The sequence below is a fragment of the Phyllostomus discolor genome, chromosome 2, assembly GCF_004126475.2.
Source record: "Phyllostomus discolor isolate MPI-MPIP mPhyDis1 chromosome 2, mPhyDis1.pri.v3, whole genome shotgun sequence".
Lineage (NCBI taxonomy): Eukaryota > Metazoa > Chordata > Mammalia > Chiroptera > Phyllostomidae > Phyllostomus > Phyllostomus discolor.
The window spans coordinates 3,800,998-4,080,317 of NC_040904.2; the positions used below are offsets into that span (position 1 = coordinate 3,800,998).

The 279,320-nt window shown below is 55.1% G+C and overlaps 7 protein-coding genes and 1 non-coding gene across 11 annotated transcripts; 6 read left to right on the forward strand and 2 right to left on the reverse strand.

Annotated features, from left to right (window-relative positions):
- Window positions 1-57,538: 57,538 nt before the first annotated feature.
- SETD4 (SET domain containing 4) lies at window positions 57,539-74,160 on the reverse strand. The gene is given in 15 exon segments (XM_036019835.1): window positions 57,539-57,804; window positions 58,584-58,745; window positions 60,886-60,965; window positions 61,446-61,535; window positions 64,224-64,272; window positions 64,274-64,399; window positions 65,905-65,972; window positions 65,975-66,283; window positions 66,286-66,332; window positions 67,608-67,696; window positions 70,220-70,262; window positions 70,799-70,898; window positions 71,178-71,273; window positions 71,856-72,024; window positions 74,025-74,160. Coding segments are annotated over 14 exon segments (1,467 nt in total). The 5' UTR covers window positions 71,929-72,024; window positions 74,025-74,160; the 3' UTR covers window positions 57,539-57,669.
- Window positions 74,161-81,857: 7,697 nt separating this feature from the next.
- LOC114490628 (carbonyl reductase [NADPH] 1) lies at window positions 81,858-84,643 on the forward strand. Its single transcript, XM_028504704.2, has 3 exons — window positions 81,858-82,275; window positions 83,301-83,408; window positions 84,084-84,643. Exons 1-3 carry the CDS (start codon window positions 81,987-81,989, stop codon window positions 84,518-84,520), a joined length of 834 nt encoding a protein of 277 aa, XP_028360505.1. The 5' UTR covers window positions 81,858-81,986; the 3' UTR covers window positions 84,521-84,643.
- A 6,559-nt stretch (window positions 84,644-91,202) lies between these two features.
- On the forward strand, window positions 91,203-98,442 carry LOC114490700 (carbonyl reductase [NADPH] 3). Its single transcript, XM_028504733.2, has 3 exons — window positions 91,203-91,734; window positions 93,164-93,271; window positions 97,958-98,442. The coding sequence occupies exons 1-3, from the start codon at window positions 91,446-91,448 to the stop codon at window positions 98,422-98,424; spliced, it is 864 nt and encodes a 287-aa protein (XP_028360534.1). The 5' UTR covers window positions 91,203-91,445; the 3' UTR covers window positions 98,425-98,442.
- Window positions 98,443-104,033: 5,591 nt separating this feature from the next.
- DOP1B (DOP1 leucine zipper like protein B) lies at window positions 104,034-183,310 on the forward strand. 3 transcript variants are annotated; one of them, XM_036017420.1, is made up of 37 exons: window positions 104,035-104,207; window positions 109,147-109,311; window positions 125,829-126,010; window positions 126,793-126,963; window positions 129,436-129,625; window positions 131,956-132,054; window positions 132,367-132,490; window positions 134,209-134,318; window positions 134,555-134,669; window positions 137,433-137,553; window positions 138,607-138,726; window positions 140,927-141,041; window positions 141,664-141,855; window positions 144,285-144,969; window positions 147,300-147,571; window positions 148,659-148,811; window positions 149,158-149,258; window positions 149,925-150,115; window positions 152,228-153,857; window positions 154,361-154,472; window positions 155,564-155,749; window positions 157,737-157,859; window positions 159,329-159,463; window positions 164,112-164,167; window positions 165,622-165,726; window positions 165,812-165,878; window positions 166,816-166,960; window positions 170,957-171,042; window positions 171,278-171,387; window positions 171,514-171,660; window positions 172,726-172,787; window positions 174,227-174,355; window positions 178,700-178,836; window positions 179,652-179,707; window positions 180,511-180,660; window positions 182,382-182,511; window positions 183,005-183,310. In XM_036017420.1, the coding sequence occupies exons 2-37, from the start codon at window positions 109,174-109,176 to the stop codon at window positions 183,248-183,250; spliced, it is 6,891 nt and encodes a 2,296-aa protein (XP_035873313.1). In that variant the 5' UTR covers window positions 104,035-104,207; window positions 109,147-109,173; the 3' UTR covers window positions 183,251-183,310. The 3 variants fall into 3 exon arrangements, 2 of the variants coding, with proteins under 2 accessions (XP_035873313.1, XP_035873314.1); XM_036017421.1 differs by having other exon boundaries at window positions 170,960-171,042; XR_004901217.1 differs by lacking the exons at window positions 180,511-180,660; window positions 182,382-182,511; window positions 183,005-183,310 and having other exon boundaries at window positions 104,034-104,207; window positions 178,770-178,836; window positions 179,652-179,684.
- Window positions 130,626-130,725, forward strand: LOC114491255. The gene has a single exon (XR_003684053.1). It is a non-coding gene; the product is annotated as a small nucleolar RNA SNORD23 (small nucleolar RNA).
- Window positions 183,311-191,102: 7,792 nt separating the features above from the next.
- Window positions 191,103-230,134, forward strand: MORC3 (MORC family CW-type zinc finger 3). 2 transcript variants are annotated; one of them, XM_028505172.2, is made up of 17 exons: window positions 191,103-191,254; window positions 199,640-199,712; window positions 202,206-202,338; window positions 203,249-203,463; window positions 204,009-204,156; window positions 205,623-205,770; window positions 207,847-207,975; window positions 208,182-208,301; window positions 210,745-210,842; window positions 215,267-215,371; window positions 217,375-217,497; window positions 217,604-217,678; window positions 218,822-218,867; window positions 219,966-220,132; window positions 223,618-224,503; window positions 225,819-225,976; window positions 228,654-230,134. In XM_028505172.2, exons 1-17 carry the CDS (start codon window positions 191,216-191,218, stop codon window positions 228,805-228,807), a joined length of 2,817 nt encoding a protein of 938 aa, XP_028360973.1. In that variant the 5' UTR covers window positions 191,103-191,215; the 3' UTR covers window positions 228,808-230,134. The 2 variants fall into 2 exon arrangements, with proteins under 2 accessions (XP_028360973.1, XP_035873315.1); XM_036017422.1 differs by lacking the exon at window positions 199,640-199,712 and having other exon boundaries at window positions 191,111-191,254.
- An 8,472-nt stretch (window positions 230,135-238,606) lies between these two features.
- On the forward strand, window positions 238,607-254,179 carry CHAF1B (chromatin assembly factor 1 subunit B). The gene is made up of 15 exons (XM_028504910.2): window positions 238,607-238,679; window positions 239,462-239,628; window positions 240,443-240,575; window positions 242,543-242,660; window positions 243,036-243,139; window positions 243,553-243,649; window positions 245,124-245,208; window positions 246,626-246,719; window positions 247,762-247,831; window positions 247,927-248,018; window positions 249,928-250,081; window positions 250,869-251,315; window positions 252,901-252,992; window positions 253,549-253,695; window positions 253,726-254,179. Exons 2-14 carry the CDS (start codon window positions 239,503-239,505, stop codon window positions 253,638-253,640), a joined length of 1,704 nt encoding a protein of 567 aa, XP_028360711.1. The 5' UTR covers window positions 238,607-238,679; window positions 239,462-239,502; the 3' UTR covers window positions 253,641-253,695; window positions 253,726-254,179.
- Window positions 254,180-269,686: 15,507 nt separating this feature from the next.
- Window positions 269,687-270,839, reverse strand: CLDN14 (claudin 14). The gene has a single exon (XM_028505230.2). The coding sequence runs from the start codon at window positions 270,800-270,802 to the stop codon at window positions 270,086-270,088; it is 717 nt and encodes a 238-aa protein (XP_028361031.1). The 5' UTR covers window positions 270,803-270,839; the 3' UTR covers window positions 269,687-270,085.
- Between the last annotated feature and the right edge of the window lie 8,481 nt (window positions 270,840-279,320).

Sequence of the window (279,320 nt, forward strand, 5' to 3'; positions counted from 1 at the left end):
ACGGTCACGCCTTGAGGCATAGCCCCAGCCTAGGCACGTCCTCCCGACTGACCCTCAGCTCAGCCCCACCCGGCCGGCTGCCCCTGGGCACCCCACAAACCTATCAGCAATTGAATCTGAAAAACAAACTAAGCACACGAGAAGAACAGAGACGGAATCATGGATACGGGGAGTGTTTTGATGGTCGCCAGATGGGAGGCGGGTATGACAGAATGGGGGAAGAGGTGAGGGGATTACGAAGCACAGGTAGGCAGTTACAGAACAGCCACAGGGACATGTAATACAGCCTAGGACACGGAGCAGCCGAAGAACGTATACACAGGACCCACGGACAGGAACAATGGTGGGGGGATTGCCGGAGGGAGTGGGGGGTGATGGTTGGAGGGGCAAAGGGGGGAAATCAGGACAACTGTAATAGCATAATCAATAAAATATAATTTAAAAAGAAAGTTATTTCAACATAAAAAGGATTTTTTAAAAATGCTTCACTCGGATACATACCTGGTGTCATTGCACTAAAGCTCACACCTATCCCCAACACCTTAGCTCTTCCTTTACCAACCTGATGTGACAGAGTAAAAGAACTGTTTGTCGGCTTCCTAATAAATCAGAAGATAGCGAGGGCCTGGAAACAGATGTTATGTATTGGGTGTGAGCTTGCCAAGTTGGAAAAGAGATCAGCAACAACAAAATTAGGTTAGTGAGACAGGTCAAAACCACCTAAGGCATAAAAAGTGAACCATACATACAAACTGTAAAGATATGTTCCCCTCCCCCCAAGCAGCCTGGTATGTTGGGAAAAGCCCAGGTTCTCAAGGTGAACCCTGGCTGACCATCACCAGTTCGCTGGGGACCTTAGGAAAGTAAATAACCTTCCTGCCCTGCTCAGGTGGCTCAGGTGATTAGAATGTCATCCTGCTACGCCTCGGACGTTGGTTCAATTCCCAGCCAGGGCACGTACAAGAATCAACTAATGAATGCATAAATAAGTGGAACAACTAATTAATGTTTCTCTCTCTCTTCTCCCTGCCTCTCTCCCTCTCTCTCTTTCCCTGTTCCTCTCTCTAGAATCAATAAAAGTAATAGTTATAACCTTCCAGAGCCTTGGTGCCTTCAACTTTGAAACTGAATTAGTAATATTTTTTTGTGGGCTCTGCCGTAGGGATCAGCCATCTTTTTCCACAAGAGAAGAAATATTTTATCCTGTGTGAGTCAGATGATGCGTGGCGCGGCTCTTCAACTGTAACAATGGAGCGTGAACGCAGCCGCAGACAGTGCCTGAACTGGAGCCCTGAAGAAGAGATGAGCAGGGGAGGAAGGAGAAGAAGGAAGGGAAGATGGAGAACTTCTGTCTGCCACAACACTCCCCAATTCCATGGCCAAGGACAGGAGTAGCAGCAGCGTGGACAGAGCCCTCTATTTTCCAAACGTGCATAATATACACACGTCAGCACCCGGGAATAAACAGCTACGACGTGTTTGGTATACCGTTTTTAAGCATCCGGCACAACTACAGAAAACAGGAGAAATGAATGGAGTGCATGGAACTCAAAGGTGATATTACTTGCATGGATAGTAAGGAAGCTGGTGGCTGGTGCAGTGCAGGCCAACCCCACCGATGTGTCGAGTAAACTCGTGTGTGAACCACGGACAGTGAGCCAGCACATAACATCAGCCAGAAGACGTGCTGTGCTACGTAGAACTGGTGAGTTAGCCACACGGGACAGGTAAAAGATAGAATTAATTGTGCTTATTATTTTAAAAGGGTGTCGCTACCAACAAGAATGTTCCTTATAGATAGAAAGATCGGTTTATAGGCTGCAGATCCTACAAGCTGCAGGCTGACAGCTCTGTCACCCCTAAATTGGGCACTCATAGATGACACCCATGATGTCCGCACGCTGGCCCCACGTGCGTTCTGCCCAAATAAAACACATGTAAAACCCCCAGCCACCGTCTGAGTTTCCTGTTATTTCTGCAACAAATCACCACCAGCTCAGCTACTTGAAAGAGCATGACTTCATTCTCCCTCCGTTCTGGAGGCCAGATGTGCGATGCAGGTCTCGCTGGGCCACCATCGAGGTGTCCCCATGGCTGCGTGGCTCTCCAGAGGGTCCAGGGAAGGATCGAGTCCCTCGGTGTCTTAGTTTGCTGGGGCCACCATAACGAGACACCCCACAGACTGGGGACCTAAACCACAGCAGCCCATGGCCCCACGGCAGCGGAGCCTGGAAGTCCAAAGGGAGGTGCGGGCGGGCAAGGTCCCTTCGGGGGCCGTGACGGAAGGGTCTGCTCCAGGCCTCCCTCCTTGGCACGTTGATGGCTGTCTTCTCCCGTTCTTCACGTCACCTTCCCTCTGTCCACGCCTGTGTCCAACTCTTCCTCTTCCTATGTGGACACCAGTCACACTGGATTGGGGCACACCCTAATGACCTCCTTTCAACGTAACGACCTTTGCAAAGATCCTATTTCCAAACAAGGTCACATTCTGAGGCCCTGGGGTTAGAACCGTAAGGCACGCATTCAGCAGGGGTGAGAACGCAGTTCCGTTCCTAACACCTGGGTTTCCCAGTTTCTGACGGCACCTGCGTTCCGTGAGTTAGGGCCCCTTCCTCCGTCTCCAAAGTCAACCCTACAGCATCTCCGAATAGATACATCGCTGCCTCTGCTTTGGTCGTTACACCTTCTCGGACTCCGACTCCGGTGACTCTCACTTTCCTGAGAGGACCCCTGTGATGACATTGGGCCCGCCAGGTAACCCAGGATAATCTCCACATCTCCAGACCTTAGTCACATCCCTAGAGTCCCTTTCACCAGAGAAGTTACACAGTCACAGCTCTAGGGACTGAGACGCGGGCATCTTGGGAGGCTGCCGTGCTACCAGCCCAGCCGCTCAGCTGGTTAAACGGTGACCCACAGCTACTGGCTGCACCTGCCTCCGACAGAGCCCGTGTGTGCTGGTTTCCACCGCCTTTCCCCCGCGAGGCCCTCATTGCACATGGACTCCAGCGCTTGCCGCCGTATCGTCAGCAGTGAAGGCGGACCCAGCAGATAGAGCCACAGGCAGCCCAGGATTCTAGAACCCTGGAAGTGGGGTCCTTCCACCCCACAGGCCCCCTGAATGTGTTCATTACCCCTCCATTTCTCGTTGCTTTCTGTGGTGTGTACTGAATTGATTCGACCAACCATGTGACTTGAGCCTCTTACCTCCATCTGTGAGCCTTGCCAGGCCATGGCAGCTGGGCCAGCCTGTGGGGTGGAGCGCTGGAGGCTCCCACTGCATCAGGGTCCTTTCCACACATCAGCAGCTTTCCTACAGAAGCAGGTGTTGAGCCAAAAGCACACAGTGCAATTTGATGGAGGGGCTCCAAGGAGGCAGACTTGGGCAGAACCCAGCCACGAGCGGCCCAGAGGCCCCGCGGAGTCCTCAGCATTGGAGGGCAGGGGGCTGACTGAGTGCTTACCGTGAGGGAGCAGGGCCTCCCTGCAGGCCAAATGCCCCTCACACACTGCCTAGACCACCCTGCTGCACAGTGCCCGGGGCGTGGGCAGGGCAGCTGCCGGGAGCACCGTGACACACCCATGAACTTGGGATAACGCGGGAATTCTGACGGTCAGGACACAAACCCGAAGGCCAGGAAAGGACTAGCAAACCGAATTCTTGTCTCCTCTTTTGTGCTGTTTCTGAGATATGCCTTCCATAACCTGTGAAATCCAAAGCAGGAAAAGGTGAAAGGCTTGCTCATCGTCGACTTTCTGCCCTTCTCCCAAAATACAGAAGCATTCCAGGTTTCAGGAAGGACACACATATTTAATTTTTAAAAAAGAAGCATCATATGAATCTACCAATTACGCTTCTTAATCCCTGAACCTTTTCCCTCATTCTCCCCCTTCCATAGCAGGATGTTAAGAATAGTGTAGGAAATGGAGAAGCCAAAGAACTTACGTGCACAACCCATGGACATGAACCAAAGGGGGCAGAGATTGCAGGAAGGAATGGGGGTACTGGGCAGAGGAGGGCAAAGGGGGTAAAACTGGGACAATTGCAATAGCATAATCAATAAAATGTTTTTTTAAAAAGAAACACCATTTGAAAAACATGAAGAGGTATATTAAAAGCTGACTGACAGAAATAAGTTGACTTTTATTTCAAGAAGGTTTTAAAGTGTTAAATTAATATCCTTTTAATTCAATGCCAATCTTTTCAAAACATTTTTTAGAAATAGCTTTTCTCGGGAGTAATTGTCACAGAAATGCTTTGAACGCCCTACCTGTCGGACCTCTGGGGAGAAGGGAAACAAAACGGCCCCTGCCCGACGAAAGAATGCAGAGCTACAAGGGCCACACCGACGCCCTCCCCCTGAGGCTCCAGGTCCCACACCAGGATGGGCCTCCCGGGCACCAGCGACCGCACACCCACCGCGGTGACCGGCACACAGCGCTTGCCTGAGTGATGGCGCCCTTAGAGCTGGACAGCTGACTCCGCACAGGCCCCTCCAGGTAACAGAAGACCTGCGGGTGCCCGGTGCCCGAGCTTCCTACCCCACAGTGATCAAAGCCGCCTTTTCCGACAAAACCCCACAGAGTTTCAACTTTCAGGGCATACACGATACTGGTGTAAGGCGAGGAGCAAAGCAGCTTCCTTTGCAAAACAGAATAATCTGGCTTCCTACCGCCAACCAATTCTGTCTTCTATGAAAAGATGCTGCGGGTGAAACTCTTCGCAAAACGCAGACACTCCCCCAGCTCCCAGGCCCCCGCTCCAGCCCCGAGCCCACCACCGCAGGGGTGAGGAATCCCCCCCCCCCCAAGGCTATGCTCTGCCTCCGCACCGAGAGTGCGTGCGCCCTCCCATCAACTGCGATTCCAGAAACGTAGTCTAGGGCATGAATCAGAGAGGTAAAAAAAAAATGCGTATCTAACAATATGTATTTCAGCACCATTTCTGAAAGTAAAAACTCTGAAACAACCTACATGTTCATTAACAGGAAAACGATTAAATGAGGTAAAGCCCAGGCAACGATGGAACAGTCATGTTGCCGTTAAAACTCCGGTTCTTCGCTACAGCGTGCACCTGAAGCTAACGTACTATTGAGTGTCCACTGTAACTGAAAAATAATTAGTTTAAACTTGGGGCTTTGGAGAGTTTTTGATGATATGCTCATGAGACGATGTCATATAAAGGTGAGGTTCTGAAATTATACATACGGCATGATTTCACTTGTCCCTGTAAGGCGGCAAGAATTGTTATTTTCATGATACTTTTCTGTATTTTCCAAATGTTCTAAAATGGAAATGCATCACTTCCAAAATCAGAGGAAAACACAATATGACTCAAGGGAGTGACATTGTCCCAAAGAAAAGTCCCGCTTCCCAATGTTGCGGTTTAGACAGGAGCCCGGCGCGCGGAGGGAGAAGCGACCACATCGAGGGCCCCCGTGGCCTCAGCCCTCTCTCCACCGCGTCTGTCCGGGCCCCAAGTGAGCCAGGCCCCGTGCGAGAGGGGACCCGCTACGGCAGACACCAACTTCTCAGTGACATCGGTGGTTCCCAGGGTGAGCAGAGTGGGTGCTGTCCATCCAACGACAGCGATGTTGCCCGCCCCCGCCCCGCCCCGCCCCCACCACGTAATCACAGAGAAGCAGTAGGACAAATGCACCGGCAGCCTGGACACCGCCCGCTCTCTGTGCGACTGAGCAAGGGGGACGTTACAGGCTTGTGCAGCGGGACCGCAGGGCCGGGAGGCAGAGGGGGGAGGGGAAAGAGGAGGAAGAGGGGGGAGGAGAAGAGACTGGGGAGGGGAAGCAAAGGGAGGGTCAGGGAAGGGCGGGAGAGAGACAGAGAGCATTCACACAAACAACTCAAGTCTGTGTTGCCTAATTTAAAAATTCGCTGACTGTAAAATTTTCCCGGGGTTGCCAGCGGAGGGAAGAACACGGCCCTCGTCCTGGAAAACGGAGAATAGCCCCTCTGTTTCCTCTTCCAGCGTGTTAACACGAACATCTCCGGCGTTGTCTGCTCTGCGCCTCTGCGCACACCCGCGGTCCAGAGCACCTGAAACCGGAGCCGGGGAAGGGAAGGCTCGGCTGACCCAGCGCCGGCGCGAGTGAACGCGGAGGCGGATTACGGAGAGTTACATGGACGCAGGGGGACACCTAGTGACCAGCCGAGTGAGAAACAGGGCAACCAGCGCGCGCATGGAGGACGCTTGTCACCCACCTGCCTTTGCACTGAGTCCCTCCCGTGTCCCGGGCACTGAGCTGAGTTTGGGGGGACACCGGGAATAAGACAGGAGGAAGAATGGTCCCTAATTTGTGTCCTAGAGGCATCAGAACTTTCCACAATTTGCAGAGATCTCACTGGAAATGCCTTTCTTCTGTTGTCTCTATTTATGGAAGACAAAACGAAGTCCCGCGTTTAAAACAGAAGGTCCCGCAAACTATGTGCTTTCCTGTTGTAAGACAACCATGTTCCTGAAGCTCTAGAAACAAAACAATACCGTCTCAGCAATTCCAAATCCGCCTCACTCGCAACGGGCTGCTCCCCTTCTTTGACTTTTGTAACTCCCTCCCTGAACCCCCACCCCTGCTGACCCTGAGGGCAGAGCGGTGCAGAGTGGTCCTTTTAAAGTGTGTTCAAGTGAATTTTGTCCTAGTGATTTTAAACATTCTCTTCGGGACATTCTTTACAGAAATCAGTGCAAAGACCAGGCTCACAAACAAAACAAAGCAAATGAAACCACAAAGTTCTAAATTCAGGTCTTCATAACACTTTTCAGACACGCGTACATGGAAACTTGTCTCTGCTGACAATGGAAAGGAGAAAGAGAGAGAGAGAGAGAGAGTGTGTGTGTGTGTGTGTGAGAGAGAGAGAGAGAGAGAGAGAGAGAGAGAGAGAGAGAGCGCGACCTAACTACCTAACACCACTAAGGAACATCAATCTGCCCTGGCTGGCGTAGCTCAGTGGATTGAGTGCGGGCTGTGAACTAGGCATCGCAGGTTCAATTCCCAATCAGGGCACATCCCTAGGTTGCAGGCCATGACCCCCAGCAACCGCACATTGATGTTTCTCTCCCTCTCTCTCTCTCTCTCTCCCCCCCTTCGCTCTCTAAAAATAAATAAATAAATAAAATCTTTTAAAAATTGTATAAAAAAAAAAGAAACATCAATCTGTGGAAGCTTCGGACCACACTGTACTGAACTGTACCCTAACGCACTGTATGTGTGAAATGGCACATGGCAAACCTGACCGCCATGCGAGTCTTCCCCCGGTGAGGAAAGGAGAGCATGTGAACATTCCGGGGCCCGAGCACTGGAGAAGTCTGTGAGGACCCCGGGGTTGGGGGGGGGGCAGCACCCTTCTTCCTCCGGGGCGGGTGGGGCGGACGACCATCCCGATCACCAGCTCTCATAAGACCCCTACGAGGAAAACCACTGGACTGCCACGTGTCTTTCTCAGGGCTCCGGGTGAATAAGAAATACAGGTATACTGTCTATTTTGAAAGCAAAGACTAGAAATATTAAATTAGTCCCTGAACGCAGTAAGTGAAAACAACCTTCAGGGCTCCGTCCTGCGCGTTCCAGAGGAGGCGGTAGGGGTGGGCAGGGAGGGGTCAGAGGAAGAGGAGTTTCGCGGGCGGGAGCGGTGGCAGGGAGGGGAAGCCAGGGAGAGAAGAGAGGGGTTGAGACCCCACCGGCCTTACCATTCGCCACACGCCCGGGAGGCAGGGCGGCCTTCTCTGGGAAAATCTCTACCCTTTATATTAAGAAGACGAGTAAATATTTCCAAAATTTTTAGTTTAAGAAATTGTTTTGCTGCTACTACCATCGATCCTTTTTGTCCTCCCTCATCTCCTCCCCAAATCTCCAGAACGGCGCCCCTGCAGCCTCCCAGCGTCTCCTGCTGCGCACAGGGCGTGTCCACGGCGCTGGGGGGGGGGGGGGGGGGGCGTGGCCTGTCCTGCAGCCCCGCGTTCCGCCCAACGGCCCCGTGTAACACCTCCGTCCGGACCCGCACCCAGCAGCCCCTGCACGGCGCCCGCCCACAGAGAAGCCAGGGTATGAACGGAGCACAGCCAACTCGCTGCCTGTCGCAGCCGGTCCCCGGGCTTCCCAGCCTTCCGTGGGCAGGGCTCAGAACTCGCTCTCCGCCACCATCTCCTGCTCGGCGAGCATCTTCCTCTAGCTCCAAGTACCGGCCCAGGCTGGCTGAGCCCACCCAGGGGACGCGGGGGGCAGGCCACTGGGGTGGTGGGACTCCAGCCAGAGCGATCTGCCCCCATGCATGCTGTGTATACGTGGGTGTACCTGCTCACGCACGAGCATGCTCATGCATGCACACATGCACAGTGTTTGATGATGATGAGATGATGACAGGATGACAATGGTGGCTTCCGGAGACGAATGAAGAACCAGTGGCCATTATCATAAAGCCAGTCTTGCTCACCCCTGGTTTTGGAAGACCTGGCTTCCCAAAAATTTGGAGGCTCTGGCAGAAGAAATTAAGTGAAACACCTCTGCATGAGACACCCCAGAGAAGCTACAGAGGGTCAGGGTAATCCATCAGACTGGGAGACGGAGGACGGACCTGCAAGCAGGGTTTCCCTCGTGCCCCCCCACCCCCGCTGGGACAGGCCGGCGGCCCTGCCACCCCTGCCTCGGGCAGCCCCAGCCCGCCCTTGAGCCACAGTGAGGGCCATCGTGCTGCCCGTGTCCCAGGGCTGTACCCAGCTGCCCCTCAGCCAGCAGGCAGCCTGTTGCCGAGTGGCCGTCGTCCTGCTTGCCCAGGGAGGTCCCTGTCTGCTCCCGTCAACGTGGCATCATGACCACTGGGGTCGTCTCTTGCTCTGCAAGGGATGCCAGGCTGGATCACGAGGTCCGCGGCCACTTGCCCGTTGGGAACTCTCATCCCCCCTGCACACCTCCCTTGTCCGTTCAGCCAGTCACAGGAGTGTGCCCTGGCCCTTCCCATGGCTCCTAGGGGCCAGGGAAGAGGGAAGGCAGCATCAGCCGCCTGGCTGCATTTTTCTTCAAATAAAACATCTCTCTCCCTTGCAGAGGAGATACAGACGTCTTTACACCTCATTGGCAAGGTGGGACGGGTCCTTTACGTGATGTGGTCTGGGGAGCACAGACCAAAAACCTCCTCGTGCTGAGGATCGGATTACCTAGAATTAACCCAGGACAGCCTCAGCTACTCCTGGTGTCGGTGCAGAGCCCTCAGTCACATGGGGGAACACTTGCACAGCAACGTTCAAGGGAAAAGTGGAATTCAGAGTCATACACTAGATAACGTACAGAACCACACACAACGATTCCACACACGCACAGAAAAAGAGAAACAGGGTAACTGTGGATGAATGAGGGGTTCCAGGTGACTCCTGCACTTTGGTGCATTTTCCTAATTTACCATAAGTTTGCATGGTTTTTAAACTAATTTTTTTAAGATTTTATTTATTTATTTTTAGAGAGGGAAGGGAGGGAGATAGAGAGAGAGAGACATCAATGTGCGGTTGCTGGGGGTTATGGCCTGCAACCCAGGCATGTACCCTGGCTGGGAATCGAACCTGCAACACTTTGGTTCCCAGCCTGCGCTCAATCCACTGAGCTACGCCAGCCAGGGCTTGCATGGCTTTTTTAATCACAGGAAAAAAATGTATTTTATCTTACCATTTATTAATAATACACATACCTTGTAAGTACACGAATATCTGATTCCTTCTACAAACAAATAACGCTAGCCCATGAGGTGAAATTTTATAGCCGAACTTGAAAGTCATTACGAATTGTGCGCTGGGACCCCAGACACGCAAGATGCACACCTGTAAACAAAAAATAACAAAACCGTACGGGTTGTTATCACTTGAGCAAGGAGTCGTTTTCGGTAACTATCTGTTACTGATTCTGTGTTCGTTTGCCAACTAGAAATATATCCTCCCCATTTATGCCCCCCTGCCGGCTCTCTCCAGGTGTATTAAGTGACAGCTTATGTGGAAATCAAATTCGGGTCAAGTTACCGACATTCTGTGTGCGGCTGGAGGTCAGAATTACCTTCATAAAGAGCCCTGGGGCCCAGAATGAATTTCTATTGATTCAGCATTCCACCTCCCAACCTCAGCTGACCAAAAAGAAAGAGAGAGAGAAACAGAGACAGAGAGAAAGGGGGCAAAGGGGTTCCCAAGCTTGGGGTTCAGCTGTGTTTGCAAATGACCAAGGAAAAGAAAAGACAGCCATAAACAGGCACCACCAACAGTGTATGCGTGGGAAGTTCCTTGTATTTGCAAAGGCAAATATTTGATTAGTTCACATCCATGAATATTCCAATTTCCTGATAATAGAAAACTGACCAGTAGCAGACAGCAAAGAAATCCTGGATGTGCTCTCCATGCTCCCTGGGTATTTTTTAGTGGCACGAGGAACACAGGCCACCTAACAGCAACTGTGGCCGAGACCCTGGGGGGGCTGTGGCCACTCTTCTGGCCACTTGCTGACCATGTGCTCTGACTATTTTTGAGCACGAGTCACGGAGGCCTAAGGCCCCTTCCAGAAGTGCCAGGTAACTAGCGTTGGTTTACCTGTACACAAAAAAGGGCGTCTGGACTGAGGATTCCTCTACAGTTGGAGAAGCCAGGCCCTTGGGGTGGCAGCCCCCGGGGCCCTGCTGTCCCCTCACCGCCCACGTGTCCTGCTCCCACCCCCTGCTGCCTCATGCAAGGTCAGTGTCTCCGGTCTGTTCAGGATAACCAGGTGCCATTCTTAGTGAGATGGTCCTGCCAATTTGTCTTGCTTTTGCACATGCCTTGCTACTTTTACCTCACGTGTGCTTCGCACGTCTTTGAAAGGTGGATGGAAAAAGAAAAGTGATTTGAGACGTGGCATCTTGTCAAACCCTGCAACTCAAGATCAGATTGCAATAGATGCTCACTGCTCACTTCCACAGTCAGCCCATCAGCCCTCCTCCCTGCTTCCTGCACCCTCGCCCCAGCTCTGCCCCTCTCTGCCCCGGCACCAAAGGGCTCTGACACAGATTCAGATCTGACCGTGAGGTTCCCACGCCTAACCCTCCCTGATGGCTCCGTGTCCCCAGCGAAGACCAGGCAGGCTGCTCGGTGCGTCTGCCTGACCCTCCTGGCCAACCCTGCTGGCAGCTTCCCCCCTGCTGCAGCCAACGCCGCAGCCCCAGCAGACCCTCGGCACGCACATGCCCGCCACCCTCCACCCACCTGGTCACCGGAAGAGCAACTCCGATTCATTGTCCAAGAGTGGGCACAAACGTTCCATCTCCCGTGAACGTGTTCCTGGGAAAAACTCAGCTTTTCCTTAGGAATCGGTACCTTCTTTGGAGGAGACAGGAAGGACGGCCTTGACCCTAGAGAGACAAGGTCCACCCAACCTTAGATGATTTGTGTCTCTGCTTTTCCTTGCACCCAGTCCCCACGATTACTGATGAAGTGGACTCTGGACACCGGGTTAGAAATCACACGAATTCCGCTACTAAGTCGCCTGGAAAACGGACAAATCGTGGAACCAGGCGGACCTGGCAAGGCCTCCGGGAAAATGCACAGGGAAGCAAAGCAATCCAGCATGGCGTTTCCCACCCTGGTGGATCACCCTTTCTCAGGAGCGTGAGAGTCGCTCTCCCCAAGAACCCTGGGGGGACCAGGTGGCCCCTCGCCCTGAGAGTCCAGCTGTACAGCCGTCAGAGGCTGGGTGCAAGGCAGGGTCAAGGGAAAAAAGCACCACCAGGCCAGCAAGGCCTCGGCTGAGGAGACTGCTCAGCCGCGGAAGCTGCCCGGCCCCGGTGGGCCCTGGTGGTCTTTGACCGGTGGGTTCATAACTCCAATCTCTGCCTCGCTCGTCACACGGCCAGGTTCTCCACGTGCCTGCCCCCCCTCCTACGAACACGTGTCATGTGTGACTGGCTGGTGGAGGTAGGGCCCACCCTAACCCCGGATGACCGCATCCTGAGCTCCTTCATGTCACTACACCTGCAAAGGCCCTTTCTCCAAATAAGGTCGCCGCCATCACAGGCTCCGGTGAACTGCACCTTCTGGAAGCTACCGTTTAACCCGCTGCAGGGAGCAGGCCTCCCTCCAACTAAAACCCTGGCGTGGACGCCCGTGACTCCTGGCTGACCACGTGGCCAACTACGACCTCATCCTCAAGGAGCATGGCCTCTCCAGAGTTCGAGACCCCAGCCTTTCTGCAGTCACCTTTGTTGTGGGAAATCAACGGATCGGAGCTCTGGTCATACAGCTGAGTCTGGGAGTGAGTTAACTCTGTCCGGGCTAGAGAGAGGCGGCCCATCTCTTAGTCTGTGGACACAACAGTCTTCCTGAGCCGGCCGCCCGGGGGCCAAGTCCCGGCCTGGGGACTCCCCAAGGTGAGCCAATCAGATAGAGTCCTGGAGAGACCGCCTGGTGGCTGTTCTGCAGAGGGCTCTCTCCTGTCACCAGCCAAGCGAGGACAGAGAAGCAGAGAAGACCGGAGGTCCTCTGAGAGCCGGCGGCCACTCTGTGATGGCCCGGGGTGTGGCCCTTGGAGCCGGTCTCCTGGAAGGCGAGGGCAGAGCCGGTAAAGATGGCTGAAGGAGAGGGGAAGAGCCTCGGAGACCACCCTGAGCCATAACAGAGTGTCTCAGGTGAGCAATGCCCACTCTCCAAGCACAACCATGCTCTCTGGGTGTGACTCGTGGCCGGGCAGCCACCGCCTGAGAAGCCGGACCCCTGCACTGGAATTTGCCATGCACCCCGGCCCTTAATACGCTGCATCAGGTGTCATCGGGACTGAAATCACACTGACCACGCTGTCAAGGCCCTGTCCTGGCCACTACCAAAAATAGCCAAGAGAAATAGACCTACAACAGAGGCTTTTTAGCCTGTTTTGCATCGCTGGCTTTGTTGTTATTTTTAGTGTCTTTGCATCATTTCCAAAGGATCTGGCTTCTTGGAGGAGCTGGTAGTTTTCCAGTGGTTAGAACTATTCTCTGCGACAGGAAAAAGACCCAACATTAAGATCTTAAGTGTCCCGATGACACTCTGTGTGTTTGTCCTTGGAAAGACATCCCAGCTGAGAAATAAAAGCTCCCAGATGCTTGTATCTGTGAGCTTCTGGCCACCAGGGAAATTCCCAGACGGGCGTGTGTTCGTGACCAGACCCCCGACGAGGAGACCGGGAAGAAGCCCCCCCCCCGCCCCGCCCCCGTGTGGAGGGCGGAGGCGGGGCAGGCTCGCGGCACCAGAGCTGGGGCCTGAGAGTTCAACTGAGGTCACTTCGGTTGAAGCTCCTGAAGTCAACTTAACTTAAAAACATGACTTCTTCGTATTGGAAGTGCACGGGTCTACACTGAGTGTTCTGCCTGGTTTCCCTCCATTTTCTGTGCCCAGAAGCTAGTCTAAATGTGCTGTCTGCCCAGTTCCTAATCAATGTCAGCCAACCGAGCGGAAATTCGGGGGCAAGGAGCTCGGTGCATTCCTGCACGGCCTCCTCTGGGTCTCCTGTGTCCACAGGCATCGGTGACAGCTGGTCAAAAGTGGCAGTGGATTCTGGGGGAAAGAAAACGGCTTACAAGGAGAGGGCTGTGCATAATTTTGTGTTTCATTCCAGCCCTAACCCCCCTGGGTCTCTGCGTAATAGGAAAGGAAGAGTGAAATATTCTGGAAAACATAAGCTGTGGAGTCATTACATGAGTCCTCTCAGGGACGGTGTCGTGGCACCCCACCCCTGGGGTCCTTCAAACAGGAACTAACAGTGGCATTTCAGGAAACATCAATGAACTTCATAACTGTGCATTTCCTATAAAGGAAGAGCAGAGAAAAAAGGAAAGAAAAGTTATTCAGCTTGCAGGAACTACAGAGGCTAATGCGCGCTCATTCTTACATCCTTAAAAACTTCCCAGGTCAATCCCAACGTGAGTACAGAAGTACCAGCGGTCAGCACGACTGGTTGTTGGTTGCAGACACTTTGCTCACACCGACCCTGCGGATGCTGAGAATTTCCTACGAGGATTTCGGAATTGGCCTTGTAAACCAACAGCTGCACTCTAGCAGGTATTTTTGCAACACGGGAGGGTTTTCACCCTCAGGTGAGGATCAGACAGACGCGGGCCTGAAAGGCCAACGCAGTTACACCTGTTTGCCTTTATTTTGTTCACGGGCATTTTCTCATTCAGAGAGGAACTGTGTTCTGAAGGCGATCCAGGTAGTGGGGCTACCTGCATGCTGTTCTGGAACTCAGCTCGGCTTGGGGGCCAACTGGGAATTATTCTCACATTCCATTTTCCGGAGCAACAGAGTCCACGTTCAACAGAAGCCCGTTACATCCCCAAAGCAGCCAATCGGTGAGGCGGGCCCTGTCTGCAGGGGAGCCACGGCCACGTCTGAGGCGCCGTCTGGAAGAAACACGTCACCAGCGCGAGAACAGGGACGGCTGCAGGAAGTGGGCCTTGGCACGCCTGCCTCCGTGCACTGCAACCAGGGCACAAGGCGCACACTTCCAGACAAAAGTCAAGTCCACTTTGACCACTGCTTCCCCCCAAGTTCACCGACATTCCAGGAAAGCAGAGAGTTGTCTGCATGAAACCAAAGAATCATCTGGCAACCCGCATGCAAAGTGAGTGTGAGCGATGTAACACATCTTCCAGATGACCTGGAAAACAGTGATACTATACCCTCCCGGGGGGGGTGGGGGGGAGTCTTCCTGGGGATCGGCACTGGCCGAAACCTGGGGCCCCCCGAGCTCTCACGATCGACGTCCCATCTAACGGAGCCGCAGGTAGGCTCTGCAGGTGCGCTGCCCCTCAGAAGGGGCCCCTGCTTCCACGCTGGCCTCCGGGAGGAGCCCCGGGGTCACTGAGCCTCCTCGGAGCCCTGCCACCTGCCACTGCGCACATGGCTTCCCCCCTGCACCCCAGTCACACTCCGACCTTGGAGAGGGTGCCGCGAAGGGCGATGCCTGATTAACTTCCCATTTATACACCAATTGTTTTACTATCAGCACCTTCCCTCTGCCATCCCTGACACAAAATCTTTTGCAAAACAAAATGTTATAAATGAGAAATCGATTGGATATTTTAAAGTTTGCTTTGAACTTGGCCATTAGTAAGAGATGTCCTTTCCTAAGAAACGTCCGTGCCACTCCTGGGGCCGGGGCCACATCCAGTCGCTTTTAACTGCATTGACAGAAAAGTCCATTTTTCTACCTAAAAAAAGGGAGGAAAAGGATCCTTCGGATCCGCACAAGCTAACTCGATGCCAAAAGCCCATCACACAAGGTCAACAGAGAACGGAGTTTTCCGGGTTTGCCGCAGACTCTGCCCCAGAGGCTGCCGCCTCCTGGCTCTTCCTCAGGTCTTCGCTCAGACGCCCCCTCCTGGGCCAGGCCTTCCCCCGCCAGTCTGCTGGCCACCGTGCAGCCCCTGCCTCACCACACCCGTCCACTTTCTCTACCCGATTTCCTTCCTTCCTACACTCGCCAGTCTTCACACTGTGTCCATTCCTTTGTTTGGCTGATTGCGTGCCTCCCCTCCTCCACCGCAAGAAGGGGAGCTCCGCGGGCACAGGGGGAGGTGGGCGGCACCTGAAGAGCCCGTCATGCAGCAAGACCCCATGCACACCTGCCCCCGAGAGCCTGGAGAGGAGGAGGGAACCTGCCCTCTGGTGTCTTGCCTGGCGACGTGCCAGTGAGTTCTCTGCGGGGCCGGCTTCCCGGGAGCCCAAGCGATGTCGTCACACAGGGCCCCGCAGCCCAAAGGGCCCCGTGTGTGGTTGCACACTCTGCTGTCTCTGCCTTGAAATTCTTACTTTTACCTTTGAACTCGTGTTTGGTGAGTGAGTTCCATGGGATCATGGAGAGTCATTTGAGATAAACAAGAAATGTACATGAAGTAAACAAGAAACAAGACATGCACATGAAATAAACAAGAAAGCTTCCCAAGTTGGCGTCTTTAAGGGTACTTCCCCCCACGTTTTTAATAAGCAGCCCCATTTTCACTCCACACCAGGCCTCTGAAATGGCGGGGCTGGTCCTGGTTGTGTACGTGTTATTTCTGGAAGGCAGCAAGCCTTCCTGAGGGGCAGCAAGGCTGATGTCTGAAGGTCTGTTCCCCCAGCTCAAGGGCAGTGTGACCTTCCTGGCAAACAGGGGTGGCCGCCGCGAAGCTCGGGCTCTGCTGAACCAGAAACTGGGTAGCGTTTTGGGGGCACCCAGTTGCTTATGGAAGGAAAATTCTTTTACAAAAAGAATTACTGGAAATGTTCATAGCAGTAGCTTGGAAACAATTTGTGTTGTTTGGAAACTTTTTTAGAAGTTATTTCTTGAAATCATGTGACCGTATCTGCCATGCGTGCACCATGTACTCAAACAAAATTACTTAATTTTGGGTTAAATACCCCAGGGGAAGAGGCAGGGATTAGTGGGCAGGACCCAAGACTTCTCAAATGCTGGAGAGAACTCGGCTATTGAACAGTTACGCAGATTCACAAAAAGCAAAGCGCATCTTGAATTCTACAAATTCCTACTGTTGAAAAACTCTATGGACTTACAGGTTCAAGTAACACAGAGAAAGCCTAAAGGAGCTGCTAGAAAATCAAAGTTAGACGGAGCCTTCATGAATGAACTCACCACAACTTCCAGACTTGGTAACGGTTAAGAAATCACACTGTCTTCCTCCATAGCCTGGGTGGAGTAACGTTCTCCTCACAGGCCAGGCCTCCTCCGTGCCTCCGCCCCACCCTTCTCCACAGCAGGCTGCCCCCAGAAGGAAAGGAAGGAAAGGCAGGAAAGGCAGGCACCTGCAGGGCCAGACGTGGGGCGCCAGGGCGGGACTCGGCCTGGACACAGGGTCACAGGAGAGGTGGGCAGGTAGGCACTGCGTGTGCTGGTTAACTGTGGGTTCGTCTGGGTTTCCTGAAGAGCGAACCCCATCAGAGGGATCTATCAGGAGAAATGCCTATGAGAGAACCCGGGGAGGCGTGGCGCCCCCTCGGAGACGTGGCGGGCCACCGAGCAGGTGACCTGCAGGGAGGGGAGGGGCGGGAGGGAGTAAGAGCTCCTGTCTCCCGGGCTGTGGCACCTCTACCCAGGGTTCGGCAAGGCGCCCGAGGGGGCCTCCAGCCACATCCGAGGGGTCCTGCTGCTCCAAGTCACACGTCTGCCTCAGTTTCCCTCCCGCTTCACTCAGCCACGGGAAGCGTGGCCTCAGCGCCAACCAGTGACGGATGTCAGGGCCCAGCTGCTGGGGCTGGCGGTCCATCACAACCCATAGCGTCAGCGGTCTGAGGCCCTGCCCCCGCCGCCACAGGGCCCCACGGACACACCTGAGGCCGGCCGTGTGCGACCCGACCTGGGCCCCCCCACCCCCCGAGGGAGAGCCCTGTTCTTCATCCCGTGCCGCACCACGGTCATCTTTCCACATGTGTGTGTCACCACCGACAAAATGAGCCTCGACTCGCCCACCACCCCGTTCAGAGACACGGGAAAGATTCGCTCGTTGCAAAGCGGGCCTGGGGCTGCCCGGAGCACAGACACGTTCTCGAAACCGGCTGCCCTTCGAGACTTATCGGGAGTCAGCCGCCCACCCGGCCTCCGGGCCAGAGCACTGAGCGGGCGTGCGGGTTGCCCCACGCCCCCTGGGGGTCAGGGGGCTCTTTCGGAATGTGACCCCACGGTCAGGTAAGCAGCACACAGCATTGTTCACGCTCCTCCGTTTCACGCCAGCTTTGGAAACGTAAAGGCGTCTCCCGTTCTCGCCTTTCCACCCAGAAGGGTGTTCTCCTCGGGGCACTCCCCGGGACCCCTGCTTTCCCACGGGGGCGGGGGGGGGGGCACGGTTAGCCGGGCAGACCAGACCGCCAGCACCGAGGGCCGGGCTGCCGGGCGGGTGGCTGCGGGCGGCGTCCCCCACGGCGGTCTCCAGTTACCGGCGTCGTTCCGCCGAGGGAGGGACAGTCTGCCAATACGGAACCAGCGGAGAGACCAGCAGCGGAAGGGCGTCCTCCCACACACTCAGAGGAAACGTGACACGCCAAGGAACACGAGCAGCCACGCCTTCGCGGGGGACCAGAAGGACAAGGAAACCTTGGCTGCTGACGTGTCCCAAATGCCACCCGAGAAGGCCGGCTGCGAGGACCTGGCTCCTCAGAGGGGAGAGGACAACCGTCCCCTTCCAGAGCCGTTGGAGGAAGGAGCCGAGAACCGACCCCCCCCCCCCCCCCCCCCAGGGTCCCAGAGCTGCGAGGTACGTGTTTTCGGAAGGAGCGGAGCAGAGCAGAGCGCAGCTCTGCCGGGAACGGGGGCGGTGAGCAGGGAAACAAGGGATGGGAGGCTGACGCGGGAGCAGCGTTCCCCCGAGCCTGTGCGCTGGGGCCGCAGCTGCTCCACGCACTCGGAACAGTGACATCACGAAGTCACCACGCGGCGGTGGGTCGCCCGTCCAGGGCACTGGTCGTCTCCCCGGAAGCCCAAGCAGCCCCTCCCGCCCCCTCCACCATCATCACGGCCCCCCGCAAACAGCCCGCCCGGTCGTGCTCTCTTGGGAGGCGGCGGCAGCCCGTCCCCAGCTGTGCCCACCACACACCCGTCCGTGGTGCACGGCTCTCCTCCCCCCACACACAACCACCGTCAGGAGCGCTGGAGCCCGCCGTCTCCCGAACCCACCTGCCTCTCCCCACAGCAGCCTGCGCCCGGTCTCCCTGAAGGCCACTTCCAGCTGGCCCCCTGGACTCAGCCCTCGCTCCAGCCCCATCGTTCTCCCAAGAGCAGCCGGTGGCCTGAAGACCCCCGAAAGGGGGTCATGTTGTTCCACGGCCGTGGAAGCCCCTCCGGTGCTGCTTCCACGACAAAGACCCCCATCCTCAACACGTGCCCCCCTCCCGTGCTGCACGTGTGCACTCCCCCTTCTCTCCTACGGCACCCCCCATCTCCTCAGCCCCCCCCCCACACACACACACACGCACAGCGGCAACACTGGCTTCTCTGGGCCCTTCGAATGCCGTGCTCTTTCTTGTCCTAGGGCCTTGGCAGCTACTGTTTCCTCTGCTTCTGCTCCTTCTCTCCGCCTCTTCCCTCCTGCGTGTGCCGCAGCTCAGAAGCCGCTTCCTCGGGAAAGCCTTCCCTTGCACGCCCGTACCGGCCCCCCCCCCCCCCGGGGCAACCGGGGCGTCGTCTGCGCTCTCTACTGCGCGGTTCAGAGTGTTTGTGGGGGGGTCTGACTAGCCTCTGTCCCTGTGTCTAGGAGGGGCAAGAACCACGTGTTCCCTGAATTATCTCCCCTGTGGTGAGCCCAGGGCCTGGAACCCAGATGGGTGGACGGGTGGCTGGAGGGACGGGTGGCTGGAGGGGTGGGTGGGGGAAGGAAGGACGGATACCTAACTACAGGAATATAACAAATTCATAAACAAATACATCTTTTCAGGGGCAGAAACAAAGGTTACATGCAGGTAAGTGGTGATGGGCAAGCGCACCACCTTCTCAAGGTCTCCGTTGTTTTGAATGGGTAACACATTCACGAGCTTCACACCTGAAAGGTGTCCATCCACCCAGATTCATCCCTATCCTGCATCCCTCCCCTCCACCCCTCAGTGCCCCTACAGGGCATTCCAGTCTTACTACTGTCTTAGATCCTTTGTGTCTCTGTACGCAGACACGAGCAGACATGGATACAAGTTCTTGTTTACCCCTCGTCCTTACACAAAACAGGGCGTGCCCTGTGCGGCGTGCGGCACCCGGCCCGTTCCCCAAGCTCCCCCTGGGTCAGGTCACTGGGAGCCCTTTCTCTCTCTGAGCAGCTGCGCGACAGCCCGCCGCACGGACACACTGCAGCCTGCTGAACCCTCCCCTCCCGCTCTACACGTCCGGGTCTGACCGTCAGGACTGTGCGTACAGGAGAGGGACAGCCAACTCAGTCAACCTGTCACCGCGCCAGTAATTTTGGTACATTGCTCTCCATCTGTATTTCAAAGTAAAGCCTCATTTTGATCATCCAAAATTTGTTGGGGGGGGATGACGTTAAGAAATGGTGGGGTGAACCTTAGGGCCGGACATGCCTGGGTTTGGACCTTTGCCTTGTGGCCCGTCAGCCGTGTCGGTGGGGGTCCGAGAACCCCTCTAGACCTCACCCACCGCCGTGGTTTCCAACCACCTCCGCCCCGTCTTCAGCTGGGACTCTCTTCACTGTTCCGGCTGCCAACTGGGCCCCTCCGCATGTACGCCCTACACCTTTAAGTCGCAAATATCCCAAACAAAACTCACCGTCTGTCAGGTAAAACTGGACCACATTCCTGTATCTCCAGTTACCCAGTGATGTACAGACTGGAGAGTTTTCTTCTTTTTTCCTCCCTCTGCCCACACTCCTAATTCACCCCCCACATGCCAATACGTTTCCCTCCCGAGGCCTTCTGGAGCCTGTCTCTTCCTTCCCCCCCACCACCGCCCCGGCTCAGTGCAGGTGTCCGTGGCCTTCCAGCTGCGCAGGTGAGGGGGGGCCAGGCTGGCCCGCCCCACTCTGGCCTGGCGGCCTCGCAGGACACCCCCTGTCCTCAGCCACACGCGATCACCCTGCCACACAAACCAGGCCCTGCTCCTCCCTCCATGGAGCCCGCTGGCTCATCCTCTTCCTCCTCCTGTGCGCAGGGGACGGAGTGGCAGGCGAACCACAGAAACTACGGCCTTCTCCCGCCCCCCCGCCAGCCCTGCTCCCGGCCGCCCACAGACAGCCGTGTCCTGGCACGGGGACTCTTCCCCTGTTTGAGTACCTAGTGGGTGACATTTACCCTCAATAGGAAAAGAGGTCTGGTGTGCCCCAGATGACTGAACCCCTAGACATGCCATGGGTGTGACAGGCCTGTGAATCTCCTCCCCACCTCCAGTGCGCAGATGTCTTCGCAGGACACTGCCCCTCTCCCGGGCCCTGCTGGACTCTGAGGTCAAGGCGCTGTCTGCTGGAGGGCGGGGGGCTGTCCTCAGCTGTCCTGCAGCGGCACCCATGGACGCTGCCCAGGAGAGGCCAGCGGTGCCCCGTCCCCGGGGTGTAGCCACCAAACGTCTCTCCAGCCTTCTCAAAGGTTCCCTGCGAGTTAGAACCTTCTGATTGGGAAGCCCTGGGCGAGGGCCTCTCCGACACTGGCCGCTCCACGGCCAGCACGTCCGAGCAACACAGTGTCATCGGTGGGTGGAGCGGGGTGACACACTCGGCAGAAGGTCAGGACGCCCACGGTGTCCCCTGCAGACATGTGTGCGGCGACTGCGACCTGCTCTCCTTGCCGGCTGGGGGCCGGCCGCTCGCCTCCCTGCGTGCGGGGCCTGGGGAGAAGGCGTGGGCCAGACCGACGCTCACACGCTGAGCTTGCGTGAGTGTTCGTCCTGCCAGGACACGAACCCCGTCCAGCAGGACGGCGTCGGGAGCGACGATCCCCTGAGCAGGTCGCGGTGGCCTGAACACCTGCCGAGGCTCATGTGAGGCGACAGAGGCTGGGGGGGGGGGTCTGGGCCCACGCCCTTGACTCCTCCACGTCTTCGGTGGTGACACGAGTATCTGCGGTTCCTCCTGAGGTTCGTTATCATCACCTCTGTGCGGTCACAATGCAACAACCTGGGGTGGGGAAAGGCCACGGTCCCCAGTCTCGGGGACAGCCTCGGCCACGCCACCGGGAGCAGTTCAGGCCACCGGGATCCATTATCCTCAGCCTCAGCCAGGCACCTGTCGCCACCACCCGAGGCCTCCGAGTCCCACTGTTTCCCTCGAGGGGAACCTTCTTTGACACTGAGGATCCATTGAAGCTGTGCATTTAGTCTCTTGCATTCCTGTCCCTCGGCAATCACGTCCTGACGTTTATTTAGCACCTTGTGCCCTGCAGCGTTGAGAGACGAGACCCTCTCTGAAAACTGCCCCGGGCTCCCGGGGCTGTCAGAGAGAGCCTCAAGGCAGCACTCGGCTGCCCTGAGCCCGCCGTTGGCTCTCCTGGAGGCTGCCGGCGCCCTCAGACCGCCCACACCACCATCCTGACGGTCTCTGTTGCCACACAGTGGACCAAGCACCACAATGACCACACTTGACCTTCCAGGTCCCACTTCCAGAGACGGAGACAGACCTTCAGACAGGCTCTGTCCGCTCAAAGCAGACACGCCCTCAGGACGCAGAAAGGTAGACCAAAGGCGCTTCTGAAAGAATGTGCCCGGGCAGCAAAGGTCCGGGAAGGTCTGCTCTGTGTCAGGTACGACAGTCGTCACACACACAGGCCGCACGGGGCACGGAAGGCTGGGTCTATGCAGGCGCCACCAGCTCCGCCTGGACCGGACACCGGCGCCCGGCACACGAAGGGCATCTACAGACCGTCAGAGGAGGGAGGATCCCACGGCTCCGTGCACGGAGGCCGCCCACACGCGCCCTCAAACTCCTCAGCGGGGCAGGTCAGCTCCTCGAGGAGCCCCCTGCTTCACCTGCCTCACCTGCTTCGCGGGCTGCGGCCGCACAAACAGTTCCTCTCCGATCCAACAGAGCCCGAGCCGCGTTCCTGAAGAACAAACACGCACTCCAGTGTGTCCCTATCACATCAGATACGAAAAAACACGCCAGGTCGCACGGCAACGTAACACAGCCACTTGCCTAAGGTTCTAACAGTAAATGCCGTGTCCAAAGGCCTTGGTGAAAAGCAAGGCCTTAGTGACTAGGTCAGAATGTTTGTGTCTGCTCCTCTCCAAACCCTTTGGCCACAGGGAAGCTCAGGGGGTCGGGTGGGCTGCTCTTCAGGCTTTGAGGTGAACACAAGCCAACGGGGAGACTCAGCTGCCGGCAAAGTGCATGAGATCTTGGGATGGATTAATAGAAGCATGGTGTCATAAAGAAAAGGAGGCCACGGGCCTCCGTGTATGAACAACAGATGGCTCGTCCGTGCCCAGAACTGGGGACACCTGCAGGAGGGGGCCAGGAAGTGGGTCACATTCTTCCTTTGAGTCAGAAAGCAGTCAGGAGCCCTGGCTGGTGTGGCTCCGTGGACAGAGCACCAGCCTGGGAAACGAAAGGCCACTGGTTCGGTTCCCAGTCAGGGCACATGCCTGGGTTGTGGGCCAGGTCCCCATTTGGGGGTGTTGGAGATGCAACTGATCAGAAAGCAGTGAGGATATTCACGCAGGAGATGCTGAGACAGCCAAACACTAGCAACATTGTTAAATGTTGCAAGAAACGCAGTCAGTGTGAAGAGCTTGATTTTCCCCTGCAGCTCCAAAGGGCAGCACTGCGAGCAGTAGATAGACGTGAGGGGGACCTTTTCAAGAATCAAAGCCGTTCCAAAACGGGACCGATCTCACGAGGTGGCCAGGCACACTGTCACTGAGCTGTCCCCCCAGGATGACTCCCCACCTTCTCGGCTGCGTGGAGGGAAGGTCAGGAGAAAGGGGAGTCTCCGGGCTCCGAGTCAGCGTCTGTGGAAAGCACCCCCCCGAGGACAGAGGTTCGGTCGGGCGGCCACGGATGACTAACTGCATGCAAGCAAGCCGAAAATCCCTGTGTCCTCGGCTACTATTTCCTCCTGTGACAAAGGTGAAGAACGGCCCAGGTCAGATTTCCAGTGGGTGCCCTAATCCCACCATGAACCTTTCCTGTCCTATTCCCGGTGGGGCAGGTCCTGGGCTCAGTGGCACTTGTGCAATCCCACCCCCCACCGCACCCCCGCCAACCCCACCCCAAAGTCACACCTGCACTCGTGCTAAAAGCTGCAGACCGTAACCCTCTCCACTCAGGATGCAGAGAGGGGGTCGATGGCTGTGTTCTGATTAGTCATCAGAATGCTTCTCTCCTGCATGCACTTCATGGCTGCGGTTTCTCTGAGAACGGAGAGCTTTCTTTTCTGCGGGAGAATCGAAATAGCTCTCCAAGCAGACTCCAGCTGGGCAAACAAGGCAGAGAATCGGGGCGCAGTGGGACGAGAGTGGCCACACCCGGGGCCCAGGCCCAGCAGCCAAATCACACATCGCCGCGGGGCCGTTTGATGTTGCCGGGGAGGCCACCATTTCTTTTAAGAGAATGTTCCACCGGGGTTTGCGGTTCGTCACAAAACCCGAAAATGACCCGCGGGCGAGAGGACCGGCCGTGTTTCCCTTCAGGACCAGAACCGGACGGAGGCCTTTAGTAGGAAATGAGGGTGCAGCCAGCCACCTGGCCAGGGGCCTGGGCCCAGGTTCTCCGCAGCCACCTCCCCACCCCCCACCCACCTCCCCACGCTGTGCTGTGCGCGGCCCTGCCCCAGGATCAGGCCCTCCGTGCCCACCGTGGGGGGAAAGCCCAGGGTAGCTGATGTCGGAGAATGTGCACCCTGCCTCCTGCTCCCAGCCGCTGATGAGCGGGGTGCTGCCCACCCACCACTCTGTCACTGTCTGAGGCCAGATGAGACACGGTGGAAATGAACGCGTGGCCCCCAAGAGCCGGCTGAGTGTGGAATGACCAGGCGGCGAGCCCCCCTGAAAGACAGTTCCCCAGGGAAGGGGGCTGTGGCTGTGAGGAGGGCCCAGGGCCACGAGGCCACCCTGCAGGGAGGTATGGGGGCTGGAGCTGGGGTCAGTGTCTCCAGGTCAGAGTTCCGAGACGCTGCCACAGAAGGAAGGGACGGGAAGGAAGAGGGTCTTGCTTCAATGCCAAGGCCACCCGAGGACCAGCCCTGGGCACAGTCAGCCTCTAGGGTTTGGGACCCGTCCCCCTGGGGGCAGGACCACAACGCTCCTTCTCTGCGGCAGGAAGGGCGAAGCCACGTCTTCCGTTTGCGTCTTCTCGTTAGTGAAGTCGAGCCCTCTTGCATCCTCCAAGGTCTCGGCTGCCCTGACGGGGCAGCGTCTGCACGTTCCGAATGGCATGTCCACTGTTCTTCACATCTACCTGCGTCCCACCTGGGATGCGCTCGGAGGAAGCTGAGCGGCCTCCCAAACAGGTGGACTGCTTCCCGGCTGGGCCTCTGCCGACTCCAACCACCAGCCACCGGCCACCAGCCACCGGCCACCAGCCACCGGCCACGAGAACCCTGACCTGTTAGCAACGAACGTCCCGTCTGCGGGGCAGCCCGGGTCTCAGTGCTGAACGCCGGCCAGAGGCTCTCCCCTACAGGCCTCAGTGGAAACAGCAGAACCGTCAGACCCTCCCTGGGACCCGAAAACTAGCCGGCAGTCTGCTCCGTCCCCCAGGAGCCGCCCCAGGGCCCCGCCCCCTGCCCTCCCTGCGAAGACAGGAGATCCCAAACCACACGGGCTCCGGCTTTTGCGCTCGATAAAAACAGTCTCCTCAACTCAGCAACCGCAGAACCCATCCAGTGAAAACACGGGCAGAGGCCTGAACAGACCTTCTCCCAAGAACACAGGTGTGGCCAACACCACGCTCAACATCCCTAGCTGCAGGGAACGGCAACTGCAGCCACCCGCAATGAGAGACCACCTCACACCTGCTCCGATGACAGTGATCCACAGCACGGGCAGTGACGAGTGCTGGAGAGGCTGCGGAGAAGAGGGAACCCCAAGCTCTGCCCATGGCCCTCGGCGAGGTCTCCCCACCCCCACCCGCCAGCACCTCACTTCCTAGCCACCTGAGGGAAGGGTCAGGTAACCGCCTCACTCGGGGGGGACTGTTAGCCCTTGGACACAGAGGGCTGGGTCTCCCCACTCTTCTGAATGATTGACCTCATGCTATGACCCCTCCAAGAAGGGGGGAGTCGGCCTGGGGTTCGGAAGTTGGGAAACAGGAAGCCGAAGTTCACCGTAACAAAACAGGGAATCCCACTTACGTGTCAATACCAGTCTCTTAAAGGTTAAAAAAAAGAGTACATGGCCCTTTAGATGTTGTAAGTGAGCAAATAAGCACCAGAATCTGTAGTAACGTGTATTTACATCCTCCACAGGATGTTCAGACACAAGCCTGGTGAGTTGCTCCCTTTTCCACGTCCAGAAAAATGCTGACCACGCTGAGTCCAGAAAGGGGAAACGGGGCCCAGACCTGTTCTGACCAAGCAAACACGGCGCTGCACTTCCGCGGAGCAGCGTCTCCCCCTGGTGGCGGGCTGCAGACTGTCCCCAAAACACGGAGGGCCCTGCGGCCCTCGCCAGGAGCCCTCTGATGGGTGCCCCCATCCTTCCCAGCTGAGTCAGACACCGGTCAGTGCCCCCAGTTCATCCCAGATTCGGGCAGAATCCCGCATTATCTGTGGAATCACAAAGCCTGAGTAACTAACTCCTAAGGAAGAACACTGTTTTGACTCCCTTTAAAACTTCCCCAAAGAAGCGAACATCCTCCACACCCTGAGTTCTCAGATGTATTTTAAATGCACGACAGGGTCTCATCTCAGAGGCAGAAGAGACAGCGAGAGAGAAGGAAGGGGAAAGGGAAGAAACAGAAGCAAGAGCAGGTCATGGACACATGCGGTGCCAGAAAACACGATCCTACTTAAAACACACATGTATGCAGTCAAAGACTTACAGATGTGTACGTCAGTTTCTCTCAGGAATCCCAAAATAATCATCTAGAAAAATAAATAATGACTTTTTTAGCTAAAACAATAAATTTACTTGTAGGTAGAATTAATGCCCGATGCTAAGATACAGCTAGATGCACGCTCACAAAAATACCTTTGTCCAATTTTCTGTCTTCAGTATGATTGTCTTGTGCCGTTGTCCCTCAAATCTTTAAACTTGACCCTTCCCCTTCAAAGTAAGGTCGTGGGAAACTCTTTAACACATTCCCACCCTCTCTGCACCAGGCATCGGGGCACGGCAGGGACAGGACACGCCCCCGCCCCACTGGGGCAGACAGGCAGCCCACCACGGGTTCTACACAGAGGGCTGAATAGGCGTCACCTGATTCCGTTTTCACCGCTCTACGTAGCAGGCCTTTTTACCTGCATTTTACACGTAAGGAAACGGAGGCCGGAGGCTCCGAGAGGGTGCACCCTCTGCCCCAGGACCCACCCCCAGAGCCAGAATGGCCTCAGACTTCGAGGACCAGCGCAGGGCGGTTCCAGGCCCACGAGCACGCCCACCCACGCGCCAGCTTCCGTCAAAAATAATGAATGTTCCTGAACTCAACCTTTATATTCTGGGGGAAAAGAAATAACTCTTAAAAAGTATAATCAGTTCCGATTGAGCGCGGGCTGGGAACCAAAGTGTCCCAGGTTCGATTCCCAGCCAGGGTACATGCTTGGGTTGCAGGCCATAACCCCCAGCAACCGCACATTGATGTCTCTCTCTCTCTCTCTTATCTCCCTCCCTTCCCTCTCTAAAAATAAGTAAATAAATTTTTTTTAAAAAAGTATAATCAGTTCCTTTTCGTACATGTAGCCAATTGAACCCCTTTCAATAAGATTATAGTTTTTAAAACCCTGAAAAAAATATAATTAATTATAATAAAAGTGAAATTCAGCGAAGAGAGGAACATCAAAAGGATCGTCGACAGATCCTGCGATTCCCCCACAGAGGGCGAAAAGTTAGGCTGAGGACAACGGATTTCGTGGGGCCTCCCCCTCCCCACTTATTTAGAATCATGCGGGAGGCCAATCGCCGGAATGTTCAGGTGGCCAAACACAGCACCTGAAGTGGAGATTTTTCTTCTGCATCAAGAGTGTGTTTTGCAAAGCTCGGTGAGGCGGAACAGAGGGAAGAATGAGAAGTTACAAAAGGTACTTCACGTGAACAAACGCAAAGGCGGCACTTCTAAAGGTCACAGGCCCCTCGGACCGGTGTCCTAATTCGAGGCTGCATCTGGTGAACCCGGAGCCAGAGCCGCCGTGGACGGCACCACCCAGGCCGCCGGGCACACCCGCCCGTTCCAGGCCAGCCTTTGTCTCCCCTGAAATGCACTGTTTGCTCGGCTCCAGCCAGGAGCCGCGAGCACCTCCTACAGCAAATGTTGATATAAAGAAAACAGCCCGAGTGACCAGTGGTATTTATCCAGGTATCAGTTCCGCCACCTGCACCAAGTTTACCAAGTAGGTGGGGAGGGTCCCTCCTCGTGTGAACTCGGCCTCCGTGGCCCGGACACCACCTCTCAGGCTCAATAGGGAACACTGAACTGCCCCTCGCTTCCCTTGAACCAGGAGGATGCTGGATGAGATCTTCTCATGGAACCCCAAGAATGAACCTCGTGCACTTGAACTCCGTGTGGCTCGCCAGCACTGCCCCCTGATACCAGCGATGGTGAGCTCTACAATCAGGGAGATGTTTGGGGATCTCCTGGGACATGGCCAGCGGCCAAGGGCCCCCTCCCTGGGGCAGGCCTCTGGGGGTTCACTCCTAAGGGCCACTGACACGGGGAGCTGATGGCTGAGGTCTTATGGTCTTTCTGCGGCCAAATCACTGCCGTGTGTTCAAAACACCCTCCGGATCCGCCCTCTGTGGGCACAGCCGTGAGGTCCATTCGTTCTGGGACACACTTGGCTTCCACGGGCCACAAAGAAAGAGGACATTTTGCAAAAATATGCTCATAAGAGGGCACAGTTGCGAAGGTCATACTGAGAGTGAACTGTGAAGTCCCAGGAACCGTAGAACCTGGAAAACCTTAAAATAAGGTGACGCAGCATCACGGGAATGTTCAAGGTATCTTTACATGCAGTCGGCTTTTTTTCTCTTGGGTGTAGTTCCATGCCACAACACTTGTCACCAGTGTGACTAATGAATGACCGGCAGCATTGTTTATGCAAAGCCAGTCTCCCTGGTTGTCCTGTCACCCCCTCGGGGGGGGACCTGAGACTGGGTGAAGCCCAGGATATCGACTGGCACACAGTAGGGGCTCAAAACATGTCAATGCTGTCTCTGTGATGGCTTCAGGGTCTCGTGAGCCACCTGTTTCCAGAGCACTCTGCCACATCTCCTGGCTTCGTTATGGCACTACAGGTGCGCGAGGTGCTGGGGGCTGAAGCCCCATGGGACTTCCCGATGTGGTTTCCAGCGTTTCGCCAGCTCTCCTTGCCACCGTCTGACATCCCAAACCACCTAACAGTGGCTAGAAGCTCATGACGGGTCCCCTCCGACCCCTGACAGAGCAGATCACATCACACAACAGTGACCCCTCCAAGGCGGCCCGCCAAAACGCCAAGTTCGAGGACGATTTTCCTATCCTGTACCCCTCCCTGCCTTGTCCACCCAGAGACCACCCAAAGGTTGTCACGTGGGAGTGATTGTCAAGCACTCGCCGGAGAGCCGAGGGCAGGGAGACAGGCTGGGCTGATGAGCCAGTCATGGCCTCCAGACCGTCGCTTGGCGGTCCAGTCCAGAACACGCATGACCAGGTTGCCAGTCCATGAACCACATGTTTCTAAGTGTTCTTTAGCCACACCCGTGGCAGCTCCACATTACATACGACATCGGGCCACCGTGGGCTGCCAAGGGCCTTGGAAAATGGTACAGATTCCATTAAAATCAACAGAAAGTCTTCCCCTGTCACAGCACTTGGGTAACTCCTCATCCCTCCCTGCTCCCCTCCAAAGCCACCCCTAGCCGCAGTGTGACACTCCTGGCTCAAATCACAGAGTCATGGTCAGGCTTTGAAACAAACCGCCGACCAGACACGAAGCAACTTCCCTGCGGGCCTGGGAACACGATTGGGCCACGCTGGACGTGCAGAGACCCAGGACCCAGGGGCACAGGGGAGGCAGGAGGGCCGAGCGCCCCTCGGAGGGGGAGACCACCAGCCGCCCACACCTGCCCTGGGCGGGGCTGGCTCCGTGGTTCTCCGTCCTCCCAGCAACGATCTCCGGGACAAAAGAAAGAACCCCGCCTTCACGTCCACCTCAGTCTCCACGGGTCCAGCTTTCTGGCACCTGCATAGACTCAACGCACCACCTCCACTCGACCTTGTTGTAAAAGCAGGTGGCAAGAGCAGAAATTCAAGGGCAACGCCGTTCAGGGTCTCTCCAGACAGTGAGGGAGGGCTACCAAGAAGGAGAAAAAGAAATGAAAAGCAACTTTCACTACCTCCCAGGCAAAAGCGAGAGCGAGGAAAAGAGGGCTGGAGGAGGAGAGAGAAGCGATCCTCCTTACGGAAGAGTTTGGACATGGCCGCGCATTCAAGACATCTCACGGCCAGGCAGGGAGTCCAGAGAGGGACAAGCGGCCCACCCTCTCTCGGGTTTTGTAGCAGAAAAGGCATGTCCGTTTGTATAGCATTTTTAAACCCCTAAGGCACTTTCATAGACAGATAGGCAAACTCTCACAACCCTGAGCTATTATTATACCCACTCTGCAGATGGGGAAACCGAGACGCAGAGGGAGGCAGGGCCAGCGGTAACAGGGGGATCAGCCCACAGTTCCGTCGAGAAAATAAAAAGAAGCAGGTGAGAATCGTCACGCTCTTCTTTGGAGAAAAATATCATCTAAAGCTCCGTCCCAGGAAGGGGCTGTGGAGCATTCATCTCCGTCTTCGAGGTGGGCCGGGGACCGTGGAAACAGAGCTGCAGGGAGTGGCCCGCCTTCTCCCCCTGACAATTCAAAGCGGAGAGTCCCTAAGCTGACACGTTCTCATTTCAAAGGTGCTTCATGAAACACTGTCTCCAGAAAGAACCCGCCCGGAAATGTGAGACGGCAGGGCCGGCACAAAGGGCCCCAGCTGCTCCTGGGATCCGTCTGTGTCTGTCGGGCTCACATGCAGCAGCTGCTCCGGTCTGAACATCAAAGGACGTGCGCGGCAGCAGCTCACCTTGAAGCGCCTGGAACGTGACCCGCCGCAGATGGAGGAGACAGGGCTCCCACAGGCCCGGCCCGCGGCAGTAGCGCGAGGTCAAGTCCACCACTCAAGCTCCAAGACCGCCTTCTGGCTTTGTCACGAGGAAAGACGAGGGGGGCTACCACCCCCAACCCTGGACCTGACAGAGAAGTCGCTGTCCCCCCCTCCAGTAAACACAAATACACTCACATCTAATTTTCATGGTGCAAACAGACATGGCCTTGGGGGACAGAGCAGCAGGGACAGGGACTGGAGCGGTGCAGGGAAAGGACCTCAGCCCTGGGTGCTGGCGGGCTCTGCGTGCCACCCCCCCCCACCCCCCCCGTCCCTCCTGCCCAGGTCACCACTGGGAATAAAAGCTCTCGGCCTTGCCACCTCCCAGAGCCGGGGTGCAAACCCGTCTCCTCCAGCACCCTTCGAATGTAAAAGGCTTAGTCCCATGACCTGGGGAAAGGAGTTTGAGGTCAAGTTCAACCTACAGTGGCACTTTGGATTCTTGGACAAGGGTTTCCTTTGCTTTATCCCTGCTATGCCATCTGTACCCAAGCTTGTGTCCCCATGGGCCATTGAGGAGGTCAGCACTGTGCTCGAGGAATGGACTGAACCCTGGGGACACACCTCCCTAGGGCTGGGCCCACGTGACTGCACTTCCCTCCCCTTAGAGAATTTGGGGGCTCGGCACCCTGGGCAGACACTAAGGAAAGCAAAAAAGTGCATTCTCCAAGCGCACCCGAAATACAACGGGGGACCAGGGAGAAGGGACCGGACCAGCGGCCCTGAAGAAGGCGCAGCCACCCTTGCAGCCTGGCCCCACGCAGACCCCACGGAGCCTGGCCCACCCCGCGGCCCCCGGGCTCTGCGGGGGCAGAAAGGAAGGTCTGGCTCTCCCAAGGCGCTTCCCATGCACCCCAGCAGGACCCGGGGTCGGGCAGACTCCGGCTGTGTGTGTTGTATGTTCATGCACCAGAAACCGCGCTCCCTGAAACGACTTGGCCTCCCCCCACCTTCCCAGCTTCCTCTTCCCGAGCTTCGCTCCGGGTTTCTCTTCTCACTCCGCAAGTTGTAACAGATCGGGCCCTCTTTGTTCTCCTTCCGCGCTGCCTCTCTGCTGTGGTGAAACACCCACAGTACAAAACGTCCCATCTCCACCGCCTCGACCACTGTTAAGTGCACAGCTCAGGGGCATTCCCAACGTTCTCGCTGCGGCGCCACCGTCCCCACCGCCCACCCTCACGACTCCTTCATTGTCTCAAACAGAAACCAGGGCCCAGTAAGCCCTAACTCCCCCCACCCCCCCGCACCCCCGCACCGTCATCCCACTCTCTGTCTCTGCGGGCTTGACCGGGGACCTCGGGTAAGTGAGTCACACGGTGCGGGCCCTTGGGCGTCCAGCTCCTTTCGCTCAGGACAATGCAAAGTGACCCGGTGCTCCACCCGCGGTGCTGGGTCAGGGTCTCCCCCTTCCCTGCCGAGGCTGAATGGCGACCCACCGTGTGCATGCGCGCCGCGTTTTGTTAGTCCGCCCCTTCTCCATGGGACCGCGGATGCTTCCGCCTCTCGGCTGCTGCTGCTGCTGCTGCTGCTGCTGCTGCTGCTGCTGCTGCTGCTGCTGCTGCTGCTAACCTGGGCCGACAGCGTGGTGCTGCAGGTCGCTGTCCTCCCCACTGCGGCCCGAACGAGGTGAACGGAAGTGAACGGACTTACTATCGTGGTGACGTCACTGCCCAGGCCCAGAGAGCCTGGGCCCAGGGGCCTGTCTCAGCGGCTTCCGAGGCCCCTTTCCTGCTCAGTGCCCCCCCCCCCCAGCAGTACTGACCCCCACCAACAGCCGACGCCGTGGAAGAGCAAACACCCCGACTCTCACTCTCACCTGCACCGCCTCCTCGCACACACCCCGTTGCTCACGCACAAGCCCCAAAGCCACCGGTTGTCTTGGGAACTTCATGGAGAGCCCTCCCGCCTACGCGCAAGAACCGCACGCCGAGTGGGCCTCCAGGCATTTCCACTCCTGCCCCCGCCCTCTCTGGATGGAAACAGACCAGCCCCACCGCTGCCGCTGCCGCTGCCGCGCGGGCACACGGGCCCCCCTTGGAAATCCGAAATCAGAAGCAGGGAACCCACCCCAGGGCTTGGCCCTGCACCACGGGGTCTCTGCGCGCTCTCCCCGACTCCGGCTCCTTCGCCCCGTTTGTACTGCACGAGATTCATTTTGCATCCAGTGGGAAGAATGGATTAGAAAAACACACTTGAAATAACCCAGAAGACTCTCCTGCTGTTGTTGGGAGACAGAGGGTACAGAAGGATGCGGGGAGGAGAGCTTCCGAGGGAAGAAAGCGCGCCCAGAAGCTGTCCTGCGGCTGAGGCAGGGCCAGGCTGCAGCCTGGGGGGAGGCTGCAGGTGCGGAGCAGGCGCCGGGTGAATAACCACCGCGTGAGCAAACGCAGGAAGCCCGACGTCGGTGTCAGGACGCAGGGAGAGAACGGGGGTCCCGGTGAGGGCCATCTTCCCGCAGGCCCAGCCGGGGGTAAACATGCTGCTTGGGTCAGAGGGACCGGCAGGGAGGCCCAGGAGCGAGCCCAGCGGCCGTCTGCTCCTGGCTCACCGCACGGCTCGGCCGTGGTGGCAGCACAGGCAGAGGTCCCGGGGCGCACCTTCCCAGCTGCCACAGGCACCTTGCTGGGCATTCCTCCTAGCGGTGGCCACGTGAAATACAAGGACAAGAGCAAGGAGAACAGCAAGGGCCGCCAGGCTTCTCGGGTTCTCATGGCAACGGGATGGCTGCCTCGACAGGCATGATTCCACCTGCTCCCTCCCCTGCCCCTGAGCTCCTGCCCCCAAGCCATGGACTCACCACTCTCTCCTCCAACAGGTGCCCCTCCCCTCACCCTTCCACCCAGGGCGGGCCCAGCATCAGATGGTGAAAACACAGAAGATGCTCTCCGCCCTTCCCCACCCCCAAGCCCGTGGATGGTTAGGCCGCAGAGTTGCTCAGGCCGCACCAGGAGGAAATGACCTGGCCATCGGAGACAAGCTGCGCTTCTCAGCAGGGCACCGAGGAAGCAAGTTTCTGACGAGGACACCTGATCAGACACAACAATGAAGAGGGCGCCTGCTGGCCCGTCCCCACGAGAGAGGCCCCTTCCTGGGCCGGGCCTGCAGTTTTTGTGTGCGACACCCACGCACTTAGTTCTACCTCCAAAGCCCCCGGTTCTGGATCCAGGGCACTTGACCCGGAGACAGGCACACTGGAAACCACTCTAAATGGATCCAGGAGGACAGGCAGCCCGAGAGAAACACGAGACTGTCCACCACCTCGTGTAGGAAGGGCTGCGCCCGGTGCACTGGAAACTCTGGGACAGCCACAGAAAAAGCTGCATGCGGTGAAGGCCCACTCCCCACTCCCAGCAACCTCTCAGGGGCAGCCGAGACCCAGAGCGCCCGTCCTCTGAGCCCACGGAGAAGAGAAAGGCCTATCGACGCTGAGGTTTTGTGGTGAGCCCGGAGCAAGTCTCTCCCAGACGCTGGTTCCAGCTCACCCGGCCACTTTATCCCAACGCGCTGCGGTTTGGGCTTCGAACCAGTTGAAAGATGAGCAGACGCCCTTCCTCCCAGGTTCCCTGGGACTTCCCGCAGCGTGCGGTGTGGTTCTCAGAGCCGGCGGAACCGGAGAACGCCACAATCCCCGCACGCTCAGCCACGGAGCCCACACGCCCAGCATGAACCAGAACCGGGGCAGGGCAAGAGGTGCTACAGCCAGCCTCTTTCAGCCACAACCTTTTGAAGCGGGAAATGTGAGAGTTGGGGAAACAGACGAGTCACTCAAGCCACGCTACAACACAACCCGACGTCCCAACGACGCCCTGAGACCACCCGGAGCCTGAGTTACAGAATGCATGGGCTCAGTCTGTTCTCTCCAATGGAGTAGTCCCTAGCCACAGGGAGCTACCGAAGTTTAACTTTTAATTCATTAAAACGAAACAAAATGCACAAGTCAGTTCCTCGGGCACAACTAACGACACATTCCGAGTGCTCTGCAGCCACATGGGGTCTTTGGCTGCCACGGTGGCCTGCACAGATGTGAGACATTTCCATCATCGCAGAAAGTACAGTGTGGGGCTCAGCACTGTGAGAGGGAGGAGAAGGAGAGTTGAAGAAGAAATAAGGGGGCTGTTTGTTTAACTCAGAAACCTGGGTCTCTACTGTACACCTCCCCTGGACCGCCCCAGGTGCACGCATACACAAGGACCGTGGAGAGGGCTTCTCGTGAGACTCCAGGGGGACAGAGGCCCGCGCTGTTGCAGAAGAAGGTAGTGATACATATCAGGTTGGCCAAAGAATCCATTACATTTTTTCCATAAAATAAAAAGGTTTTTTTTTTCATTTTCACCAGTAACTTTATTGAGTAAGTCGGCCATCTCCCACTCTTTGCTTCCAGTGGGTGGAGGCCAGGGGCGCTGCTAAACATCTTCCAGTGCGTGAGACAGCCCCACAGCAGAGTTATTTAGCCAAAATGTCAGTAGTACCCAGAAATCTTGCAAACCACTTTTGACACGTTCTGTCAGTCCCAGCAGCTTCTCCATACACCATGCAAATCCTTTTTTGTGTGTTTCAGTTGCAGTCTTGCCTTTCTTGAAATAATAAAGCATAATACACTGAAAATATTGTGTACCTTCTTCCATCTTCAATATGAAAATGGCTGCACAGAAATTCACTGATGTCGGTAAGTTTTTTTAATGCACGTTTCTGGGACAGCTGTCACAATACAGTCTAACAACACTGTTTCCAATGAAGTTAAAGACAACTGAGCACTACGAGAATTATCTTATGGGAGAAAAAAAACTTTTTGACCAACCCAATACACGTTCCAAGGGCAACTGTTTCTGCCATTGTCCCAGCTTTTTAAGGAAGCTGAGAGCGAGCCCTGAACAGAAGTCTGGTTGGTGGTCTCCCGCTCACCCTGACAACCTGTCATCCCGATTCCTGGCGAAGCGATTTCAGATCTCTCCCCGCTCCCTACTCCTACAATCCGCTGACTGATGGGCCCTCTTCCTTCCCTAACTCTTCATCACAGACTAAATAATACTTTTTATCTCAGGACCGTTTCACGCAAGCCTTTGCCCCTGAACCGTGCTGCCTTTGGACGCAGCTCAGGAGAGGCGGAGAGTGCTCAGTCGAGGTTTTTTGGATGACACCTAGCAGAAACCAGCGCGGGCCACCTCCATGAGAAAGCAGCCGTGTGAGACAGGTCCTGGGCTGCCTCCCGGCCCCTGAGGACCAGGGGCCTCGGAAGGACTCGGGGACCGGGCAGCCCACCAGCTCTTTCTGCCTCTCGTCTCTGCTTCTCTTCGTCCAACTTCTTAATTCTTCACTCCCTGACGATCTTCATTCTGGCTTCACTTCTCACCAGGTGCAAGAGGTTCACCCCTCGGCTCCACAGAACTGTACAGCCACCCACGACTCTTGGGCTCTCACATGTCTCTTGGTACCCCCAGTTTCCGAGCCCCAATTCCCAGTGCCCAAGAAAGCTCATGGACCCAGTTTGTCTCCCAGTGGTTTAAACAAACGATGGACAGAGGTGTCGGCGGCAGCTACTGAGGTAACGAGAGCGTAAGGAGCACGCGGTTCTCAGAGAGAGGAGGTCATCCCCCCTGGGCAACGCTATCAAGGGTGGAAGGGACAACATGAGGCTAAGAGGCTAAAGGACCGTTTAATGGACATAGCCCAACACCCCAAAATGTGATAATGCAGGGTGTTAATAAAATCTGCAACCAGCCCTCGCTGGTGTGGCTCAGTGGATTGAGCACCGGCCTGCAAACTGAAAGGTCACCAGTTCAATTCCCAATCAGGGCACATGCCTGGGTTGCAGCCCAGGTCCCCACTTGGGGGTGGATGGGAAGCAACTGACCAATGTTTCTCTCCCTCTCTTTCTCCCTCTTGTCCCCTCTCTCTAAAAATAAATAAATAAAATCCATTATAAAGCAAATGGGTACAGGGATCGAGCGAAAAAGGAAAAGGACTCATGGACATGGGCAACGGTGTTGTGATTGCTGTGGGGAGGGAGTCATCCGGGGGAGGAGCATGTAAGTGGCCTAAATGGTAATAGAAAAAATATATGGCCCTGGCTGGCGTAGCTCTGTGGATTGAGCACGGGCTGGGAACCAAAGTGTCCCAGGTTCGATTCCCAGCCAGGGTACATTCCTGGGTTGCAGGCCATAACCCCCAGCAACCGCACATTGATGTTTCTCTCTCTCTCTCTCTCTCCTTTCCTCCCTTCCCTCTCTAAAAAATAAATAAATAAATAAAATCTTTTAAAAAAAAATATATGGATAGATTACATTTTTTAAATAAATAAAGTTTTAAAAAAGTAAAATAAAATAAAATCTGGAAACACCACTAACAGTATTTACTTTTTAACAGATTCAAGACACCAAGTGTCATTGTTCCCCCCGGGCCCAGGGGTCACGGACACTGCACACGACATCCAGGAACCCGACGCTCATTACCGTGTCAGCCACGGGGAGCAGAGAGTGTATTAGGAGATTAAAGTGTTAGCAGGCAGAGCTTTTTTTCCAATCTATTTGAAAAGCGGAGATAACTTTTAGGCTTACATTCCTGGCAATACAATTCTTTCATGACAATAAAAATAGGCTAAATTGGAGGAAGCATAGTCATTTTCACCATTTAAGTTAGTGTTTCTATAACAACCTTTATTTTAGAGACATCCTGTTAAGTTGGTTTTGTTACCAATTATCTCACTACCCGTTTTCTCAGAGAAATTAAATATTGCCATTCTTTGAAAAGTACTGAAGCAAAACAATACGCCAAATTATCATCTTCGTGTTTTTGCTGTGAAAAACTAAGACACTAAAAGCTTGTAGGTCATTCAATGCAGCTTTTTTCTTTTATTTTTTTTGCAACCATTAACACTGTATTTTAATAATATTTGCTCACATTTTTTGTACTAAACATTCACTTCTAAAGGAATGTTTTCCCTTCTGTTGAAAATAGAATTTATTTTCACTTGGATGTTTTTTTACCAGGGAAGTTTTTTCCTCCCTGGAGTCCTCAGAACAAAGTAAAGATCCAGTCATTTAAAATGGAACTGGGTCAGCCGCACACATCACATGACCCAGAACGGCCCCCGGAGCAGGGGACGAGCTGAACCACGCCTTGCTCCCTTCGGCTTCCCGAGTCGTGTGGCCCAGCTGCCCAGCTGCCCACGATCCCCAGCGGCACCCCCAGCTGTCCCTCTGTTTGCGGCAAGTGGGGTAACAGGCACCACATAGGCTTTTGAAGTCAAACACCATTGATAAACTATATGGTTTTTGGAAAATTGCCTAACTGCTGTCTCCACCTGTGAGAACAGTGTTAGCAGTGCAAATCGGACAGGCTTGTGACTTAAATGAGTCAGTGTGTGGGGCACCTGCCCCCGTGCCCGGCACACGGTAATTACATTTATCGTGGAATTAGAACAGTGATTTTTGTGGCTCGGCTTTATGTCTGTATGCACTGCGTTCCCGACAATGACCTTCTCCAGCTCAGTCTGAAGAGCCCCTCCTCTGACCCCCAGTGAACACCTCAGCTGCACACCTCGTGTTGTACTTCAGGTTCTCATCCCAGCGTGGTTCCAGCCCCGGCACAAGGTTCACTCCGACCCAGGAACGGCAGAACCGAAGTGGGCTCTGGGAAATGGCTCAGGCTCTGCGTGAGCCTGCGTGAGTCTGACCGAAACGAGAGAAGGCACGAATGAAAAGGAGGAATAAAAATGAAACAGGGGTGTAGATGCACAAATTGAAAAGACAGAAAATTATAAACCGTTCTTGTCAATAATTTGAAAGCTTAATCAAAACAGAGAAATACCTAGAAAACACGCTGTCAAAAATGACTACAGAAGAGACAGAAAACCAGAATGGCCCTATAAATATTTACAAAACTCAATCACTCATTTAAAATCTTTCCTCCGCTGAATGGCACGTATTGGGATTTGGCCTCTCCACTTTTCATTGTGGAAAATGTCAAGTATAGGCAAAAGTAGAAGTAATAATAATAATTTCCCGCAAAGAAATGGTTTTGCAGGTGAGTTTTATCAACCATTCAAGAAAGAAGGGTTCTAATCTCTCATATAATTTTTCAAATGCTAGGAAACAGTACGACTCACGTTTTTCACGCTGACAGGGGACCTGAACTGGGACCCGGGGCAGGTCCCCACCGAGGCTGAACTCCACGGTGACTCTGCCCTTCAACTAAAAGAAAAGTTATATTTCACATAAAAACTTTGCTCATTCTTCCCGTCTTACGTGGCGACTCATCTTAATTACGCTGCAGTGCTCCCATCAATTCCTGGTGATCCACACTCCTGCAGGGAGGGCAGTGCTGTGCCTGGAAGTGAGCAATGAGGCCTGTCTTCACCCACCGCCTGGTCCCACACCAGGCCCAGAGCGCACACAGGGCCCCTGGCCCGGGGGTCCAGGCGGAAACCCCAAGGCGGGGGAGAGTGGTGAGGATGCAGGTGACTCCTAATGGCTTTGCTGCTGCTCAGCCGCCATCCCCAGGGGACGGGTCGGAGAAGCGATGCGATCCACACAAAGCTCACGCGGCAACCAGGGGTGCCTGCAACAGCGCACCGCCATAGCTCTGGAGAGGCCAATGACTCCCCACTCCCCCAGCCCCCCAAACCCCCCAGCTCTCATCAGAAGAGAACCCCACTCCTCAAGGCCCCGCCCACCAAGGTGTAGATTGGAAACAGTGGGTGGAGCTGTCACCTCCTTTGCTCCCTCGTCCCTCCTGCTAGCGGTGTGGCCTCCTCATTTGCATCCTCCACCCCACTATGCACTGCCTTGCTGGGCAAGACCCCCTTCAACTTCAGGGACTGAAACGGTCTGCCATCGGCCGTCTCTCCTTTCCCGAGGCGAGGTCACCGTGAACAGAGCCCCTGAGAGCGGGGACGGGCACCAAGTGCTGCAGGGGCCGTGAGAGCATCCACCAGGGGTGCCGAGGTAAGCTTGGCTACCACCAGGCCAGACCAAGGGGAGGCTGGTTTTACTTGCTGCAAGAGACCGGGGTTGTTTTAAGAGCATTCTTTTTGGAGCAGCAGGGCCATTCTGATGAACAAAAGCTCATGGAGGCCTTCAATATATAAAATCGACCAGATCAGCACTGGTCCTCTTGCAGTAGGAGAGTGGAGACTCAGAGGTTCACCCACGTGACCTCCTCTTAGCCCAGGCCCGGGTCGTCACACTGTGGCCCTGGGCCCACAGCTCGCAGTCCCCAGCCACTGCCCACCATTTCCACTGAGCACCCTGTCACAGGGCCACACGTAGAGCCAGGGGAGGTTCACACCGACCAAACCCTTCACTGGCCAATGAGAAAACTGCGGGAAGAAGGGCCCTTGGACTTGTCGGAAGCCCGCAGCCCCTCACTGGCAGGGGCCCCCCAAGCAAGCAGAGGCACTCAGCAACCCAAGGAAGCCTTGGCCCTTCCACTGGGGAAGGGATAGCGTCACCTCCTCCCCACCCTGGGGAGCTGGACCAAGGAGTGGCCCAAACCTACACGTACCCCAATACTGCTAGGTCCCATGCCCCCTGCAGACCCAGCCTGAGCCCCCTGGCCTGCTCCACACCAAAGCTCTGTGCCCTGACCCCGCATTTCCCGACGACGAAGAGCCCAGCGGGCCCCACCACGGGCCGCACCCCACACCTCCCCTGCGCTCTGGTGACTCCGCTCAGTGCTATTGACTTACACTCGGAGACAAATGCCAGGACTAGTGTTTAGATGTCAAAATAACTCCGAGAAGAGTGCAACGCTGTTTTGATTGTCTGAAACCGAATCCCTGCCTCCTTGGAGATGGGGCTCTCGGACCTGGAGCCCCGGCAACGCCCCGGCGAGGCTCCGCGGCTCCGGTTTCCGCTTCAAAGGCCGCGCCGTGTGAAATTGTACGCCATTTCAAAAGGACCACGTCGCTGTCCTCCTTTGAGTCCCCTGCTCTTAAAAGCATGTTTTGACTAAGATGAATTTATAGCCCAGGGAGATTTGGGGAAGGGAAAACGCCTTGAAACTGCAAGTAGAAATAACAAAGAAATCCATTCGCTTCTTGAATATCGAGTGTCACTGTGTTGGGGCCAGGACCAGTTTGCGCAGGGCTGCAGGTAAGTGGGCCGACTGTGGGGCTGGCAGGGGGCAGTGCACACACTCCAGGGGGAACGGTGCCTCTGGGCGCCCCAGAGGCGGCAGAGCCCCCACAGAGCGGAGCGCTGGGCAAGCGCTCAGCCTCTGGTGGCTCATCAGACGGAGGGCAGTCCTGGGGCGGAAAGGGAGGGCGGAGAGGCCCCTTTACCTGTCCTGGGGCTGAGGGGCCAGTCAGTAAAGGCTCCCGCAGCACCTGCGAGGGCTCAGCTGCGTGGCCCGGCCCTCGGCCACAGGTGTCCACGGACCACTTCTGTGCCGTGGGTAACTGCACCTTGTCTGTTCCCATCGCCGTGGCTACAGACAGGCTCACCTGCTCCCATAGTACAGAAGATTTTCCCCTGATAGTTTGTCATTGGTTTTCTTTTCTAAAAAAAAAAAACAAAAAAAAAAAACACTACCTTATGCTTTTCATATGTTTTCTTTGTACACATTAAGGAGTCTCTCGGTTGGTCGTTGATGTGACACGTGCTTCACCAAAGCAGCACAGCTGAGGACTCACTGGAGGGTCCCCCCAAGAGCCCACGGGCTTACTCGCCGAGCCAAGGAAGGAAAACGGCCCCACACTCAGGAGCCTGGGCTCACAGGCGCTCTGGCCCTCCACGCCTGGCCCATTTGGACTCCTCAGACTCCCAGCCCTGACAGGAAGGAAAAGGCGTTGTCAGGGGGGACAGGGAACCAAGTCCCCGCACTGTGGCCGTGACCCGCGGGGCGTGTCCTGAGTTTCCGGCACCGGGGCTGGCATAACGAAACGCCGCGGTCTACGTGGCTCAAACAACAGATGTTTATTTTCTCGTGGTTTCAGAGGCTGGAAGTCCAAGGTCAAGGTGTCGGCAGGTTGGGTTTCTCCTGAGGCCTCTCTCCTTGGCTTGTAGGGGCCGTGTCCTCCCCGGGCCCTCGCGTGGCCTTCCCTCTGTGCACAAATGTCCTTGACATCGTCCCCTTCTGACGCGAAAACCAGTCTTAGTGGATCTGGGCATCCCCTTCACGATTCCGTGTACTAGAGTTCTCCAGAGAGTGGAGCCAGTAGGGTACGTGTCAGTATGTAAGAGGAGATGCACGATGAGAACTGGCTCACGTGGTCAGGGAAGCTGAGAAGTCCCGTAGCCCAGCGGCCCCCACCCTCTGGGCCTGATAGGACCCGGGCCACACGGCATGAGGTGAGCTTGCATGTAATGCGCTTGATCACCCTGAAACCATCCCCCCAACCCCAGTCCGTCCGTGGAAAAACCATCTTCCACGAACCTGGTCCCTGGTGCCAAAAAGGTTGGGGACCACTGCCATAGTCCACCGCCTTCAAGCTGGAGAGCCAGGAAAGCTGGTGATAAAATTCAGTCTGTGTGCACAGCCCTGGGAACCAGGGGGGCAGGGGAGCTGATGATGACGCAAGTCCCAGTCTAAGCCCAGAAGCCCGAGAACCGGGAGAGGGCGGCCGTCTCGGCTCAAGCAGGGAGGGTGAATTCACCCTCCCTCCGTACTTTCGGGCTAACAGGGCCCTCGAAGAACTGGGGAGTCCTAGCCACACTGTGGAGAGCCCTCTACTGTGCCCAGTTCACCGACGCCAATGCCAGCCTCTTCAGAAACAATTCTCATACACGCCCAGAAGCCGTGTTTTACCCGCTGGCTGGGCAGCCCTTCGCCCAGTCAAGTTAGCTGACCCGTGCAATTAACCGTCAGAGCCATTTAACCTTAATGACCTCCTGAGAGGCCCCATTTCCACGTGCAGTCATGTTGAGAGTCAGGGCTGCAACACGTGGGTTTGTGGAGAACCCACCTCAGTCCACAACAGAGGGACCCCTGAACCATGAACAGAACCAATCGTGAACACTGTAGGATGGTGGAGGTTAAGGCACCGCTCTCTTTAACCTGGCCCGTGACACCATCCTCGCACCCATGCCATGGGCAAGCCTTACCCCTGAACTAAATCAACTATGGACAGAGGAAAAGCTCCGTGTTTGTGGGAAGCGACGGGCCCTATGTATAATCTCTATTTTTAATGTAACGAAGAGGGGCTTTCACTCAACCAGAAGTGCTTGGAAGTTCATCTCAGACCCAAATGATGAGGTATGTCAAATTGCGTGTCTCCAACACCATCTGTATTCAGCTTCTAATGGGGGAAAATGTTGTAGATCCGGCATTTAATAAATAAGAGATGAGGGCTTTTCACTCCATGTTCTTCTGATTTAAAAAGACTGCTGCTGTTAAACGTAATAGCAGTTGCTGTTTCAACAAACAATGAGACACAATCCAGAAGGGATTTTATCCAAGACATATAAAATCTACTCGAATCATCAGATAGGATCAGCTGATGAGGAAATTACTACTTCTGGCAAAAATTGCTGTGGGCCTATGGAATTTATTATTCTTCTTCCTCAAGATGCATGACTACGCGATTCCATAGGACTAATGACTATCTGGCACACGCATGGGATGACATAGCCAAGGGCAGTTTATAACATGAGGTCCCTTAAAGGAAAAGTGAAGTCCCGGAAACAGCCCTCGTGGGTTTTAAACAGCACCTTTTTAAAAAGAAATTTTATTTATTTGTTAGACAAGGGAAGGGAGGGAGAGAAACACCAATGTATGGTTGCCTGGCACACACCCCCCACTTTGGGGATCCAGCCCACAACTCAAGCATGTGCCCCGACTGGGAATTGAACTGGTGACCCTTTGGTTCGCAGGCCAATGCTCAGTCCACTGAGCCACACCAGCCAGGGCTAAGCAGCTTCTTAAAACAGATACAACCAAGCTCTACAGACAGGTGTTTCTGGCACTTAGGACCTTTCTATCTGCTGCCCACACCTGCCATCACCCAAGGGAAAATGTGGCGGGATCCTCTTAGCCTGAGCAATACGACGAGCTTAAATTTCTCACTACCTTTCCATTCTTCATTATCTTCTCCTTGTGTCCAGCATCTACTTCCTTTCTTTTAGGTCCCGAATCCATGCCACTGTGTATGACTGCATCTTCACCCAGTGTGCCCGGCCTCCCACGGAAGTCGGCCCTTGAACTTCTCCAGCACTGAGGCATGGAGGTGAAGACCTGCTGATAATGATGAGCGAGGGGCGATGATAGGAAAAAAAAAGAAGAAACAGTGCATAGAACAAACAAACTTCTCTGTGGTCAAGATACTTGTATGGTGATGATGTACCAGGTCTGGCGGAAGGAGAGCCATTGAGTGTGGTTGGCAGGGCACGTGACTGTCTCCCACGAGATGGACAGCAGTTTGAACATGTCACCTAAACTGTCCTATGCTGTGCTTGAGTGCGATATTGTTCTGTTATAGAATTGCACATTTATGATTTTATAATAAAAGATTTTCATGTAACAGAAGAGGGGCGTTATTTGTGCCGGACCCTGTATTTCACTTATGGAATCTGGTTCAACACGAAGACGGTTGACAATGGCATCAAAGTTGGGGAACACTCGCTGTGAACACTCCGGAGTCAGGAGGACCAAGGCCAAGTGCTTTCTGTCAGTGGCACCCGAGCTCTGGAGAAGTCCCAAACAGAGCCTATACCGTCCATTTTTCCCCTCTGATTGCTGTTCCTAAATTATTAACCCAAAAGACACAATGCAGGAGTGTTAGCTACCTTCCCCTATTGCTAATTCGGCAGTGAATTGTTCTTCCTTCGGGAGGGAATCCTGAGAGTGAGCCGTATGAAACGTGACATGCATGAAGTGACTAGGATGGCCTTAGCGCTTCCCTCCAACTAACCGAACCTGAGACAGAGCCCGGCCTGGGGGTGGGACTGCGGAGTGTCGACTCGGGAAGCCCAGACAGGCCCCGCCCCTGGGACCCCGGGGGAACTGTGGTGTAGAGAAGGGAGCCCAGACTGGCGAGCAGGGGAAACAAGTCCCAGTCTGTCCTGCTGCTGTGACAAAGATGCTGCAGACCACAGACGGGGTGGCTGAAACAACAGGCGTTTCTCTCCCTCAGTTCTGGAGGCTGGGGGTCCACGGCCAAGGTGCCCGCAGGGTCGGGTCCCGGTGAGAGTCCTCCCCATGGTTCGCAGCACCTGTCTTCTCTGGCTGTGTCCTCACCCGGTGGGGAGAGAGTGAGAATGAGAGAGAGGGAGAGAGGTGGGGGAGGGGATGGGGTGGGGAAGAGGTGGAGAGGGAGACAGAGGCGGGAGGGTGAGAAAAGAAGGAGAGGGGAGGGCAGGGGTCCCCCCCTTCTGCTAAGAAGGGCACTAATCTTATTATGGGGGCTCTATTCTCATGACCTCACATAAACCTAACCACTTCCCTAAGGCCCCCCAAACCATTGTGCTGGTGGGTGAGGCTTGGACACAGGGATCTGGGGGTACGCAAACATGTAGCGTATGGTAACAAGCTGACAGGTGTAGTATTTGTCCCGTGAGGATTGCCAGGACCGAGAGTCCCGGCCTTCCTCCTGTGTGCCAGGCTGTGGAAGGGCCGCCCGCCAGGCTGCCCCAGAGTCCAGCCTGGGGCCCAGGCGCATCCTCGGAAACTGAGCGGCACTGAAGCATGGACGCCCTGAAAGGTGCCTTGAAGGGCGGCTGCCCTGGACCGCTCCAGCTCCCACGGGGCGGGGGCCCTGGGCTGACAGCCAGCTCAGGGACTCCCCAGCAGGGTGGGTGCCCAGGGAGGCACAGCAGACATGTGCCCGGGGCACGGCTTGAGCCCAGAAAACAGGAGACCAGGTCACGGTCACAAAGAACCAACACGGCCAGGGGAGGGCAGACCTGTGACCACACCCCCTCCCGCCCAAAGCCAGTTTGGGAAAAGAAACAGAGAGGCTCTCGGAGCACGCCTCTCTTCAGGTTGCCGCCTAGAGGAGCTGTTTAAAGTGGATGCAATTGGATTAAATGAAATTCGACATTGCATTGGATGAGATGACGCTAAGAGCCAGATTGTACCCAATAACCCACACCACGGGGTCAGGGGAAGGTGGGGTCACATGGCCACAGTGAAGCCATTCCTTTGTCTCTGCAGCGTGAGTTCGATGGACGTCCCCGCACGGCGGCCAGCCCTGGCTACACGGCCCGGTGCAGTTCATGTGGACAGCAGGACGCATGTTGGGGCGTGGCCTGCCCCCACTTACAGACAAGGGGGGAAGGCAGGGGGCAGGTGGACACTGGCCACCACCTCAGAACCAGTGAGCGGTGTATGGGGACCCACACCCAGTGGGGCCCCGTCTAGCAGCCATCTCTGTAAGCCATACCCTGTGTGTCTGCCTGCCCCATCGGAACACAGCCAAGCAAAAGCCCCAGGTGATCGGGACGCCCATGAAGGCGGGAGGAAGACACCCTGTGAAGCTGCCAGGTCGAAGCATCGAGGAGGAACCGCGCTCCACTAGCAGGAGAAACTGCAGGCCTTCTCAGTGTCTCCTGCCTGGGGCACGATCTGCCCTCCACACACAAAAAGAAAAGAGAGAGAGAGAGACGGGGAGAGAGAAAGAAGAAAGAAAGAGCATTATAGCAGCCCCAGTCATTAAAGATGAGACGAGAACAATTAAGAGAAGAGGAAAGTTGGGAGAGGTGTTCCTGGGAGAGTTGTATTTTTAGGGGAAGGGGCAAAGAACGATTTTTCTTCTCACGACTCTGGATCAAACTCTGAGGTTTGATTAAAGAAATGACCTTGAACCGGAGCAGAGAATAATAAAAGACAATTTCCAGTAAGTGTGCTCACTCGAATTAATGATTTACTTTTTTATTTTTAAACTGAATTCAGTAGAGATTTACATGCATTAGGTTACAGTGATTAACATTGAAATTTGACCTTGAAATAATCTTTACATTGTAAATTCTTAATGATCCAAACAATGTTTTCAGTGATTAAAACATATTAGGAATTAATTATTAAAGAAGAATAATTGCAAATACACATTCCTAAAAATCTCAAGGCTTTTAAACCATTTGCACAAATGACTGGACATTTTTTAAATTTGAAAAAACAACCCTCAGCTGATTGCTCATTTTCACTGTGAACCCAACAACAATAATCAAGGTGCTTCTCCGCCTGTCTTCTGTGGCCTTCGAGCCAGAAACCACCTTTGATCCCATCAAAGCCAAAGAAAGGAAGAAAAGAAAAATCTGTAACATTTTTTAAAAATCCCCCAAACTTCTTAAGGAAGGGTGATAAAAGGTCAGCATTTCTTTTAAAAGTCACCCTGTGAACAGTTTGATGACACACAGTCAGAGCCACAGCTGTGAGCCATGTCGATGCCCTGAGCAGGACAGCAGGGGTCCCCTAGCAAACTGGACTCGCCTGAGCAATGTTTACCGAGTAATAACTTTTCAGAAAGTTGGTGTCTTTCTCCCTGGCCAGGTGGCTCAGTCACTTGGTGTGCTGTCCCAGACACCAAAACATCATGGGTTCAATTCCTAGTCTGGGCTCATACCTAGGCTGTGGATTTGACCCCCAGGCAGGCCACATATGGGAGACAACCAGGCAATCTCTCTCTCTCTCTCTCTCTCTCTCTCAAATCAATAAAAACATCCTTGGGTGAGGATTCAAACTATATTTTAAAAAATTACTATATCTCATGCTGTAAAGAAAAAAATCAACCAGATTTGGTCCCATCTGTTTTAAGCAATCTTCGCCGACACCACGGGCCTCCTGAAGCCGGAGGCTCGTGCCAGGGGTAGATGTCCTCCCAACGGGAGGAGCCCAGAGTGTGTACGAGTTGGGGCTGTGGCTTCCACGGGCCTGGCTGTCCAGGGCCAGGACCAGGGCTCTCAGGTGCAGAAAGATACAAAACACCCCAGCCCTCGCCCCAGTCCCCTCCCTTCTCCATGGGTCCCCTCAGAAGTGACAATGTGTAATGAATAAAAAGGCAAATTTCTGGGTCATTTAATCTATGTAGCTCCCTGAGTTGTCGGCAGTGCTCTTTACAACTTACTCCATGCCGACCATCAACACGCTTTCGTGCCGATAGAAAGGAGCATTTGAAATGTTACCTATGTTACTTTTCTGTTGCTGCACAACAAGTGACCACAAACTCAGGGACTTGATGCAACGCACATTATCGTGTCACACCTTCTGCAGACCAGGAGGGGTCCTGGTCTGTCAGACTTCACCTGAGCTCTTCGCTCAGGGCTCCTACCATGACGTAACTGTTTGCGTCACCCCAAAATTCACGTTAGAGAGCTCATTATCCATGTGATGGGACCTTCCAGGGATAATTAGGTTTAGAGGTGGTCAGGTGGGTGGGCCCCCCACCTGGGATTAGTGCCTGAAAAGGGAAGAGACCACAGCTTCCGCCCTCTCGCCCGCCGGGGGAGGCACAGTAAGAAGGTGACCGTCTGAACACCGGGCAGAGAGCCCTCCCAGCCACGGAACCCTCCAGTACACTGAGCTTCAAGTTCTGAGACTCCGGACACTGAGAAATAAAAGCTTGTTGTTGTTTTTTAAGGTTTCATTTATTTATTTATTTATTTAGAAAGGGAAGGGAGGGAGATAGAGTGAGAGAGAAACATCAATGTGCGGTTGCTGGGGGTCATGGCTGCAACCCAGGCATGTACCCTGACTGGGAATCGAACCTGCAACACTTTGGTTCGCAGCCTGCACTCAATCCACTGAGCTACACCAGCCAGGGCTAATAAACCCTTGTTTTCCAGCTACCCAGTCTCTGGTACCTTTGTGACAGCAGACTGAGCTAACGCCGTCTCACAAGGCTGAACCCAACTTGTTACTCGGGTGCATCCTCCTCTGGGGCCCTGTCCTCCACTTCACCCACCTCTCGTGCAAGGGGCAAACTCGGTGACCCCTTGCGGATTTTTCAGTATCCGGGATAGCCCAGAGGACTGAGGACCCGCACGTGCAAAGCCCCTCTGCTCTGTCCTGCTGGGCGGCCTCTTTGCAGAAACTGGAGCTGTGACTCGCGCTCCCACTGCTGGGCTCCGGCCGGGGAGGCCCTACGTCTCCAGAAGGGAAGTCGTCTTGCTGATGCAGACCAGCCTTCACGCTGTCCCAGCAAGCCACCCGGTGTGCACAAATAATTTCTTACTGACAAAAATGTAAGAGGTCTGATATAAAATTTAATCACACAGTCTTCTAATAACTTAGAATAGAGTGAATGTCGTTCCTGAAATACCGTCACTTCTGATGCACTTCCTTGATTTTAGAAACAAAGAAACATTTTTTTGTTTATTTGTGGCTCAGTGGATTGAGTGCTGGCCTGTAAACCAAAGGGTCACAGGTTCGATTCCCAGTCAGGGCACATGACTGGTTGTGGGCCAGGTCCCCAGTAGGGGGCGTGCGAGAGGCAACCACACACTATGTTTCTCTCCCTCTTTTTCTCCCTCCCTGCCCCTCTCTAAGGACACGTTAATCAGCAGGACTGTGGTTACTGCTGCACGTGGTGGAAGTGCACCAGGTCACCATGCCGAGCATCTTCAGGCTGCACAGGTTTAGCTCTCCATCACATCTCGGTGGGGGGCGGGGCACGTGGAGGCATCTGACAGCTGCCACAGCACGGGCGAACTCGGGGACACGGTGCTAAGAGAAGCCCACGGGACACCAAAGGACAGCTGTCACAGGACTCCACTCACGGGAAACACCTAGAACAGACGAATCCCGCAGACAGAGTAGATCAGAGGCGGGCCGGCGCTGGGGGAGGGGGGAGGGGGAGCGCCGGCTTCACGGGCACAGGATCCCCATTTGGGGCGATGGGAAAGTTCTGGAAATAGACTGTGGCGACGGTTACACATTATACTCAACGGCTTATGCCACTGAACGGCTTATGTGGCAAATTTTACCATTATGCATATAAAAAACGGCATTTTACAAAAACTTTATTTATAAGTACAGGGGCTGGCTAGAGTTTGCTGACCCCTGACCTCGAGCTGCCTGCAACACCCGAGCCCAGAAGGGACTCATCCCTCACGGCCCCAGAGCAACCGGCGGAGGTGGTAGCTGCCTCCCGCGAGGCCCGCGGTCCCGTCACCGCGCTGGCCGTTTCCTCGCGGTGCAGACGGATACACATGTGGAGCGCGGAGGAGGTCGCTTACGCTGGGCTGTGACCTTAAAAAGCCTCCACACTCCGTCGCGGACACGCTGCTGTGGACCTAAGGAAACGCAGGCAGGGCCGGCTGGGAGGCCCCGCCCCCACGCCCGCAGCAGTGTGATCGATCCGGTGCGTCCGCCGTGCTGCCCCCCACCACGAGGTCCTGCGTGGGAAAGCAGCAGAGGGCGCGTCTCAGCGCGCGCGTGGATGGCGGCCACCCTCCGCAGGCGCAGCTCCACCCAGAGGAATAAACGTCGCCCTGGAAACGGAAGTGAAACGCGAAGCTCGGAGTCGGGCTGCGGCGGGTAGCAACCTGCGAGGCAGCGCCGGTTTACGGGACGACTAATAAAAATACTTCGCGGTGGTGTGTTTAAAGGGACTTCCCGGTGCTGGGCTCACTTCTCGGCGTACAGTGAATTAACTGTGAAGTGCTACTTCCTGCAGGGGGGGGGGTCCCCCCAAACATAAAGGGGTTATAAGGCTCAAAAACGCAGACACGCATCGTGTCTGCAGAAATCATTAGAAAAGGTCAAATGTAATATTTTCTTTCAACATGGACAACCGCTTTGAGATTTTCCATTCGGGCAGACGGAACACAGCCCGCAGCGCCTGCCAATTACCCCTGACAAACACCATTTGGGCCTGAGTGAGGCTGCACGTGAAATAAACCAGTGGGAGGAAAAAAACCAGAGCATGATAAAAGGCATTTTTCCTGGTCTGCTGAGAACGTACAGTATAAGTTATCCGTTCAGGAGGCGAGGTCTCGCTTCCTGCCAAGGACGGAGCCCGTGTGATCTGGGGTTCGCAGGTGACTTTTGTTTGACAGGAGCAGGACAGGAAGACAAAACAGCGTTCAGGTCCCTTCAAAGGGAGTCGGCTCTTTTTTTTCCCCCTCGCAAAGAAAAAAAATGTTCGTAAACAAAGCAAAGCAAAGGGCTCCTGGTGCCTTCCCTGCATGCTGCCCCGAGCTGACCGACTGATGGGCGAGAACCATGCCCCATGTCGGCCTGGCCAGAACCCCAGGCCGCCCCCCCCCCCCCCCCCCCCCCCCCCGGCTGCAACTGGAGAGCCAGGAGCAGGTCAGCACCAGCTGCGGAGCCGCAGCCACAGGACAGGACAGGCTGCAGCCTCTGGTCCTCCCCCGCCCCGGCTCCCTGAGGTTCCCTCCTCCTCTGAGCTCTCCCTCCCTGAGACCCCCAGATGGCCTGAGACAAGCCAAGAGATGTCTGTCCCCACCCCAAGACGCCAACAAAGCCCACCCCCGCACGGGACCGCAGCGCTGCTGGCATTGGCGGGTGCCCTTGGACGTCGACACAGAGCAGGCCAGGGCTGCCCTCCATGTGCAGGAGTTTGGCCACAGCGTCTCTGCAGCAAACGTTCCCGCCACCCAACCAAGCGGCCGCGCAGCAGTTCTGCCATAAAAAAAAAAAGAAGATAAAGTCACAAACTATGAAAGAGGGACGCAGTGAAACGTGAAAGCGTGAACAACGAAACTCAGGGGATTCCACTGGGAGAGACGCACCATCTGACGACGCTGAGAGTGTGGGTGGACTCACGGCCATGGTGCACAGCAGGAGGTTTTAGCCCGTGTCTTCATCCCGCGGGACCGTGGGCTCGGCGCCGCGGCCGCAGACGGGGCCTGGGCCTCGCTTCCTCCCCACCCCCCCACCCCCGTGCTGTGTGTGTCACAATGAGAGCCCAGTTCCTGGGCAAATCCTCATCAGCTGGAAGACACGCCGACTATTTCAAAGTGCACCACCACCACCACCACCACCACATAAACTCCACACTGAGGAGCCGGGCTCCAAGGCAGGTGCCCCCAGTAAACGTGGGGCAGTGCTGGCCAGCTCCCTGAGGGACCCTCCCTGGTGGCAGTGGGCTCCCCGATAGACTCCTGTCCTGGTAGCCAACAAAAGGAGGACGGTGGACTCTCCCGACTGCCCGCCGCCTGCAGCTCGCTCCCGCTGTGTCAGAGACGCGGCTGCCGGGTGTGGAGATGGAGTGTTTCCTCTGGCACGCGGCTGGCGTGTGTCCCCGCGAGTCACGGCAAGGCTGGGGATCCCAGCCTTGCCCACCGGACCACGGCCATCAGACACGGCTCCTGACCCGGCCCTGAACCCTCGTTAGCCGGACCGTTTCCCAAACCAGCAGCCGCCAGCAGTACGGCAACGCCGGGCAGACACAGGGTCGTTCGGAGGATTTTCTACTCTTCCAATTGATGGGGGGACCTTCCGACTGCAGCAGGAGCCCCAGCTGGGCCTCAACCGTGTGCTGCAGGGAAATGCCGAAGAGGAAAACCGCCTCCACTCAAGGCGAAGCCGAATGTGTATTGATAACTGGGGCGGGGAGGGGGCAGGGTGTCCGGAGGCAGAGCCACGACAGCAGCGTCCCCGACCTGCACGGGGAATTAGCCTTGACCTCAGGACCGGTAGCGGAGGCCTGAGAAAGCCCAGCAGACCAAAGAAACCATCTGAAAGGAGGCTGCCCACGTCACCACTCAGCCGAGCAAACGGCCCCCTCCCCGCTCCCCACAGGCCACACCAGGTCCCCGTGCTCGAGGCACCCGGCGGAGGGGGGTCTCGGGAGCACACCCCTGTCCTTGTGTGGGCGGGCAGCTGAAGCTCCTTACCAGTGGCCCTTCCCCTTCGCCCATTTGCCCCTGTGTCGGGGCCTCGCTCTGCCGGCTCTCGGTGATGAGGTAAAGCTGGCTGCCTGGTGCGAGAGATTCTCCCCTCCTCGAAAAGTTTAAGTGCCACATGTCGACATGTATGTACGGCCTGTCCACAGGCAGGGGCCGGCAGGCCCTGCGTGGGATCCCCACCCCGCCTGCGGGTCCACCGCGCTGGGCCAGGCCCCTCCCCCTCAGACTAGCGTTCATCTGCCTGTGTGTCCCACCCAGGGAGGCCCGACGGCCCACGGGAGGAGAGGAACATCTGCATTTTATCTCAGCAGCAGCACACAGAGCGGGGTAGCTTTGCCCCGACCCCGTGGCCGTCTGAACCGACCGCACTGTCGCCTGCTCGGGGCAGAGCAGCAGGGAGGGCCAGGCGCCCCAGCTCGGCGGTGCAATCCCGCCACCTAGTGTACGGAGATGGAAGTGTCTCGGGCGCCCTGCAGAGCCCACAGCTGCGGAGCTCCACTCCGGGTTCTTCTTCGGGCCTCCACCCAAGCCCTCGGGACCCTCACGGGCAGGTGTGGCTTGTTTGAGGCGGAGCCCCGCCCCCGTGGAAAGGAGGAGAGGGTGCTGAGCCCCTGCTGTGGTCTGGCCGCTCGCACCGAACCCAACGCCGAAGCATCGGAGCTTCGGATTAATCTGTGCTCCGCGAGTATCTCAGTATCTCGACAGCTTCACCGCGGGTAGCTGTCCAGCAGGTGGCGCCCCCTATCCCGCCTCCCAAAACCAGCGTAACTGCAGGCCTAGGGAAACCGGGGTGCTCCAGCCGGGAGAAGTGCGGCAGCCTGTTGCCACTGCCCAGAGGCTCGGAAAGGGACCATTGGCAGACGAGAGTCGGGTGGGGGCTCAAGGACCCCCCCAGACCCTGGCACACCCCAGACAATTCAATCGGACCCTGCGGCGGGAGGCCCGGCCTCCGCCTCTCTGCACCTGACAGGGAGGAACTCAGCGAGGGGTCCCCATGTTCATCCCTGCCCCCAGCAGAAGCAATCGATGAGCACGCCCAACCGGTGACGTAGCTCGGGGACAGCTCGGACTAGGGCAAAGAGGCAGCCCGGACACGCCGAGGACGGCCGCAGGAAAGTCTAGGAGGTGCCTGTGTCACCACCTCCCCAAGTCAAGGGCAGCTCGGGGCGGTGGGGGGGGGGGTCCTGCCCTGGGGAGGAGGGCAGGGGACACCACAGCCTCCCCACTGTGGGGCGGGCAGCCTTCCCCCGAGGTCCCCGGAGGTCTGCACCAACGCTGGCCCCAGCCGGCGGGGCTGACCCGGGGCCCCCACCTCGTGTGACACTGTGTGTAGCACAGCGACACCACGGTGGCAGGCGCACTGGCAGGGCCTTAGAAAGGTGTGTTGGGCCTGCTTCTGTCCTCCCGACGTTCTGTTCCCTTTAACTCACAGGGGACCTTCAGGGTCTACAGAAGAAGGTTGGGTTCCCTGGGAGCCAACAGGGCGCTCACGTTGAGCACAGGCTTCATCGTTAGACTCCCCTCCGGGGCATGGAGCGGACCGCCCTGCACCCCACAACCCACAGCGGCAGGTCAGTGGCTGAGGAGCTGCAGAGAAATTCCCGCCCAGATGGACGGCTGCCCAAGGCAGAGTCCGGGAGCGCGGTGCAAGCCGCCGCCGTCACGGAACCGCGGCTCTGATTTCCCGAGAAGCATCGCCAGCGCCCGCCGGCAGGCAGAAGCACGTTAGGCGCCCCGTCTGGGGAGGCCTCTTCCCTTTTTTTCAGCTTCAAAGACGTGAGACTGGAGGGATGCCTCCACTCACCCTTAATGTCTTGTCTGTCCCCTGGGCCACTCAGCGTGAGAGGCTGACCACCCACCCACCCACTCCGCAGTAACCAGACCCCACCGGGGCAGGTGTGTTGGGAACCGCGGGCAGGCGCAGGGAGCTGGAAAACCGGAGCAGGAGGAAGACGGGAGACGGGGGAAGTCAGAGAGTGAGGAGGAGAACAGCGTCCGGGCACCAGGGCGGCACGGGCCGCAGCTCCCTCACAGAGACGGGTTCTGCTGGCTCTCGGTGACTTTGCAGGGACAGGCCAGGGGGGGTGTCCTGTGAGCAGGGGTCTGCCCCGCAGGCAGCCACAGACCCCCCCCCCCCAGGAGCCTGCCTGCGTTGTGTGCCCCCAGCGAGAGTCCACGCGGGGAGTCTCCTCATCTGCTGTTTCTCGGACAAACGAGATGGAGGCCTGCGGCGGGGGACGGGAGGCGTCTCGCCTGTCGATGTCTCCGCACGGTCACTTTCCACCACAGTCTGTGTGCACGTGTCACCTGACACTACAGCGCAGCCATCGCCCCTGGGCCTGCGCTGTGGTCCACGAGAAGGGCTTTGTGTTTGAAAGGTGCAAAGCCACGTTGAGGAGGAATGGCATGCGTGGGCCCTAAGCGACCCCCCCTGCCACTCACAGGGGCAGGAAACACGCCCAGGGCTCTGCCCACAAGCTGCCTTTGTCCGCAGGGCGGTGCCGGGGCAGCGCCACGCAGCCGGCTCGTGTGTGGTCTGTGGCTGTGCTGCGGGGCAGTTGGGGCAAGTGCTGTATGACCCCGGACGCTTAAAATGCTTGTTACTTTTCTGGCCCTTTATAGAAAAAGTCTGTGAACCCCTGGTATCACAAAATATACTGCAGCTGTTACAAAAGAAAGTCAACGCCAACTATGTACATGAACAGGACCAAATGTTGAAGGCACAATAATAAAAATGCTTATTTCTAACGCTGCCTGCCTTCCAAGGTCAGCAGGCCTCATTACCTGGGGGAGAGGGGAGTGGGGTGGGGGTAGGAAAACCTGGGAGGAAAGCAGGAGGGCTCGGGGCACCAGAAGTGCCCCACAGGTGCAGCCCCTGCAACAGTCTGGGGCAGGACGGGCAGGCCACACCCTGCGTGACTTACCCAGAGGCCCTGCGGCCAAACATGTTGGGGATTGTAGGGGGAATGCCCCCCTTCGCACCCTGGTTCTGAATAGGGTACAAAATAAGAGAGTAAGGGCAGAGGTCAAGATGGGCCGGCGGCTTTAGGTTCATGCGGTGCACCTACATGAACCCCCAAGTCCGAGCAGACACCCCGAGGCCCGCCGGTGCTGGCCGGGCCGGGCCAGGTTCCCCCGGCAGGGAGGCCCGCGCAGGACAGAGCCCGGAATAACCCTGAGGGAACCACGCAGGCGGCCAGGCCGTGCTCCCCCATCAGCAGTTACAGGGGCTCTGCTGCAGGGTGCAAGAGGCCGGAGCACGTTTAGGGGAAACGCCCTCCCCCCAGGGAACCCCGAGCGTGTCCCCCAGAAGGCTCCTGCAACACCCACCTCCATGCACCCACGTGAGGAGGACACATGGGCCGACTGAGGAGCTGTGTCCTCAGGGCGGAGGCACGGCCCTCACTTCCCGAGCAGGAGCCCCTTGTGCCCCAGCACAGGCCTCCCCCAGCGAGCAGCCCCGCGGTGAGGACGGGCTGGCCCGGGTGGTGCAGGGCAGAAGCAAGCAGGAGGCTGCTTTCTAGCAGGCAGGGTGGCCCACCAGGCTTTCAATGGGGGCTGTCCCACCGTGGGGCAGGGGGGAGCAACGCCGCCCCTCTGACCCGCCCCCAACAGCACCAGCGGGGCTCGCTGACACTGGCTGCTAACGCTGGCTGGCTGGCTCCACTCGAGGCAGCGCCCCTCCCCACACGGGCGGGGCCAGCTGGAAGTCAGGATGACGGCACGGGACCGTGAACTCTGTCCCCGCGTGAGGACGGCACGGTGAGTCCTGGACAAAGACACACAGCGCTGGGCACAGGGGCCCCGTGGAGGGTGGGACGAGTGGCCTTTCCACCCCACGGCACCCTAAGTGTGCAACCCTAGATAACCCTGAGCGATTCCTTGTGAAACGGGGTAACTGCCCGTTAGTGAGCCTGCACGGGAGGGCCTGCAGCCAGCCCCACGGATGTTTAATGGTCCCGTCCCTGTGCTTCGGGGATGTCGTTTCCATAATGAGCACCTGTGGCATCGTGGGATAGCTGCTCCGACCCCCACCCCCGCCCCCGTTGTGCCACATGTGGATTGGCAGGCGTGAAAACACTGAGACAAGTGGAAATCCAGAGCCGGGGTCTCAGAAACACTACTCAGAGCACGCTTGGCATCCAATCACACTCAGAGGCAAGTCAATGGCCTGAAATGCTTTCGTGGGGTTTTTTAGAAAAAGAAGAAAGGTAAAGACTCATGGTCATTCCCCACAGCCGCTGAGCACAAGAGTTTTTCTCCTGATCCTCCTCCCAACGCCACCACAAAAAAGGGCAGAATAAAAGGTGAGCGAAGCGCCCACCGCAAAGGGACCGGCGAAGGGACGTCACCGCCCAGACGTGGACCCGTGGTGGGAAACAGCGAACAGCGGGCGGCAGGGCCGCACTCCTCGGGGCTGCGGCAGTGACTGATGCTCCACCCACAGGCGTCACAGCCGGTGCAGACGGCCCCTCTCACCGTCCAGTGCCCTGGTTCTCAGAGTGGTGGGGGGGGGGGGGCACATCCCCTGGGCCCCTCTGCTGGGGGAGTGGGGGGCACACCCAGGCTGGAGTGCAGGGGAACCACCCTTCCAGCCCACACTCACTCAGGCTCGGCTGGGACGTCAAGGGTGGAGAGTTCCAGGGGCTTTGCTCAGCTCAGGGCAGCCAGGAGTGAAGGCCACTGGCACCCAGGACCGCCCAGCACTCCCCGTGCCAAAGCCACCCACCGCCCGGACACCCCCAACCCCAACAGTGTCAGAGCACAGCAGGAGCGCCCGCCCCTTCTGGCTCCTTACAGCTGCCGAGTGGGATGAGCAACGGGCCACCCGCAGAGCCTGGCTGCCTCCCGCTCCCCGGGCCTCCCCCTCCTTCGGCCCAGCACGGTGCTCGGACTCCTCCGTCAGGGCCGCCCTTGACTTTGAGTTTGGAAGACCCTCGGATGGTGCGTCCCCCTGGAGGACAGAGCCCCAGACCCCGCGGCCCCGCAGATGGGCTCCTCGGCCCCTGGCCCCTGGCGCAGCCACCCCTCAGCCCCACAGAGAACAGAGAGGCGGGGGAGTGAGCACATCCATGTTTAATAGAAGCCAGACGCTGAGCGCGCACGATTCCGTAAAAAACAAGCCTCTGTGTAAAGCTGATTGAGGGGCCAAACCCCGGCGGGAGCTGAAGCGAATGCACCCCACCGGGAGCTACGCAGAAGCTGCGAGCAGGCGGTGGAGGATGTCAGCAGACGCCTGGAGAACCTTGAGCTCCTCCGTCCGCAGCGTTTCGACCAGAGTGAGCTGGGTCACCAAAGCCGTTTCTTTAGCTTTCATACGAGAAACCTGGAAGTCATTTTTTAAATGTTTTATTATAATAAAATATACATAAAACTTACCACTTTGAGCACTTTTAAAACATGCCGTTCAGTGGCATCAGTATGTTCACAGCGCCATGCAATCATCCTCAGAGCTGCTTCTCCATCACGCACAGAAACTGCATCAAACCCCCACTACACGCCAACCCCCCACGCCCTCCCTGCCCTCCGCTGCCCATCCCCGCGCGCTGGCTGCTCCAGCATCCCCCGTGAGCGGAGCCACACAGATCTGTCTTCCGTGCACTCGGGCTTACTTCACTCAGCACAGTGCTGTCTTCAAGGTTCATTAACATTTTTTAAATCCCAGTAACGCTTTCATTCAAACAAGCCGATTTCTCATCTAATTATAACATTTACTAAATAAAAATAAAATGGAAACAGGACTAAAGATCTATTACCAGTGATTCATGCAACGATCTGACCTATTATTCAAAGGCTCAGGGACCCATGGACTCAGACCACCGTGTGGTGATTGCGGGGCGGGGCACGGGGGGAGAGGCTGTAAAGGGGGGTAAATGGTCATGGAAAAAAATACACTAAAAACAAATTTTTTAAAAAAGAATGAAAGTGCCAAGAGAAAAAATATAATAAACATAAAAGGTTCAGACCCAACGTCAGCACTCAGAAGCAGATCCCACTATGCAACGCCCTCGGGGCACCGCCCCCCCCCCCCCCCCAGGTCCGAGCAAGCACCTTCTCCGTCAGAACGCTCCTTGAAGGAAAAGGTGCAAAGCTTCAGAAACGTACCTTCTGAAGCACAGCATCAGTCTCCTCGATGAGGTGACGGCATATTTTCTGAGCTACGTCCAGACTTGTCTTTTCGTTTGCATCCGAAACTGTTTCCCCAAGAAGTACTTTCTTCCAGCGTGGACTAGAACCAAAATAAAACAGAGGACTTTCACACCTCAGCTCCACACCCGCGCCTGCCCTGATTTTCCATGACAAACCGAACTCGCCCACAGCAGGGCCCGCCCTCCCGCCCCGGGCGTCCCCGTGCCGGGGCACACAGGGCCTGCAGAGGGGCCACGGAGGATGAGCAGGGGACCGGGGGACCGGCACTCTCGCTACCACGCCGCCCTGTGTCTGGCGTGTCAGTGAGCCGGGTCACGTCCCCCGGGCACGGGAACCCAGCAGGAGACAGAACAGGAAGGCGAGGCCACAGCCAAAGGAGTAAGAGGCAGCTTCTTCCTTTTCCCTGAGTGACAGTCTGCCCTGAAGGACGGCAACCCGCAGGGAACAGGCTTCACGAGTAAGAAACTCTGCGACGGAAGGTGGAATCGGCGGGGGTGCCTCCTCCCCACGCAGGTCACCCCGCATCGGCGCTGGGGATGTGCCCAGGAGGTGCGCTCAGTGGGCGGGCAGGGGTGCCAGTGTTTGGGGCAGGCACCGGAGGGGGCAGGCACCGGGGAGCCACAGCAGGACGCTGAGCCCGAGGTGGCAGGGCCGACTCAGACACCGGGAGAAGCAGGAGTGGGAGGAGGGTGCGGAGCAGAGGCCGCGCTGCGGAACCCCAGGGGGAAGGGGCCCAGAGTGGGGGGGGGCAAGGGGACCGCGACGGTCTCCGAGTGGAAGGAAGGAGACAGGAGGCGCTTAGAAACGCAGAGCCGCTGGCCAGCCCCACAGGAGGCAGTCTCAGCCGCCTTCAGCTTCAGGACGACGGCTGGGACTTCAGGGATACGGACTTCCCAGGAAAGGAAGGAAGGAAACCACGTGCCAGGCACAGCGCCCTACAGGAAACCACTATTTAACTCAATCCTCACAGCCACCAGCAGAGAAAGTTGGGGTCCCACTGCGCCCACGTCAGACAGAGAGAGACGCGAATGGGGACAGCGGCGCCCTCTCCCCGGTGACGTGCTGACGCGGGCAGAGAGGGCGCCCGCCAACGGGCATCAGGCGGGACCCCAGGGAGGAGGCGCTTCCCCTGCCACAGCCCCACAGTTGACGGGGGGGGGGGGGGGGGGAGAAACCAGGCCGAGGGGGGACGGCAGCCACGGCGCGGCGGCCCTGGAAACACCTGCCGTGGTGCGTGGTGCAAGGTGGAGGCCGATCTGCCTGAGTAGGACTCACACCCCTCTCCGAGGCCCCCTCTCCGAGGCCCCCTCTCCGAGGCGTTAAGGACACCCATGTGGGCACACGGGAAAGTCAGGGGAGGGGGCCGGGAAACGGAGGTGAAGGAGGAGGGAAGACGACGCAGCCGGGAGAGGCGGCCCCTTCGACGCCGGCCAGCACGCCGAGGGTCTGGTGAATGACAGGGAGGGGGGCCCTGCAAGCCCAGCAGAGTCTGCTGACCACGCACTCGACCATTCCGGGGGCGCAGACCAGGGAGGGACTGTCCCCCCCAAGCCCCCACCAAAGAAAAGGGAGCCACAGCGCAGCACAGGAGGCAGCCCGGAGTGGGCGCCCCTGCCCGCAGGCCCACACTATCTCGCCCGCCCTCCCCGCAGCTTGGGGATGCCCCGCCCTCTTCAGGAAGTCCCCCTGTCCGGGGTCCCCCCCCAGCTTCTGCCACACAGCGAGCTGCTCCCCAGCTGCCGACAGCCCCGGGCTGAGGGAGCTCTGGCCGGGCCGCACACGGCCGAGGGAGCGCCGTGCTGGGGGAAGGACCAGCAGCCCCGACCAGGAGGCGTGTCTACACGGGGGGCTACCCTCCCCTGCCCCCGTGAAAACATCCGGGCCTCTCCTTGGCCAAGGTCGGTGTCTGCCCCCATGGCGAGCCGTGGGCCAGGAGCTCCGCTGGCTGCGGGGAAAACCCGGAGACCCAGACTGTGCCGCAGACAGCACGGCGCCCGCGCTCTCACCGACGGTCCGCCCCTAGGACTAGGGGTGCCGGTCACGGGGAGCACCTGAGCGGGACTACGCCGTTCGTCTCCGGACCGGTGCACCTCCGACTGGGGTGCCAACCCCAGAGTTCCAGAAACAGTGAAGACTGGGAAGTGAACCCCCACCCCCCACGGGCGAGTGGCAGAGGGAACGAGCAGCCCCACGTATTGTAGCGGCATTCCAGGTGGCGGCCACAATCCCGTAGACCGCTCACGCGTGAACTCACAACTCTTCAAGCCCGCAGACATAGCAGCTTAAGCGCGGTGAGCAACCTCCAGGACGGGCCGTCCCAATCCGAACGTCAAGTTTCTAGAGTAGAAAAACAGGGGCGAGTCCATCACTTCAGCACCTCGCGGCACCTGGCTCAAGAGCAAACGGTTTCTCTAACGCGGCCACCGAGCACCAGGTCACAAAGGCGAGAGAGAAACAAATACTTAGTGACAAAGCCCAAGGGACAGAGAGTTCTCGTGTGAAAAAACATAAAGAGCTGCTTGCCGGTTCACTTGGGTGAGCGGCTGACCTTGGGTGAGGGGTCCCCGCAGGGGGGCCAGCGCCACAGGCCGCAGCGAGGTCAATGGCAAGAGTCCGGACGGCCCTGGGGGCCCACCCCCGCCGCCCCCCAGCTGGGAGCCCCAGGAGGACGAGCACAAGTCACCGCACCCAGTGCACGCTCGACCAACGCCCACCTGCCCACGCGCGAGGGCCGAGGGCGTCTGGTCCCCACGGAGACCCTGACACTCAGCTCTGCCGTCAGACCCCCTGACGGAGCGGTTTCTGAGAGGGGGGCACTTACTCTGTGAAGCCCGTGGTCCTCTAAAATGGAGCTCTTCCTGCCCGTCTGTTTATCTGCTGCTGGGAGGGTACTGACCAGCAGTCTACACAAGAAAATCAGGCAGATTTAGGGTGTGCTTCAGACAAAAACATAAGCCTTTCCTTCTCGGGCTTACTTTCCCCCTCCCACTGGCAAATCAAAACGTAATTATGCAAACAATTTTACCTAATTCCACACACCAAAAAAAAAAAAAATCTACCCAAGTCCAACTCAACGAGACCCGTCACCAGTCCCAGCGAAGCCACAGGACTCCAAGGTGGAGGACCGAACCGCACAGTCAGCTCACGCTCCCACGAGGCAAGCGGCCCCCAGAGCAGGCCGTGTGGGCCCGGCAGGACTGCGGGGAACACTCCACCAGCAAGCGCAGTCTCTGTCCCGTGGGCGAGCAGACGCCCACCATGCTGAGCCCCCGAAAGCCAGCGTTCACAGCGGCCGGTGCCCATGACTGCGTCGGCGGTAAAGCAACTGACAGTGAATACACAAGAGTTAAACAAAGCTACTTCGGGTTAAAAGGTGGTGAGGGATTGCTATTTTTAAATCGTCTTTTAATATGTTTTGCTTTTTACACGTGATAACAGCTGGCACGTAAACGTCTCCAAGTCTGGCGCTTCATGGCCGTCGGTGGTCCCTCACCCTCACTCGGACCCTGGGATGGCCCGCCCCCCGTCCAGGCTCCCGAGACACCCGCTGAGGCCCCGGCCTCGCTCTCCCCAGTGCATTTCCGCACACAGCATCCCCACGCTGCCTGCAGCATGGGGCACCGGGGGCCTCGACCCAGTTTTCCCTTCTGCTAGAACTCGCACTAAATTACCCAAATCACACACTCGGTGAGTCGGGCCATTCCTCGAGGCCTAGGACGCTGTTCCCTTCCGCTCCTGGAGGAGGGGAAGCTCCGTCTTCCTCTACGTACTGTCTTCACGCCGTATTTAGGGTTTTCACAGCATAAATCTATAACTAAGTTTACTACCTAGTAACAGATAGCCACACCACACCCTGGCCAGATGGCTCAGTTGGTTAGAGCAGAGTCCTGATCCACCAAGGTTGCAGGTTCAATCCCAGTCAGGGTGTAACAGGGTGCAGCCAAGAGGGTAGCCTCAAATAGGGAATCTGTAATAAGATCCAGAAGAGCCTGGAGATAATTGGCTCCACACCACAGGGCCACACCTGCCCGGAATCTGGCAGCTGTAGCCAATTGTGAGAGTGTAACAGGGTGCAGCCAAGAGGGGAGCCTCAAATAGGGATCTGTAATAAGATCCCAGTACGAGCCTGGAGATAATTGGCTCCACACCACAGGGCCACACCTGCCCAGATCTGGCAGCTGTAGCCAATTGTGAGAGGAGCCGGAAATGGAGCTTCAGAGGAAGATTGGCGCCGGGACTTAAACTGAGACGCAGCAGCCATTGGAGGGGGAGACCCATCCTCGGCCCTTGCAAGAGAGAACCCCACAGCTTTGGCAGAGGAAGACTCCCTTGGCCCTGAGAGGAGAAGGAGAAGCACGTGGACTTGACGGAGTGTAGACTCCTTGCAGCCCTGAGGAGAGAACCACGCGGCCTGGCAGAGTGGGGCCCCCACACTTTAGAAGGGGGAACCACCACCTGGTTTTAGCAGAGATCCCGGTGACTCAGCCGAGGGTGCCGGGAACTCCAGGGATGGTCTCCCAAGTCGAGATGGAGTTCTAACTGGGAAGAACCAGAGGGACTGCCTGAGCCATGGGACTTCTATTTCCTTCCCTGAGATACAGTACTCTGGACTGGGCAAAGGGGTGAAGGAAGGAAGGACTGTGTGTTTGTGGGTTGTTTTAAGGGACTTTGGGATTTTGGTGAAGACATTAGGTTCACTATACTTAAGTTAGTATAGCATTAAATAAACATTTCCTTTCCTTTTCACAAATCTCTGGCATTGAGACACGTCTTTCCTCTGGCGGCGGGACACAACGGACCCGGGGCCTTCTTTCAATAATAGTATATCATCCCAGGCCCCCCTTGTTGTGTGTTCTGTAACAAGGGGACATACTAGAACAACCAAAGAATGCGTAAATAGTGGAACAACAAGTCAATGTTTCTCTGTCTCTCAAAAAAAAAAAATTAGTAAATAAGATTTTGTTTTAATTTTTTTAAAAAATAGCCATACCAATGATGATGGCTAGTAGCAGGTTCACAAAAGAACATAAATAAAATCAATGCTTCAGCCCTGGCTGGAGAGGTCAGTTGGCTACAGCATTGACCCGATACACCAAGGCCATGGGTTCGATCCCTGGTCCGGGCACCAATACAAGGGAAAAAAGTCACTATTCATTGTGGCACTAAACCCCAAAACAAAGACTGTGTAATGTATTTATCTTCTGTGATTAACACAGTGCTTTACATACAGTAGGTGCTTAATAAATACCTATTATTCGTTGCTTTCTAACCTATTGTATCTCTAGTGACAGTGAAATGTCTCAGTACAAAAACTTCCTTTCCTTTCCCATTCTGTTAACACATTCCCTTCCTCACACGTGTCCCTTTCCTTCCACTCTCCTGGCCGCCCTGCCAGCGATACAGCTCCTCGCCGCTCTTCCTGTCGCCGGATTCACCAAACCTCGCTGCTTCTCCCTTGCCTAACCCCCGACTACACGGTCATCAAGGGGCAGGCGTCTGCCTAGCAGAGAGTCGATGACAGGGCGCTTCAAGGTTTGCCCTTTTTGTTAAAACTTAGCGTAACCTCGTCCCCAGTGACTCGAGCGCCCCGACCTTGGGCCACGTGCACGCAGGCGGGGGGGTTGCGGGGGGGCACGAAGCCGTACTTCCAGGAGCAGCCGCTGGTTGTCGTGGGGGGCCGTAGCAGATGGAGCACCGTCCTCTCGCGGCCCCCATCGCGAGCCCGTCCGGATCTCGTAGCAGCGGGTCCCCTCGTTAAACGCCGCGTCCACCTGTGAGGAGCACTCCGGGTGGAGCGTTTTTAAAGCAAGACACACGCCAGAAAGACTAAGTCACCGCCTGACTGAAGCCAGGTGCCCCTGTCCCCTGGCCACGACCTGCTGACCCACAGTGCGAACAGTGCCCCGTCCCCACTCACCCCCTGGGGGAGGAGTCCCGCCGGGGTCCGTGGATGGGGGGACTCGGGACCCCTGACAACGACCTCGTCTCGTGGATGGCCGGTGCGGGGAAGGGCCAGGCAGGCCACACAGGCCTGCCCCAGGGCAGCGTCACCCAGCGGAGCCATGGAGGCAGGCTCCACAGTGACAGGTCACCGGTTCCGTGGGGTTCAGTGAAAGGACACGATCTGCCTGTTTTGAGGGACTTCGAGGCTGGTGGGGGGGTGAGGCCTGGCAGGCTCAGGGCCCAGTGGGGGCAGCTCGTCTGGCTGCCAGCGCGGTCAGCCAGGGGTGGAGCCTGCCCCGCCAGCTCGGGGACCACCTGGGCAGAGCAGAGGACTCGCCCGGCCAGGCCCTCCGGGGCCCCGTGAGGCCATAGGATCTCGGGTCCTACAGTACGCAGCCTTTGAGCATGGGTGTTCCTGGCTGATACTGTCACCTGGATTTTGTGACCATTTGGTCAGCAGACAGGGATGGAAGAAAGAACAAGACGTTCTTTTTCCCACAATAAGTGCCCACAGTGAGAGGAGGTACGGGCACTGAGCCTCCTTACTTAGCAGCAAATCACAGTGAGGCGAGGGTGGGCTAACGGGGTGTCACGGACTTCTTAGGGTGGTGTGGAGCGTGAAGCTCAGGACGGATGAGCACGGTGTTCCAGCCGGGGTGCCTCCACAGGGGTGCCTACGCACAGACGCCGCCACCCCCGCAGCCGGGCTCCGCCCCCCAGGCCCACAAGATGAAGCCCCTCCTCAGCCGGTGGGCGGGCCTGGGGGGCGGGAGGCTGCAACTCTCCACAGTGGGGGCGCCGTCTCCGCACACCGGTTCCCGGTCAGTGAAGGCTGGGCGGGACGCCTGCAGCGCGGCAGGCCGTGGGTGGGCCCTGAGGGTGCACAGAGGAGCAAGGCCAAGTGCCGTTCCTCTACGACGGTCGGAGCCCACAGGGGCCAGACGCCCACCGCTGACCCGTGAGCACAGCACAGATGAATGCACGCGACACCAGGGTGGGAGGGAACGGGACCGCGAGCAGGCGAGACCGAGGTCTCCGAGGGAGGAAGGAAGGCGGACTGCGCACCCCAGGTGGGGGCGGGGAGGGCGGGGACAGCGGGTACAGCCCGGGCTCCGCCGGCCTGGAGAGCAGGGGAAGCGGGCAGAGGAGGAGGAGGGCGCCAGGAGGGAACTCGGGGCCGGGAGGAAAGGCGCAGCACGGAAAGACGGCAGGCGGGCCACCTGAAGCCAGCTGCACCCTTCCCCGTGGCTCCGCTCACGTTCCGGGTCACGGGTTCTACACGTCAGAGGCCTTCCCGTGGAAACCGGACGTGCGTGCCCTCGTCAAGTCTCACCTGGACGGCGGGGCTGTGATTCAGCAGATCCAGGTAGGGGGCCAGCGCGCAGGTGTCTGGCTCCGCGAGAAGCACGGCCTCCGCCCACGCGCCAGGTACACGGCTCTGGTGTTGACGGTGCCCCAGGCCCACAGGAAGGCGCTGTAGCTGAAGACGCCCTCCACAGCCTCGGAGAACAGAGGCTGCAGGGAAGAGAAGAAGGCCCTGGAGGCCGTGAACAGCTCCTGCACGCGGGCCCTCTGCTCCTGGGCCTGGGCCTTCAGAGGTCCGGGGAGCAGCTCCACCACCTCCGGCTCCAAACAAACGGGGCAGGAGTAGGCCTTCGGCAGCACCTCCAGGTAGGGCTTCCAGGGGGACCGGTCCCCAGCGTGCTTCTCTGCACTAGGAAGGTGCACAGGGCCAGCAGAGGGGACAGGGGAGGCTGCCACCTTTCAAAGTCGAAAGCCAGAGTGAAGGAGTTACCTTCACAGGAAGTTACGGACCCCTCGTGGTTAGCTTGGCTCCCAGGGGGCTGGGCCACGTGGCTCCTCACCCGCCCCCTTCACGTGCGGGCGGGTCTTCTTTCTCCAGGCTCCGCCTCTGCAGAGCACCGGACCCAAGTCCCTGAGCAAGCCACATCCACCGACACAAGGACAATCTCACCAACCCGAGTCCTGGCTTTGCCTGCAAGGGTTCCTTTCTGCAAAACACCTCCTTGCTCCCAGCCTGGCTCTCTGCTTTTAAAGCCTTTGGTGGGAGTCACCTGTGTCACGGGGGTGCTGCTATAAAATGTGGTGGGTGGGGAGCGGGCTGGTGGAAAGAATCTAGACCCGCCCATCCACTGGGCACACGTGGCCATTTCAACTCTAACCCTGACTTACCGTCTCTACCGCAAATCATACCCTGCGGTGTTCTCGCCTGTTCCCAAGAAGACCTCGGGCTGCAAGGATGTATTTAGAAAGTTCACACGGATCCTTCCAAGCCCAGATTCCTACGCTACCATACGGCCCACTCAGAACTCCAGAACAACACAGAAAACACTGACGCCGAGGGCACCCTGGCCTCTACTCAGGCCAGTACAGAGGCGCCAGGCCTCCTGCAAGGTGAGGTGGGGCCAGGGGCGGGGCGCACCCCAACCCCGCCTGGGGTTAAAAGATAACACGATATCGCAAGCCCTCAGGATGTAGGAAGCCCCTCTGCCGAGGGTGTCACAACGCTCTGTCCTCAGACAGCCCCCCAACAAGGCCCACTGCAGCATGGGACAGAAAGAGTTCTCCACTCCAGCGCTGGCCTCCTCCCTGCGAGCCTAAGAGAACTAACTCTTTCAGGATGGTCCCAGCTCTTCAGAGCTGAAAGAAAATTCAAGCAAATGCCATAAGGGTAAAACAAGAGAGTAATACTTGTCAAGCTCCACTCCGACAGAGAAAGGGTCAAGGCCCCGCTCGATGTCCCCCTGTGACCCATTTAATCTTCACTCTCTGCGACAGGCCAGGATGGGAGCCACCTCCCAGGCAGCCTGCTGAAACCTCGGCCATGCAGTTTGCAGTGAGCTAGGACCAAAGCTCCCGGACACAGCAGAGCTCCCGCATCGCCGCAGGGGCCAGCGCTGCAGAGGGGCCGGTCCTTGTGAACTCTGGCTCAGGCGACAGGCCTGCCCACGACACAGGCGGTGGACGGGGAAGGGGAAGCGGGGGCGCCAGACGAGCACGTGTGCAGTCACTTACTTAGCGACGTACGCCCCCAAGTAGCTCCTCATCACTGTGTCCGTGGTGAGCAGGCAACTCTCGGGCAACGACAGAATCACCTGTCCCTCCTTTCCAAAAAGAGAAAGCCAAGTTCAGCATGCCCACGCTCCGGGAACGGCCCTGAGCACGCGTCTCATCGGGTCCCCTTCCTGCCATCCTCTCCCAGAGCCTGGAAAACCCGACCTCAGACCACCCCAGGGCCCCCGGCGGCCTGGCCCCGTGCCCGAGTCGGCAGGCAGAGGCGAGGCTGCTCCCACGCGGGCCCTGTGACCCCACGGGAGTGAAAGGTCAGTGGTGGGACTGACACCCACCACAGTGAACCTTTCACCAGAAAGGGGAGCGGGAACACTAGGACAAACAGGAACCAAACTGTCCCTTCGCGCCTCCTCAGGCACCAGAAATCGTGCTGCCCTCTGGAGGCAGACAGAACCCCCGATCCCCCACCCGGGCCCCCGCGTCTGCAGTGACTGGGCCAGGGCCGCCGCCTCTGCCTCGGCGCAGCAGGTCGCCCCAGCTGAGGGCGGGGCCAGCATTCTGCCACGGCAAAGGGAACATTTTCCCGGCGCCCTCCCCTGGACAGGAAACCCAGGGAGGGAACCTGAGACGCCGGGTGCTGACAGCATGGTCGCAGCACTGAGAAGCCAGGTGGAAGACCCGGCTTTCGCCGTAACGTGCGCCAGGGTCAAGGTTTCAGCCACAGGCCGTCTGGGGCTCCACGTCTGTGCGTCGCGAGCAAGCTGGGTGATGGCTAACCGCCCCTATCCTGCCCCGACAGCCAACGGCCTTCTGATTTGCAGAGAACCACTTGATTAAAAATGTGCTGTATCTCGGGTAAGTTATCTTCATCCTCAAACTCATCAAACTGGATACTTCAAGTCTGTGCATTTGCCCTGCTGGTTGTGGCTCAGTTGACTGAGCGCCAGCCTGCCAACCAAAGGGTCACCGGGTTGATTCCCGGTCAGGGGCACATGCCTGGGTTGTGGGGCGGTCTCCAGTAGGGGGCGCCACGAGAGGCAACCACGCTGGTGTTTTCTCTCCCCTCTTTCTCCCTCCCTTCTCGTGTCTAAAAAATACATAAAGTCTTTAAACACCTGTGCATTTCACTGTATGTAAAATATTCTCGATTCCAAAAGGTCTAACAAAACAGTCCCATTTGGAAGTACACGCAGAGCAGGCTGCCAGTTATCATTCATGATCTCAACTGAAACAACCCGCCTTCGCTGCTGCGTACTCGAGAGGAACGTTTCTCCCCCTCCCACATCCTGCTGCGAGGGAATCACACCTCCGTTCCAAAAGTAACAGTGTACAGCGTGAACGCACTTAATGGGGATGAGCTGCACACTGAAAATGGTTAAGATGGGAAATTTTATGTTATGTATGTTTTGCCACAATTAAAAATTATAAATTAACTTAAAATAGCATAGAATTACAAACGTTAACAGTTACCATTCTTTACAGTAAACATAAGCACGTGGCTGGGTTTTATATAAATTAAGAAATTAAAAATGAAGTATTTTTGATAAATAAAACTGTAATTGAACAATAAATAATCATTAAAATTAGAAATAACCCGGGCTGGCATAGCTGCAGTGGATTGAGCGCGGGCTGCAAACCAAAGCATCGCAAGTTCGATTCCCAGCCAGGGCACATGCCTGGGTTGCAGGCCACGGCCCCCCAGCAACCGCACATTGATGTTTCTCTCTCTCTCTCTCTCTCCCTCCCTTCCCTCTCTAAAATAAATAAATAAATCTTATTTAAAAAAGGAACTAGGGTTTCTAAAAAAAATAGAAATAAAGGTAAACTATTTACACTAAAAAAACCCGCAAACACATTAGGGCATGGCTGTGTGGCCGCACAGAGGTACAACGGGAAGGACAACGCCCTGGGCCCCGTGTCACCCTGGCAGATGCCCAGGGGTGAGGAGCCAGCTGGGGGCCATCTGGGCCAGGCTCTGGGGCCCCTCCCCCCGCTCACTGCTTTTTACCCCTCTGCTGGGGCCCGGTCTCTCCGGTGAGAACAGCTCCCCCCCACACTCTGAAAATGCGGTCTGACTTACATAAGGAGCCCTGCCGGGGCAGAAACTGCCAGCTGCCACCACCAACGAGCCTCCGCCCCCCTCGCTGCAGGCAGGGCCGCACCCCTGGGCGGGCAGACGAGGTGAGGCTGCAGCATCCTAGGCAGGAGGAAAGTCTGCCCTTCCTCACCCCCTGCTCAGTCCTGGCTGCTCCAGCTCCAGGCAACCCCACGAAGGACCCGAGGGTGTCAGCCCCCTCTAAGGACTCGGGCAGAGAGCTGCGCAGAGCCTGGGCCACGGATGGCCACGGACCACCGCACCGGCCAGGCGGCCTACCCAGGCTCGTTCGCACGGGGGCAACAAGAACGTCTCCTGTTTACGCACTGCTACTTGGGGTTTGTCTCTCCTATGCCGCAAACTACATTCCGCTGACATGAATTGTATCAAAAAGTGTCTGACCAAGTAAAAAAAAATGCCTGTATGGACGTCTGAAATATCTTTAACCCAGTTGGTTTAAACCACGTAACACCCAGCACAAGCGACACTGGGCTTCGGGGGGACGAGAGAGAGCTCTCACCTGCAGGGGGTGGCCGTGCTCATCAGAGCCCTCTGCCCGTGGCCTAGGAACACAGAGACAGAGAAAGGGTTTAAATCCTTCCCACCCAGGGCTCAGGGACAACCCTTCTGCATAAGAGACTCGAACGAACTTGAGAAATCCCACAGAGCTGGAGCCGGGTGTCTCGTGTCCTCTGACCCCCGGAGGACCCAGAAGCTCTTCCGGGGAACGTCCTGACCTCCCTCTGGGGGTGCGACCCTGCGGGCACAGTGGGCTTCAGAGTCAGGACCCAAAAGACCACGGACTTCCCACAGATCTCCGCTGGTGCGGGGACCTTTAGGTGGGCCTCTCTCCCCGGGGTCCTTACCGGCCTGGGGCGGGGGGGCACTCCTCCCACTACCCACCCAACCTCAGAGGCCTCAGGCCCCTTTTATTAGACCCAGCTTTCCCCATAGCGACTCGAGGCCTCTCTGACTGACTGACCGACCATCCGGGTCCCCACAAAGCCCGTGGACGCAACCCTCCCCTCCTTGCCCAGGCAGACCATTAGACTGGGTGCTTTCCTTAACGTGGGCGAGCTGCGTGGGTTGTGCCCAGCACCAGCGGCCCCCGCGAGCCAAGGCCTTGGCCAGAGCAGGCACAGCCACAGGGTCCCCACCACCACCATCTGAAGGCTGCCCCTGCGCTGCCCACAGCACCCCTGCAACAGTCAGAGGGCCGCTTCTCTGGCGGGCACACGTCCGACACGGCCCGTAATTACTATGTGGGTCTACAGTGCTCATCTCTTCAAGTTCACAGCTCTTGACCTTTCATCCCTCGACCAGGAGGAAACACGACTCAGCAAGGAGGCCCGACACCCAGCACAAACCTGCCTCCCAGAGAGAGCGGCGCTGCCGGCAAGGCTCACCCGCGCCGCCCCGTCACCTGTGCCCGCGCGCCTCACGTGACCAAGGGCACGGGGACCGAAGGCCAGACTTACCTGGGAAACTGGCAGGCACCAAGTTTGCACCTTCAAACTTCCTATCCTTCAGCCACCTCTGAAGCTCTATAAACTCAGGCTTGCAGCTCTCATTCACTGATCACGGAAGGAAACAATGGTAATTAAAATCCCTGTACAATCCGATCACCGCTAAACAGAAAATCTCTGATGAACGGCCCTCAGAGTTATCATAAAAGGGAATGAATGTTTAAATGTACAAACAATGTAAACTAAAAAGAAAAACTATAAAACCATCTCAAAGAGGCAGGAAAGCAACTGGTAAGATCTAACATTATAAGACAGTACCTTCCAGTTAGGCAAGCACTTTCACGTACAATGGGTCATTTGAACTGAGTTACGTTGAACTCAGAATGATGGCTTTATATACATACAAACACTGACACTTTGCGGGTGATCAGAGGTTGGCAGAGAGGTTAGGACTAGAACAGAACCCTGGAAGTCATCCCCAGAGAACACGCAGCTGAAGCCAGGATAAACACATCTACACCCCCGCAAGCTAAAAAGAACACCGGGGCACAATCACAAAGAGTTCCCTCTGAGGAACATTCTCTGTGAACCCTGCCCGCGTGCCCTTGACAACAGCTACGCGCACCTGTTAACACCAAGCGACAAAAAATTGCTTTTTCATCCCTGGCACCAAGAAAATCAAAATTGTACCTCCTCTTGATTCAGAACTTCTACGGAGTTTTCGTCTTCTCCTCCGGCTTGTTCTTCCTCTTCCCTTCTTCATACTGAAATCGCAGTTTCTGTTTAGGTGCCCGATCTAAAATAACAAGCATCTCCTTTGCCTTTCCTCCCAGTGTGTGATAATCACTGCTCTTTGTACCTAGAAAGACATAAGCGGACAAACATATTTTATCTGGTGAACCGTTTCTCTAGAGTTTTTTTTGTATACAGGGCATTTACAGTAGGAGCTAAACCACCATCCCTTGTGCAGGAACAGAATGCCCATTAACGGTTCTATCTTGATATCCCACTAAACGCTGATTAATCCGTATAAATCCTTATAACTGATTTGATAATCCTGTGCTTTGGTGACTCACCCACCTCGAAGCTAATCGACCTTTACTCAGCACGGACCTAACCTGTGAACAAACGGGAGCCGTGAAGCCCCCATCAGCCAGGAAGTCTTGGAGAGAAAAAACAAAACCAAAACATGACCCTGAAGTAAATGTAGTTACATGGGGTTTGCAAGAGATCAGGGAGAGAACGAGAGTCAACAAAGCAGACAAAACAAAGACATAATAATAAAATCTAAAATGATTGCTAGAGTTTCCACATGCTACTTCCTCGGAAACATCAACATAAAATCCATTAAAAACGACCGCAGGAGTATTACCCAGTGAGAAAATATATGGGAGAAAATAACAAGGAGAAAGTATACGTTAAAAGGTAAGTAAGTAAGTAACACTGTCCAAGATTTATATTAAGTGAAAAAAAAACAAAGTTGCAGAACTTTACAAACTCAATGATTCCTTCTAGGTTTGCTTTTGAGCACATTGTAGATGTTTATAAGACCAAAGGATTTAAGGAAAGATATTCAAAGATGTGCAAGGGGGAGGGGCTTTTACTATTCCTTTTGTATCCTCCTACTCTGATTTACATATGTTTGAGTACATAATTAACATAGTATGAATGTAACCGGGTGCAGCCAAGAGGGGGGCCCCCAAGTAGGGGTTTGTAATGGGGTCCAGAAGAGCTTGGAGATAATTGGCTCCACACCACAGGGCCACACCTGCCCAGAATGCGGGCAGCTGTGGCCAATTGAGAGAGGAGCCGGAAATGGGGCTGCAGAGGAAGATTGGCGCTGGGATTTAAACAGAGGCACAGCAGCCATTGGGCGTCTCTCTTTTGGAGATCACGCATCTGTGCAGGACCATGCGGCATGGGTGAGAGTCAGGACCACGAGGCTTTGAAAGTGCTCCCTTCTGACAGGTGGAGGGTGCTGGGAAGACTGTGTGCATTTGTGGGGAACCTTAGTTTGTGTTATATCAAATAAATAATAAATTCCTTTCCTTTTCACTGATCTCTGGTATTAAGAGACATCTTTCCTCAGGCGGTGGGCAAAACGAACCCAGCAGGTGGGGAGGAACCCCTGGAGAAAAAGGAGGGGTCTTTTATATCATTCTGCGCCCCCCTGCCCTGTTCCGTAACATGAATGCTCCTTGCGTTCATGTATGTGCACTTCAATCATACAACTGTTTTTCAAATCTCCTACTAAGGCCGGACAGAAATGAGTAACAAGACAAGAGCTCCAGGCACTATTAACAACCTACTTCGGCCCTGAAAGTGTCACTTTTATCTACGAAAAGCTGGCAAGTCGGCTCCCAGGTCAACCAGGCTGGGGGCCCCGCTCGTCGGGTCTGGTGCGCAGCACCTCGCCCGCAGACTGAGTCCGGGCTCGCTGCGCGCAGGACCGTGGGGTCGGGCAAGCCAGCTCTACCTGTGGAGCCACGATGACAGCCCGGCTAACGGCACCGTCCTTCCTCCCAGTCCGACCAGCACGAGCGGTCTGCAGGTCCCACACGCCACCTTCCCTGCGCCGCCGCAACAGGCCCGGCGAGACCCAGACGGGGCTGGTTTCAAACCCCCGTCCTGAGGCCCCTTCGCATCCCGCCCCCCGCCCCTCGCCAGCGCCTCTACAGAGGTTTCCCGGACCAACACTCGCCAAAAGTACTAATTCCAGGCCTGGCGGAGGTATGCGACACGAACTCAGCTCTCCTCCTTGCACCAAAAAATTAAAATACAAGAACGCTCCAGCAGCACGAGGATGCTCCCGTTACCCGGACAACGGGATGCCCGGACCCAGAAGTGCTTCCGGCTCACCTTGGAGAAGGGCGCCGGCTTCAACATGGCGGCGGGGCAAGTGGGCCCAAGGCACGTGGACACCGGGAACAGCACCCAAATGATCGCGAATTACAAAAACGGGCCGCGGCAGCAGAGGGAGGGGCTGGGCGCCGTCAGGACTGCACGGAGTCTCCACCAGCCGAAACCAAGTCCTCGCTTGCCAGGAGGAGCCCCCCGTCTCCACAACTGGCTACTGCCTGGCGCATGCGCAGTGTATTCCGGATGCGCCGAGGACGCCCAGACCCGCCGTGATCTAGGTCCCCGGACTCCAGTTGAGGGGAACCTGCATTCTGATGAGCCGACCTGCGGGGTCACCTTTTGCCTGCTAAAGGGGAGGAGCCTCCTAGGCGCGCATCTCAGGCCAGACCCTCACAGCAGGCACCCACCCTTTGGTCCGCTGACCGTCACCTCGCCCCGGAACCAAAAAGCCCTGGCAGCCACAGACCCTGCCCGCCCCTACTTCCCCGACGGCCCAGCTCCGCCCCTTTGCTTGGCTAGCCCCGCCTCAATGGCCTAGCGGTCCGAGGATCAACCTTGCAAGATAATTCCCTAAGTAAATACTCCTCCCTGCGAGATGGAGCTCAATTTCTGCCCCACCCACCCCACCTTGATGACAAGATATGCATAGTGGCTTGGTTCTAAAGAGTACTGAGCGGTATGGAACGTGGGGGAAAGTGCCCTGGCTGGGTGTCTCAGTTGGTTGGAGCGTCCGTCCTCCCGTGCACCAAAAGGTGGCAGGAGCCAGGTCACGGCACATAACTAGGTTGCGGGTTCTATCTCTCATTGAGGCACTACGGGAGGCAACCGATAGTTTTCTCTCACATTTGTGTCCCTCACACCCACCCCCTTACTTTGGCAATGGAATCAATAAACATATCCTCAGGTGAAGAATAAAGTGGTGGAAAGGAACCTTCGAGTAGAGAAACCTGGCAAGCAATGCAGTGGCCAAGTGATGAGGGTTAACCTCCTGCATGATTGTTACAGGGTGCAGCCAAGAGGGGGGACCCCAAATAGGCATTTGAAATGGGGTCCAGAACTCAAGGTGTCCGGGAGATTTTAAGGTGTCTTCACCCCTTCCCCCACAGGTGTGAGTTGGGGGAAGGGGCACACAGAGCAAGAACATGCAGGGCAGCTTTGCAGCTAATCCATGGCATGGTCATTCAGCATACCTATAGCCTTTGGCTGGTCACTTAGATATGCTAAATAGCTATGGCCATGCTCAAGGCCAGGGGGATGGAAAGGGACCTTCCCCCCAAGATGGGACCTGGGAGGCAGGTCCCCTGAGTTACAGCACCTGCGTGGGAGCTGGGAGAAGATTGGCTCCATGACATGGGGTGACACCTGCCCAGACCCACAATGGCGACCAGAAAAGCTGGAGAAGACAGCAGATGGAGGGCAAGTGTGCCCAAGTGTAGGAGTCGGAAATGGGGCTGCAGAGGAAGATGGGCATGGGGGATTTAAACCCAGACATGGCAGCCATTGGGAGAGAAACCACGCGGCCTTGACGGAGTGGAGACTCCTGCAGCCCTGAGAGAGGGAGAAACCATGCGGCAGCCTTGGAGGACAGAACCATGCAGTTTTGGCAGAGTGGGGACTCTCCCTTCCTGCAGCCCTGAGAGAGAGAGGACCACATTCCTGGCAGAGTGGGGACCCCCACAGCTTTAGAAGGGGGAACCGCCACCTGGTTTTAGCAGAGATCCTGGTGACTCAGCCGAAGGTGCCGGGAATCCAGGGAGGTCTCCCAGTCGAGATGGAGTTCTAACTGGGAAGAACCAGAGGACTGCCTGAGTCATGGACTTCTATTTCCTTTCCTGAGATACGGTACTCTGGACTGGGCAAAGGGGGAAGGAAGGAAGGACTGTGTGTTTGTGGGTGTTTTTAGGGACTTTAGGATTTTTTTGATAAAACCATTAGGTCACTATTTTAAGTTAGTATAGCATTAAATAAACATTTTCTTTCCTTTTCACGAATCTCTGGCATTGAGAGACGTCTTTCCTAGGGCAGCAGACATAACGGACCGGGGCCTTCTTTTAATAATAGTATATCGTCCCAGGCCCCCCCTTGTGTGTTCTGTAACATGATGAATTATGTTGATGGGATGCCAGGATGTAGGGAAGGTACTTTAACCTCTGTGGTGTTCCTCTCCAAAGCCCCGTAACCCCTGTTCTCTCTTGAAAAAAAACAAAACAAACATCATCCTTGGTTGGTGTGGCTCAGTGGACTGAGTGCCAGCCTGCGGACCAAAAAGTGGCGGGTTCGATTCCCAGTCAAGGAACAAGTCTAGTTTGCAGGCCATGTCCCCAGCTGGTGGCTGAGAGAGGCAACCAATCGATGTTTCCCTCCCTCTCTTTCTCCCTCCTTTCCCTCCTCTCTAAAAATAAATAAAATATTTAAAGAAAAAGGAAAATATACAAACCCCAAAACACTTCATCAATACTCGTAAAATCTGTCAAAGGTCATGAAACACAAGTAATCTGAGAATCTGTTATAAACCAGAGGAAACGAAGGAGACATAACAGTTAACTGCGATGTGATATTCTGCAGGGAACCTTGGATAGAAAAAGGATATTAGGGGAAAACTAGTAAAATTCAAATAAAACATAAGTTATTTATTACTACTGTAATAGTGTTAGCTTCTTAGTTGTGACCGATGAACCATCACAGTGAGATGGTTAATAATATGGGAAATTTGATGAGGGATATATTGGAACCCTGTACTACATTTGCAACTTTTCAATCTATCCTTAAATTTAAAACTTACTGGAAAAAAAGGTTAGAAATAGATGGTTCCAGATTTGGATCCAAGAGTTAGTGATGTCATCAAAAATCAAAGCTCTTTCTAATTTTCCACACAATATCCTCCTTATGGAACTGGCTATTCACCTTTTAGTGCTTCCTCATGGTCTCAAAATAGTTGCTGCAGCTCCAGTCATCACATTCTCACACAAATACGTTCAAGACAGGAAGAAAGGGGCAGATAAAACAGGTATTTTTTCCTTTATGAGGAAGGAAGATTAAATATATACTCCCATTTTCCAGGTGGGAATTGACAAAGATCCTCTCGACCAAACTAGCTGGGGTCTTCCGAGCCTTCATCTCCATAAGGCCTCAACCTCGGCCTATACAATCTGCAGACTCAGCGTGAATGATTTCATCCACTGCACACACCCCACCCCAACATTCAAAGAGGTAAACAAACACATAGTTTCTAACAGCTCAAGGCCTGTTCCCCTAGGATGACTCTAGCCCCCTTATTGAGCTCAAGGCTGCCAAAAGAACTTACTGTTCTGGCCAACACTGGATGATGAGGCTACTACCACCCGTTTTTAGAGAATTTACTGAAAAGCCTTACACTATATTGTGAGGATCCTTGCTCCATGTATTTGAGATATTATGTATCCCCTACAGTTCATGAGTGTCTTTCTCATGAAAGCCATCCCTTTGAAATATAATTATGAGAAAGGATGGGGTTTCTGTTTCCCAGCTGGAATGCAGCCACATAGCTGGCCTAATCAGGCATTTTTTCTCTTCCCTGACTCTACTCAAGCCCCTCTGGCCCCCCTCCCTCCTCCCTCTCCCTCCTTGTAAAAAGCCCGGTGACCCCCGTACAAATCCAAGTTCACTTCAGTTCACACCGGACCTCCTTCCCTAGTGCAGTAATATATTACGGATTCATATCTGTTCTTACCACTTTAGTATCCAGCTTTATCTTTTTTTTTTTTTTTTTTTTTTGCTTTTAGAGAGGGGGAAGGGTAGGAGAAAGAGAGGGGGAGAAATGAGAAACATCAGTGTAGGAAAGGTACATCAGTCAGTCGCCTCTCACACACCCCCAACTGGGGACCTGGCCTGCAACCCAGGCATGTACCCTGACTGGGAATCAAACCAGTGACCTTTCTCTTTGCAGGCTGGCACTCAGTCTGTCACAGGTGGGCACAGGTAACCAGGTTCTCGGTGATCTCGGACAAAGAATTGAACTGACACCCAGTTTATAGCAGAAAGAGAGACAGCAGATTTATTAAGGCATACGACACTCCACAGAACGTGGGAGCCAGCCAACTCCGAGCAGAGACTGACCTCAGGGGCAGGAGGGATTCTATTCTTACAGGGCTGGTATTCCTGGCTAGTGTTGGTGGGCTTTTATTGCCCATGCACAAGTAGTTGTATTACTTTAAAGCTACTGCACATGTGGTCTCCCATGATTTTCCTTGACTGGCCACCAGAGGAGGGGGTCACACAATGTTTATTTATTATAATGCTGTTATAATGGAGCAGGGGTCATGTAGCATCTTCTGCGCAGGTGCAGTCATGACTCACCATGATTCAGCTTTTCCAGAAAGCAGGAACAACCAGTCTTAGAACAGGATCTCTGTCCTGTATCAAAGTCCTTTGTCTTAGCCCTGGGGCACCTTCAGGGTTTCCTCCTCCCTGACTATCTCCTGCCTCAAATGCACTCAGCCACACCCGCAAGGGCCCAGCTTTATCTTTGATAGAATTAAGTAAGTTGTTTGGAGTCACTTATCTACTGAGCAGCTCAGCCACAGTTCGATTCCTGGACTCCAAGCCCGTGCTCCACTCAGGTAGGAAGACTAATTGAGCACCCTAAACAAAGCGTAAGGAGCAAAGCCGGTGCCAACGTGAGTTCTATGAGGGTCAATAACCACACACAAGGGGAGACCCTGAGAGTGTTTGGCTTATCATTTAACAATACCGTTTTCCAACACTTTTTATTTTCAAGACACCATGGAGCTCTGTACTTTAGGACAAGTGAAATAACTGCTTCGAACCAGTGAGTAGTAAAGATGTGAGCTTATTCGACAAGTTAACAGATGTGATGTGATAAAATTCTTTATGTAGCAGCCAGGAGGATCTCAGCCTTACCTCTCACAATTTAAGGATTCACTTCTGAGTTGGCCATTGGCAGCAATAACAGACATCTGGGCCTCCACTTTTACTCTCTTGTTTTGTTTTGTTTTGTTTTGAAAGTTGCTCAGAACCCAAACAAGATGCTATGTATGGGGGGGAGGGGGGCTCAAATGCACCACAGGATCAAGACCCAAATTTGACAAACAAGATACAAAATTATCATCTCCATTCACTGGCTTTCCATTGGGATGCTTTTCAATATAAATTTTCAAAAAGGTTCCCACAGTCAAATCTATCCATACTTTCCTCTGTGATTCTTCCCCCCGTTCCCATGTTTACAAAGTCCTTTTCCCATTTGGAAAATGTACATTTTAAGTTTTCTTATACTTGTTTTTATGGTTTTATAAATAAAGCAATAACTTAAAAATGAGAAAGCAGTTTATCCTCTCTTTAGAAATTAATTGACATACGTCATGTCTCTCTTTTTTCTTCTTTCCAATCATTTGTTACTCCCTTTCTTCGGTACCATTTTTGGAACCATTCTTCCTTTCCCCCAGTAATTGTTAACGCCACTTATTTCATGTGCCAAAGTCTTACTACTACAAGATGTTACCTGTTGTGTCTTCGGGAGCATCCCGCCCTACTGAGATGTCAGTTCTTATGTTGCTGCCAACACCAAACTGATAAACAAATCTGGCCGAAAGGCATGATTCTTGGCCCTCTTACAATGTGCCTTTTGAAACGGCAGGCCCTCACTGTGTCCAGAGTTCCCTGAACTCTGTGTGCTGTGGCCAAGTGGCCCTCTTAGGGGGTGTAATCCACTTTCTTCTTTTTTTTAATTTTTATTTATTGATTTGAGAGAGAGAGAGAGACAGTGACTTGTTTTTCCACTTACTGATGCATTCATTGGTTGATTCTTGTATGTGCCCCGACTGGGGATCGAACCCACAACCTCCGTGTATTGGGACAAAGCTCTAACCAACTGAACCACCGACCAGGGCCATCCCACTTCTTTCTAACACTGGTTCGCCCCGCCCACAGAAGAAAATGACTAGTAGTGTGGAAGGAGCCCAGCAAGTGACAGAGCATGCACATACTTGGATAAGGAAGAAAATCCAAAACAAAGCTCTTAAATTATCCTAATTAAAATACATACATATATATATATATATATATATATATATATATATATCCTAAAAGGTCACATACTGTATGACTCCATCTACGTAACATTTTGAAAGAATAAAATTTTAGAAATGGAGAACAGATTAGTGGTTGCCAGGATATGGGGTTGGGGGTGGTGGGCAAGAGACAGTGTGTCTGGTTCTAAAAGAGCAACAGGGCAGACGCCGGTGCTGACGGAAATGTTTGCTATCTTGACTACAGCCGTGCATAGACAAACCTACACGTGAGAAGATTGGATAGCTCCAGATACGCCCGCACACAGAAGTACAAGTAAAACTTGAGGAAATTGGAATGATGGGTGCATGGACTGTTTGGATATCAATATTCTGATTGTGATATTTTACTATGATTTTGCAAAATGTTACCATGGAGGAAAACTGGGTGTGACATGAGGAATCTAGTATTTGTTACTACGACGTGTGAATTCTACAATGATCTCAATAAAAAGTTTTAGCCAAAAAAAATCAAAGGTCTTATCCCCATGATTAGTTTCAGCTTTTTGCAACTGGTTGGAAGCCTGTCGTGAAACTGCAGCGTGCTTTCCGGCAGCGCTCCCTGCTGCGGTGGAAATACCGTGTACCCACCTGCGCTGCCCGACTCGGCAGCCCCAACACGTGTGACCCGTGAGCACTGGACGGGTAGCTAGTGCAGCTGAGGAACTGACTTCTCAAATGCATTGCTTTGCTTAAACGTACACGTAAATGACCACTTGTGGCTAGCGGCTGCCCTGTGGGACGGCACACGAAAGAAACTTGACTTGATAGCCCCCTCTTGCCTCCGTTGTTAAGTCCTAAACAGTAAGGAAGAAATTCATTTCCTATCCCAACTGATCTTTTGAACTTTCTGAGGATCCACTTTCTCATTCTAAAACGAAGATAACAGGAGGCCTGCTGACTCGTGATTTGAGTGGGAAAAGTGGCTGCAAAGCCCCCCGGCACCTACGCACCTGAGGACCCAGCGACGGGTAGCCCTGATGACTTTGCACGTGTCTAGGGCAGCGACTTTCAACCTGCTTCATCTCAGGGCACACACAAGCCAATTACTGGAATTCTGCAGCACACCAAAAAAAAAAAAAATAGATATTTTGCCATTATGACAAAAGAAATAGGTACAATTTTGACTCATTCACACCGGACAGCTATTGTGTTGGCTGTAATAATTTTTTTATTTGACAATCTACGGGACAATTGGCCAGTGCCCCCAACTAAACAGTCAGGTGTCGCACGTTTTAAAGGTTCTTGCAGCACGCCGGCTGAAAATCGCTGATCTAGGCAGGCAACCTTGTGCCGGTTTAGTAAACACCTCCCGCTGTTAGCTGAAAACCAGCCAAGGATAAGCCAGTAGCTTTCCTTTCAAATCAACACACCTATGAGCCCGTCACGTCTGCTAGCTTATTCCACAACTCCAGTTGCAGATACGTTAGTTTTCGAGCTATATGTTGGAAACATCAGGGGGTGAAAAAAAAATCGGTACAAATGTTCGTTCCGTTTCTGCAAGCGCAGCTGTGACTGCCTGGTTAGAGGAATACCAGGAAAACCGCTCGGAGGGCCGACTGCAGTCACAGGACCCACCAGAAAGATTCTCTGCGGACTAACAGTGCCCAGCAGCCCACGGCCTTAGGCTCCAGCCCCGGGCGTTTTGTAAACATGCCAAGTCGCGGTTGCTTGCTTTCCAGCACCACCGGGAGTTTCAATTCCGCCCACGCCCTGAGGGGCGGGGCCTGCGCCTGCGCGATAGGCGAGACGGTTCTGGGCACCGCGCCCGCGCGCGCGTGACCTGCAGAAACGCAGACGCTGGGACGCTCGGTGGGAGCTCTCGCTTGCGCTGCGCGCTTTAGCATGCAGAGAGCGGGCCGCTCTGCACACCGGTGCTTTACCAGTTCCACATCGAGCCATGTCGTCCTGCAGCCGCGTGGCGCTGGTCACCGGGGCCAATAAGGGCATCGGCTTCGCCATCGTGCGGGACCTGTGCCGGCAGTTCTCGGGGGACGTGGTGCTCACGGCGCGGGACGCGGAGCGGGGCCGGGCGGCCGTGCAGCAGCTGCAGGCAGAGGGCCTGAGCCCGCGCTTCCACCAGCTGGACATCGACGACCTGCAGAGCATCCGGGCCCTGCGGGACTTCCTGCTCAAGGAGTATGGGGGCCTGGACGTGCTGGTCAACAACGCGGGCATCGCCTTCAAGGGTGAGGGGCTGGGTGGTCGCGGGGGAGGAGTGACCCCGAGTGCCTCTAGCCAGGGTTGGGCTGGATCTGTCGGGGGATCTCCACGGTGGGGCTCTTGGCACCTGTGGGGTGCAGAAAGGCCCTAGAGGAAAGAGAAGGGGGGCAGGGGTGCCTGTAGATCAAAGTGCAAGAGAAACCTGAGAGCTTTGGGGCCAAATGGACCTTTGTTTGGAAACCCTTGGCTCTGGACGCCAGGGAATCTTTTCTAGGTTCTCAGTTTCTCCAGGTTTAGCCTTTAGGGCAGTTGAGCGAATTTTGAATGGCTTTTTAAGTAAACAAGAAAACTGCACAATCCGGTTCACGAAGATCCCATTGTACACCCCTCACCCAGCCTTCCAGAATGGTACGATTTCACAGGTGGGCACAGGTAACCAGGTTCTCGGTGATCACGGACAAAGACTGAACCGAACACACAGAGTTTATAGCAGAAAGAGAGAGGGCAGATTTATCAAGCGATAACACACTCCACAGAACGTGGGAGCTGGTCAGCTCTTAGCAGAGATTGCCCTTAGGGGCTGGAGGGATGCTATTCTTACAGGGCTGGTATTCCTGGCTAGTGTTGGTGGGCTTTTATTGCACATGTACAGGTAGTTGTATTACTTTAAAGCTACTGCACATGGGGTCTCCCATGATTTTCCTTGACTGGCCACCAGAGGAGGGGGTCACACAATGTTTATTTATTATAATGCTGTTATAATGGAGCAGGGGTCATGACTCACCATGATGCGGCTTTTCCAGAAAGCGGGAACAACCGGTCTTAGAACAGGGTCTCTGTCCTGTATCAGTCCTTTGTCTTAGCCCTGGGGCACCTCCAGACTTTCCTCCTTCCTCACCATCCCACAGCACTGGCCAACAGCATCTGGCAAGGAACTGTTCTTGGCAGAGTACTATTACTAGGAGCCAATTGTACACAAAACGCCCATCATTCTATGGAATTTTGACACATGCAGCCTATTTATTAATGCTACTCTACTTTTCTCCCCAAGTTAAGGATCCCACACCATTTCACATTCAAGCGGAAGTGACCATGAAAACGAACTTTTTTAGTACCCGAGACGTCTGCACAGAGCTCCTGCCTCTCATGAAACCCCAAGGTGAGTCTGAGGAGGAGCCCTCGCCGTCCACGTTGTCTCTGGGACTCTCGGCTGTCACCACCTGCAGCCCCGGCTCTCTCACTAGCAGAGAGAATGGTCCTTGGCATTGGGTGCCCCAGGGGGTGTGAGAGTCCTGTGTCGTGTCAACAGTCATCCGCCCTGTGCGTCACTTCAGCCACCCGCTTCCCCTTGACCACCTGCTCCCACGCTTATCGACCCCGAACATGGAGGAAACAGCATGCAGTTCAGCCCCCTGAACTGATTGTTTTTACCTTCCCCGATCAGAGTAGCAGCCTTCCAAACCAGATGTTGTCTGTTCACCTGAGAACTGCTGTTTGTTGGTCTGTGGACACCTGTTCACAGAGCCCTGCGCCAGTGACCATAAGATCCTCCGGTGTTCCCCAAAATAGTCTTAGGGGAGAAGGAGCTGTCTGCTCCTGAATGCAATGAGTACCTCTTTCTATCCCCCTTAGCATGTTCCTGGACAGACCCTTTTCCTTTTATTAATGGAACTTCAGTTGCTTCGTGTCCTTACTCATCCAGACAGTCTTTGTTTATGTTCAGAGCACCCTGGAAATTGCTCCCATGGGAGCTTCCTGGTCCAAAACCCCAGCAAATTGGGCACGATCGTTCTCGTGCGGGCCTTTCTATGTAACGATTTCTGCTGTATTTTAGGCAGGGTGGTGAACGTGTCTAGCGATGTAAGTGTCAGAGCTCTGAAGAGCTGCAGCCCGGAACTGCAGCAGAAGTTTCGAAGCGACACCATCAGCGAGGAGGAGCTGGTGAGGCTCATGAACAAGTTCGTGGAAGACACAAAGAACGGGGTGCACGAGAAGGAGGGCTGGCCCAGCACCGCCTACGGGGTCTCGAAAATCGGCGTCACGGTCCTGTCCAGGATCCACGCCAGGAACCTCAGTGAGCACAGGGGAGGGGACAAGATCCTCCTGAATGCCTGCTGTCCAGGCTGGGTGAGAACCGACATGGCTGGCCCCAAGGCCACCAAAAGCCCAGAAGAAGGAGCAGAGACCCCTGTGTATTTGGCCCTTTTGCCCCCAGAGGCGGAGGGGCCTCACGGACAGTTTGTTTCGGAAAAGAAAGTTCGGCCATGGTGAGTGCCTCTCCTAGCTCCTCCGAGGGCCCCGTGACAGTGTATGTCCTGAACTGACCTCAAGAACCTGTAGGCTGTCAAATAATGTCTATCCAGAAACCATAAATACGATAGAATTGTCTACTAACCCTGTGAGTCTTGTGATTTCTTTCTGTGGTGCAGGAGGAGCCAGAGTGCAGTGGGCGGGAGTGAGTGGTGAGTGACAGCCCGCAGGGGCTTAAAGGGTTCCCTCTGTCGATCCGCTGTGCACGTCACTGACAGGCCAGAGCCGCTCACAGATCTCACAGACCTAAACGTCAGGCCAGGGAAGGTGCAGCGTGACTCAGGGGCCGCAGACCCTCTAGAAGGAGCCAGAGTAAATATTTTCAGTTCTGCAGGCCACAGTCTGTCTTAGAACTACTCAGATCTGCTGCTGCTGCTGCAGCATGAAAGTAGCCACAGGCCATTTACAACCAGTGAGCGGGGCAGGGTCTTGTGTGCCCATGTAGTAACTGTGACCAGAAACCACGCCAAAACGCGGGCTCTTGAAGCAAACGGGTTATGTGACCAGGACACACACCATGGATGGTTTAGCACAGAGTAAAAGTGTCATAAGCCCTCCCTCCCACTGGGGGGCGCACTGGGCATCTTCAGTGGGAGGAGCCCTGCCCACCCTGGAAGTAAGCACAGGACGGATTTGTTTAATAAGAAAGGAAGCAGGTCTATTGTTTGTCCTCAGAAGCAACTACCCTGTCTAAATGTTGCATTGCATTCTGGGGAAAAGCAGCCCTTGCCATTCTGCAGTGGAGAATGGGCCCAAGCCCAAAACAATCACCCTGCAGGCCTCGTCACTGTTGGGGCTCTCCTGAAACGGTTTCTTGGGTTCCACGGCCATCAGTCTCTAGCCCCCGATTATCAGCACCAACCAGTGTGTTTCGGGGGCATGCCCCTCCCCACGCGGTCCACTGCTGGGCTCAGAGCTGGGCTCAGAGAGGGCTGTGTCATCTGCCTGGGACAAAAGTGCGTCACAGGTGCGGGGAGGGGGCAGACGGGGCGTGGTGGTGTCACAGGTGGGTACAGGTAACCAGGTTCTTAGTGTTCGGGACAAAGAATTGAACCGAACACCCAGAGTTTATAGCAGAGAACATGGGAGCCGGCCCTCTCCAAGCTGAGATGGAACTCATGGGCTGGAGGGATTCTATTCTTACAGGGCGGATCCTTCCTGCCCAGTTTTGGTGGGCTTTTACTGAGTGTGTACAAGTAGTTGCATTACTTTAAAGCTACTGTGCATGTGGTCTCCCATGATCCTCCCCGATTGACCACCAGGGAAGAGGGTCCCACAATGCTACCGAACTGATCTCCCCCTTTTCCTGGGGTCTCCCTGTACTAGGCTCACCTTTCCCTTCACCAGAGAATTATAGCTCTCCATGTTAGAGATTGGTGAAAAAGCAAGGAGTTATTTATTTAAGTTATACAGACTAAAACTAATGACTTAATGTCTTCATCAAAATCCCAAAGTCCTTTAAAACACCCACAAACACGCTCAGTCCTTCCTTCCCCCATTTGCCCAGTCTGGGGAACCGTATCTCAGGAAAAGAAATAGAAGTCCATGGCTCAGGCAGCTCCTGGTTCTTCCCAGTGATCCGTGCTCGGCTGGTAGGCCTTCCTGGGTTCCCGGCACCATCAGCTGTGTTGCCAGGATCTCCAGCTAAAGCCGTGTGGTGATTCTCATGGCTGCCAGACGGGGGGGGGTGGGGGGGGGCTGGGCCGAAAGTGCGTGGTCCTCTTTACATGGCTGTAGCCACATGCTTCTCTAATGGCTGCCGAGTCTGGGTTTCAATATCCTTCCAGCTTTACTGGGCTCCATCAAGAGTCCGCACAGGGGTGGCCCCCTGTCATGGAACCAATCATCTCCAAGCTCCCACACAGGCCCTGTAACTAGGGGGAGTTGCCTCCCAGTTACATCTTGGGGGGAAGTTCCTTCCATCCCCCTGGCTCAGAGCATGGCCACAGCTATTTAACCTATCTATGCAACCAGTTACAGGTTATAGATGTGTTATATGACCACACCAGAGGTTAGCTGCAAAGCTGTTGCTGTGCAAAACAGCTCTCAGTGGCCCTGCCCCATGTGTCCCTTGCCACAACTCACACCTGTGGTGGAGGGTGGGGACATCCTATGTATCCTTCTAATATTTCCTGGACACCTTGAGTTCTGGACCCCATTACAAATCCTTCTTTTGGGGACCCTCTGGCTGCACCCTCCTACACTGGCATTTGTAAACCCGGCACGTTCAGTCCTCCGTGGAGGGAGGGACGGAGGCGGGCCTCTGTGTCTAGAAGTTACAGCCTTGGATCCCAGAACTCAGCTGTGTGCCGCATCTCGGACTGCCGGGGTCCCCACAGAGCAAGACAACACCCCCCAACCCCCGTGGCCCACAGCGACGTCTGCTCTCTGTTCAAGTTCACGCTCGCCCCACCCAGCTTGTCACTCGGCACTCGTGTGGCGCTGGTAGTCAGAGCCAACAAGGATATCGGCTTTGCCTTCGTGCGGGACCTGTGCCAGCAGTTCTTGAGGGACATGGGGCTTATGTCATGGGAGGAGGCGGGGGACCAGGTGACCGTGCACGTGCTGTAGGCAGAGGGCATGAGCCCGAGTTTCTGCCAGCTATAGGTTGACAACCTGTAGAGCAGCGAAGTGCTGCACAACTTCCTGTGCAGAGAAAGGGTGGGGGGCAGGGGGCAGAGGGGGTGACCAGAGGGTGGGAACTGAATGTGCTAGTCAGTGAGGCGGGCATCTTCCTGGCCAAGTGCATCCTGGCTCGGAGAGGAGACAGCCTTCACAAGGGGGACCGGCCAGGGGGACCGGCCAGGGGTTGGGCCAGTAGCTCCTACGGGACCTACAACAGGCCCCCTAGGAAGGCCTGGAGGCCACAGGGGCAGCAGAAACCCCAGCCACTGGCCAGCCTTTCCAACCAGAGGGTCTTTGTGTTTCCAGGGGTCAGACTCTTAGGGTCCCCCTCCAGGTTTTTGCACATTTTCTCTGATTATACTTTAAAGCAGTTCATTGAATTTTTAACTTACCTGGAAAAATAAAAAGAAATTGTGGGCTGGGAACCAAAGCATTGCAGGTTCGATTCCCAGCCAGGGTACATTCCTGGGTTGCAGGCCATAACCCCCAGCAACTGCACATTGATGTTTCTCTCTCTCTCTCTCTCTCTCTCTCTCCCCACACCCCCACTCCCTTCCCTCCCTAAAAATGGATGAATAAAATCTTTAAAAAAAAAAATTGCAAAACATGGTGCCCAGTTTCCCTGCTTCCCCTAGCCCCCCGAACTGTACCACCACACAACACTGAAAATTGACAAGCCGTGACTTTGACACTGGCACAATGCTGTTAGTTAGAGCCAGACATTACTTTGAATTAACCACATTTTACTTGCAAAAAAAATGTTTACATAATTCTCCGGGATTTTACCACATGAATACTACTTATTAACTCGCCTTCTCCTCTGTGAGATGATGATCACACACCACTTCATATTCAAGCAGGAGTGACGACGGAAACAACCTTTTGGTACTCCAGATGTCTGCACGGACCTCCTCCTGTCGTGAAACCCCGAGGTGTGTCTGGTGAGGAGCCCTGGCCCTCGAGTTTCTGGACTGACCGGGTCCTGCCGGCCTCTGATCGTGTCTCCAGGCCCTGCTCCTGCTGCTGCTCAGCTGCACAGTCTCCTGGGGTCTCCGCCGGGCCAGGGGCCTTTCAGCCTCAGGGCTCAGCGCACTGGTGTCCAGGCCTCATCACACTGGTGTCCACCGCTCATCGGTGCTCTCTGTCCCGCTGGTCCCTGCACAGCCGGCTCTGTTTTATAACTGGTTTTAGAGAAAGAGGAAGGGGAGAGGGAGACAGATAGACAGACAGAGACAGAGGAACACAGATGTGTTGTTTTATTGATGCTTTCACCGGTTGATTCTTATATTAAGTGCACTGACCGGGAATCAAACCTACAGCCCACGGGGATGATGCAAGAACCAGCTGAGCTGTCCGGCCAGGGCCCTGACCGGCTCTTTCTGATCCTCCAGCCCTTGTTCAGAAGTCTCCTCGGGGAGACCTGCTCACGCCCCTCACACGCTGGAGGTCCCTGAGGGTCCCATGCCAAGCCCCCCATGCAGCTCTCTCTCTGAGTGATCTTACTCGGGTCAGTGGGGCCTTCGCTACCAATTCATTAGGCCCCTAAAACCTTCTGCGTCTGATCACATGGGCTCTCCTTTCCACGCTACTGCTGCAGTATGCTAAATACAGTCATTGGTTTCTAGGTGCTAAACCAACTCCGTATCTGAAGTAAATATCCCTTGGATTTTACAAGTTCAGGAGGTCCCCAAGACCACCCTCAGGGCCAATAATCACTACCGGGACTCAGAACTGGGAAACCTGTCATCCTCAAAATGGCAGTGTGTTCTGGGAGACGCAGCCCGACTCAGACCAACAGTGGGAGAACTCTCCCGTGCAGGGTCCAGGAGGGCCAGGCACGGAGCTGTCCCCGCTGTCCCGTCCCAGGGAAGTCCTGCAGACAGCAGGGAGTTATTGCAGCTGGTGTGTGTGGCAATGTGCACAGAGCGGTGTCCACCGGGGAGCTCACCCCGGCCTCAATTTCAGGCGTTTCTGTGGAGAGAGGGGGCCACACAGATGCGGCCCTTTGTCCTCCAGGCTGACCTCACTCTACAGCTCCTCCAGAGGCCCAGCTGACACCGGGTGGCCACACCACACTCACAGTGTCGACACACATCGTGCGGCCTGACCCTGAGCCCCCAAGTAACCCAGGACAGTCTTACGAGGCAGAGCAGGACACGAGGTTCAAGATCACCCCGAGCAAGGACCCCGAGCAAAGGGCCAGACCGTTTCACGGGCCACCTCCTGGACCTTTGCCAAGGCTGCCCTCCAGCACCAGGGTCACTGGGCGTTGTCAGGTGGAATTGACACAGCAGACGCAGAAATGGTTCCAGAAGTTTGCCTGGCGTTTGCAGGAGCAGGTGTGCGGTAAGGACACATGGAAAAGAACAGCTAATCCCGCCCTTAAAACCACTACATATGTTTCGTGTCTTTGTCCCCATTCGATTGTCCTTCATCAACTGTTACCCACACGTGATCTAGCATAAACCGTTTTCTGCAGGACTATTTAGTACTATGAAGAGAGGAATAGAGGCGTATCAACAAATTAAGAGTTTGTTTCAGAAAAACTGTATTTGAGTTGGGAAAAGCAAACCCAGAAGTAGCCAGGAACTACCACCAGGTCCTAAGAGTTTTTCTGCTACATTTGTCCCTAGAGCGCTCCTCCGACTCAGCTCCACAGCGCGCCTTCCGCTGTCTCTGGAGACCTGCAAACCCTCCTCAGGCACCTCCCTTCCTGGTCTCTCTCTCTCTCTGAGCATTCTCTGTCCCCTCTGCGCACAGAGGTGTGGAAGCTTCAGAAGAAAATGCGAAGCTGGCAGAAGTTCGCTCGTGAGGTTCAAGGAAAGAGGCCGTCTCCGTGACACTCGAGTGCCCCAGGAGCAGCACGCACTGGTGTCGAAGCTGCAGCGGGTCGCCCGGAAAACCAGCCTAGGCGATTATGAAGGTGGCTGCACTCAACCACAGATTGTCAGTGTAGATCAAACTGCCTCGCTTTGGAAGAAGACACCAAGGACTCTCCTGGTTTGAGAGCAGAAGTCGGTGCCTGGCTTCAAAGTGCCCAAGGATAGGCTGACCTTGTTGTTAGGGGCTAAGGCAGCTGCCACTTTAAGTGGAAGCCAATGCGCATGTATCATCGCAAAAATTTCAGGGCCCTTAAGAAGTAGGCTCACTCTGCCCTGCCTGTGTCTGCCCCATAGCAGGGGCTACCTTCCCGACCTCTCACCTCTGGTCTTGATGGAGGAGGAGGAGTCAAAGTGGCAAGCAGGGGGATTAGCCAGCTGAGCTTGGGAAAAGCTGAGTCACGATGAGGTGGAGGCTCTCCCTACATCCACCAGTCACCAGGAAACGCCCTCAGATTAAACACACTCAGGTTACACTAGGGGAAGGGGGCGGGGGAGTGCTCATGGCCCATCCACACCTTGACACGCCTTTGGGATCTCCTTTTCAGCTGAACTTTCTGGGTACACAGATTTCACTGGGAGGGGAAAAAAAAGTATGCATATCACCTGGACAAACCCAAAATGCAGGTACTTGGCACCCCTAGGAGTCATGACAGGATCAAAAAGAAAAAAACCAACATTCCAATAAAAGGCTGAACACACGGTAAGCGCTTCCTCAACATTCCCTTCCGCGTGGGGGCGCCCCGAGAACCACACAGAGCGACGTACCCGGCCGCACACCTGTACCCCTACTCATAGGGCCTTTTTGCTCTCTCTCCTGAGTTGCTCCTAAGCAAGCAACGAGACCTATGTGCCCAGGAGCGGTTACCAGGTCTAAATAATGTCGTTGCATTTTAAGGAAAAAGCGAACGTTCTCATTTTATAAGGGACGTTGGGCGCACACCCAAGAAAAACACGAAGCACTAGTGTTTCTCTGTTTGGGTTTCTCCTAAAATAGTTTTTTTTTTTTTCTTCAGTCCAACCGCCAGGATCTCTAGACCCTACCGACCCATCACGTTCCGGTGTTGGGAGAACCACCGCCGGTCCGCGGAGAGACCCAGGACGGACCGCGGGGCTCCGAGGAGTCTCCCGGAGCGCGCAGCGCGAGGAGGGGGGCGGGCCCAGCAATCCCGAGTTACGAAAGCTTGGGAAAACAAGGCCCCTCCTTGGAGGGAGGGGCCAAGGCCGCAGCCTGGTTGCTGAAAGTCCGGCGCTGAATCCCAGAACTCTGTTCTGTGCGGCCTTTCTGACAGTGACCCGGGATTCCAAGAGGGTGCCCGGCCCCGTGGCCTCCAGCCCCATTCACTCTTTGAGCACGTGCCCTACCCCCCACCCACGCAACCATGTCGTCCTGCAGCCGCGTGGCGCTGGTCACCGGGGCCAACAAGGGCATCGGCTTCGCCATCGCGCGGGACCTGTGCCGGCAGTTCTCGGGGGACGTGGTGCTCACGGCGCGGGACGCGGAGCGGGGCCGGGCGGCCGTGCAGCAGCTGCAGGCAGAGGGCCTGAGCCCGCGCTTCCACCAGCTGGACATCGACGACCTGCAGAGCATCCGCGCCCTGCGGGACTTCCTGCGCAAGGAGTACGGGGGGCTCAATGTGCTGGTGAACAACGCGGGCATCGCCTTCAAGTGTAGGTGCGGGAGTGGGAGGTCCCTGGGTGCCCGAGGGTGCGGGGCTGAGAGCCGCAGGCGCCCCCACCCATCCACTGGAGTGACCGGGAAGGGCAGCGTGCGCCCCTCGGAATACCCTCGGCCGCCGCCTCCTGTGGCGGGCTTTGGCTTCCCAGAGTTGCGGGAGAGGTTCGCTCAGAGCCAAAGGGGCCGGGGTGCGGGGCACAACGCGCTCCACCCTCCCGCCGGCCTGTGCCGGCCTGTGCGAGGCCCCCGCGGAACTGTCAGCTGCTGCGCTTTGCAACAAGTAAACTGCCTCCTGGGAGGGGGCCCCGCCCTGCTGAGCTCATCCGCTTTCTGTCTGAGGCCAGAAACGTTTTCTCCGCTGAGGGTCTCCAAGCTCCGGTCGGGCTTTCGCTTTCCTGAAAGGGCGCATTCACAGATGCCCGAGGGGGGCCATCTGCCCAGGGCCATCTGCCCGGGGCAGGAAATGAGTCCGAGACTCCATTAGCGCGCTCTGGCACGTTTTTGGACTGGGGACTTTGTTTAATGGAAGGAAGCGCGCCCGTTCCCTCTCCCGGGGAACTTGTGTTTGTGAAACACACAAGGGTGGTTTTAAGCAGCATCTTCGCTACTTGGGGCGGGGGGAGGGGGAGGGGGAGGGATGGACATCGAGGCGATTGCTTACTCTGTTGCTCAGTGAAGAAAGTTACTGAGCTGCCATCGTGCGTGCTGCGGGTAAAAAGAAATACCAGGCCGGCCCCACGCAGCACCTAATGGAGAAGGGAAACCCAGAGGCAGAACCGAGTAAAAGGAACCATTGGGCAGCAGGAGTTTCCGTGCCCTTGGCCTTGAGTAGTCGCCGTGGCTGTGCACGCGCCCCTGTAATCTCAGTCCGCGGGTTTCCCGCGAGCGCAGCGGGGTGGGGGTGGGGAGGGCTGACACCCCCGGGCAGCCTACGGCTGAGGGACCGGTGGATAAACACCCGGCTGCCCCAGGGCAGGTGGGGAACACCGTGCGGCCGCGGAGGGCCGCGGGGAGCCTGGCCCCTCAAGGTGTGGGCGGCGCCGGCTGCGATCACAGAACTCAAGGTTTTGCCCCACGCCTTCTGAGTCACAACCTGCGTTTTAACAGAGTTCAGGTGCCCGCTCTGCCCGTCCACGTTCGAGGCACTGTCCTCACATCCCGGCTCGCGCGCAGACCAGTAGCTGTAGCGCCGCCTGGGAACCCATCCAAACTCTGGGGGCGCGGCCCGGAAAGCTGTTTTAACAAGCCCCGCAGGTGATGCAGAGGTGTGATTGAAGTTTGAGAACCACCGACCTACTGGTTTAAAAATTGTCAAGTTAGCTTTTTTTTTCCCCCTGTAACGAGAGAGAAGATCCACTTTGTTATAAGAGTTCCAGGGGGAAATGCCTGTTTGTTTTTTTTTCTGTTTTCTCTTTTTCAAAGTCGACGATCCAACACCCTTTGACATTCAAGCTGAGATAACGCTGAAGACCAACTTTTTTGCTACGAGAAATGTCTGCACCGAATTACTGCCGATAATAAAGCCTCACGGTGAGTCCGGTGGGTGGCTGGTCGAGTTGCATCTGTGCTTCCCCAAGGACTCCCCCAGGGGGCGCTATTTCTCTGTGGGGGAAACACAGTAAAAGACATTTTTGTAATGTATCCAACTCCTCACCCAAACCCCATGGCTTTAGCTTTAACAGCTGTGTATGACACACGGCCATGCTCTCCGGCCTCCCACACCACGAACTCAGCCCTAGAATGACAAGGTGTTGCAGGTCTCAAAAGTCCCGCCTTTTTGCAACCTCCGTGATCCCTCCTCCAGCTCCCCAAGGCGGCAGGGCCACACCCATGTCATCTGGGGGTCTGGGGGGGTCTATCTGCTCTAGCATTGTTATGCCCTTCCCTGTATTCCTTGCTTCTTCTGCCAGACTTTGTCGGGCTGATTCAGAACACCCCCAAGAAAGTTTTCTCTCTGCTTTGCCAAGTATGGTAGCCGATGAGGTTTATGCGAAGTGTGCCTATTGCTAGTTGAAAAATAAAAAGGAGATTTTCCTTATTCGAAAACATCTTGCCCACATTCCGAAGTGTTCAATAGATGACTTTAATTACATTGTCCACGAATATTTGTCGTGTGCCTACCGTGACCCAGTGGCTACTCTGAGTGCTGGGCATACCGGGCCGGCAGGGACCCTCAGGCCCTTGGAGCACAGAGCCTTGGGGGAAACCATCATTAACAAAGGGGCCTAAGTTTCTGACACAGCTGGGCTGGATGAGGGGGCGGGGAGAAGGCTTGCTTCCCTGAGCATTTTCTTTTCCAAAAAGCCAACTGTGATTCTGAGGAAAAGCAACTCTCTGGTTCTTATTACAAACGTGCTTTTTAAATGTTAACATTTTGAGCCCTGGCTGGCGTGGCTCAGTGGGTTGAGCGCCGGCCTGGGAGTCGAAGGATCACTAGTTCGATTCCTAGTCAGGGCACATGCCTGGGTTGTGGGCCAGGTGCCCGTTTGGGGGCGTACAAGAGACAGCCATACATTGATGTTTCTCTCCCTCCTTTTCCCTCTCTCTAGAAATGAATAAATCAAATCTTTTATTAAAAAAATTTAACGTTTTGAATAAAGATGATCCATAGTGTAAAAATCTTAAAATCGAACAAGTTCCCTGGTGAGAGTTGTATCTGTACCGCCACCCTCCCCCCAGCTTGCCCAGGTAACTCCCTCTATTGGTTTCTCAGGAGGGTGGGGTCACAGAGAACCCCCAAGTAGAGCTGCAGGTGCTGGCAGAAGGACACCTTAGGCCCAGGTGCCCGGAGCTGGTGCGTGCCCAGGGCCTAGGGAATGGGGTTTTAAGTTCAAATCTAAGCAAACCTAAATGCATATTTTTGCTCTTTTTTTTTTTTTTTTTTTTTACACAAAAGGGAATGTTGAGTATCATGTTTGCCACCTTGTTTTCTTCACTTACTCCAGCGGGGGCTCTTTCCTGATCAGGACAGAGAGCTTTCTTACCCCCGCACGGGACTTCCTTGCGGGGATGTCTCTTAGCTGAGTACCGGGAAGTCTCTTCCCTCTGGATTTTCAAGTCACAGAATTATCTCGAAAGCTTGCAAGCTGCTGGGGAAATTACGCTCCTATACCTTCCCTGTCAGAGAAGGAAATTGAGATTCAAGTGAGCACAGCCGGGTGGTAAGTAATAATAGAGCTGGCAGCAGTACCCAATTTTCCCGACCACACCCCTCAATCAGATCAGGATAGTTAATTCCAGGGACGTAAGGGTTGCGGCAGGGAGTGATTGCAGACCACGCAGTTTTGAACGAATAAAGAAGGCTCTGAGGAGGGTGGGGCGCAGGGATCAGCCCAGAACGGGTGAATCACTGCCGTGAATGCATTCTAGACCAGCATTTCCCAGAGCAGAATCTCTGCTGTCCAACACATGGGGGATATTTGTCACTTTTCAGTAAGCCTCACATTTACCTGGGAAGCAGAATGCTGAGTACCCTTGCCTCTTGATTTTTAGGGAATTGCTTCCTCCCTGGCTTAAAAGCCCCTTTTTGTTTAGGTTTGTAATACCACTGTAACGAAAGTTACTCGGCTTGCTTGTTTTTTCGAGGTTCTGAGTGAATAGGTTAAGCAAGTATCAAGCCACTAGGGGGAGCCGCTTGCCCACTCCTTCCAGAAACAGGGAGGAGATTCTGGGCTAGTGCAGCCGGCTACCTGGCGCTCTGCCGAGGGCCTGCACCTGGTGTGGGTGTAGCCCTCTCAGGGCTGATTGGGCCCCATCCGACTATTGGGACTGTCACCCCTTGGCCTCTCCCAGAGGTGCGTAGACCTCAGAGCAAAGAGGACACCTCTTCCTCTTAGGTGTATTTCCATCAGAGGCATAGAGTAGTTCCAGCAATTTGTTTTTCTTTTCTTTCTTTCCCTTTTAAATGTAATTCCCAGTAGCAGCCAAGTGGCTGAGACCAAACCTGTCCAGGAAGTAGTGAGGAGCACAGCATCTCCCACGCAGGGCTGCGGGCCGAAATACTGACATGGATGCAGCCAGGAAAACATCGGGCCAGTCCACACCGGGGGAAATGCTGCGGAATAGTGGCCTGGACCAGCGGCTTCGAAAAGGTCAAGTTCTCTAGAGTCAAGTGGGCTGAAGAGATAGGACAGCTACATGCCGCCCATGACCTCATCCTGGAGCCCGGATGGACACGATCGCACCCTAGGAAGGAGGGTGACGGGGGCAGCCGGGGACACGTGTGCGGACTGCCCTCAGAGCAGCGGGTTCCAACCCTCTCGTGTCCCCGCACACACACACTAGTTGCCGAAACTCTGCAGACACCAGAAATACATTTTTTGCCAATCGGACCAAAAACGGATATGATGTTTATTGATTTACAAAAACGTAGTAATTACCTACCTTTTTTGTTTCAAAGTGACTTTAAATTTTTCTTTCTTTTTTATTGATTCCAGAGGGAGGGAAGGAAGGGAGAAAGAGAGGGAGAGAAATATTGGTGTGAGAGAGAAACATCCATCAGTTGCCTCCTGCACGCACCCTGACTGGGGACCAAACCCGCAACCCAGGCGTGACCAGGAATCGTGACCTTTTGGTTTGCAGGATGACACCCAGGAAACTGAGCCAGGCCAGCCAGTGCACTTGGAAATGACTTTTTAAAAACTCAGGTGTCAGGTGTCAAAAACTTGTGTGTAAGGATTTCCAATACCATGAATTAGCCAATCAGACACAACCTTACTATGCAACATGACCAATAAGATGCAACTCTGTTATATGGCCTATGTATTTAAGGTTCAAGGCAGGGCATTCACACCGGATGGCTATTGTTGTGTTGGCTGTTGTCATTTTTTATTTGACAACCAAGGGGAAAGAGATCAGTGCCCTGACTAAATAGTCAGGTATTGACTGTTTTAAAAATTCTTACAGCACACAGGTTGCAAATCCCCACTTTAGATAATAGCCTTGTACCATGATAAATGTCTCAAGTGCGGCAAAATGTTAACAACTGGTAACTTAGATGAAGGGTATGTGGGTGTTTATTGACCTGTTCTGGCAACTTCTCTGCAGGTGTCAGTAAAAGTTAAAATTGGGAAGGACATACCTGTCACCAGCTAGAGAGGGAGAGCAGTCATGAAGGAAGGAAAGAGAGAAAACACCAGGAGTCTTAGGTACCTGGGGGGCCGGGGAGCTCCCATTCAGGGGCAGAGTGAGTGACCTCCATCCGGGGCTGTGTGCTTGTGGGGAATGCCGCTCAGAAAAGGAGGCAAAATCCAGTTATCCTGTGGGAGGCAACGGGAACAGACTCAGAAAAATCCTAAGACAAGAATCCTCCCAAACTGGTGTTTTTCTATTGGATGAAATGTGTAAACTCACACATGTACTGCTTTTTGGGGTTTCCACCAACACTTCAAATTGTTTTATAAGTTGGGCCTGCCTATTTGTGTTTACGGACAGAACTGTGTCTTCAGTAGCTGTGAATTACTGTTATTATGAACGTTACCTCATTAATTATATTTCATTATTTATTAACAACCACTTGACATGTAAGGAAAACCAAAACCGGGGCGGGAATCCATGCCACTCCACATGGGAAAGTATCCATTATTAGGGATGGACAAGGGTCAAACCCAAGGCACGGCCCGACCCTAGGGAATTGTGCAAACCGCTGGAGAGCTTTCAAGTTCTGGGCGAAGGTGCTAGCCCTAGGAAAGCAGGTTCCGAAGCCCCTGGGGTGTGTGGGAGGAGGGCGGGGGCGTTTATACACTACCCGGGGATTCTCCTGCAGACCTCCTCGCCGAATGGGGCGTCACTGCTCTTTAGCCCCAATGCCTGATGGGAGGGGGTTCTTTCCTTTAAGAGAACAGGACAAAAAGAAAATATTAAACCCCACTAGTGCCTTCTAGGGTCACGATTTTTTTTAAAGATTTTATTTATTTATTTTTAGAGAGGGAAGGGAGGGAGAGGGGGAGAGAGAGAGAGGAAGAGAAACATCAATGTGTGGTTACTGAGGGTTCTGGCCTGCAACCCAGGAATGTACCCTGGCTGGGAATCCAACCTGGGACACTTTGGTTCCCAGCCCGAGCTCAATCCACTGAGCTACGCCAGCCAGGGCTAGGGTCACGATTTTTAATCAGCAGTTGAGCCCGCAGCAGCAGGCAATCACGGCCCATTGCTGGCACAGCCATCCGACGGTCGTGTGTGTGACGTGCTCTCACGGTTTGCGTTCCCCCGTTGCAGGCAGAGTGGTGAACATCAGCAGCCTGCAGGGGTCCCGGGCCCTGGAGAACTGCAGCGAAGACCTGCAGGAGAAGTTCCGCTCCGAGACGCTCACGGAGGAGGACCTGGTGGACCTCATGAAGAAGTTCGTGGAGGACGCCCGCAATGAGGTGCACGAGAGGGAGGGCTGGCCCAGCTCGGCGTACGGGGTGTCCAAGCTGGGGGTCACGGTCCTGTCGAGGATCCTGGCCCGGCGCCTGGACGAGAAGAGAAAGGCCGACAGGATCCTGCTGAACGCCTGCTGCCCCGGGTGGGTGAAGACGGACATGGCCGGGGAGTATGGCTCCAGGACCGTGGAGGAGGGGGCCGAGACCCCCGTCTACTTGGCCCTGCTGCCCCCGGACGCCACCGGGCCTCACGGCCAGCTGGTCCGTGACAAAGTCGTCCAGGACTGGCGAATGCCTTCTTCGGTGCTTGACACCCAATAAATGGAACAGGTGAACGAACTCCAGAGTCATTCGTGGTCCGCTGTGTTTCTGTCCTTCCGGAGTGTCCGCTAGGGCCGCCCAGGGAGAGGGGTCTGGCTTGGGACTCAGGCTGGCCGATGTGCTGGGCCCAGACCCGCGCCCGAGAGGAGGAACCAGTCCTGTGGTGGCTGTGTGTTCAAGGGCAGCAGATTCACCTGGGGGCGTGTGGCACCACGGCCCGGCGCTGGGGCCCGAGGATGGCCACTGCTCCCTGGTTCCCAGGGGCTGCTGCTGCTGCTGCTGCTGAGAACCACGCTGAGCACCCCGGTCTAAGGAGAGCGAGAGGTCACAGGCCCTGGCGCGGCGGCGCTCCAGCTGTCCCCTGGTGTCTCTCGTGGGGTCGCCTGTTGCTTTAGCTCTGCACCCCTGCTTGGTCTCCCATCCTGCTTGTCATATCTGAGTGCATTTTAAATCGTTCCCGTACTTACGGAGTGCACTGGTACATGTGGCTTGCAAAACCTGGGAGGAATGTCTTTTTATTTACTTATTTTTTTTGCTGGGATGTGGTTTCTTCCATACGGGGTTTTTCTTTTAGGGTTTGCGTTCTGTGTTCTCCCCAGGTTGTGTGCAAGGCGGCCCCGCCACTTCTTTGACCTTGTCCCTGCGTGGGCATCTTTGTCCGGACCGGCTCTCTGCTCTGACGGATACAGATGTCTCCTCCTTAACCCGTTCCGCTCCCCTCTGCCCTGCGGCCCAGGGTGACGCTGCAGAGGCCTCCCGGGGCCCCTCCCACAGTCTCCCCGACCACAGGCAACTCCACGTTCGCTGCTTTCGAGCCAGATGAATTTTGCAACCAGCCTCATGGGTTCTGTGCATGTCCTGTAGGAAAAAGACCTGGAGACCAACACGTGTTGCTAACGAGAAGAAGTAAACTTGTGAAGGAAGTTGGCAAAGCAGTGGAGACCGGAGTGGGGACGACCAGCACAAACACCACGGGCGCACAGCGGACACCACACACGCAGGGAGAAAGCCCACGTTCGCCCAGCTCAGGGTGCGCTATTCACAGGGGGAAACAGCGGCCCTGGCGCTTGGTGATGACCACAGAGGTCACGTCGCCTGACAATCACATCGCAGAAGAAAGGGGTGACCCCGTTTTCCGCCTGAGAATCAGTGAAGGATGAAAATGCTCAAGCTTTCATTTATTAGGGGGACCAGGGCTACACCGGTGACCCCGTTATTTCTGGTCTGCCACAGGGTGCGAGGTATTTATTTTTCCTGACTGTCCCGCTTACAAGGGCAGCATGGCAAAGTGCCAGGCCGGCTCTCTCAGCCCCCACCTCACTTTCTCACCCCCTTGGGCAGAGTGCTCAGGAGTCCCACCCAGCTCAAATTTCAGCATTCCGAGTCTTCCAGCCATCGCTCAACTGCGTGACTAAATCCAGCGCGCTCTCATGTTCGTCTCGGACCACAGCGCCTAAGACATTTTAATGACTTCTTGTCTGGCTCTGAAAACATTGTAATGGTTTTTGATAAGTTTCCTGAATCCCTTCTCCATGCTTGGTCTTCCTCGGCAGCGGGCCTGCAAGGTGTGACGGACCGGGACGGCACAGCCGCCCCGAGGCACCCTCAGGCCGGCCTGATGCAATCGTAGGCAGGAGGCACACAAGGAAGCAAACAAGCTGGTCCCTTTCTGTCTATGCCTTTTTTTTTTTTTTGTCTCTAGCCAAATCTCACCTTGACATTTCAGGGTCAGCATGTAGTCCACTCAGAAAACTCTCCATTGTAAACTGCTCACCAGAATGGCATTTCTCATTTTTATGAAAAAGTCACAGGGGCCCTTATTGGACGGTCTGCCCAGCACCCTCTTCCCAAGGATGACCTCCTGTCCCCTACCCCCTGCTTCTTCCCCAAGTTTACAGGGGCAGCGGCCACAAGGGGACTTCGCCCTGCTAGCCTCAGCTGACTGCGCCAGCCCTGGGGACCCGCTGAGATGGACCAGGGGAAGCTCAGAGCTGCGGCTGGGAGCGGCCCCGCCCCACCCACAGGGTCCGAGGAGCAGAGGGAGACAGGCGTTGCTGGAGGAGGCAGTGGACTCTCAGAAGAAGCGTTTCCAGAGTGGCCCAAAGAGACATGGCCCCCTCCCAGCAGTGGCGCCTCTTCCCTGGCCTCAGACCGTTCCTGAGACCCCTGGCTCTACGACATGCTCCACAATGCTCTGTACCCCTCAGAGGAATTTCCCTTTTAAAGCTGGTCTGACCTGGGGTCTTGGTCTTGCAACCAAAGGGGTCTAACAAAAGTGCATGGGAAGTGTTTCATGATAGGCAGTAGTGAAAAATAAGTTAGGCTAGAAAAAGAGTTGTGAAGTGGGAGCCCACAGTAAGTACACTGAGGCTTTCTTGACGGTGTTCTATGTGAGGCAGGTCTTGATGTCGTCTTTCCCATGGGGAAGCAAAGGCTTGGCGAGGCTGGGTAGCGTGCCAGGGTCATGGTGCTGAGAGCCGTGAGCTGCACTGTCTCCGGGTCTTGCCTTAGCTCCGAGCTCCCTGGCTTTTCTCGGCACCTAGCACTGGTCACACCCAGTGCACCATCGTGAGTCTGGAGGCACGGGCAACTCCCCTGGTGTAAAAACAAAGGAAGGTGATAACGTCGAATGTAAGTGATTTGCAAGCCATGTGGTCACCGGGTCCCCACATTGGCCTCTGTGAATTTTTCCATGAACTGGATGATTGAAATATGGTTTAAAAGTGGTGTATTTTAGATGGGTTATCCCAGAAGATGTGTTTTTCAGGAGCCAGTGACCCTGCCCACATCAGCCTCTCTGTGATATGCTTTTCTAGGTCGACACACGGGGGGTGAGCCCGCACACATTTTTAGCCTGAGGCCTGGCCTCAGCCTTCTCCCTCACCTACTGGACAGCCACAAGGGTTGCGACAGGCCACACAGCTGAGCTGCGATGTCGTGTGGAAATGAGGCCGATGACACTGACGAGGCGGACAAAGGTTTAGCTGCTCCTGCAAGTCAACCACAAGTGGCCACAGCATCAAACACGGGAGGATGTGGGACTTCTATCTAGACGGGTGGATTAGAACCAAGTTCCTAGGAGAGACAGGCTTACAAGGTCACCCGTATCTGCACACAGACGCTCGGAAGGTGTTCGCCTGGCCAGTCTCTCGCACAGGGGGGCCAGCCTGGGCCAGAGCATGTTGTCGTCTCTGATTCATAATACCGTCTCAATCAATGGTCGGAGAGGTGGGGACCATCCAAGTTCTGATTTAAATTACATCTGAAATGCCCTGGGTAGTTTGAGTATTATTATGCAAGGAACCTGCTCTATTTACACGTCTTAAACAGATGAACACAGCTGAAGAGACTTTCAAGTGTGACAACTGGACCCAAAAAACAGGTTTCTTTTTTTTTTTAAGATTTTATTTATTTATTTTTAGACAGGGAAGGGGGAGAGAGAGAGAGAGAGAGAGAGAGAGAAACATCAATGTGCGGTTGCTGGGGGTTCTGGCCTGCAACCCAGGAATGTACCCTGGCTGGGAATCGAACCTGGGACACTTTGGTTCCCAGCCCATGCTCAATCCACTGAGCTATGCCAGCCAGGGCTAAAACAGGTTTCTTATAGGAATAAACTTTTAGATCTCAATGCTGTACATTTACCGTCAATCCTGGTTATAAATGGAGTTACTATTTCAAGGGTTTAAAATATAGTTGACCTTGAACAACAGGGAGTTAGTTAGGGGTGCCCACCTCCCACACAACTGAAAATCCGAGTATAACTACTACTTGAATTTATCAAAGTTACCGTATTTTTGGACTATAAGACCCAGTTTTCTCCTCCCCCAAACTTGGGAGGAAAACGGGGCGGGGGGGTGCGTCTTATAGTCTGAATGTAGCTCACCTGGCTCAATGTGGGGGGGTGGTGGTGGCCTATGTTATTTATGTTATTAAATATTTTACCACATTTTTTGCTTCAAAATTTTTTTTTCCTATTTTCCTCCTCTAACACCTAGGTGCGTCTTACAGTCCGAAAAATTCGGTGATTTAGATGAACTTCCCACACACTTGGAGTTCTTTGGAAATAGGTGTCATAAACACAGGGCGGGTGTATTACATTATGTAACTGTATTAGGACAAAGTTGTGCCTGGTGGTTTTGACACAGGCTGCTTCTCTCTTTCCATGTTGAGTAAAAGCAGTTCTTTCATCTCTTGTTAGTTCAGTGCAGTGTGGAGTGTGGCTAGGATTTGCAAAATCTCATTGTTTGTCAACCTTGTTTTTGTAAAACAAAGTTTATCAGATCTTCGTTTGGGAAGCAGGTGTCATGAAAATTTTTTTTCTTGACAAATGCTCAATCCTCCAGTTTTTCTCTGCTTCTCCTTTAAGACCATTTCCAAAATTGACTGCTAAAGGACTTACATCTGGGGCACTCAAATGGAGATGGAGATGGCTAAGGCCAGAGATCCAGCATCCCAGACTATTAGAATATTCTAGGTGATTTGGGTGAGGTGATAGATCCCCTTGGGCATCGAAACGTTCTGTACAATGTGTAGTGCCCGTGGTCCTCCCACTCCCCTCCCCCACCCCCCAAATTCTTTCATGACTGCCTTGCCTTCTGGAGCCGCAGACTGGAACTGAAAATTCTTCATGGAACTCAAGGGGTTAAAGGGCTGGCGGCCTCCACACAAATTACAACCTCAACCAACAGGTGGCATTGCTTTGGTTGGCTGGGAGCCCGGGCAGGTGCAACCGCGGTGCTCAGGTGAACTCCGCCTGACGCCCATCCTTCAAGGTGCCTCTCGCCCTGCAGCTGTCAGGCCAGGCAGGGTGGGTCCGAACTGGCTGGGTCCGAAGGCTGGGGAAAATGGCAGGAAGGGTTGACAGAGGGCCCCTCTCTGAGCCAGAGTGCGTTTAACCAAGAGCATTTCAGGAATTAATTCCTTCACCTCCTCTGATGCCAAGGGTCGCAAAGGCGTGGCCTCTGGAGACGAGGCACCTTAACCAGAGGCCCCAAGCTTCTGTGCTCTGCCTCCTCTCCGAGGGTTTGGGTGATGGGAAGGAGGGGGTGAGCCAGGTGCCCTCGGCCCCACGGTTCTTGAGCCCCACGGTTCTCCAGTCTGTAACTCCAAAGCCCCCCCTCCGGCAGGCCGATCCACGCTTGGATTCCCCCTCTTCGAGTGTGTCGGGAGAGTTCCGGGTGAGAGGCGGAGCCACCCCGCCACCTGTGCGAGCGGGGACAGTCCTATGGCGACGGCGCTAGCTAGCAGTCCTGGCTGATAGCGACGCCCCCTGTCCTCCGGGAAGCTGTGGGAGCGAGCCCCGCGGTGCACTCGAAGGACCCGCCAACTCACACCGAGAACCCGCCTCCCAGCCCCCACGCAGGCAGAGGTACCGCCTCCTGACCCGCCCCCGGGTCAGGGGCCGGCCTCCCGACCCCGCCCCAAGCGCCCAGGATAGGCCTGCGGTTCTGCCAAACAAACCGAGGATCCGGGACCTCTTTCTTTTGCCCAATCCCTGCACACCGAGGGCACGCCAGGCCTGGCCACGCCCCCTCAGAGCCCGTCTTAGCCCCGCCCCAAGCACAGAGAGCCCAACCCGGCTCCGCCCCCGCGCCCGGAGGCTCCACACCCCGGTCCCGCCCCTCCCCTCGGAGCTTTGGCCCACGGGCTCGGGCGCGGCGTTTCCTCCGCGGTCCCGGCTCTCGGCTGAGCCGCAGCAGCCCGCAGCTCTTCCTGCCCAACCAGGCCGGCTCCTCTGCGCCGCCCGTGGGCGCGGCCCCCGAGAAAGGCCACCGCTGCTGAGGGTAAGTCGGACCCACGTCCTCGGCCGCGGGTGGAGCCAGGGAGCCCGGGCGTCTCCCGCGGGCCCGCGAGTGGCGAGGCGGCGCAGGCGTCCTCTCCGGGCTGCGCAGGGTTCCGGCGGCACCGTGGAGGCGGTCCCAGAGTGTAGGTGGTTCTCGGAGCGCGACCCGGTCCCGCACTGCTGCAGTGCGGGGTGGCTCTGGCGAGGCCGCGCGTGGGCGTGGACTCCGGTCCGGGACCTTCGAGGGGCAGCCCTGGAGGCTGGGCAGGGTCCCGTGCTTGTTCCCCCGGCTCACGGATGTGTGGGAGGTGCGGCCACGCCCTTGCTGGCCTGGTGCGGCCTCTGGTCTGGCAGGTGGAGGTCAGGTGGGTCACGGCCCTCCAGTTCCTCACCTCTGCCTGCTGACGGGCAAGAAGCTGTGCCTTTGTTTGCTGCGCTGTCCTAGTTGCAGGGGAGGGCTAGGGACCGAGACCTTTATAAAACGAGGGCTTCCTTGTTAAGGGAAGACCCCAAAGTCTCCCAGACTGCCCCCGTAAGAAGGGATCTGAGCTGCCCTGGCGTGCTCTCCCCGCCTGGCCCCTGCGTCTTGCAGGATTGCCTGCTGTGGCTGGCGTGGGTGGCCCTTTAGCAGGTGTTTCCCTAGCCTGGGACAGCTGCCCTACATTTAGGAAAACCTTTGTAGGATTTTTTCTGATAAGGAAATGGAGGCCCCCCAACCGCCCCCAGCCTGCTCCCATTAGTGTCTTTAAATTTACCACAATTGAAGTACCACTCTGAAAGACCAAATTCAAAATAATGTGCCCCAGAGTTGGCTAAACAGATTAACCAATTGCAGATGAGTGTTCGCTGTAGGTCAGGGGTCATCATTTATTGATATGTGTTTGTGCTTGCCGGAGGGTGGCTGTCAGTTTTCACTGTTTTCCCTTTTATCTAACTCAGAAATGTTCCTTCATATAATCATCTTTATAGTGAATTTCCTTTGGATCTGACTGTTGATTTTTCCCTTGAACTTGTTTTTGTAAGAAATTAAGAATGGGTAAGGTGAGAGATTTTCTTGCTGACATTTTAGATTTCCAGACAGATAGACCTGGTCAGATGTCACTTGTTTAAGGGAGGACTCTTCTGTGTATTTAACTGTTAGTAGGCGGTAGAACTCCGTCCGTCTTTCTGAGCTCCCGAGTCTTGCAGAGAAAAGGTATTCAGGGTCGATTGCAAAATCAATGTCAAAAGAGCTGAGCTGTTCATTTCACCTGCAGCATGATGTAGTGCAGGCCGGCCGCGCGCTGGGATCCCGAGTCCCCCGGGGGTTGCTGTGTGTCCTGGAGGGCCTGATCCCGGTGTCCTCACCCGGAGGCCAGTGAGCCCCTTCTCACAGGACTTGTGTGTTGCGTAAGATAAAAGCATGCATCAATGATGGATTTCACAAGTCTGCCAGGAAACTTCCTTCACAGCATGGCAGCGCCTGCCTCATGTGTTGAAATAAAGGAGCTTGCTTGAGTGGCCATTTTCAAACTTCTCGATTGTGCTGTCGGTGACCCGGAATAGTACTTCCTTCCCCTAGCCAAGCATAATAACATCGACTGCTCCGGTCACCTGCTCTCACCTGGCCGACACCCTCCTTGCCGTGAGCGGTGATGCCCCTTTGCCACCCTCCTAAATGCACACATTACCGGTGACCAGGCTCTTTCCTGCCAAGTAGCCACCCACACCTGTGGGCTCCGGGGAAACCCTCTGCTGCTGGCTGGGCTCCCTCTGGCCTCGCCTCCTACCAGCGTCACTCTTGTCGCTTCAGCTCACCCTGTGTCCCTGTGTGTGTGCCACATTACACTGAACTTATGTATCTAGGTATTTCCCCTTTCATTGGACTGTGACCTGAGAGGGGAACCCGGTCTCTTTCACGTCTCTTTCCCCAGTTTTTAGACACTTAACACAGAGAACAGAGAGACTATGCTCGGAAACTGCAGTGGTTCCGAGATGCTGGGATTTCACACCTAAACGTTTCCTAGAAAAAAAAAAAGTTATGGACCACACATTTGGATGTACTGACTTCTTACTCGGCAAAATAAACGACCACCTCTGTTTGCCATCCTTAATGTTTTCAAAGATGAAGGCTATTTCAGAAGGAGGGGCAGGCCTTCCCGGGAATGAACAGGGAACGGCGTGGGTGGGTATGCGGAGCACACTGCATTTTCGCCGAGAGACCCTGCGTGTGCAAAGGCTCTGTGGCCGGATGAGTCAGTCTGCCTCCAGGAGGCAGGCGGAGCCTTGTAGGCCATAGGGTGAATCGGGGAGGGCTTAGGATTCATTGTAAGCTTAATGGGGAGCTTAAACATGGTGGGGATGTTTTTTGTTTTGTTTTTTTTTTTAATTTACTGATTTTAGAGAAAGAAGGAAGGGAGAGAGAAATACTGATTTATTGTTCCACTTTCTTTTTTTTAAGATTTATTTATTTATTTATTAGACAGAGAGGGAAGGGAGAGAGAAAAAGAGAGAAACATCAGTGTGCGTTGCTGGTGGCCGTGGCCTGCAACCCAGGCATGTGCCCTGACTGGGAATCGAACCCGCGATGCTTTGGTTTGCAGCCCGCACTCTGTTGTTCCACTTTCTGATGCATTCATTGGTTGACACTTGTATGTGCCCTGACTGGAGGTTGAACCCACAACCTTGGCGTATCGGATGATGCTCTAACCAACTGAGCTCCCTGGCCAGGGTGTGTATTTTAATGCACATGAAGAGGCTTCTTGGAGCGAGGTGCCAAGTGTGGCGGGAGGGGCAGAGTGAAGGAGACGCAGTAGAACTGGGAGGCCTGTGCAGGATCGCAGGGGAAAGGTTCCGGGCACAGGGTGGCCATAGACGTGGGGCGCAAGAGAGGCCACAGGTGTTTCGGGAGAAGGGCCAACCGGACTTGGGTTGAGTGTGACCGGTGAAGAGAAGAAAGAGAGTCCAGAGTGAAGGGGGTGATGGAGCCACTTTCTGCGGAAAGGAAGACTGCAGAAGGAGCGTGTTGAGCAGATGGAATCAAGAGTAAGGGTTTTTTTTTTTTAATAGCCTAATTGAGGTGTAATTTACAGACCATAACACTCATCCGAGTCTACAAGCCAGCGATTTTTAGTAAGTTTGCAGAGTTGTGCAACCATTGCCATAAGCCAATTTTAGCACATTTCCATTTCCCTAAAAAGATCCCTCGTTTCTATTTGCGGTTACTCCCTGTTCCTACTCCCCGCCCTCGGCAATCGCTCCTCCACTTGCCATGGCTGTGGATTCAGCTGTTCCGGGCGTAGAATACACACACAGTCGGACGTGGCCTTTGGGACCAGCTTCTTCCACCAGGCGTGTAGTTCCAGGTCCGTCCGTCTGTCCATCCTGTGGCAGGAACCAGCGTTGTGTTCCTTCCCTTTGCCAATCAGGAGATACGTTTTCCTTCACCGTGGCCAGCAAATGAGTGTGGCCAGACCCCCTTTTGTTGGGGTGCACCCGAGAGTCTGGTTCGGGGTGCACTAAGTTTGAGATACCTGTACCCCATCCAGGCGGAGGGGTCAAGCAGACATTTGCAGGAATCCGGCCATTGGAGGGGGAGGTTTGGGCGGCTGTTGCAAATCCATGGGTCATTAGCGTGAGGACGGTAGTTATGAGCTACAGGAACGGGAAGATCCCTGAGCATAGGGAGAGAGAAAACGAGGCCCCCTGACTTGGTGTCTGGAATGCTGACATTTCTACACCATGTGGAGTGTTTTTCAGAGTTGTGATTGTTGGAATAGACCGATGGGCTGACTTGCAGATTTTTTTTTATAGGATATATTTTTTATTTCAAAAAGTGTGTATCGAAGGTGTCCTAGAACCTTATGGGATTCCGGACATGTAAGCCTACAGAACAAATGCACGCACAAACCCGCCCACCCTCGGGGGCTGGACTGCGTGCTGGAGCCCGGAGGGGGGGTGTCCTCTGGTACTTACGGGTCTCCGGAGACATACGTGTGGGGCACTTCACAATCAGCATTAAGTACTGTCACCAAGGGACAGAAACAGGACTCGACACAAGCGTGCCTGTGTCCTGTGTACGTTACGGCGTGTAAATGGTGGATGTTTTCCCAAAGTCGGGTTAGCGCAGCACTGCCTGACCGCTGTCCCCTTCTGTCCCGTGGGGATAAAAATGAAGGGAAGTGGCTGCTTGTGGAGTTGGGATTAGATGGTCTATGTCTCGGGCTTTGTCACAGCCGCAGCAGTTCATGCATAATGAATGCGTCTAGCCACAGGAAAGGATAAAAGAACCTGTCAGAAGAATGTACAGAGGCAAGAAGAATGAAACGACGGTTCCTCGGGTCCCGGTGTGACCAGCTTGCATCCAGACCCTACACTCCGGCCCAAAGCTGTGGCTGCAGCACCTGGTGCACGGGGCCCGCGGGGTGGTCGGAGTTGAGTAACTGAACAGGCTGTCCCACGCCTCACTCTCACATCCTTGTGTTTTCTAACTTTGTTTCCCCAGCAGATCTTCTTCTGGAGAGTTCCCAGTCCTTTATTCTAGTATAGTCGTAGGGGGTTGGCCTGCCACGCAGGCTGTTTCCTCAGGTTTTATTAGCGCCCTGCAGTGGGAGGGGCCCTCCGAGTTCACGGTTACCAGTCGGCAGCACCGTGTAGTTAGCCGCGTTGCAAGGTTCGCTCCGACATTGATTTTGCCAATGAGGTGGAACCCTGGCATTTTTGCTTCTGCCTGCTCCGTCCCTCGCCTCTCAGGACCCAGGAGGCCCGGATCTGTTTATCTTGCACGTACCCTAGTGCCCGGCCTAGAAGCCTTGCTAAATATTTGAACTGGATTGCCCGGCCGGGGAGTTTGTGCACAGCGGTGTTTGCAGACGGAGGGGCGTCCTCCAGCTCTGGGCTGGGCACGGTTTGCGTCTGCAAATAGCTGCTGCCTCATTGCTTTACCTTGGATTCGCTTTTAGGCACTTTCTCCGCTGCAAGAATGTAAGATGGACCCGGAAGAACAGGAACTGTTAAATGACTACAGATACAAAAGTTACTCTTCGGTGATCGAAAAGGCTCTGAGAAATTTCGAGTCCTCCAGCGAGTGGGCGGACCTGATCTCCTCCCTGGGCAAGCTCAACAAGGTATGTGGGCGGAGCCCGTCCGCATGGCGTGGGGGGCGGGGACACGGCGGCCGTCCTGCTCTTTGTAAGGCATTGTCTTCCTGTTATACCACATGGTAATTATAATGCTTAGAAAATACAGGTAAGAAAAACCACCCACGATTCTGTCGCCCAGAGTTACCTGCTGTTAACCTGTCAGTCTGCACACCTCCTTCCGGCTTTCTTCCCTGAGCACGGAATTGTAGTGCGGGTATGTAAGGAGCACAGCCCAACAATAAGCCTGTCTAATCAGTTATTCAAAGGTGAATTGTTCTTCATGTACTGCCTGGGATTTAATGCGTTTTCCTTCTTTGGTCTACCTTTTTGACCGTGTTACTGTTCCTTGGCAATTCCTGGAAGAATAAAGGATGAAGTAAATACCGAAATCTGCCCAGAAACTGTGTGTGTTTGGACGAGGAAAGGGGTCAGGTCTAGGAGGACCCACGCTGGTCACCTGCGGGCTCGACCTTGCCTTGTGCAGAGGAGACCACTGTATGTTTCCATCCTGCTCAGAAGGGGACGGCACAGGAATGGCCAGGCACGCAGGCGGCCACGGTGACCACAGGCAGAAGACACCTGGGCCCAGGGAGGATGCGCCGGCTCGGTGGCTGTCTGGCCGGGACTCTTGGCCCGGATACCTGACTTCGGAGCCCCGGTGCCGTGTGGGAGTTGGAGGGATGCCCGGCCCTCCTCTGCGGCTCTCCGGGCCCTGTCGTAAATGTGGGGCACTGTAACAGACCTTGCCAAAGAGAAAGAGTTTCCGCACTTGCCTCTTCACGGACTAGGGCGGGGAGGGAGGAAGGCCAGCGGGCTGACCGTGACTGGGCACACGCCCGGGGGCTGTCAGGCACAGCGCCAAGAGGCAGTTATTGCGTGTAGGCGGTGGCCGGGGGCTGCGCGGTGTCTCACAAAGTGTATCTGCAGCCTGCAGAGGTCACGGCTCGGGTGCTGGCTGGAGTGGACAGAGGTCGGAAAGAGCAGGCAGGAGCCCGGAGTCTGGTTGTGGAGCTCTAACTCGGGCATCCCCCGGCGGGGACACACTCGCTGTCATGCCTGCGGGTGGGGGCTGCGGGTGGGGGCTGCGGGTGGGGGCTGCAGGGCAGGGGGGAGGGGGAAGCACCGGGGTGGGATTTAGGCGTATTCAGGTTCTTCCGGATGTTGTGCCTTCTTAGAACTTGGCTCTCCTGGGATCCAGAAATGGCACACTTATTCTGGGAGGACATGTGCTCTTATGTTTATGTTGAGGTAATATTCACCTAACATAACATTTACCGTGTGCTCACTTAGAGTGTATCTCAAGGGGATTTTAGTACATTCACGATGTTGTGAAATACCACCACCTAGTTCCGGAACATCGTCACCGCCCCAAAGGGAAACCCCTCCCACCCCTCCCCTGCCCCAGCCCCTGGCCACCACTGGTATGCTTCCTGTGTCTACGGACATTTCGTGTGAATGGAATCATGTGATAGGTGGCCTTTTGTGTCTGACTTCTTTCACTTAGCGTGTTTTCAGGGTTCATCCGTGTTGTAATATGTATCGATGCTTCATTCCTTTCAATGGCTGAGTGATTTTCCACCGTGAGGACAGGCCGCGGTGGTTTATCCATCCATCGGGTGCTTCTGTGTTTCCACCTCTAGGCTGTTGGGTGCGTCTGTGAGCATTTGTGTTCAAGTTCTTGTTTGCACACCTGCCCCCACTTCTTTGGGGCATAGACCTGGGAGTGGAATTCAGATGCAGGTTGTCAAGTCAGTTGTGACCCTTCCTGAAGGAGTTTAAAGCACTGGCCACCCACGCATCCATCCATCCATCCATCCAGTAGCCATTCGAGCGCTTCCAACAGGCCAGTCCCGTCCCAGGTATCGGGGAACAGCAGAGAACAAAACCACCACCAAGACCTGCCCACATTCTGGTGGGGACCAGGGGGAGCTGGGGTCCTGGCTAGATGAGCGTTGCGGGCACAGAAAAGAAGGGAGGGGACAGCAAGTGCTGGGGGGACGGTGCGGCACCGAAGGGGTCATCAAGGAAGGCCTTGCTGAGAGGGCACCATGCAACCAGGTTCGGAGGGTCAGTGCGTCTGAGGCCAGCGAGGTCTGGAAGCAGGCGAAGGGTGGGGAGAGCGCAGGAGACACAGCCACAGAGACAAGGGGCGGAGAAGGCTCCCCATCCTGTGGGTCCTTGGAAACGAGAGGCTGACAGTGGCCACTGAGTGCGCGGGGAGCCCCAGGGCGGGCCGAGCAGAGGAGCCTGGCCCGGCTTCCCTTGCAGCAGCGAGCTAGAAGCCTTTGAGCTAGAAGCCTTTCGCACTGCCCCGCTGGAATGGCAGCGGGAGGGGCCAGGCGAGGCAGAGCCGGGGGGGGGGGGGGGGGGGGGGGCGCCAGTTCAGGAGCTGCTGCTGCGAGGGGCGGTGCTTTGGGGCAGGGTGTGGTAGCCTCACGCTGCGCAGCTGTCGGTGACAGGGTGTGCTCGTGGGCCAGGCGTGAGATGTGAGGAAGAGGAGTCAAGTGCGACTCCCAGGTTTTCGCCCAGATTTCAGGAGGCTGGAGGCGAGGCCCCAAGGGAGGGCGGGAGACCAGGCATCACGCGGGGACAGGTTAGTGTGAGGCGTCTGGTAGGTGCTCGGACGCCATTGGATAGGAGTCGTGGCAGATAAACGTCTAAAAAGACAACCTTTTGCTGTAGCTGGTACCTGACGCCGTGTAGCCCCCCTCCGGTGTCCTGCTGGCCCGTGCCTCCTGTCCTGGTGCTGTGACCGGGAGCGACCGGGAGCAGCCCCCTTGAAGAATCTGCAGGACATCGGTGGGGTGAGGGTGACGTGGCCCCTCCCTCAGCCCTGCCCACGAGGGGCGGCATTCTCAGAGAGCACACTGTGTGCTCGGGACCTGACACGCACCGCCGTGTCGCCCGCCCCGCCCGCCTGGAGGCTGGCCTCAGACTGAGCACCTGGTGGGCGGTCACAGCCAGCAGGTGGCTCGGGGGTCCGGCCCTGGCTGCCTGGCTGCAGAGCCCAGCCTGTGCGCTCACGTCACGCCAGGCCTGCGTGGCTCACGGAGGGGGGCGGGGTGCACTTCTTCGCTGCCAGGGCGCCGGGGTCTTTATCAACGGAGGGAGGTGCCCTTATCAGCCCCGTCTCACCTCTGAAGGTTAGCTTGCCCAGTGTCATGTGGCTGTGATTCTTGTGGGTTGAATTACATGCAGAAAAAAAATATTAAAAGGCCCATGTCCTACCCGCCTGCCCCTCCAGCGGGACCTCATCCGGGGGTCGGGTCTTTGCCGAGGTGACCGCGTCAAAATGAGGTCCCTCAGGGTGGCTCCTGCACCCGTGTGACTAGTGTCCTTGTAAAAAGGGGAAACCCGGACTCGGCCAAGCACGTGGGGAGGGCGCCGCGTGAGGGTGACGCGGAGATCGGGGTGATGCCATCATGAATCAGGGAACCAGAGACAGCTGACGGCCGGAAGCCGGAGCAGCCACCGGGAGCAGGCCCTCCCTCGCAGCCTCTCCCTCGCAGCCTCAGGAGGAACCAGCCAGCCCTGCCCCCTCCTTGATCTCGGACCTGCGGTCTCCAGACCGTGAGACGGTACATTTCGGTGGTCGTGTTTGCCGGGCGGCGCTCTGTGGCAGCAGGCCCGGCAGAGTGCCACAGTGGGAGAGCCGAGACAGGGACACCTGGGTGCCGGGGCGGCAGCAGCGAACGCTGAGTTCCCGCCTTGAGGGAGCGTGCAGCTTGGTGGCAGGTGGCAGGAGGCAGACGACAAGTACAGGTGTGATGCCAGGTGCTGAGTGCTGAGGGGAGGGGCAAACCGGGGAAGTGGGGGAGTGAGGAAGGAGGACGGGGTGCCGCTGAGACAGAGAGGGCTTTCCGATGACAGGACACCTGAGCCGAGTTGCCGGATGCAGTGCGCAAGCCGGCGAACTGGCTGGGAGACCATCTGGGGCGCAGGCTCAGGTCCAAAGTGCAGTGGGGGAGGGGTGGCTGGGCGGACAGGTGACAGGACGTGAGGGAGGAGAGGCAGCCAGGGCCCATCACGGGTTTGTGGTGGGAGGGAGGGGAGCCCTGGAGCTGCCAGGAGGGCGTTGAGCCAGGTGACTGCTGGCGTACCTGTGACGGGAGCCCCTGGGGGGCGGGGCAGCGGGGGTGAGGTTTGAGAAGCTGCTACAGGGAGCAAGCCTCCATCAGCGCTGGGGACCACCTCTGCGTTCAAGGCCACCTGGTGGGCATTGAGGTGAAAAAATAATTTTTTAAGGCTTTGGTGACGGTGAGATTTCTTGGCCTCAGGCAGGTACACAGAAATTCCGTGAGTAAAGTAGTGATGAACTAGTGAACTACCTTTACAACGCAAAAGGAAATGATATTGTAGGCCGCTGCAAAGGTTACGTCAAGATGCTTCTCGTTCAAGCAGGCGATTGCAGGTTATCCAACACAACGCTGAGTCCCGAGAGGTCTCGGTTCGTCCGACTGAGTACAGACCCTGATTGTGTCACTTTTAAAACCTGCTAAGCTTTCCGTGTCCTTCCTAGACTTTTCCTGTGTTAGAGAAAAGTTTACCTCTAACAGTTTTCAGGCGTGGCTGCACGCGGAGGGGCGCATTTGCTCAGTTGCGGGTCTGAACTTCCAGCCACACCCTTGTGCGGAGTATCTTCAGACCCATGCGCTTCCGGCCGAGTGCCCCCCCCCGCCCCCCCCCCCCCCCCCCCCCCCCCCCCGAGCTGTGCCCAGCCTGGGCTGGGACTGGGGCTGCGGCAGCGAAGGACGGCAGGAGCCGGCCGGCTCTGCGCGTCCGAAAACCTTCTCGCCGAAGCTCCCTTTCAGAGAACGGCGTCCAGGCTCCTGAATGAACCCCCTTTCCTGCTGCCTCTGTTGCGGTCTCACACGTGACCAGAGAGCAGGTGGCAGGCACAGCTCAGGACACAGGAGGTCCTGGGTGTCCTGTTTCAGCTTCATTGCAGACCCCTCCTTTTTACAGCGGGGCCCCCCCCGGGTGCGCCCTTCAGACTGGCGCTGTGGCACGGGGTGGGGGGGGGAGGGGGCTCGGGGGCCGGCCCTCCGCAGGTCAGCGCCAGCACTACTGCGTCTCCCCCAAACCCCCGTGAGTCTGAACCGGACCCTGGTTCCCCCCGAGCACCGCCCACTGCTCCATCTGTTCAATAGAATTGGTCCAGAGAAAGCGTCCCGCGTGCGGGGTCTGTGTGAGTTTGCACGGCTGCCATGACACGTACCTCAGATGGGGGACTTCACAGAAGGTCACTGGGTGACTCGGCCACCGTTCCGGAGGCTGCAAGTCCCAGGTGAAGGTGTCGGCAGGCTCCGTGTCTGGTGAGATCCCGTCTCCTGGGTCAGAGACTCTGTGTCCCCTCTCTGGGGTCTCTCTCACAAGGACACTCGTCCTGTTCACGGGGGCTCTACCCTCATGACCTCCCCCCCGCCCCCAGAGGCCCCACCTCCAAGCCCATCACACCAGGGGACGCAGACATTGAGACCATAGCTCCAGGGCCCTCTGTGCCCCGTCAGATCTGCTGGGCGGGTGGACGTGGACTGGGACAGAGGCACTGTTTCTCCGGGAATCTACTGACAGAAACGTCCAGCAGGTCTGAGCTTGTGGATAAGGGAAGGGACCCTGTGGCCCACTTTCATTTTGTAAGTTTTGTCGAGAAAGTTATGAAGCCAGAGACGCCACGTGAGGCCATGGCAAGGAAGGTGCTGTGGACCGGATTGAGTGCCCCCTAAACTCCTGTGCTGACACGCCAGCCCCCCAAGTGACTCTGTCCGGCACACAGCAGGCAGCGAGGTTAAATGAGGTCGCAAGGGTGCGGCCCTCATCTGATAGGACTGCAGCCTTAGGAGAGGGAGAGACAGGTCTGTCCCTCCTCCGTGCAAGGGCCCAGCGGGAGGACGCCCCTCTGTCACCCAGCCCCTTGACCTTGGACTTACGGCCTCCAGAACCGTGAGAAATAAATGTCTGTCCTTCAAGCCCCCAGTCTGAGGTCCTCAGTCCCTACTGCCGCCCAGACAGACCACTACTACTCACATGCACGTGAGCCAAATGTAGACATTTCTATTTATTGATCTTTGTAAAACGGCCGTGTTAGTGTGGAGCTCTGTTGACATACAGTGAGCTCCACATACAATGTAAACAGTGTAACTCGCTGGGTTTGGACATGTCTTTCCCTGTGACACCGTCCCCACGTGAAGACAGGGGACGTGTGTCCGTCACCCCGAGAAGCGTCCCCGAGCCCCTCATCGCCCCCTCCGCCCTCCCTGCTCCGGTCCCCGGGGAACCGCTGCGCTGCCTCCTGTCGCCACAGATCAGTGCGCGTTCTCCAAGTTTTACGCGAGCGGAATCCCGCGGGGTGTTCCCTTCGCCTCTCTCACCGGGCTCCGCCCATGCCGCAGAGCTGGTCTCGGAGTCGTCCGAGGCCTGTGCGCCCACAGTGCGCTTCTTTCTATTGCCGAGCGGGGCTCCGGGGAGGGACTCCGATTGTTTATCCCTCCCCTGTGGGCAGGCAGGAGCTGGGCTGCATCCAGCCCAGCGGGGACACTCACTGACCTCTGCCCCCCCCACCTCCACGCACCAGCGCCGTCAGCAGCGCCGGTGTGGGCGGTCTCTCTGTTTCAGCCGGTTGGGGGGTCGCCATCGCCTCTGGCGGCTTCTGCTTTTCCCAAGCGACTAATGACTAGCGTGAGTTTGTGATTGCGGTAAATCTGTTTTAGTCCTGTAGGGATACAACCCAAAGGCACCACGTGACTCTTCACTGTTTCGGTGTGGGTAACAGCAAAAGAGCGGAGCGACCCTCCTGCGGGGCGGGGCAGCGGGCCAGCACCCAGCAGTGTGGTGACGCCCCCTTGCGGTGTCCCCGGCGAAGTGGGCTGACAGCGGAGTCCATGCTCACGACAGACGGGGGGGGGGAGGGCAGGAAGGGCAGACAGAGCAGTGCGACCCCGGCTCTTTCCGTCGTGTGTGCGCGTGTGTCACATGCACGTGTGAGTGGAAGAGATCTGGAAGCTCTTTACTGTTGGACTGGTTGACTTCCAGGTTTTCACAGCTCTGAATGATGCTCTCACGAACATTTTCCTCACGTGCAGGTTTGGTCGAGGTATGTTGCCAGAGGGGGCATTCCTGTGTCCTTGGTCATCGAGGGGGACCCTTGGGCATGTGAGCCTGTGTGTGGACTTCAGTGTGACCCGCTAGCATGTCTGCGTTGGTGCCAGAGCCAGTGTGGAGGCGGCTGTGCTTCCTGCCAGCTTCCTGGGCAGGGCCAGCTTCTGAGCCCGGATGAACCCCTCGTCTGGGTTGGAATCTTCCTACCTCCCCAGCTTGTTTTCTCCCAGACTGACTTTGGAACCACTTGTAAAGCCCCAAACTCTTTTGGGGGTTGAGCGGCATTAGGTAACAAGAATAGGGTACTTTGGGGAGCAGTGCCATTGTTATACAGCGGGGCCCTCCCACGGAGAATTGTGGGAGTTCTCTTCTCTGATTAAGAAGTGTTCGCTCACGTCCCTAAGGATTTGGTTGTTCTTCTTACATAAGCCCCTCCTGCTTCTAAGATGCATTAGATGTTCTGTATTTGTGCTGTTTCGAATGGGGTGTTTTCCACTGTACGTTGCAACTGGCTGCTGGCATGAAGGAAGCCATCCGTTTATGGAACCTGGCAACTGGCCGCCTGTGTGAGCTTCCCCCCTAGGTTTCCCAGCTGATTGCCTCGAGCTCTTCAGGTGGACAGGCATGCCGTCTACCAACACCGGGTCTGTGTGTGTTTCTCACATTGCTAGCATTTTCTGGAGCAGTTTACATAGGGATGATGCCCTCAGAAGTCCAGACCTTCAGTGCCACCGCTGAGATGGAAGTTGATGTCTCTCTCTCGTGTCCGTCCCACATGGTGGTCCAGGCGGGGTAGCACTCTCCCGTGCGGCCCCTGCTCGGGCCCACACCGGGGACTCTGCCGTCTCTGCCATGTGGCTTTACAGGTGGCTCCACGCACTGCCACCCCTTCCACGGGCAGAGGGGGGCACGCGAAGCCCTTGATGGCATGTGTGACTTTCACGGCCGTCTTCACAGGAGGAAGCCGTGCCCCGCTACGCCCCTTCCCGGGGAAGGGCAGCATGCCTGGGGTGCGGGGTCCCCGTCCCCACCCCCACCCAGCGTGTGCCTGTTTTAGTGGGCGTGCCTCTCGTGCATCGCCATTATCTCAACCCTGCAGGCTCTCTCGTGTGCCTGTCTCATCAGGGGCCAGTTTATTGCTCGTTTATTAACCCTAATAACTTCTTATCTCCGTATAGCAAGAAGCGTATGCCATCCATTTCGGTACCTGACCCGTCTGGAAATCACTGAATCACTTTTTTCCAAGAACACAGTCCTGTCTTACTTGGCCCTCCCCTCATGTTTCTGGTGACGAGGGTACACGAGCCTGACTCTCCCAGCACCTGGCAGGTGCGACCCAGAGGAAGGAACACTGAGCTAGGAAGCAGAGTACGTGGGTTCAAGTTCAGGGTCACCACTTCTGTGTTTGGGGCTGCTGTAGGCCAGGGCTGCTCGGCCTCTGCACAGGGGACGTCTGTGACCGGGGGCGGGGGGTACTGCCCATGCCCAACAGGGCATTTATCAGCGTCCTGGCCTCTGCCCACTAGGTGCTGCCCCCTCCCCACTGGAACATCCGGAGACATGGCCAGTGGCCCGGCCCTGGACTGCTGGTTGTGAGTGACACATTTCTTCACTCAGACCCGAGTAGTCGGACGGCCCATTCTTCGTAGCTGGAAGCTTTGTAACCGAGCTGGCGACCCTGCACCGCCCTGCACCCGAGGGTGTCCTGTGCTAACCTGTGCCCTCGCCGTCCGCATGGCGTGGTCCTGGCTGGCGTCAGCCTTCTCTAGAGAGACCACAGAGAGTTCTCTGTGTCCGCCCTGAGTGCAGAACCTTCGTTGTCTTTCTTGGGAGGTCGTGTTCTCCCGGCTCCTGCTTTATGCCAACCGCACAGTCTGCCTCCTGGTTCTCGGTGTCCTGAGCAGTTTCACAGCGGCTGGTGTCAGAGAGAAGAGCCGGCTCGGGGCTGGAGCTCATCTGCAGGGAGCCTGGCTTTCTCGCCAAGGTCACTGTTCCTGTGTGCCTTGTCAGTGGCCCCTTGCCCCCAGCCCCGAGAGCTGGTGCGCCTGCTTCTGTGCAGACAGCTTGTCTGGGGGCAGGGGGTCCAAAGCAGAGGTCAGACGCAGATCAGATCGAGCAGGTGGTGTGCAGCCTGGAGAGGCGTGTTCTCACCTGTCCACGTGAGACTGAACTGACGCTGGTCACGGTCTGGTGCCTGAGCCCCTGGGCTGGCCGAGCCAGAGCGCCCCAGAAAGACACAGCCCAAGCTCCAGTGGCCACTCAGAACCCTCCCTGCTCTAGTGCTGAGGATCCGGAAGGGCTTGCTCAGGGCTCTCTGGAGAAGGCTGCTCCACCCAGGAAGGGATGAGGCTCCATCTCATTGAGCCAGTTCTGTTCTTCTGGGTGTGAGCTTGCAGGGATGTTCAGTTCTGTGGAGGAGTTTTGGAGACTGTTAGAGATTTGTAATGAGAATTTGTCCCCGGGATTTCTTTCTTCTCTTCTGGCTCTGAACTTAACAAGTTGGTGTCCAAAATAGTAGGCTTTGGTTGGCTTGTTAAATATATCGCTTGTACGGGAGTTACAATTTGTTTAAGCAAAAGCAGAAAAATCACATAGTTTCATGCACTGCGTCATTTAGTATCTTCGTGGCATGATTACCTTTATTGGATCTCTGGTTTGTGATGATAAAGGTTTAAGTGTTTCAGTTTTCTCTGCATCATGTGTGTTTCGGGGTTTAGAGTGTGTTCTGAAGTGTGTGTGTTCGTGCCTCAAGTTCATTTTCATGTGCTTGACTGTAGAACTCAGTTGCCTTGACCTCTTCTCGCCGTGTTCCATCATTTCTGAACCAGGCGCCCCCCCCCACAAAAAGAGTGATTCCCTGTAGTGGGCCCCTGTTACATGCTTGTCACCCCTTGTTTTTCAAATCTGTGACCCTCCAGAGTCACTGCCATTTGACTCCCTTTACTGATGCAGCTGCTGGCTCAGACGTGTCTGAGGCCGCCCAGCACGAGGGGCAGAGTTTCAGCTGAGCCAGGGCCCCTGCGAGGCCCCCACGGGGTCGGGGGTGAGGGTGTGCATGCCGGGGAGCGCTGAGCAGCTGCGCCTCGGTCAGAAATGGACAAAAGGTAAGTCTGGGGATGTGGAGAGCGTGACAGCCAGCCACCTAACCTTTCTGTGTGGCAAGACCAGGAACGTGGGTGTCGGTGAGGGACAGTGGCGTTTACAGTCTGTGTGTTGTAATACGTTCAGAAGGGGCACAGCGAAGCGAGGCAGCGTGTCGTGGGTCCCCGGGTCATCGTAAGGGAGAGACAGGGCGGGCCCGCACTCCTGTCTGTGTGCCCGTGTGTGCACCACCCCACACGTGTCCACTGTCAGCCACCACGCACTGGGGACGTGGAGCCGGAAGGGAACTAGGTGCCATTCAGCTCCTTTTTGAGTCTAACCCCCACGGCCGCTGGCTGACGAGCGCTGCCCGCTCAGGTCCTGGTCCGCAGCCCACGCCCCTCGTTGTGTCCCCTGCCGGGGCCGTTCCGGACTCTCTCCCATGCATGGGACCAGCAGAGCGCCCCTCCGTGCGTCGCCGTAAATGAGCCTGTGCAACCGCCAGGCCCGCAGCAGGGCTGTTCCTCCGGGGTGGGGGGGGGGGGGGTGGGGGTTGGTGAGCGCCCTCTGCACCGGGCCACTGCGGAGCCCGCCTCCTCCACGCCGGCCTGGAGGAGCCGCACCTGCCCCCTTTGTCCGCGCTCTGCCAGGCCTCCCGCTGGCGGGGGTGCTCAACCCAGGGTCTGACTCCCCCGGCGGCCTGGTGTTTGCCCAGAAAAAAGTGTGAGTTAATGTTCATGGCAACAATAAGGTAAAGCTCATTCAAAAGAAATAAAATAAAGAAAACTTTAAAAGAAAAAGAAATGCATTCCAGTGCATCCAACTGACGGCGGAAGGTGGAGTCAGCCAGAGCTCTCTGCTGGCGGCTTTACTGCTGGCTGGGATCTCGGGGCAAGGCTGCCGTGACCCGTGTTGAGAGCTGACTGACTGGCCGGGTGCCCTGCATGCGGTGCGGTGACATTTCAGTCGGTGACATTTTTGAGAAATGCCCTTTGTTTGCAGAGGAGTTGAGCAGGTGTCAGCCCCGGTTAAACAGGAGCTGAGCTCAGTGGCCGCCTGTGAAACCCAGCCCCACCCCCCCCACCGCACCTGCCTCACCATCCCCGCCCCCACCCTCTGATGCAGGCCAGGTGGCCGAGCCACCGTGGTTCAGGTAGGGTGTGACCCTCTGCCTGCCATCAGCGCCTGGCGTGCTTTGGTGTGGGAAGTCCCGGCCAGCCCTGGTGTTACTCAGAGTCCGCTCTGTTTCCATTCTCCCCGGGAGCGTGCTGCTGGTGGCTCCTGGCAGAGGCTTGGTGAGGGTTCGCGCAGCCCCGCCCCCGGCCGGGCTTCCTCAAACCGCGACTTCGTGCACAGATGGACGATGATGATGAGGTCCTGCACCCCGAACTCCGCTCTGCCTGGCGCTCTGCTTAGGCACTCGGAAGGAAACATTTAAACTGTTATTTTACAGGCTTCGACATTTGAAACTCAGAGAGAGTGTTTCCCACCCATATTGCAAAGTCGCCTTTTTAAAAAATTTTAATTGTGATAAAACACACAAAAATGTATCATCTTAACCATTTCAGGTAAAATGTACATAGCATAAAATTTACTGAATCAGTTTTTGAATCACTTGAAGGGTATTAAGTTACTTTTTGAGGCCATGGTCCACCCTTTTGGGGTTTTGAACCATGTTCCTTACGGGGACCCCTTCCGAGCCACGAGTCCCAGAGAGGCCGGGAGTGGGAGGTCCCAGGGGGACGCTGTGTGGGCGGAGCCAACGAGACACTTCCTGGTCTTGGCAACAGCGCTCAGTGCGGCTCAAACCTTTCTTTGCAAGCTTTCATTGTGTGTTTTATTATTTTGTTTGAAGGTCCCCCTGCTGAGCCCACGAATACAATGAGATGAAAAATATTGCAACTGTGTCTTAATTACAGCTCAAGAAATACTTTTAAAATAACATAATGCCTGAGTAAAATAAATGAGGAAGTTTAATTTCCCATTTAATCACAGTTTCTCCTTTCTGTTCAGCCCTTTCAAAAGTGGTTTTGAAAACACGGCCATTTTCTCCTTCCCAGTCCATTTGTTCCCTGAGGTATTTCTTCTGTAGTTGTACAAGAACATCATGTCTTTTTTTTTCAAAAGTATACATCGTTTTTATTCAGTGGCCAGTCCCTCTGAGTGTCTGGTTTCCTGAAAAACCACCCAAACAATGGAACTCCCCTGGAACTGTTCTCTGCATTTTTTCCACCTGGAGGAGGGTCCACCCACAGCAGAGCCCAGGGTGGAGGCTGGAGGGGGGTGGGTGGCGACACTCGTGAGCTGGGCTGGGCGCCCACGCTGGCCACTCTTGAACACCTGGCGGGGGGGATACGGGGGAACCCGGGGCTTTCGGGCACCGGGAGGCGGAACTCCATTCGGGGCGGCTCTCCTGCTGATGAAGGGTTAAAACGCACCCTCCGCAGACCGCAGACGCCAGACCGAGCCCCTGGGCCCCTTCAGAACTTGCTAAAAGGAGTTCTGTCTCCTCCTGGGTCTGGGGAGAGTCTTCGGTGCAGCCCAGCGCGTGACCACCGCTCACGAGCTGGGGCTCTTGCAGCTCGCCGGCGAGCACAGCGCTCGATTCTTCTCTCTTCCCTGGTGGCGGTGGTGAGACGCCCGCCCCGTGTCCGGGAGCACAGTTCTGCAGCAGTCTCCTCGCTGTGCCCTGTGCCAGCACCCCACTGTCCGCCTCCGGAATGTCTTCATCTTCCCAGGCGGAGCCTCCGTACCCAAGATGCACGAGCCCCCTGCCCCTGCCCCCCGGCACCCACGATTTCACTTTCCGTGTTGGTGAACCTGACTGCTCTCGGGACCTCACACAGTGTCTGACCTCACACAGGAAGCCATCACACAGTGACTGGCTTCCTCAGGACGCTGTCTTCGGGGCTCAGCCCTGTTGCCGCGGGCGTGGCACGTGCCGCAGGACGTCCCTCCTCTCCCAGGCCGAGTCACGCTGCGTCGCGTGGACCAAATCTTGTGTTGATCAGTCCCCCATCAGTGGTCCCCGGGGTGGCTTCCCGCCGGTTTGGCTGCTGTGGTTGATGCTGACAGTGAACAACGTGAGCGTGCAGATCCTGTGTTGCAGCGGGGCGGCTGGACCACGTGGTGGCTGGATAAACAAGCCAAGTGTGTCCATTTTGGAGGGAACCCTGGGGCGTCCTACGTGGGGGCCTCACACTCTGTTGTGGAGCCTCCCCGGTCTGGGCTGCTCCAAATAGAACATTTTCTGTTCCAAAAGTAGCAGCAGCAGCAGCCGTGGGCGGCAGGCTCGACCTCACCTCTCGGAGGGGGTGCACAGAACCCCTCCAGTCTCCTACCGTCTGTGGGAGCCCAGCTGGGGGCCGGCCACGCTGGCCACCATGGTCCCCCAGCCCAGCCACGTGAACCGACCGCTCACAGGTTGAGCGGCTCCCAGAGAAGGCGCGTGGCTGAACCAGCCCACCGAGCTCGGGACTTCTGGCCGCCGGAGGGAGGGAATCAGTCACGAGATAACTCGTGCTCTTTGAAGTTTGCCCTGAAAATAACATGTCCCCCCAAGGCTGTGGGCTCGCCATCTGCGGGGATGAAGGAAAGGCCTCATACAGGCAGACAAGGGGGAGCCAGCGAGGGGACTCGTGGTGTCCTTCCCCGCTGACCAGGCGCAGCTGGCGGGTTCCTCCCCGGTGGTCTGGCGCCCGAGCTTCAGCGCAGAGCAGAGGGTGATGGGAAGAGAGCACCGTGTCCAGTGGACCATGGGGCGGGCTGGGGTTCGTGCAGGCAGGCGTGTTTATGAGATGCTGCTGCCACAGAAGGGGTGCTGTCACTGGGGCCCGAAACCCCATTCCCTGCGTGAACTGTCACCCTGGGGAGCAGGAGCTCCGTCTGGGGGAGTCCTGTTCCCGGAAGTGCTTTGAGGTCTACACATGGAAAGCGTTTTCACCTGGTGATACTAGCCTCCGGTCTTACAACTGGCAAAGTCTTTCTGTCTGTCTGTCTGTCTCTCTCTCTTCACTCCTCACCCAAGGACATGCTCAAGGATTTTAGAGAGAGGGGAGGGAGGGAGAGAGGGAGAGAAACATCGATCGCACAGGAGGGAGAGGTTGCCTCCTGCATGCGCCCTGACCGGGGACCGAACCCGGAACCCAGGTGTGTGCCCTGACCGGGAATCGAACCCACAGCCTTCTGCTCTGTGGGATGACGCTCCACCCACCGAGCCTCACTGGCCAGGGCCCCGAGTGTCCCTTCAGAAACTCTCCCACGATGCATCCCTCCCAGGGCCAGTGCCAGAAGTGGCGCGTGCTGTCCCGCCATCTCGCTGGCCAGGTGGGTCCGCTCGCCCCGTCTAACTGCAGGAGGGCAGAGGAACGGGAGGGGCGTGGGCCGGAGGGAACCAGACGCTTGCGAGTCCCAGACAGGGGACCGCCACATCGTTTGCACCTCAGAGGACTGGAGAGCACACCCAGCAGAGGTGCGACCTGGGGGTGGCTCGAGGCGCGATAGCTCCGTCTGGACAAAGCACCGCACGTGTCTCTCTGCCACCCCCGAATTACTATGGAGAACGCCGGGGACTGGTGCCCGGCCCGGCCGTGCCACGGAAGGAGCTTCCTAAGCGCTGTACCCACGGGACAGGCCGGGGTGCATCCCATCGTCGGAGACGGAGACTCGGCTCTCCTGCCTGTTCTTCTGCGGGGGTGAAAACGCCCCCACGAAACCACGTTTCCTTGGTGCTTCCCGGTTCCTCTCCCCTCTGCCCGCCGCCCCCGGGGTCCGCCCCTCCTTACGCTCCGCTGCCTCGTGGGTGCCGGTCCCCTCCTCCCTCGGTGGTTGCTTTTGGGGTCTTTTTGGACACAAGTGCATTTAAATATCTTGTTGGCTTTACCTTTGTTTGAAGATATTAGACTCTCATACAATAATGTTTTAAGGTATTTCCTGATGACCTCTAGTTTACTTTTTTAATGCAGTTTTTTTTTTAAATGTGAGAGTTCAGTGAGACCCCAGGTTTCTGATGAAAAATACTCTTTTCCTCCTCTTCCCTTTACCTCTTACACAGCCTCAGTGTTTATTTTAGAGGCCGATCCTTTTGTCTGTTTATAAAAACACAGTTGTCGTGCCCTGAGACCAGATGGTCCAGGGGCCGGCACCTCTGACCCTCGGACGGAGTGCACCCGCATTGCCTGTGCCTGTGACTTCCTCCAGGCAGCCCACCGTGTTGCAGGCCCGGAGGGCTGAGGACTCCGGGAGGGACCCAGGCCTGCCCCCAAGGGGCCTGCCCCACAAGGGGCCTGCCCCAGGTCGGACGGTCCGGCAGGCGAGGGTGGGGACGTGTTGTGGCCAGGGACAGGTGTGTGGTGGCGCCCAGCCAAGGGGAAACCAGACGTGGCCGGCGGCCGTCCTGCCCCCGAGGGGGGAGCAAAGTCAGCAGGCTGCCCCTCCCAGGAAGGACGGCGGCCAGGCCGCAGGTGGGTCTGTGTCGTTACAGGGTGTGAGGGGAGCGGGCCGGAGTCGTGCTGCGGGGGCCTCTGCGTGGCTTCTTCAGGAAGCGTGGACTTCGCCCTGAGGGCCTTCGGTAAATATTTGGTGACTTATGTCCACCGTCGTGACAGACACCTGGTGTGACAAGACTGAGTCACGAGGCCCCGCCCAGCCGTGGCATCCGGGCCTGGAGGACCGGCACTGGCCACTCCCACTCCCGGCAGGCACAGCGGCAAGGATGCTTGAGACACAGCCGGTGTCCTGCTCGGGGACACACAGCCCTGGCGCCGACGGGGTCCAGTGTTTCAGCTACAGACCTGACTGGTGAAATTCTAGGAGTCACAGCCTGGAGGTGTCCCTGCCCGTCTTTCCTGGGTCACCCCCCGCTCGGAGCCACCTGGCTGTGACAGGCGGTTCAGGCTTCTTCCCCTCGCCGGGCGGCAGCCAGGGGCCGCCGGGGTGTGCAGGGTCTCCACAGGGTGTGCAGGGTCTCCTCCACGGGATTTGCGGGGTGCCTGCTCGGTGCGGACTGGGGCTGCCCCAGACAGAAGCACATGCCCCCCGCCCATGCACGGTGCCCCGACGGCTGAGCAGCTGGCCCGATGGTGACGGTCACTTTGGGGGAGACAGTTTTCCCTTGCCCTCGAGTCTCGCGCCCAGCAGTGCTGGGGGCGTCCCTGGCACCTCGTCCTGGAGCCTGGCTTGTGCCCCCCAGGCCCCCCCATGCCATCCCTCTGCCTCCCCGTCCCACCTCGTCTCTCGCAGCCACAGCAGCCGGCCGAGGTCTCCCACCGTCCCCGTCCCCACCACCACCTTCCCCCTCACGGGTTCCTCCTCCTGCTTTCCAGGCCCTTCAGAGTAACCTGAAGTACTCCTTGTTGCCACGGCGACGCGTCATCAGCAAGAGACTGGCGCAGTGCCTGCACCCCGCTCTGCCCAGCGGCGTGCACCTGAAAGCCCTGGAGACCTACGAGGTCATCTTTAAAATTGTGGGGACCAGATGGCTGGCCAAGGACTTGTTCCTGTACAGGTATGATGCTTCCCTGGGGCCCCCCTTATTATTCAGGGAACCCCAGCCCCAGTCCCCAAGACTGGGGGAGGGCAGGCTGGGGGGATTCAGAGGGCGGGGCTCACACAGGGGGGCAGCCTCCCGCACACCCTCCCAGACAGCCCATTAGGGATGTAGTGTGCAAGGGGCGTGGTGTACAAGGGGTGTAGTGTGCAAGGGGTATAGTGTGCAAGGGGTGTAGTGTGCAAGGGGCGTAGTGTGCAAGGGGTGTAGTGTGCAAGGGGCATAGTGTGCAAGGGGCATGGTGTGCAAGGGGTATAGTGTGCAAGGGGTGTAGAGTACGTGCCACGGGGCGGGGGGCTGCTGTTTGCTGGCAGCACATGGGGCCGTGTCAGGACAGGCAGGCATCGACGTCTCCAGTTTATTTATTTATGTTTTATTATTATTATTTTTGTCCTCACCCAAGGACATTTTTTCATTGTTTCTAGAGAGAGAGGAAGGCAGGGAGGGAGAATGAAATATATATGTGAGAGAGAAACTTCAGTTAGTTGCTTCCCATATGTGCCCTGACCAGGGATGGAACCCACGACCCGGGCATGTGCCATGACCGGGGATCGAACCTGCGACCCGGGTATGTGCCGTGACCGGGGTTCGAACCTGCGACCTTTCAGTCTACAGGCTGACGCTCCAACTGACTGAGCCACCCGGTCAGGGCTACACCCATCTCCAGTGTAGGTGGCCATCTGGCTGCGCCCCTAGGACCCCTGAGTGTGTGTCTCACTCACCCCACTTCCTCCCCACAGCTGCGGGCTCTTCCCCCTCCTGGCGCACGCGGCCATGTCGGTGAGGCCCGTGCTGCTGGGCCTGTACGAGAGGTACTTCCTGCCGCTGCAGAAGCTGCTGCTGCCCAGCCTCCAGGCCTTCATCCTCGGGCTGCTGCCCGGCCTGGAGGAGGGCTCGGAGATCTATGACAGGTGGGTCTCAGCCTGCAGGCGGCTGCGCCCCGTCTGGGCAGGGGCCGGGGGTGCGGGGGGCTGTGGTCGCCTCCCTGCCCGTGCCGTGTTGTGACAGCTCGGGCAGTTTTCACTTCACGACTGTCCGTTCGGTAAGGCGTCCGCCCGGCCAGGGCCGTGGCTCACGGGGCACGGCCCGCGTCACTCACGGGTGCCGGCTGGCCGGGCCGAGACGAGAGCGTCGGTGGCGGCTGAAGGAGCAGTGTTGGCGGGAGGCCCCGAGAGCGGCAGCCGGGCCGCAGGAGGAAGGACGGAACTAGTGGGGCTGGGGGTCTGGTTTGGCTTCTGGTCGTTGGTTGGTTTTGAATAGAAAAGGTTCGCGTTCTGGGCTCTGAACTGGACACTCACTCTGGAGTTTCACCGCTGGGACGGCAGGAGCCCTTCCCGTTTGGCAGAGCCGCTTCGCTGTCCACCCCAGCTGCCTCGTTCCTTGCTCTGCTCTCCGTTGCTTAAATTTTAACGCCCATTAGTTTCTTTTAGAATAAAATGGGACTTAAAGCTGCGGTTATGGATAAAGAGAACTAGCAGGTGTGCTGTGCATGTTGAAGGAGGGGTGGCGTGCGTGGCCGTGGGAGGCCCTCCGCCGCGGGCCGGCTCGCGTGGCCGGTGTCCCGGGGAGCGCACTGTGCTTGGGGAACGAGCCGCTGAAGGCGGAGGCGGACGCGGTGGTGCGTGTGTGGCGGCTTGCGCTGGGTTTTGCCTCAGTGCCGGTCGCCTTGTGCGTGGGGTCCTGTAGGGAGAGGGGCCCTCCCTCTGGGCGTCCTGAACCTGTGGCCGGAGGGATTCGCTGTGGGACCCTCTTCCCCGCTCAGGACCACCCTGTCTGCGCAGGGGACACCGCGACCCGTCTGCCCGACCCGCTGTGACCGCAGCCGCTGGGTCGCTTTGCCCCCGGTGGGGTCCTGGCTGCGTTGCCCAGCGTCCGGCAGAGACACGCTGCGTCCGCGCCACCCTGAAGGGAAAATCGGTGCCGTCAGCCGCCGAGCCATCCCCCGGGCTCCTCCTGAACCTTGGCTGTGTCTCAGGCCTCTCCGCCTGTGCTTGTTTCCTGAGAGGACCGAACCTTGCGGCCTTTGCTACAAATATTTTATGAGACAAACAGGCTCAGCCTAGTCTTAAGGGGAACAGCATTCCACTTCTAACGTAAAAAGGAAGCAGGCCTTTTGTCTGAAGTGTTTCTGTACTTGCCGAATGGATTATTGAGAAGTCAGCTGGAGACAGTTGGGGCCATAATAAGAGGGAGGGGGAGAGGCAGCTGTCCCGAGTGCCAGACGCTCATCAGGGCGCCGGGGACGTGCCCACCAGCAGGGCCCACCGGGCAGTGACGGCCCTGTCCTCCCCGGTGAGTGGTTTGCATGAGACCCCGCCGTTTGCACGCCGCCTCCCTCCCGCTCCCCGTCTCGTAGCAGCAAGCTGATGTTCCCAGAGGTTTGGCTTGTCCCGGGGACCAGGCAGGAGGCGGACATAGTTTAGACACCGGACACCCGGGGAGGCCGCCCCGTTGCACTGGGCCAGTCCTTGTGTGGCCGTCTTCTGCACTCTGTGCAGATAGGAGGCACCGAGAAAGGGGGTGCTCCAGACCCTGGGCCAGATCACGCGCTAAGTGGAGGCTCTTCGTGGGGGTTTGCCTCTGCTGTTCCACTGGCAGATGCTCTCGCCCGGCCACCAGCTCCGCCCTCACTGGGGGCAGGGAAGGTGCCCTGGTCGGCGGCAGGTGCACCTGAGCGGAGGAGCGCCCGGCCGGCCATGGTCAGTGTCGGGAAAAGCCGCTGCGACCCGCGGCGACGCTGCTGTTGGGGGAGAGACCTAGAGAAAGCTAAGAGGCGAGTGCGTGTCGCCCTCAGCGGGAGAGCTTCCCCGAGTGGGGGTCAGCGCACGGAGGTGCCGGGGTGCGGGGACAGGGAGCAGTGTCCCGGGCTCCCTGGAAATGGCGGTGCAGTGGGAGGCCCAGGTGCAGTTTGTCCCCAGGGTTTCTGAAGTCAGATGTCACTTGGCACACGTTTGGCTGGCTGTGCGGAAGCCGGGGGCACCTTCACCATCATTAAAGTCTGCAGTCAGCCACACCCACTTATTTTTTCACACGTTAATGACTCCCTGTGCTTCGATATGTAAGTGGCCGCCCTGCTTGCCCCCTTCAATACTGGTAGCCCCGCCCCCTGGTAAAGTGGCCCGGCATCCACGGCCAGGCCAGAGGCAGGGCCGGGTCTCACGCTGCCTGTTGGCCGAGAAGCGGTGAGCCTCAGGATACGTGTGTTTTAGCAGCTTCCATGTCAGCGACAGTGGCAGGTGACAAACCCGGGAAGACGGGGGACGGCGGCGCTTCCCCGGCCAGAGGGACCCGGCGGGGCTGTCGGCAGAGCGTTCACGGAGCAGCCCGGGGAGACGAGGGTGCGCGGGCGCCGGCCCTCAGACTCTGCCGTCTCTCGCCCCCAGGACGGACGCTCTGCTCCTGAGACTGTCCCTGGTGGTCGGCAGAGAAGCGTTCTACGGCGCTCTCTGGGGCGGCGTGCTGGCCAGCCCGTCCGTCCGCCTGCCCGCCTCGCTCTTCGTGGTGAGCCACATCAACAGGGACGCGCCCGGCAAGGAGCAGCGGCACGTGCTGGGGACAGATCACCAGCTCACGGTGGGTGCCGCGGTGCTCCTCGTGGGGGCCGCGGGGGCTGGGGGGCGCGCAGGCACGGGCTGTCCCCGGGGCCACAAAGGGACGTCAGGGAGCAGTGGGGACGTGGAGCCCGAGTGTGTGTAACCGGAAAAGACACCGGTGTTCGGGCCGTCTGTCACTACCAAACCCAATAAGCAATGGCAGCGATGGAATCCTTTATGGGCGCTTTATTCAGATGGCGGCGATCCAAGAAGATGGCGGGTTCATACCCTGACAAACGGTCTTCCCCTTTCTTTCCTGGCCAGATCTTTTTATAAGGGGGTGGGGGAGGACAAACAAGGTGCGGTGAGGGCCTTGAGATTCAGCAGCTGCAGCATTCCTGTCCTGGGCCGTTAGCTGTCTCCAAGGGGGAGGGGCAGTCGCCTGCTTCTTCCTGGTACGGATGTCTCCAGGCGGGAATCTCCAGCCAGTGCCCCGGGAGGTCGGCTGCTTATTCTCAGGCCCCAGGATGGGCCTTATCTGTGGTTTCTGAAACGAAAGCTTAACATACATATTACCTGCTGGATTTATGGCTATTCACCTTAAGCTGAAATTTTCCAAGTCTTGAGTCCCCTATCTTATGTCATGTGGAGCCGCTGAGCCGGACACGGAGGTGGCGTCCCCCCCACTCAAGGACACCCGGGGTGTGCTGTTGGTTTTTCACGCGTGTGTGCGATTTATGTGTCCACGCGAGTGCTGTCACACCCAACGAGGCCCTTCTGGGCGCCCCAGCTCTTGGGCACACGGCTCGCAGTCAGGTTCGGGGAGAGCTTTGCCCAGACGCTGCCACGATGGCTAAAGTCTCGATTCCTTCCTCGGCCCAGCTGTGGTGGCCCCTGCTTTGGTCCCACCCCAGCCGCCACCGCTGCTCTCAAAACTAGATCGTTGGGGTTCCTCGGGTGTCCGTCCCCTGTCCCTTCGAGACTAGCTCTCTTTCCTGGCGGTGACGTGCTTTCTCGTGACCTTGACACCTTGAACTTCCTGCCCAGTGATGACACCCATCCTTGCTCCCCATGCCCCCAGGGGCTGTGGGCGACACCATAGCTGCCCCAGGCTAGGCTGAGGCCTGGGGTCTGAGGGCACGGAAAACAAAAACAAAAACAAAGACAAAAAACCCTTGAACTTCCCAGGTCTTCCTCTCTTCCCAAACTCACGCTCCTGTGTGTTTGATGGCCTGCTGTCTATCGCCACCTAGTGGTGTGTTGATGCCTTGACGTTAGAACGTTGGACATTGAATTCCATGGTTAGACAGTCCACCGCTTGGTGTGACTCACTCACCCCTGAGTCCATGCGTCTTGGCAGGGTGGGGACCACAGACCTGCCTGAGGGCCCTCTGCGGATTACTTGAAGAGGGAGACAGACGGCACCTGTGCAGGAGGCCCTCGTGCACACCCTCCCTTCTCTCCCACCCGCCCCGTCTCTTCCTGTTTTCACTGCCCTGCCCCAACTTCCTAAGTCTGGCTTCCAGGCCATGACGTGATTTCTAAGTGGTTCCTGCCCTCCCGTTCTCCCCTCACCCCCTCCCTTTCGATTTGCGAGAGATTTGCCCAGCTCCACCCCGTCCGTGCCGTGCTGGAAGACCACCAGGCTTCCCGCCCCAGAGTCCAGACGCAGGAGGGTCCCTGGAGGTGGCTCCCCACCACCAGGCACCGTACTCACCCCGTCAGGGCCCTGCCCGGCCCAGCCTGGCCCAGGACACCTGTCTATCCCCCCCACCCCCCTCCTCCTGCACGCACTGCCCGCCCCTCCTTCTCCAGGGGCCCCACGGAGGGCGGTGCCCCGTGTCCGTCCAGCTCAGCCCTCCCAGGAGGAGGACCGCTCCCTCTCTTCTGCGTCCTCCCAGCTTCCCACTGGCCTGTGAGGCAGGCCTCTGTCTCCACGTCTCGTGCAGCCGTATCGCCCTCCCGTGTCCTCAGACACTCTGAACGGGCCCTGAACTGGCCGGGGGCGCGTTTGACTGAATGTCTTTGGAGTTTGAGTTTAGCCGACGCTTCTGTTGGAACCTAAGGACATCCCCTTCTGGAATGCAGACTCGGAGGTCTCAGAACCCTCGCGTGGGGTCCACGGCCCTCCAGCTCCGGGAGGAACGGGTGGGGCCGCAGCGGACCCGTCTCCTGACGTCACCCAGTCCCGAGGGTCTGGGACTGGGACCCGGGCTTCCTGCGGGCTCCCCTCACTGTTCTCCTCCTTGTGGGTTCACACGGCGGCGCCAGGCTCCCCGGAGACGTGGCGTTGATTTCGTGGCTGAAGGGTAGCCCGCAATGACACTAAATGTCTTGGGAGTGAAGCGTGCACGTCCATGTCATCTCTAGGTAAAGGCTCTGTGTGCGTCGCTGCTGGACTCAAATGTGCTGGTGCAAAGAAACAACCTGGAGATCGTGCTCTTCTTCTTCCCGTTGTACACCTGTCTGGTGAGTCGATCGTGTTCTCACAGGGAGTCACTGGGACTTCCCGAGGAGGCGGGCGGGCGGGTGGGCGGGCCGGCATGACCTCGGGTGTCTGTCCCGGGAGGGGAGCAGCCTCGCGCGTGGTTGCCACGGGCACCGAGAGGTCCTCGTTCGCTTTTGTGGGGATGGTGGTGGCGTGGCAAAGACTGAACAGCTTCTGTCCCTGGGCACCGTGGAGACCTGCCTTTTCCAGAGGAAGCTCTGGGGACTGGCAGGCAGGGCTGCCTGTGGGAACGTCGGGGACCGCCGTGACCGCCTCCCCTGCCCTCCCGCTAGGACCCGGAGGAGAGAGCCATCCCCTTGCTCAGGCCGGACCTCGTGCGGATTCTCTCGGCCGCCACGCAGACGCTGCTGAGGAGAGACATGTCTCTGAACAGAAGGCTCTACGCGTGGTTACTAGGTACGGTGAGGGCGCATTACTAGGAGGCTGCTCTCACTGCCACTCGGCATGCACTATGGCCTTGGTGGTGCATTTCCGAGTTCCGACATGCGGTGGCGCCCTCACACACCACACAGGGCATGGGCCCGCCGGGTCCTGCAGCCCACACCACGGCGTTGGGGGTCTTGCAGCTGTCACCTGAAAAACAGGGACTTAATAAGTGAGATTTTTGAGATGCTCACTCAGTTCCATCGCAAGAAGCTGGAAACACCACACACACACACACACACACACACACACACACAACACGTATCTACACCTTATGCAAGTGGGAGCCTGTCTCTATGGAGGGGTTTCCCAGGGGCGGGCACGTGAGGGGAGCCCACCAACAGGGACTCCGTGTCAAGGAAGGCTTCGTGGGGTGGGAGCGCGTGTGGCACTGTGACTCTGGGGGACAGTCGGGGTAGTGTGGGGAGCTCGAGAGGACCCCGGGCACACGCTCCTGTGTCTCACAGCCCGCACCCTTGTAGCAAAGGGGCCCTTGACTGTTGGTGGGACGGCTTCCTGGGACCGGAGTCCGGGAAGTCACAGGCCGAAAGGGTAGCACTGTCACAAATTTAATGAAATCCCACGTGCCTGTACCTAAGAAAGATGGAATACAAAGTAATGGTGAAAGGAGTCTACAGCTTTTTTTTTTTTTTTTTTTAAGACACTTTTTCTGGAGCAGTTTTAGGCTCACAGCGAGGGAAGTTAAGGGGAAGGTACAGAGAGTCCCCATAATGCCCTCCTCCCGCACAGGTGCGGCCTCCCCGTCACCAGCGCGCCCCCGCCCCCACCCCACCCCACCCCCAGTGGGACACCCGTTGCAGCTGACCAGCCCCCACTGGCACGTCTCACCGCCCAGCCCAGTGCCCACAGTCCCCACCAGGGGGCTCCCTCCGCTGCTCTGTCCCGGGGTTGGGACAGATGGGGCATGAGTGGTGTGGGTCCACCAGCACAGTGTGGTCACACCAGGGAGTGTCACTGGCCCGAACGTCCTCTGCGCTCCCCAGCTTTCTTTAACCCCCAGCACGCGGATCTCACCAGCCAGGGGCACGAAGTCCTCCCAACCCCTCCTTCCCCCTCCTCCCCTGGTTGTGACAGTTTCGGAAGCCGTTGCCTGGAAGCCTGTAAAGGGTTTCCAGGTGCATGTTTGCAGGCTCCTTAAGCGTTTGTATCAGAAGGATGATTTTGTTCAGTGTGTAGCTCCCCCTTCGTGGGGCTTGTCGTGCTGCGTAGAGAGAGGCCCCGGGACCCGACTTTAGCGTCAGCTGCAGTCCCGTAGCCACAGCCCCCCTGAGCCCCCGAGCCCCTGAGCCCCGGCTTCACTGTTCGAACCTGGGGACACTGGCCGTCGCCATGAGCACTTCCCACACTGGCCCCAGCCCCGAGCAAGGACAGTCGGATGAGACTGAACCCCCGTGATGCCATACAAGTGACCACTGGCTTCTCACATGGCACTCACGCCACCAGACCCTGGTCATCGCACGAGCCCGAGGCAGTCGGGCTGAACTCTTGGGACAAACTAGTGGAATTCGGTCGGTCTGGTCCTCAGCGCCCCGCTGTCTTGCTGGACCCGACTGCCTCCTGTGGGGGAGGGGGGACCCCCGTTGTCAGAAACGGCGAGCACGGCCCGCTGCCCGCCCGGTGCTCCGTGTGGGCGCAGCCGTCCTCACGGCCCCGTGCTGGCTCCTCTGCAGGCTCCGACATCAAAGGGAACGCCGTGGTGCCGGAGTCCGAGCTGTCCGAGTCCTACGAAGACCAGTCCGCGTACTTCTTTGAGAAGTACTCTAAGGATCTTCTGGTTGAGGTAAAGGAGCATCTCCGGAACGTGGGCCCCAACTCCCGTCGGGTGCTTCGGCGCATTTCCCTGCGGGACCTTGGGGCAGACCCCGGGCCCGTTCCCGGGGACAGGGTTCTTTGGAAGGCCCTGCGCACCGGCCGAGTGCCGTGCCGCTGGCTCCCCTGCGCCCGGAGAGCAGCCGGCCAGGGATGCCCCGCTCGCCGTGCGCGGCCCCTAACCTGCGGCTGTACACACACACACAGGGCCTGGCGGAGCTGCTGCACCAGGAGCTCTGCGACTCGGACGCCGAGGAGCGCCACGCCGCATACCTGCGGCCCTTCCGCATCCTGGTCAGCCTGCTGGACAAGCCGGAGATAGGTACTGTCCCGGCCCCAGCCCCGCCACGCGCTGGCAGTGCGGCCGCCGTCTCGGGGAGTTGACACGCGGCCAGGTGCAGGCAGCGCGTGACTTCGGGGTGACCGCGTCTCTGCAACTTCAGGATCCCGAAGTTCTGCAGTCACGTTACACGGCTCAGTGGTCAAGTCTGGGCACCCCTTAGAAGCTTTACACGCAAGTTTTGAACACTTCTTAGGAAGACACCCTTGAGCCCCTGCCACAGGGGCCGTGGGGTGCCTGCCCTTGAGCCCCTGACAGGGGGCGGCGGGGGGCCATGGGGGGCCCACAGAACACATGCAGTAATGACTTTGTACGGATGCGTATCCAGTCAAATGTCAGACTGCAGATGTCAGAGCTTCGATTTTACTTTCTGGAAAAGGGGGACCCTCCTCCCCCTTTTGGCCTTTGACCCTAGGGCAAGCCGCTCCTGCCGCTTCTCCCGTGTCAGAGGAAAGGGGTGAACTAGACCCTGGCTCCTGAAGGGTCCCCTCTGACACACGGCGCTCCCGGGAGCCTCAGCTGAGAAACGTGACCTTCTCTGCCCCTTGCGTTAAAGAGAAGCACTACAGTTTCCGTCCACTCGGGTCTTCCCGTCTAACCTCTGCCACGCCCTCAGAGGGGAGGGACTCCTCATCTCTCTGGACTCCAGCCTTGGTGGCCCCGTCTAGTGCTCGGGTGTGCCCACTGCCTGGGGGGCGGGGGGGGGGGCTGTTGTCTGGTCCCTCCAGCCCCCCGGAGAGAGAGCTCTGCTGACTCTCTGAGAGGTGGAGGTGGAGGCTGGGGCTGTGGCAGGGACGGTGCAGGCCCTGGGCTGCAGAGGAAGGAAACCTCTGGTCGGGCTGGAGGGAGGGGAGACCGAGGTCCCGGTGCGTTCTCACTGCTGGCCACAGCCCCGGCCGGGCGGCCCCTCTGTGCGAGGTGCGCTGCACACCTCACGCAACGTGCGTCTCCACACGTGCCCCCGGGCCCAGCAGCCCTCAGACGGGTTCCTCACCGGACCCATTTCACAGATGGAGAGACCAAGGTTGAACAGGGGTAAGTCGTTTGCCGGAGGCCGCCCCGGAGCTGGGATTAAAACTCCGTGTGTTCGACCCCGGAGCCTGAGCTCCTTTGCCGAGACACTGCCGGTTACCTGACGCCACTCCGGCGTGCCGTACCCGCGGCGAGACTCGAGGGACACAGATGAACGTGCGTCGCACGGGCTGGGCAGCCCCAGCTGCTCCTGGCCGGAGTCAAAGCCCGGAGCCTTGGTCTCCGCAGGCTCCGCCCTACAGTGCCACCCACAGGGCCAAGTGCAGGCTCCCCCAGCCCCCACCCCCGCCCCAGTGGACCAGCGGTGGCTCCAGGAGATGTCCCTCCCGCAGGAGTGACCGCAGCCCTGGGAAGTCATGGTCATGGCGCAGCCTGGAAAAGGAAATGGCCCACACGGGCTCCTGGTTGTGTTTTTCCGGAAGGGACGAACGGCAGGCTTCTGCCCGGTCATGCTGGTCATTGAACTTGCTCTCTGCGGCCGGCCATCCAGCTGTCTGAGGGGAGATGCAGCCGAGAGGCAGCGGAGTGGACGCCGCAGCACTGGAGGCGCAGGGCGGGCATTCAGCCCTGCCGGCCCCGCTCCGAGGCCAGTCTCGGCCTCACTGTGCCCTCCACAGGCGGGGGCCGCACGCTGGCCTCCACTGGTGAAAAGGGTGGGGGATTCTCCAGCCGTCGATAAAAGACATTAATCAGCAGTCGCTTCTCGCACAGATATGTGGACAGACGGAGCTTTCTTCTCCGCTGACTCGACCCTGTGTTTGTCCCTCTGGGTGCACGGGCGGGAGCCCTTCCCTCGCTGTCCGCTGGCTGCCATTCGGAGAGCAGCAGTGTCCAGCTGCCACGCAGCTGCCGGACCGGCCACCGTGCCCCCCCAGCGCGCAGCTGGCCCGGCTGCTCCCTCGTGCCGCCTCCCTGAGCGTCCACAGCTGCCGTTCCTTTTGTGGTGTCCTAGCTCGCGACCAGACGAGTTCCGAGTCGTGTCTACATTGAGTCATGTCTCTGGCGGAGCACACATTTAACCAGTGTCCCCCTAGTGAAGCCAATAACAACTAAAAAGTAAATAAAAGAGAGCTCAGGACAAGAAAAAATGAAACAGCCCTGGCTGGTGTGGCTCAGGGGATTGGGCACCGGCCTGCAAACCAAAGGGTCACCAGTTTGATTCCCAGTCAGGGCACATGCCAGGGTTGCAGGCCAGGTCCCCAGTAGGGGGCGTGCAAGAGGCAACCACACGTTGATGTTTCTTTCCCTCCCGTTCTCCCTCCCTTCCCCTCTCTCTAAAAATAAATAAATAAAATCTTAAAGAAAAAAAGAAAGAAAACAAAACAAAACAAAAAACCCACAAACACTACACATAGGCCCTGGGTGCCCCCAGCAGAATCTGGCTCCGCCCTGACCTCTGCCACAGCCCCTCGTCTGTCACCGGGACTGTGCTGTGTGTGGTGCCTGGCCACGTGGCTGCCGTGAGCGTTGATGACACACAGCACACCTAGGACGGGCGGGGCCCGGCGCCCGGTGAGCCCTGCAGAGACGCTGGCGTTTCCGGGGTGGGGACCCCCAGCGGGGGTCGTCGTCACGGCCACGTCGAGCGTCCGTGCGTTTCGGGCGGCGTGACTTGCCTGCAGAGAGCCACCCCGTGCGTGTCGCGCGTGTGTTGTCTACGGGTCTGAAGGCGGGTCGCTAACCTCCCCCTGGCCGTGTCCCCTCTGACCGCAGGCCCGCAGGTGGTGGAGAGCCTGTTCCTGGAGGTCGTCCGGGCCTTCTACGCCGACTGCAGAGACGCGCTGGGCGCCGGCCTGCAGCTCAGCTACACGCAGAGCGGGAACGCGCTGACCAGGTCCGGGCCCGGCCCCGCCTCACGCCCTGCCTCCCTCCCTCCCGGACATCTCCCCCCTCATCCTGTCTGCCCTGATCTCCCCCCCCCCCCCCCCCCCGCACTGTGCGCTGTGAACTGGGAGGTGCCAGGACAGCGGGGATGCAGTGCAGGTCATTGTGACTCGAACTGGCCGCTCCCTGTTGAATTCTGCAGGGAGTGTAAAAGGGGCTGGATCGAGTCCCTGCCCGGCCTGGGAGGTACAGACCCCGTACTTACTGATCGAGTAGGAGAAGTTGCTCCACAGAGGCAGCCGGGTCTAGTTTACCCTGGTAGTGAGTGTCGGGGGGGGGGGGGCGAGGCGGGGGCGGAGGGTCAGGAAAGGGGTGGAAGGAAGTGGACTCGGGGGGGACTTGAGTCTTGAAGAGGAGATGGGGGTGGGCGGTCAAGGTAAGGGCACCCCGAGGGCACATGCTCGGGGACCCTGGGGGCGGGGAGTAGGGCTGGGGAGACAAGCAGACCGCTGCCCTCAGGCGTCCAGCGTCCATCCGCCCTGACTCCCGTCTCCGCGAGGCCGCGCAGCCCCTGCCTTCGCACCGCGCTCCCGACGGGACGTCCTTCCGCCTGACGTGGCGCTGAGTGTGCAGGAGACCTACATCGGTGCAAAGAGTGTCCTGGCTCCTTCATTTTAAATGAGCAAAGAATTCTTAGTGCTTGCTTTCCCTCCCCGAGTATTTTATTGCTTTTCTGAGTATGGAAATAGTAACATACTCGTTGTAGAATGTACCGCTATTTGAAGGTACCAAGAAAAAAAAGATACTATCCGTAATGCCACTACCCTTCACAAAAAGACAAAAATAAAGCATCTAAATGTGTTCCACGCGACTAGAGCTGGTTCCCTGCGTGTGTCCCCTGTCCTGTGTGAGGACGGTGACGTTCGCATCTCTAGCCGAGGGCGCCAGTCCCTCTAGAAATAAGCGGCAGGCGGGAGGGTGGCTCGGTGTCTCGGGCGCGGTGGTCTTGCCGGACAGAGTGTCTCACGTGTGCGGCTGTGACTGTCCCTCTGCCTCTTCTCAGCGCCATCAAAGAAAACAGAAGCGCCTCCGAGGTTGTGAAAACCGTGAACCTGCTGGTCACGTCCCTCAGCTCGGACTTCCTCTGGGACTACATGACCAGGTGTTTCGAGGATTGCTTCAGGTGAGCGGCCAGGGCAGGGCGAGGGACACGCAGGAGTTCCTTTGGAGGGTCGCTGGCTCTGCGGCTGCGGCTGGCGGTCCGACGCGACGGGACTGGCCGCACGCAGGTGCGCGGTCTCTGCCGGGCACAGGGCCGGGAGGAGTGTGACTGAACTTGTGCCAGGGTAAAACACACTCCCATTAAGCAGGCGCGCATAATCTTTGCCCCATAGCTCTGGAGCTTCTTCATGTGTCAAAGCCAGGCTTTCAAAAATCCGCAGCGCGTTTTCTAGCTGGGCATGAAATGTGCCTTCTCCGTACAGCTTCTCGGAGGCCCGAGCAGGGGGAGAAGCTGGGTTGTGGGGCTCTGTGACGGGACAGAGGGCGTCTGAGATCCTCCGTGTGTCGCTCCTCGGAGAAAGGCGTCCGTGCTGTGAGCTGCTGCAATCAGCTTCTCGGGACGTTGAGTCTGGAGAATTCCACCAGCTCTGAGGTTCTGCAGCAGCAACCTCTGGGGGATGGCGTGCTCCCGCCCCACCCTTCCCCCACCCCCAGTCCTCCCCGAGGGTGAGGAATGCTGTAACCTCTCGCACCCTGCCTTGTCCGTGAGTCACGCCGTGTAACTTCATGCGTGCGGCTCCCCTCCCTGTTAGACGCTGTGTGCCACAGCCCTTCCCCTCCCAGCGGCTGCGATAACAGCTTTACTTGGTGTTTGTCTGGGCCGTCCTCCGGCCCGAGGGCCTTAGGGTACTCCCAGCTCTCCAGGACGGCCCAGAGAAACTTGCAGGAGGAGGCGGAAGGCCGGACAGTGGGAAGCACGGTGGGGGTGTTGCACAGCAAAGGAGGGGCCGCGAGATTAGAGCCCCGGAACCCCGACTTCCCAGCCGCCCCTGCGCAGGCGGTGGGACCCGTGAGGAGTGCGTTGCTGTCACCGCGTCCGTGGGCAGCAGCACGGCCACGTTACACTGAAGCTGGAGCATGTGTCGGCCAGCTCGGTTCCATTTCAGAGTCAGGAGGTGTGCTCTCTCTGAGGAGAATTAACTGAACCATTTCAAACGTGAGGAAGGACAGGGAGTAACGTCCGGCAGGCGTGCACTCCTTGCTGAAATCATAGCCGACACTTGGCCGCTGCTGTTCAGACGTTTTGTTTCTGGAGGAATACAATGTTGCTTCCAAGATGCAGCTAACTCCCCTCTTTCGCAACTTTTCCTCCCTCCATCCCAGTGTTAATCTCTGGAGTCGGCGTCTGGCCCGCCCGTGGCGTTATCTGGGCGTAACAAGTGTGTGACGATACGGCCCGTTTTGTCTGTTAAAGTCTTATCTAAGTGCTAACAGGCTGTGTGTGACTTCTGCCCCGTGCCGCGTGGGAGGTCCCTGGAAGAGGCGTCTGTATTGTAACAGACGCAGCACAGCAGTCTGCAGGGTGAACAGTGTCGCTGTTTTCTTGAAGGCAGTACCACTGTGGTGACGTCCTCTCCCGTCCCCGTGCCCCGAGACAGGTCCCTTCAGAGCAGCCACCCAGAAGTAAGGGCATAGGGTACAGTTCTTCCGTCGTCCTCAGGCTGCGATACACTCTGGTGTCACGAGGCCGTAACTGCGACAGTGGAGAACAGGACCTCGGGTGGGGTTGCATGGGGATGGCCAGATGCACCCAGAGTTACACTGTTGCGAGAACCAGAGTGTACTCTGTAACCTGCCTGTTTAACCAGGTGCCTGCTCTTTTCAAAGGAGTGTGGAGTTTCAGGATAAGGCGAGCAGCTCCCCGGGGCAGTGGTGCTACACCGCCCTGCAGGAGCCATCCACACAGGTGGGTGCTGGTATCCCATGGAACACTGGCCCCTGCAGTGTGTCGGCAGGTGTGCGGCCTACGCCGGGCCCCCGCCAGGCTCCTCCCAGGGACTGGCCTCTGCTCTGGGCTGGGGGCCTGGAACCGTTGCCGTCGACAGCGCCCCAGGTCCGCTGGGTATGGGGCCCGCGTGGGCCTGGACCACCCCCGGCTGGACTGATGAAGTTCATGTCCCAGTGCACCTGTCTGGGAGACCCGCCGACCCTCATGATACTTCCCTCTGTTAGGAGGTTGTAGGCACCAGAGCTTGATGATTGGAATGGTAGAATCCGTCTGTCTTTATGTTTGAAAGAGAATAAGGAGTTTCATTGAAGATGAAGGAAACACTTGAAACTATCATGGGAGAAAGCCTTGACCTGTTTTTTTTCTCCTCCAGGGACTTACGCGGAGTGGCAAAGCAGAGCCCCGCCGCCAGGAGGAGCGTCGGCCCGCCCCCCACGGTCCCGGAGCTCTGCACCCTCCTCGTGTTCCTGCTGGACGTCCTCCCCTTGGTGAGGCCCCCGGCCGGGGGTGGGGGGCGGCTCGCGCGTCCCGCGACGTCTTTATTCGCATCGCGCGCCTGTCCGATAACCCTAACTCACGGAGAAGGCGTTTGACGGAAACACGCAGCACGGCTTTGGTGCTCCTTTCCACACGGAGGGCGGAGGGGGGCGTCCGCTCATGGGCGTGCTGCATCTCACTGCTCAGGGGCTGGGGCTAGAGCCAGTCATGGGGGGCCGAGCTGGAACTCCGTGACCCAGACGGGGGGCTGGGTGTCCGCCCTGTGCGGCGGTCATTCGGGAGTGGGCGACAGTGTGAGTGTGTGTGTCCTGCCCCAGACCCCGGCGTTGGCCAGTTTTCTCGAAGGAAACCAGCTCCCTGCCCGTGGGAGTGAGTGTGGCCGAGAGTTTCTGTTGCAAAGGGCGAAGCCTCGCAAGGAGGGGACGGACGAAGTGGGTCGGTTGGTCCGGATCGGAGGGAGGGAGATGCCGTGTTTTCTGATCTGGGAGCTAGCGTGGAGCTTCCTCGTGCTCCGAGACGTCCGGCTCCCCGAGAGGCCGCTGGGGGGAGCGTGGCCCTTGGCGACCTCACGGTGGACGCCGAGTGCCTGAGGCCCGTGTCTTCCGCCCGCAGGAGCTCTACTCCGAGGTGCAGACCCGGTACCTGCCGCAGGTGCTCGCCTGCCTGGTGCAGCCTCTGGCCGAGCACTCGGAGGCCTTGAGCTTGGAGGAGCTCACGCAGGCCCTGAAGACGTGCTTCAAGGTGCTCAGCAAGGTGCAGATGCCGCCTTCCTTCCTGGACTCGGAGTCTGCCAGCGGGAACGGGGTAGGTGCGGGGGCCGCTGAGACGGTTCTCTGAGCGACAGGGACCTCCTGCCTCCCTGGGAGCAGAGAGCAGTCAGGGTCGGTGAGGACAGGAGCGGGGACTAGAAGATGCGTGGGTGATACCTGCCATACGCCTCTCAACCTTCACTTAATAAAAGCTCGTATGTAGCAGGGATGTTGTTAACGCACCTTTGCCCCACACCCCCTGTGTGCACCCCCCCTCCGCCCTGCTGTGTCCCTGCTGGAGCTAGAGCGGCAGCTCCTACGCAGCCCAGACCTCTCTGGGTGCTTGCTGGTGGCTGTGTCACCCTGTTTTTAAAAATGCAAGGGAGAGCTTCGTTTCCTCAGACTGCGGTAACAGGGCACCATGGACCGAGTGACTGGAGTAACAGAGTCACTGTCCTCGGGGCCGATGTCCTCTGAGGCTGTGAGGGAAGGGTCTGGTCCGTGCTTCCGGCTCTGATGGTCAGCAGGCCGTCTTGGGCGTTCCCCGGCTTGTAGACCCGTCACCCCAGTCTCCGCCTTCAGCTTCACCGGGGGTCCACCCCGTGTGTTCACATCTCCTCTGTTTGTAAGGACACCAGCCCCTGGTCTAGGGCCACCCGAAGACCTTGTCTTAGCTTGATCATCCACAAGGAGCCTCTTTTCCAAACAAGGTCAAGGTCACGTTCACAGGTGCTGGAGGTTAGGACTGCGTTATCTTTTTTTAGGAAACACAATTCCACCCATAACACACACTGATTTGCTTTGTTTAGGGGCACTTCTCCATACTCGAGTGCCCCCAGCCGGGGGCCTGGCTCACACCCGAGGCATGTGGCCTGACTAGGGATCAAACCGGTGATCTTTCGGTTTGCAAGCTGGCACTCCATCCGCTGAGCCACGGCTGCCAGGGCCCGCCGCGCCCCCACCACGCCCCACTCACTTAGGTGATTTCCAGTTTCCACTCTTGGCAGACAGCGCGGCAGTCCACACCCCCGCACAGCCTGCGCACAGCCGTGCCTGCTTCGGGAGGCTCGGCTCCCGGGAGCGGGTCGCAGTCAAAGCCGTTTCTCTCCACACCGGGAGAAAGGCCGCCAAACTGACCTCCACAAACACCGACACAGTTCCAGAAGCAGCTGGAGGTGCGCGGCCTCGGAACTATCTTTATTTTCCAGTTTGACTGGGGATGGGAAAAGCCCGCTGGGCAGAGTGGCGGCAGGTGCGTGGGCAGACTGGGCAGACTGAGCAGCCAGGCCCCCGAGAGCCGCGTGCCCCGGGCGGTGCTGGGGGCCCCCCCGGAGCTGCTGGGCGGGGCGGGGCCTTGGCTCACAGCTCGTGAGTGACAGACGGCCGCCTCCGCTGCACAGCCACTCCCCTTTCTCCCACGGCTGTGCCAGCTGTTGGAGAGAACTATCCCCAGGATGACTTGAGATCTGTGTAGCCTGCACGTTAAAGAGAGTATGTCTCAGAAATGGCATAATACTCCTTCATTCTCCCCTAGAAAGCCCCACGGGTTAAGTGCTGAGGACTTCCCAATGTAATGTAATGTTATCTAAGTAGCAGCATAAAAGAAGAGGTCAGTTCACTGAAGATTGACGTGTCATCCCTTTGGAAAAGCCACAAAAATGCGTCCAGCAAGTGTTGGAATAACATTGTGTCGTTGTAACATTGACGAGAAGCCGCAGGAAGTTAACTCTTGTTCATATCCGTGAACCTGTGGTGAAATTGCTTTTCCTCCCACGTTGTTTTGACCTAAAGCCTCAGAACCTATGGATGACGTTCGGTGAGGACTCGCTGCACACATACACATGCGTGTGTTTTACGTGTGTGTGTGTGTATGTGTGTTTAAAGACTTCATTCCAGCCCTGGCTGGTGTGGTGCAGTGGATTGAGCGTGGGCCTGCACACCAAATGGTCGCCAGTTCAATTCCCAGCCAGGGCACATGCCTGGCTTGCATGCCAGGCCCCCAGTAAGGGGTACATGAGAGGCAACCACACACTGATGTTTCTCTCCCTATCTTTCTCCCTCCCTTCCCCTCTCTCTACAAAATAAATACATAAAATCTTTTTTTAAAAAAGACTCTGTTCTAGCTTTCTCCTCTTAGTTTTTCAGGCAATATTTTGCCCTCAGCCCCATTTCCTTATTTATATTTTGAAATCTGTCAGAAACTGTTTTTAACTAACGTTGGTAACGCTGAAGAGTCTAGTTAGGTCAGCCGAGGCCAGCCCACCTGTAGAGTGTGGCGGTCCGCCTGCCCCCTGCTCGGGCCGTGCCTCTCCCCTGCCTGTGTGCCGCCTGCGTGTTCCCGTGCACGACGCACAGGGTCCTCTCGGTGTGGAGAATTATGAACGTAAAACCAGGGAAATGCACGTTTACAGTTTGCCCCACTTGGCTGGTATTTGGACCCTCTGGTCTTACCAGATGCACGTTGCAAACTTCCATGTTTTGCAGAGTCCAGTGAAAGGGGACAGCAGTGAAATGGTTTTAGACACAGAGGCGGTGACCCCAGGTGACGAGGACCCTCCGCTGCCCGCGCTGAAGTCCGAGGACAGCGGGATTGGGCTCAGCGCGTCGTCGCCAGAGCTGGCCGAGCACCTGCGGGTCCCCGGCGTGTCTCCCGAGAAAGACGACGTTTGGAAGATGGGCGGGAGCATGCAGAGGACGTTTCTCGCCATCCAGGACCTGATCGCCAACTTCGCCCACAAGAACATCTTCGGGGCGCAGCCAACGGCGTCCAGGGAGGCAAGCAGGGCCGGGGAGCCGGCGGGCCAGCGGGACGAGGGCGGGCCGAGCGGCCCGGAGCCCGGCCACCACGGCAGGAAGAGCTCGTGGGATGCCAAGCCCATCCACATGCCCCAGTTCAAGCAGCTGCTCTCCGACTGGTTCACCGTTCGAGGGTCTCCGTTCAAGGCCAAAAGTGTGGGGCCGCCCTCACCTCTGCCCAGCAGCCCCGGCCGAACGCAGGAGGGAGACTGGGCCGTGGACCAGGCAGTCGCGGACCTGGGGAGCTCCGGGGAGGGCTGCAGGGAGGCCTTCGCCGCTGCCTGCCACCTGCTGCTGGACTGCGCCACCTTCCCCGTCTACCTGTCCGCGGAGGAGACCGAGCGGCTCTGCGACACGCTCTTCCAGCCCCCCGGTGAGTGGGTGGTCCACGGGTGCCCATGCAGGGACCCGGGGTCCTTAGGCTGTGGATGTTCCCAGAGGAGCCGGCTCGTGGGCCTGGGGGGAATGCTGCCACGTGCTGTGTGCCCTGGCACCGCTTCTAATTAGTGGTGCACGCAGGTGGCACGTGGGCGGGGCCGGGCCTTTATTCTTAAACATTGGGTGTCGGCCCACTAAAAGGTCAGGAGCATAAAAGGTGCTTAACAATAGTAAAACAGACTGTTGCGTCAGACTTGTCTGACACGACCACTGGCCTGCAGCGGCCGCGGAACGCTGCGGATGGCTTGTCGAAACACGAGAAAAATGTGCACAGAGACAACCAGGTCCTGTGGGGAAATAGGGACGGACCGGCCACCCTCCCCAGGGGAGAGCGCCCCATTCTCCTGCCCAAGCAGGCTTTTTATTGAGTTCATTTGCATAAGAATTCAGGCAAAGCTCATTACTCATTGCCAGGCAGTAAGGATCAAACAATAGATAACAAAGAACTCTGAGGGCCTATTTTGAGTCAGGGTCAGATAGCTAAAGAGCTGTAAAACTTTGAGGAACAAACTTCCTTGGACCCTTATCATTTCTTTGAGAGCATTCTAAACAAAGCAGGTTTCACAGGATTTTATGTATTCTTTCTGAGGCCTGATTGCCTGGGGAACCTGCCCTTCCCAGCACAAGGCTGCACCGCCCTCCCTCATTGTTTCAGGCTTAGGTGGAGCAAGGGCAGTAAGGCAGCCAAGAGATTAGGAGATTTTCTCGCAGACAATGAGGACTCAGGTTTTGTCAAAGCCGAGGGGCGAGGGTCCATCACCCCCTTTTGCTGTAGCCCCCAAAGTCCTTCCTTGGGGGCCTCCCACATGATCATGCCTGTCTTAGGCCGTTCCCCCCTTGGGAAACTTACTTGTCATTGGCTGACCCATCAAGCATTGGGGGCCAGGCAGGGTGAAGTAAAAGGAGCAGAAGCAGCGCTCCTGCCAGGGAGATAAGCTCTTGACTCCTTGCTGGCTTACGGTCCAAGGCCACTCCCCCAGCCTTAGCCTTGGCGGGAGTTACAGCTTCTGATACCAGGCAGGGCGGTTCCCAACACCTGTTGTTGGAGATTCGTGCGCTAGTCTGCTGGGGCTGCTGTGAAAGCACCACACACCGAGGGGCTTAAACAATAGGAACGCCCTCTCCCGCCCTCCGGAGGCCCGACATCTGAGACTGAGGGGTTGACAGGGTGCCCCGCGCCACCCGCCTGCCTGGCTGTCTCGGGGAGGCTGTGTCCCAGGTCTCGCCCCGAGTCTCTGGTCATTCCGTGGCCTGCAGCATCGTCCCCGCAGGCTCTACGCAGCACCCTCCCCGTGTGCACACCAGTGAACACGATGGTGTGCACGCCGGTGTGCGCGTGGCCCCCTGCGGAGGACGCCTGTCACGTTGGGGCCCGCTGACTCTGCTGCGACTGTGCTGTGACCCAGTATACCTGCCTCGCCCCTGTTTCCACGCAAGGTCGCAGCCTGAGGTCCCGGGGTTAGGACTCCAGTGGAAGAGCAGCTGGGGGACACGGTGCAACCCCGAGCCCACAGGGTCGCAGCCCAGGCTGCCTTGGCAAACTGCCACGGGCCGGGCGGCTCGTGCAGCAGAACCTTATATTTTCTCACGGTTTTGGGGGCGGGAAGTTCCAGATCAGGGTGTCGGCAGAGTGGGGTGTGGGTGGCCACTGTCCCCTCGGTTATAGACAGCTACCCTCCCACTGGGGGCTCGCACCCCGGAGCGATCACGTCAGTGGGGACTGGGGCAGGGGTTTTCCGTCCTGCGGCCACTGTTTGTATGTCCGCGGCTTCGTCCACTGGCTGCAGCTGGCGGTGCCGGGGACCCGCAGGACCGGGCTGAGAGCTGGCGCCCGCCACCTGCTCTGGCCTCTGAGGCTGCTGCCACGCACCTCGCCGCTGGGAGAGCCCTTGGGAAAGCCGTTGGGACTCTTTCCCCCAGACTGTGAATTTCACCTCATGTCGATTTTTAAATTTTAATGGGCATTTTACTAGGCCTGAATTTTTAACAGGAAACAAACATTTTGAGTCCTCTCAAAGCCCTGGCCTTGATGTTGGAGAATTTGAATAATTTGAGAGGCTTGACCAACCAGACGGGGTCTCACTTGTCTGGTGGCCCTGAGGCTGACCGTCCACGTGTCCCCGCCACCAGCAGGCCCAGGCGGCCCCGGGGCTTGGGGTGTCTGAGAACCCGTGCACCCGTGCACCCGCGCACCTGCGCCCCCCCCCCCCCCCCCCGCCCAGGCGGCTCCGCTCATCCTGCCCTCTCCGGTCTGCCCCCTGGCAGCAGCCGGCGGTGCCACTTTCCCGGCGTGGCTCAAGTCCCTCATGACCATCAGCTGCTGCGGGGCCGACTGCGGGCTCCAGCACGTGGCCATCTACACGCTGCTGGAGGCGATAAACCACTCCCAGTCCCTGGCGCTGGTCATCGAGGACAAGGCGAAGCGCTCCAAGAGCTCCGACTACCACCCGCTCTTCGGCAAGCTGCAGATGGTGACGGTGCCCCCCATTGCGCCGGGGATCCTGAAGGTCATTGCCGAGAAGACGGACTTCTATCAGGTACTGCCACGGGAAGGAGAGGGGCGGGCCTGGGGTCCTCCTCCCAGGCCGTGTACCGAAAGCTGTCCCCAAGGCCGTCGTCACCGTGACGAGGAAGGTGGCAGCTCCGGTGACATGCAGGGAGGGCTGCTCAGACCTGAGCCTGCTGTGGGCTCTTGGCAGTTTCCCGTCCTGGAGTGAGTTTTCAGGACCCGCAGTTTAGTCGTGACTTGAGAGTTGGAAGCCACATTATTTTAGGTAAAAACTAAATAGTGTTCGGGGGCCGGACCCGTCAGCGGCTCATTGGCTCTGTGCACGGAACACAGTTCTGTCCCACAGAAACACATGGGCGGGAAAAGTTCTTGGACCTAAGACGTCCCCACAACATGACAGTCCAGGAGACATCTCTCTCTGCACCCTGGACCCGTGCCTTCAGAAGTCCCCCTCCCGGGAGTGGGGACCAGCCCCACCGGTGGGTCTCACGCTGTGGGGTCAGGCACCCCCCTCGGGCTCCCTGGGATTTGGCGGGAGGGGGCCTGCAGCCGGCTGCAGGCCCTGTGCGTCTGAAGAGCCGAGATCAGGGCTGGGGCCGTGGAGGACTCTGTCTGAGACACAACGTGTGTCCTGACTGTGAGCCGGCGTCAGCCACGGGGACAACAGTCCGTAGAGTTGGAGCTGAAAGCCAGTCGGGGGGCCCCCACCCCAGGTGGTGAGGTGCCACAGGGTCCACCTCACAACGGGCAGGGTGACCACTGCTGCGAACCCCCCTCCCGGGGGCGCGTCTCTGGAACCCCAGCGCCCGCAGGCGGTCAGGCTGGGTTTGGGCTTGTTCGGAGGATGGTCGGCTGGTAGGTTCTTGCTCCCGGTCGACTCCTCGTGCAAAGGGGCGTCTCTGTGCTGGTCCCAAGCCCCACGCGGGGCCCGGGTGACGTCTGCCGGGCCCAGGGTTTGGCGTGGGTGTGCTCTGCTCTGTTCGTCGGCCACGTTTGTTTGTGCGCCAAGGGGTCTCCCATAGCAAAGGCAGGGAGGAGCCAGCACCCTGGGACGGGGACCGGCCTGGGCAGGAGGGAAGGGGCGTGTCTCACGCCGTGCGTCCCCTTCCTCCCAGAGGGTGGCCCGCGTGCTGTGGAGCCAGCTGGACGAGGAGAGCCGGGAGCACCACGTGACCTGCGTGGAGCTCTTCTACCGGCTGCACTGCCTGGCCCCGGCGGCCAGCATCTGCGAGGACATCATCTGCCACGCCCTGCTGGACCCCGACAAGGTGGGCGTCTGCAGCCCCCCCGGCCTCGCTCCCTCCCTCCCTCCCTCCCGCCCACGAGGGTGCCCGCTGCTGGCCGGCCTGCCCCTCCAGGGCCCAGGCGGACGCGCACACCTCCAGCTGAGGGTGTCCTGGGGTGCGGTGGGCACCTCCATTATTACTGAGCAGACGTGTCCGCGGCGTGGACCCGGAAGGCCTGCGGGAGCCCGGCGTCCCCTTCCGAGTCCTGCTGCGCGGCTGTGCTGCTCCGGAGCCCCCGCTGGCTTCCGGACGGACGGGGTTCGGTGGTACGGGGACAGCGTCCTGCCGGGAGACCGGGCCCCTCACGCCCACCTGTTCCCTGACCCAGGGCACCAGGCTGGAGGCGCTGTTCAGGTTCTCTGTCCTCTGGCACCTGACGCGGGAGATGCAGGGCGGCCGGGTGGCCTCGCACAACCGCTCCTTCGACAGGTAAGGTCGTCCTCGTCGTCCTTGACCCGTGCACGCAGGGACGCTTTGCAGAGGCTCCCGGTCAGCGAGCCGGGCTGCGGAGGGAGAGATGTGGGACGGGGACCACGCGGCCTCGGGACCCCCTAGTGGACTTGGGCGGGACGCGTGTGAATAAACGCCTGGCGGGGATTCTCCCACTGTGGTTGGGGGGAGGGGACTCAGGAAGCCTGCAGTCACGGGGCAGCTTTTAGAGCGTGCCCACAGGGGAGGGCAGGGCTTTGCAGGCGAGTGCAGCCGGCCTAGGTCTCGACTGGAGTGGCGGCTACACGTGCATCTTCCTGGAAAGTCATCAACCGCTCGCTGCAGGTGTGAATGTATTGCAGGGAGCTCATAATCCACAGTGTTTTCTAAAAGCCCCCTGCCTTGTTTGCAGAGCTCCGGGTGAGGGGCCAGACACACAGCCTGGGGCTCGGCTCACCGGGAGCCTGGGGCCCAGACCGCAGTCCTACTGGACGGATTCGGGCTGAGGCCCGGGGGTCAGGATTTCAGAAGCTCCCCCGCTAGTGCTCACGGGGGGGGGGGGGGGGGCAGGGGGGAACCTCGTCTGCTTGGGTCTCCGAGCCCAGCAAGGCCGCAGCTCCCAGGGGTGCCACGTGCTGACCCCGCGGTGCACTCCCCCACCCGCAGGTCCCTGTTTGTCGTGCTGGACAGCCTGACCTGCGCGGACGGCGCCATCGGGGCGGCGGCCCAGGGCTGGCTGGTGCGGGCGCTGTCCCTGGGCGACGTGGCGCGCATCCTGGAGCCCGTGCTGCTGCTCCTGCTGCAGCCCAAGACCCAGAGGACCTCCATCCACTGCCTCCGGCAGGAGCACCTGACGGGTGAGTGCGCCTCGCCGGGCAGTTGGCCGGCGGCTCTGTGTCCCCCGGGTCCCCAGGCCCACAGGGAGGGGGGGGGGGTCCTGGGCCCAGCTGCCCGCTGTGACAGTTAAGGCGCTTTGACCCACTCTGTCATTTGCTGGATTCAGCCAGCGTGAAGGGATTTTGCAAACTTGCGGGGACTTTAAGATGTTAAGGATGAGATGAATCAGCGCTTAGAAATGCTAGGTGGTGGGTTTGCTTTCACTGAAAAAAAAATCAGATTTTAAAAAATAAAATGCAAAAAATTTAGTCACCCGTGTTCCAGTGAAAAATAGCTGCTTCCTGATTGTTTTGCCGAAGGACACAGCTCCAGCATGTGTACGGTAGGCGGTGCGGCCAGCAGGCCGTCTACCTGAGGTCTCTGAGGCCGGCGCCCTCGCCAGAAAGGGGAGATTTCTGTCCGGGGTCTGGCGAGACGCTGGGTCTGGGGCAGCCAGGCCAGGACTTCTCCTGGGTCCCCGCCTGGACCCAGGGATGGGATTCACGCATGCATTACCAAGAGTGCCGACATTTGCGTGGTCTCTTATCTGTCTGCTGAGGTTCTTCCCAGCTAGAAAATTCTGCTAACACATAGTCAGAAATGCAGAAGACGTACATAAGCCCGTGGGTTCGGAGGATTTCCAGAGGCACTTGAACACGGATGAAATGGCAGAGGGAGCGAGAAGGAGAGGGGGACTAAAATAACCCCGACGCGTCCCGGAGCACGGCGCGGCGTCTCCCGCAGCTCACGGACGGAAGGGCCCGGCTCCTTCCTGAGCCGTGGCTTCGCGGGCTGTGAGTTTGCTCACCGACCTCGCCGGGCTGCAGGTACTGTCGGTCCCGGTCTTCTCTTAAGAGACGAGCAGCCTAGACCCGCAGTAAACCACGCGAGGGGTTCCCGGAGGGTACCCTCTCCTTATGCGGCTCCTCTGCTCAGACCGGGACGTCTGGTGGGCCCTCAGGGAGACCAGCTGCCTCCTTCTCCGGGCGGAGGCCTCCCACTGCTCCAGTCACAACAAAGTCAAGTTCAGAGACTGGCGTGAAGCTAAGCACCTTCCTAAGAGTTTGCACAGAGGACAGCGAACACCACACGATCTCCCTGATCGGTGGAATCTAATGAACCAAGTAAACTAACAAACAAAATAGAGCCAGAGGTGTAGACACGTGGGCCAGACTGACACATGTCAGAAGGGCAGGGGTCAGGGGCACTGGATGAAGGACGGGGAGGGATTAGCCAAAGAGCACGCCTGCACGACCCCCACACACAGACTGCAGTGTGGGGGTGGCCGGGGGAAGGGTGGCCGGGGGCTGGGGAGAGGCAGACAAGGGGGAAGAAAGGGGAGGACATCTGGAATAGTGCAGACAACAGAAAATTAAAAATAAATAAATAAAAACACCTGCTGGACAAATAAAAAAGTTTGTCATTTAAACTTTTTTAAGTTTTTTTAAAGGTTTTATTTATTTATTTATTTTTAGAGACAGGGGAAGAGAGAGAGAAAGAGAGGGGAGAAACCTCAATGTGTGGTTGCCTCTCAGGTGGCCCCCACTGGGGTCCTGGCCCGTAACCCAGGCGTGTGCCCTGACTGGGAATTGATCTGGTAACCCTTTGGTTCATAGCCCACGCTCAATCCAGTGAGCTACACCAGCCAGGGCTCATTTAAAATTTTTAGCAGTCCTTTATTTGAAGAAGAACGTGTTAACTCCACGGTTTATTGAGGTGGAAAGTCTCGCGGCCCCTCCAGCTGCCTTCTCGTACACCCCCTGAGCAGGGGCCAAACCTGCAGCCTGGGCACGCACCCTGACCTGGAGTCAGACCCAAACCTTCCGGTCTGGGGGATGACGCTCCAGCCCCCGGAGCCACACTGGCCAGGGCTGACCGCTTGGACATTGTGAAATGGACAAGTGAAAGACCCATTCACTTGACTCGCCTTCCGTTTGTCCGCCGTGTAATCTAGCCTCGGCTGGTGCACTCTCACGGGGCAGTGTTATTACCACCGACCTTTCTGCCCGGCTTCAGGCAGCGCTCCCTCAGGAACTGACCTACCGCCGCTCACCCTTCTGTTCTGAAGTCGCTTGTCGTTTTGTGGTTTTCAGAAGACTTGCATCGCTGGTTCCACAGGAAGAACGCCTGTTTCACCGAGGCGAGTGCCGCGCCCGAGCCCCGGGAAGGCAGCGCGGAAGAGAGCGTGCCCCTGAGACAGCTCACCACCGTGGACCGCGAGGCCATCTGGGCCGAGGTGGAGAAGGAGCCCGAGACGCACCCGCCAGGAAGCCCGCTGAGGGAGGACGATCTTCCCGGTGACGCGGACCTGCCGGACGGGGCGGCCCAGGATGGCCCCGACAGCAGCGAGCACACCGAGTCCGCAGACACGAGCTCCGGCCACACGGACAGCGAGAACACGTCCTCCGTGTCCTCCCCGTCCCACGGCCCGCAGGAGCTGAGCAACAGCGAGGGCTGCTGCGCACCCATCCCCGCCGGCAGCCGGGGCCCCGCCGGGCGCTCGGCCTTGCTGGCGGCCTTCCAGGCGGAAAGCCTCAAGTCCACCGCCAGGCTGAGCCTGACGCGCGTGGACTCGGACAGGACCCAGGCTTCGGAGTCCTTCTCCAGTGACGAGGAGGCCGAGGTGGAGCTCCAGGCCCTCACCACGTCCAGGCTGCTGAAGCAGCAGCAGGAGCGGCGGGAGACGCTCGGGGCCTTGTTCAAGCACATCCTGCTCTACCTGCAGCCGTACGACTCCCGGCGCGTGCTCTACGCCCTCTCGGTGCTGGAGGCCGTGCTCAAGACCAACCCCAAGGAGTTCGTGGAGGCCGTGTCCAGGACCAGCATGGACACCAGCTCCACCGCCCACCTCAACCTCATCTCCAACCTGCTGGCGCGCCACCAGGAGGCCCTCGTGGGCCAGAGCTTCTACGGGAAGCTGCAGAGCCCGTCCCCCAGCGTGTGCCCCCACTCGCTGCTGCTCGAGCTGCTCACCTACCTGTGCCTGAGCTTCCTGCGCAGCTATTACCCTTGTCACCTGCCAGTCTCGCACCGGGACCTGCTGGGCAACCGGGACGTCCAGGTCAAGAGCGTGGAGGTCTTGATCCGCATGATGACGCAGCTGGTCTCGGTGGCCAAGTCCACCGAGGGCAAGAGCGTGGAGTCCGTCCGAGGCCTGCTGCAGCGGTGCCGCGTGCAGGAGTTCGTCCTGCTGTCCCTGTCCGCGTCCATGTACACCAGCCAGAAGCGCTACGGCCGGGCCACGGCGGAGCGAGGCCAGGCCCCGCAGGAGGACGGGCTCTTGGAGGAGGGGCTCATCAACCTGGGCCAGGACCAGATCTGGAGCGAGCACCCCCTGCAGATCGAGCTGCTGAAGCTCCTGCAGGTGCTGATCGTCTTGGAGCACCACCTGGGCCAGGCGCACGAGGAGGCCGAGAACCAGCCGGACCTGTCCCGGGAGTGGCGGAGGGCCCTCAGCTTCCAGCAGGCCATCGGCGCCGCACAGTACGTGCAGCCGCACCCCCTCACCTCCCAGGGGCTGCTGGTGTCCGCCGTGGTGAGGGGGCTGCAGCCGGCCTACGGCTACGGCATGCACCCGGCCTGGGTGAGCTTGGTCACGCACTCCTTGCCGTACTTTGGGAAGTCCCTGGGCTGGACGGTGACGCCCTTCATTGTGCAGATTTGCAAAAACCTGGACGAGCTGGTCAGACAGTATGAGAGTGAATCTGTGAAGCCCTCTACCAGGTATGGGATCCCTTAACCCATTATTACTGCTTTAACGACGGTTTTTGGAATGAATGGCCGATTGGCCGTAGGAGCCAGCCAGGGGAGACTTGAACCGAAGCCTGTATGGCATCGTTGGGGTGGGGGCGGGGGGGGGGAGGGTGACAAGGAACTGAATGTCCAGATCCTCTGTTTGTAACCCCACACAGCTCCCCAGGCTGGCCCAGTGCCACAGGGCAAGTCAGTCCCTCTCCGTTACTTTCGCAGATCAGAAAGAAAAACGCAACTCACCTGCACAGCAATTCTGAACCATCTAAAAGCATTTGCCCAAAGTGGCTGTGTGAATGTAAAATAGCGCAAAAGATGCCTACCAATGTTGTAACGATATTTCATGATGAGAGCCCTGCTGTGTTTAAGATAGTGGTGCGGTCTCTCTGGTTCAGGGGTTCGCACGTAGGGTTCAGAGTCTCTGTAGCCTCACTCGTACAAGTTCTCAAAACCACTTTCTCGTTTCTTCACCGAAGCCTCACCTCCAAGCGGGAAAACATCTCCCCGGATTACCCGCTCACTCTTCTGGAAGGGCTGACCACCATCGGTCATTTCTGTCTTTTGGAACAAACCAACCAAAATAAAAAGGTAAATTTTTTTATTCCTGAGTTGGGGGCAATTTTCATAATATTGTTTTGTCTTCATTGGGTTGTGTCTGCTTCAAGTAAAATATGTTCGGGCCCTGGCTGGTATAGCTCAGTGGATTGAGCGCAGGCCTGTGAACCAAAGCATCACCAGTTTGATTCCCAGTCAGGGCACATGCCTGGGTTGCAGGCCAGGTCCCCAGTAGGGGGTGTGCTAGAGGCAACCACACATCAATGTTTCACTCCCTCTCTTTCTCCCTCCCTTCCCCTCTCTCTAAAATAAATAAATAAAATCTTAAAAAATATATTTCTGCCCTGGCTGGCGTAGCTCAGTGGATTGAGCTTGGCCTGCGAACCAAAGTGTCGCAGGTTCGATTCCCAGTCAGGGTACATGCCTGGGTTGCAGGCCATGGCCCCCAGCAACCGCACATTGATGTCTCTCTCTCTCTCTTTCTCCCTCCCCTCTCTGAAAATAAATAAATGAAACCTTTAAATATATATATATATATATATATATATATATATTTCTTTTAAAAAAATGTTCATATATGAGTAATGCAAATGTGTATGCAAATCTATGCATGTGATTATGCAAGCATTATGCACACACATGCAAATGTGTACAGATATAAGCAATGCAAGTGTGGTTTTGTCCTTCAGTGCTAGCCCATCATTTCATCAGTAAAGCCACTTGCTCAATTTTAGGCCCACATTTCTTCGTTTTCCACGTGGTTTTTACGTGCTCTCACGGCGTTTGTGAAGTCTACGCTGGGAGACCTTTGAGCTGTGCGTTGCCCCACCCTGTCTAGCACCAAGTCTGAGGGTGCAGCCGCGGCTTCCGTGGAAGGGCCGGAGGAGCCTGTACTGTGGCCTCTCAGGCTCTCAGACTCCCCTCTTCGAAAGAAGGCCCTGGTTCCTATGCACGGGGTCAAGGTCAGGGGTAGGGTCCCACTTGCAGACCTCACATGAGCTCGGGGCTCGCTGAGGAGAGGCTGCAGCCCCGGCGTTCCCTGCCAGCTCTGACCACCGTCGTCTTTGGAGAGGGCAACGCTGCTCCGGACGCGGCCAGGTCTCACGTGTCACCGTTCCTCTCAGACCACGGCGGCGAGCGATCCGTCCGATCTGAAGAACGCCAGGAACGCCATTCTGGAGGAGCTGCCTCGCATCGTGGGCACCATGGCCCTTCTGTGGAGCGTGCTGAGGAAGGAGGCTCAGAAGAGACCCATGGATCTCCTCGGAGCCACGAAGGGGTCCTCCTCCGTCTACTTCAAAACCACCAAGGTGAGAGATCTCCCGGCGGGCTTTTACTTATTTATGTATCCGTCCCACTAAAAATGAACGTAGACGGGAACGCGTTCATTTAGTAATCAGACGGAGTGTGCTCCGTGGAACCCACGTCAGAAATCAGTCGGAAGTGGAGGTCTCCAGCTTGTTTTTGATGAGGGATTTCTCTGTTCGTGGAACAGAGGTTTTTGTCCGTGGTTTGCAGCCTATTTTATTTCTCCTTTGCCTTATTTTTTTTGTAAACTAAAAACCAAGTCTCTGGGGGTTTGAGGGGGTGTTCCCAGAGTCCTCACCTGTCTCTCGCAAGCTCGTCTCCTAAGACAGCTTTCCCCCGGGTTCCGCTGCCAGTGGCGTCTTGGACCCTGGGCAGGTCAGGGCAAAATGTTGGCGTGTCTTTGAGGTTTTTTTGTTTTGTTTTTGCTTTGTTGCATTGTTGTTGTTGTTAAACCAGGAACGCACACCCAGAACACGCCTGGTTCTCTCTCCCTCGGTGCTAAGTCTCGGCCTCGGAAGCATCCAGGTCGCCGGCCGCCCGGCTCCCGGCTCCCTGGGACGCGGGCCAGTTTGCCGACCTCCCCGCGTTTCTCCAGTGAGGTTCGCGGTGTCAGGCAGCGTGGGGAAATGCTCTCCGTTTATTAGCGTATTTCACTCTCGCCTGTGAAGCGGGTACTGCTGTCAGTCCCAGCGCAGATGAGGACATCGGGGTGCAGAGCGAGTGTGCACGTCTGCTGAGGGGCGACAGTGGAATTCGGCCCCAGCAACGCCCAGGTTGGGTGCCGTGAGGCGTAGGCCTCCAGAACGTTCTGCCAGTTCTGGGGGTTCCCCCAAGGGAAGTCTGTATTTCAGACTCTCCCAGGAATGCGCCTAAAGCCCAGGTCTTATCCAAAAAAGGTCAAGAAAACCTTCAGGCATTTGAGCTCTCTGAGCCTTAGTTTTCTCCTCTGTAAAATGGGTCTGTTAGTAGTACCCCGCCCCATGGGCTGACGGGAAGATTCATTCCGATGATGGCTGACGTTTGTGGAGCCCTTAACTCTTAAGCCCTCCCTGAAGGCCCAAGGCCTTGGGCAGGGCCCCGATAGTCTCACTAGAGCAGGAACCGTGTCCGAAGGGAGGGGACATCTCCGTCCCACGCTCAGTGGCATCTAACGTGACGGATGGCATGGCGGACACTGTAAGTTCGTCATGCAGGTGACGAACGTGTGCGAGCCTGCTGCCGTACCGGGCCCTGAGTACCTGCGGGGACAGACGTCTCTGTCCTTGTGGAAGTCACAGACATCGGCCAGCAGTTAAAGAGTAACGGCGATCACGCCACCACCGAGTGTGGGGCGCCCCGACAGCGGGCAGCCAAGGACCCTCCGCGGCAGGGCGGCCGAGCTGAGACCCGGGCTGGGAGCACTGGGCTGGGGAGGGGTGCTGGGGTGTTGGCGGCCGGAGACCTGCAGGATCTGCAGAGGAGGGTGGTGGCAGGTCCAGGCACCGAGAAAGGCCCAGGTGTCGGGACAGGGGGAGTGGGGTCCAGGGCATGTCGCAGGTTTAGTTTAAATCGATTGAATAATAAGATTAGTCACAGGGTACTTATTTCTAGAAACTGAAAAACATCTTTCCTAATGAATGTAAGCCCCCCAGTCGGGGGCTGCCTGGGAAGAGCAGGGACTGCGGGCTCGGGTGGGGACAGTGTCCGCTCTGCTCCCTGGGCTTGCTCTCTGCAGGCACGGGGCGGCCCCCTGCAGGCCCCCACCCAGGCTCACTCCAGGGGGTGTCCTTCCCTCCTGGCTGTCCGTCTGCCTGCGGTGCACCTGGGGCCCCCCATATGCAGGGCCTCCGGGAGGAGCCCCCGTACCTCCTGTCCCCACGGCTCTGGGGACACCAACCGGCTGGGCCCTGCTCCAGGGTCTCCCGGTGGTGGGGGTCAAGTGTCGGGGACGCCAGAGCCCTGACACCACTCACTCTGCCGTGACTGTTTCTTTCTTTCCCCGTGTCTCAGACCATGCGACAGAAGATTCTAGACTTCCTGAACCCCCTGGCAGCCCACCTGGGAGTGCAGCTGACAGCCGCGGTCGCAGCCGTGTGGAGCCGGAAGAAGGTGAAACGTCACAGTAAGACGAAGGTGACTCACACAGTTAAAGTAGCGGCTAAACCTACCCTGGCAAAAGTACCGGGAGGTCGTGTGCAAGCGGTCAGAGGGGACACCGCAGGCCAACGTGGGCAAACACGGGAGCGGCTGCACCGTTCCACGTGCAAGAGATGGTGCGGCGGAGCCTCGGGCACCCGGGTCTGCGGGCTGGGTGGCCGCAGGGTGCACCCGGGCTCTGGTCTCCGTGAGGAGCACGCTGTGCTTCTGTCTAACTTTTTTTTTTCTCGGAAGCTTTTTTTTTTAAAGATTTTATTTATTTATTTTTAGAGAGGGAAGGGAGGGAGAGAGAGAGAGAGAGAAACATCAATCTGCGGTTGCTGGGGGCCATGGCCTGCAACCCAGGCATGTGGCCTCACTGGGAATCGAACCTTCTGTCTAACTTTTAAGGTTAACCTCTAGCGGCACACACACAACACATCCGTGACATGTGCGTGTCAGAGCCCGACACACGGCCAGGAGCCCACCGGCTCGCTTCGGGCACGGCTCATTGTCACACCTGTGAAGACCCCTGCGCACCTGGCTGTGATAGCATCCTACAGCTTTTCTTTTTTAACCCTTTTTTTAAAGACTTGATGTTTTCAGGGTAGTTTTGGGTTCCAAGCGAGATGAGAGGGAGGGACAGAGAGCGCCCATGGCCCCCTCCCTCGCACGACCTTCTGTGGTCACTGTCCCCTGGTGAGGTGTCCTCGTCACCCCGCGTCTTCACGTGAGGCCCTTTCGATTTGGAGAGTGGTGTTTGTCCGGGATGGCGAGGGAAACCCGGATCACCGCGCCCCTGGGCCCGGACTGGAGTCTGCATTCCGTCCGCGCACGGACTGATGTGTCGCCACGTGCTCCAGTGTTCGGGTGACCTGCTTCCAAGTGCCGGGCCAACATCCCCCTCCCTCCGCCCCCTCTCTGGACTGTCCAGGCTCCGACCATCCAGGCTCCTACGTGGACCTCCCTCAGGGGGTCTTTCCCGTCCCCTGACGCTGTCTCAGCGCCAGCGGGGCCCCTGTTCCCTGGGGAGGCGAGAGGGGCCGGCGGCCCAGGCCACACCGCTCGGCACCTGTGCGGCCCCTCCCGGGTGCTGGGACCATGTCACCCGGACTTCCGTCATCCAAGTGTGCCCCCCACCCCAGGGCTTCCCGCTGGGTCTGCCGGTGTTTCTTCCCGCCCCGGGACCCCGGGACCTCGGGGCCATGTCCCCACGCAGGGCTGTTCCCTTCAGATTCGTGCACCTGCTTCTAAAACGCGCTTTTGGTCCTGATTTGTATCAGACACAGAGGCATAAATGATTGAATGCTCGACTCTTTACTCCCAGTAGAGCCCTTGCCCAGTTTTCATTTAAGTATTTAAAAAACTAAAACAGACCTCCCCCTCCGCAGGTGACTCTTGCAGGATTTTCCCGTGCCCCGTGCTTCCTCACTAGTGTTTTCTCGCTGGTCTTTCTCTCTCGGCAGATCGTCCCGGCGGCCAGCGCGTCCCAGCTAACCCTCGTGGACCTGGTGTGCGCGCTCAGCACCCTGCAGATGGACACGGTGCTGCACCTGGTGAAGGAGGTGGTGAAGAGGCCGCCGCAGGTCCGGGGGGACCAGGTCAGGAGCCTGGGGGACCTCCGCGCACGCGGGCCGTTCTCGCAGCTCCACGCCCCGTAAAGCAAAGCGTGCTGGGGAGGGAAATGGGGTGCAGGGGCAGCCAGGCATTCAGGGTGTGCAGCAGGTGTTCTCACTGGGCTTCGGGCAGTTGGCGTGGGACGTGCCCCCAGGCTTCCGTGTACCTGGTGAGTGGGGGGGCTCCTGGCCCTCAGGGACCGTCTCTCGTCCTCGGCTCCTGCTGCAGAGCACACGCCCAGGACGGGGGTCCCATCCAGGACCTACGGGGGGGCGAGTGCAGGGGCATCGTTACCAGGAGGCAGTGGCCCAACCAACCTGCAGCCTAAAACACATCAGAGATAAAGCCAGACACTCGCTAGAGGCGGTAAAGACCGATTTTATGCAGAGTGACCACTGCGGTGCGGGGAGCGCTGGGCTCTGTTCTGATTCGTGCGGGTGGAGGGGCCTGGTGTTTTGAACAGAGTGGGGGCACAGGGAGGGGGCCAGGCAGCGGCTCCAGCAAACTCGGAAGTGGGGTCGGACCGTGTAGTGAGGCCACGGGGTTGCTGCGGTGCTTGCTCCCCGAGACGGACCAGGCCCTGTCCTGAGGATAATTCTAAGGAAGGCCCTCAGGTCACGGAGGAAGGCCTCCCGGGGTTGTAGGAAATGCATATGCATCTCAAAGGGACAGAGGAAGGATTCGGGTAACTCTCCTTAACAAATGCTTAACAAATGAAAGGAAAGAGAGTTCCGGAGCCCCTCGGGGGTTGGCTGAAGGAAGGGTCAGTTAATTGTTTGGGCACCTCAGGCATTCTCAGGCAGGCTCTCTGAGGGGGCCCGTGGGTCGGCACCCTGGGGACAGGGCCTGGGGTGGCTGGAGAGGGAGCCAGGTTGCTCACGTCTCTCTGTGTCGGGAGGACAGAACCGTCTGTGCTGAGGGTTTTGGTCCTTCCAGGCCAAGGTTGAGGCCGAGTTGAGAAGAGGGCCTGGAGGAGCCCGAGTAGAGTTCAGTCTGTTTAGTTGTTAATTAGTTAATTTGATAAACCAGGGATTTATTTCAGCCTTGAAATAATTGCCTTCTATCAAGTGATTTAAAATTATTGTTAGGAAAAATTTAAGAATTCCCCAAATGAAAATAAGGGAATGGACAAAGTGATTATTAATATGTCTTACTCAAGCCCTGGCTGGTGTGGTTCAGTGGATTGAGTGTCAGCCTGGGAACCAAAGGGTCGCTGGTTCGATTCCCAGTCAGGGCACATGTCTGGGTTGCTGACTAGGTCCCCAGTAGAGGGCGTTCAAGAGGCAACCGCACACTGATGTTTTTCTCCCCCTCTTTCTCCCTCCCTTCCTCTCTCTAAACATAAATAAATAAATATTTTTTTTAAATTAAAAAAGTAAAATATCTTAATCAAGTAGATATTTGTACATCAGTGTTCATAATAGCATTGTTTACAATAGCAAAAGGTACAAAGAGCCCAAGTATCCACCAACAGATGAATAAACAAAATGTGCTTTAATACAATGGGATATTATCACTCAGCCCTGACAGGGAAGGAGGTTCTGACACAGGCTACCACCTGGAGGAGCCTTGAAAACATTATCCTGAGTGAAATGAGCCAGGCACAGAAGGAGAAGTATGATTCCACTTACAAGGCCCCTATGTTGACAGGAGAGACCTGGTTCTTCTCGCTGACGTGTGTAAAGAATTACATACAGATCGGCACATCTGTTAGCACGTGATCAGCTTATTAGCGACCCGTTCCCATGGACAAGAACGGGACTGGGTAGAGTGAGGGGTGAAAGGCAAAGTTTCAGGGCAAAGCGGGGCGGCCAAAGTAAGAGCGGCTGGAGACCAGGGTGGTCAGCCCCTGGGTGGCCAGAGGCCCAGTGGCCAGACAGCCAGGAGCTTCCGAGCCCTTGAGAGAGAGAGTGAGAGAGAGTCCCTTATTCTGAGGACTTACGTAGTTGGTGGGATAGAAGGAAAAAGTCACATATTGATTAAAGGGTAAATGCGGTGCCAGCTTTCCTGGGGGATGTGACTACCCAAACTCAGTATGTGTGGGGGTCTGTTAGCCCGAGTCCTTACCTTGCTCCAGACCCCATTTGTTCACCTTGTTGTGAAACAGATACGTGACAGGAGGCAGTTCATTAAAGTTGGGGCAGTCACCCAAAGTTATTTATGGGCTCTTCCTGTAAGCATCCGGCACTCCCTGGTAAAACAGACAGTGACCAGAGGTGGGCAGTTCACCAAACTTGTCTCATGGGCTCCTTCTGTGGGCACTGGGGACCCTCTCCCGCATTCCAGGCCCTGGGGTGAAAGCACAGTTTCACGGCTTTTTTTCCCAGACAGTGGAAATGTCACATAGAATTTCAAGGACTCCCCTCCTTTCTTGCTAACAGTGTTTCCTGTGATGTTGGAACACCTGGCAGTATTATCGGACCAGGCTCAGGACCGCTGAGTTAGCGTGTGAGACGTGTCTCCTTCCTCCTCCCTGCCTCGGTTTACTGTGTATTCTACCTACGTGGTTAAAGGCGTTTCCTGGCCACCAGGATGCCGGACGCTGGCCAGTAACGGCAGCACAGCCTCAGAGTTCCTCCTACTCTGCCCCTGCCTCGCCTCGAGCCCCGGGGCTGGGGGAGGGCAGTTCGGCTGGGGAGAAGAGGCGGTTCTGGAGCTGGATGGTGGTGGTGAGGCCCCCAGAATGTGAACAGACTGCATGCCCCTGAGCTGAACACTTAAAAATGGTTGAGATGTTCAATTTTACACCTATTTAGCACAACAAACATTTTCATAAGAGAAAAGGAAGTATCGTCTTTAGATATTGAGCCGTCCCACACTCGGTGGTCAGCAGACGCCGGACTCCGAATCGGAAATGGGAGAAAACAGACCGAGCGTACTTTGGCCGATGGCACAGCCCCGCCGGCCTCGGAGTAGGGCTCTGCTCTGGGGGCCGCCCCTTTGAAAGGACCCCCTGCCCACGGCCTCGGGGAGCCTCTGTGGGAACATCCACACGGACAGGCCTGGCCCCGCCTGCCTGGGCACCGCGCCTGTCCGTGACACGCGGGTTCAGGGTCCGGATCCCCTTTGTCCCCCTGGTTTGCCGAAAGCCCGTCTCGGGCACCCGTGAAACCGTGCCGGCCCCCTGCCAGCCTGGTGTCCAGTCGGGAGCACAGAGAAGCCGACTTGGAAGCTGACGCCGTGAGGCCGGGTCAGGGAGCCAGCGAAGGGCTGAAGGGATCCACGTGAAACACAGTGGTGACCTGCACCCCGCTCCCAGGGTCAGCCGCGGGTCTCCAGGTGGGGTCTGGTGGTCTTGCTGCCCCTCACGCTTACACACCAGCGTGGAAGTCAGCTGGCCCTCGAGGAGCAGGGAAGGGACCGAGGGGCCGTTGGGTCCTGCATGGACATCCACGGAGCTCGGACCGGGGGTCAGGCCAGGAGGCTGACCTTCCTCCCCGGCGGGCTGTCCCCATGAATTGCGTCACAGGGGCGTGGCCCCAGCAGGCTCTGCGACGGCCTCCGTGCAGACTGCACCCACGCCTGTAGGTCTTGTTCCCTCGTGTTATGTGGATTTCTACAAATATTGGCAGCTTCTGCCTCCAGGCGAAAAACAACTAGATCTCCGCGAGGTTTTTGGCGGTTCAGTAACAAAATTACATTTTGTGGTTAGTTCCTCCCGTTGGCTCTGCTTCTGTAGTTGCTACAAACAGCTGTTCACAGGCAAGGAGGGAACCGGTGTCCAAGTCATCCCAGCCTCTCGGGATCTGGGGGAGTTGCCTGTTGCCTCTGTTGCCTGGGCCGGGCCAGGCTGGGCCGGGGGGCGTTCCTCCAGCTGAGAAGGAGAAGTGTTAGCCGTCCGTGGTCTCCAGCTAGTCGCAGGTGTTCAGAGCGGTCAGCGCTGGCCCCCGGCCCTTGGTTTGGGCGGGTCCACTTCCACGCCAAATCTTCCCTGCCCGGGGCCTGACCAGACAGTAGGTGACCGCAGAGGGACTCGCTCAGGAAGGGCTGGCACGGGGTGGGGGCGGGGAGGGCACCGAGGACCAGGGACCTCGTAGGTTGCGTTTGCTGCCGCAGGGGACACTGTCACTCCTGCTCCTGTCTCTGAGAGGCTCCCTGGCCGAAGCCCTTCGCTTTGCTAGGCTGCGTGATCTGTTTCACGCGGTCCTTGAAATCTCGTTCAGCCTCCTTTCCTCCGTCAGGTCAGGGTTGCTCAAGAAACTGGACGGACACAGCGAGCCAAAGAGAACAGGGTTTATCAGAGAGAGTAAGAGGGAAAGTGGGGCCAACCCAGGGAGGTTAGGACTCGCCCCCTTGGTTGCTCTTAGGACAGGGTTTTTAAGCGCAAAAACCCACGAAGGGCAACTGGTTGGGGTGTCAGCGTCACATGTGCTGGAGCTGGCTGCTGGGTGCCGTCTCTGCTGAGACGTTCGCGATGCATCTTGTCAGGCCCGAGTTAAAGCTGCATCCTGTGGTGCCGGATAAGCCGGCCCCCGGCCCCAGTCTCAGCCGGGCATCTGTGTGTCCCGGGCAGGGTCGGCGGGCAGGGTCCCCCGGTGTGGTTTCCCGCCCGGTGATTGCCCATCCCTCCTGGGCCTCCCGCCCGGGCCTGTCGCCGCCAGCGTGGCATCACGGGCTCTGCTCTCGTTCCAGAAGCTGCCGCTTGTGGACGTCCCGGTGCTGCAGTTCTGCCATGAGTTCGTCCGCAGGTAACGCGGCCCCACGCCCTCCCCCACACCCTCCCTCGACCGCAGACGCCCCCGCAGGGCTCCAGGCCTCGTCTCCGGGGCTGGGGCGCCCGCTTTGGGGGAGTGTCTCAGAGGTGTCCCCATGGCGTCTCCTGGCGTGGGGGTGCCCTGGCGGCCTCACCTGCCCTCCTCCAGAGATCTGACCCAACGTCTTAAAGTCTGCGTGCTGCTTGCTGGTCACTCCGAGTCAGCAAAGCTTTGTGTGAGGCCCGGTGGACGTTCAAAGAATCAGTTTACATTAAATTGATGCCCCCCCCAAAAAAGGTGTTCGAGGCCCAAGACCCCTGTTAGAAAAGGGAGAAATGGGTGTATTCGGGGCTTTCCCGTGTGCCCTCCCGGGGGTTCTGCCTGGACGCACGGAGCTTCATCTCCGCGTCTGGTGGGCTTGGCTTCAGGCAGGAGCTGTGGGAGCGGAATCCCCGGGCCTTTCTCCAGGGCGGGAAGGGAAGCCACGTGGTGTGCTTCGTCCAGATCTGACCCCGGCCCCTCCCCTGGGCGAGGTGGGTGTGGGCCCGTCCCCAGGAAGCCCGACAGCCTCTCCATCCACGAGGAGTTTCACCTTCAGTAAACCTGGCGGGTCGAGTAAGCCCTCGGGGAACACAGTCTATGCTCCCCGGCTCTCCCCACTCACCACACCCCGAAGCCGGGGGAAGGCGAGTCGAGGCTCACGGTCCCAGGAGTCCCCGCGCCCGGGGTGGAGTTCAGGCCAGCTCTGGGCCCTGCACCCCCAGCGTCCCCGCGGTTCTTTCCTCCGGGAGCCAACGCGCCGGTCTCGGCTCGTGATGGCTCACGTGGTGACAGCAGCGCCGTCCGGCCCAGTGGCCTCCGTGACGTCGGCGCTTCCCCAGCAGCCCCAGGTCAGGTTTCGCCATCCTCCTTGTGCAGAGGAGGCCCCGCCGGGGTCACCTGGGAGTGAGTCGGGGGCCAGGGCTGGAGCCTGGGGCCCGTGGCCGTGTGGCTGTGCCGTGTGGCAGCAGCTCCGAAGGCTCCTCCCCCCCCACAGGTGAGGCTTGCCCTGAGGGTTGCCGAACGCCAGCTGCCGGTGGGTGGCCCTAACCTGTCGCTCTGCCACCTTCAGCTGGCTGATGGGGCCCCCAGCGTTGTCAGAGAAGCCCAGCATAGCTCTGCACAGGCCCGACGGTCCAAGGCGGGCCTCTGGGTTCAGACTTCCATGTTTATGGAGCAGCAGACCGGGAGCATCTGACCTGCCGGCCGTCTCAGGTCTCCAAACCCCGAGCTCATGCCAGAAAGCCAAAATCCAGCTCGTGTCCGTTGTCACCAAAAAAAGAACGAGCAGGTCCCCCAGCTAGGCCGTCTTCGCTTCGCTTTCTGGCCGTCTGAAACCTGCCGGCCGGACCACGTCTGGCTTTGACTCGCTGACGGTCGGGTATTCTTCCCGTGCGCTCTGGCCCCAGGCTCCCAGTGACGGCCCTGCAGGAGAACTTCCCCGCGCTGCTGGGCGTGCTGAAGGAGTCGGCGCAGCTGAACCTGGCTCCCCCCGGGCACTTCCTGCTCCTCAGGTAGCTCGTCCCCGCCCCCCCCATGCCCTCATCTTCTGCCGCGACGCAGGTCGCCCCTGGTCTGACGCTGCCTGTCCCTCAACAGCATGCTGAACGACTTCGTGACACGAACCCCCACCCTGGAAAGCAAGAAGGACCAGAGGGACCTGCAGGTCTGTGCGTGGACAGGGCAGCAGGCTTTACTGACCCTGGGCGCCATCCGCCTTCAGAAGCAGCATGGTTTCGGGCTTAAGTCAGGCAGGGGGAGTAAGGCAGCCAAGAGATGAGGGGACTTCTTACAGACAGAAGGAGGACTCGGGCTATGTCAAAGCCGAGGGGCGAGGGTCCATCACCCCCTTTTTCTGTAGCCCCCCAAGTCCTACCCTTAGGGCCCCTTCGTGACCGTGCCTGTCTTAGGTCGTCCCTCTTTTGAGAAATCTTACCCATCATTGTCTAACCAGTCATCTGCCTGGGGCCAAGCAGGGTGAAGAGAAAGGGGGCAGAAGTGGGGTCCCTACAAGGAAGAGAAGCTTTGTCTCCTAAGTGGCTTATGGTCCCAAGGTCCTTTACTCGGCCTTAGCCACAGGGGATTGCAGCTTCTGAAACCAGGCAGGGAAGTTCCCAACAATATTGTTGAAAAGGTTCATCTCTAGCGAGAACTCGCGATTCTAAAGAAACCAGAAAAGTAATCTGCCGGATGCAGCGCGCAGGCGTGACATCCTGTTTATGCCGTTTTACTCCGTCGGCCAAAACTAGAGCCACTTGTCAGTCACACGTGGCTCCTGAGCCCCTGACGTGCGGCCCATCGGAGTCGGATGTGCTGAGGTGTACAATGCATGTCCACCTAATGACAGCACCGACAACAAGGATGCAGCACGTCATTGGTTCCTGTGTAGATCACGTGTTGACACTATTTCGGATATGTTGGGTTCAACATCCCCAACTTGTTTCCTTCACCCCCCTTGTCCGGCAGCTCCTAGGACACGTAATGCCATCCACCTGGCTCACCTGATGGCTTGCACTGTGTTTTCGCTGGGCAGTGCCCTTCCAGGGACCTAAGATCGTTTTTCTTGACGAACTTCCTTTCCTCCTCCTCCCCATTCCTCTCAGGAAGTCACTCAGAAAATCCTGGAAGCCGTGGCGAACATCGCTGGCTCCTCCCTGGAGCAAACCAGCTGGCTGAGCAGAAGCCTGGAGGTGAAGGCCCAGCCTCAGGTCTCTCTGGAAGAATCTGACGCCGAAGAAGACTTGGGCGGTAGGTGTCGAAGGGTCAGGAAGTAATGCCGGCTTCCAGCCCGTGGGGCTGGTTTCTCCTTAAAAGCAAACCCTGTGTTCACTCCTCACCACATGAGTCGTGTGTGATAAACAGCAGGATTCCCCGAACAGTGTCCCAAGTGGCGTGCTACCGTGTTAACCCCTCAGGGAGCCGAGATGGGGGTCCGTGGAAGGAGCTTCCCAGGATAGTTTGCGTGGACTTGGTGATGGACACGAGCATGGGATGAAATATACATGTAGGAGAATGTGTGTTTTCCGTTTGCACAGCTGCAGAAAGAAACAGTGAACCAGCAAACTGCAGTCGGGCGGGCGGTTTACATTGTATCTTTTCTTTCTGCCTCGTGTTTCATGGTTGCCCGGACGTGCAGATGTTATAAGGGCAGCCACCCACGCCAGGCACAGCCCAGCCTTGTTCCTAGCTAAAGCCTCCTCGGAAAATGGCCTGGAGACCCATCCGTCTACTCGAGGCATCACCGATCCGCCAGATGCTGTGCTCTTGAGGAGCCCAAATGAAGGGCGGACGTGTAGATTGTCCATTGCCGCTGCCCCGGGGACCCCAGCCAGAGCTGTCCATCAAGCAAGTCTTAGGCTGCTGGACCCGCGGAGAGGGAGAGACTTGGCTGGGACAGGAGGGTCTCACCAGGGGGAGTTGGGGGGCAAGTGGTAGTGAAACTGGAAGGTCACTAACTGAGTCCAGGGCTCATGCCGCCGGCCGCCGCTCAGCCAAAAACACAGGGACGGGGACTGGGTTACAGCCGTGCGTGTAACACTGTCAGCGGGCAGCCGTCTGGGAAGGTGGCAGGTGCAAGCCCTAACGTCCAGCCCACCGGGAGCTCTCAGAGGCAAGTTTATACAGAGAAACGTGGGGGTTTGGGAGGGGAGTTCCCAGGGGAGCACAGACGTGCTGCTTCCCTTGGGAGGGGGAGCCTCTTTCCGGCCTGGCTCCCCTCGTTCCGGCGTTCTCTCCCCCGTTGGCCACTGGCCTTAGCATCTCCCTCTGCCCCACGCCTGTGGTGCACAGCCGGGGAGACTGTGTCTCCTCTGGTCGGGGAGGAGGGGGTGAGCTGTCCGCTCTCCAGCGCCCTTGGTCAGAGGAGACGAGGTCTTGCAGCTCACCCGCTGCCTGTAAGTTGCTCAGACTGTTTGGCCTTGTTTAATTTTCTTGTCTCCGTTTCCTCATCCCACTTGCCCAGAATTTTCCTAGCTTCTTCCTCTCGTGTCTCAGCGGGGCCTTGGCTGAGTTGTCAAGGCAGACCTGCCAGTGTGGGGACTGGCGGGGACCGGGCGAAGGGCGTGATAGAGTACTTGGGATTGGCAGGCACGGCGCGAGGCGGGGGCCGGAGTGGGTCTCGCTGAACACGTTGCTTGTGTTGACACGTGAACTAATGTAGTTGATGTATAGCTTTTCCCTCAGGGTTAAGAGTATCTCAGAGCAAGTAATCATCTGTGCTAGTTCTCGGTATTGTTTAACGTTGGGACAGAGAAGTATGTCCAGTCCCAATGTTGCTCAGCACCACCGCACGAGGAAATCAGTTCGGCCTCAGTTGCATCTACCGGGGCCAAAGAACACCCTTAAGTTCTCAGCGGCACAGTATCCGCCACAAAGTAGCCGTCAAAAACTGTTCTGTTGTGTTTTATTACCTCTGTCGTTGTCATTAGCAATAGTCACATCAGCAGACGTGAAGCTGGATTGGCGATTTTTACTATATGGGGGAGGAAGTGTCGGGAATTCAGGGCCATTTCCCCAGTGTCGGGAATTCACTTCAGACTCAAAACCAACGCACAACTCGTTGCCTCGAGTGAGGGGCCCAGGTGCGGGTACCTGGTCTTAGGTGGTGTGCAGGCACTAGCGCTCAGGTGGGCTTAACCAGGGCCCACTTGGAGGTTCCGGGTGGCTCCTCCCAGGCCACGCGGCTGACCCCGAGCAGGGCAGGAAGGCCTGGCGCACGGTGCCACGGGAACTGGGCTCCCCCCGAAAGGGGGCTCTGTGCCCAGAGGAGGAAGGGTGGTGTGCCGGACAGACCGTGGTCCCACCATGCAGCGCCCCTGCCGTGTTTGTCTGATAGGCCAGCGGTTTGCGTAGAGAAATCGTTACGCTCTGTCACAAAGACACTGTGAGTGCTGCCCTCTCATTGGCTGACACAAACCAGCAACTCTGCTTCTCGGCTGTGGTTGCGGTTTCGGTTGTTGTTCCAGAAAAGAGCCCTTTCATCTCCTGGGCTGACGAGCCCTCGGGTGTTTCTGCCGCGCGTGCTGATACGGTTCGACCTGGGTCTCCACCACCCGCTCCGCTGCGTGGCCGTGGCCAGTTGAGGGACTGGGGCTGGGTTTTGTGCAATAATTAACTGCACCATAGTGATTACCTGGTTTCTTTTTTTTTAGAAATCATAGCATTCTAAAAGTATTTTTTAATATTTTATTTACTTATTCTTTTAGAGAGAGGGGAAGGGAGAGAAAGGGAAAAAAACATTGTCACATGCCCCTCTCACGCCCCCAACCAGGGGGACCTGACCTGTAACCCAGGCATGTGCCCTGACTGGGAATTGAACCTGTGACCTTTCAGTTCACAGGCTGGTACTCAGTGCACTGAGCCACACCAGCCAGGGCAGAAATCACAGCATGGCAAAGCTTGAGGTGACTTGAGCTTCTCAGTAAGACTTCATTCACAAATTAAACAGTACCAAAACCCGGAGCGTTTGGGCCACAGCTGCACGTGGTTCAGCCTTGAGCAAACTGTGCACGCCGGCCACGTGACTTGTGGTACAGAATGGGGTGTTTTCCTCCTCTGGAAGCTTTGTGCGTGCAGCGGGCGTGCAGGTCCTTAACGTGTAAACGTGTGTCTGGTGTGAGCCACACGCCGAGTTCTGGGTGCTGGCGCCACAGCCGCCACGGAGACGAGCGGGTCTGCGCCCCCGTGGGGGTGAGGACGAGGGTAATCAACACCCAGTGAGCAAAGGTGTCTTTCACCTCCTCTGAAAACCCAACATGACCTCCTCAAGCAAAAGCTTTTTTAAGGGCCAAAAGACCCAAGTGCATTACTGAGAGAATTTAAGGTGGCTCTTACTATTCTCAGAAAGCCAAAGTGATGTTATAAATAGGGACCGAGAAGGAGGCGGGGCCCCTTGAGGTGTTGCAGAACACGTCCCCAAGAACGGAGAGAGGGGGCACGGGAGAGAACTGCGCCGCGGAGCGGCAAGCAGCATGCCGCTGCAGTGGGATCCTCTGGTGGCCCCGGGTCTCCCTCGAGGCTCCTGCTCGTGGAACAAAGCAGGACCAGCGTCAGAGCATGTAGCTACTGCACGAAACTGCGTCGGCAGGTCCTGGGGGGTTCGCCAGCTTTGCGTCCCTCCAGGTGGGAACTCCAGAGGGAGAGAGAAGCAAGAGTCGAGGGTGTGGGCGAGGTGGGCGATAGGCCGCGGGGTGCAGGTGGGGAGGCAGGGCAGTGGAGACCGGGGTGAGGGGGTTGGTGGGCGGTGGAGGCGGTGGGCTCGGGGGCTGGAGGCCTGTGCGTGGATTCGGACATTGCCAGAGTGTCCTCCGGGAGCACGTGTGCACGTGCACAGGTAAGATAAAGAGACGTGGTCCGACCAGGACGCTGGAAACGGAGGTTTTGGAAATCAGTGAGGCTAAGGGCATGACGGTGACAAGGAGTGGCTGGGCTGGAGCAGAGTAGATTTTTGGAAGAGAAAAGGTCAAGGGGCGCAGAGGTCAGGATGTCAGATGATCATGCAAGGGAAGGTTGGGGGTCCAAGAATGATGGATGACAAGAGAGGAGGGCAGTGAGTCAGGGCTAATTCATTTGATCAAAACACACAGATTATCAGTTACTGAATCTGCGCATGCTAATGGAGAAAAATGCCCAAGCCACGTTTGTACACATAACCACCAGGAAAGGCGGGAGCCTGTGGCTCCGTGCACGAGGGTGTCCGTGGCGCCCCGTGCAGCACGGTTACAGCGCAGATGCCTCTTTGGTTAGCAGATGCGGCCGCCGCTGCTTCGACCATGGTGTCCGCGTCGGCCCCTTCGGTGTACAGCGTGCAGGCCCTGTCCCTCCTGGCAGAGGTAAGTGCACACCTGCCGGCCGCCCCTCACGGAAGCGGCTGCACCCGAGGCTTTGGGACGGCGTGTCCTCTCGGGCCAGGGAGCGGGGCGGCGCCGTCCCCTGGAAGCTCCGTCCAGCTGGGCCCCGAGCTGCATCGCGGCATTTTCTGTTAGGCTGCGCGCCCCGCGAGGACGGACTTCCTTACCATCACTGGGTTCAGGAGATTTCTGTTGTCTGCCCGTCCCCTTCTTCTAGGTCCTGGCATCGCTCCTGGACATGGTCTACCGAAGCGACGAGAAGGAGAAAGCCGTGCCTTTGATCTCGCGCCTGCTGTACTACGTGTTTCCTTACTTGCGCAACCACAGGTAACGGCGCTCCCTTGTGGCCCGCCCAGGGGCCGGGCAGCAGGTTATGGGGCATGCGTCCGGCGGCTTTCCTAGGCGGAATCTGACCTTGACCCTTCTCTCCCCCCCCCCCCCCCCCCCATTTAGCGCCTACAACGCCCCCAGCTTCCGGGCCGGCGCGCAGCTGCTGAGCTCCCTGAGCGGCTACGCCTACACGAAGCGAGCCTGGAAGAAGGACGTGCTGGACTTGTTCCTGGACCCCGCCTTCTTCCAGATGGACACGTCTTGTGCGCAGTGAGAATGCCGTCCGGGCCGCGTGCCCCCCGGCTCTGCACGGGCGGGGGGGGGTTGCGTCCACACAAAGCATTCTCCTACCCGAAAGGGCCGCAGAGTTGGCGGCCACCCACACTGCGGGACGTCCCCGTCCCAAACTCCAGGGTTAGCTGTGCACGCGTGGGAAAGGCCTTAAGTCTTGTCAAAGCACGGAGATGCTTTTTATTTTGTTAATCAACAGAATTTCATTTAAGAGCATATTGTTCCTGACGAGCTCACTATGGGGCCCCAGCGGTTCTTGGTCTAGCGCTGCCTTCTCTCGTGATGACGGGGTACTTGGCACCGCCGTGTCCTTGTCCCACGTCTCAGCCGACCATGTCACCACGTCTCAGTGGGTGCTTTTTGGGTGCTTGCAGCTGCCAGGCCTGCACTGGCAGCCGAGGTCCACGGAGCTGCAGCTGCGAAGGGAACCTCCTGTGCCTTTTCCTTGGAGGTCAACAGGGCCGCTCGGTCGGTGGCTGTCCTCCTGGCGTGGCCGACCGTGTCTTGATCGGTGGCAGGGACAGAGGGTGCAGATAGGTCAGCTTTTCTGTGTGGCCCGGAAGTTTGCCCAGCCCCCACCATCCCGGTGGCTCCCACCCTGTAACCCCCTTGGCCTTGGGGAGCCCACGTGAAGGCTCGTACTTGTCTCCACTGCCCCCCATTCTTCCCTCCGACACGAGGGCACGAACACCACGCTGTGTGGGCAGGTGCAAGGGCAGCCGCTGGAAAAAGCCCCCGCGCCCGGGCAGTGCAAGTCTCCTTTCGCCGGGAGGGGAGGGGAGTTGTTGGACGTTCCCTGTCTGTGCTACTCAGTCCGCTACTCATTGCCCGTTACGGGGATGAATGGAAAGCTTCGGCTGGGCTTCCCCCGACGCAGTCAAAACGACTCACCTCGCCCCTTTCTCCGAAAGCAGTTGTCGTGGGTCTGAAAGGGGCGTGGTCTTTCCTTCATGCTTATAGTCGGACTGTCACCTTTTGCCTATGTAACTAATGTTGCTTTTTTTTTTTTTTTTTTTTACTAATTTTGCTTCTTTTACTACCCAGTTGGAAGGCCATTATTGACCATCTTCTGACTCATGAGAAAACAATGTTTAAAGATTTAATGAGTAAGTTCTGGGTTACTTGCACATAAGTCACACTTTAAGGGACCAGTGTCGCCGTAACCGGCTTTGACCCGCCTCTCAGAACCCCCGGACCTCCGTGGTGCCGTCTGAGCCATGGACTCCACGGACTATAACATGATGGATGGGCACAATCTGTCGGGGCTCCGTGAGGGGCCTTTCCGGGTCCCGCCTGTGGCCGGGGCACCGTGACAAGAGCTTATCTGCAGCTTTATGGTGGAGGGGACTTGGGAGAGTCCTGCTGAGTTTACCACACACAGTTCATGAGGAATACTTTTCTATACTTCACATGTTCTTCTGTTGTAACAGAACCACTCTGGGCTCTATTGCCCGCAGACAAAAACAACCTGTGACTCCCAACGCCAGAGCCTTGTAAAAAGGAAAGGAACTATTTATTTCAGAAGTTATACAGGATTAAAATAATGGCGGGCTTTTTCTTTTTTTAAGATTTTATTTATTTATTTATTTATTTTTAGAGAGGGAAGGGAGGGAGAGGAAGAGAGAGAGAGAGAGAAACATCAGTGTGCGGTTGCTGGGGGTTCTGGCCTGCAACCCAGGCATGTACCCTGGCTGGGAATTGAACCTGCGACACTTTGGTTCCCAGCCCACGCTCAATCCACTGAGCTACACCAGCCAGGGCAGGATTTTTCTGTTAAATCGCACTCCCTCAAAGGAAAAGCAGCACCCACCGACACACTCAGCCCCGCCTGCCCTAGCCAGACCAGGCTGGTCAGGGGCACCGTCTCTCAGGAACAGAAACAGAAGCCTGTGGCTCAGCTGGGCAGACTCCCAGTTCAACGTTCTGGCTTCTCCTGGCCGTCTGTGCTCGGCGAGGCTCCAATCCGCGTCCGAGACTGCACGGCCCCTCCTCATAGCGGGCCGGTGGGGGTCCTTCTGCATCCTTTCCAACCGCGTGGCCAGGACAGCATGGCTGCCCTGCGCTTGAGTCTAAATCCCGGTGCCGACCTTCCTCCATAAGCCCAGTTCTGACTCCTCCCACGAAGGGTCCCACCTGCCAGCACTCTGGGGTCTTCTGCCCTTCCCGGCTGCCACTGTTAGTCTGGGCAGGCGTGGCCCCGCGAGGGAGGAACCACCTCCAAGCTGCCCATGCAGGCCCAGTAACCCGGGGGCAGCCTCGTGGCTGCGTCGCAGGTTAGAGTCACACCCGTGAAAACACTGGCCAAGTTCTTGGGTAACAAAGTAACTCTCGGTGACCCTGCTCCGCTTCTCCTCCTGCAGCCGCAGCCATATTAGTGGGGGGTTCCCTGTTTTGGAGACCTCTCTAGTCCCTGGTACACCGTCCCTTATGGCTAAGTGTCATTAATGAAACAAGTATTTTTACAAATAAATATGCAGATAATAAGTACAGGCTCTTACTAGTAGTTTTCTCACTAAGTGGAACTTCTTTCTTCCCTTTATTGCAGACATGCAGAGCAGCTCCTTAAAGCTGTTCTCAAGCTTTGAGCAGAAAGCCATGCTGCTGAAGCGCCAGGCCTTCGCCGTCTTCAGCGGCGAAGTCGATCAGTACCACCCCTACCTCCCTCTGATACAAGGTAAGACGGCGGGCAGTGGCCCGCCCAGACATCCACCCGCCCTCACCGCGAGGGGCCGAGGCTGCCGGCTGCTGGGGGCGCCCAGCTCGTCCCGGCAGCGGAGTGTTCTCTGAGCACCCAGCAGGGGTTGTGGTAGGAGAATTCCGGACACAGAGCAGCGAACCTGAAACTTTGTGTTTAAAATCAGCTACAACCCTGCTGTTCGTTCTCCTTGGCTGCTTTGCGGAAGCCGGACGGCACTTTCCCAGCACCGTCTTTGGCTGGAGTCCTCCTGCAGTCAGGGGACTTCCAGTATACAATGAACACTGAGGCCAGTGAAATAAACACTGAGGCCAGTGAGCGAGCAGGGTTTTGGGGAAGCACCTCGTTTTCCCACAACAGGCTTTCCTCTTCTTCACACTCACCGTGCTGTCTTGTCTGCCTCGAAAACGAGCCGTCGTCGCCGTTGCACCTGACTTTGAAGGGTGTTCCCCTCCGTCCAAAGGACTGACCTGGCCGAGGGGACACTCTGTTTTAGCTCCCCCTCCTCCAGACGGGAAAGAACCCCCCAATAGGGGTGGGGTCTCCCTGAGACTCACAGCCTACGTGGGGTCAACTAAAACCCACGCAGTTCTTGAAGGACGGTGTGTTTCTATCGTGAAGACTATTGTAACCAACAGCTTTACGCACGCAGTGGTTCTACAGGCCCAGGAGTGTTTGCAGACGGTCACGTGGCCACCACCTGTCAGGGCACAGCACCTCCCCCCGCCCAAATTTCCCTCGTGCCCCTTGGATGTGATCCCCCTGCCATAGCAACCGCTGACCTGCTTTCTGTGCACACAGTTTCGTCTTTTCCAGGAGGTCACACAAAGGTGCCCAGTGCAATGAGACATGGCCTGGAGCCTGGCTTCCTGGGCCCGGCATCACCCAGTCCCTTGTATTCGTCAGTAGCGACTCCTTTTTATGGCCGAGTACTATTCCGTTCTGTGGCTTGTTCCCACTTCACTGATGGAAGGGTGTTCGGGCTGTTTCCAGGCAGAGTCTGGGTGTAAACAATTGTAACTCGGTCAGCGTGCAGGGCGCGTGCTCTCCCCAGAGTCCTCCCGGCGGCTCCGTAGCTGCGCTGATGGTCAGCCCGCCCACCTGTTGCATGAACCGTTCGCACGCTCCTATTCCGCTTCCAACAGCGAGAGCTACCCCCGTTACTGACGTGCCAGTGTATATCTGCAGTAGTAAAGTAGCTGTAGGCTGCAACTCATGTGATTTCAGCACGTAAAGTGCAGAAGGAGATTGTCACCTCATCACGGCCTGTGAAAGCGAACATTCCGATACTGCCCTGCCTTTCCTGAGTGGCTGTAGGAGGCTGATCCGGGCAGGGGGTGGCTGGGGACAGCAGTCCAGGTGACAGCAGCTCTCCGAAGGCTCTGGCTAAAAGCAGAGTCTAATAAGCTGAACCTGGCTACCCTCCTGCACAGTGTGGAGGGAGAAGGGACGGGAGCCCGTCGGCCGGGGTCCAGCCTCAGCGGGGCCCAGGGTCCCCGAAGGAGAGGCGGTGCGGCAAAGAACATGGGGCGAGACACCAGGTGGGGTGCTGGAGCACAGCCAGGCTCTCTGGGCCTGACTGACTCCCTGAGAAGAATCAGTCTTTACTTTTATAGGGGAGGTTATACCACACTCAATGGAGCAGGTGCATAGTGTGATTATCAAAACAGAAACGGTTACCATGGAAATAACTTCGAAAAGTACAGGAGGTTTATAGATCAGTCACGTTAAACAAAGGTTATTTTGACCAAGAGCATTATCAATCAGATAGCCAACGAAGCTACTCGGGCACAAACTTTCAGGTGCCAATGAGTAACTAGATGTCTATTAAGGGTCTATAGATTGGTCCAAATTAAAAGGGTATAAGGGGTGATTTAAAAGTCAGCTACTGTTCTTTGAAGTTAGATTGTCTAAGTTAGATAAATGGTCTTTTGCCTAGGTCTATTGACTTACACATCTTGGGGGGGGGGCAGTTTTTGTATTTGCTCCCATGTACTCAGATTATTATATTTAATTAAAACTCCTTCCTTCTTTACCCACCTGGTTCCATTAATAAACACCCCTGTCTAGGGTATGGGAGGGGTAGTGGCTCTAATAAATCTTGAGCTTTTAAGTGGTGACTCCTTGGGAGGCATTCCTAGCAACAGCCTCCTCCAGCGTTCTGGCAGCTGGTCTGCCCATAGTTTAATTTTGCCCTTAACTTTCCAGGCGAGGGGGAAGCAGGCAGCATTAGGGTTGTTAGGGATATCTACTCTGTGATCAGTAAATCATTTCACGCAGAATCAGAGGCATCGTACAGATTTTTTGTTATAACGCACAGGTGTCCAAAACTCCACCCCCTGTTGCTAGCGGGGACAGGCACGCAGGAGGGGACAGGCAGGAGACCCGGCCACAGTCGCCTCTGCTGTGCAGATGCGTCTGCTCCATCCCGACTGTGTCAAGGGTCGGCTGTGGGTCGCCTCCCGACACCCGTCCTCTGGGGGAGTTCCCTCGCAGCTGTGTGCACGGGCCGCTGGTGTGCGGTCCTGGTACAGCCCAGAGCCGGCTCTCTGAGCAGAGCGGGGAAGCAGGTGGAGGAGTTGGCCCTCGCAGGGTCTAAATGTCCAGCAGTTCTGCAAAACCACGCCTCGAAGAGGGGGAGAGAAGTGTGGGCGGTGTACTGTTGTTTGCATTAGACACTCTGTTTATACGTGTAATGTGTGCAACATGTGCATGCGTGTGCACACAACAAAATCAGCGTCTTGCTGACGTACAGAGCAGTTGGTGGGGCCTGTGGTGGAGGAGGAGTTTCTCTCTGAAGGAGGTCGATGTGCTTGGGTGGGGGTCTGAGCATCTCCCACAGCTGGACTCAGAGTGACATAAATTTCACATCCGTCACAAAAGGAGCTGTAAAAAAGCCCAAAGCAATTCCTCCTTTACAAACAAGGAAAAGGACAAAGTGGTGTTTGTCTAAAATGAGAAGGAGGACAGACAGCGCCCCCACGAAGGCCCCCTGGTCGAGGACCGGAGAGATCTGGCGGCAGCTTTAAAAATCCTCTTTTATTTATTTATTTATTTATTATTTATCTATCTATTTATTTATTTATTTTTAGGGAGGGGAGGGAGGGGGAGAGAGAGAGAGAAACATCAATGTGCAGTTGCCGGGGGCCGTGGCCTGCAACCCAGGCATGTGCCCTGGCTGGGAATCGAACCCGCGATACTTTGGTTCACAGTCCACGCTCAATCCACTGAGCTACGCCAGCCAGGGCAAAAAATCCTCTTCTAATAATTCCGCCCTTCATGTCATCTCCGCATTGGTGTCGCTTGGCTATCTCTTCGCCTTCCAATTGGGGCTTTTGGCATTTCAGACTACAGTCTTCTCAGATGGCCAGGCTAGAATGAGATTTAACAATTAAATACATTTTAAAAACAAAAACCTATGGATCTCACCTCCAGGTTCCTAGCCAGTCCTGCCACCTGTCCTTTGCCTTTCAGTCACCCACTAGTTGGCTCGGGCACCTTGTTCAAGGGTGTGCTGGTTTAAGTGTCCGTTGGAGAATGGAACCTGTGGGGCTTAGAAGCACCAGTGCGCTTGCCAGGTGTCTGCGTGGTGAACGCACCCCGCGCTTGCCGGGGCACTTGTGGAAGCAAGAAGCAGCACCCCATCAAGCCAGCTCCACGGAGGAGGGTCTTAACCGGCATGGTCATTTGCTGTAGCGAGTTAGGTTCCTCAGAAACCTTACGTTACAGGGGGGAAAATCCCACTGTACAAACAATTATTGCAGTAGACAAGTGGCAAAGATTGTTAGGGACCACAGGGTTTTAACCCATAACATTTTTTCCCCTGCAGGAGTTAGAAGTTTTTGTCACAGTTATCCCATAGAAACTTTATGGAATAAATCTATTTTGTTCACTCACTCCACCTCCTACTCGTCACCACCACCAAACGAGGGTGGCCTCTGCCAGCTGCTGTCTGTGGTCTGATGGTCCCTTCACTCACCAAGGACTGTCTTTGGTCTCTGTGCCCCCCGTTTCATGTTCATAGAAGACAGTTTACGTGGGCACTGACCACACGTTGATTCCTGGCCCCAGCCAGAGTGCGCGCCCGTCTCTTCGGCCGTGGCGGGGAACGAGGGCCGTGTGCACCCCTTCCTGCCGCAAAGGCTGTGAACAAAGAGAGGGGGTCGGGGTAGACTGGGGTGCAAAAACATGCTCCCGGCACCCGCTGTGCACACTGGGTGGCAGCGAAGCGTCAGAGCCATGACAATTTCATTTTCCTTTTTGTCTGCGGAGAAACCCAAAACTGCATATTTGTGTGACATTTTAAAAATCTTCTTTCCGTAGAACGCCTGACAGACAATCTCAGAGTCGGACAGACATCCCTAGTTGCTGCTCAGATGTTTCTGTTTTTCAGAGTTCTGCTGCTAAGAATATCTCCCCAGCATTTGACTTCCTTGTGGCCAATAATGGTCTCTGAATTAGTAAGTACAAACGTTTCACCCTTGAACACAAACAAAAAAGAAAGGGAGAAAGAGAAGGAGAGAAACATCGTTCTGTTGCCTCTCGCACAGCCCCGACCAGGGACCTGGCCTACACCCCAGGCATGTGCCCTCCTGACTGGGAAGGAAACCTCTGACCTTTTGGTTCGCAGGCTGGTGCTCAATCCGCTGAGCCACACCAGCCAGGGCAGCCTAGGTGGTTTTAAGAAACAGTAGACACGGGAGAAACTCTGAAAACCTAGTAGAACGTAAAAGACACCTACGTTTGCAGGGGAAATCTTCCCTGTAAGGGTGTCTTCTTCCCGGCACTGGGAAGAGGTGAACAATTGTATCTCTAGGAGTCCTTATCAGTGCAGAAGACAATGGCGTTGGCAGCACAGAGCTCTGGAGGGATTGTGTGAAATGGGAGGTTTTTACTGAAAATGAGGATGGGATAAGGAAGCTAGTAGCCAGAGAAGAGAGAGGATTCCAGACAGAGAATGGGAGGGTGTTATCAAGCAGATTACCCCTTCTCTTGGGAACCGTAGAGGGCCCTGGCAACGGATTACCCAGCTCCCTGGTGTTGCCCAGAGAGTCCCAGACCTGCCCACTCAGATGGTGGTTTGGAGACTGTCGAAACTGCGGTCACTTCTGGTGCCCAATCTCCGTCTGGCGTCCTGGGCTTTAGCACGAGTGATGCCATTTTGTTGACTGTTTCTTTGGCTTTATTTGCCCTTTTTATGGACATACAATTTTAAACATCAAGCTAGGGGTCATCTCTTTCAAAAAGTAACCTGAATTCGCCTTTTGTTTTTAAGATTCAGACATTCCTACAGCTGGAGGAGGACCTGCGAGCGGATGATGAGTTGCTGAGGTGAGCAGGCGGGGGTCTGTCCGCATGCACAGGTGCAGGGCGGCGGGCAGCCCAGGTGCAGGGCGGCGGGCAGCCCTTCACCGTGTAGGGCTGCCCCGCGTAATGCCGAATGCCACCTTCTGGGGGTCCTTGTGATGGGGGGGTCCTCTCTTTTGATAATTTCTTAAAAGTAAGAACCTGTTCATGGGCATCATGTTACCAGTCCCCAGGGGGTGTGCTTCGTAAAGGCCAAAACTGAAAACATCAGTTTGGAGTAAGGAAAGGTGTTTTGATCGAGAAGGTTTATTGATCATTTATTCCCAACCTAGAAGACAGGAGACTCAGTGGTGCCTCAGATCCATCTTGAGAAAGTACAGAGTCCAGGCTTCTTTTATGCCCAAGAGAAGGGGCAGTGGGGAGGGGGTGGGGGCAACAGGTGATCGATGACCACAGACACCTGGGTGCCGTCTAGGATCTGAGGAAGATGGTGCTTCTGTTGACCCTGGGTTCAGTGCGTCTGAGAGGAGGCTCCTGCAAGTCTCTGATAAACACTATACACTTCCCCTAACTCCTGCCAGAGGCAGTATCTGGTAAGTGGCTACTTTATCTTTGTGAAACTCAAGCCACGAAGCAGAATTCCTCTCATGATTAGCCTGTCTATAGGCAAGAAGCCACCTGCCCTGAGGCCGTGGGAGCAGAGCTAACAAAGTGAACAAAACGGAATCAGAGAGATGTAGCATTTGACCCCCTTACAGTGGCCCAGGCAAACAGACTGCCGCAGACGTGAATGGGTTTGTAACGAGGCTTTCTTTGCGAATCTACAGAAACAGCAACAAAGTCAACAGAACGAAAGTCGTAGTCCCCGGCTCCGTTGGGGAGATACCCCAGAGTGAACTCACCTTATATTTATCAGCTTGCAAATTCTTGGACACGGCGCTTTCTTTTCCACCTGACAAGATGCCATTGTTTCAGATGTAAGTCAGATACGACTGTGTGTCCTCTTTGAAGTGGGTGACTTTTTTTTTTTTTTCTCCTAAGCGCTTGCACTGTTTTTTCCTGTACAGTACATGAGAAACCACAGCCTGGTTACTAGTGGCCCACGGGCCCACTCAGCGCGCCACAGTTCAGATTACTGACCTCTGTGGTTTTGCGAATTAGGCTCCCAGTAAGGCAGGGGGCTGGGGGCGTAGGTGCTTTTTGCTACTGGATGCTTCTAAAACAGGAGCCATGCCCTGGTGGTCCTCACCGCCTTTGTGCAGACTTTTTTGTCTTTGTTTCTCATTGAATAAGTAGAACATACCATCTCCAGGTCACTTTGCCCCTGTCGGCTTTCATTTCCCGTGGGGTTTTAACAACACAGCTGCTCGTGTGTTAGTTCCATGCCCGGCCCCAGAAGCCCCTTCTCTCTGCCTTGTCCCAGTGAGGACACTAATCATGTAGAAACAGCTGCAGTTAAAAAAACCTGCTCTCCTGAAATGCACGTGCCTGAGTGAGAGAGGCCAACCTGAAAAGGTCACATACTGTAGGATTCCAACCCCGTCGTGACCTTCTTCAAAGGCCCCGTGAAACTGTGAAGACAGTGAGAGATCAGATGTTCCCGAGGGTTGGGGACTGGGAGCCGAGCACGGGGTTTTTAAGGTGGCGGAGCTGCTCAGCGCGGTGCTGTGACGATGGTCCACGTCGCTCTACATGGGTCCCCGCCCACGGGTGCTTAACAGCAAGCAGGCGTGAGCCCCAGCGGGCCCGCGGGCCCTGGGCAATGTGGACCTGTCACTGCAGGTTCATCGGTTGTAACCAGCGTACCACGCTGGTGGGGGACACAGGTCACGGGGAGGCTGTGCATTTGGGGACCGGGCACATGGGAACTTTCTCCTTTCTGTTCAGCTTGGCTCTGGACCTAAACCTGTTCTTCAAAAGAAAGCCTTTTTTTTTTTAAAGATTTATTTATTTATTTTTTAGAGAGGGAAGGGAAGGAGAAAGAGAGAGAGAGAGAAACATCAATGTGCGGTTGCTGGGGGCCGTGGCCTGCAACCCAGGCATGTATCCTGACTGGGAATCGAACCTGCGACACTTTGGTTCTCAGCCTGCACTCAATCCACTGAGCTATGCCAGCCAGGGCAAGAACGCCTTTTTTAAAGTGGGTTCTGACGTCCAGACTATGCAAAGCAGCTTGGTCATAATAGGCTAAAAGCAGAGACAACCCATACGTCAAGTGATCCATGAATGGATAAGTAGCATGTACGTGACCTGTCCGTGCAGCGCAGTGTTCAGCAGCACGTAGGTGTGAAGCACTGACACGCTACAACAGGGATGAGCGTGGCAACGCTGAGTGAAAGAAGTCAGACACAAAGTCAGAACCCTGGGGTGTAAGAGCCCACGTAGAGGACGTGCCCGGAGTGAGAGCACACGCGGAGGCAGAGACTGCGCTGGGTGTTGCCTCGATGAGGGCGGCGTAGGGTACGGGCGGGGGGGGGGGGGGTGGATACGAGCAGGAATTCTTTTGCAGATGATAAAAGTATTCTAAAATTAATTATGGTGACGGAGTACAATTCTGTGATATAGTAAAAGCCATGGAATTGTACACTTTAAATGGGTGAATTGTGTGGTGTGTGAATTACATCTCAATAAAACTATTTTTGAAGTTTTTTAAGTGGTCCCCGAGCCAGCGTAGCTGACCCTGGGTCTCCTCGTGCAGTTACAGGTGGGCATTCGTCCCGGAAGTGGACACGGAGGGCCCTGCCGCCCCGTCGGACCTGGAGGAGGGTCACCAAGAGTGCAGACCCCACACGGTTAGGATTCTAGAGCTTCTGAAGTTGAAATACGGGGTAAGTGCTTCCCTCTTTCAAGTGCAAGGCCACAGGAGAAGGGCTCAGTGAACGGTGTCAGCGTGCCACCTGACTTTAGTCACGTGGAACAGTGTGCAGGATTTCTCTTATCTGAGTGTCAAAGCTTGGAGATGGTTACACACACTCCATCTCTGTGTTTTCTGTGTCACGTCCTCATCCCAGCTGCGAAGCCCCAGGTGAGGCTTCCTGGAGGACGCAGTCACGTCGGAGCCGCTGGTTCCGTGGAGGAAGGAGGGCCTGCAGGGGGGAAGTGCAGGGCCTGGGGGGTGGGGGGGTGGGCTCTGGGCGACGTCCCTGGGAGACCCAGCGCCTGTGTTTGCACTGCTGTCCTTAGTGCTGATGATGAGTCTTCATGAAGGACCCGTCTCTCAGGGTCGGCTGCCCACACGCCCGTCCTGTAGCTCTGAGACCCCTCGCCAAGCCGTGCCATTTCTGCGGGGCGTTACCGTCTTGCCCTGCTCTGCCCTTTCAGGACTCCGACGAGACCCCCGCGCAGAGGGAGCTCCCGCTCCTGCGCCAGCCGGCCGTGTCCAGCGCCGGGCAGCTGACGCCCTTCTTCCAGACGCTCAGCTGCGCCTTTAAAGCCCAGCAGCACGCGCTGCCCGCGGGTGCCCGGGCACCTGCCGCCTCCGAGTTCCCTGCCGCAGACGGTCCCCGCGTCCTGAAGCAGCTGGAGGAGTGTGTCAAGCGTGATTTCTTGGAGCATATGGACTGTTAACCGTCGGAGACAACCTGCGAGTCCTTCACGGACACCTCGGCGGAAGCCGGGATGGGTTCTGCCCCCGTGGGGGGGGGGGGGGGGGGCGCGCCATCTCAGAACAGGCCTGTTTCCGTTTCGAAAGCAGCTTTCAGACCGCTTCCTGCCGGGCAACAACGCAGACCTCCCTAAATGCCTTGTAATACATTCGGATCGGATGATATGTTTCTCCCGCAATTTATGTAAAGAAAATAAAGATAATATATCGCCTCACCATAGCACGGACTTTGTAAACTGAAGTAAAGTACGAAGAGAAGGAAGAGCCGTTTCCTCTGTTAAGGCCGATACGGGGTCTGTCTCAGCACGCTTCTCTAAATTTTTTAACTTGTGGAATATTATGTTTAACCTTTCACACATAGGTCCTTTGAAGTGTTGACTTTAATACTACATCTTAGGACTCAAACATATTTTCTGAAGACAGTAGCTGCCCGTGACAATGAACTATGCAGCAGCAGGGGACGCTGCAAGGAGTGACCCGAGTGTCTGTAACCCTGGCCCGTTAAAGGCACCTGTTTGCGCTGCTCAGCGGAGCAAGAAGGGCCCGGTGTTCAGACACCCGGCCGCTGTCCCGGCAGGCACGCTCCGCCACGCTCCGCGCCAGGCCTCTCCGGCTAACGTGATCAGCCAGCCCACTCATGGAGCCGGGGGTCACGGAAACTCCTTCCCGGGACTCGTCCCCTCTCCGAGCTCCCTCCCGGGACCTCTTAGTCACTGTGCACACTTCACAGCTCACAGAAGCGATCCCTTCCTCGGCGGGGACTTCCCTAGCCCGGCCGCCGCGCAACCCACCGTTTCGAAACCCTTCTTGTCTGGCCCCAACTTCCCCATTTAGACTCCGGGTGGGGTGCCCCCCTTCTGCCAGGGCTGGTCCTGCAGACATGCTTCTCCCACGTCCCCTTTTCAGCCACCGGAGCGCGAAACCGCTTTCCCCGGCCAGAGGCCGCCTGCTGCCCCACTGAGCGCTCCACCGCGTCCTTTGGGGGGCGGGGACAGGGTGGGACTTGACCAGCATCCTGCAGCTGATTGGTCTGTGCGCAGCGCGGGCGTGTGTGGTTCGCCCTGGTGGAGAGTCTGGGGAGCTCAGAGCCCCTGGGGCCCCCAATTTTTTTTAGGGCCAAAGGAAAGGATGGAAAGGCACCGCGGATAGTGTGGTACATGGGTATTCATGCCTATCGGTGTTAAAAATCACACAGAAAACGTGGTTGGGTGTTGGAGGATACCTTTGAAAACATTTGCAAGCTCGGCCACTAAGATTTTAAATGTTGACGTGCAGAATTATAAATTCTGTGTCGCTCACTGTGCGTTACCTGTCCGTCAGGTCGTGAGGAGACAAGCATTTGCTCGTGAATAGTTAACATCCAGGCGGGTATAAATGTTCGCCTATCGCCCTGGCTGGCGTGGCTCAGTGGATTGAGCGTGGGCTGCAAACCAAAGTGTCGCAGGTTTGAGTCCCACTCAGGGTACATGCCTGGGTTGCGGGCCATGACCCCCAGCAACCGCACATTGATGTTTCTCTTTCTATCTCCCTCCCTTCCCTCTCTAAAAAAATAAATAAAATCTTTTTTAAAAAAAAGCTCGCCTATCAAAATTTACGACACTAGTAGCTTATTTATTTCATCAGTAGTTGTTATGCCACGAAAGGCAGTTCTTATACCTGTGCTTAGATTAACAAATTTCGTTTGTCACTTTTTTTCCCCTCTAGTATCTAAAACAACTCCATGGTCTCTGATAATACGATATGCGATTTAATACTTACTTATCCGAGAGAAATCTGAAAGGACGGGGATGCAACAACCAATCCCCGGTTCTGCTAGAACGCTCCGGAAGCCTTGCAAACGCGGTGCGCATGCGCTCTCTTCCTGTGTCAGCACGAACCACAACCGTTGAGGATACGGGCTCCGGCGTCAATTCGCCTGGGCACGTGCTTTGTGCCGTGTTTTTCTTACCTGTAAAATGGGAGTATCAACGGTGACGACCTCTCTGGGTTGTAGCAACTAAGCGTCTCTGCCGCATCTGTGGTCTCTGCAGACAGTACTGATGACGCCTGGAGAAACACCCCCGTATCCCTACGCCTGGGCTTGCATTCATTTACCTGAGTACCAACATACATTGTGTGTCATAAAAGAGGACCTGGGTATTTTTAAACGGTGGGAAACAAAACGAGCACGTCTGGTATTTTTTTTTGTTCTTATCCCCAGGGCCCTTCTGCGGCCCACTGTGGAGATGATGCTCAGACTTGGCTCCTCCCAGAGCGCGCTTGTGCCAGGTGTCCTGCCCGGCAACCGCGGGGCCACTGCACGGAGCGTCTCGGGACAGGCAGGGGCCAAGGCAGCCGGAGCAGGATGGAGACACTGCTGCTGTAACGGCAGTGGCAGTGGCAGTGGCCATGTGGCTGTGTGTGGCCGTGAACAGAGGCCTGCCACTGGGGCGCTGTCTGGGGCCCAGCCGTGGAGCTCACCATGTCCCAGGCCTGGCTTGCTTTCTTACCGCCCCGTAGAGCGTGGAGCCGGCAGAACTGAAACCTCCATCGGTCTCGCTCTGGAGCCCTAGGCCCCCAGCCCCAGCGCTGAGGAAGTTGAACGGGAAAACCTGGAGGCAGCTGTGGAGTGATGCATGAGAGGCGGTTTCTCAAATTCCCGCAGCCACCGGACCTCCTGCAAAACCACCTGTCTGAGGGCCACCGTGGCTCCCCGCTCTCAAGGTGGGGTGAGGTGTGTTTTAAAGCACAGTCCCCATCTTCTAGTATTTGTATGCTATGCTCAGTTACATTAGGGGTAAAACTGGCCAGAAGTGTGGAAATAGTTGCATTTTGAACAAGGACCTGGGAGACCCGGCAGAATTCTGTATCGGTATTAAATGCTCTGATGCAAGACAATGCCTTCCACCAGCTACTGTGTGCGATTTCATGGGACACAGAAACAAGGGACCGTGCGAAACTAACGCTGTCACAACAGAGAGCATCGTTCATTGGATGTGGACCGGCCAAGGAGTGCACCCACTCCGTAGCAAGGGGCAACTGGCATGCTTTCGGAGAGGAAGGGAGAGAGAGAAACATTGATTTGGGAGAGAAACATCGACTGGTTGCCTCCCGTACGCACCTGGACTGGGGATTGGACCTACAACCTAGGCATGTGCCCTGACCGGGGATTGAACCCGCAGCTTTTTGGTGTATATACGGAATGACACTCCAGTCAACCGAGCCACACCGGCCAGGGCTAGGAGAGTTTTTAGTCATAACAACATCAAATCAAACTCAGCTTTGACATTCTTTGAAAATAAAGATTCCCGAGTAAACATGAGTGTGTCTGGTCCAGGCGCCAGAAGGGCATGGGGAAGCAGTTCCTTCCCGAGGAAAGCGCCTTGCACTCCAGCCTGCCACCAAGGTCAGCCCGAGGTCAGCCCAAGCGTGCTCACCCTCGAGTGTCATCCCTATGAGTAAGCCTTGAGAATGTGGAGTTCTGCGGCACGCTCAATTGTGTTAAAAAAAAAAAAAAAGGGGAGGGAGAGGCACGAATTTGTCTGTATAGGTAAGGATGTGTCTTTACATGAATAAACTATTGTCTGTTCCTGCCGCTGCTCTAACAGATTACCAACACACAGTGACTCGAAACTACAGAAATGTATTGTCTCCCAGGACTGGAGGCCAGATGCCTGGCTCGAGTTTCACTGGGCTGCAACCAAGGCGTCTGCAGCATTTCGCTCCCCTCGGAAGCCCTAAGGGCCCTGAAATACAGTTTTCTTGCCTTTTCCAGCTTCTAGGACTACATTCCTTGGCTCGCGGCTTCTCCGTTTTCAAAGCCAGCAGCACAGCGTCTTCAACGCTGCTTTCTCCCTCGGTGGTGACATAGTCCTCTGTGACGAGATCTCTCCGCCTCTGTTTTGGAGACACTTGGGTTTGTTTATCTGTTTCTTTCTGATTTGAGACAGAGAGACATTGCTTTGTTATTCCACTGAGTTGTGAATTCATTGGTTGATTCCTCTTTTTTTTTTAAATCCTCGCCTGAGGATGTGTTTATTGATTTTTGAAAGGTGGAGGGGAGAGAGAGAGAGAGAGAGAGAGAGAGAAATGTTGATGTGAGAAAGAAACATCAGTGGCCTCCCATACATTCCCCAACCGGGGATCAAACCCACAACCTGTCACTGGTTGATTCTATCACTGGTTGAACCCATCCTGGGATTGAACCTGCAACCTTGGTTTATTGAGACAATGCCCTAACCAACTGAGCTACCCAGCCCGGACACAGACACTTGTGCTTGCATCTGGGGCCCACCTGGGGCCCACGTAGGCTGACCAAACCTCAAAAGCAAAGGAACCTGTTGGACATCACACAGCTGACAGGTGAAGAAGCTGGATTCAGCCCTGGAGAGACACGGCATGATGCTACCACATTAAAATTCTATTTTGTTTCTTACAAAGTGCTGGCTGAGACGCACCAAACTGATTTCACAACGTATTGAATAAACACAACCTTGACGTCCTGGACTTTTCTATATCTTGGTCACCACTGCACCCTTAGTGCCTTGCCTTGCCAGTCAGGAAGAGACAACAGCCTCACCAGTAACAACACAATTGTTCGTGGCGTCCTGGGCTCTCAGTTCTTGACGTTGTGCAGGAAAGATTTCAAAACTAGTTTCATAACACTGGCCCAGGAGACTTTGAGAGTACGTTAATTCACGCTGGGGATGGTGAAACGAGGGAAGGGCATAAGATAGGAGGGGCAAACGCACACCCACGGGACTGGGCCGGGGCGCGGCTGTCTTGGCCTTTTAGCAAGAAAGTCAGAGGCAGGAGAAGTGAGCCAGCTGGCTTGCATGGACTCAGGAAACACGTTACTGAGGCAAAAGATGGACCAGTGGAGGAAGAAAGCAAAGATACATGCTTTAGGAGAGAAGGGGAGGAGGTGAGACAGGACAGAGAGTGCATGCACTCTGGTTCCTTAGGCTTAAGGATTTTTATATTTTCTGAAGGTGGGAATTTTAGGGGAGGTCTCAGGAGAGGATCTCAATAGAATATTCACTAGCTTTCCAGGTGTGTCCTTTCAGGGTGATGGTCTCTACTGATTGGTTGGCACAAGAGCTGGGGGTCATTATGAGACTGGAAAGGTCAGCATTCCTGCTGCCCGTCACCGCCAGAACCAATAAGCAGAGACAGGGATTGAATCTTTTGGGGTTCTTTATTTAGGTGGACAGTGATCTGAGAAGACAGTGGGTTATGTACCCTAACAGACCGTCTTATATTCCATTTCAAACCGACCCCTTTTATAAGGAAAGGAAAAAAAAATAGTTAAGGGGTTTGGAATTCGGGGAAAAGGCTAATCAGATAAAAGCTGCAGCATTCTTGCATCTGTTGACTGGCATTTCCTTGTCTGTGTTCTGGGCAGTGGACGTCTCTCTCTGGAGCACAATGGCTCAGATGCCGTCTTGATGGCTTGCAGTGCTCCTGGGTGGAATTCTTGTGGGCTCCTGGAGTCAGGGTGTCATGCCTTTAGTTCCTGAAAGAGGAACTTTTCACAAGCATTCATTACTAAGCTTATTAACCATTACTTAAAACTAAAGTTTTCCAGCTCTTGAGTTTCCCCATTAGTCAGTCTTCGCAGCTGGTCCTGCAGTCAGCCACGGAGGCTTTGGTTTTGCTGCGTTTCTGGGCCGGAAGCTGAAACACAACTGAGGCCTAGATGTTATCTTCAGTTTGGCTAAAACTCTGTCTCTGCGGTCTACAGACCCCAGGCTTTGTTCTTGAGATTATCTGATGCTGATCAGAACCTGAGGGCTTAACGCTTAAGCCAGTGGTCTGCAGGGGAGAGGGAGGCAGGTGAGTCAGGGCCTGTTCAGAGTCTCCTTCCTGGTTCAGAACTTCAGGGAATTTTCCTGGCTTCTCCCTATCATGCCTCACAATCTTTAGCTGGAGGAAACCAGAGAAATGACCAGATCCAGAGCATTTCTCATGGGATTAACTATCACTCTTAGGGGATTCACATTATGCCATTTATCCAATGATTGGTGGTCGGGGTGATGACAGAACACAACTTTTTTTTTAAACTTTCCCTCATTCATTTCTTTATTCATGAATTCAAAAATGTTTGAGTCCTTACAAGCCTCAAGATGAATTAATCCCATCAAATGAAAATGCTAGTGGGAGAAGCATCTGGAAGGTCTGGTCCCACATGGTAAATAATATTTAGTGTATAGTAAATAAGCCTGATGGGAAACCCAAGAGTTAAAGATTTTACGGTCAGTTGTAATTGATAGGCCTAAGTGACTATTGGTTGGAAAGCTGTTATTCCCGGAAAGGGAATGGGGGACCTCCAGGAGGTAGACCAGCAATTCAACCTCTGTGCCCCAGGGGGTCTGCTAACAATGCTGATGGTATCAGAGCCATTGTGTTCCAGGGAGGGAGTCTGGTGAGGCAGATAAAGGATTGTTGATCAGCAGATAAATGAATACTAACAAAATCACTGCTGGATTGCAACTCCTATCTAATTAATCTTTTCCCACCCCCTAACCTACCCTTTCCTTCTCCCTATAAAAATGTTGGCTTGAGTCCTGGCTGGTGTGGCTCAGTGAATTGAGCACCAGCCTGCAAATCAAAGGTTTGATTCCCAGTCAGGGCCCATACCTGGATTGCGAGCCAGGTCCCAGTGGGAGGTATGTGAGAGGCAACCACACATTGATGTTTCTCTCCCTCTTCCTCCCTCTCTTGCCCTCAGTCTAAAAAAAAAACAAAACTAAGAGAAAAAAAGATGGGCTTGAGATGAGATGTTACCACGGTTGCCACCTTGTCACATCACCAGCATCTGAATAAAGCGTCCATAAAGATTCAATCCTTGCCCTGGCTGGCGTAGCTCAGTGAATTGAGCGCGGGCTGGGAACCAAAGTGTCCCAGGTTCGATTCCCAGCAAGGGTACATTCCTGGGTTGCAGGCCATAACCCCCAGCAACCGCACATTGATGTTTCTCTCTCTCTCTCTATCTCCCTCCCTTCCCTCCCTAAGAATAAATAAAATCTTAAAAAAAAAAAAAGATTCAATCCTTGCCTCTCCTCATTGGTGCTGGTGGTGACGGGCGGCAGGAATGCAGACTTCTCTGGTTTCAAGTGTGGAGTAATATACACCACATTGTTCACATGTTCTGGTGAAGGAATTGGGGTTAAATTTTGTTTTATATTTCTGCATTATTAGCATTTTTTACAAAGAAAATGCCACTTTTACAGTCTTAAAAACACAATGGGTATCTTAAAAACCTTTCGATCCTTTTTTTACCTGCAGTGTGTGACAGCCCTTGACTTACTCATTTCTATATCCTATTCAGCTCAATTCCCGCCTCAAAGTTGACACCAAATAAGTGTGTCCAGCAAAAGGACTGAATGAATGCGCATGCGAGAAAGGGCTCTGTCAGGTTGAAGGATGGTCATTTTCAGGGTGAATCCAAAAGGTGCCATGTCTCATTTCGTTAATAAAGTTTCAGGTCACGTTGACACAGGTGGGCAACGGATGGTGTTTCTCAATGCAATTCGCGTGTGGCCAGGTCAAGCGCCTTGGGTCTATCTTTCGGGGCCACCGGCGCACATCGCGATGCCGGGCTTCAAACTCGAGACCCTCGAGCCTCCAGGCCCATTAATGCAGGGACTCCTTCGTGCCGGCCCCGCCTCCGCAGGCGCCCTGCCCCGCCGGCCCCGCACCGAGAGTCCAAGATCTAGCGCTGCGCCCGCCTTTATCTACCTTTACCCGCGGGGCAATTTGCCTTTCCCACACACAGACACACACACACAAAACCCAAAAGTGCCTGCGGGCGGAAGTGAGTGGGCGGGGCACCCGCGCGCCACGCCCCGGAAGTGGGCGGGGCCTCGCGGTCACCACAACAGTCCCCGCGGGCCCCCTCCCGGTCGTGCTGCGACAGAGGCCGGTCCTGGCTTTGTAGCTTGCTCAAGATGGCGACGCAGCCACCCAGCGGGATCCGCCTCAGCGCGGTGAGCGTTCGCGAGGGGTGGAGCGGCCGTGTCCCAGGAGGGCGGGCGGGCGAGCGGGGGGGGGGGGGGGCCGGCAGTGGGCGGTGGCGACTCGTCGCGGGCGGCTGGGGCCGCGGTGGGGTCGGCGCAGGGGGCAGCCGTCCCGGTGCGGTCCGCGGGGCGGCCAGCAGGGCCGGGCCGGGCTGCGTCCCGTTTCCCCCGCGTTAGGTTTCTGTTTGGCGCCCGAGGCTTCGGGGAGGGCCGGGGCCGCGCGGCCCCTCCTTCCGGCTCCCCCTGCGCTGTCTGGCCGCTGCGGTCCGCCCGCAGGGCCCGGGGGGCGGACTGGCCAGCCTGGGACGGCGCCAGCCCCCTGACCCTCCGGGCCTGCGGACCCTCGGGCACTCCGGCGGGGGCGGGAGCGGCAGGCTGCGGGCAGGAACGCCGGCGGCCTTGACCTCCTGGCCGCGGCGCGGGGCACGGGGCGCCGCGAGCCCGGACGAGTCTGACTCGTGGAGATTCCTGCCGCTTCCCTCTGGTGAAGCCCCGGGGCCGAGTCTCCCGAGCCCGCGAACTCTCGGTTTCCCCGCCGGCCCCTGCCCCGCGCCAGTTTCGGATTCCTGGAAATCCTTCCACTACTTCTCGGGTCTCTGAGTCAAATCGCAGGGAGTGGTCACACAATACAAATTAAAATTTCACGTCCTCAGATATGGGCGTGGCTTACTATTGGAGTATTGAAAAAAGTTGGTGGTGGCGGTTATTCGGAAATGGACCTCCCGTGTTGAGGGAGGCTGACCCTGGCCCGAGGCTGGCCGCCCCGGCCTCTAGCGTTGAACCTCCCCGCGGGGACAACCCCTGTTGCGTCGCCCTGCCCCTTGTTTCATTCATTTAGCCAGCTTCTCACCTGGTGTGGTTCGGACTCTATCCCAGACGGGTGCCGAATGGTATCTGGGTTTACTTTGCATTTCCTGTTGGACTTGTAGTGAAATTGAAAGCTTTTCATATTTCACGCTTATTGGCTTTCGGTGTTCCTGAAAAAGACCTATGGTTTGCCCGTTTCTCTGCATTCCTCTTTCGTCTGGGGCTGGGGGGAGTTTATTGGTTAGGAAGCGTTGTTTACACGTTCTGAATAAAGGGCACTTGGTTACATAACTGGTTTAGTGTGTGAGGTAGCATTTAGGAGTTTGAAGATGGAGAGCAACTTTATTCTTTCTTACTACTGACTTTAAATACCGTTTGCTAGGTGTTCATCACTACCCCTGGGTGAACTCTGGGCAGATTCGAATGCTCTGCAGTTAGCCCCAGGTACTGTCTAGTCTGGCCTCATCTGGTTTAATAACTGGGACTCAGTTAATTGTCCCGCTCCACTGGCTCCCACATTGGGCCAAACGCTGGCCCCGAAACCCGTGGTGGAAAAAAGGAGGGAGCTGGCTTTTCCCCTGTGCGCCCCTGGATACGCTTCTCCCTCCCCTCCCCCGGTGCTGTCGGGGGGGCTGTTCTAGGCTCAGCTAGGAAAGAAAACACAGATGGGGATCTGAACAGTCCAAGAGACCCGTGTGGTTAGCTGGCTGTCCGCGTGAAGCAGTTGTCATTTTTTGTGGGTGACGTGTGCTGTTTGCAACCTCGTTGACAGAAATCTCCCACCTGCAGCTTCCGGCGGTCTCCTTGCTTTGGGACAGGAACTGGCAAACCACAGCTCATGGGTCAGATCCAGCCTGCCACCTGCTCCTGTATGGCCAAGAGCTGAGAGCGACTCTTAATCTTAAGGGGTTACCCCCCAAAATCAAAGACCATTTTGTAACATGAAAACTGTGAAGTAGACCTCTCAGTTTCCATTGTGAGTTTCACTGGAACATGGCCATGCTCATTCACTTTATGTATAACTCTCAAATGCCTGCGTTAGTAGAGGGTCTAGGAATGAATGAGTTTGTGCATTTGTCAAAAGCCATAAGGTACAAAGGGTGAATATCATGAATGCAGATTTAAAAAAATCATTTAGTAGGTTGAGAGATCCCAGGATGAAATGTGGAGTGACAAAAACTTAAATATTTGCTTTTTGCCTCCATTTTTCTAAGTAAAATGCCCATACCATTTTGTTGTTTTCCAGAAGCCCTGCTGTGGGTTTAGCTGACACATGCGTACACCCTCCGCCTCCTCCCAGCCTTCCAGTGCTTGCATGTCTCTTTCTGTGGTTGAGTTACTATGTGATTTATCACTTTTCCTCTTATTCACGAGTAAATCAGCCAGAAGTATGGTTGCATTTTCTTGTCTCTACAGCTTTTTGTTTTCCCTTAACTTAATAATTGATTTGTATTTTGTTTGCTTGTTTGCTTAGTTTTCCCTCTGTACTGATCACTTCTTCATTCAAAGAGCTGGCCAGTCTTTTCCAGAAATGTTGAAGCACACCCAGTATTTTGTCAGTTTGGTTGGTTCAGTTGTGATTTAGGGACTTCCTTTTATCATTTGTTCTGGAAGTTTCCTTCCCCTTTTGGTTGTGTCTCCATGCCACACATTCCTCTTCCGAAGTTCTCGCCCTCGGTGAGCTCAGTGTCGTGGTGGCGGAGAGCGGGGTGCTGGGGCCTGCTGGCCTGGGTCCAGAGCCTGAGTGACAGCTGGGGGTGCGGCCCGGGCAAGTTACTTCAGTGAACCTCTTGGCGCCTGAGTTTCCAGTCTGAAGTTTGGGAAGAAGAATTTTAACCACCTCCGAGGGTCGTTTTAGAAATTAAATGAGCAAATACATCTAAAGGGTGCGTGCGTGCTGTAAGCGCTGGGGAAATACCTGCTATTTAGTTAGTGGGGTGGTGGAGCCCCTCCGTCCTTCCAGAGACAGTAACTTCCTAAGAACAGAGAACATGGCGAGAGAAACTTTTCTGTCATTTCTGGAAAGTCTGTTTTTGGTACCACTGCTTGCTCTTTACATATGATTTGGCTGGGTTTGAAATTCTAGATTAGAAGTGTTTTGTCTTGAAATTTTAAAGACACGTTGTTTAATGGAGACTTGTGCATTGCTTTGGGCACGTAGCTTGAAAACTCAAGGAAGTTTTCTCACTTATTTAACAGATATCTTCCCTCTAGTTTTCTGTTCTCTGTTGTCTGCTGTTTCCCTTCTCATTGGTTTTTCTTTCCTTTCTGGGAGACTTCTTCCATTCGATTCCCTACTTTTCTCTTACATATATTTTATTAGTATAAACACTGTCCTGTTTTCTGAATGTCTTCTTAAAATCTCCGGGGACAAAATATTTATTCTTATCACTGAGCATATTGGTCATAGTAGTTTTGAAATTTTCTTTTACTCTGCATTACTTCTACTTAATGTTTCTCTTCCTGTATGTTGTTTTGATATTTTAAACAGTTATTTGTTGATTTGAGAGAGAGGAACAGTGGTTTGGTATTCCACTTATCCTTGCATTCATTGGTTGGTTCTTGTCTGTTCCCTGACCGGGAATGGGACCTGTGGCCTTTTGGTGCGCGGCACGGTGCTCCAGCCAGCTGAGCTGCACCGGAGGTGATGATTAGCCTTCTGCTTCCACTTCCCAGCGAGACGCTGCCAGCTCACTGAGAGGTGTCCGTGCCCGAGCCCAGCTAGTCCCTTGGTGGGCTTCAGCGTCGAGCGATGGATCACACAGGAAGGAGCCAGCTCTTGTGTTGGGGGCATCTGTATCAGTACCTGTGGCACTAAAGGATGGAGGTGTGAGACCACAAAATAAGTATATGGAAAATAACTAAACATTGTTTTACAGTGATTTTTTTAAAGTGAGAACAACAACAAGAAAGAACGTGATGCAGAAAGCACAATTGTCACAGACCCAAAGGGCACTGTTGGAGGTCCTCGCACTCTCTAGAGGGACCTTCACATCTCACACCTCCTGCTGCTGGCGCCGGGGGGGGGGGGGGGGGGGGGGGGGGGGGGGGGGGGGGGGCGCCGCCCTTCTGGAAGCTCAGCAAGGGAGGGAGAGAGAGAAGTTTCACATTGTTCAGCCTGCTGACTTGGTTTCTGTTTATTATTGTGGTCAGATACATATAACGTAAAACTTGCCACCTGAACCATTTTTACGTGTGCAGTTCATCAACGTTAAGTACATTCACATTCTTGTGCAACCACCCCCGGCCCTCTTCATCTCTAAAAGTAGAACTCTGTGCCCATTAAAAAGGTAGCACTCCATTCCCCTTTCCCCCAGCCCCCGACAGTCACCGTTCCACAGTACTTGCTGGGAGTTTGACTGCTCCAGGGGCCTTGTACAAATGGAATCATAAGCACGTGTCTTTTTGTGAATGGATTAGTTCACTTAGCGCGGTGTCCTCAGAGTCCATCCATGTTGTAGCATGTGTCAGAGTTTCTTGTGTGAGGCTGGGTGATGCTCTGTCGTGTAAATACACTACACTTGTCTGTCTGTTCATTCAGCCACCCGTGGTTGGGTTGCTCCCGCTTCTGACTATTGTGAATAACGCTGCTACGAACACGGGTGTATAAATACATCTTTGAGACTCTGCTTTCGGTACTTCCCAGTATTTTCCCAAAAATGGAATTGCTGTATTATATGGTAATTCTATATTTATTTTTTAAGAGCCGCCTCAGGGGCTGTGCCGTTCTATGTTCCTCCAAAGAGGACGCGGGAGCTCCGGTGCCCGCACGTCCTCCCCGGTACTTCCCGTTTTATGGTTGGGTTGTGTTGGCGAAGTGGGTTTGTTTTTCACTTGCAGCTCTCGGCTACCTCGTCGTGGTTTCAGTCTGCATTTCGTTACTGATTAGTGTGCTCCGGGCAGTGTTTCTGGTGCTTCGTGGTCATTTGTGTACTGTCTTGAAAAGGATCTATTCGAGTCCTTTATCCTTTTTTAAAATTATATTGATTATGCTATTACAGTTGTCCTGATTTTCCCCCTTTTGCCCCCCCCCCCCACCTACCAGCACACTGCATTCCCTCAGGCAGTCCCTCCCACCATTGTTCATGACCGTGGGTCATGCATACACATTCTTTGATTACTCCATTTCCTATACAGTACCTCTTTTTGTTTGTTTTTTAAAGATTTTATTTATATTTAGAGAGGGGGGAAGGGAGGGAAAAAGGGAAGGAGAGAAACATCATGTGTGGTTGCCTCTCATGACACCCTACTGGGGACCTGACCTGTCCCCCGACCCAGGCATGTTGCCCCAGCTGGGAACTGAACCACTTACCCTTTGGTTCGCAGGGCAGCGCTCAATCCACTGAGCCACACCAGCCAGGGCCCTATACTGTACTTCTTAATCCCCTCATCTCTTTGCTCATTCCCCCACATACCCACTCCATCTGGCAATCATCCAAACACTCTCTGTATCCATGATTCTGTCTTTGTTCTTGCTTAGTTTGTTTTTTAGATTCCGTTGTTGATAGATATGTATTTTACCTTTTTATTCATATTTTTTATCTTTTACTTAAATAAGTCCCTTTGGCGTTTTATATAGTAATGGCTTAGTGATGATGAACCCCTTTAGTTTTTTTTCTTGTCTGGGAAGCTCTTTATCTGCCCTTCCATCTAAATGATAGCTTTGCTGGGTAGAGCAATCTTGGCTGTAGGTCCCTGCTTTGCATGACTTCGAATATTTCTTGCCAATCCCTTCTAGCCTGCAAAATACTTTTTGAGAAATCAGCTGACAGTATCATGGGAACTCCCCTGTGGGTAACTAACTGCTTTACTTTCACTGCTTTTAAGATTCTCTCTGAATCTTTATTAACCTTTGGCATTTTAATTATGGTGTGTCTTGGAGTGGGCCTCTTTGTATCCATCTTGTTTGGGACTCTCTGCTTCCTGGACTTGCATGTCTATTCCCTTCACCAAATCAGGGCAGTTTTCTTTCATTATTTTTTCAAACAGATTTCCAATTTCTTGCTTTTTCTTCTCCTTCTGGCAGCCCTATGATGCGAATGTTGGACCTCTTGAAGTTGTGCCAGAGGTTGCTTATACTATCCTTATTATTATTATTATTTATTTTTTGGATACTTTTTTCTTGTTCTGATTGGTTGTTTTTTGCCTGCTTATGTTCTAAATCATTGATTTGATGCTCAGCCTCATCCACTCTACAGTTGTTTCCCTATAAATTGGTCTTTATTTCAATTGGTGCATCCTGTGCTTCTGACGGGGTCTTTTTTATGCTGCCGAGGTCCTCACTGAATTCCCTGAGCATCCTCATAACCAGTGTTTCGAACTCTGCATCTGATAGATTGCTTATCCATTTCGTTGAGCTCTTTTCCTGGAGTTTTGATCTGTTCTTTCATTTGGGCCATGTTTCTTTGTTTCCTTTTGGCCACCTCCCTGTGTTTGTTTCTGTGTATTAGGTAGGGCTGCTCTGACTCCCTGTCCTAGTAGTGTGACCTGTTCTAGTAGATGTCCTGTAGGGTCAAGTGGCACAGCCTCCCCTATCACCCAGGCTCGGTACCGGAGCTGCGGCCTTCACGTGGGCTGTGTACACCTTCCTCTTGTGGTTGAGCCTCGATCGCTGTTGGCCGGTCACTGGGAGGGATTTACCCAGGCCACTCAGCGGCAAGGACTGAGCTGCAAGTGACTGTGACCACTTCCCACAGACCTCGCCCTCTGTGAAGGATCTGCTGTGCGGGGGGCAGGGTGGCAGTGGTCTGTAGCTGACCACTGTGTGTGTTGGCCCTGGGGTTTCCTGGGTGGTAAGGGCCAAGGTCAGCCCCCACCTGTGTTGTGCCCAGGGCCACCCTGCCTGAGCTGTGAAGCAATTTGAGATGGCTGCTAATTGTGCTGGTTTGGGGACTCCCAGGTGAAGCCAAGCTGTGAATCTATCTGGCTGCTCTTAGTGCCAGGCCTGGGGCTACTTACTTAGCAAGAGGTATGGGGGTGGGGGCTGGGGCCACCTATTGCTTGTTTGAGAGTATTTAGGAAGTTGTGAAGCAGAGCCAAGACGAGGCATTCATATGGAAAAGTCGCTGTTAACAGCTTGGATGGGCCCAGGAGTTGGGTAGGACAGAGCCTCAGGGGTTCTCCAGGGCAGGGCAAATGGTGTTAGCCAGGTTGATGGAGTCTCAGAATGTCACCTGGCTGCCCGCTCTGTGGCTCTGGGGGGTGGGGGTGGGGTGGTCAGAAAAGGGACAATGGCCTCTGTCCACCCACCTTTCTGCCTGGGAGAAAACTGTGCCCCAGCTCCTGCCTTAATGCCAGGCACTTGGGTTCCTCCTGTGTGCCACTGTGCCTTTCCTGTTGCTGCCCGGCTGCTGGAGTCCAGAGGGAGTGAGTCCGAATAAGTCTGTCTGTGTGTGGGCTCTTGAAGAGGAAGTGTTTGGGACGTTAGAAGTTTCTTCCACCGACTCAATCCTTGCTGGCTTTCGCAGCCAGAAGTTAGGGGGACGTACTTCCTGGCACTGGAACCCGGGGCTGGGGTGCCTGGTGTGGGTCTGGGACCCCTCGCTTCTGAGGTATCCCTCCTAAATTTTTATCCACATAATGGATGCGGGGCCAGCCTGTTGAGCATCTGCACCCCTCCTACCAGCCTGGATGGATGTGGTTCCTTTAATTCCATGGGTGTCATACTCCATTTAGCTTGGTATGTCGGCTCTAAGTGGTGGTGGTTCTGTATTTTAGTTGTAATTTTGATGTGGTTGTGCAAGAGGTGAGCTGTGTTCACCTGTGCTGCCATCTTGACCAGAAGTCCTGAAGAAAGTGTTGATGAGTAAAACTGTTTTGTTGATTACAGCCTTATCTTCCAGGAATCTTATCTCCTGCATTGTATTTCCAGGTATATCCTGAAACAAGCAGTGAGGTTATTTTTTACTTGGTCTCAGTGTTGTCTAATGCAAGGACAGAAGGTTATATTGGTGTTGCTAAACAAACAAAGTTTACGTGGCTGGAAGCTCTTCTGAGAGAAAGGGTGTATGGAGCCAAATGGTAGCCAGAAAGGGACCAGGACCTGGGCGTGAAGTCGAGATCAGCAGCAGCAGGGCCGGTTGGGAAAGACAAACATGTCCACAGTCCTGGGGTTGGTGGGCACCTGGTGCGTGAAGTTTTGGTAAAACATTAAGTGGGTTGGAGAGTTTGCATTGGCTACAGGTAAGGAGAGTGGTGGGGTAGGAAAAGGCGGGAAGTGGGGTGGGGGCGTGTTCCCAGGCCCGGGGCACAGCCAATAAGGAAGAGGTGTTTACCTCTTTGAATGGGCTGTGGGAAACAGCCCTGAAGGTTTGCATCGGAGCAGGATGCCGGGGAGGCTGGCAGTCCTGACCGGAGGGGGTTCAAGAGCTCCCGCTCACGGGCCGGAGTGTGGGCCCTCTGTTGTGAGCGGGCCCGCAGCTGTTGCCTGGGTACTTTCTCCCACTCTCCTGTGGTGTTTTAATTTAGGGCCTCTCAGAATTTTTCTTTTCTCAGTTTCTATCCTGAAAAGTAAGACCTGAATTTACATGAATCATTGGTTTGTTTCAGCTTTGCCCGAAGTTTTTACATACAAATTCTACTAGTCACACGTGGCCATTCAGTGCAGTTGCTGAATTAATAGGTATGTAAAATTAACATTTCATATGTAACCTATTGCTTGCCATTGAAGTTTTAAAAAAACTTCATTGAAAAATATTCTGTAAATGTGCTTTTTGAAAAAACAAACATATCTTGAATGATAACATGGGTAAAGGTTGAAGGTTTCTTAGCATAATAGCCATTCAAATGGATGTGACCTTAGTCACTGTTCAGTGTTTCCTTTGCTACTTTCAAACTATTTTAACTTGCTAAGTTCATAAAGCATTTATGTTGAAAATATTTTTCTGATTATAATAAAGAAATAGACCTGCAAAAAATGAGAGTTACGTTTTTGGGGGGAAGTATATAAAACAGTGGATTTCTTTTTCTGGTATTAGTTAAGTGGGAGAATTAACGTTATGTTATTTAGAGTTGTGGCGATAAATCTTGCTCCCACCGCTAGGCAGGATGGCAGACCGCTGGCCTGCAGTTGAGCAGTGTCGTGATGAACATGAGAGGAGAAGCCACGGCGGTGCTCAGGGTTACATTACGGGTCGTGATTTTGGGGGAGAGATTCGTGCCCATGAATTTTAGTTTAAGCCTGTGTTTGAGAAACATAATGAAGGGAAATTATATTCTTAGGTATTCTTATAAGTACTTTATTATTTTTTAAATTTATTGATTTATTTTTTATTTTTTAGATAGAGGGAGGTGAGGGGGAAGAGGGAGAGAAACATCGGTTGGTTGTTCCACTGACTTACGCATTCACCGGTTGCTTCCTGTGCACCCTGGCCGGGGTCGAACCTGCAGCCTTGGTGTGTCAAGGGGACTCTCTACCGACCTGAGCTCCTTGGCGAGGGCACTTAGATATACTTTAGATTCTTGACCAGTGAAGGATCTAGTTTAGAAAGAAGCCAATTTTGAGCACCCTTCTTTTCTTTGGCATAGTTTGATTTTCCAGTCTCCAGCTAACATGTTCTCCAGGTGTTCTTTGGTTTTGTTTGGTTTTGAATCCCCACCCAAGGATGTGTTATACGTTTGTTGATTTTTTTTTTTAGAGAGAGGAAGAGAGAGAAAGATCGGTCAGTTGTTTCCTGTCCGTGCCCTGACCGAGATTGAACCTACAACCTTTTGGTGTACAGGACAGTGTTGCATCCCATCGAGGCACCCCGCCAGGGCCAGGTGTTTTTTTTAAAAACCCTGAGTGGTTGTGCTAGAGCTTTGCAGCTCCTCACTGTCATTCTTTTTTATGGGGACCCAGAGAACCCCCCAGCCTGGGGTGGTTCTTTCCCATACACTCATTCTCCAGCTTTCTGTTAGAGTGCCTGAGAGTCATGTGCTCTGGGCGTCTGTCTGTCGGTCTGTCTGTCGGTCTGTCTGTCGGAGGCCAAGGTGTTGGTGAGAGGCTGTCTGTGGTCGGCTTTTAGAAAGTGGTTTGACTTCACTGCAGGCTGCCTCAGGGAAGGGCAGTGCAGGAGCCCTTGTTTGTATGGTAACAACTGGGCTATTCGGATGGGTCTTAGAGTTCACAAGTTCATTGTACTGCGGGTACTATTGAAAATTTTAATTTTTTTTTTTGATGTATCCCTTCATACTTACCCATGCCGAGAGAGAAAAGGCTGCTAAAGAAGGGTGTTAAGTGGAAGGTGAACAGAGATCAGTGAAGTACAAAGGCCACCAGAGATTGTGATTAGATTGTTTCTAAAAACAAAATTTAACCAAGTAAGTGTGGAGAGTGGATTGGCAGTGAAGCAGCTCGTGAACGTGAACGGGGCAGCATCCCACCTAGCACCTAGAAGGGCCCTCGAGGGGTGGTGCACAGTGGAAGGGTTTCACGGGGGGCCCACCTTTGGGGAGTCATCGCCCTGTGGAGCGCTCACCTGTCCTTCCGTGTAGGGATGGGGAGGTCCCCTGGGACAGATGGCCTTCCCGGTGCTTGACCGGGGAATGCGGGCTGGGGAAGGTTAATCAAGATCCCGCTGCTGGGAGAGGCGATAACTGCAGTTAAACCAGGAATTAAATCCAGGTTTGGTATCGTGGGGCTTTAGCACAGGGACCCTGTTTTGGGCCTGTGGTTTTCTCTTTAACAACTGGAAAGGGCCACAATGTGAGGAGCTCAGGGGGGAGGTAAACCTTCATCCACAGATGCAGCTTAACAGGAAATGCTGCTGCTCTCTCCTTTGTTCCGCAGCCGCCTGTGTCCCCGGCTGGTTCTTTGGGCAGAAGACCCTTTTATCTCGGTTATGTCTGCAATACAGTGATTCTTCTCGTTTTTACACTTTCTCAGTGTAGCGATCCCAGCCTTTGCTCTGTGCATAATGAATGGGGGGCCTTGGGAAGAGTTAATTCTGGAATAGTCAATGAGCAATGCAGAGCAGGGTACACTTCTCGAGTTCCGTGTTTTCAAGTCTTAACATTTTAGCTTTTTAGATGTCCTTAAAATACATTCCTCTGTTGCTTGTTAAGGAGTTGTTCTGGACTAATTGCTCTTTTTCAAAAATGCAAGCTCAAAATTTCTCAAACCTTTGATCTTCAGATAATGCATATGATCCTGACGTGAATGCTAAGCAGATATGGATTGACAAAACCGTGATAAACAACCACATATGCCTGACGTTCACTGATAATGGGAATGGCATGACTTCAGATAAGTTGCACAAAATGCTAAGGTATGTACAAGTGTCACCCGTCTGAAAGCCATTGTTTTTCACGTAATTCAAGGGTTTCGTGTGTCGCACTATTGCTAGTAGTTTTTGTTGTTTAAACAGGAGCTGCTGCTCCCACAGTGTGCTCCGTTCTCGAAGTTTCCCCGGTCTCCGCCCGTTGGGTTGCTAGGCAGTTGCCGCCATTCTTCCCTTCCCTCCCCGCCGGATCTGGCTCGTCTAAAACTCTGCCATTTTTTTATAGAGCTGTAACACGTTGATATGTGTTACTTATATTTTAGTGTGAATTAGTTTTGACCCGTGTTTCCAATAAGACTTAACCGCCCGGGGTGCAGGGTGGTTTTTAGGGATTCTCCAGAGGACGGGGAGCAGCCTGAAATGGTCGTGAGGCCTCGGGCTGCGGGGTCCCGACACAGGGTGTCAGTGTGAAACCAGATGTGCCTGAGATGCGAACGAAGACACCTAGTACAGGTACGGGGAGCCTTCGGTAGCAGAGGCCTTTCTGCTGTTCCGCCATCCTCCCACGGAGCCCGAAAGCCGAGGCGGTCCCAGCGGCGACCATACTGTAGGCTTGTTGGGAACAGGAGGATCATTCACGCTTACAGGAAGAGATTTCATGGGGTGCAGTTTCAGGGCCCGGGGGGCCCCCCGTAATGACTCAGCCCCTTGGCCAGGCTGTGCCAAAGAGCGGGCTCCTGTTTGGTGTGTGTTAACCCGTACCCGCCTGTGACGCAGGCTTGGTTTCCTTCATCCGCGGGCGTGAAACGCGTTAAGGTAGGTGAGTTCATGGCCTGAGATGAGCATCTAGGAAGGATGAGGCCAGCATACAAAACCAGGCTTTTTATGTGTTACAGTGTTTGACTTAAAAGCATGAAGATCATATGTATTTATTTTTAAACTCTCTTTCCTTTTCTAGCTTCGGCTTCAGTGACAAAGTCACCATGAACGGTCACGTCCCAGTCGGACTGTACGGGAACGGCTTCAAGTCGGGCTCTATGCGTTTGGGGAAGGATGCCATTGTCTTCACCAAAAACGGGGAGACCATGAGTGTGGGCTTCTTGTCGCAGACCTACTTGGAAGCCATAAAAGCAGAACATGTCATCGTCCCGATAGTGGCATTCAGCAAGCACCATATCCTTTTGATTTTGACATCGGAAACTCGGAAGAAATAATGTGAACCACTCTACCCTCTTGCCTTCCTGCAGATTCCTGTTTTTCATCCCGCCTTCCATCTCAGCTCCCGTTCCTGCCCCCGCCCCTCTGCCCCACACCCCCACCCCTCTCTGCCCCACACCCGTGGCTGAGCGCCCGTTCCTCCCCTGTCTGGGAATCGTGCTGCGGGCGGCCACGCCGTCAGGGGGTTATGTTTTGTATTGAGCTTCCTGTGGCCTTCCTCTCTATGTCCATCTTACTGTGGTCTGATAAGACTTGTGGTGTGGCTTGAAAGTTTCCCTAATTGCATGACAAGCAAGCTGTCATTAGGAAAATATCTTCTGTGTAAACACATTTCAGATATTGTTAAATTAGTTAGGGAAATAAACTTGCTCATCCTTCTGGGTATTCATTTGAAATCAGTCATTTACAACTTAGGAAATTATTTTTTCTGTTTGAGTTTGAGTTGGCTTCTGTGTTGCAGAGAATATGTTGTTGGTCCAATTCTTTAACTTAGGATATACGACAGATGATTAATTTAGCGGAGTCGGAAGCAAGCCTTGCTGCAATTCTGGAATACTCTCTGTTTTCTACGGAACAGAGTTTGCTAGCAGAACTGGATGCAATCATGGGTAAGAAGGGGACGAGGATCATCATTTGGAATCTTAGAAGGTAAATACAGTCTTCGGCTAGCTGCTGAGCATCGGGGAAGCTGGGTGCACGGGCCGGAGTGACCGTGCTGCGGTCACCCGTTGACTGTGACTCGGAGTAGAAGCACGTGGGAAAGGACACGTGTTTTGGCATAGTCCGTGGATCGACTTATCCAAGGATATTTTATTGAGGCCACTTTGGCTTCAATTGAGATAATTACATATTACTAAAAATAAATTTCCTAGCCCTGAGGTTTGGACTCCATAGTAATCTATTCTCTTTGTTATTCCACCCCTTTCCTTAAAACAAACATAAATAAATACATGAGACAATAAAAACCCAGCTAACGTCCAGCTTCTATAAGTTAAAAGAGAAACCTTTGTTCATTTGGCCCAGGACTTAAGGCCAGGTGTGATTTAGCATCTGGTAAGAAAAGTAACATAGCTGAGACCTAGGTGTTGCTGGGATTTCTGGTTCTTTATTCTTGTGGTGAGAACAAGATCCTTTGCAAATAGAAGTTTTAAAATGTAGCATGAACGTGTAATATTGAGAGATCTAAGACATACTGAGCCGTAGGAATAAAACACAAATAGTGGTAAATAAAAATACTTTAAATCTGCTTTTTTCACTTCCTGTGTCCCCTCTCCCCCTTTTTTCACTTTTGCTTCCTTGTCCCTCCCCCAGTTTTTTTAAATTTAAACTTTGTATTTTAAAGTAGTTCTAGATTCATGTGCAGTTGTAAGAATGGTGGAGGTCTCATGCACCCTTTACCCAGTGTCCCCAATGGTGACGTCTCACAGAACCGTAGGACAGCAGTGGTGTCGATGCTGACATTGACACAGTCAAGATGCAGGGCACTTTTGTCACCACGGGGATTCCTCAAGTTGTCCTTTTATGACCAGAACCCATTCCTTCCTAATCCCTGGCGACCTCCCACACGGTCTCCATTTCTGTGAGGTGCTCATTTCAAGAGTGTCACATAAAAGGAGTCACAGTGTGAAGCCATTTGTGATCAGTGTCTCTCGCTCAGCATGAATCTCCTCGTGCAGGTTCTTCCATTTGCAGTGGCTTGCCACCTTTTCTTGCCCAGAACCTGCGCACGTGGTGGGGGGGGCAGGGCGCGCACCCATGCACCTGCCGAAGGCCCTCTGGGTGTTCACAGGTGTTGGCTTTCACAGATAAAGCTCTAGATGTTTGTGTACAGGTTTTCGTGGGAATATAGTCTCCGTTTTCCTAAAGTAAATGACCAGGAGTGTCACGATGGGCCGCAGGGGAGTTTTATGTTTAGTTTTTTAGGAAACTGCCTGAATGTTTTTCAAAGTGGCTCTGTTATTTGACCTTCCCACCAGCAATGTTTGTGAATACAGTTTTTTTTACATTTTGGGGGATTCCTTTCATTTTATTTCTTGCTTTGTTGTGTTAACTAATAGTTTTTCGTGCTTGTTGTGAAGTTAAATTCTTGCTCCTTTAAAAAATTGTTTTTACAGCTACAAAGGGGCAACAGAGTTTGATTTTGATAAGGATAAATATGACATCAGAATCCCAGAAGACTTAGATGAGACGACAGGGAGGAAGGGGTACAAGAAGCAGGAGAGAATGGACCAGATCGCCCCGGAGAGCGACTACTCCCTGCGGGTGAGTACCCGGCGCTCCTGTGGCCGCCAGAGCATCCCCGAGGGTGGGCGATAGGCTGTGGGCCGGCGTTACAGCTGCCGCAACGGACCTCTAAATGCAAGCGTCTCAGGCAGGAGCCAGCCACTGAAACTTCATGAGCACACTGCTGCCTTTTGACTTAGAAGCAGTTCATTACGGAGGCATCGGCTCTAGCGGTGTCTGTAGCCCTTTCACTGGGCGGTGGTGCTATTTAATGGCCAGACCAGGACCGGTCTAGTCTGTGACGGCCATGTTGATGAGGCAGTCGGCACTACCTAATTCAGAGTTTCTCTTTTTTTATTTTAAAATATTCTGGAATACACACCTATTGACATCCTAAAACAATAAATCATATATATAGACTAGAGATACTGTACATTAAAAAATGTTGTGATAAATCTCTCTGAAATTTGACCCTAGAAATAGTTATGTTTTTGAGATTGAGGAAATTAATAACCCACTGTACCATTTGACGTTTACAAGTTTACCATTTAACTTTGTTAGCAATTAAAGTGGTAGCTGTTGCTATTACTACTTCACACACCCCAGCGTGTTATTGCAGTATGTCCTAACTGTTACGAAGACCTCGCTCGCCAGTGTGAGTGACTCTGGAGGCAACCATAGTAGATGGTTTGGTTTTAGTGTGAACCACAAAGTATTATCTTTTAAAATATCATGAGTCAATTTTATAAATGCCAAAGCACCACTCGATGCTGTTGAAATCAGGAGGAAGGAAAAACAAGTAAGATCAAATTTTAGTTTTACAATGAACCTCTCATCTATCCTTAGCTTACTCAGTTCATTTCCTGGGGACATTTCTGATACCTTGGGGGTAAGCACAGAAGAGCATATTTTAAACATGTTTAAGAATGCACAATTTGGTCAGGATTCTAAAGTATGTAAACTTGCGTGCATTAAGAATTGAGAACACGTTCAGTTCTGGCTGGTGTGGCTCCGTGGATTGCGTGCCAGCCTCTGAACCAAAGAGTTGCTAGTTTGGTTCCCAGTCAGGGCACATGCCTGGGTTTCGGGCCAGGTCCCTATTAGGGATCATGCAAGAGGCAACCACACTTTGATGTTTCTCTCCCTCTCTTTCTCCTTCCCGTCCACTCTAAAAATAAATAAAATCTTTTAAAAAAGGAATTGAGAACATATTTACATTATTAAAACTCACTTTTGAAAAAGTGCTATGCTTGTCTATACTTACGGAGAGTAGTAAGTATTGGTGTATTATTTATAATTTTTCCTTTTCAAACTTGTAACTATCCCTTTTGCTTATTTTGCTATTTTTTGTCTAAATAAAATTTATTGATGTTTTTAAAATTATAGCCATATATGTACTTGACACAGAGTCAGAAAATATAGTCCTTTTTTGTACATGTATACTTAAAAAAATTGATTCTGGGAAGAGGGGAAGAGAGGGAGAAGGAGGGGTTGAGAAACATTGGTCGCTTCTTGCATGTGTCCTTATTGGGGACCAAACCTGCAGCGCAGGCATGTGCCCTGACAGGGAGTCAGACCCTTCGGCATTTCAGTTTATGGGGTGACTCCCAGCCAACCGAGCCACGCTGGCCAGGGCCATGTATACACATTTTAATAAATGAAAAGAAGATCATATCATATATGTGCTGTTGTAACTTTTTTCACTTAACATAGCAACATAGGTATTTTACTGGCAATTGTGTGTGTGTGTGTGTGTGTATTTTAAAGGTTTTATTTATTTTTAGAGAGGGGAAGGGAGGGAGAAAGAGAGGGAAACATCAGTATATGGTTGCCTCTTGAGTGCCCCCTACTGGGGACCTGGCCCACAACCCAGGCATATGTCCTGACTGCAAATTGAACTAGTGACCTTATATTTTAGCTCATAGGCCAGTGCTCAATCCACTGAGCCACACCAGCCAGGGCTTGGCTTAGTATATTGAGTTTATTTTTAGTGAACAGTATATTATTTTATTGAAGAGTTAATAGGCCCTTTATGAAAGTAAGGTGTTAGCTTCTTAAATACATGCATAAGTAGTGTTGACCAAATCAATAGATAATTGTTGTATGTCTTTTCAGGCTTATTGCAGTATATTGTATCTAAAGCCAAGAATGCAGATCATCTTGCGTGGACAGAAAGTGAAGACGCAGCTGGTTTCAAAGAGTCTTGCTTACATCGAACATGATGTTTATCGACCCAAGTTTTTAGTATCCTTTGTTTTCCTCTTCACGGAGCCGAGTAGGGCTGTACTAGTTGGGTGTACCTGCCCCTTCTCCTTTTCTCTTGACATACTGATCCTGATCCTTTCTAACTTTGCCCTTTTTTGTGCACTTTGGGGCTCTAAATAATGACATAGAAAGGATGGTTTAAAGGGAGTGAGGTGGCGTGTTCAGAATTTTCCTTAACATTTAAGACTAAAACAGTGAGAATTACTTTTGGATTCAACTGCAGAAATAAAGATCATTATGGGATAATGATGTATCACAGAAATAGACTCATCAAAGCTTATGAAAAAGTTGGATATCAGTTAAAGGTAAGCTGAAAATGTCCCTTTTACAAAAGTAGAATAACTTGTTACTGGATCAGATGTGAAATAATATGCTTGCACCTAATGAGATGGTAGTGATTTTAGTAACATTAGCATGGCCCTTGAACTTAGGATACTTCAATATGAATTTCTCACGTGGTCCTGAATAATCTTATCGGGGGGACAGAATGGTTTATCTGTGTTTTGCAGGTGAGGAAATGGGGGCTGAGGAACTCGCCCTGACCTAACGATGAGTGTGGATCTCAGACTCAGATGCACGTCTCTGACTGCGTTTGGTTGTAGGTCCCTGCTGTGCCGTGCTGGGATGAGATGGCTGGTTTTAGTTAGTGCTGACGCGGTAGCCTGAGCAAGTGGTGTCTGGGAGGTGATGGCCTTTCTGGAGTCAGTTCCTAAGTATAGCGGAGCCTTCCTGCCAGCCGTGTCCGTCGTGGGATTCGGTTCAGGACGATGGGCGCTGTCCTGTGTCAGTCCGCTTGGCCTTCACACGCTTTCACAGGAGGGTTTTTTTTGGCGGGGGGTGCATGCTAAGAATTCAGTGGTACAGTCTGAAAATCAGCTTTTTTAAGGTTTTAAGTCGAGCATGTTTTGTTTTCCAACTCTGTGATTTCATTTTCAATTCATTGTATTTCATTCTGAATTCTTTGGAAGGATGTGAGCTCTCCACGGTATGATAGTGTCGGTTCCTCTTGAATGTTGTAGCTCTGCATTACATGTTTTACATGGCATTAGCTCAGAATAGAGCATTTTTGCAAAAGTAAATGAATCTTGTTGGGCTTTTTGTCACCTTTAAGTTTAGTCACCAGGTAAATCCAAAACTCTTATTTATTTAAAAATACTAGCTTTCGTTTATAAGCAGAATAGTAATTTTCACCAGAAATATTCTATAACTGAAGTTCCTGAATTTCACTGGTAATTGGGAATGCATTTTGGTAAGAGGCCTTAGTTCTCCAGTGCTTCGGGATTCAAAAGAAAGATTGTGTCTGCTACAGCGCGTACCTTCTTTCTCGCTCACCACGTACTGACTGACTGAAGAGACGTAGCCCTTTCCCCCCGCGCAGTTAAATTTGCAAATGTATAATTTCTCGTTAAGCTTGATCTTAAAAAAATAAGCTTTTACAACCAACTTTTAATGTTTCTCTTTACCAGACGATGGGCTGCACCTAGTGTTTCCATTCTGTGGGTTCAGTAAGCTTACATGAAGTGGGTGTCAGCTACCTGCTATGGTTTCTGATGCCAGATGCGTGGCATGAAAAGATGGTGACGGCCGTGCCATGGATGCCCTCAGCGCTCGGGGGCGGGGGGTGGGCCAGGGGAGCGTGCGTCCTTGGAGCGTGGGAAAAGGCTTCTTGGAGAAAGCGGTGGTTGCGAGGAGTGCGGTGCTGGAGCGTCTGCGGGGCTCTCAGGCCGAGAACAGAATGTCTGCGTAGGAAGGGGAAGCAGCAGCAGCTTCCGAGGCGCCGCCATCATTGCGGGCGTAGTGCTGTGCCGTGGCTGGCCCGGGGAAGAGCGGGAGCAGAGTAACGGGGAGACGGGAGGCTGAGCGAGCGAAGGCCAACGTGAATCACAGATTGGAGGGTGCTGTGGTTTGCAGATGCAGGGCCACCGAGGGCTCTTGATAGAGTGGGATTGCGATTAGATGTCTGTGGCTCCATCTACAGGCAGGGCAAAAGTAGGTTCACAGTCGTACGTGTGGGAAAGAATATAAGTTATAAGAATAAACCCTGTTTTGCATGCTTAACTGTAAACTTACTTTTGTTCCCCCATATACTTATATTTATGAAACTTTTTATTTTGTAAACTGCATTCTCTTTGACTTTGTATGTAGACTCAGAAGTAAGCTACAATCGTGAACAAAATACACTCAATAATTACACATATATAATCAGAATGTGACTCATGCTTTGAGTTTAGTATTTTAGCTAGTAGCATTTAAAATAGCTAATTTTTACTGATGTAGGTTTTTATTACATTGCCATTAAAACTAACTTTGCTATTTCATTGCCATTAACAATGTGTAGCTGTGGCTAAACGACTCTCAATTTATCTGGCATACTTAGGGGATAGATATTATGTGCCAAAGCCTGTGCTAGGCACTGTGGATGCAGAAATGAGTTTGTTGTGGTTTCTCCCATCTAAGCAGATGATCCCAATGGGAGGGGTCCTTTTTCCATCATATAAGATTGGGGGCGACAATACTTGTCTAAATGGATAGTCGGCCGCAGTGCGGGTGGTTTTGGAGGAAGGCTCTGATACGTTTAGGGATTAACTCCCGGGAAAGTGAATTACCCACCAGACACTGTTTTTCAGTCTGATTTTCAGGAGGTAAAATATAGGGAAATGTGTGATACAAATTCTAAACCTTTGTGGAAGAGTGATTACTTCGAGCATCACGTCTGTTGCTTCCAACGCCGATTGCACTTTCTTGCAGGCGAACAACATGGGCGTCGGAGTGGTGGGGATCATAGAGTGCAATTTCCTGAAGCCGACTCACAATAAGCAAGATTTCGACTACACCAACGAGTACAGGTGTGCTGCCTATTTAAATGTTTTACTAGAGTGTGTTTTGGAAATACTTTCATAACTTTTTCTAAGCTGATTTTTTTAATCTTGTGGGTGTTTTTACATTGTAGAACATTAGAAAAACGGATAGGTGAAAGGCTTGCACAGAAAACACATTTAAACATTGCCTTCCATCCTAGGAATTGTGTCCTATAAGTAGAAATACGTTCTCCTGCTTTACTGATGAGGTATTTCTGAGATTGTGGGAAATAAAGGGCGTTCCAGCATTCTCGGGGTTCCTGGAAGGGGGGCCTGGCCCCGAGCGGGTCTGCCTGGGGCCAGCCAGTGGTGTTGTGTTCTCGACTTTGTGCAGGAAAGATCCTTCACAGCGTGAGTCCAGGTGGTTGTTAGAGGACGTTTGTTGCAGCTGGGGACGGTGAAACAAGGCAGGGCCTAGGACAGAGACAGCACTGGTGGGGGGATAAACCAGGCTGGCTGCCCCGGCTCACTGAGGAGTCAGAGACAAGAGGGCCTTGAGGACAGTGTGCTTTTAGTTGGGACGTCCGTCCATCCTGTGTGGTCACTGTAGGTCTCTGAGTTTGTAAGGCCACCCACCATGCGGGCCTCCCCTGTGCTTGTCAGGTTTAGTATGTGGCCCCCTTTTTCATCCACAACTAGAATAGTAGGAGGTGTTTTACTGAAAGGGGTAAAAAAGGACAGTAGGTGTCCAGAACTAGCTGATGCAAAAGAGCAACTGTTACCTCTAGGTCGAACGAGAGTAGACAGAAAAGGAACTGGGAGAAGACCCTCTACCCCTGAAGACCCTTTGTAGAGGTCGTGATAAACACAGGAACGAGCTCCCTGCCTGGCCAGTGCCGGCCTGTGCCGCGGGCTCCTGTTGCCGGGCACTGGTGGCTGGGGCTGGGTTGTAAAGACCTGTCTTCGAGGCTCTGGGAGAGCTAGAACTGGTCTCTGTTGCTGGAGGGTGGGGCAAGGTCCCAGAGCTCAGCCCAGCTCCTCCGGGAAGCTAGTGGCTCCAGCCAAACAATGACAGTCGAGTCCCAGAACCGGAAAGGCAAGTGTCGAGTTGTCACCCGGCAGGGTTTAACATTGCCATTGCTCCCGCTGACAAACGGTAAATGTTTCCAAGGTCAAACTCGAGTACCACAAAACTGAGCAAGGAAGACTGGCTTTGGAGTGGAGGGACAATAAATTGATAAGTAGGACAATCAAAAAGCTCAATGTTTGTTCTTTGATAAAGTTAACAATCTATAAATACCTGGCAAGACTAAGGAAGTAAAAGAAAAAACAGATACTGTCAATATCAAATGAAAAGGAGGACATTATTGTAGGCCTCCTGACACGAAAACTTTATCAAAGGGATAGCATAAGCTCTGACTGGTGTGGCTCAGGTGGTTGGGCATAACCCACAAAGTGAAAGGTTGCTGGTTCAATTCCCAGTCAGAGCATATGACTAGGTTACAGGCAATAAACTAAGTAGATTGTGTTATAAGGTGACATGGTTAATTTTTAACATTTAAAATTTAATATTGGGCATCATACTAGTGTTAAAAAAATAAAACTCATGGTTATTTTCGTAAGTACAGAAAAAGCACTTGATAAAGCAACACCTATATGTGATTTACGGGGGAAAATGGATATTTACAAAACCATTAACAGAAAAGACACAGCAACAATACAGTTATTTACAAATACCAGTGCACACAGTATTTACCAAAAAAGCAGCAAGCTTCATTTCAAACAGTGAATTATTGATCCCCCACCAGGAGTGAGAGGGAGATGAAGATATCAGCTACTTACCCTCATCCTTGAAGAAATAACCAATGCAATAAAGCAAGAAAAAGAAATGAAAGTTATAGAAAGCCAAAATTATCTGCTAACTGGAATTAATAAAGGAGCAAGTAATGTACAGGGTCTGGCACAAATAATGTCCCTTTTTTACATTTATTTTTTAATTTTTTTTAAAGATTTTATTTATTTTTAGAGAGGGAAGGGAGGGAGAAAGAGAGAGGGAGAGAAACATCAATGTGCAGTTGCTGGGGGCCGTGGCCTGCAACCCAGGCATGTGCCCTGACTGGGAATCGAACCTGTGATGCTTTGGTTCGCAGCCCGTGCTCAATCCACTGAGCTATGCCAGCAAGGGCTCAAATAATGTCCCTTTTTTATTACAAAATATTTGATTATAAAATCCTAAGTATGTAATTATGTAACATAACAATATCACATTCAAGCACACCAGATTACATTTTAGGTGAAGTGTTCAAATTAAAACTATAAATTGTCCTGGCGGTATGACTCAATGGGTTGAGTGCTGGCCTGCACACGAAAGGGTGGCTGGTTTGACTTTGGGTCAGGGCACGTGCCTGGGTTGCAGGCTGCGTCCCTAGTTGGGGGATGTGAGAGGCAACCACGTATCAGTGTTTCTGTCCCTCTCGTTCTCTTTCCCTTTCCAGCTCTCTAAAAATAGATAAATAAAATCTTTTTTAAAAATCTGTAAATTATTACACCCATATGATTACCCTACCAACCCAAGCAGGTGTTAACTTCTGCCGGACCCTGTATATTTTAAGGTTGTTGGATAAGAAACATTAAAAAATTACCTGTATTTCTGTATACCAGCCACAATAGGAAAAAAACATGAAATTTTTAAGAAAATCATTTATAACAGCATCAAAAAACCAAGTACTTTGGAGTAAATAAAGCATGGAAATATGTCAACACCCTGAAAACTAACAACATTGTGGAGTGAACTTTAAGGAGGAATACCAGGTTCAGGAATTAGAAGACTGGGTATCATAAAATGTCCATTTTTCTCCAAAACAATTAAATGCAATTCCAGTTTGAAGAAATAAAACCCCAGCAGGGGTGTGTGGGTGTTGGTAAGAGTGACCGGCGTACTCTGAACTTCATGTTGACAGTCAGGAGGCCAAGGAGAGGTCAGACAATCATTAAAGAACAACAAAGTGAGAGGACTTAGACTCTTAAATTGCAGTTCAAAACTAAGACTGTGGGTGCTAATGAAAGGATAGGCCGTCCAGTGAGAGAGAGGAGAGAAGCCAGAAGAGAACCCCCACTTTTCATACACACGGACACCTGCTTTATGGCAAAGGTTACATTCAGGTGGAGTGAGAAGATGACCACCTTTCCAAACATGCCGGGCCACTTGGCTCTCTGTGTAGATAATGTGAACTCTACCTTCTACTTCTCAAATGAAGCCAGAGGTCGTTTCTGAATGCATTGTAGACCTAACTGAGAAAGGCAAAAACAAGATGGAAACAATATTTCTGTAATCTTCAGTTAGGCAGGGTTTGTTGGGTTTTTTGTTTGTTTTTAAATAAGACATAAGAATGTTATAATGGACAAAAATGGAAAAATTACCTCCAGTATAAAAAAAACAGCAAATGTTGGCAGGTGTGGGGCAGTTGGAGCTCTCATGCACTGCTGCTGGTGTGTGAAACTTGCTGATGACCTTTGAAAACTCTTACGCTCTGTCAAGTAAGTGCCCACCTGGTGACCTTGCAGGAATGGGTGCAGTCTCGCTGCCTGCGGAACAGAGGTGATGAGAAAAAGAGATGAGGGAGAATCGTGGCTTTAGTCTCACTTACCTCAGGAGCTCCCACTGACTTCCTTTTTAACACCTTACTGTGCGGCTCGGGGCGGAGCACACAATGCAGTATGCAAGTGATGTATTGGAGATGGTGCACCTTAGACCTGTGTGAGTTTATTAACCAGTGTCACCACAATAAAGTCAGTCTTTAGAAAACATGTTATTGTGGGAGAATGAAAAGTCTCAATTGTGGGACAGAAGCTATTTGAAGTATACCTGCAGGTAATGATCGTGTACTTTCACAAACCAAAAGTTTGAGTTCTGATCTGAGTTGAAGCTTATAAGGTTGGGGTTCATATTCAGAGAGCCTGTGATTCTCCCCGTAATTGATTGACAACATGCTTCCACAGCAGGAGTCCCTAAGTATCATTTTGTGTCTTATTTCCTGGATGATCCTGGCTCTGTGCTCTGCTCTAGGAACTTAGGTCCTCCTAGAAAAATTGTCGTTATTTGTTTTTAATTGTGCTTTGGAGTCCATCCTCCCTTCCCCAGTGTCTACCTGATCATTATTAGGTTGTTTGTGCTTTCTCTTGTGTTTGACAAAAATTTTTTTTTCTATTTTATTTATTTTTAGGGGGGGGAGGGAAGGAGAAAGAGAGGGAGAGAAACATCAATCTGTGGTTGCCTCTTACAGGCCCAAAACTGGAGACCTGGCCTGCAACCCAGGCATGTGCCCTGACTGGGAATTGAACCAGTGACTTCTTAGTTCTCAGGCCAGTGCTCAGTCCACTGAGTCACGCCAGCCAGGGCTGACAAAAATTTAATCTTTACCATTCTTTTCCCTTAAATTGATTTTATATTTTTATTCTTATTTTATTTCAAGGCTTACAATACTAGCACTAGGAGAGAAACTGAATGATTACTGGAACGAAATGAAAGTGAAGAAAAATGCAGAATATCCTCTAAATTTGCCCGTTGAAGACATACAGTAAGTATACATTCAAAGTGCCAACCCACCATAATATGTGTGATGCTGTGGAAATAGTGATTATACAGTGTTCACAGTTGACTTGGACTCACAGTGAGAAGTAAATCCTACAACTCAAACCAGCATACAGTAAAATGAACTGATGAGTATACACGAAGTCTGTCTGCAGAAAGTCCAACTGTTAATACAACAAGAACGGTGTGCGCGACATTGATGTAAGCTGTCGGCCCGGGAGAGTGGACTGGAATGAGCATGTGTGAACAGTGATGACCTCACTGCACTATGGCCCGTGGGGGCGGTGGACGCTGTTGAGGGAGCCTGTGTGCTCTGTGGCCGTGTCATTCAAAATGACTGAGCCGGTAGAGCAATGAATCTGCATCAGATTGTACGTTAGGCTTGAACATTCTCTGCAGAAACTGTTCTGATAACTCAGAAGTCTGCAGCTGTGGGCACCTGGTGATTGGCAGCTTCATCAGGACAATGCGCCCGTTCATGCATCACGTCCCTGCAGAACATCTAATCACCCAGGTGACTCAGCCCCCTACAGCCCAGATTTGGGGCCCTGTGGCTTCTGGCTTTTCCCAAAACTAAAATCAACTTTGAAAGGGAAGCGGTTTCAGACCATTGATGAGTTTCAGGAAAATATGACAGGGCAGCTGATGGCAACTGGGAGAACCGTGTGAGGTCCCAAGGTGCCTACTTTGAAGGGACCAAGGCTTCATTGTCCTGTGTATGTTTCTTGTATCTTCTTTCATAAATGTCTCTATTTTTCACAGTATATGGGTGGATACTTTCTGGACAGCCCTTGTATACATTTACACGTAGTCACAAAAGATTCATGAAACAGTATTTACCCATGTGTTGTGGGTTATCATTTATTTCATTTTAAAAACACATCTTGACACGCTGAATTAATTTCACAATCTATTAAGTTGCATCTCATAGTTTGAAAAACCCTCGTCTTGTGTTGTGGGATTGTGAGTGTAAAGCTAGACTTGAGTTCAGGTTCTAGTCCTGCTGCTTAAGTCACTGTGACATTGAATTTGTTACTTGACGTCCTAGAAGCTTCCATTTTCTCCTTTGTAAAATGGAAATGTTGATAGCATTTACCTCCTAGAATTGTACGAATTAAAAGATAGGATGCCTGGCAAGCACTCAGGAACACACTGAGCACATGGTAACTGTCCTGTGAATAAGTAATAACTCGGTACTGCTGGAAAGGTATTCCAGATATATAATGAAAAACAAAGATAAACTCAATGTATTAATTTCCCATTGAATTTTTTGTGTGTGTCTATATACACATGCATTATGTAACTTCTTGAAATGGGTTTATATGTACTTTATAAACTTCCAGATTGTTTGAAGTTTTATGTAATTGTGTAAATGCATTCTTGTAAATCTAGATTACGAAGTTATTGACATTAAGGTGAAGTCTTCATTGTTAAATATGTCAAATATCAATTCTTTACAGGATCAGTGTGACTTTTAAATGATAAAAGTAAGAAAGTGTTTTATAAACAAAGAACATACAAATTTTAGTTATTCAGAGATGTATATAATAGAGGGTAAAATATAATACAATTATAAAAATTTATTTAAACTGTATAATACAACAACTTGTCTATTTTCTGTACCTGTGTGGTTTATTATGCTATAAATATATTAGATTTGACGTTGCAGATGCTCATATAAAGTTTCAGAGCAAGGCATTTGAAATATTCTGAGTTTTTATTATCATATAACAAATTTAATAGTATGCTATGAAATAATAGATTTAAGTCACTTTGCTTAAATTGGCCTGTCATTTGTAACCTTTTGTAGGTAACGAAAATGAATTGTTTTGGTTTAACTTGCTGTTCACAATAATAGTGTTGTCACCGAGTTTTCAGGAACAGAATTGAGTAACAGGGGCATTTTGTGGTGGGAACGGTGTGGAAAATCTAGTGGACGTGTGTTTGACATCTGCGTTCCCATGCTAGCGTCTCGTCGTTCTGTCATAGGAAGCGTCCTGACCAGACGTGGGTGCAGTGCGACTCCTGTCTGAAGTGGCGGAAACTACCAGACGGGATAGACCAGCTTCCAGAAAAATGGTATTGCTCCAATAACCCTGACCCACAGTTCAGGTACCATATAGTTGGCAGTGCCCTTTGGAAAGGAGGAATGCTGTTCAGGATGTGCGGATGAGTAGACGCCGGTGACCTGTTCTTCCCATGTGATTTTTCCGACCAGAAATTGTGATGTTCCCGAAGAACCTGAGGATGAGGATTTGGTACATCCCACTTACGAAAAAACCTACAAGAAGAAGTGAGTGTTGTATTGATGTGCAGTGGGGAAAGAGCGAATGCCCACATCCTCCTCCACAGCGGTGTGTCTGCAGTATGAGTTGACCTTTGAACATTTGACCTTTGAACAGCATGGGCCTTAGAGGCACCAGCCAACCCCCCACATCCCACACCCTCGCAGTCAGAAGTCTGCCTGTAACTTAGGTTGGCCTCCTTCGTACGAATCTGCAGGTGGGAAACCCAAGGATGCAGAGGCCTGACTGTAAGGTTATTGACAAACAGTCCGTGTGCAGGAATGCCCGCCCTGGTCAAACCCAGGCTGGTCAGCGCAGACCCCACCCCCACCCCCCACCCCTGCGCAGAGGATTTCGATGTGGAGTGCACAGTAGCAAGAGCTTTTTAAAAACAGTTTACGCTGTGGGTTCCTGCTTTTTTTCCCACCTGCTGTTTATTGCTGTGCTGTATGTACAAGGTAGTTTACATACAGAGTAGGGTGTCTTTGGGGGATCACACACACCCAGACGTGTCATAAGTGAATACTGTCCTTCATGAGCTGATAGTCTTACAAGTAAGGTGCGTCGCATGTATTACCATTTAGAGATTGGCAAAGTACCATAAGAAGCGCGGTCCAGTCCCGTTGGGAAGCCCAAATGGAGAGAGAACTTCGGGCCTGGGGGTGGTGAGGCAGGGGTCGGGAAAATTCATCAAGGACGTTTTGTAGTAGGCCTTGAAGGTAGGACAGAAATGCGCAGGGAGCAGCGGTGTGTTCGGCTTTGCTGGAGTGCCGTGTGCGTGGGCGCAGTGGGAGGTGGGGGTGGGCTAGAGCAGCCGGGGGGTGAGCGGTGGTCGGTCAGCCTGGGGAGACTCCGGCAGATGCACGCTCGAGGCCGAGTTCACGAAGAGCTCTCGGGCAGTTCCGGCTTAGTGCACTGTATTTTCAAGGTAAATCCAGCAGAACTGGGGTAAATACGCCTGTGGTTTTTTCCATTCAAAGGCCTGGGAACAGTGGGGATGGGAAATAGGGGCCAGTCAAGGTTAGGGTGTTACTGGGAGAAGAGGTGCCCACCTAAGGACTCCCCTCTGATGGTGGTAGTGTACACATCATCGCAAGACGGAACAGAAAATAATGATGAGGTAAATTTAAATGTTTTCATCTTGTTTTTAGAGACAAGGAAAGGTTCAGGATCAGACAACTGGAAAGGCTCCCTCAGGTAATTCAGCTTTCCATTCTGTAGCTGTGTCTTATACTGGGTGGTGATTAATTCAACAAATATTTCTGAAGCTTAGGAGTTGCATAACAAATTGAAGCAATCAAGTCCATTCAGTCCACGTGTTCCACTTTGTTAAGAATTTTGACTTTTAGAGCGAGAAAGAGGAAGGGGGAAAGGGTGAAACATCAATTTGTCCTACTTATTTATGCATTTGTTAGTTGAGTTTTTAAAAGATTTTATTTATTTATTTATTTTGGGGGGGTGGGGAGGGACAGAGAGAAAGAAACATCAGTGTGTGGCCACCTCTCGAGTGTCCCCTGCTGGGGACCCAGTCCGCACCCCAGGCAGGTGCTCTGGCTGGGAATCAAACCAGTGACTGGCCGTTGGGTCTGCAGGCCGGCGCTCAGCGCACTGAGCCGCGCTGGCCAGGGCTTCGCTGGCTGGCTCCGTATGCGCCCCGCCCGGGGACCAGACCTGCCGCCTTGGCGCATCGGGACAGTGCGCTCGGCCACTGAGCTGCCCCCCTGGGCTCTTGTCTTGTGCCCCTCCTTGCCCTCGTTCCCAGCCCTGCCTTCGCAGCCCAACAGCTCCACTCAGACTGTTCCGTTGTATTTGGTTGGGCAGCTCCTCAGGAAAGGCAGACATTCTTTCAAGAATGTTGTTGCTAGGCAGTCAGGGAAGGGTCCACAAGAGCGCCCGGGAGCCTCGCTCTGCTGCCAGCCCGGACCAGAGCTGCAGTGTTCTCTTGCTTGCCGCTGACCACCCTCCCCCCCTGCCCCCCCCCCGGGCCCTTTTATTTCTTCACCCTCCGGGGTGGGAGGGGGCCGTTTCTGCACACGTGCCTGAGCGGCCCTCCCCACAGTGCGAGGAGTGCGGTCTGCCGCAGCTGTGTGCGTTTGCTTCGAGTTGATGCTGAGATGTTTTCTCGTGGAACAGCGTCGAGTTTGGGGGTGGGGACAGAACTCGGGGAAGGAACAGTGGGCTTGCTTTGGTGTTTAAAGGCAGTCTCTTTATGACTAACTTTATTTCTTTAAAAAAAAAAGTTTGTGTTTTGCACATTGAGAAATGCCTTGATGACCAGTTCTCCCCCTCCGGCAGATCAACGCCGAAATGCTGCTGCGGACGCCCCCTTTGTCAAGTCAGAGTTTCCCGGCCGCGAAGGACAGCGTCCCGAGGGGGCACCTCCCGGAAGTGGCCAACGCTTACGTAACGAGACTCGTGAACAACCATCGGGGTTCACCCCAGTCGGACTCCGAGAGCCCCAGGTCAGCGGCCAGCGGCGGCAGCGTGGTGTTCCTTTTGGGGAGTGAGCAGGACACAGAGCCTGCATCTGGCACTTGTACGGCAGGCAGTAATGCAGCTGTAAGAAAGTGCTGTTTGTGGCAGAAACTGCTGTGCGGGTAAACAGTCTTCAAGACGAGTGACTTTGCTTTTATTGTTTCGTTTTCACAGCCATTCTTTGTTGCCTCTCAAAGAATCAAACATCATACCAGACATGAAGAGTTTTAAGTATTAGACTCACTGGTACCCTGACAGCTTAATGCACCTAGACACACATTTTATATCGGCGTCATAACTTAAGTCCCGGTCATTCCACGTGAAAGTCTTGCTGAAACCCCATTAAAATGGTTGCCATTTTCTAGGGAATACAGAAATAATAAAGTCAGTGGAGATTTTGATTCATTTCAAATACGTTTTGAGTATTCTAGGCCAGGTGTTAAGAATAAGGAAATTCATGGCGTTTACAGTCCAGCGAAGAATCTAAGGATGGAAAATGAAGATATTTTACTTTTTCCTTTGCTGCCTCCTCTGTTTTTCCCAGTTGATTCTGTAAAACTTTCTGGTGAGAAAAGTCAGCTTCCCTCTTTAATTCGAAGAATCGTCTTCCCCGGGGGGTCCAGCCGTTTGGCGTCCCCGGGCCACCCTGGAAGAGTTGTCTTGGTCCACACATTACATACATTGTGACATGTAATCACACAAAAATCTCATCATGTTTTAGGTAAATGTATGATTTTGTGTCGGGCCACACCCACAGCCATCCTGGGCCGAGTGCGGCCTGCGGGCTGCAGGTCGGACACCCCTGATTACACCTCAAAAACGAAAGAAAAATGTTGTCGGCATCTGTTGTATATCCAGGACTTTTAGCACCTAAGAGTTTCAAGACTGGGAAAGAGGTTTCTAGAAAGAAAAACAGGTCTAGTGTTGGTTTCCTGAAGTTTCACTTCTCTGGTGTCAGATGCATCCGGCTTCCCCTGTATCTAGGAGCGAAGTTGAACTGTAGGTAATCTGTCAACTGCCTGCCTGGCATCGCCTGTGGCCCCACCGCACTGTCAGCGTTGCTGCTGAGAACGTCCAGGCCCAGGCCCTCTTGGGGTTCAGGGTGCCGCAGCAAATGTCACAGGCTTTTCCGGTGCCGCTCCCGGGCGGGCACACAGGGTGCTGGGGTCCCAGGTCTGCCCGCCTCAGTGCATTCCTCTTTAACCAGACCGCCACCGCCTGCAGGGACAGCGGGGGACTTTCCTCTTGTCGTCTGCACCGACCGTGCCCTCGTGAATGTGCCCCCTCTTGCAGTCACAGTTAAAAAATACTGCCTTTATTGTGGAATTTGATTATGTCACTTCTCTGAGATTCTCTATAGTATGGACACTTCGGCTTTTAAGATTGTCAGTGTCGGAGTAAAGAAAAATGTGAAGTAATTGGCAGTATGACATGATAACCTCAAACGTGATGCACACATTCTTAGCATAACCTGTGACATGCTGCTGTAGGGTTTGGGTAAGCGGTTGGAGAAGGGATGGGAAGAAAGGTAGGAGGGATGGCTGAGAGAACAGGCTCTCTTGTCTGCAGTGATGGGGAGGGTTCACGACCAGGTGGGCCTTAGGTCGGTTCCTGAAATCCTCAGAGTGCTACCCTGTGCGCGTGGCCCGTTCAGAGGGACTTGAAGGAACACAGTGAGGGCGGAGCATACTCCCCATGAACTGGTGGGTCACACTGACTGCACCTGGTGTTTACGGTGGAAAGAGAAACAGTGGAACGAGGTTCTCAGACATAGCGAGGCCAGTTTTTCTGAGAGGTTTTGTAGCTTCCTCAAATTTTCTAAGGGATTTTTTTATTTTAATCCTCACCGAGGATATGTTTACCGGTTTGAGAAAGAGAGACATTGATGTGAGAGAGAAGCGTTGATCAGTCGGTTGTCTTCCCACACTCGCCCCGACCGGGAGTTGAACCCACAGCCTTTTGGTGCACGGGGCAGTGCTCCAACCAGCTGAGCCGCCGGCCAGAGCCCTGCAGGGGATTTCTGACCTCAGGGAAGATCGGAAGTCACTGACTTCATGCACGTGTGCGTCAAGGAGGACGTGTTATAAAGTAGTTTGCCATCTATAGCTCCCATTTTGGAGACTTGTTTTGAGGCTGGACTGTGTTTAACTGAGAACTTGTGTGAATTTTTCTAAACCAGTTTCCTTCATGTTCTTGGTGTTTCTTCATACAAATGGTTCCAAAGTAAGAAAAAGTAAAATTGGTAAAGTTTACAGACCAAGGAGGATGGAATTTCTTTTAAAAAGTGACTCATTAAAATGGAAGAAGAGACCAGAGAAAAATTTCATTAATTTTTAAAGCATATATTTATTTTCATATTCATAGAGCCAAAATCTGTGGGAAGATTTACTAAACTTAAGTCTTGACAATGACAAATAATAAGCCTGGTAAGGAAAATTACAGGGCAACTCCCAGTTAACTGAATACCTCTAGAGGTCCCTAGACAGACCTTGAACTTGGGGCACCAGGTGCCTCTGAAGGTGAATTACAGGTCTGAAGCAGGGGGCCCGTTTGGCGGTCTGAGTGGGGGCAGGTCCCTGGGCCCCTCCTGTGTCGGCGGGTGGGAGGCGGCCTGCTGGGGCAGGGTGTGCTGTGCAGGGTGTGGGTGAGCACAGTTAGAAAACAGGAGTGAATGAAAGTTCAAGTGCCCCGCGGCGAGAAACCCTCCTCCCTCCCTCCCTGCACTTGGAGCTCCCGTGAGAAGAACCCCCCCTCAGATGGTGACAGTTGGAGGGCCCTTGAGTCACAAGCCCTCTAAGTGGGGCAAAAGTAATCAGTGGGTGATAATTCCCAGAAAACCAAGCAAATGTTCCTGCAGGGAAGGTGGTTGTGCGTGAAGGGATAGGGCGTACAGGTTTACTATGATCACTTTCGGTCACTGAGTGATGAGACAGATCACGATGGGTGGTGGGGGGTGCCTGGTTTGGAACGTGGGTGCACTGGGACGCCCAGGGGACAGCAGATGAAGAGGTGTTCTGCACACACCTGGTGCTTTAACAACACCTCAGTGGTCTGTTTCCTCACCTATGAAAGAACGTAATCTCTGCTCCATTCACTCATTGGGCAGTACTATGTGATAAATACACCAGTGTCTTAAAAAATAAAGTTTTTACCCTGGCTGGCGTAGCTCAGTGGATTGAGCATGGGTTGCGAACCAAAGCATCGCAGGTTCGATTCTTAGTCAGGGCACATGCCTGGGTTGCAGGCCATGTTCCCAGCAACAGCACATTGATGTTTCTCTCCCTCTCTCTCTCTCTCTCTCTCTCTCTCTTTCTTCCTCCCTTCCCTCTCTAAAAACAAATACATACAATCTTTAAAAAATTAATAAAAAAATAAAGTTTTTACTCAAATTGCAAGGTAGACTATTTCAAGGTCATCTATTTTGTCCATATCTGTATTTTATAATACTAACTTCTATTAAATTTTTTTCTAGCATGAAACGGAGGCTTTCTACTCGTTCCTCAATTTTGAATGCAAAGCAGCGGAAACTGAATAATCAAGGCTTTGAACACTCCGCTTGTAAAGATGACGACGAAGACGTCATCATCTTGGAGGAAAACAGCACCCCCAAGCCCGCAGTAGATCCTGATGTCGAGGTGAAGTCTGAGCAGAGCCACATGGAGCCGGGAGGTGCTCAGGCCGAGCCCGTGGGCGACGTGGAACCTGGTGGCCAGACCAGTTCAACAGGCTCCTTACCATCCGTGTGTGACCAGGCAACGGCTGTGGCCACCCAGACTGAGGTGCCAGGTGTGGTTGTCAAAAAGGAAGAAACTACTGAGAATGACATAAATACGAGGAGTGATACGGCTACGCTGTTGTCCTGTGCGGAAGCTGAAGGAAGGACGTACGAAGCCCAGGAAACCTTTGATACACCTGTGGGTGATGCTGGGTGCCAGTTAAGTGAACTGAGAAATGAGGTGCTTCTAGTTACCCAGGAAAAAGAAAATTATAAAAGACAGTGTCAAATGTTTGCTGACGAAATCAGAATGTTAAAGCATAGGATACTGGAAATGGTCAACAAATACGTGAAGAAGGAGACGTGCCATCAGTCTACCGAAACTGACGCTGTGTACTTACTTGAAAGTATTAATGGGAAATCCGAAAGGCCAGACCACGTGGTGTCCCAGTATCGGCAAGCTCTGGAAGAAATAGACAGACTGAAGAAACAGTGCAGCGCTTTGCAGAACGTGAAGCCTGAATGCAGCCAGTGCTCCAGTAACGAGAGTAAGAGTGAAGTGGACGAGATGGTGGTGCAGCTGGACGATGTGTTCCGACAGCTGGACAAGTGCACTGTGGAGAGGGACCAGTATAAAAGTGAGGTGAGTCTTTGGCCTCCTGCTGGTCCCGGGGCTCCCGGGGCGCCCGAGCCTTCACTGCCAGTGGCTGCATTGGGACCCGTCACTTAGCATTTCCATTTCTTGACTCTTCCTCCACTGCTTCTCAACTGGGGCTGGTCCTCCTGGGGGCATGTGGAAGCTTGGGGGGGGGGTTGTTTGGGTTCTTGAATGTTCTTGAGATAGTCGGGCATTGCTGGAACTGGATGGGTGGTGGCCGGGTCTGGTAAGTGTCCTGTAGTGCACAGCACATCGCTGGGTCGCTTTGCTTGACAGCGACCATCTGTGGTCTGAGATGGCTTTCGGGCCCAGCCGTCATGTGCTGTCATGCTAGGCGGCAGGGGGGAGGCAGGTGCGGTTCCTGAAGGTCACTTTCGTTCCATCTGTTGGGACTTGGTTACCTGGCTAGTGGGTGCCTTGGAACTGTAGTCTTCATTCAGTGTTAGTTAGTTTGTTTGTTTAATCTTGTTTTGTTTGTTTATTGAGGAAAAAACCTTAGATATCAGGAGACAAGTAGTAGCCTCTGCACATGCCCCCAATTCAAATTTGGGTAGCTTTTTCTTTTTCTTTTTTTTTAACCCTCACCTGAGTATATGTTTATTGATTTGAGAGAGAGTGAGTATGGGGGAGAGAGCCATCGATTGGTTGCACCCTTACTGGGGACCAAACCTGCGACCTAGGTATGTGTCCTGGCTGGGGATTGAACTCACGACCTTTCATTCAGTGTGCAAGACGATGCCCCAACCAACTGAGCCACTCATTCAGGGCTGGAGAGCGCCTTCTTTAAGAGCATCTCTGTTAGTGCCCTGTTTACGTGGTGTTGGAAAGGAGGGTTTCTCTGCTAAAAAGAGTTTGGAAACGAGTACTGCCCGTTCGAGGAAATGCTTCTACCCGGCTGCTCCGTCCGGCTCCCGTCTCCGCGTGTGGCTGGCCTCAGAGCTAGGTGGCTGAGTGCGCCCCAGACACTGCCAGCTTTGTGCTGTCACTCGGAGCTGCTGAGTGGGGGCAACGAACGCCACTGGGATGGCAGCAGATTTTAGGCACTTTTCTCTCGGTTCTCCAGTGGTCTTTAGGTAGGTGCCATTTGTTTTCCCTCCCGTGGTGATTGGCATTCTGTATCCTTCCCATTTAGAAAGATGTACGGGTGAGATTCAGCAGATGAAGCCTAGCTGGTAGAAAGCTGGTGGAGGTTCTGTCTGTTTTTTATGGTAATTTTCATCTAGTTGGTTTCCCACTTTTCTTAGCTTTTATGCTTTGATAGTGTTTTTAAAATTTTATAGTTAAATCAATTTTTTGTCAGGTTGAATTATTGGAAATGGAGAAGTCACAGATTCGTATACAGTGTGAAGAACTGAAAACCGAGATTGAACAATTAAAGTCTGCAAGTCAACAGAAAGGGCCCGATGTGTTGACCTCAAGTGCTGCTGAGGAGTCTGTGAAGTACGCCGACGGGGAAAGGTAATGATGTGGAGCGGGCCCGTGGCTGCGGCTGTGGCTGTGGCTGCGGTGCGGGACAGCGAGCACGCACCTGACGGCTCGTCTCTCCGGGCCGCTGCCGGCTGCCAGCTGCCGGCTGCCGGCGTCCCAGCGCTGAGCGCGGGAGAAGTGCACGCCGTCACGCTTCCCTTCAGGAACCAGCGGCTGGGGTTCAGCTCAAGTGAGAGAGGGATTTTGAAGGAATGAAGCACGTGGTCGGTCAGAGCGGTTTGGAATGCTTGATTCCCTTGGCACGGGCACCTTGGTGCTCATGAACTTGTTCCGACGGGCGGCCGGCAAGTGACGATGGGTGAGGCGTTTGCCCTGGCGGGCGCGATGGTATGCTGATCACACAGGTTCTGGCGAGCGTGCCGAGCGGTGAGCACGCACAGTGCTGAGGCCTTTGTCTCGTGGGAATGCCCCGAGCACCACGATGGCCGGGTCCGAGGTGCCGCTGCCCGTCTCGTGCGGCACCTCATCTCCGTGGGCTGCTGTCCGCATATTAACGCCGTGTGTCCTCCCCAGTCTCAGCTTCTAGGAAGTCCCGGAGTTACTTAAAAAAAAAAAAGCCGTAGTGTAAGTGCTTGATTATTAGAAAGAAGTTCTGTGAAAACAAGGACACAGCAAAGGCATGGTGACCCTCCCTCAGTCAGATAATAATGAGGTGGGGGCTCTGCGCCGATTCCGTGCGTTCCCGGGAGCGGGGAAGCCGAGGTGGGGGGCCGTGCGGGGGCTCGGCGGTCGGGAAGGGCGCCCGGGGCTGGCACTGCACACCGCCGCCTCCCGGAGCTCGGCAGGCCCGCGGCTCCCCAAGGCGCTGTTGCGGGGCGGCCTCCCGCCGCCCTCACTGCCGTCGGCCGCTGCTGCGCGGGGCAGCTGAGGTTGGCGAGCTTGGACGGACTCCGTTCATGGAAACGGAAGGAACGGAGCGCTTTGCACGGGCCGGAGGGGAAGGTGTCAGGAGCGGCCCCCAGCTGGTGTTTCTGGAAGGGGAGCCGCAGGCCTCTCTGGTGCTGGTGGTAGAAACGCAGGTCCCTGAGCCGCAGTGCAGCGTCCGGCGTCTGACGCTGGCAGCAGTCCCGCCACATGCGGCTCCTGACACGTGCAATCTAACGCGTCTGGACTGGGACAGACATGCTTTCACTATAAAATACATTCTAGAGTTTGAAGCCCTAGTATGAAAATAAAATAAAATACCTTAGTAAAAATATACTTTTTTTAAAAGATCTTATTTATTTATTTTTAGAGAGGGAAGGGAGGGAGATAGAGAGAGAGAGAGAGACATCAATGTGTGGTTGCTGGGGGCCGTGGCCTGCAACCCAGGCATGTACCCTGGCTGGGAATCGAACCTGCGATGCTTTGGTTCCCAGCCCGCGCTCAATCCACTGAGCTACGCCAGCCAGGGCTAAAATATACTTTAATAATATGATGAAATGAGATTTTAGTAACATGGGGTTAACTAAAATGTATAACTAAAAGTGTTTCATTTTACTTTTTGTCTGAACTATGTGAACATTTAAAGTTGCGTGTGCAGATCACGATACTTCTCCTGGACTTCAAAAATAGGGGTCTTTGACCTGTCTGGTAAACAGGAATTAGCTGGAGACAATCAGAGACCTAAAGGATGGGTCACAGGGTCACGCTAGTCTTTTCTCTGCTGTTCATGTAGATGGTTTTTGGCTCTGAGAAGGGGGATATTCTCGGTGGGACATAGGATGGTTAGTAGTGTTTGCAGAGCAGAGGCCCGAAGAGTGTCTGGGCCCTGGGCCCCCCAGTGGGAGGTGGGAGGTGGGCGATGGGCAGGGAAGCCCGGACCAAGCACAGCTGGCCTGAAAGTGACGTCAGATCCGACCAACATCTGGCCCGGGGGAATCTGACCAGGCAGGCCAACAAAACAGGTTCCCAGTCCCCTTTTTGTACACTGCTGACCCAGAGATGGGTGTCCTCCCCACTCAGAGGTGTCTTCTCTGCGGAGGTCTGTGTCTGGGATCTGCACACAGACTGAAGCTTGTGGCTGTAGGTGTTGACAGTCTGCAGTGTTGGTGTTTGGTGCGACTACTTGCACGTGGAGAGAATGACGATGGTGACCATATCCAGGACTCCTCAGTGTTTTCAGCAAAACAGCTTCCTGTAAATGTGTTTTAAAAAACGGGTAGTCAGCGATCTTTAGCATGAAGTCTTACATTTTTAAAAGTCTTGTTTAACATTATTTAACCGAATGTCTTATAAGCTTATTTGACCACAGAACTGTTTATTTTTCCTCTCCTGCAACAATGGGCATCTCCTAGAACGTGTTTCAGGGACAATTCAGTTTGTTTTCCTCAAAGGGAGCTGAAACCCAAGGAAATGTGTTCTTCTTACACCAGTTCTCTTACTAGTGTAGCACTGTTGTCTAGAAGATTTTACGTTGTAAATAGCATCTTATAATTTATATACTTTACCATGTTTTCTCCAGTCTCAAATCAAAATTGTATTATTTGGATCCAAAGAGAGCCTTGAGTATTAGGAAACACTACTGACCGACAGATCTATAAATACTACATCGAGTTATGAATCATCAAATAAGTGGGTTAATGTTTCCCTTAAATATTAAGCCCCAGATGAATATCAGACTGTGTTACTGTGTCCATCTAGTAAATGTAACGTTTGTTATTTGCAGCTTCAAACTGCGGTCTCTCCGAGTTAACGTGGGACAGCTGCTGGCCATGATCGTGCCCGACCTCGACCTTCAGCAAGTGAATTACGACGTGGATGTCGTTGATGAGATTTTAGGGCAAGTTGTCGAGCAGATGAGTGAGATCAGTAGTTCTTAAAGTATATTTTATATGAGATAATAAAGTATTTCCTCTGTTCCCTTGGTTGTACTGCTTTGAAAATGTAAACAGTTTTATGTCACAGCTGTGGTAGGTGACAGGCGGAAGAACCACAGCCGTCACTGTACCCTGTGCATTCAGGTGCGGCCGCAAACTCGTGGGCACGTCATCACTCCTTCCGAAATGCCCGCGAGTCGTTGACTTTGAGCGGCTGAATCGCTAACTCATGCTCCTGGTATAAAATGTAAATATTTGTAATTAAGTCTGCACATATTTTTTTATTGCCCTAGCAGACGTAAGGGTCTTTCACCGAGAGGTTCTCAGGGTGCTCCTGACCTTTGTGCAGTCTTTTTGGTTTCCCAAAGTGTATTTTTATCTGGGGGCGGGCTGTGCCGCAGCGGGGACGGGACGGCTGCCTCCGCGTCGTCCCGGGGCAGGTGCACGGGCGCTCCCCCCGTGGAGGGGCACCGCTGATAAGTCGCGAGGGCGTCGAGCATTAATGTTTCTTCACTGTAAATTCTTATCTCTGGAAACATTTTACTCACGAAAATAAGGTAAGCAGCAACTTCTCCATCCATTTTGCTGGGATATTGTCTGTGCTGAGACTGCCAATCATGATTCAAGTGTTTTTATAGGACACAAGAGGGTGTTCAGTATAAAAAAGTATCAAGTATTCTAACTGCCTCACCATGTTTACGTTGAAGCCCATTTTTGGCTGCTTAGCATGGAGTGGGCATGGTAATTAAATATTTCTTTTATGAAATTTCCTGTACAGCCTTTTATAGGATTACTACAGGTTAACGTGAGTTGAGGAAGACAGTCTTTCTCAAACAGTACTGCATACCTTTTATCATATTACAATCCTAAGTGTTTTATATCCTGGAGTTAAGCAGCAAATTGTCCGAGGATTATAGTATTACATCCCATAAAAATTAATGCTTTATTGGTTCCTTGTTTTGTGCAATTTCAAAGAGATGGCTTTCTATTAAATATAACTGTGTATATGTAATTAATTTTCCACCACTAAAATGCTCATTATTTTTTCAAAGTTTTATCATTGCTATTTATTTTTACTTTTGTTTCTGAACATTTAGTACATGTTCTTTTTTGTATGTATGCTTACTGACTTGTGCCATGTATAATATCTAATTTTTACTGTACATTTTGTTCTAAATAAAGCAAATAAATGAAGATTGTTTTATTTGCTCGATAAAGTAATTGAAAGTGTATTTTTGGTATGAAGCTGGTTTTCTGTCACAATTGTATCTGCCCAAAATTTAAAATATCTTGTAATAAAATAAAAATATATATGATGGCTAACTCTTCAGATATTACTTTTAAAGAATTCTATATTCAGATTATATTTGGAAAACTAAAATTGTGTGCATTAAGACCCTACCCTAAAGTTGAACATATTTTACTCTATTTTTAAAATATTTTTTAATTCATTTTTAGAGAGAGGGAGAGAAAAATCAATGTGTGGTTGCCTCTCATGCACCCCCTACTGGGGACCTGACCTGGCTGGCAACCCAGGGACATGCCCTAACTAGGAGTCGAACCAGCGGCCCTTTGGTTTGAAGACCGGCCCTCAATCCGCTGAGCCAGGGCTCATTTCATTATATTAGTTATAATTTATATTTAGACTAAGACTATCCCCATTAACATTCCGAGGCTTATGTCGCGTGTGTGTGCTCATATTTGACACTTGAAAAGAAACTTGTTCTGTATCTAAATCATTTAAAGAAACCTTGTGTGAATCATACCTACCTAGAGTAGGCCTAAGTTTGTGAATATTTATGTAGCAGTTCTTTCTGGAATTTTCTTTTTCCTTTTGGTCAGCTATATTCTTGCAAAAATACATGTATGTTGTAGGGACATTTGGTTTAATGGGAAAGTTAGTCATAGGGTCAAGAGCAGAAACTTGTTTGTTGGGAGCCGCCCTGCCTGGTTTCAGGAGCTGTAATCCCCCCCCACCCCCCCCCCCCCCAAGGCTGAGGGAGTGACCTTCGTACCAGAAGCCACTAAGGAGACACAGCTTATCTCCCTGGCAGGAGCACCGCTTCTGCTCCTTTGTCCATAACTAGCTCCCAGTGCTTGATCAGTTAGCTGATGACGGGTAAGATTCCCCAAGGGGGGCCGACTTAAGACAGGCATCATGTGGAGGCCCCAGGGAAGGACTTGGGGGGCTACAGAGAAAGGGGGTGATGGACTCTCACCCCTCGGCTTTGACGTAGCCTGAGTCCTCATTCTGCCTGGGAGAAGTCTCCTAATCTCTTAGCTATCTTGCCTCTGCCTGATTTAAGCCTGAAACAATGACAGGGCGGTGCAGCCCTGTGCTGGAAAGGGCAGGTTCCCTGGGTGATCAGGCCTAAGAAAGAATACATAAACTCCTGTGAAACCTGCTTTGCTAAGAATGCTCTTAATTAAATGATAAAGGCCGGAGCAGGAAATGAGTTTGCTTCCCAAGGTTTTGTAGCCTTTTTAGCCGATAGACCCTGACTCTGAATGATCCCTAATAGTTCTTTGTATGCTATCTATCGTTTGATCCTTTCTGACAATGATTAATAAGCTGTACCTGTATTCCTGCACAAGTTAAACCAATAAGAGCTTTCTAGGCAAGGGTGCACAGCGATCTCCTCTTGAGAGAATGGCCAGGCCGCTCCGGGGTGCCCTCCCCTTGAGAGGGTAGCCGTGCCGCCCCTTTTCCTCCACAGGACTCGGTAGTCCTTGTGAGTTTGTCTCGTATCTCATTCACAATGCCACAGACACTGGGCTGCTGTCCGCGACACTTGTTTGCTACATTGGTTCTTTGGAATTGCTTGCTTATTTTTCACCCTTAAGAAAACATTGCCAAGTTCTGATTCTTTGAAAATACGGCTGACAGATGTTAGCAGAAGCAACATGGGCTTTCATGGCACGAGTACCATTTAGGTACAGGTGCTTATCTTTTTTGTTAAGCTGAATTTGTAAAAGTCTAGTGTCTGAGGGCATTGTTGCTTAAACAAATTATTTTTTTAAGTATACTTTATTGATTATGCTATTACAGTTTTCCCAATTTTTCCTTCTTTATCCCCCCTCTGCCTTGCACCCCCCCAACTTTCCAGCATTCTCTCCCCTTAGTTCATGTTCATGGATGTACATGCAAGTTCTTTGACTTCTCTGTTTCCTATACCATTCTTAACCTTTCCCGTCTATTTTATGCCACAAATTATGCTTATTCCTTGTACCCCCCCATTCTTCCCTTCCCCACTGAAAACCCTCCATGTTTTGTCCATTTTTTCTGATTCTGTTCCTGTTCTAGTTATTTGCTTAGTTTTTGTTTTCATTGTTTCATTTTTGTTTTTGTTTTTCAGGTTCAGTTGTTGATAGTTGTGAGTTTGTTGTCATTTTACTGTTCTTAGTTTTTGATTTTTAATTTCTTAGATAAGTCCCTTTATCATTTCATATAATAAGGGCTTGGTGATGATGAACTCCTTTAACTTGACCTTATCTGGGAGGCACTTTATCTGCCCTCCATTCTAAATAAAAGCTTTGCTGAAGAGAGTAATCTAGGTTGTAGGTCCTTGCTTTTCATGAATTCAAGTACTTCTTTCCAGCCCCTTCTTGCCTGCAAGATTGAGAAATCAGCTGATAGCCATATGGGAACTCCTTTGTAGGTAACTGTCTCCTTTTCTCTTGCTGCTTTTAAGACTATCTCTTTATCTTTAATCTTGGGTAACTTAGTGTGATGTGCCTTGGTGTGTTCCCCCTTGGGTCCAATTTCTTTGGGACTCTCTGGGCTTCCTGGACTTCCTGGAAGTCTATTTCCTTTACCAGATGGGGGAAGTTTTCCTTCATTATTTGTTCAAATAAGTTTTTAATTTCTTGCTGTTCTCCTTCTCACACCCCTATAATTCAGATATTGGAATGTTCAAAGTTGTCCCAGAGGTTTCTTAAGCCTCTCTTCATTGTTTTTGAATTCTTGTTTCTTCATTCTGTTCCAGTTGGATGTTTATTTCTCCCTTTTGTTCTAAATCATTGCTTTGAGTCCTGGTCTCCTTCCTGTCATTGTTGAGTCCCTGAATATTTTGCTGTATTTCACTTTGGGTATCCTTCATTTGTTCCTCCATTTTGCGACCAGGCTCAATCAGTTCTGTGAGCATCCTGATTACCACGGTTTTGATTTCCACATCAGATAGGTTGGCTATTTCCTCATCGCTTAGCTCTTTCTCTGGTGTTTTGTTCTGTTCTTTCATTTGGGCCACATTTCTTTGTCTTGGCACAGCTGATAAGTTGTAAGGGGGCGGGGCCTTACGTATTCGCCAGGGCGGGGCAATCCCCTTTGCTGCGTTGTGGTGCTGTAGGTCTGCTTGATCTGGTTGACTGTTTAATTCCTTAGTTGTTGGACTTCTATGCAGTTTGGGCACTTCTGGTTGGTGGTTGGTTTTATATTGGTTATTATCCTCCTTTTGGTTGTGTGAGGAAGCAAAGGGTTTCTACCTACACCTCCATCTTGGCCGCAACCTAAAGAAATTATTTTTTATTGTATTTTTTCCATTACCATTTCCCTCCATCATCACCCCCCCCATCACCACACTGTTGTCCATGTCTGTACGCCCCTTTTCCTTTTTGCTGGATCCCTCTGTCCCCCTTACCCCCACCACCGAGCTGCTGGCCAGCTCTCTCTGAGTCTGTCTTTTGCTTTTTAGTTCAATTTGTTCATTAGATTCCACATATGAGTGAAATCCTATGGTGTTTGTCTTTCGCTGACTTATTTCACTTAGCATAATGTTCTCCACATCCATCCACACTGTTGCAAAGGGTCAAATTGTCTTTTTTGTAGCTCAGTAGTATTCCATTGTGTAAATGTCCCATCATTTTATCCACTCATCTACTGATGGACACGTGGGCTGTTTCCATATCTTGGCGATTGTAAATAATGCTGTAGTGAACATTAGTGTTTTGGGTTTCTTTGGATAAGTTCCCATAAGTGGAATCATAAGGTGGTTCCATTTTTCATTTTTTGAGGCATCTCCATACCGCTCCCCACAGCGGCTGCACCTGTCTGCGTTCCCGCCAACGATGCAGAACGGTTCCCGTTCCCCACGCGCCCTTGCCAGCACTTGTTATTTATTGGTTTATGGATGACAGCCATTCTGACACTTGTGAGGTGACATCTCATTGTGGTTTTAATTTGCATCTCCGATTAGTGACATTGAGCATCTTTGCATAGGTCTGCGGGCCATTTGTATGTCCTTTTTGGGTAAACTAATTATTTTTAAAACAAAAACAGCATGAGGAAGTAAATCAGAATGGTCCACAATCCCAACAAACAGGATCCACTTTAGTCATCAGCAAAGGCCACAAGGTCGGTAGAAGCTGCATGTTGGCACAGCGGGCAGGAGTGATGTGTCATGGATGTGCCCATCACGCGAGCCCCCTATTCCTGATGCACAGGTGCTGCTGACAACTGAATGTGGCCTCAGACGCTTGATTCTGGCTATCACTGATGCCGATGGGGTCATTAGTGGTCAGTGAGGAACAATGAACGTGGCATATACCCGTGGTTCTTACCACCAGCTGCGTATTAGAATCACCTGGGGAGCTTTCTGACTCCCAGTGCGAGGATGCGCCCTGTGCTTATTAAACCAGAGTCTTTGGGATTGGACCAGATACCAGTCTTTTTTTTTAATTATTTTTTTCAATTACAGTTGCTTGTATTTTCTGCCCCCCCGCCCCCAATACCAGTATTTTTTTTAAGGCTCCCTTCCCGGTGTGCCTTCAGAGCCGAGAACTATTCATCTATTCCTTCAAGTGTAGAGGCGCATTTACAGACATTGAACCTGGACGGCTCCTGAAACGAGCCCAGAATCAGCACGGCCACTTTCTCACTGGGGTGAGCGAGTTGGAGGGAGGGAACCAGCTGTTGGAAGGGGAACAGGATGGTGTACAGTGAAATGACCTCCCCACCCCCTCCCTAAGGGTAACCGCCACTGTGTTTTGTATGCCCTAGAAAAGGTCAGTTGGGGGCATGTACACACAGTCATATATACATGTTCAGTTTTTATTCAAGTTTATCTCTTTATACTCGATTACATATTTGTATCAAATTTACACAAAGGTGTTACACCATGTAAGCGGTTACATTTCCATGACTAGTTACAGTGTGTGATACGTTCCTAGTGCTTATTTATTTCTCATCTTCTGATGTTACAAAAAAGGCTACTATGGAAGTTAGCAAATGTGCGCCACACACACTTTTTCAAGTACATCCAGAGCGTGAGTCCCCTGCAGTGAGTATTGATTGGTAGCTCCGAGAGTGTATGCTATGTCCATTTTAATAAAGCTGCAGTCCAAAATGGTTGCAGGAACTGATACTCCTAGGAAAACTGTATGTGCATGTTTTTTCCTTTATCTTTCCATCAGACTTACTTTTCCTAATCTGACAGGTGAAAAAAATTGTCTCCCGTTGGACATGTTTTCATGTGTGTTATTGACCATTGTAATTTCTTCTGAATACTACATCATATTCCTTGCCTATTTTCTTTTGGGTCCATTGTCTTGTTGCTTTAAAGGACTTCAAAGCTGGTGTCAGTGTGGCCCATACATCGCCCAGACCATGGCCAGCTTTCAGGAAGTCCACAGATTATCTTCTTTAAACTGACTCACTGGATTCATGTCTTTCCATATATTTATCTTTCTGACATTGGCCATGGCCCACAAAAGGAATGCCATTCATCTGCGTGGTGTGCAGGAAAGTATTTGTCAGTTTTTTAGAATTAAGTTTCATGATCACAAATTAATTTCCATAAACTGCCCTGTAGGGAGGAAGTCAGGACCAAGGGAGTATCTTGATCCATTCAGCCATTTAGATACACTTATGAAATGAACGCAGCCATAGAGTGGATTTAGTGATACAGAACGAGTGAGAATCACAAATTAGTTTCCTACATAAACATTCTAATGAGATGTGAGTAAATGCTACTTCCTATTTCAAATATGCAACACAAGTTAACCTCAAGGCTCAGTGTTAATTTCCACAGCAGTCAGACCTCAACATCACAGCAACAGTACACAGACTCAGTTTAAATCTGATTCGGCTGCATCTTCCAGACAAGCAGTAATGGTGCTTCTAGATTCACCGAGTGTTGAGTACATGAGTCAACAGTCTTCCTCATCACACATGGGTTTCCTCGGCCTGTGTTTGGAAAGTTTGTATTGTGATGTGAACCAAGACTCACTTTAAGTAACTTGGGCTCATAGTTTTGTTTTTCTGTGTGAGCAGTTGCCCCCTTTTCACTCCCTGGGGCGTGGACCGTTTCTCAAAACGTCATGTTTGTGGAGGTGTGGAAACACGGTAGTGCATTGTTCCTTTCCTTCCTTCCTTTCCTTCCTCTTCTTTCTTCCTTTTCCTTCCTTCCTTTCTCGAGAAAACACTTGGCACAGCTCAGAGCACCACTTGGGGCCACCGGCTCCAAGCAGGGATCCATATCAGGTCTCAAAAACATTTTTTTAAAGGTTTTATTTATTTATTTTTAGAGAGGGAAGAGAGGGAGGGGGAGAGAGAGAGAAACATCAATGTACGGTTGCTGGGGGTCATGGCCTGCAACCCAGACATGTACCCTGGCTGGGAATGGAACCTGCGACGCTTTGGTTCCCAGCCCGCACTCAATTCACTGAGCTACGCCAGCCAGGGCTAGGTCTCAAAATTTTTCAGAAAGAAAGCCAACTCCTTCGTGTACATTTAAGCCTGCGTCTTAACTTTATAATCCACAGCCTAGAATCCTGGCATCTCAGGAGATGGTCAGAGGATTCACTTGTGAATTGACAGCACGGGTCAGAAATTGGGAGAATCCTGATGGTTCTGAGACACATTGAATTCTGGGCTTTTTTCCCAGGCCAGACTGACGGTCAGGTTCACATGGGAGCTTATGAAGGCGTAGACCCCTGGGCCGCCCTGCTGTGTGGTCCGAATGAGTGGGCCTGGGTGCGGCAGGAATCTGGGTGGCCAGATCACCCTCAGCATGGATTAGTCGTTCCCAGTCCAAGCTCTCTCTTAAGTCCTAGCCATGACTGAAGAGAGGCATCTATAAGCCACCCGTCTGCATTACAGTACCCTAGCTCCCTGCAGCAATGAGGCTTACGGGTCTTACTTCTTGTCAACAAGAGACATCTGTTTGTAGACAGTTTCCACACCGTTCATAAAACTGGCTAAAAGCATTAACCAGCATTTATATAAGAATCCGTGTCAATTCTTTTTCCTAAAAGTGCCTCGAAGAGGTGGCTCTGTAGATGAACCTCTTTTTTTTAATTTATTTATTTTTAGAGAGGGAAGGGAGGAAGAAAGAGAGAGAAACATCAATGTGTGGTTGCTGGGGATCATGGCCTACAACTCAGGCATGTACCCTGAAGAGAGGCAGGGTACATGGGAATCGAACCTGTGAAACTTTGGTTCACAGCCCGTGCTCAATCCACTGAGCTATGCCAGCCAGGCAGACGAACCTCTTTTGTCAGGTAGAAGCAACGCATCCCAAGACACTTGTCTCCTGGTCTTCGAGGAAGCTCATGCGTCAACTGTCCCATTGGGAAAAGTATCCCATTTCAAAAGACCCGCATTTATTCCTGCCTTCTGACTTACAGCTTTTAAAGGTTATATTCTGCTTTTTAAAAGCATCTGACCACATCTGCTAATCGAGGTAAAATGTAAGCAACCCAGACACTGAACAATCCTGTAGCTTTGAACTCCAAGATGTTCTAGAAGCCAAAATGTAAAAAACACATCTCATTTTTCACTTGCAAAAGGAGAAAGAAACCTGGTGGATTTCAGTGCCTTGATACCTAGAGAGAAAGGGAGAGGAGGGGGAAGGTGGGGAGTCGTGTGGGGAGGCTTTCTTCTGCAAGGTTGCACAGGACAGCACTAGTTTTGCAAATCCCTTGGCCTTGAAGGCCCAGAAACCTGCTGTTAATGAGCACAAGGTGTCCATCTGTCAGGGTCAATCTCACATCCGCCAACCTCCTGGACTAATGCATGCAACCAGAGTACCAGTTCATTCCCAGTGAGAGTTAAAATTGCCCTTGAAACTCACATACCGTTTAACCGGCTCATTCCTGTCCGAAGGCTTCGGGGTCATTGCTCCATCCATCCTGTCCCATGACAACACTCCCTGCGCCACTGTGCTCTGTTGTCAACTGTGAGTTTCTTTAGCTCGAATCCCCATTTCCCAGCGCTGCTCATCCCAAACTTTTCAAACCTCCGTTGAGCCTGCAAATCCCAGCTAACCTTGTCCGAGGAACTGGTAAGAGCACACTGTTCCTTCCACGCTCCTTTGCACTGTCTTTTTATTATAACGCCCTGTGTACATGCATGCCCACAGGAGCCCGAGGACAGTGTCTGTATTTTATTGGCGTTTGAAACTCTTCGTTTCAGACCAACACAGAGCTCGATACAGGTCACAACTCTCGAGTATTCGCTGCCCCAGTGGAAGACTAGGGGATCCTGGGCGGGTCTCAGGGCTCCAGGCCTGCAGGACCGCGCGGCTCCTCTCACCGAGCGGAGAGTCAGCCTCGCCGTCCGCCGCGTGTCCAGCGCGGGCACACGGCCCAGCGTAGAACTGGGGCTCAGGCTACGCTTACCGAGAGAACGGACCCACCGGGGACCAAGGGGTCCGACGAATGATGGGAGAGCTCCCCCATTCCCCCCTCCCCTGGCGCCGGGAAGTTGAAGGCGGCAGGAGCGAGCCCTGATTGGACGACTCAGCGGCGCGGGACCGCGCTCACCGCCCGGGGCGGGGAGGGGCGGGGCGCCCCGTGGCCCCGCCCACGCGAGCCCGGGATCCGAGGCGCACGGGAACCCGCGCGCGCCAAGGTGTCGCAGACTGACTGAGTCCCTGCAGGTACACATTCCGCGCTGCTGGCTCTCGCGTCCCGGTGTCCCCGCGGGTCTCCAGACCGGACCGGGCCGGGGAGACAGGCTGTCTCTGAGCGCAGGCGGCGGGGGCCGGGGATAGCTCGGGAGCGGCTTGCGTTCGGGCGGCGGGTTCCCGCCAAGCCTCAGCCCCACGCTCTTTCCCGCCAGGCCGGGTCTCGGCTTCCTGGGCCGAGCGCCCTGCCCATACAGCTTGGGGACGCGGGGGAGGGGTCCCCTGTCTCGGGAGGCTCCCTGCCCCGGCGGCCCTGCCCCTGGAAAGCGGGGTTCCCGCGCGGCCCCAGCCCTCTCTTTTTGCAGCCCCCGGGCAGCCGCCTCTTCCTGGGGACCACTCCCCCGGGCAGCCAGGCTCCTGGGAAGTGGGGTTCCCTCGCGGGCTCGGCCCCCTCATTCTACAGCCCCCTCCTCCTGGCAGCCCCCTTCCCTCCCCCTGCGGCCCGGCCCCCCAGCTCTGCCGGAGTGCCTCCAACCCCCACTAAGCGGGGGTAGGGCCGGCCTCCTGATTTTCTCTGCCTGCCGGTCTGTTTTGCTCTTCTGGATGGACGGATGGACGGACGGACGTAGCAGGACAATCTCAAAATCAGGGGCTCGGCAGAGCATTCTAGTTGGAATTTGCAAGGTCTTGTGTCAAGACGTGATCGGCCGCCTTTTTCATAGTTGGGGGTCCTGGCTGCTCACGAGCGTTCAGGTTTCCTGCTTGATACGGTTCATTCACAACGACTTACCGCTTTCCTCTGTCTTTTGGAAAGGAACCGGCGGAGGACCATTCCTGCCCTCGGCGACGCGGCAGGATGAAAGTCATCACGTGCGAAATCGTCTGGCACAACAAGGAGCCGGTGTACAGCCTGGACCTGCAGCCTGGCGCTGCGGGGCGGACCCACCGGCTGGCATCCGCGGGCGTCGACATGGTCGTGCGGGTAAAGCGGGCGCCGGGAGCAGGCGGCGGGGCACGGGCAGGCACCCGGAGCAACCAGCCTCCTCCCGTCTTTGATTTTCAGCGACAGTATTGTGCCGGGTACCATGAGCTGGCACGTGTATAATGCGCCCTCACGGTTCAGGGAAAGTAAAAGCTTTCGTTTTAATTTTTTAATTCAGTTTTTTTATTTATTCACATTTAGAAACAAAACCGATGACCGTATTTCGGCGTATTATTTTGCATGCAGATATCATTTCTGCTTTCTAGAGTTACACTTTTAACGCATAAGCATAAATAAAAGAATTAAGAACATTTACATAGATACGGGATTAGTACCACCCATGTATAATGCGTATCCTTATTTTTCTCTCAAAAATGTGGGCAAAGAAGGTGCGCGTTATACACGGCAAAATACGGTGACGCCCACCAACTTGGGCTTCTTGCGCACTTCCTCGTCTAGACCAGGGGGGTGAGCCTCAGGGCCCCCTGGGAACCAGGCAGCAAAAGAAAGCCGCTTCCTTTCGTGGTCCTGTTCCCTAGACTGAGGGACCTGGGATGCCCATGGTTTTAGGGCCCTGAGCCAGGTTGCTGCTGGGGAGCAATCTGCACCGGAAGGAGGTGGGAGGGAGGGCAGCGGGGCAGGGGACTGTTGGCTTATGTTTCAGAGAGAGAGGTGCCGTCATTTTCTGTTTCAGAAGCAGAACTACATGTCATGTCCTCCTTGGAAATGAGCGTAGTGGGGCGTTGTGTCAGCGTGCGCACCATGGTGGGTGCCCTCTCGCTGTTTCTCTGGATGACCGTTTCGGTATCCACAGATCTGGAAGGTGGAGAAAGGACCGGACGGAAAGGCCATCGTGGAATTTTTGTCCAGCCTTGCTCGCCATACCAAAGCCGTCAATGTCGTGCGTTTTTCTCCCAACGGGGAAATCTTAGCCTCGGGGGGCGATGGTGAGTATTGTGCTTCCAAATCCCTTAGGACCTGCATACCCGTGTGTCTCGCGGTAAATCGCGAGATTTGAGCCAGGCAGGCTTTTTTATGTTAGAGGTCGCTGGACCCTGACAATCCATCACTTAGATAGCTTAGTAAAATAAGAATAATGTTCTGGGGAGTGTGAGCAGATGGAAGACAGCAAACTTCAACTGAGAAGACCCACTCGAGGGTGCCCCCCTCCCCCCCTGCCCCCGCCACAGGCCCCCACTGGGCAGGTTTGGAGACAGGAGGACGCGGTGTCGATCGATCTGCCGGAGTCTGGCGGCCCTGTTCTGGCCTTGCCTGATTGTTGGTTTAGCGTTTATGAGCGATCACAGTCTGTTCCATGTTTCTGTGTAATTAATTAATTGGCCCTCTAAAATATGTTTGTTTGGCGGAAGTAGATTGATTTATACTTTCTGCTTGTGCTTAAGTGGCATAAAACTTGTCCAGCGAACTCTAGAAGAGTCTGGAGGCTTTGGCCGGTAGTTAGTGATTTAGCCAAGGGCCTTAGAGTTTGCACCCTGGGAGCACAGGTAGGCTCCGTAAAGAGAGAAAAGTGAAGATTTCTCGTAGTTGAAAGCACGTTCCTGAGAACTGTCAATCCTGCATTCCTAGCTGTAGGACGGGTCCAGGACAGTTACCAGCAGGCGTCAGGCGGTGAGGATGGTGGTGCCAGGTGGCCTGGGTCCTGGGCGGTCGGAGGGTTCGTTCCCTGGAGGCCGGGAGTGTGTCCAGGTGCACATCCGGGCGTTGGCGCAGGACGGGCGAGTTCACGAAGTTTGAGCTCCCAGGTCCGTTAGAACAAGGACAGTGTCCTTTCTCCCGCCTCAACCTTCCTCATGTGAGTAATTTTAGCAGCTCCACTTTATATGTTCTCCGACTCTACTCTTCAAACTGGACAGAAAAAGTCATGCTTTAACACCAGAACGGTCTAGAAGTCAGTGCAAAATAAAACAGAAATCTCAGACTTGGTTTGCCGGAGGAAAAGAGCCCTAGTTATTAAACTCGGTGCCGGAGGGCCTGAGCGGGTGCACAGAGGGAAAGGAGGGGGTGGGGACATGCCCTGGCGGGGCAGGCCGGCTCTCTCCGGTGAGGTTGCCCAGGGCAGTGAAGTCCTTCGGCCTTGGAGGCCCAGAAAGCTGCCGACAGCACGTGGGGAGGGAGTGTCCGCCTGGCAGGGCCCATCTCTACTGGGCTGGGCTGCCAGGGTGCCAGTCCCAGAGTGAGAATGTGGTGTGTGTTCTGCCACCTCCTTCATGGCTCCCCCGCAGGCAGTCCCCGGACGGAGGCCGGGTCGGGGCTGCCCTCCCGCAGGCAGTCCCCGGACGGAAGCCGGATCGGGGCGGAAGGGCAAGTGGTGAGCGTGGAGTCAGCGCGGGCAGGGAGGGCCCAGACAGTCGATGACGTCAGGCTGACCTACGCGGCACGTCCGTGATATTGACAGCACCCAGATGGGTTGCCGTGCGCCAGGCGTTGGGCCGTAGGCGCTCTGCAGGTGAACGCACGTACTCCTGAGGCCGGTGTTCTGTTATCCTCCCCGTTTTACAGGTGAGGACTCGGAGGCCTCGCGTGACTTGCCGGAGGTCACACAGCCAGGCCTGGGGTGTGTCCGTGGCTCTTTGTGGCTGCTTTTCCCTTACTCAGTCGTGTCTAGGTAGTGCCTGTAGGTTTGTTAACGCCATCAGTCGCTTTGCGGTGGTGTTTGGCCGGCCTGGGGACCCTTCTGTTGAAGGCGACGTCGTGTAGGGCTGGCCTGGATGAGTCTGATTCTGGAGGTTCCGTTCAGAAGGCAAACCTGCTTTCCCCGTCAGGATTCTTAGAGGTCAGCGGTCAGGGCCCTCGTTGGACAACAAATGTGTTGTTTGATCGCCCAGAAATGCGGACGGGGCGGGGCGCAGTGTGCAGTACGGCCCGGGCCGCCCTTAACCGACCCCCTCCACAGATGCGGTCATTCTGCTGTGGAAGGTGAACGACAACAAGGAGCCAGAACAGATCGCGTTTCAGGACGAGGATGAGGCAGAGCTGAATAAAGAGAACTGGACCGTCGTAAAAACGCTCAGGTAGCGAGGCGCAGGGAGCGGCCGCGGAGTGATCCGTCTCTACCTTCCGAGCGCATGACCCCGATGGGCCTTTTGGCTTTTGTATCCAACTTGACACTTTTACTTAGGCAAGACAGAAATAAGAGAAGAGTTTTAAAAAACGTAAAAGCAGGCTTAAGATCGGTTTTCTTAGTGTCTGCTATAAAATGTTCCTTAGTAGAATTGAATCCACTTTAAAGACACAAATATCCTGGAATGCAGTAGGTCGCAGCTATGGCGAACCCGGTTCCAGCGGCCGTTTCTGAAACCCGAAGCGAATGTGTGGTCCCTGAGCTGGCCTTCACGGTTTTGGTCATTTCTCTCTTCTCTGCCCTCCTTTCCCTCTCCGGGTTCTAGGGGCCACCTGGAAGACGTGTACGACATTTGCTGGGCCACGGATGGGAATCTGATGGCGTCCGCCTCGGTGGACAACACGGCCATCGTGTGGGACGTCAGCAAAGGTAGCGGAGGGGCGTTGCTGCCATCAGGGGAAGCAGGAGTCTAGGGGTCTGTCTAAAGAGCCGCCCTGCTGCTCTTTACAGGTGCCAGAAGGCTTTCTGCAGTGAGTTAAAGTCAGGGGGCGGCAGAGCAGGGTGGGGGTTAGCCGGTGTGCCCTGGGCCCAGCACAGCCTCTGTCGGGCCGCAGTGTGCTTACCCCGCGGCGGGTCTGTCTCTGCCGCCGAGCTCCGAGCGCCTGGGAACGGGCGCCGCGTGACGTCGTCTTTGTGTCCGCAGTGTCTGACGCAGAGTTCGCTGCAGTCTCGCCGCCTACTGCGTGCAGAGCAGCATTGCACAAAGACAGGGATGTGTGGTGGGCGTGTGCCCCGACTGCGCTTGAGCAGGTCTGTAAGGCTGCTGTGCGCTTTTCTCACAGGACAGAAGATCTCCATCTTTAACGAACATAAGAGTTACGTGCAAGGAATAACCTGGGATCCTTTGGGACAGTACATTGCTACCCTGAGCTGTGACAGGTACGTGAGTGTAAGACAAACTGTCTTTATTTACCTGAAAATTTCTGCAGAGGTGTTTTATCACAACTTAGCCGATAGAAACCATGGCCTAGCTTTGATTCTTTTGTTCTCAGTTTCATATAAAGGACTTTGTCTTCTGTTATTTATTTTTTTTAAATAGCAACCTTTATTTTTTTTTAAGATTCCTATTTATTTATTTTTAGAGAGGGAAGGGAGGGAGAAAGAGAGAGACAGAGAGAAACATCAATGAGCAGTTGCTGGGGCCATGGCCTGCAACCCAGGCATGTGCCCTGACTGGGAATCGAACCTGCGATGCTTTGGTTCACAGCCTGCGCTCACTCCACTGAGCTATGCCCGCCAGGTTGTCTTCTGTTATTTTTACAGTATAAGGAAAATTGGAAACTGATCAGGGCAAGTGCCTGACCTGAAGTTAGTGCTTAGTAAATCTTTATTGAATGAGTGAATGAATGCAGAAAGAGCTTTGAGTTAAATTTGAATTTCACAGGCAACTTTTAAAGAAAAAGTCTTTTATTGACATGACTTAAGAAGATGTACCTAGTGGAAGGGCTAGATGTTTTAATTTATTTTTTATTGTAGTTTACTATGGCAGTGATTTTAATGAGACTATTTAAATTAGTATGAACATAAAACCTGTTGTCCTTTTTGAGAGGAGGGCTTCCTGCTGGGTTTGCTGGGAAGCAAAGTTGCATTGAATTGTGTTCTTGGAACAAAGACTTTAAAAAAATCAGGGTGCCAGGCCTGCCACTTGTCAGTCAAAATAGCCCTCCTGAATATTTATCGACTGCTTTTAATCCCAGTACATTTAAGTTCAGGCGGCGCTGGAATGAAAGTAATACGGAAACATCTGTGTGTATTTTTCATAGAATCTTCCGCTGTATTCCCAATGTTGTTTCTTTTCTTTTCTTTCAATCCACTGAGCTACGCCAGCCAGGGTGTTTATTTTCTCATTATGCTTTCACTCAGGCAGTCGGGAGGGAAACACATTTCATTCCAGCCATGGAAACAAAATGCGTTCCCAGCAGCCAAGTTTCCCTGCTGGTGGTCCCCTTACCCCTGCTGGTGGTCCCCTTACCCCTGCTGGTGATCCCCGAGGGCGACACCGTTCAACACGCAGTAAACTCCGCCACAGCCACACAGGCCACCCCGGGCCAAAGGTCCAGGCTCTGGAGAACGAGGCCAGGCCTGATGCGCACCTTACCTGAGAGGCTGAGACGTTCAGTGAGAAATGGGAGGAGGACACCTTTTTCCACTTTGTTAGCGACAGCCTTTCGGTGGCTCCTGCGGAAAGCCAGCTCCTCCGTCATTACTCAGTTACGTGGGAAAGTCACCGGTACACGGCTTCGCAGGCCGGAAATCGTGGAAGTGACCTTCGATTTCGGTGACAGATTGTTCCTGTGTGAAACGGCTCCTTTGCTGGGAGACGTCACTCGGACTCCCTGTTTCGTTCCTTCAGGACCCTGAGGGTGTACAGCACACAGAAGAAGCGTGTGGCTTTCAACGTGTCCAAGATGCTGTCCGGCACGGGCGCTGAAGGAGAGGTGGGAGCCGCTGGCTTTGCGTGCTGCAGAGCGTTAGCCGGGACGTGGGCGGTCTGAGCCCCCCCATATCTTACAGGCAGATCGCTGTCTCAGCGATGCCTGGACCCCAGTAAGGTTTCCTCTCGGACAGTCCAGGCTCGGCTCATTGGGGGGCTGGCCTGTCTGGGAATGGGGACGTCTCTGGGCGCTGGAGGGGAGCTGACGGTGGAGAACAGTGGTTTCCAGCCCTGGCTGCCCCTCGGAGTCTCCTGGGAAGCGTTACAAAACACAAATGCCTGGTCTCCGCCCCCAGAGGTGTGCCTCACTGGGCTGGAGGCAGGCAGGGCCTACGGGATTCTGAGGTGCTGCGGGGGTCAGGCCCACGGGCCTGGGAGGGCCCCAGCGTTCAGTGCGGGAAGGCAGGCAGGTCTCCCGGCGGATTGTCGGCAGCAGGCGGTGCAGCCTCTTGGCGGGCGGAGGCAGGTGGGGCGCCCAGGTGGCCGGCGACAGCGGGACCCGGCCACTGGGCTGGCGTTCAGGAGCAGGGGGATTCTGCTCTTAGAAAGAACTGGCGAGTCAAAGGAGGACCTTAGTCCTGGAGGAATTGAGGCTACGGGGCAGGCACCCAGCCTGAAGGGAGTGGCCGCTTACTGGCAAAAGAAAGGGCCGGGGTGCTGGTGCAGCCCCAGGGGGGTGGGGCGGGGCCAAGTGGGCTATGGGCTGGCTGATGCTGGCTGATGCTGGCAGGGGCACACCCTTTGTGAGGTGGGGGATAAGGCTCCCTGGATTCTTGGGCATTAAAGTGTTACTGTTTGGGAAGTGCTGGTGGAGGCATCTACTATATTCTTTTTTTTTTTTTTTTAAGATTTTCTTTATTTATTTTTAGAGAGGGAAGGGAGAAAGAAAGAGAGAGAGAAAAACATCAATGTGCTGTTGCTGGGGACCATGGCCTGCAACCCAGGCATGTACCCTGACTGGGAATCCAACCTGCGATGCCTGGTTTGCAGCCCACGCTCAATCCACTGAGCTATACCAGCCGGGGCTCTACTATATCTTTTAAAAAAAAGTTTTCATGTGGTTGGGAATCCTGAATTACACAGACATCGAGCAGAGGACTCCTGGCTGTCTTCCTGGCCCACCCACATGGACCACTGGTGCCCAGGGCTTTTCAACTCACTGTGGAGCCACACACCCACACATGTGGACACGTACACAGGCACACACACATACATGCATGTACATGTGGACATAGATACAGAGTTTCTGTGAACAGAAAGGATCAGTTCATGATGAGTCCTCAGGAGCGTTTGATGTACGACACATTATTTCAGGTTTACTTACCATGGTCAGCAATGAACGATCATACGAAATGCAGACATCAGTGAGCCTTTCTTGTGAACGTACGGGGTTGGACTAATGTGTAACCTTCGGGCCACAGGCGAGAAGTTACCGGATGTTTCACGACGACAGCATGAAGTCCTTCTTTCGTCGCCTCAGCTTCACCCCGGACGGGTCTCTGCTCCTGACGCCAGGTGCGTGGGGCAGCACAGGGCCTCCCGGGGCCGGTCTGAGGGCTCAGACCTCTGGTCACTGCCAGGTGTCTAACAGCGAGTGCGGTAGCAGAGCTGCCGTGTGGGTATCGGGTAGAGGCCAAAGTGCGAATAAAAGTGGAAGAGGAGGGAAACCAAAGAGGACGGATAAAAGGGGGGAAAGAATGTGTTAGTTTTCTGTAAGTTGACTTGCATGAGTAGTTGACTCAGAAAAGCAAAATGAGGAAGAGCCTGAATAACACTCCACTTTGTAAAGAAACCAAAGAACCCACCACGTGCGTGTACCTGAGGGTCAGGTAGGCTGGTTGTCACGGTTGTGGGAGCCTGGAGGAGATGCAGGGGTGACAGTCGTGTGTCGGCAGACACGTGGGTGGGGAAGGACGGGGTGGGGCCGCTCCCGCCCTCCCAGTGGACACGAGGTGGTCCCGGGTGAGACGGGGCGTGGCACTGTGTCAGACGGGGGTGTCCCCATGGCAGCTGCGTGCAGCCGTCATTCTCTGCCAGGGTCTGGCCTGGCTCCAAGAGCATCCTGGGGTAAGCGTAGAAGAAATCTCGGGCACGGGCTGCCCCCCAGCGCCCAGCTGGCGTCTGCAGGGGCTGGAGACTTCTGCAGAGGGCCAGGCCTCCCGGTCCCAGTGCTTGGGTGGCAGCCGAGGTCGGACCTGGGTACGCAGCCGGGGACGTCGTCACAGCCCCGCAGCAGGGACTGGCTGGGTTCTCAGGCAGAGGCCTTCCGGGGAGAGGGTTCCCGCTTCCCGTTCTCCCTGCCCGGGCCTGGAGGTGGCTCCGGGGCGGCGGCCCAGCCCCTCGGGGGAGGTGACACCCCAGCTGAGAGGGCAGGTGGCTAGAACCAGAAGTAAGGGCTGAACCTGGACTGTGATGTGGTGTGTGTTCGTCCCCAGTCCCAGAAACAGTGTCCGGGGAGTACCCTCCCGGGAAAGTTATTTTACGCACCAGGAGTGGCCGCTCTTGGGCTTTTGCTGGTGAACAGCTGAGTGACCTCTGCCTCTTCCCGCCTCCCCAGCCGGGTGTGTGGAGTCGGGCGAGAACGTCACCAACACGACCTACGTTTTCTCCAGGAGAAACCTGAAGAGGTAAGCAACCGGGGAACCATCTGAAATGCCCCTTTTCTTCTTGCTGCTGTCGGGCAGCGGCTCCTTTTTCTAAAACCTCCTTCTTCCACCTGCAGGCCGATCGCTCACCTCCCGTGTCCCGGGAAGGCGACGCTCGCTGTCCGCTGCTGCCCCGTCTACTTTGAGCTGCGGCCGGCGGGGGAGACAGGCACGTGAGCACCCAGAGCTGGTGTGGGGTGTTCTGCCGGGCGGGCGCGTCACCAGGGTGGGGGGTGACGTGGAGTTTCTCTCTCGGGGAGAGGTGAGCAGGTGCGTTGGCTGGGTTGTGTTGCTCTCGGGAGCTGCAGCGAGCACCGATGTTGCCAGGACGTGTGCCCGGGGCTTGCACTGTCTGAGCACACTTTTCTCTGCCGGGAGCAACTTGAAAGAAATATCAGTGCCAGTCTTTTTTTTTTTTCCCATGGAAGCAGGTTGAAAGTCTCATTATCAATTTTTTAAAAAGATTTTATTTATTTATTTTTAGAGAGGGAAGGGAGGGAGAGAGAGAGAGAGAAACATCAATGTGCGGTTGCTGGGGGCCGTAGCCTGCAACCCAGGCATGTGCCCTGACTGGGAATCGAACCTGCGATGCTTTGGTTCGCAGCCCGTGCTCAATCCACTGAGCTATGCCAGCCAGGGTCATTATCAATTTTTTATGCAGCATGATTTCGTTTGAATTGGATTTTTCTTTGTTTTTTTTACTTTTTTCTCCCAGTTTGGGGGGTTTCGGCCGTTACTTCTTCGAACATTTTTGTCATCCTCTCTCTGCGCTTCTGCAGCGGCCCCACCCACCCATGCGGCCGTGCGAAGTCATCCGGCAGCTCGCCGACATCCTGCCCCGTCCCTTCCCCCCACAGGGTTGGGTTGCGGGCAGCCCCGTGGCTGTCTGGGGCTCACTGACCTGTCCTCCGTGTGGTCTGCCCATGGTGCTGTCCAGTGTGTCCTCCGTCCGTCTGGGACCTGTGGCATCCCCCTCTGAACTTCTGTGTGCATCTTGCCTCTCCGCTTGCTCCTGGGCCACGGGGGGCAGTTGTTGTCACTCTGGTCACGTCTTTGTGTACCCAGCCTTGCTTGGGATTGCTTTTTCTTCCTGCTCTGTGGGTCATGTCTCCCTGCTCCTCCGAGTGCCCCGAAATTTTTTGTACTATATGTCGGACATGAATTTTACCTTAGTAGATGCTGGGTATGTTTTTATTCTTACAAGTATTCTTGAACTTTGTTCTTGGATGTGGTGAAGGTGGTTGGAAACGTTTCACTTCCTATGGGTCCTGCTGTTCAGCTGTGCTGGGGGCATCGCAGCTGCACTGAGTCCAGGGTGGGTTTTCCCCAAGGTGAGGTGGTGCCCTCCAGCGCTCTCCTCGCTGTCCTGCCAGAAACGGGGGCTGGTCCCGTGGCCGGTGGGAACGCGCCGTCTCTGGCCCGTGCGCGCTCGGGGACGGACCTTTCTCTCCCGTCTCCTCACCCACACGTGCTGAGCAGCGCCCAGCTGCAGACGGACGGCAGCTCCCTGGTCTTTGCTGCAGCCTGGACCCCAGCGCCGGCCCCTCGGCTTGGGGCAGGTGCCGGGCCTGGACACCCCAGGCAGGGAGCGTGGCCGCTGCTGCACTTGGTGTGTGTGCTTCCCTTCCCTCGGGGCGACGTCCTTCACAGCCGGTGGCCAGCGCCCTGAAGCGGAAGGCGTTTTTAACCCTCTGAGTTTTTGTGTGAATGGGTATAATTAACTGGAAGGAACGCTCAGACGTCACTTGGCACAATGTTTCCAGGGGACCCCGCCTCTCCTTATCAGAAAGGACCTGTGGGATTGCCCGGCCTCATTCACACCCCCCCTTCTCCTTTCTCTTCGTCCTGGACCTCGGGTGCCCAGGACTCTGGGTGCACTCGCGGTTCCCATGTATTCCTACGCTCAAATATAAAATGATAGCAAGATCGGGATTCCTCTGTAAAACGTTAGTCAAACCACACCGTGTGTGTCCCCTGAGAAAGGGCTTTAGGAGGAGAAGTTGTCCTTTGTGTCCTGTGGGAACTTGTCCATTGCCTGTGTGACTGTCCTCCCTTCGTCCCCCTCCGTCCCCCCGCAGACGGGCTGTCCCCGGGGCCGCTGGTGGCCCTGCCCTACCGCCTGGTGTTCGCCGTGGCCTCCGAGGACTCCGTGCTCTTCTACGACACGCAGCAGCTCTTCCCTTTCGGCTACGTGTCCAACATCCACTACCACACCCTGAGCGACATTTCCTGGTGAGCGGCTCGGGCGTGGGCGGGCGGGCCGGTGGCGGGAGAGTGGCCTGTCCCCGGGGCCTGGGGGCATTGCAGGACAGGAGAGGACTTTTGACCCTTAGTGACCAGTTTTTTTTTTTTTTTTTTAAGATTTTATTTATTTTTAGAGAGGGAAGGGAGGGAGGGAGAGAGAGAGAGAGAAAGAGAGAGAAACATCAATGTGCGGTTGCTGGGGGCCATGGCCTGCAACCCAGGCATGTGCCCTGACTGGGAATTGAACCTGCGACACTGTGGTTCGCAGCCCACGCTCAATCCACTGAGCTACGCCAGCCAGGGCGTGATCAGTTTTTTAAAAAGGGAGGGACATAGAAAGGAAAGCCATTTCTGGTTTGCAATACCCTTCCTGTGGTCACAAGGCGGCGGTGCCGCTTAGACTGCCCTGCGGGGCTGATTGACCCTCATGACCTGAGGGGTGGCCCTGGGGGGTGGCTGGGGGGCCTGTGGTTTGGGGGCTCCCCAGGCCATGGTTTCGGGGGGGAGCCAGCACCCACCAGCTGTCCAAGGAATTGCTGTGCACTGATTTCCACCGAGGCCCCAGCCCCTCGGCTTCCTGCTTCTGCCCCTGCCCCCCCCCCCAGCCCCCGCCCTCTCAGGCCCGCCCACCCGCTCTCTGAGTCGTGATTTTTCCTTCCAATGAAGCTGGCAACCTTGCTTGGCCTTCCCATTTCTAAGTCATAACGGGGGTGCGAGGAGTGGCCCATGGACTTGGGTACAGTTTCTGACTTTTTCTCCTGCTTTGGGGACAAAGGTCCAGCGATGGGGCCTTCCTGGCCATTTCTTCCACTGATGGTTACTGTTCCTTCGTGACGTTTGAGAAGGATGAACTTGGAATACCTTTCAAAGAGAAGCCAGATTTGAGCGCGGGAACTCCCGACATGGCGAAGAAAACGAAGAGCCAGATGCAACAGGGGTCTCCGCCAGGACCCAGACAGGTCGAGGGGACCCCCACCAGCAGGGTCCAGGACCCCAGCAGCCCCTGCGCAGCGCCCGCTCAGGCGAAGCCAGCCCCCGCCCCAGCCCCCACGGCGGCCAAGGACACGCCCCCAACGGCCACCGCCGCGGCCCGAAGCTCCACCCCGGCGCCCGCGGAGGAGAGGAAGGCCCTGCAGCAGCAGCCCAGCAGTCAGAACGCGAGAGGGCCCCCGCCCCGCAAGGTCGCTCTGAACACGCTGCAGGCCTGGAGCAAGACGCCCCGGTAAGGACTTCCGGCGGAGAAAGACCCGCGGAAGGGCCCCCGCTGTGGCAGGTGAACTTCCACCCAGGCCTGTCGCAGGGCCGCTGTGGCTCCGCCCTCCGGCCGGGACTGCCAGCTGCCCCTCCCCTTCGCCCTCCCGTGTGCCTTCCCCTGCTGCCAGGCCCTGAAGGCTGGGTCCCCGAGCCCTTGGCCCCTGGAGGCCTCTGCCTTCACCGTCCCCTGGAGGCGCTGGACCTGTGCTCCGCTGCCTGCGCCACGCTGGGGTCCTCCCTCAGGCCTCTGCTCTGTCACTCACGTTACACTTGTAGCCGGATTTGTTTCTGCTTGGTTCCCTGTTGGTGACAAGGCCGGGCGGGCAGGAAGTGCGCCCCCTACTGTGCCCCGGTCTGGTCCACACCAGTAACAGGCGCTGCACGGTGGGCGGGGGCTCAAAGGGATGTCGCCAGGCGGTGTCTGCCGTCCAGCAGACAGGCTCCCTGTGAACGGGGCGTCCAGTAGGATGAGCCGACGTCTCTGGTGACGGTGCGGCTGTGTTTGCTGGCCCCTGTTCTCACCGGGTGGCTGGTGAGCTGCCCGAGTTCCCTGCTCCTGCCACTCAGGGGCCGACTCCGCCCTCTGACCCTCTGTTTTTTAGCGCTGCAGCCGCCAGGCATCATCCCCTCTGGCTGATGCCTTCTCCGCCAGTCCATGCCCCCCGCTTCTAGACAGACCGCATAGGGAGGCGGCTGGGTGGAGGGGGTGGGTGGCAGAGGCGCTGCGAGCACCCTGTCCCCCTCTCTGCTGCGTTCACGTGACTGCACTGGCAGAGCCACAGTGGGGGGTGGGGGAGGGTTCGGCGTGGTGTGAGTCGGACTTCTTTCTGCAGACAGACTAGCACTGTTCTGTTATTTCTTTTTCATGTGGGGGAGGGAGTGGGAAGGTGTTCTTTGAAATAGTTTTGCTATTGTAGTTTTCCCCTCTTAATATCTTTTTTAAAAAAAATTTTATTTATTTATCTTTAGAGGGGAAGGGAAGGAGAGAGGGAGAGAAACATCAGTGTGTGGTTGCCTCTCGTGCATCCCCCACTGGGAACTGGCCTGCAACCCAGGCATGTGCCCTGACTGGGAATCGAACCATGATCCTTTGGTTCGCAGCCCGCGCTCAATCCACTGAGCTACACCAGTCAGGGCCCCTCTTAATATCTTGCACGCTTCTTGCACCTATAATTTTTTAAAAAATAATAGTTGTTCAAAATGAAGATTGTGGGCTTTCAAAAGACCTACCTACGTTTTGGGGCTTTCCGTAGTAGAAACCACGTCTGATAGCAGGCTGTTCGGCACACTGCCGGCAATCAGCCCCGCGCAGGCCTTGGCCTCTGCAGATGGCTGGTGAAGGTTAAGTTCGCTGTTACAACTGCGGCGGTTTAACCTCATACACAACTTAGTGACCCAACAAGTGGGCGCATCAGCCTTGCGTCTGACACCTCGCGGGAGAGGGTCGGCTGCAAATGTCCCACATTTCCTTTGGGTGGCTTCAAAGTGGGGTGCTCACACAGTTCCCACGACGCCGATCGACACGCACCCCCTTCCCCCTTCTTTCTACCCAGGAGAGTGAACCTGACGCCCTTAAGGACCGATGCTCCGAACCCCGAACCGAGCAGTGTGGTGTCCATGCCTCCCACCGAGGACATGCAGGCGGGTGAGTGACAGTGTCCTGCTGCCGTGTCCCCAGAGGTAGAGTACCTTCTCTCGCGTCCTTCTGGAGATGAATACCCGCTTGTTCCGAGTCAGCGCGGAGGCGGCAAGGATGCATCTCAGCGGACGCACCGCCAGGTTCACTGCTGCCCGTGTGCTGCCGGCGGGGAGACCGCCCCCCCTGAACGCTCGGGGAGAGCCAGGTGGCGCGTTGGGGGGTGGTGTGGGTCCGGCTGCTGCTTGGCTGGGGTGCTGCTCACACTGTTTGTCGTGGGCGTTGTCCTGTGACTGCAGGGTGTTCGTAAGCACCCCTGGATGGTGGTGCCCCACTCCCCTGACTCACGACATCAAGCATCACCAGACGGTGCCCACCGTCCCCTGGGAGGCCGGTGGCCCCCGCTTGAGAACCGCTGGTGCAGACCCTCCCACCTCTCGGACCGCAGGGCCTTGCCAGGCGTGTTAATTCCGTGTCTGGGCTCAGAATCTATTCTCTGAACGTCAGCTCTGAACTGCAAGAAGTCCTCACTGACTTGCCATCCTTGTGTGTGCTGATGTTTCAGAGACGCCTGGAGACCCTCAGGGCAGCTCCCTGGAGCTGAAGCGGCCCAGGCTCGGGGTGACCAACGGCAGTGCCCAAGGTCCGGACCTTTGAGGACACCTGTCTCGTGCTGGAAGGCCGCCAAATCTGGGGACCCCCGTATGCAGAGGGAAGGGCGTGGGGGCCGAAGACCCCAGAGGGTGTCAGAGGGACCTTGCAGACACTCCTAAAAGGGCTTCTGTGACGAGACGCACAGGGACCCGTTTTCCTCCAGAAACGTTCCCTCCCGTATATCGGATGCGGCTTACCTCGGGGCGCGCACGTGCGGACGGGCCACACCCCCTTGCGGATGCGCGCGGCGCCCTGGACTAGCCCAGCCTTCCCTGCCGTGAGGAGCGGGCGCTGCTCCCCGAGCCGCCTCTGTGGACGTGCGGCGCCACGGGCGGCCGCCGCCGCCGCCGCTCTCGCTGGAGCTGGGAAGCGATTTGTGAGGGTTCGTTCCCCGGAGCTCTGGAGGGTTTGAATGGTTTTTAGATTTGGTTTTAAATAGCTGACTGATTTCTGGAAGTTGTTATATTTGATGTTTGCTTTCCAGTTTTAAAGGTCATATGTTCATTTTAAAAAGTTAATAAACTAGAGCGCAGCAGGGAAAACCAGGCTGGGCCCTGGCCGGGTCGCTCAGTGGGTTACAGTGTTGTCTCGATTCGCCGAGGTCGCTGGTTTGATCCCCGGTCCGGGCACAAACAAGATGCAATTGGTGAATGCACAGGTGAGTGGCACAACAGGTCGACGATTCTCTCTCTCTCCCTGTCTCTCTCAAATCATTTTTTTAACAAGAAAGAAATAAAAGAAACTTAAAAAAATGAAAATAAAAATCAGGTTGGGAGTAGGGATCCCCATCATCTCACCCCCAAAAGGAGCCTTTGTTACTGTTTTGGCCTATTTCTTCCTTCACCTTTTAATTTTATTTTTGTTTTTTTTTTCTTTTTATGGGGAGAGTTGAAGTTTTACTTCAGATGCCATTGGGTATCCAAATAGGTTAACGTTTTAGATAGATTTTTCAAAGCAAGAAAAGGTAACTTACACTTGACATCTGCGCCTGTGCTCTCCCCGGTCCCGGGAGGGGACCAGGTCTCTGTCCTGCTGGGAAGACAGGGCAGCAGGGCTGTTGCTGCAGGAGGTGGGGGGCGGGGCGACAGGGAGGTGGCCTGTGTGGCAGCTGGTGGAACCCCGTTCAGGAGCCGGCGCTGAGAAGAGGTGTCACAGTGGGAGGAAGGTCAGTGCCGATGCTGTCACTCCGGCACAGCGGACACCAGTTAGGCAGGTGAGGGTGCCACGCCCAGGGCCTCCTGCCCCACCTGACCGGCGTCCACAGGAGCAGGAGCCGGCGGTCAGGGGCCGCCCGCCGCGTCTCTGACCCGGCACGGGAGAAGACACCCAGGTCAGCAGCAACGGGGGGAGGAAGTGGGGGGAGGCTTCCCTTGGTTATTCAACGTGCGGCCTTAACAAAATTAATTTGCCTCAATTTTAGACAGGAATGGGGCAAACTGGGGGCCACGGACCGTGCAGAGAACTAGAAGGTGGATGCCTGCGGGGTGGTCCCCACGCAGGGGTGGGCCCCACAGCGCGGAGACATTTTAAAGTGTCAGGAGTGTCTGTTTTGGCCAGAGGTCCCCTGCGTTGGCTGCCCTTGAGACCCCTTGAGGAGCTGACAGACACTGACAGCTGGGTCCCCTCTGGAGGGTCCAGCCGCAGTGGTCTGTGCTTGGCCTGAACCTTGGGCTCCTTTCAAGGTCCTTGGGGGATGGTGACCTGTGGCCAAGGTTGGGGAGTCGGGAGAGAGAGCTGTCCCGGTCAGGGTCTCTCCCGGTGGGCACTGTCCCCTGAGAGCGCGTTGTTGTGTCTCGTTCCTGCGTCTCCTCTGCGTCATCACGGGCTGGCGGGAAAGAACGCCTCTTCACCGGGGCTCCAGACTGAAGGGGACACACCTGGACGGTGCTGCCTCGGGAGAGGCTGCCTCCCTCTTCCCGCCGCCGGGGAGGCGAGTGCTTGAAGCCACGTCCCTGTGCAGGCAGGAGTGACCAGGGGCCGTGTTCTCGGGGCCACCCCCGTGGAGGAGCACATTTGTTGGGTCCTGTGCGTCTGTCTCTGCAGCACGAACAGGGAGGGGTCAGCAGGACCCCTTCGGTGTGTGTTTGCAGGCACGACTTACCGTCTGCTCTGCGGCCACTACCTTGGACGTAAACGACGGTATCTCAGAGCTGGAACAGCCTTAGCTCCGTGTCCTGAGCCACATGCTGGCCTGCACTGGGCAGTTCACCGGGCCTGTCCCCCCAGCAGCAGGAGCCTGGCTGGCAGCTCCCGAAGCCTGAGCCCCCGGGGCGGCTGCTGGTGAGAACTCGGCACCTGGGTCAGCAGCTGCATGGGGTCCTGTCTGGCTTGTGCGCTGCGTTGCCTGACTTCTCCGGCAGCGGCTCCGTGGGACAGGGGACCAGGCCCCGGTGGGATGGGCTGGCTGTTGGCAGGACCTGACGTGGGTTCCCCGGGGCCTGGGAGTGGGGCTCGGGGACCAGAGCCTGCCCCCGCCCGTGTGTCTGGGGAGGAAGGCTGGTGGGGTTGCCAGAGCGTGAAGCTGCCATTACATGTGGGGCACACGGTGGGCGGGGGACCCAGTGGGTGGCCAGGCCTGGGCCATCGTGGAAGCCACGTGAAGCAGGGTGTCCCCCAGGATGAGGGCACTTCGGCGGGAAGTCAGAAAGGGTGAGGGGGAGTCGGTCTTCCCAGCCGCCGCCCTGGGCCTTGCTGGAGGCACCTGTGTGTTTGAAGGAGGCCGGGGACCCCCCACCCCCACCCCACCACGGTGCCTGTCCTGGGCTCTGAGAACTTGGAGTCCAGGGGTGGGGGGTGGAGGATGAGCGGTGCCCCTCTTGATCCTGGGGTCTCCCGGGGGCCCCCCGCAGCTCCCCTTCCTGTGTTACTTTGCTGTATTTCAGTCTCTGCTCCCTCTCCCCTGCGGGGGGGGGGGGGGGGGCGGGGAGGTGTATGTCTGTGCTTCTGTCTGTCTTCAAGACAGATAGGCCTCAGACAACTTACTTCACCTGGAGACGCTGGTTTCCAGCTCCAGGAACTTGGACTTGGCCCACTTTCACAGGGGCGGGGGAGGAGGGCAGAAACAAGAAGGGGTTAGATGGTTCTCGGCAAGCCCCTTCCCTCCGCACACTCGCACACGTGCGTGCATTCCTGTGGCCACTAGGTGGCACTGTCCCCACTGGAGTGGCCCCGGGTCAGGGCCTTGTCAGCCTGAAGGCTCTGCCCCTCTCCCTCCTCCTAGTGCTCCCTGTCCTTCTTGGGCTCACTCTGCTGGGTGAGCCACACCTAGAGGGGAGCCCTGTTCGCCCGGGCTGGGTGGGCCCCCGTGCCCGCCTCCGTCAGCAGGAGAGAGAAACGGCCCCTCACCTGGGTCCCCTAGAGAAGCCCTTCTTTCTCCCCAGGCTTGGGCTCTGTGAGGCAGCGAGTCCCGTAAGGGATGCTCAGTAGTGAGGGCGTGGGGTCGACACCTCTCTCTCCCCAGCACTCAGGACGACTCGATGTCTCTGTCCTTGACCCTCACAACCCTGGGAGAGGCGGGACAAGCACAGTAGGTGACTTGTCCCTGAAATAAGTGTGGGTCCCTCTGCCCTCGGGCAGCACCCTCGCAGGGCTGAGGACTGTGTGCTTGGGGAGGAAGTCCTCAGGGGTCGGCCCTCCCCCCACCCTGCCTGCTCCAGTCACCTGCGGGGCTTTACAAACAGAGCCAGCCCGACCCAAGTCTGGGCCCCGTGGTCAGCCGTGGTCAGGGGACGCCTGACCGGCGCCTGCATTTCACACAGCAGGTCCCACGGGCAGCCGGCCCTGAGCCCCACTGGGTGGCCAGACGTCAGGTCTGGAAGCCGAGTCAGGGAAGGGCCATTATAATACTTTGAGTTGATTGATTTCTCGACAAATATTATCTATGTTCTGCTGCCCAGGAAGACGCTGACTCTTGAAGGAAACTGCCACTTAGCTCCAGTGCCACTCGGCTTCCGCCTAAAGGGACAGGAATGAGCAGATGCTGTACCTTTGAAGCCAGTCCCAACGCTGGTCCCACACTAGGGGCCCCGTGTGGTGAGCTGGGGTCACGGGAAGGGATGAATTTCAGCCCTAATGGCATGAGTCCTCCGGCCGACCACCAGGGGGCGGCATTGCTAGTCCTCAACTCCACCATCAAACTTATTAACTGATTTTAAACTTTTTTAACAAAAGGATTTTTAATTCTATTCTTACAAAAGTAGTATTTATCTATTTTCAATACACTTTATGTTTATTTCATTATGATTAAGTGCTATTTGGCTGCCCCAATGAGTTTTACAAATCCACGTGATATACAGAATCAGACCACGCCATGGGAACTTCCCATGCATACAGCTGGCTTTAGAAGGTGCTTATGTTAAATGTAACCAGAGGTGTAATGAGTTTGAGGAAGCTCACCTCAGAAAGGCTTGTTACTTCTTAAACCAAAGAAGCTTTAATGACATTTTCCTGCACATGAGCAACAAATACATCCCTGGGCCTCACAGCTGTGCAGACACCTGTGCTAAGACTCATTGCAATGTCTTGAGACGGAAAGCAAGACTGGAAGTCACCTGAGTGTCTGCCAGCAGGGGATGGACTCTGTGACAGTACCGGGGGTGTTACATAGCTGTTAGCTGGACCACATGGGCCGCTGGGGCTGCGGCGTGGAGGATGGATGGCGGGCAGGCGGCGTCAGGAGCTGAGGGGGTGGTCCAGGCCAGGGCGGGCTGGGCCAGGCCAGCGGCCTGGGGAGCTGAGGGGCGAGTGCCCTTGAGGAGTGTGTGGAGGTCACGCGCAGTAAGGGGGCCGGGAGGGAAGGACGTCCAGTTGTAAGCCACAGAGACTGTGGTTAACTCTTGAGAGTTCCGTCTGAGAGCCGCCCAGCGTAGACCTCCGCCATTCTCATCACGAGAGAGAAGTTAACACCCATCACCACACATAGTTCCTATGCTTACGTCGGTCATAATTTCACAATATGCACATATTCAAATCGTGTTGTACACCTAAAATCAATGCGATGTGGTGTGCCGATGATATCTCAATGAAACTGGAAGAAAAGGCCACAGCAGCAGTGACTCGGAGTAATCGGTGAGGTTATTCACTGGTGAGGAGAGATCCCAGAACTGCACCACTGGGAGAGCCTCCCTGATGTGCAGCTCAGAGCAGGAAGCAGCCTGTCTGGCAGGATCAGGACGGCTCCCATTTCCCTTAACCCAGGAGAGGGGAGACTGAGGCCCACGCTCCCTGCAGAAGGGGCAGGTGCCGAATTTGCTTCCATAAGACGGGGCCCCAGGGCGGCGCTCTTTACCGCCAGCCACCGGCCGCTCAGAGGCGCCACCCTCCTCCCAGTGCCGAGCTCTGCGCGTCACAGCTCGGTCTCACTCCGCCTCCACTCTTCCCGGGACCGGGAGCTCGCCGCTTTGTGGGCTCCACAGCTCCGTTTCCGCTTGGCCTGGGTGGCCAGGGCCCCCATCCGTGGGATCAGCCCAGCCCTGGCTGTGTCCTCCGAGCCGCACCCTCTTTCCAGGAGTTCACATACTGCCGCCTCCCTGTGTGGGGCGCTCTCTTCCAAGCCAAACAGGCCACGGGAAGCGCGGGACCTCCAACCCTAGGAGCTGCCAACCCGCCGCACAGCCCTGGGTGGCGTGCTGGCTCAGCGGAGGAAATGACAGCTCCGTGGAGCAGCCCGCCCGGAGCGACAAAACCAGCTCTGTCTGGTCTGGGCTCCAGTGAGTCACTGGTTATTTTTACTTCTAAAGCCAGAGCTTCGGCCTGATGGGGGGCTCCTGTTTCCTGGCCGACGGAGCAGATGGAAGAAACACACCCTGGCGGCCTGTGCAAAATGCAAGACCCAGCCGGGCGCCGGGGGCGCGCAGAGCGAACGCAGGGGGCGGCCTGGCCTTTGCCTCATCTCCGGTTGGTTCCTGGTGCTCGTCCGCCCAGCAGCGCGGGGAACTGTGCACAGGTGCTGTATTCTCCGCCGCAACACGGGCTTGTCTACGCGCCAGACTGATGAGAAGGTGGGACTCAGAGCCGGGCGAGGCGCCCCCAAACGCCACCTTGAAGGGAAGTCGGTTTCTGTGGGCGGGTGCCTCTCAGTCTGGCTGTGCTCAACTCTGCCACGCGGAAGTCGGAACTGGCCCTTCTTCTCGGGTCTTCTTTCTGCCCCTGGACGTGGCCACACCGGGCCTTAATGCTGGCACGATGTGCGGTGGGGCCCCGGGGAGAGCTCCGCAGAGCCCGGAATGTTCCGTGGAGGGCCTTGAACACGGCCTGCTGGCAGGATGCCCGGGGGAGGCTGAGCTCTCCACCTGCCGGAAACACCTGGCCCCCACCCAGCCCACCCGATCCCCACCCTCCCCCCGCCCTGGCTGTGATGGACCTGCTGGGCTTCTGCTGGCAGAAAGGGGGCAGCCCTGGGCCCAAAGAACTGGACGGGAGTGTGGCCCGCCACCGAACAGCCGTGGCCTTGGGTGAGTTGTGTGGCCCTTCTGCCCTTCGGTTTCCCTGGGAAAGATGGGGCAGTGACACCTGCGGCCTTCCGCATCAGTGAGGAGGAAGTGACACAGGGCAGAGCCGGAGGCTCTCACAGAGCAGCACGAGTGTGAGTGCTTTGTTTTGCTCTTAAACTCGAACACCGCGGGCAGAAAGTCCGGGCATTGTCTCCGTCCCAGGGCGGGGCTCCCACACCCAGCACCACCAGCAGCAGCGTCTCCTGCAGGCCTCCCTTCTGGCCCTCGTCCGCCACCGAGCCAGCCACCAGGGGGCGCTTCCAGAGGGGAAGGCGCCTCCCAGCCCGGCTCCCTGGGCGGGTCACTCACCCCACCACTGCCCAGAGCCTGTGAGCCCATGGAGAGCAGGGGCTGGATCTTTCCATAAAAACTGCAGACATTACATACATCATAAAATTTACCATTGTAACTGTTTTTTAAGTGTGCAATTCACTGACATTAATTCTCTTTGTCGGTTCGTGCAAGCACCCACCCACCCACAGACCGCTCCATCAGCCCAGCCTGAAACTCGGTGCCCACCGAGCATGGACTTCCCATCCCCTCCCTCCGTCCCTGGCAGCCGCACCCTGCCCTGTCCCTGTGACCTGGCCTGCTCCAGCCCAGATACTTTGCAGAAGGGGAACCATCCCATATGTGTCCTCTCATGATGGATGTCTTTCCCCGAGCGTGGTTTTCGAGGTTCATCCGTGTCACCACGTAATTACTTTTTTGCGTCAGAACAGTATTTCAAGTACTTTAGAGCACATTTTATCGACGCATCCATTGGCTGGGCACTGGGCTTACTACTTCCCTTCCTGGCTGCCGTGAGCCGTGGGCGCCGGCGTGCAGCCACGTGCTCGAGTGCCGGATCTCCGTGCTTTGGGGACACACGCAGATGGGAAGGGCTGGGTTACACGCTCCAACACGTGGAGTCGTGCCCCTCAAGACATCATGGGAGCGTCTCCCACTGCCAGTACCTCAGAATGTGATGTTACGTGAAAATAGGGTTTTTACACAGGCAAGCGTGTCAACATGAGGTCATTAGTGTGTGCCCCCATCCGCTGTGACTGTGTCCTTATAAAATAGGGGAATTTGGACCCAGCAACGGGCACACGCGGAAGGGAAGCAACGTGGAGACCCTGGGAGAAGACGGCCATCTGTCCACAGCCAGGGAACGCCCGAGGCCACCGGGAGTTGGGGAGGGGTGGGACAGAGGCTCCATCACAGCCTTGGGCAGTACCAACCCTGCCGACACCTCAATCTTTGACTTCTGGCCTCCAGGAGCTCCAGACAGTACATTTCCGTTGTCTAAGCCGCCCAGGGTGCGGCACTCCATCTCGGCAGCCCGGCAAACTGATGCGAATGTGGCTGTCTCCATGCCTGCCGGACTGTTCCCCTCGGGGCTGTCCTGCTTTGCATCCTCACCAGCCTCACCAGCCGTGAGAGACTCCTGGTTCCTCCGCGTCGTCCTCAACACCTGCTCTTTCCTCTTCTTTGCGCTACTTTGGCCTCCTACTGGGTGTGCGGCGGTCTCGCAGGTGGTCCGGGTCCACGTTTCCCTTGAGACCAGTGATGCTGAGTATCTTTTCCTGTGCTCACTGGCCGTCCCTATATCCTCTCCTCCTCACCTTTAAACCCCCAGTGCAGACGGTAATGCCTGATATGCTCACTAAATGTCTTTTGATCTATGAATGGATGGAACTCCCTGGTCTTGAACTTCCCCGCGGCCTTTGTTAAGTGTTGACCGTCCTCTGGGCTGTTACGGAAGCCCCGCCCAGTCGGTGTCAGGCGCGGCAGGAGCGCCGAAGTCGGCACGCAGCCTGCGTGTCAGCCCCTACGCTCACCTCCCGTCTGCTCCCAGCGGTTTCTCTCCTGCTTGTCATCAAGTGGCCTTGAGGCAGGTTGCCCAGACTGCGATAACAGGCCTCGCCTGGAACTGTCCCCACACGTCAGCCTGGTCGTCACACTCCCGCCACGCTGTCATGTGCCCTGACCAGGAATCGAACTAGCAACCCTTCCTTCCCTTTGCGGGATGACACCCGACCAGCTGAGCCATGCCAGTCAGGCCTGTGCATGTGGATTTTAAACATAAGCTGAGTTAGATGTAACATGTTTGAGGAGTCACATATCGGAAGGGATCCAACGGGGGTATTCCCATGGAAACCACCAGGCCATCCGTTCAAGCACGGGTCGCCTGTGGAGGAACTGCCCCGTGCGAGGCCGTGGGGATGAAAGAGTGACTGAGACAAGGAGGTTCGAGGTCTGGTGGGGAGAGGAGATGAGTCGGAAAGAAAACGAAACCCAGTGTCCCGATTGCTTGTCTGCCAGGACACGCAAGTACAGAGCGAACACAGCTGTGTGACGGCGGCTGGTGGCAATCCGGCTCCTCCGTGGGATCCCGAGGAAAGCGTTCCGAGGACCCCCACACGGGAGACGGTGGTGTGGCACAAAGTGGTCTCTGTGTGTGGAAATCAGACTTGTCCTACGGGTTTTCCATTTCCCATCTGCATCCATCCCTCGATGAAAAAGTCCAACCCTGCCCTCAGCGAGGCCAGCGTCCAGAGTGTCTGCTTCCCACTCCAGCTCAGTCTCCCGGAGCGCACCCAGCCTGCCGCAGGCCCCGACAGGGCGTGCTAGAGCCACGTGGTCCCATGCTCCTGAGCAGGAGAGAACCCGTGAATAAATGGGGTGACTGTGTTTCTGGTTGCGGGGTGGAGAGAGGGGGAGAGAGAGGGAGAGAGAGAGAGAAGGGGAGAGAGAGAGGAAGAGAGAGAGAGAGAGGGAGAGAGGGAGAGGGGAAAAAGGGAGAGAGAGGGAGGGAGGGAGAGAGAGAGGGAGAGAGTGAGAGAGAGAGGAAAGGAGGGAGGGAGAGGGAGGGAGAGAGAGAGGGAGGGAGGGAGGGAGAGAGGGAGGGAGGGAGGGAGGGAGAGAGGGAGATTATTTGTTTCCCTGGGATTTTATTAGCTTGGGTTGGGATGGACCAGGTGTTTTTTCAGAAGAACCAGTCGACTTCCGAAGCCTTCGAGGGCATTCGTTAGGCCCATCCCCTGGGTACACTGACCGGCCTCTTGGGTTAATCACTTCCCGTGCGCCCCCCCACCAGTCCTGTGCGGGAGAAGGGCGGGGTGCTGGCCCTTGGTGGGGTAATGCTATGGTCCCCTGGAGTGGGAAGCTGTAGCCTCCTGGCAAACAGGCTTATGTTCCCCAGTTTATTAAACTCCATGTCCAATTCCCTTTTGCTCACCTTTTTATTAATAAATTAGCTAACTACCAAAAGTAATATAACCACCACCCAAGTCAAGAGAGGAAACATTACCAGCACCTAGGAGCCCCCAAGCATTTCCTCCCAGTTACCATTGCAATGGCACCAACTTACACCCTTCCTGGAAATGTAAGTTGCAGTTGCCTCACTTCCTTGCCAACACTTGATATTGTCCATCTTTTAAAATTTTAGCCAGACTCTAGAAGGTACATTGTGGTATCTCACTGTGGTTGTAGTCAACACCAGCTTTGACTTTAGAAAAACAAAGCCTGTGATGTTCTCATGCCTGGGCATTACGGAGAGATTCAAACCTGAATGCTGACTTTCACAGCAGAAGTATCTATGGAGCTCTGGGTGGAAAAGAGGCTGCACCCCCACCCCGGAAAGGGTCACCTGAGGAGAGGGCGGGGAGTCGGGCTGTGTCCGGGTGCTGGGACTCCCAGGTGTGGCGCTGGGCTCCCCATCCCAACACCTCCTCATTGCCCTGGGACCAGCTCCCTGATGCCTGCTGTCCGTGCTCAGCCAGGTTGCAGGCCGGCCCCTACCCGGGGCAGGCACCAGCTTCCCCGGACACCTGTTGAAGCCGCTAGACCAAGACTCTGCTGCTTTCCTGGAGGTTGAATCGTGCCTTCTTGCTACTTATTATGCTGGATGGGAGACATGTGTAAATGCTTTATTTTGGAAAAAGACGCCTGGGAGAACTGGAGAAAGCTGTAGACCGCCCCGGAGCAGGACACAGTAGCTGATGCTCCCGCAGGGGCTGCTGGCCCACCTGGCAGGGCAGAGAGCTGCAGCCCTCACTCAGGTGCCCGGCGGTTACCCGCCTGGATGGCAGGGCAGCCGGTGCGCTTCTGAGTCGGAAGCCCCTCCGGAGGGAGGAATGAAAGCGTGCACTGTGCTGGGCTTTCCTGGGACAAAGCCGCAGAGCAGGAGGTGTGTGTGTGGGGGGGGGGGGGACGGTGATTTGCTCCCGGGATCTGGGCCCTCCCTGATTTATGGGGCGACCTCCGCCGGCCTTTCCCTGTGCAGGAAACGGGCTGTTTGCTAATGCCTTCCCCTGCCACACACACCTGCAAAAGCCAGTGGGTAGTATTTTAAAATAATTTACTAGAATTAAATTTCTCTGTTTTTCTTTGGAAAGTTGCCCAGTAATTGGCTTGGTGCTTTTTGACTCAAGAAATGGTTTCAAACATACAGAAACTCAGATTTCAATCTCTCCCTCCCTCCCTCCCTCTCTCTCTCTCCCCCCACACAAACACACACACACCCACTGGCTCCTGTTAATAAGAAAGAGATGAGGAGACCATAGGAAATGTGGGGCAGCTTTTTCTTAATCCTCAGAGTTTTTGTTAAAGCTGTTTTACTCACTTGTCATTCCCGGGGGTTGGGGCGGGGAGGTGGGTGGGGGGCTTCCTCACTTGCTCCTCCCTCCCCCTACAGTGACAAGCTACCAAGCATTTCCAATTCTAATCACATCTGTCTAAAATGTATGTTGCCTGCAGGAGAAACGTGCGTTGGGTTTGCCCTTGCTCTTGGCCTTGGTGTAGCAAGTCCCCTCCCAGGCACTCCACCCCCTCCCTTCCTCCTGTCTGCGGACTAGTGAGTGGTACCTGCCTGACTCCAGAGACTGGGGTATCTGATGTCCGTTGGTCCTCCCAGCCACCAGGAGGAGCTGTCTTTGGGGAACTTGCGATTCATTTCCCCCAAGACAACCAGTGGCTCTCATTGTGCTCCAGACAACAAACCCAGGGTTATCATTGTGTTCACTGGACAGACGGGGAGGGGTGCTCTGAGAGTGAATGCGGGACTCGGGTTTTTTCTGGCTTCAGGCATGGTGCTGGACTCCACCCCTGACAGGTGCCACACAGGTAACGCCCTCTGGGGTCCCAAGGGGGCCCTCAGGGTTTACTTCAATGAACAGTCACTTACGTGCAGAATGAAATTTGCATTTGCAGTGGCATTTTCTCAAGAGGAGGTGTTTTTTAAATTAGCTTTATTGGGGCACCACTGGCTAAGGACATGTACATTCTGGCAAACAAGTGTGTAATGGAACACCTGTCCGCTCCACTGAAGTGAAGGGGTTGTGGGTACCTCTTCCTCTCACCTGAGCAAGCTGCTGGGCTTGGGGGGTGTATTTTAGACCTTGAGACTTTATCACTGTTGGAAGTCACAGATATTCTCACATTAAAGTGCAGCTGTTGCAGACTTCTCAAACTGTCGTTTGTGCTCATTACTGCTTTCACATGGCAGCATGTATTAGACCCCTGCCTATTGTCAGTGAGTGTGTTAATAAAGGAGCACAAATATTACTATGTCATATTCTTCAAATATCTGATAATATATGTCAATATAGTTGTTTTTCTTTTGACATTGTATGTGTTTATTTTTTTCTGTATATGTAACATTACTCATCTGAGGTGGAGTCTGCGGTTGTGAATGAGTTGTTCATGGGCTGCTAGACACCCGGTGAGAAGACCCTCTGTTCTGTCTGTCACCTGGGGAGAAGGCCTTGCCCAGGTGTGCCTAGTGCTCAGGCAGAGGGAGGAGGAGCGTGTAAATATATCTATAAATCTCTCTCTCTCTATATATATATACACACACACACACACACACACACACACACACTAATTCTCATCCAAGGACATACTTACTGATTTTAGAGAGAGGGGATGGGATGGAGAGAGAGAAGGAGAGAAATATTGATCAGTTGCCTCTCGTACGCACCCCAAACTAGGCGTTGAACCTGCAACCCAGGCCAGTGCCCTCACTAGGATTCGAACCTGCAACTTTGTGGTTTACGGGACAATGCTCCAACCCCCTGAGCCGGCCCGGCCAGGGCAGAACGTGTGTGTTTGTAAATCGCTGTTGTGCCTGTAGGAACTGGAAACAAGGGTGCTCTGATCTCAGCTTTACGTTCTCCATCCGTGGCGGCGGACTCTCCCGTGCAGCGGTCCTCAGAAAGTTTCCTCACCTTTTCCAGCCCCGTCTCCTCGCCTGTGGAATGCAGACAGCCACCGTGCCCTCGCCTCCTAGTCGCTGTGCCGCTTGAAGCACTGAGTTAGCCCTGCCGAGGGCACCCTCCCCCTGGGCTCCCAGAGCCGCCCCCCTTCTCCTGGTCCCCGCTCACCGCGGGCTCTTTGTCTGCCTGCATCACTACGACCCCCTCTGCATCCACATGGGAACCTCTGCGTGCCCCGGCTCCCCCTGCCCCCACAGCCCTTGCCAGCCCCCTGAATTCCTTGTTTATGTCCACTCGTGTGGTTCCTTCTAGCTCATGGCTTCGAGAAGATTCCCCGGGCTGACGGCCCCCATATCGACCTCTCCCTGCACTCCGGCTTACACGTCTTGGCATCTTCCCCGAGACCGCTGAGACCGAACACGCAGAACAAGCGATTTCCCTTAGCAGACCGGAACCTTTTCTCCCCAAGTCTTCTTCATTTGGGAAAATGGTGACTCCGTGTTTCTCGCTGGCCCGGCCCCAGATCCGGGCGCCGCCCTTGAAGGGTCTTTTCCCCCCACATCCACAGCCACGCCGTCGGCAAACCCGACTAGCTCTGCCTTCAGACACGTCCCGACCCCGTCTGCCCTCCACAGTGGCCGCCTGCTCCAGACCCCCGTCTCCTGCCCCGATTGTCACTGCCTGGCGGTGAGAAAGCAAAGAGACTCGGAGGCCGGGGGGAGCCAGACGGCTCTGTGGCCAAGCACGGGGCTCCATGGCCCGACATGCCAGGTGCAGATCCGGCTCCATTTCAGTTGATTACCGTCAAGCAGTGGGCTGTCATGCAAATGGCAAGAGAGCTGCGGGTTTCCCATTGTTCCCAGGTAGGGTGAGAGGAGCTGACACGGAAGCAGGGTTCTCTGGGAGATTTCCCAGGCCTGGCCTTCACACCGATAAGGCCCTGAAAGCCATCAGGGTGTGTTGTCCATGAAGGGGGGACACTCGGGTGCTCTGAGTCTGGGAGTGGCTTCCTCTCAAGAAGTGGGACAAGGGTTATTTTGCCCAGGGTCTCCCAGGGTGGAAGATTCCAGAGCCTATGCACACACAGGGCTGGGGAGGGGCTGGGGCTGCTGTGGACAACCCTGGGGGTGGACGGGCATGGGGATGCCCCAGGCTGTGCCGGCACAGGCACCGGGCAGGCAGTCAGCATGGGTCATCGGGGCGCCCCCAGGGACTGAGTACTGGGCTTCACCCCTTCTCCTAGTCCAGGGGCCTGGGGCCTTCTTAGTGCAGGTGGACAGAAAAAGACATCTCCGGCTTCAGACGTCCCTGCCTCAGAGCCAGACTGGATTCCGGAGAAGCAAAGAAAGAGAGCATGTCTCGTCCCACGAGAATCAGCTGTCATTTCTGTCCGTAACAATGGTTTCCTGGGAAACGCCCGTGAGTCTGACTCCTGTTTCCTTCCTAGTCTGAGATTTGGGGCTGCGGGTTTCACCTTCGAAAGGGGCCCACACTTTTGTCAGGACACCCTTGGCTCAACCTGCCTCATGCCGAAGATTTGGGCAGCAACCGGCGTCTGCTCGATGGCCTGGGGTGGGGGGGTCATGTGGCCAAAGAGGGGCTCAAAGGACCCCAGGTGCTTGTCTTGGGTCTGAACGTGAGCAATGCAGCGAGTGGAAGCTGGGAACCACGTCCGTACAAACTGGTGCTTGGGGGGGGCTCTCGAGGTCTCATTTGGGTCTACTTCCCGTTTGCTGGACTGGCTGTGGGCCAGGCCTGGCTGTGTGTCACTTCCTACTTCCTCTCCGTATTCAAACTTGAACTCCTGGGTCTGATCTGTTTCATCTAGTCCAACTGGAACTTGGCTCAGTGGAGGGACGGTGCTGGAAGGAGCCAACTCTGGCCACGGATAACCCCCTTAATCATCTGGAAGTGGTCTAGACGTAAACGTGAACAGACTGTAGGTCATCACCCTACTTCAGCTAAAGTGTTTGCCCCCCGCTTACCTGTCTGGGTTTCAGTCCTGGGTCTGTGACCCTGGGCAAATATCTCTACGTGCTTTAAGTTATCTTCTTTGTCAAATGGGGATAAGAATAGCATTGACCTCATTGGGTTCTCAGGTGTCTCATTGGAGCAAATGAGAAAACAAAAAGTATGCCTTGCGCAGAGTGGGTGCTCGGTGAATTGTAAGCATTATGATTGTTAGTCTTTCGCCTGAGTAGGAGGAAGGGCCACTTTATCTTAGTAGGGATAGAATTCAGAGAAAGAGCTTGAAAAAAAGCTATTTTAGTTTTTCTTTCATTTGTAATCGGTCTGTTAACCGGAATAACGTCACTAGCCATTCTCAACTGTGACCGTCGAGCCGGGACTGAGAGAACATCGTTCGATTTTTAGAAGATTTTATTTCCTTTTTATGGATTCCAATGTGTTTTTACAATTTAAACAATAGGTTCAAATTGCTTGATCGTCATAAATAAAGGGTGATCTTTTGGATCCAAATTCACAGCCTACCTGGGCTAGCAGATCCCAGCTCTGGAACCCTCTGTGTGGTCAGACTGAAGCTAAAATGCACAGCACCCGCGCCTCCTCCCCGAGGTCAGCAAGAAGCAGAAAAGAAATGCACGTGGGACTGTTCCTTAAACCCCATTCTCTCATGTTGCTGAGAACGGGGGGCGGGGCTTCAGGTGCCTGCCGCTCCGTGTGTGGGTCTCAGACTCAGCCCTTCCACATGGCAGGGTGTCTCCTTCCACAGTCAGAGCTGGAGGTGGGGACAGAGGCATGAGCAGGGCACCCTCAGGGCACATCATGGGTGTGCATGCACATGTATGCATGTGTGTGCATGTGCAACCATGTACAGCTCTCTGACCCGGTGAGTCGGACCACAGCCAGAAAGCATCATCAGGATTCTGAAAGCAGTCGGACCTCCCCTGGCCCTCCCAGCAGTCCTGCTAACAGAACAGTCAACAGACTCTTGCCCCTGCCCCACGGCCGCTGCCACTGTGCTTCCGTCCATCCTGCCAAGGCCCCCGGGGAGTGAGCAGCGCCTCGACTGGGCTCCCTGCCAATGCCTGGAAGGCCCAGCTAGCAGGCAGGTTTTTGCTTTGTCGCTGTCTCCTCCCTCCTGAGGGGCTTCCTTACAAGCGGGGGCCTACTGCTTACCGGTGGAAAATGGCTGTGTCTTTACTTTGCGATTTACGACAATTACCTTTATCCCAGGGAAGCCCTGCACTTCCTGCCCTGCCTCCGGGGGTAAGCCGGGATGTGGCACCTGGGTAGGGTGGGTGTTGCCCAAGCCTCTTTTGGATGGAGTTCCGCCCAGCCCCCCTCTGGCCGCTCCCTGCGCGGCTCCAGTGCTCTGCGATGCAGCGCCCCTGGCGGTGCGCCGTGGTTACCAGCACCTTCGCAGGCAGAGCCACAGCCTGGAACAGAAACGAGTACTGCCCATCTCATAAACAACTGCATCCAAAAGGTTTATTCCTGTATCGCACGCAAATCCCACTGACCAAACCCCCAAGTTGCTTTAAATTCAGCTGTTTTTAAATCACCCACATAAATACATAAAATAAATACAAAAACAGAGAGTTTCTTTTTTTTAGTCTTTGGTATACAGAGCTTTTCTCCTCGTATTTTCCCTGGTTCCCTGTGCTCCAAGTCCATTTCCTCACGTTCACATTCTCCTTTCAGGCACAAAAGCAGCCGAGAAGTAAACTTTGTGCCAGGGTCCCGGGTCCCGGGTCCCGGTCCCTCTCAGGGCTCAGGGAGGGACAGGCCCGGGGACTCACACGTAGTCACTTAGCCTGTACCCGCTGTGCGTGGCCGAGATGACCGAGGGGGCCCGGTTGTCCTTGTAGGCGGCGGGTGGCCGGTAGGAGGGTACGGTGGCCGTGGCCGTGGCGGCCCTGGGCGGGGCGGGGTAGGGCCTGGAGGGCGCCTCGTCCTGGCAGGACAGGCAGAGCAGGGTGCCGCCGATGATGGACAAGGACGAGGAGATGAAGCCGAGGTACAGGGCCTGCCCGATCTCGTACTTCATGCTGCTGGGCAGCAGCGGGTTGTAGAAGTTCTGCACCACGTCGTTGGTGGTCCAGGAGACAGCCACCATGCAGAGCAGGCCGGCCAGGATGAAGAGCGCCCCGCCCAGGATGGCGAAGGTGGTCTTGGCCGGCGTGCCCTTGGCGCAGCGCGTGCACTTCATGCCGATGACGGCGCACGCGCAGGCCGCGCCCGACAGCAGGCAGGAGATGACCATGAGCGCGCGGGCCGCCTGCAGGTCGCTGGGCAGCGCCAGCAGCGAGCGGTAGATCTGGCACTGGTAGATGCCCGTGCTGTGCCACACGCACTCCATCCACAGCCCCTTCAGGTAGGACACGGCCGTCAGGATGTTGGTGCCCACGTGCGCCGTCCTGCGCCAGTGCGGCAGGATGGTGGTGATGAGCGTGCCCACCAGGCCCAGGAAGCTGAAGAGGAAGCCCAGCAGCTGCACGGCCGTGCTGGCCATGGCCCCGGCTGGCTGCCGCGCTCGCTCAGGCGCCCGCCGGAGTCCTAATGAAGCCGGGAGGCGGGGGAGGGGGAGAGAGAGGACACGGGTTAAATATTATCTCGGTGCATTTATTTCTGCCGCGGAAACTGGGTTTTCCATAGGCGGTGGGTATGACAATCAGCATATTTTAAAGAAATAGTTTCCGAGACGTCATGGGGTGAATGACTAAGCTGCTCTTCTAGGACGCTTTCCTGGAAGGGGCGACAGCGGGAGGCCGGTGGGTCGAGCCCCTGGAGGACCCCGGGGAAGGGCACGCCACGGCGTGACCTCTGACCTCTCCGCACTTACCAGGCATGCGCGGCAAGTCCTACCTCGTGCCCACCCTCCGACACTTCTGCTGCCCTGGACCCTCATTTTATCCTGTGTCGTCAGTGATCACTCCAGTTGCTGGGTCAGCAGGTGGGCTGACAGTGTTCACGTCTACGTGGCTTACGATTTCAGAAACGGCCTTGGAATGACTGTTTAAAGCGGAAGATTTTCTGACGGTGGGAGCCCCCCCCCCCCCCGGAGTGCTCAGGGAGGTCGGAGTTTAGCATCCATAGGTCAGATGCTGCCTTCCAGACTCCCAGAGCTGGAGGTGACCTCAGAGACTGCCCACTGATGTCAGGGGACAGAGATTTCCAAGGTCGCGCGCTCCTTAGGTGTTGCAGCCCAGACCGCAAACCAGTGAACCTCCCGCCCACCCGGAGGGGCACCTCCTCCCCTCATGCCCCTCTGCAGCGTGAGGTGGGGCTCATGGTCTCCAAGCGTCTTCTGAAGGGAGAAAAGCCTCTAAGCTAATGAAGTCACTTCAGTATCCAACACTGGCGAAGCTTTCAGTAGGCAAAACCTGCAGCTTTCCTTTAGAGAGAGGAGAACTGTCCTGCATTTACACGGAAGGGCTGCAGGGGGCAGCACTGGGCTGGCAGGCATCTCCCAGGCAAGGCAGCCGCTGCTGCCCGCGGTCTTGCTTGGGATCCCACGGCCTTCTCGTCTTCAGGTCTGGGCCCGTAGTGAAGAAATCCCCTGCGCTGCGCTGCGATGAAGGACTTGTTTGTGGTACCAAACAAGCGCTACGTGCCGCCATCGTCTTTGTTCAAAAGATGGCTTTTAAAGTATACAGAGGCTTTAAATGTCTTAGCCTTGCGGCAAGCAGTCCGTGAGCATACAAACAAAACCAGGTAACACCAAAACGACGCGGTGCCCACAGGACGCGCGGTGGTCCGATGGGGAGAGGGAGAGGGCTGAGGCTTTTGCGGAGGTTTTAAATTAAATGATGGATTGTTCGGCACCGGTGTTCTCACACCAGTGCTCTGCTGATTGGCCGCGTGCCTCTTCTCGCGATGCTGGCTTTCCTGGGGAAGCCTGCTTCCTTCCACTCCGCGAGTGAGCGCGCTCTGTGCAGGTGCTGAGCTCGGGGCTGGGGAGAGCCCTCCCCCCGCCCCGCCCCACAACACACACACACACACACACACACACACGCGCGCGCGCGCGCGCACACACAGTTATTGCTGTCCTAGGTCACAGCTGGGGAGGAGGAGGGGCCTCTGAGGAGGTCGCTCTGGTGGGCGGGGCCAGAGCTGCTGCCCGGACCTACCTGGTGCACCCCGTGCTCACGAGGAGAGCTGTCGCCGTGGCGCCCACTTATGTGGCCTGAGCGGCGGCAGGTGCTTCCCCAGCACCGGCGCGGGCTGCCCAGGGGAGTCCCCCCCAGCACCCCAGTGTTTTTCACATGTGGGGAAACTGGCTGTAGGGGGTGGAAATTCTAGGCCGGGCCTGACCAGCCCTTCCCATGGTTTATTTGCTCCTTCACACACCTTCTCTCTCAACCCATAGGGCTGAAGTTGGCGTGAGATCCGGGAGGTACCGTCCATGTTCTCTCCTCCCTGAGGACATCTCAGAGCTGGGCCTGGTGCAGCAGCACAGTGGCCAGGGTGACGAACTCTTCCGCGTTGCTGGGGACCGAGAGGTGGTCCAGGACAGGGGGCTTTTTGGGTTGAAATCGGGACAGTCCCAGGCAAATCAGGGCGGTTGGTTCCTCCAGGCAGCTCGGAGGTGGAGGACTTCTCCAAATGGCTTCTGAGACCCTTGCAGTCCTGCCTGAAGTCTCCTGCTGGCTGAGGGGCCCCACAGGCTGTCCCTGGTCCAGGACTCTCCGAGGCTTCTCACAGCCCTTGTCTGTCAAGGTCAACCTGCATTAAGTGCACGGATCCCAAGGAATGCGGCATGCAAGCTAAGCCTGCCTGACCCCATTAGTGTAAGGAAGTGGACCAGAAGTTTATTGGAGGTCTGAATATTTATGGAGGGCAATGACTGCTAATTTTAGAAGCCATTAGGTTGCTATTTTTAAACAGGTGCCAGAAGGACTTGCTAATTTAAGAAGTGAGTGTTAATGAGCCCCCCACTCTCAGACACCAGCCCCCACCCCCTTCCCCTGGAGTTACCCACGGCTGCTACTGGCATCAGTTCATAATTCAACTTCCCAGCGACGACTTTTCACTTTGGAGCCCTCGTTTGATGGAAAAACCACTTCAAATGAATGCATCGCCTTGGAAGCCACATAGAACTCATCTCTCACGCCCTGGAAGGGCCTCTCCCGGGGTGGCCTGCCAGGAGGGGCAGTGCGTGTGGGGCTCCACTGGCTGAGTTGGGGGCCCGGCTTCCCCTGGGGGCTCCCCTTTGCCCGCAGACATGCGTGTGCTTGTGGAAGCGTCGGCTAGAGAGATGCGTGTCCAGGACAAACAGGGTTCCGGGAATTGGGTTCTGGGAAGACCTCATCCGGCCGGGTGCGTGGGGCTGAGGTACCAAGACGACGCATTTCAGGAGTCACTGTTGGGTCTTGCATTTGGGTTCACAGGACCCCCAGAGCACAGTCCTGGCTGGGCAGGGTGGGGCCGGCGGGCAGGGCTCGGTGCTGCCTCAGCCGGATTTGGGGCAGTGTTTCCCGGCGACTGCTCCCTGGGACACCGTGTGGCCAGCTGTCTTGTGCGGAGGACGGGTAGGTTTGGGAGAAGCTGGTAGCTGCAGGACTTCTCACCGCCCCGCCCCCACGAGCAGAAGTGCACCGCGAGTCTCCCAGAAACGTCTCCCGAGGGGCGCTCTCTGAACTTATGTGACTGGAGACATTCACAACCTGTCCAAGGGACAACTTGGAGGCAAATCCCCTTGGCAAGTGGACTTAGAGCCCGTAAGCCCTTTGCAAGGTGAATGGAGCAATGATGAGATAGGGTTGCTAAAAATAAAGACAGTTTGATTTTCCGAGGGTAACTGAGCTCAAGTAGGAGGGCCAGCAGAATGCTCTGGTTTGTCCCCGGGGAGGCTCCGAAAACCCCGGGGCTATAAAGTGAAAATCTGCCAGGGTCGGGGGAGGGCTGTGAACATCCCAAGCGCTGCTGTGCCCCCCAGACTGATCCAGTTCGATGAGATCCAGACCTGAAAGGCGAGGGTGTTTTTCCCTTACAAAGTTTTACGTTGTCTCTGTTGTCTGTTGTCTGCCAGCTGCATTTTCTCCTTTATCCTCAACCTGAGAACATTTTTTTTTTTCATTGCTTTTAGAGAGAGAGGAACGGAGAGGGAGAAACATTGATGCGTGAGAGAAGCATCAATTGGTTGCCTCCCATACGTGCCTAGACCGGGAATCAAACCTACAACCTCTCTGTTACAGGACGACACTCCAACCAACTGAGCCATACCAGCCAGGGCCACATTTTTTTTTAAAGGAAGGAAAGGGGAAAGGAGAAAGGGGAAAGGGGGAAGGGGAAAGGAGAAAGAAAGGAGAGGGGAGGAGAGGGGAGGAGAGGAGAGGAGAGGAGAGGAGAGGAGAGGAGAGAGGAAAGGGGGAGGGAGGGAAGGAGGGAAGACCAGACCCTCCGGCACGTGGCAGAGGTCCATCTCCACGCTCAGCCCCCAGCCTGCCTGGACCCCAGCTGGGTCGGCTCTGGAGCTTCTCTCCCAGTGAGGTGCCATTTCAACAGCAGGGCCCGGTGGGCACAGCCTGGCTGAGACAAGGGACAGTTGTATCATTTGCTCAGCCCTGCTCTTGCTCTATTGCCATCCTGTGTCCCTCGCCACCCCCCCCCCATGAAGAACTTTCCTCGGGACACACGTGGCTCCTTGGCCACTCCCCGCACAGCCGCTGGAGGAGGTGTCAGACCCGGGGAAGCCAGGCACAGGCCTTGCTTGTTGGACATTTCTTTACCCAGAAGCCCCTGGGCCCTCCTGTCCGGGGGAAGTGTTGAGGGCTTGGCCACGCACGCCCCGTTTCAGCTTCTGGCCGCCCTCCGGCAGGAGCAGCTTCAGAGCTGTTCACTTTGGGTCGGTACCCCTGCGTCTGCTCCGGGGGGCTCCTGATGCTGCAGCCGACAGCTCCCACTTTGTTCACTGGGGTTTTGTTGGGGACAAGAGGTGCTGCCTTCCGAGGACCCGGGTCCTTGCACCTTGCGAGGGGGCGGAGTTGCCTCACCTTGGATGTTCAGCGACTTAAGAAAATGTCTGGGGTTCAAAACACTCCTGCCCTTCCTGTCCGCCCAGCCAGACCGCTCTTCCTGACTGATCGGGTTTTCCGTAAAGGCTAGAATTTGAGAACTGAGAACAAACTCAAGGGTGGCCTGGGTTCACCTGAACGAGGTAACTTAGCCAAACCGCCCACAGGACAGAGGACAGTGACTTCTACACCACATCAGGATGAAGCGACACCAGTTAGGGATTCCTGAACACATGTGATTTTTTTCAGAGCAAGATTCTGTGTTTCTGAATAATGTACGAAGCGATGGCTCTCCTTCCCAGAAGCTTCCTCCGGGGGCGCTATTTTAGTCCATCTTCTTACGCGACAGACAGCCTGTGCGTGACGAGAGAGTGATCGTGGACGTGATGACCGGGAGACACCACCTCCCGTGCATTTACGATGGGCCGTCCTGCGGGGGTTCCGGCTCCCAGAGTGTCTGCAGCGTTCCCCGGGCGATTCTTCGGACTGGCAGGCATCTGCGTTTTGAATTTACGGGCACTTCTCTGCCACCTGCCCATGGTACGGACAGCCAGCGCCCTTTCCGAGAGAGGCCGGGACGGAAGAATTGCGGGATTCACATATTACAGCGTGGTAGTCAGGACTCACTGGTGTTCTTCAGGAAAACCAATGTGAAATATCCTCCCCAGATCTTCCATAGATGACAATTTAGAGATTAAAAATTTGCCCTCTCTTTTGGACGAGGAAAGAAAAATCCATGTTCCTTGACAAGAACTGGTTTGGGGGAAAGCCGTGTCATTTGGATGGAAACCGCGGTGTGTGGTTAAACGCTGGCAGGGCCATTTTCGGTGCAGCGAGACCGAGCAGCCTGCCGATGTCGTGAGAGCTACGGCGAGGCCCCCACGGCCACAGAGATCTCTCAGCCGGCCCCCGGGAGACATGGTCTCTCCAAGGCCAACTCACCAGATTTCATCAGGGCCCACGAAAGAGGCATCAATTGACATTTAAAAGTAAAATGACCGACTGTCACTTGACAAGCACATCAGGGCTTCGCACAGCTGCTTTTCCGAACCTGATTGCTCTCTTGTTGTTTGTTTTCCAAGGTGCAGGCGACTGAGAACCGGCTACCCAAGAGAAATGTTAGAAAAGGAAAAACCTCGGGTTCTAAGCATATTGTCGCAGGGGTCACACGATCGCTTGGAGGTCATCGTTGAAGTGTTCTGTGGGAAAGCTTTGTAGAAGGACGTGACGGGGTGAACTGTGTCCCCAAAGAGGACCTGGGGGAGCTCCATCCCCTGGTGCCTCCGAATGGGGCCTTGTTTGGAAGTAGGGTCATCGCAGACCAGTGGGTGAAGACGGGGTCACACGGGGGTGGGGTGGGCCCTAACCCGTGAGACCGGGGTTAGCAGACGGCAGCCGTGTGAAGACGCAGAGAGAAATGGGGAGGATGCCGCGTGAGGGCAGACACAGAGGGACGTGGCCACGGGGTTCCCCAGGTTGCCAGCAACGGCAGAAACCAGGAGAATGGATGGGCCAGAACCTCCCTTGGATCCTCGGAAGGAACCGGTCCCGCCGACACCTGGATTCTGGACTTCTGGCCTCCGGAACTCCCGGAGAACATGCTGGTGTCGTGTTCAGCCACCGTGTTTGTGGTTTGTGGCACTCGGTTCCGGCAGCCCTGGGAAACCCGTGCAGGGGGCTCGACGGAGGGCGTCACAGGCGCTCACAGGGGAAACGCAGTCAGGTCTGACCAGGACGGGCGGGGCCCCTTCCAGACAGGCACTGAGCACGGCCCGGGGGTGTCCCATCGGTCACGCAACATCGAGGCAGTAGCCAGCTCTACGTCCCCAAGTGTGGAGGACAACATCCATGTCCTCCTGGAGGGGGGAGAATCTGGAAGGTCCTCTGTGCTTGTGAAAACTCCAGACCAAGGCCCGCTGCCGTGAGCACCCACGGGGTGGACCAGCGGCCCGGCTGATGCCCGGAAGGGGTGCGGGCCCGCTGTCCAGGCCGTGTGGGGCCGGCTGCCCAGCGGCACGGCTGGCCTTCTCAGGCCGCTGTCTGGTTTTCTTAAAGCAACAGATCCTGGTTTCTGAGACCACAAAAACCCAGATTTGGGGTGCAGGCCAGGCTTAGATAGGGCGACTCAGACAGCGGCCCCGGCTCTCCCTTGGACACCCAGTAGGGCTCAGTGGGGCTGCCCGTTGGGACTTGCATCCAAACGGAAGAGGCGCTGCCCCAGCCTGCCGCAGACCCCCATGAATGAGACAGCTATTCTGTGACTTTTGTAAGCTCGTGAACATTATTTATTTGAGCTCTGTACTGGAAATATATTGCTGTGATGAAAAATGTGTCAAATGAAAACATAAACTGAGATTCACTCGTGCTAAATAAAATACAGTTAAAAATGGTGTTTGATGCTCGTTCTCCATAAATTTAGCCTTTTAGAACCAGGTGCACAGAAGCTGTTACTGTTAACGGTAGAACCATCACAGCTGGGTTTGCTGGGTGCTTCCTCCATGCCAAACGTCTGCTAAATGCCTCCACTGGCATGAACTTATTCGATCCCCCACAAGTCTGTGCTGTGTGTGTTCTCGTCCTCATTTTTTTTTTTAAAGATTTCATTTATCTATCTTTAGAGAGGGAAGGGAGGGAGATAGAGAGAGAGAGAAATATCAATGTGTGGTTGCTGGGGGTCATGGCCCGCAACCCAGGCACGTACCCTGACTGGGAATCGAACCTGCGACACTTTGGTTCGCAGCCCGCGCTCAATCCACTGAGCTACGCCAGCCAGGGCTCATCCTCATTTACAGATGGGGAGACCGAGGCTTGGAGAAGCTCAGCCCAAGGCCACACCTGGGCTGAACCAGGGAGCCCACGCAGGGGACCCCTGTGACTGCCCAGGTCAGAGGTGCTGGCAGTGACGAAGGTGGGTGCTGGGATGAGGTCAGTTTCCAGACCCATGGGCAGGTGAGGCCGGTGGGGTCTGCTGACGGCTCAGCCGGGGGGCGTGAGAATCAGGGGTCACCGACACTCTGGGGCTCCTGTCCCAGGAACCTGGGAGGATGGGGTCTCCAGGTACCGAGTAGACACTGACAAGGGGAGGAGGCGGGGCTGGATTTGGAGGGCGGAGGGCAGAGAAGAGTTTCCTTCTGGGTGAGCCGACTTTGGGAGGGCTCTCCCCTTCGGGGGGTGGGCTGGGGTCCCACCGCTGGGTAGCCACTGTATGTGCAGAGTTCAGGGAGCGGGCTGAGGTGGGCAAGTCCGCTTGGGACTCGGCGGCGAGGATGTGGGGTTGGAAGCCCCGGGCTGGGGTGAGAGCCCCCAGGGAGTGCAGACCGGGAAGGGCAGGAGCCCCGGACTGATCCAGGGACCCCCAGCATCTGAGGTTAGAGCGAGGAGGACGGGGTGAGGAGAGGGCGGGAGGGCACCGAGGGAGAGGGGTGGGGGCAGAGTGCCAGGTCCGAGAGTGAGCCGCTGTGTTAGGTCACCACGTAACCCGAGCCCTGAGAGGTGCGCGTCCCACTGAGAGACGGGAGGGAAACCGGAGACCCTGAGACGCAGTTTCGGTGGAGCGGTTGGAATGGGTTCAGGAGGGCATGAGCTCAGAGGATTCCTTCGAGGGCTTGGACCCTCCCGGGGACCAGGAAATGAGGCGGCAGCTACGGGATGGGGGTCTCGGTCCAGGGTCTGGGGGCCCTCGAATTTAGGGTAATCCATCTTTTCTGTAGAGCAGGAGGGTCAGGGAGGACGGTGGCTTTGCACTTGGGAGGCAAGGACGGAGCCTCGGGGGGCAGGGATGACGTCGGAGCCGGGCTGGGGGGCGCACGGGTAGCCTGCCTGGCTGTGTGACCCCCTCCCCCCCGACGTCTGCACAGGTGAAGCCAATTACGACGTTGAGGTTGTGTCTCTGCTTCCCTCCTCCTCCTGTCTCCCTCACCTGGGCAGCGGGCGGGGAGCCTCCTGGTGTGGGCGTGGCCCCGGGGAGGGGCTGGAAGCTGTGGTTTCACCCTCCCCTTCCCTGACTCTGCATTC

What these genes read in the sequence shown, in the direction of transcription:
- LOC114490628 (XM_028504704.2), top strand. Translation starts at nt 81,987, where the DNA reads ATGTCGTCCTGCAGCCGCGTGGCGCTGGTCACCGGGGCCAATAAGGGC. An exon ending in CGCGGGCATCGCCTTCAAGG is followed by an intron (nt 82,276 to 83,300) that starts GTGAGGGGCTGG and finishes TTTCTCCCCAAG; the next exon opens with TTAAGGATCCCACACCATTT. An exon ending in GCCTCTCATGAAACCCCAAG is followed by an intron (nt 83,409 to 84,083) that starts GTGAGTCTGAGG and finishes GCTGTATTTTAG; the next exon opens with GCAGGGTGGTGAACGTGTCT.
- LOC114490700 (XM_028504733.2), top strand. Translation starts at nt 91,446, where the DNA reads ATGTCGTCCTGCAGCCGCGTGGCGCTGGTCACCGGGGCCAACAAGGGC. An exon ending in CGCGGGCATCGCCTTCAAGT is followed by an intron (nt 91,735 to 93,163) that starts GTAGGTGCGGGA and finishes TCTTTTTCAAAG; the next exon opens with TCGACGATCCAACACCCTTT. An exon ending in GCCGATAATAAAGCCTCACG is followed by an intron (nt 93,272 to 97,957) that starts GTGAGTCCGGTG and finishes CCCCCGTTGCAG; the next exon opens with GCAGAGTGGTGAACATCAGC.
- DOP1B (XM_036017420.1), top strand. Translation starts at nt 109,174, where the DNA reads ATGGACCCGGAAGAACAGGAACTGTTAAATGACTACAGATACAAAAGT. An exon ending in AGCGGGAACGCGCTGACCAG is followed by an intron (nt 137,554 to 138,606) that starts GTCCGGGCCCGG and finishes GCCTCTTCTCAG; the next exon opens with CGCCATCAAAGAAAACAGAA. An exon ending in AGTCTGCCAGCGGGAACGGG is followed by an intron (nt 141,856 to 144,284) that starts GTAGGTGCGGGG and finishes CATGTTTTGCAG; the next exon opens with AGTCCAGTGAAAGGGGACAG.
- MORC3 (XM_028505172.2), top strand. Translation starts at nt 191,216, where the DNA reads ATGGCGACGCAGCCACCCAGCGGGATCCGCCTCAGCGCG. An exon ending in AAGTTGCACAAAATGCTAAG is followed by an intron (nt 202,339 to 203,248) that starts GTATGTACAAGT and finishes TTCCTTTTCTAG; the next exon opens with CTTCGGCTTCAGTGACAAAG. An exon ending in AGAGCGACTACTCCCTGCGG is followed by an intron (nt 205,771 to 207,846) that starts GTGAGTACCCGG and finishes ATGTCTTTTCAG; the next exon opens with GCTTATTGCAGTATATTGTA.
- CHAF1B (XM_028504910.2), top strand. Translation starts at nt 239,503, where the DNA reads ATGAAAGTCATCACGTGCGAAATCGTCTGGCACAACAAGGAGCCGGTG. An exon ending in GCGTCGACATGGTCGTGCGG is followed by an intron (nt 239,629 to 240,442) that starts GTAAAGCGGGCG and finishes CGGTATCCACAG; the next exon opens with ATCTGGAAGGTGGAGAAAGG. An exon ending in GTCTCTGCTCCTGACGCCAG is followed by an intron (nt 246,720 to 247,761) that starts GTGCGTGGGGCA and finishes CCGCCTCCCCAG; the next exon opens with CCGGGTGTGTGGAGTCGGGC.
- CLDN14 (XM_028505230.2), bottom strand. Translation starts at nt 270,802, where the DNA reads ATGGCCAGCACGGCCGTGCAGCTGCTGGGCTTCCTCTTCAGCTTCCTG.